The sequence below is a fragment of the Trichosurus vulpecula genome, chromosome 3 (assembly GCF_011100635.1).
Source record: "Trichosurus vulpecula isolate mTriVul1 chromosome 3, mTriVul1.pri, whole genome shotgun sequence".
Taxonomy (NCBI): domain Eukaryota; kingdom Metazoa; phylum Chordata; class Mammalia; order Diprotodontia; family Phalangeridae; genus Trichosurus; species Trichosurus vulpecula.
In genome coordinates, this window is record NC_050575.1 from 334,224,821 (window position 1) to 334,468,613 (window position 243,793).

At 37.6% G+C, this 243,793-nt stretch overlaps 4 protein-coding genes across 6 annotated transcripts; 3 read left to right on the forward strand and 1 right to left on the reverse strand.

Annotated features, from left to right (window-relative positions):
- The first annotated feature begins 8,216 nt into the window (after positions 1-8,216).
- On the forward strand, positions 8,217-8,450 carry LOC118842567 (SRA stem-loop-interacting RNA-binding protein, mitochondrial-like). Its single transcript, XM_036750018.1, has one exon. It carries the CDS (start codon positions 8,217-8,219, stop codon positions 8,448-8,450), a length of 234 nt encoding a protein of 77 aa, XP_036605913.1.
- Positions 8,451-12,250: 3,800 nt separating this feature from the next.
- PNPT1 (polyribonucleotide nucleotidyltransferase 1) lies at positions 12,251-56,734 on the forward strand. The gene is made up of 28 exons (XM_036751755.1): positions 12,251-12,440; positions 18,586-18,646; positions 19,204-19,278; positions 20,311-20,416; positions 21,655-21,704; positions 23,253-23,316; positions 23,407-23,454; positions 26,289-26,402; positions 29,274-29,460; positions 30,418-30,469; positions 32,455-32,512; positions 34,592-34,688; positions 35,004-35,106; positions 35,789-35,859; positions 40,039-40,075; positions 40,522-40,588; positions 40,930-41,019; positions 41,874-41,927; positions 43,410-43,519; positions 43,910-43,981; positions 44,074-44,137; positions 48,299-48,382; positions 48,881-48,964; positions 49,942-50,048; positions 50,134-50,189; positions 53,046-53,124; positions 53,499-53,546; positions 54,856-56,734. The coding sequence occupies exons 1-28, from the start codon at positions 12,280-12,282 to the stop codon at positions 55,012-55,014; spliced, it is 2,358 nt and encodes a 785-aa protein (XP_036607650.1). The 5' UTR covers positions 12,251-12,279; the 3' UTR covers positions 55,015-56,734.
- Positions 56,735-92,996: 36,262 nt separating this feature from the next.
- On the forward strand, positions 92,997-174,113 carry PPP4R3B (protein phosphatase 4 regulatory subunit 3B). Of its 2 annotated transcripts, none has more exons than XM_036749029.1 (16): positions 92,997-93,391; positions 94,734-94,789; positions 116,317-116,415; positions 128,489-129,112; positions 136,443-136,520; positions 146,891-147,007; positions 148,848-148,964; positions 156,249-156,380; positions 157,000-157,102; positions 157,929-157,970; positions 163,796-163,954; positions 164,954-165,123; positions 165,903-166,042; positions 166,971-167,155; positions 168,752-168,951; positions 172,408-174,113. In XM_036749029.1, the coding sequence occupies exons 1-16, from the start codon at positions 93,250-93,252 to the stop codon at positions 172,501-172,503; spliced, it is 2,460 nt and encodes an 819-aa protein (XP_036604924.1). In that variant the 5' UTR covers positions 92,997-93,249; the 3' UTR covers positions 172,504-174,113. The 2 variants fall into 2 exon arrangements, with proteins under 2 accessions (XP_036604924.1, XP_036604926.1); XM_036749031.1 differs by having other exon boundaries at positions 93,015-93,391; positions 166,992-167,155.
- A 2,003-nt stretch (positions 174,114-176,116) lies between these two features.
- CFAP36 (cilia and flagella associated protein 36) lies at positions 176,117-220,241 on the reverse strand. Of its 2 annotated transcripts, XM_036750685.1 has the most exons (10): positions 219,859-220,241; positions 216,426-216,490; positions 214,585-214,686; positions 205,461-205,575; positions 200,773-200,860; positions 197,156-197,207; positions 193,225-193,327; positions 177,747-177,868; positions 176,767-176,913; positions 176,117-176,287 (listed from the first exon to the last, which is right to left on the reverse strand). In XM_036750685.1, the coding sequence occupies exons 1-10, from the start codon at positions 219,971-219,973 to the stop codon at positions 176,186-176,188; spliced, it is 1,011 nt and encodes a 336-aa protein (XP_036606580.1). In that variant the 5' UTR covers positions 219,974-220,241; the 3' UTR covers positions 176,117-176,185. The 2 variants fall into 2 exon arrangements, with proteins under 2 accessions (XP_036606580.1, XP_036606581.1); XM_036750686.1 differs by lacking the exon at positions 214,585-214,686 and having other exon boundaries at positions 219,859-220,045.
- Between the last annotated feature and the right edge of the window lie 23,552 nt (positions 220,242-243,793).

Below are 243,793 nucleotides of genomic sequence, written 5' to 3' on the forward strand. Positions count from 1 at the left end.
AGCGCAGGGAAGGGGAAGGCAGAAGGAAACAATCATTGATTAAGTGCCTACAATGTTCTAGGCAATGCGCTAAGCGCGATATAGAAACATTATCTCATTGGATCCTCACAACAACCCTGGAAGGCAGGTGCTATTATTATCCCCATTTTACATTTGAGGAAATTGAGACAAAAAGAGGTTAAATGACCTGCCCAGGGTCACACAGCTAGCAAGTTTCTGAGGCTGGATTTTGTAAGAGCAAGCAAAGTGGGACTTCTTACTGTTTTTTCTTTTGGAGTGCTTCTCAGCACTAAGGCAATCAAGTGCCTTTGAGTGAGTCTTGCCTTTGTTTGTAGGAAGGCCCATACCCTTTTGCTAATTGGATCAAAAGAGGTATGAAGCCCTGGAAAGGTGTCAAGCCCTTGAGTGGTACGAAGATCCAGGGTACATGTGCTCTGAGGTTAACAATTGGCTGGGGCTCACTCACTGGAAGAGTGTACTGTGATTTGACCAGACAAGACTCTGGGTCGCCATTAAGGAGGCCCCCAGTTTTGAAAACCCAGATGTTGGTGCTTCTCTCTGTGGTAAGTGTGTATATATTGCTGTGGTCAGTGGATAGAAGCCTGTCTGTTGATTTGCGTTATTTTGCTCTATTTTTAATTTCAGCCTGTAATTTCTGTTCATATTTGCTCTGAAGTTCAGGGTGCTGAGTTTCCCCTGAACTAAGTGAATGATATATGTATGTTTGATTTGCCTTGGAAAAGCAGATCAAAGAACCTGTGCTAGCAGCCCCACTGTGTGCTAGCGTTGTTGGTCTTCTTGTTGGCCTCACACCTCCACAGCAGCTGCTAGCAACATTGTTACAGATTTAAATTTGTGTCTTCCTGACTCCCGGCCAGGCATTCTGTCCACTGTACCACTTAGCTGCCAGGGACCGTTTTCCTGTTTACCATTGCATTCTAAATATCTAGCTCAATGCCCTTACACATATTAGATGCATGCTGAGTTCAAGTGGACTGAAAATTGAGGGACAGACAACTTGGGGCCACATAGGATTAGTGGTAGGAGACAGGAGGCAAAAGGACCAACATAGGCAATGTTGACCATAGAGAAATGGTATGGAATGGGGAGCAAGGGAAGAGTTAGGATAGGAATTATTAATCATATGGAAGAGTTGGCTAGAAAAAATGCCTAAAATCAAGAAAAAAAAGGGGGCCCTATAGAGGACCAAAAAGACTGAGCCTGTCACTCTTTCTGCTGCTCTTTCTGGCTCATTTTTTTTCCTGCTGCAGTCTGGAGGGTGAAGACTGTAGCTCACCCAGAGCTGGGGGGTGGGGGGGGCGGTGAGAGGAAAGGGCTCCAGAAACTAAGTGGGTGAGAGAAAAAGGACTCCCTTCCCCCCTGCTCTCCTTCTTTATCCTCTGGCTCCAAGAAATGGCCCTGGGGGTGTTTGTTGCTTTTCTGTACTGTTTTTCCTCCATTTGAGCCAGGACAACCATGGAGCCAGGATTATAGGTAGGGTCATGCAGCAGCCAGCCCAGCAGGGAAGCCCTGAGAAGCCAAGGTACCTGAGACTTAAGCTCCAGGAAGGTTTTGGAGCTGGAACCAAGACTGTGCTCTATAGAGACTGAGCTAAGCTATGAACCTCATCTGCTTACCCTTCGCAGAGATTGAAATAGTGCAAGGAAGGAAGGGGATTATGCTTTCCATGTGTTGAAGGGGTAAGTATATTTGTGATTATACTTTCTGAGGTAAATATTTCTGTGTAAAAGTTAACTTGAATGTTAGTGGCTAAATGAAACTAGGGTACAGGGGACCCTCCCAGGGTCTAGAGCCATTTGAAGAGAGCCTAGATACCTTCAAATACCCTTAAGGGTACCAGAGAACCATGGAGGAGGAGTGAAATGTAACCTACCTAGCCTTCAGGTGGTAGGGGCCAAGGTGGTCTATATTACACATAGGAAGAAATAAAACTTTTTTCTCTATATACCTGAGGCACCCTTTCTCACAAATACACCATCATAGGGAGAATGAACACATAAGACACACATGAAGTAACATGTGGTGAGGGTATATATGTAAAGAGATACACATATAGGGAATACATATAGCTGAGACACACATGGAAGGAGCAATTCACGACTCCAATGCCACAGGATTACTATTGTCTTTTGGAGGTACTTTTTGCCATTTAGGTGCACCATAGTGCACAGAGCACTAGGCCTGGAGTCAGGAAGTCAGGATGAGTCACGAAGACTTATCTTCCTGAGTTCAAATGTGGCATCAGACACTAGCTGTGAGACCCTGGGCAAGTCACTTAATTCTGTTATTTGCCTCAGTTCCTCTTCTGTAAAATGAGTTGGGGATACGGCAAACCACTCCAGTATCTTTGCCAAGAAAACACCAAATGGGGTCATGAAGAGTTGGGCATGACTGAAAACAACTGAACAACAACAAAATTTGTCCCACTTCTCCTGTTAGGCCTGCTTCTCACTAGTCTTAGTTGGGAAGTCTTAAGTGTTGCCAGTAGACATAGTGTCTCCTAGACAAGTGATCTCCATTAGACATTTCTCCTTGCTGGTCTTTCCATAATGTTTCTTTCCTGGTCCCGTGGTTACCACTGGCCACTGCCACATGTGACTTCAATCTCTGCTTGCAGCCTCTAGCTTTAACTGAAGTCCCTACCTCAAGTCTAATCTTTTCTTGACAGAAAGAGTAGGATCTGACATGTTCTTTCATTTTAAAGGCCATTAGCTTTTCTCTTTTAAAGAAAAAGGCAAACAACCATTAAGACAGCCATTCATCAGACTTGGGGTGGGGGTGGGAGGGGTAGGGAGGAGAATAACACTTCCTAAGGAAAGAAAAAAAAATTCCCAGCCTTTTTTTCCCTCAAGAAGTAATTTGTCTATTTGTTTCAGAACATTGACTAGAATCAGCATTCACCTCCAAAAGACTCTTTGCCCCAGACAAATCTTACATCTTGAAGGTAATAGGTGCGTAGCATGTGACCCATTCCCCATCCACACAAGTTCGTTAATCAGTCAATTAGTCACTCAATTAACAAGCATTTATTAAATGCCTGCTGTGTGCTAGATACTGTGCAAGTGCTGGAGATACAAAGAAGACAAAAAGGGAGCTCTTGCTCCCAAGGAGCTCACAGTCTAATGAGGGAGACAATGCCAGCAGCTATGTATAGTAATTCATAAACGAGATAAATTGGAAGTAATCAACAAAGAGAAGGGAGATCAGGAACAGGGAAAGTGGGATTTTACCTGGGACTTAAAGGATGCCGGGGAAGACAAGAGACAGAGATAAAGAGGGAAACAGCAGAGCCACTCTCAGCTCATTAATGCTTCCAGTCTTAATTCTATTTTTTGAACTGTATTTCCAGGTCACTGGGTTGCCTCCCTAGCTAAGGACCAATAACTCCTTATGGCTCCCTGTTTGATTCCCAATTGAGAATCCTGTGCTCTCAAATATATTTTGGGGAGCTCGGCCACAGAAACCCCACAGAACTGTCTGGGTCTAGTGTCTTACAGAATATTTCTGGTGACCAAACATGCATGTTGTTCAGCTACATAATGAATGCAAGAAAGCTCAAAAGATAAGCCCAAGAGGCCATTGTCTTTCCCACCTAGTTACATTCCTGATCTTTCATATGTCTATGTATCAGCGAAGTCTTTTCAGGCCTTGAACCTACTCATACACTAAAGTCACTCAAGATAAAAGAAAGGAAAGAAAGGGGGATGATCTCACAATAGAGAAGAAAAAACCTACATCAATGGAAAGAAGGTCAAAGCAAACCATCTGTGAAAAAATTGAATTTGACCAAGTATCTAATGCCAAAAGCAAATTAGAACCATCCTAATGCGAACCAGGCATTAGGCCTAAAAGATATATTTCTCCCTTTCACCCTGTTCTTTTTCTTTGGGATTCATGGAAATCTATTTGTAGATCAACTCTGAACACATTTTCAGTAAACAAAGGAGGAGGAGGAGGAGGAGGCGGAGGAAGGAGGAGAAGGAGGGAATGATAATATGGGGAACCAGAGGGAAGAGCTAAGAATGTCTAGGAGGATCCCAATACAAATATGGAAGGTCATAGGGTTTTTTTTGTTTTTTGGTTTGTTTTTTTTTGTGAACTAAATGATTTTTGAAGATTGTCTGAAAGGCTAAAGGGAGCAAACATTGAGCTAAAATTGTTCCTTCACCCCAACCCCACGTATCTCTAATGTTGTTCGTTTTTTAAGAAGACTACTTGCACTGGAATTGGCTTTAAATGCGGCAGAGTTGCACAAAGTCATCAGCCTGGTTCTCTCTTCCAGAGTCATTTGAGTTTAAGTCCTGCTGGTTCCCCTCCACTGGTTTAGCCATCTGCAGAAACAGTTTAATGGAGTGTGGCCACTGAGCATGCTACAGCTTCTTGGTGCCACAGGTGAGAGTTGATTGCCAGGTGGACACCAAAGGTGAATGAGCAGACCTGAAAATGGCTCAATATGCCCTCACACCAGAGGTGCTAGTTCTCCTTGAACACCCCATACACACTTCTCTAATAACACTGATGGGTATATATGTGGAAGCTCTTAACAAGGGCAACAAGAGGGAACGGTGGAAAAAGGTAGAAAGACTTAGGAGTCAGAAGATCTAGGTTCAAATCATGCTTCTCTGGTACTTAATACCTGAGTGACTGTAAGCAAATTATTTAACCTCCCTGGGCCTCAGTTTCCAGCTCTTGACCTATAAACTAATTTTTAAAGAAATAGTTACAAAACACATTGAACGACCTTTAAACATCTTCCAATTAAAAAGAGAGAAACTTGTACATAACCAGCTGAAGGGCAATGGTTTAAGTGAGTCATAGAGATGATAATCCAATGCTACCTTTGTAAACAATAGCTCATTTACTAGCAAATAGAGCCTGCCCAATTATAGCGCTCTGTCGTGTCATTCCATGGTCCAGATACCTTAACTGTACTTTTGTACAAAACTTTGTTATACTAAAACATTCTGAACTTGAACAAAAATCATCACCCTCTTCCATAAGCTCAAGCTTACATAACTTCTCTTCTGAAGAATCCTTTGCATGATCTGCCAAAGGAGAAGAAGAACTCTTCTAAGCCCTACGGTAGAAAATAGGGTGAGGGACAGCTTACATGTTGTACTTTGGCTAAAACAAGAACCAGCCTGGTCCAAATTCTGATCAAAGACATAATTACCCCCTTAAGGAAACACAGAACAACTGTAGAGAGCAACAAGAAAAAACTGAAATAGAGTATGACGTTCATGCTGTGAACCAAACCAAGTCAACCAAAAACTACCCTAAATTTTAATCCACATGAGCTACAAATGACAAACAAAGTTTATATAAACCACAATAATTTTAGCTAATTTGACCTTGCATGTGGCTCAGTGTTGGCAAGAATGTGCTTTTCTGTTCAGGTACTATTCATTCATGCTGACTTTAAAGGAACTGCTGTGTTTTGTATAAAGTAACAATAATTCTATTGTCCAAAGACAATTCACTAACATGAAAATAAACATAATATCACAATGAGAGCTCAGTATCTTCAAATATACTCAAAGGTCTATGATGACCTCAGTCTGTTTCTCTTTGTGATTATGTCAGCTTTCAAAATATATGTCAGCATCTAGAATTGACCATGAGTTAAGGCCAGTCCTGACAAATCTATCTTTTGATTACAATAGTAATAAAAGTATAATTTTAAAAGCTACAATAATGATGGAAGGCACCAAGTCAAGACTCTCTTCTGCAGTCAAGCATGCCTCTACCCTGGGGTTTGCCTCTTTTATTGCAACTTGTGGGATGCCAAAAACAGATTGAGGTGGTATGCAATTATTTGATTGGCCAGTTCCAAAAGGGGGAAATCCAAATGATCGGTCAAAGGGAAATATTCATCAATCACCAAAGTTTAGTCATCAAACTTTCCACGTCACCAATCACAAGTGTTTAGTCAGTGACTAGGCAACAGGATTCAGAGACTTTCCACCAGCCTGTTAAGAACAAGGGAAAAGGGGAAACTGGTTTTCTGGAACGCAGAAGCTCTCAGAGCACAGTCACAGAGGGTAGGGGGGACATGGACAATACATCTCTACCTCTATTCCTAACACAGATTAATACAGCCTTTGTGATGGAATACTACTGTGCTCTAAGAAATGATGAGCTCAATGACTTTAGGAAAACACAGAGAGACTTGCACAAAATAATGAAGAGTGAAATGAGCAGAACCAAGGGAAGATTGTATATACTAACAGCAATATTGTTTTAAAAACAACTTTGTACTAATAAGTTACTTTGATATTATAAATACCCATATTAACTATACAGGACATAGGAAAAAAGATACTATCTGCATCCAGAGAAAGAACTGTTAAATAGAAGTATATATAGACTAATTATATATAAACATATATATAGGCATATATATGTGTGTGTGTGTCTAATGGTAACCATCTGGGGGAAGGGAAGAAAAAATTTACATGATAATTTTGTTGTATATTTGAAAGGAATATCAAGTTGTACATAGTAGATTTACAGTTTCATATGTAATCATCTTTTCTATTGTACTATGTTATGGAAATGCTTGCTTTATTCCATAAATTAAAAATAAAATGTAAAAAGTAACAAACTATAAATCTATATAATATAAATATATCAATTAAAAGCAATATAATAATCAATACATGGATGTTATCATCAATACATAGTGGGTTAATTCCAACCTATATAATTCTTGTTCTAACAATTAAAAGTAATTCTATTCTATTTACCTTACATGAAGACAATCACTGATACCCATAAAACACAATGAACTGAGTAGATACCAATCCAATTGAGTAGGGGTGGTTTAAATTAAATTTAAATTATTCTCACAATAGCACATACCTCAAAGAGCTATATGAGGATCAAATGAGATAACATACATATAGGCAAGGAGTCTACCATTTCCTGCTACCCACCTGATCTCCTCAGGTGAGAAGAGCCAAATCTTCCTCTGATCAAGTACCTTGCATCTTCTATCTCCGGCTAGGAATAGGGTGTTTCCTGATGGAAGGCAGCAAAGGGCTGGGGTGGACATCCTCCATTTGCCCCAAAGCAATGACTTCTGTCTGTACCAGCATAAGGTAACTCCCATCTCCTGTTGCCAGTCTGTTCCCCCAATATGGATGTAGGGAACCTCTGGTGCAAAGAAGAGCAATCTTCCCTTTGGTATCAGGCCTTTCCTGTTGGGCCTGTCCCTTGAGGGAAGAGAAACAAGAAAGTTAGTGGGGAACAGGACTTCTTTCTCCTGCCATACAGGGCCAACCTCTATCCTCCTATGCCTTTTTTTCTCCTTAATCTGTATCCTTCAGAGAGAAGAGGAAAAATGAAGCAGGGCCTCCCATCTGGTCATCTGACCATGTGTCTCCAATTTCAGTCTGCATTTGCCTCCAGTCCAATCTCCATCCTCCCTGGGGAAATGAAGTGTTGCCCTCCACTCAGTGATGATCACACCTAGTCATATTCTTCACATTGCAGTGATTGATTCTGAACCCCTTTAGGTCATCATCCAAACACTGTTCCCCACTTCCTAATTCCTTATCCCTATCCCCCTCAACCCCTCTGCCCCAAAGTTTCAACCAAACACTACTCAGCCCTTCCACTGTACCTTCTGGGATACCTGTTCAATAGGAAATAAACTTGTCATCATCCTTAACATTTTCTCTCTCACTCCTTCCATTTACTAGCTATTATTGAAAATTGGCTCCCCGCAGAGGACACTTCCAGGTTTTCCCTTTACCTCCATCACAGATTGCTATCTCTCTTCCTTTGAGGTTCATCCTGGTAGATGTTGTCTTCAGACCTCCAAGTCACTGTCCTTTCTTCCTGAATGAGTTTGTACATGGCTCACAACTTTTCTTTTCTCCCCAACTCCTGCTCTAATACTAGAACTTCAACATACGTGTTAATTCCCTTTCAAACTCCTTGAACACTTAGTTCCTCAACCTACTCTCTTCCCATGGCTCCTCCACCCCACCTCAGCCACACACAGAAACAGTCATCACCCACAAATGTACCACCTCCACATTTAAGAATTCTGATATGGGAGCTGTACTCAGGTGGCCCCTGGTTACCGTATCTGTGAGTTGCTAGCTTTCCACGTGACGGCTGTTCAGGCGCCTTTTTGTTCGCCCGCAGTGCGGTATTTGGCCCCGTTTTTTGTCAGCTGCATTCCCTAGATGGCAGCCGCTAATGAGCACAAAGAGCACTTTAGTCAGTTTGGTACTGTACGAAGATGTTTCCTGCCATTTGAAAAAGAAACAGGCTTTCACAAAGGTTGTTGTTGGATTGGATTTTCTTCAGAAGAAGAACTTCAAAGAACATTACAGCAAGAAAATCATTTCATTGATGGAGTCAAAGTCCATGATCAGCACCAAAGACACAGATGTGGAGATATGAAGCAGCAAATCTGATTTAGCATCAATGTATTGATGAATTGTGAAATAAAAATGTTATACTATAGAAAAAAAAAGAATTCTGATATGCCCTTATCTGACATAACCTATTGGCTTTTCACCTTTCTCTCTGCCTTCCCTTACAAAAACCCACTTTTCATCCTCACCACGGCCTCCAAACCCTTGACCCCTCAATTCTCTCTGGGCTGTTGTCTCTTCTGCAATGGGCAACCCTTCTTCTTATCCCCATCTTAAACCATTGGTGAACCAATTCAACTCATACTGTCCTTCTCTCTTGAATCTCTAGCCCCCTTATCATATCACCAGTTACACCCTGACAAGTCTTAGCCTTGGATGTCTCCCACCATTAGTTGCCTTTGTTCCTAAATGCATGCTGCTGAATGTAGAACGAGAAAATTACACAATTGTTCTGACTGGCTCCACTACAAATTTATGTTACACAACCTCAACTGGGCCCTCATTGCTGCTAGGCAAGCCTATTGTATCTGCCTCATCAAATCACTATCCCACTCTCCACAACTCTTCCAAACCTTTTTAACCTTCTTCAAATTTCTTATGGCTCCTTCCACTCTCCAAGTTGAGAAACTTGCTTCATGTTTTACAGCAAAAATAGAGGCTCTGTGAGCTCCCTCTTCTTTCCTCTTCCTCATTTATCCCTCAGATGCCTTTTGCCAGTCTCTCCTCCTTCACCCCTGTCTCACATGATGAAGTCGTCTTACTCCTTACCAAGGCTAATCCCTCTACCTGCTTAGGTAACCCCAATCCTTCCCATCTCCTCCAACGTATTGCTCCCTCTGTCATCCCCACTCTATCACTTATTTTCAATCTCTCCCTGGCTACTGACTCATCCCCTCCTGCTGCCTAAAACATGCCTATGTCCCCCTCATCTTGACAAAACCCTCACTTGATCTTTTCATCCTCAAAAACTATCATGCTATATCTGTTCTGCCCTGTGTGGCTAAACTCCCTGAAAAGGCTGTCTACAATAGGCGTCTCCCCTTTCTCTCTTTCTCTTCTTCACATCTTACAATCCAGCTTCTAACCTTATCATTCCACCAAAATTGCTCCTTCCAAATTTACTAGTGACCTCTTAGCTGCCAAATCCAATGGCCTTTGCTCAATCTTCTCAGCCTCTCATCAACTTTTGATACTGTTGGTCACCCTCTCCTCCTTGATACTTTCTTCTCTCTGGTCTTTTGGGATACCTCTCTCTCCTCTAACCTGTCTCCTTCTTCTCAGGCTCCTTTGCTGGATCCACCTCCAGATCATGCCCTCTAACCACAGGCTCTGTCCTGGGCATCTTCCCCATGATCTCATCAGTTCCCATGGATTTAATTATGTCTCCATACTAACAATTCTCAAATATACCTATCCTGCCCAAAACCTCTGCTGACCTCCAATCTTGCATCTCCAACTGCCTTTCAGACATCTCAAACTGGATGTCTAGTTGATAATCTTAAATTCAACATGTCCAAAACTGAATTCATTATCTTTCCCTCTAAACCAGGGGGTCCTTGAGGCCCCATGTGGCCCTCTAGGTCCTCAAGGACAGCCCTTTGACGGAATCCAAAGTTCACAGAACAAATTCCCTTAATAAAAGGATTCGTTCTGTAAAACGTGAATCTGTTATTTCATTAATACAGGCAACTTGTGGGTGAGGAAATTCCCTCTACCAATGTAAATTGGCACCACTTCTGTAATGTATATAGCCAATCCAATAAACATTTATTAAGCATCTACAACATGCCAGGCAATTGTATTCCACTGGGAATACAATTAATAAAAAGACCATCCTTACCCTTGACAAGCCTACAAACTAAAGAAAGAGACAACACACAAAAGGAGGTAGGAAAGGGGAGGGTAATAGAACACCAAGAGGTACTCGGAACTGATGTATTTTGTTTTACGGAATTCAAACCAAGCAAGGTAGCAAATGCAAAGCGAAGTGATCTGAGAGTCCAGTTTCTTCCCTCTATAAAGAAAGATATTGGGAAGAGTTTGGTAGTCTACCCTCCAGCCCTCCAGCAGAAGGAAAAGGAGGCTCAGGGAGCTGGAGTCAATCAATTCTTGAGTTAGCAACATGGTAGTGAGTTTCAAAATTGAGTTTATATTGGGAAGGGCATATTGTTCCATGCAGTTGAAATCAGAAATGGCAGCAGATGCAAAAGGAAGTATCTATAGTCTTAGGGAACAGCCTAGAACACTGAATAGGTTATCAAGTGACTTGCCCAAGATCACACAGCCAGGACTGTCTGAAGCAAGACTTGAACCTGGATTTAAAGACTTCATGTATAGTGAAATAATTTCCATTATTATGTTCCCTCTAGGATTCTATTATCTACCTAGTGTTAGGTACACAGACTTTTTCATTTATAAAGATAAAATATATGACTTTTCTTCTATTTTTTCATTTTTTAAAATTTTGTTTGATGGATTCTTGATGTCTCAGTCATTAGCTTCCATTTGCCCAATTCTAATTTTTAAGGATTTTCTTCATTTAGCTTTTGTATCTCCTTTTCAATTTGGCCAATTGTACTTTTTAAGTTGTTTTCCTTTTCCAAGCTGTTGATTTTTTTTCATGATTCACTTGCATCACTCTCATTTATTTTTCCAATTTTTCTTCTACCTCTCTTATTTGATTTTTAAAATCCTTTCTGAGCTCTTTCAAGAGGACTTTTTGGGCCTGAGACCAATTCATATTCCCCCTTGAGGCTGGTTACTAGCTTTCTGAGCCAGGGCCTCTCGGTCACTGTTGAGCCGTGGGTTCTGGGGCTGGAGGTCTCACAGCTGTCCAGTTGTGCCGCTGGTCTGCTGAGCCAGGCCCTTGGAACCTGGGTTGCTGATCTGTGCTGGGGCTACCAATCTCCCCCTAGCTTGCCTGGACATTGCCTGCGCTCTCTACACTTCCCTTTTACCCAAGTGAGACAGGCCTTTCCTGAAATCCTTCTAAGTTGGACTGGAAAACTGTTTCAATCCATTTTTTTGGTGAGGTCTGTTGCTCTAGGTAAGACCTGCACAACTCCTAAACTTCTTCAGGCCGAAGATGGGTTAGACTAGGAACAGACAATGGTTGGTTGCTGCAGGTCAGGTGACAAACAGGAGAGTGCTGCAGTGGCAACCCTACATCTTCCCAGCCCCATGAAATCCTTTGGTGGCCTGCAAGCCTTATGCAAGGGACTTATGTTGTCCAGGTCTGCTCCAGCATTTGTTTAGAGACTTGATTTAAAAGTCGTTCCAGGGCAACCTGGGTTAGAGTTCAGGCCACTTTCTGCCCTTTCTCTGCCTCCTCGAATTGTATCGCTTTTCTAAGCTCCACTATTGGTTCCATTGGTTTGATGGACATTTCCACAACCTTTAAAGTTTGTAAACTGCTTTACAAAACTTATCTCAGGGGATCACCAAAACTAAGCCAGTGAGGTGGGTATTACAGGTATTATAGCGGTTAAAATTTTTAATTTTTAGTAAACTTTAAATTTCAAATCAAAGTCTAAGAACATTTAATTTTTTTTAATTAAAGATTTTAAATCTCCATTTTGCATAAGAGGAAACTGGCGCTCAGCAAAGTCAAGTGACTTCCTCAAGGTCACACAGCCGGCAACTGCCAAGGACAGCATTCAAATTCAGATCTCACTAAGAACCTGAGAAATGTGCCACCGTTTGCCTTTTAATGAAGTTTGTCCCTCTCCGGCCCACGTCGGATGTAATTCTCTTGGATTTCCACACCTTCCGCAGAAACGAAATCAAGCGGCGCCCTTTCCCCGCCCGCCCCGGCCTGCTTTGACCAGCCAATCAGGACGCGGTCGGGGCCGTCCTCTGCCGGAGTGTCATGGCAGCCTCCACACGCTGCTGCTTGTGCTTGCGGCTCCGGCCGCTCAAGAGCCGGCCCCTCCTCGGGCCGGGGCCGGCCCCGCGGCTCCCTCCGAGGCAGGCGCGAGCGCTCTGGGGAAGCACGAAGCCCAGGACCGTGACCGTGGACTTGGGCAGCAGGTACGGGAGCTCCCGGCGCCGCCGCCGGCCCCTCTAAGCACCGGCACTTTCTGTGCCCGCCCGCGCGCCGGGGCTCTGCTTGCCCAACAGCGCGGCCCCCCCTCAGGGACCCTAGCCCTTCCCGGGTGGATCTCCGCCCACCTGGGGCCCTTCCCACTCCCAGTTCCCTCGGGGTCCTCCCGGCCCCGCCCCCCTCCTGTCTGGGCCCGGGTTGAGCAGTCGAGCCACCCCTGGGGCGAGTGCGGATTAGGACCTGCAAATCTTCATCTACTCATCCTTTCTAGGGAAGTCTTTGAACTCCGCTGAGCCTCAGCTTCCCTATGTGCAAAATGGAGCGCAGTGGGAGAGCGCTGGAGTCTGGAAGATCTGGGTTCAGATCCTGCCTTTGATACGTTCTAGCCCTGTGACCGTGGGCAAGCAAGCCACCTAAACTTTCCCAGTCTCAGTTTCCTCATCTGTAAAAACGAGGGAGTTGGACCGGATAGCCTCCGAGGTCCGTTCTAGCACTAAATCTGTGGCTATGCGAAATCGCATCTTCCTCACAAGGCTGTCGTGAAGATGGAACCAGATAAAACTGATCCTGAGATGGCTGTGCGGATCAAAAGCGATTTGCAAACCTTAAAGCGCTATGTTAATGAGAGCAGCCCTTAGCACAGTGCTTGCCATAGAGTAGGTGCTTGATAATGCTTCTTGATTTATTGTTTACTGAGCCTGGAGTTCAGTCATGAAACATAGTGAAATTTTGGAGTTCTTTTGTGGGATTCTGTTGTTTATCAGCTGTGTGGACTTTCATAATTTCCTTATTTGTAAAACGGGGAGGTTTAACTGCCTTATCTCTAATGCTCTTTCCATTCTTAATCCTCTGATTCTTTCCCACGTTGCTTCTGTCCTGTGTTATTTGCTCAAGTCCCACGGCATCCAGTTTGCTGCCTCAAAGTTTCAGATGATTTCTTAATTGTCAAATTCATTGACTTTTTCTCAGTCCACATTCTTGATGTTTCTGCTCTGTTCACAAGATTGACCTCTCATTGCTTCCTCAGTCAAGAAGTCAAACAAGTATCTGTCTATTAAGCTTTTACTGTTTACCAAGCCCTGTGATAGGCCACTAGGGATACAAAGAGGAAATCAAAACAGCCACTGCCCTCAAAGAACTTAGGTTCTGTGGGGGAAAGCATGGAACAGCATATCTGTATATTAGACACAAAACATATGCTTAGGCAATTTGGGCCATGGTAGGAAGTACTGGTACTTGGAAAGGTCTCATATTGGAATTTGAACTTAAACTGATCTTTAAAGGAATCTGGGGATCTAAGTAAGAGGCAGAGATCAGGAGGGATTACATTCCAGGCACTTTCAATAAAACAGGGAGATAAAAGATAGATTACTGTCTATAAGGGACATCAGTCTGACTGAACTGCAGAGTATGTGAATGAGTATAATGGGTAAAAAGTCTTGAAGGTTAATTGGAGCCTGGTTTTGAAGGACTTTAAATGCCAGAGAGATGTGACAGTAGAGAGCCATTGGAGCCTTTTGTTGGGGACTGACATAAGCAGACCTGTGCTTTATGAATATCACTTAAGTGCCTGTATGGAATATGGATTGGAGGGGAGAAGTTAGAGGCTGGGTGACTGATGTAGGAGTGTCTTTTGCCATGGTCCAGTTAAGAGATGATAAAGGTCTGAAGGTCTGAACTAGGGTGTTTGTGAGGGGAGAGAATGTAAGAGTATGAAGATAGAATTCTCGGGACTTGGTAACCAATTGGATTTGGGAGAAGGGGTAAGCAATAGAGAATGACTTCTGGGTTGTGAACTGGAAGAATGGTGGTACTCTTGATAGGAGTAAGAAAGAAAGGACAGGGTGGTAAGTAGTATTATATTGCAAGAGGACAAGAAGGAAGAGGATTAAGAAAAGACCACTGTTAGATACAGCAACCAAAAGAGGCCTGGTGACTTTGGATAGGGCAGTTTCAATCAAGTGGTAAAGAATGAAGCCAGAAGAAGTTTTGTGGAAGAAAGATAGAGTTTTATTTTAGACATGTTGAATTTAAGGTGCCTTTGGGACATCCATTTGGAAACATCCAGTAGGAAGTTAGTGATGAAGGGCTGGTTCTGATCTTAGAGTCATTTACATAGAGGTGAACTCCTGAGAGCTGATAAATACACCATAAGAGTATAGAAAGAAAAGAAGACACAGGAAGAAACCTGGGTTCCAACCACGGTTGAAGAGGAAAGGGAAGAGAGACATCAGTAATGATCCAGCAAAGGAAACTAAGAAGTAATCAGGCTGGCAGGAGGAAAGAAAAAGCAGAGATTAATCAAGAGGGTGGTCAAAAGTGCCGTACACTAAAGAGAAGTCAAGAAAAATGAGGACCGAGAAAAGGCCCTTACTTGGCCCTGTTGGAAATTTAAGGGAGAACAGTTTCAATTGAATGATGTGGTTGTAAACTAGATTGAAGAGAATGAGAGGAAGTTGAGTCAGAGGTTGATGAAACCTGACCTGTGGGTCCTCCAAACTATCTTATGTGTATGTACATACATAAATACATAGATAGATATAGAGATATCGCCTCCCTTTCACAACCAAACTCCCAGAAAAAGTTGTCTACGCTCATTGCCTCCTTTTGCCCACCTCCATTTTTCCATTTCAGCCTCTGTTTTAATTCTCTGCCACCTGATAGAAGCTGCCCTAATCAGACATCCTCAGGGTTCTCTTTACTGCTACATCTAATTCTTAATCCTCTTCCCTCTTGACCTCTGAAGTATTTGACATCATTGAGCACTCTGTGTTTCTAAAGACTCTCGTCCTTGGTTTTCAGAATACCACTCACTCTTAGATATCCTCCTACCATCCTCTCATGAGCTGCTTTGTAAGATCATCATCCATGCCCGGCGTCTTATTGTGAGTGTGCCAAAGGGCCCTGCTTTGGGCCCTCTCCTCCCTACTCCCTCGGTAATCTCTTCAATTAGTCAACAAATGCCTACTATGTTCCAGCTTTAGGGGATAAAAAGTAATAAATGAAACCATCCTAGGCTTCAAAGAGCTTACATTCTGTCAGAAGATACAATGTGAACTTAAATAAACAAATATAAAATAACACTATTTACAAGGTAAATTTTTGAGTGGGAAGGGAAGCTGGCAGGGGAACAGGAAAGGCTTCGTGTAAAAGATGTCACTTACAGAAGGGAGTATTAAAGGAAACCAAGGATTCTAAGAGCTTAGGGGACAGCCAGTAATCTCTTTTTTCTTTTTTTGTTTTGGAGGGGGGAAGGCAGGGCAGTTGGGGTTAAGTGACTTGCCCAAGGTCATACAGCTAGTAAGTGTGTCAAGTGGCTGAAGCCAGATTTGAACTCAGGTCCTCTTGACTCCAGGGCTGGTGCTCTACTCACTGGGCCACCTAGCTGCCCCCCAGCCAGTAGTCTCTATGCAGATGATTTGAAAAGCATCAGGGTTTAGTAGATAGCAGTGAACTCCAGAGTCAAAAAGACCTAAATTCAAATCCTACCTAAGATACTTCCTAGCTGTGTTCCCTTCTAGATCTAAATCTATGATCCATCTGCATATCCATCCTTCATTTGTCTCCTGAATCCCTATTTCCACACCTCCAACAGCCTTCAAGACATCTTCCATAGATGTTCCAAGGTCATCTCAAGCTAAATATATCCAAAACAGAACTCACTTTTCCTCCCAAACCTTCCCTCCTCCTAACTTCCTATTTCATAGGCTCATGGATTTAGTGTTATAACAAACCTTAAAAGCTATAGAGCCCATCCCCTCTTTTTACCAGTGAGGAAACTGAGGCTGAGAGAAGGTCACATGGCTAGTATCTGAGGTGGGACCGGTATATATATATATATAAATCCACACACACACACACACCCAGACACTTACTGTATGACCCTGGGCAAGTCACTGAACCTCTCTCAGCCTCAGTTCCTCATCTATAAAGTGGGGATAGTAAGAGCAGTTGTAACAGTTGTAAAGCACAGTACCTGGCACATAGTAAGCACTTTATAAATGTTAGTTATTATTGTTATTATTATTATACCATCCTGCTTCTGGGTTAGTAGGTCGCTGACAAGGTTTGCAACTTTGAAGTTGAGCTCAACTCTTCTCTGTCACTTTCCCCCATGTCCAGTCATTCTACTTGCCAACATCTCTAGCATCCATCTCTTCTTTCTTCTTACATCACAACCACCCTACTTTGTTGTTCAATCTTGTCTGACTCTTCATGACCCCATTTGGGGTTTTCTTGTCAAAGATACTGGAATGGTTTGCCATTTCCTTCTCTAGCCCATTTTACAGATGAGGAAACTGAGGCAAATGCTCAGTGTTAGGTAACTTGCCCAGGGTCACACAGCTAGTAAGTGTCTAAGGTTAGATCTGAACTCAGGTCTTCCTGTCTCCAGGCCCAGCATTCTATCCACTATACCACCTAGCTTCCCAACCTAGACCAGACCCTTGACATTTCTTGCCTGGACTGTGTTAGATCCTATTGTGTGTCTCAAGTGTCTCCACTTCTAAATATCTTGCTCATAGCTGCTAACTTGATACTCCTAAAGAACAAGTCCAACTATGTCACTCTTCTACTCAAGAAGCTACAGTGGCACCCCTATAGGATAATATACAAATTCTTCTGTTTAACATTTAGTCTTTCATAATCTGGCACCAGACAAAGTTTTTCAAGCTAATTACACATTACTTCCTCTCCTTGTACTATATCATCTGCCAAACAAACCTCCTTTTAGTTGTTACTTGTACACAGTATTCCAAGTTCGTGTCTTCATTCCTTTACAGAATCTATCCAGCACCTATTGAATATTCTCCCACCATACCTCTGTTTCTAGGAAACCCTAGCCCTCTTCAAGACTCAGCTCAAGAGGCTTTTCCTTATTTTCTCAGTTGTTAATCTCCTACCTCCATCTCTTTTCTGTATTTCATATATATTGTTTTTGTTCATGTGTGACCACAATGTATTCCCCAGTAGAATGTAAGCTGCTTGAGAACAGGGACTCTTACCCTTTTGGTTTTGTGTCTCTAATGTCTAGCCCAGTGCCTCTCACACAGTAGACACTGAAATTAATACTTGTGGATGGAGTGACGAGTATGATTTCAGCAGGCAGAAAGGAAGAGAGATGGCAGTTAAGGCAGAGAAAACGTGAAGAAAGTACCATAGCATGTAGAAGAGAGGAGGCTGGAACAAAGATTGTATTGAGGGTGTATTGGGAAGTGAGGTTGGTGGTGCCAAAATGTGAAGAAGCCAGGCAGAGAAATCTGGACTTGATTCAGAAAGAAACCTTTGTAGGCTTGTCAGCAGATTGTGCTTGATGTAATCTAGTGGCACTTACCCTGGGGTCTGTGAACTTTTTCCCACTGTTTTGGTCATTGTATTTCAATATAATTGATCTCCTTTATACTTTTGTGCATTTCTTATGCACTTAAAAACATTCTAAGAAGGGATCCATAATCTTCACCCTATCACAGAAGGGTTAAGAACCCATAGTGCAAAGTTTTACAGAGATTAATCCTACAATTGCTTATTGGACTGTCCAACCTTATGTTTTTGTTGAAATAGTAGACAATGTATTTTGATTTGCCATTTTAGTGAGAGCTCTGAGTCAGCTTTGTTTACTGAAGCATTTATGTAAATTTCTTTGCTTGTACGTGGCCGCATAAATCCCACTGCAGGTCACATTTTGAACAGTCCTGGACTAGATATTATTAGTATTATAGTATTATAGCTTGCTAGTAATGGAGGCTTGCTGGTAATACCATCATAATTCTGGCATGAGGTGATAAAGATCTGAATTGAGGTTGTAGCTGTGGGAGTAAAAGGGAGTGAGCAGATACCATCGACCTTCCCAAAGAAGAAATAGTAGGAATTAGAAATTCAAAGGATTTTTAGAAGGAATTCCTGCTTATCACTTAACCTCATTCAGCCTCCTAGGATTCAAACTAGAGAATATAAGCAGAGCACTTTGCAAAGTTTAAAGCTCTCTAAAAATTCTATAAAAAGTATATATAAAGTGTTATTATTGCCAGCATTTGATAAATACCCTGCTGTCTTCAAGAAAACTTCGTAGGCTCTCTGAGTCAGGGCTGTCAATTGAATTGATAATTGAAGTCCTTTTGGTTTTGTTTTAAACAGAAAACTAGAAATATCCTCTGGAAAACTGGCTAGATTTGCAGATGGCTGTGCTGTAGTACAGGTAAAACATTATGGTTTTTAATTTTCAGTTTTTAAAAAATAGTTACTGGACCTGGTTTTAATTTCTTCCATAATAATGGATATTTTAAATGGATAATGTAAGAATCTTATTTCTAATACTTATATCGAAGGTGTTCCAGAACAGGTACCCTTTCTTATCTTTGAGATTTCAAAAACAATTATTTTAGTGCATCAATGAAGTTAGATATTCTAGTTTCTTATGAACCTTTATGCAGGAAATTTTATTGCTCTATAGCTCTATCTCTTGTTCTGCTTCTGATGATGATAGAGAAAACTGCACTAGGCTTGCTTGTTTCAAATGGACTTTGTTTTTGTTTCAATCATTGTTGCACAGCCTGAGTCTGCTTTTGTCACTTAAGATTAATTAAAGTCATTGTTATGAAAAAACAGTATCTTCCCTTGAGTTTAATTGAAAGTAGCAACTCATTCTTTTTTTTACATCTTTCTCTTAAATAATTGGAAGATATTAGTATAGTGATAGTTCCTGGTGCTAATGCTACTTACAGTTGTTGGTTATGTTTTTGTATTTTTTTTAAGTCAGGTGAAACAGCTGTGATGGTTACAGCAGTCAGTAAAACAAAGCCTTCACCCTCTCAGTTCATGCCATTAGTGGTAAGTACCAGATAATTTGTCTGAAATTGTGATAGTTTCTAAAGAATACAAAGGGAAAAAATGGGGGGCAGAAATACTTCCATATTACTCAATTCTTTGGACTAAGTATCTTGGCCAGGGATGAGTCTGGATCATTTTTTTAAGTGGGTAATTAAACTCATGACAGTAAGAAGCTATTTATAGACTTTAATGGTCTTCTTATATATAGTAACAAATTTGCAAAGAGGCAGATTTTATTTCAGCCTATAAAAACTTTTCATAAGTAGCATGGTAAAACAGTGGAATCTTAGTGGCCCTAAAGGGACAGCTAGGTGGCAGAGTGGATAGACTGCTAGACCTGGAGTCAGGAAGACTCACCTTCCTGAGTTCAAATCTGGTCTCAGACACTTACTAGCTGTGGGACTATGGGCAAGTCACCTAACCCTGTTTGCCTTGGTTTCCTCATCTGCAAAATGAGCTGGAGAAGGAAATGGCAAATCATTCTAGCATCTTTGCCAAGAAAACCCCAAATGAGGTCACGAAGAGTCAGACACAAGTGAACAATAAGTTGTTCTAGAAGTTAGCAAAGTAGGCAGTAGGAATTCCTCTTGCCCTAGAGATATTTAGGGAAACACTGGGGAGATTGCTCATTGGATGAAACATTAAATTAGATGGCCTTTAAGACCACTTTCAATTCTTTATTTTTTGTTTTGTTTTTTGGCAGGGCAGTTGGGGTTAAGTGACTTTCCCAAGGTCACACAGCTAGTACATGTGTCAAGTATCTGAGGTCACATTTGAACTCAGGTCCTCCTGACTCCAAGGCTGGTGTTCTGCTCACTGCGCCACCTAGCTGCCCCCACTTTCAGTTCTTAAGTTCTATAAAACCTTTGTTTTGTAAATATAAAATAAAGTAATATTGTTTTTGCTCCAAAGAATAAATTGCTATCTGTCCCAGGTAGGTAATTATTTGTAAGGCAATGGTAGTTGTTAAGAGTTTGTAATAGTATATAGCTACTGTTGGAATTCATAAGAATGATTCCATTTTCACTTAAGGTTGACTATAAGCAGAAAGCTGCTGCAGCAGGTAGAATTCCCACAAACCATCTTAGAAGAGAGTTTGGTTCTTCTGATAAAGAAATTCTCACAAGTCGAATTATAGGTAAGATAAACAAATACAAAAAATAACTACATGTGATCATTTAAATTACTTCTTGGGGTGCATGGGGTGAGGAAGAGTGAAGAGAAGATTATACTAAGGTTATGAACCTGGAAGCCCAGGAAACTTGGAAGAGAGGTGGGGATGATGATTTCAGATTTGGTCATGTTGAGTTTAAGATATCTCTGGAACATCCAATTTGAAATGTTCAGTATGGAATTGGTGATGTGTGATTGAAGCATAGGGAAGAGGCAAGAGCTGGATATAGAGATCTATGAATCATCTATATAGAGATGCTAGTTAAACCCACAGAAGCTAATGGGGTTACCGACAGAGAGAATATAGATAGAAAGGTAGAATAATGTGAGATTATGGGGTTTTTGAATGGAAAGCAAAGGAGTTTTAACTTTATTTAGTAGACAGTAAAGAACCACTAGAGATTTTTTAGCAGAAGAGTTATATGAACATATGTATTTGTAAGAATGATTATTCTGACAGCAATAGAAAAGATGGATGGAAGCAAGAAGAAAGTGAGTAAGATGTTTTTATCCCCTGTGTTTTTCAGGAGTCTTTGCTTGAATGATTTCCAAAGATTATGTAGTATTTGCCTACTGGATTAATTCTGTGGATTGAGTCCTAAGCTCTTTAGTATCCCCAGATATTTCTGACTTGTCTTATAAGTTGGGGCTGTTTTTGGAATGTCTTAAGTTGAATTTCTTCGAAAGGGTGGGAGGGATGTAAAAGCGGCTTTAGTAGTGTCAGGCTGATAGCTATAACCACACTTCAGTAGCATCAGTGATTGTTTATGGAAGGATTTTCTTTTGCACTGGTGTTCAGTTTTTATGACTTTATCCCCATTTCTACTTTTGACTAATGACTTTGGGACCATAATGAAGATAAATTCCCCTTTCCACTCTGTTTGGCCTTTACCAAATACTATAAACTGTGTTTTCTCACTTCTTGGCTCCTTGTAAGACTGTTATAATGCTTGTCCATCATACTTCTAGCAAAGCACTTAGGCACCTACATTATTACCAGAGATGGGATAAACATATGAGTGATATCATTCCATTCATTTGTGTTCTGCTTAGTAAATCAACCTAAGAAAATGGGAAATTCTTCATATTGAAGAACTCTGTTGTTTTTAGTCATATTCTTAAACAAAAAGTATTAATTACCACATTAATGATAAACCAATATCCCCACAAAACAATTTTAAAAACTCCTTTTTTTTCCCCCAGATCGTTCAATTAGGCCTCTCTTTCCATCAGGCTACTTTTATGATACACAGGTAAGTTCTGTTTAGTATATTTTTAAAGTCAGTATTTCTTAAGTATCTACTGTGCTAATCATAAGAAAATAGAGATTCTTCTTGGTAGTATTACTTTTTAAGCTGAATAAATAATGAATAAGTACAACATTCATTCCAAATGGTAATTGGAGATTTACTGAAAAGATGTTTTGATCAATAATAGTAATTCACATGTCCATAAACTTACAAAATGCTTAAAATTCAAAATAAACACTATGAGGCATTGCATTTTACAGATGAGGAAATGATGGCTTAACCAATGTCCCATAACTAATAAGTGTCAAAAGTGAGATTCAAACGCAGCTTTCTCCTCTCTCTAAATTCAGTGATCCTTCTACTATACTACAGTGCCTCTCCAGCAGAAGAGTTTTTAAAGAGAGTTTTTAAGGTGCAATGTAGAACAGAATTTAATTCTTATTTTCTATTAAGTTTTGTAGTTCTGGAGAAAAAAATCCGCATAATAAATCTGCATAAATAAATGTTAATAATAAGCTTTATTGTTAGTAATGCAGTTTATCACTAGTTTAAGTAACATCCCAATAACATTTGTTGAAATGTCCTTGGATTTCTTGCCAAGTTAGAGTGAGTGTAGAACAGTAGAATGAGAAGTTTGATGTCTTCCTTTAGAAAGATTCTTTATAGTACATTTATGTAGAAAAGAAAGATTTCTTGTCACTTTAAAAGTATATATTTTGATGCCCCATACTGAATTCAATCTTTACATAATCAAAATACCAGTGAAGTTCTATAGGTTTATCATAATTATAGTAAAATTATTTGGCTTCATAGATGTCTGGTGTTTTTTTTTTTAAGTCTTGCTGTTTCACTGCATCAGTCAGTAAACATTTGTTAAGCATTTGTGTTCCAAGTAATATGTTAAGCATTTGTTTATTCTGAGTCTAATTTTTAACTTTTTTGTTTTTATCATATAAAACTTAATATAGTACTTAGCATAACACCTTGTCTATAGATATTCATACTTTCAATAGATATTGATCGATCCAGTCTAATAAGATCATAATTACAGGTTTGATTTTTCTTTAGTTTTGCTGTGTTCTTTGCCGGTAGACTGAACTTCTCAACCTAGCCAGATGTCTAAAGTATATGGTCCTTGGTCACAAGGGTGATGAGTGAGTGTGTGATTAACTTAGTGCAACCATCATTAGTGCCCAGGGCATTTCTACTAATGATGTAAATAAATTAAATGGCACAAGTGAAGCCTCTTTTTCACTCTCTGATCTCAGATAATTTTAATTTGATTTTTCCAATAAACACATCTTTTTGGTATGTTACCCTTTTGAATGACCAGTACTCTTCTGACAGTTGTTTGTTTTATACAAATGGATTTCCACTGTTTTCTTTTCCCATCTTTTTCAAAGATGTTTCAGCTTCAGGTAAGTTTGTTATTAATAGTGTGTTATCTATCAGTTATGAAAGACATGTTATTTGTTGTTATATGATTTTAAACATTGACATAAATGGTATTCCTCAATGATTTTTAAAAGTTTTTTTTTTCTTTCATATCAGGTTCTTTGTAATCTTTTAGCAGTAGATGGTGTTAATGAGCCCGATGTCTTAGCAGTTAATGGTGGTAAGTGCAAAATCAGAGATTTTAAAATTAATATTTTAGTTATTCTAAAAGCTAAAAAATTTTTTTTTGTTTCATCTTGCTTGTTTTTAGCTTCTGCAGCCCTCTCATTATCAGATATTCCTTGGAATGGTCCCATTGGTAAGTCAAGATTTGAATATATAAGAAATATAACTAAGGTTACTTTTACAAAGTAATATTTAATTTGTACAGTTATTATATGCCTATTGTGTTCACAGCACTATATTAGCCGATGGGGATACAAAGATAAAAGATTACACATTTTCTGCCCTCAGGGGCTTAGAGCACAATAGAGAAGTAATCCATTTTTCACATAAGCATAATACAAGGTAGAATGTGATGGGAGCAAAGGAGACATCAATTCAAAGTACTCCTAAGAAAATTGAGGAGGGTAGAAAGCACTGTCAGGTAGGAGTATGAAGGGGCAGAACAAAGTAGATAGGATTTTGCAAAGGATGTGTTGCCTGAGCTGAGCCTTAAAGACAGAGATGGATTTAGACAGCAAAAATAAGAATATATATGTTGCAGAAACAGGGAATGTGCCTGCATGAATTCACAGAGGCAGAAGAGTTGTTCAGGAAACAGCTAGTAGTCCAATTGAGCAGGGATATAGGGTACATAAAGAGAAGTTATGTAAAAAAGGCTGGAAAGTTAACTTGGAGTCAGATTATAGAAGGTTTTTAAGGTTTTTAGCTAGCAGGAAGTGTAGTCAGTGGTTTTAAATGCTCCAGAAAGGTCAAGGAATAGAAATAAAAAACTGAGGAAAAGCCATTAGATTTAGCACTTCAGAGGTTACTGGAGACCTTTGTAAGACCAGATTCAGTAAATGGTAGGATCAGAAGCCACATTTCAAAGGGTTGCAGAGCAAATTGGTAGTGAGGAAATGGGGGCCGTGGGTATAGATAGGGTGGGGAACCTGCAGCCTTGAGGCCACGTGCAACCCTCTAGGTCCTCACCCTTAATAAAGGGATTTGAAATTTGGATTCAGTCCAAGGGCCTCACTTGAGGACATAAAGGCCTCAGGTTCCCCACCCCTGGGCATTTAGAATTGAGTAGGAGACATAGTGGGACTAAGGTTTGAGAGAATGGTAAAGTCAAGGGAAGCTTTTTTTTTTTAGGTCAGAGAACTAAGTATGTTCTTAGGCAAAAGAGGATCAGTAAGTATAGCTGGAAGATGAGAGAGGGAAGAATCAATGGAGAAGACTTTTGAAGGAGATAGAAACAAATGTGTTCAAAGGTCCATGTGGAAGAGTAGCACATCTTGACAAGAAGAAATTTCAGGTTGTCTTCTGGAACTAGATCATAAGTGGAGAAGATAAATAAAAATGTAGAGGTTTGGAGATGAGGCCTCTCATGACAGATAGACTAAGGCTTCTCAAGAAGGCAGTCATCTCTGAGATAGTGAGAATAATATTGAAGGCTTTGAAAAAAAGCAACTTAGAAACAGCAGAGATGTATGATAGATGCCATACAGTGGTGAGAGTGAATTTGTAATGGACTCGTTTTGCACGATTTTGTGTCTCCTCCTCTGTTCAGGAACTCCTGAGTAGCCAGGGAAAAATTAGATAGTAGGGATAACACATGGTTGAGGATTATCAGGATATGTTAAAGGACAGGAAAAAGGGGTTCAGATGTCAAGCAATGAGAGTCCAGTTAGACTGGGTCCCAAAAGTAAAAGGAGAGCAGTAAGGCCAGAACAGAAGTGGTGAACTAGAACAGGGTCGAGATTGAGGAATTGGATGTGTTGAGGACAAAGAACAGGTTCAGGAATGAGGCAGTGAGAGAAGTGGAGTCATACAAAGCTGTGATCCAAGAGACCTTTTGGTGGTAGTAGAACAATTGCAGGTGGTGGTGAGCCGTAAGGTATGAATGGCAGTGACAAGGGATAAATGGGTACATCTCCAGTGAAGAACTTAGGAGGCCACAGTATTAGAAAGGAAATCTTACATAAGTAGCAAAGTTAGCAAAGGTGAGGGCACTAGTTGGACTAGAGGAAAGTTGTGAGCTGTGCTCATAGAGGAAAGAGTGAGAATAACTTGGAAGTCAATGGATAACAGTAGTAAGGATCCAGAAAGTGTGCTATAATCAAATGGTATAAACTTCAAGGGGTAGGTTTCTGAGGAGATTCTGTAAGTTGCATAAAGCATGCAAATTTCTGGACCTGTGGGCATTGATAAAAGGAGATACAGCATTGGAGAGTAGTGTCTTCAGGGGAAAGCCAGCTATCAATTTTCTCTAGGAGTCTGGAATGAGAAAGATAAACAAGAATTTGGTAACAGTAGAAGGCACAAAGGCAGGGGCTAGTGGAGGAAGACAGGAGTGGATCAGGGATTGGGCTGAATTAGATGACGACAGTAATGAAGGGAGAGATAGCAGGGGATGAGGATTTTGCCAAGCCAGATGTTTGCTCTGAATCACAGGGATTGGAGGAACAGGAAGCAGGAATTTGTTAGACATTGGGCAGAAGATTGCCCCAAAAGGAGAAGCTTGTAGATGAAGTCCCAAAGTTGATGTTAGGATGTTGGTGTGAAGTAAGCCTGTGTTGATGCTATCTCTTATGTAGAGCTGCCTCACTTGATTAAGTATAATCATTTCAAATGTTGCTACTTTCAAGCTTGCTGGAATCAAGTTTTGATTCTAATGATAAAGTCATACTAGTTTTAAAGGGTTTTTTTTCCTTTAAGTATGTTTGTCAGTTTTTATAAGAAAGCTTATTTGTGACTGAAAATTGGGCATACAGACTCAGAATAATACAATGCATATGTAGAGTTTCATTATGATAATACTTATAAGAAAAACTTCCAGAAGTTAAAAGTATGGATAATTGCTATGTTTTTTTTTGGGGGGGGGGGTTCGTTTTGTTTTGTTTTGTTTTCAGAAAATAACAGGTAAAATATTTTTATATCAGTGATTTTGAGTTTTCAAATATGATTAATAATTGAAGTCCTTTTTAGGTGCAGTACGAATAGGAATAATTGATGGAGAATATATTGTTAACCCAACTCGAAAAGAAATGTCCTGTAGTACTTTAAATTTAGTAGTCGCTGGAGCACCTAGCAGTCGAATTGGTAAGTAGTTTGGAATATGGCATTTTCTTATAAGTTCACAGTTTTAAATCTAAATAAGTGTACATTTTGTGCTTAGTTATTAAAAACTTTCTGGGAATTATTTGTAAAATTATTTTTAGAGCCTAGAAAGCAACAATTTGTTATTAAATTGCTTTGTAAATGTAATAGTATTTATTTGTCTATTTCATTCTCTCCAACTTTTTATGATTGGATTTGACAAAAAAGATGGTCGGGTATAAGGAAACTTAATCAGAAAGATGAGGAATGAATTGGTCTTGAGTCACCTGGGTGCCAATATAGGAAAGACATTGGTAAACTGGAGGAAGCCAGGATGATAAATGGGCCACAAGATTATGCTACATAGATGCTGTTTGAAGGTACTTCAATTCAGTAAATATTTGTTAGCACCTACTATGTGCCAGGCCTACTGTGCAAAGCACTAGGGATGCAAATAAGAAAAAGAAAGAATCCCTGCCCTCAGGAAGACAGCGCACAGAAGGAAGCTAGAAAGGAGTGGGGGGGGGGGGTACAGCAGAGGGGGGAGAGGGAGGACACCAAGGACTTCCAGAGGGGAGAGAAGGCTGAGGGAATTGGAAGGTGCTGAGTATCCAAGGTTGAGTTAAATAGTGTGACAAGATTTCCAGTGATCACCTTATCCTGGGAGGTCATGTTTAGATTAGATTATAGGGTAGGTTGAATGGAATATAATAGCTGCTTTCAGATATTTGAAAGGGCATTATGTGGAAGAAGAATCAAAACCAGATAGCAGGCAGCTAGGTGGCGCAGTCAGTAGAGCACCGGCCCTGGAGTCAGGAGGACCTGAGTTCAAATCCGGCCTCAGACACCTGACACACGTACTAGCTGTGTGACCTTGGGCAAGTCACTTAACCCCAACTGCCCTGCCGAAAAGCAAAAAAAAAAAAAAAACCAGATAGCAAAACTATGAACAATGACTAGATGTTGCAAAGATAAATTTAGGCTCAATATAAGGAAAAAAAAACTTAGTAACAATTAGGTTTATGCCAAAGTAGAATAAATTGCCTTGGGGAGGGGCACATTGGGTCCCTTCTTACTAAAGATCTTCAAGGAAAGGCTAGGTGACCATGTAGAGATTTTGTAGAGATTATTCTTGGACAGGTACATGTATAAAATGTTGGCTTTTGATCTTTCACAATCTGAAATCGATTTTGCAACCTTCAGTCCTCAGAACTAATGCTTTTGTCATATAAATGTACTCTAGTATGTAGAGATGATAAAATTGTCCCCCATTTGTCCCAAATTCAACATCTACATCGTGGTTTAATGTCCTCCTCTTAGCTATACACTAGGGGAATAAAATGCTCCTGAGTCTTTCCTTCATAATTGGCAGTCCATAAATTCCCATTGGTAGTGATCCAGGCTGCTATTCCTTTCTTTTCTAAAATTTTTAGTAATATCCTTTGTTTTTACATTACTTTCACTTCTGAATAGATCCTTTTCCTTTCTGTTTCCCAGAGAGTCATTCCTTAGAACATAGAATAAAAGAGGGATAGAGGAGATACCAAATCAGATTAACAAAACTGCCTGACAGTATACTCAGTGTTCCACATGTATAGCCCCCACATTTCTGAAAAGAATGAAGGGAAGTAAATTCAGCATCAAGCTTGGTTATTACAATTACACAACATTTTGATTTAGTTTGGCTGTTCTTTGTTTTACTTTTCAGTCTTTGTGTATAGTCTTCTTGGTTCTGCTTATTTCCCTTTCCCTCACTTTATCTAAGTCTTCCCATGCTTCTCTGTATTCTGCATTTTTGTCATTTCTTATAGCACAGTAATATTCCATTACATTCATTCACCACAGCTTTAGACATTTCCCAACAGATGGACATATACTTTCTTTCAGATTCTTTGCTACTTCAGAAAGGGCTGCTATAAATATTTTTAGTATATGTGGTACCTTTCTATTATCTTTGAATTGCTTAGTCATATGACTACCAGTCAATCTCTGGGTCAGAGGATGAAGACATTTTAGTCATTTGTCTGACATAATTCCCAGCTCTCCCTTTCTATTGATCTTCTGAGATTGAAAAGGAAGAATAAAAGATTCAGCAATCCCACCCTCCTTGACTGTTACTGAAAGGAGGGTTAAAGCTTTTCCTTGCTAACTGGAAGAAAAGGACTAGCAACAGAGAAAATTGACAAGAGAGAGTGGTCAGAAGTAAATAGGGTGAGTCCTAGAGTTAATTCACATTAACTCTAAGTAGACCACTTGCATTAAAATCAGTCTATATCTAATGATATACATAAATCTCCCTTTTCCAAGATTCAGTATTTTATTTTGTGGCGTTTTTTGTTTGGGGCTTTGTTTAAAGGCAGGGAAAAAAACATGTAATTTTTAAAAATTGGTAGTAGAGAAGGTCGATATGATAAAAGCCTACCTAGAGTGAGATTAAGCTTCTCTGTTCCTATGCAGCACATATGCAAAAATCTACAACCTAGTGAGCAGTTCAAATTAAATATCTTTTAAGATATTTATACTGAACTTTACCTTATGTAGACCTTCTTTAATTTCCTCTTTGGTTTCATTTTCTGGGAAATTTATAGGATATCCTCATTTGGAATTTAATTCAAATGTGAGGACCCCATGGTTCATCCACACTTTGCTAATCATTTAACAATTGAAACTATTTTGACTTTGGTTAAGGAAAGGAATTAGAAAAGTGGCTATAGTGTTTGGAACCAAATGCAATTGTTTTATATTGAATTTATGTTAGGTCATGGCTCAAGAACTGTAATGTTGTAATGTAATGTTGATTATGGTGATTTTAAAAGTAAGTGACAGTAGTAATGGATTTGATGGAAATTGGCTCCCTGTTTTTTATTTTAATAGTGATGTTGGAAGCGGCTGCAGAGAATGTGTTACAGCAGGATTTTTGTCATGCCATCAAACTCGGGGTGAAGCACACCCAACAGATAATCCAGGGGATACAGAAATTGATGAGAGAGGGTGGTAGTGCTAAGAGGACTCCTCAGAAGCTATTTTCTGCACCACCAGAGATGGTGAAATTTGTCAATAAGTAAGTACATCCAGTCATACTATACAGATTGTGGAATGAGTACCAGATTTATCTCCTTCTTAGAAAAAAAAAACTTTCTGTAGAAACTATAGTTATATTTATGCAGTCTTAATCCTTAACTAGCACTATTCTGTCCTAATAGTCATTGTTATAAATTCGTTGTTGTCGTTCACTTGTTTCAGTCGTGTCCAACTCTTTGTGGCCCCATTTGGGGTCTTCTTGGTAAAGATACTGGAGCGATTTGCCATTTCCTTCTGTAGTTCATTTTACAGATGAGGAAACAGGCAGAAAGGGTTAAGTGACTTGCCCTATGAACTGCCTTTAATTAGCAGGGGAATGCAGATCTGTTGTGCCTTAAACATAGTAGGTGCTTAATAAGCGTGAACTGAATTTAACTGAATTAAAAAACAGATGTTTATGTTAGTGATGCTTTTCATGCATATAAACCCTATGAAAGAAATCTATCATAGAGGTTGATTTGGCCAACTTAGTAAGATACATTGTTATTCAGCCATTTGCAGCCAGATACAAAGTGTAACTATAAACAAACACTAGACTAAGAACTAGATTGTAACAACTCACCAGATTCATTTGTTTTATTTTACATGAGGTCACTCACTGAAGAACAGCTTAAAGTGACAGTCCAACTAAGGCAATGAATGTAAAGCATTTTATAAAACTTAAAAGTGCTCCATAAGTGGCAGCTGTCATAATCCCAAGCCTGCTCGTATTAGTTTAAATGCCATGTTCTTGTTCTCTCTTTAAAGGACATTTATTTTTTCAAATTCATCAATTTTATATTTATTCCTTCTGCCCTTGCAGTCCAAGTATGACGGCAGTTCACATTTCCTTTAAGGCTGAATAAGTATTTGAGAAGTGACTTTTACATATATATATGAAATAAACAAGTGATGTTTACAAATCATACACCTTACATGATTTTTGTCCTTAAAACAGACATGCCATGGAAAGGATCTATGCTGTTTTTACAGATTTTAACCATGACAAAGTAAGTATACTTGAAATATCTCCTAAGAGTACTATTTGTATTCTTGTTAAGTACCTTCTATATGTATAGCATATTTTACTTAATGTTTGAGAATTTTGCATCTATTTTCATGAAACGTGTGTGTGTGTGTGTATGTGTGTGTGCGCATGTGTAAAATGTTTAATGCTTGAGGCATTTTCTCTGGCTGTCCCCCATGCCCTGACCTCTCTGGCTTTCTTTAAGTTAGTCAGTCAATCAGCTTTTATTAAGCAAGCACCACTGTGTGCCAGGTGCTCTACTAAGTCACTACCAAAATCCTATCCTTTACTGGAGCCATTTTGATCCCAGTGCCTTCGATCTGTTAATTTTCTCCTAGTTATCCTGTGTGTACCTTGCTTTGTATATATTTGTTTGCATGTTGTCTACCCCATTAGATTATAAACTCCTTGACAGGAGGGACTATCTTTGCCCTTTTTTGTATCCCCAATGCTGGCACACACTAGCTACTTAATTTTCTTGATTGATTGATTGATTGAAATATCTTGAAACTTTCTTTTTTCTTTTTTTTTTTCTAATTTATTTAATGTATTTAGTTTTCAGCATTGACTTTCACAAAAGTTTGAATTACAAATTTTTTCCCCGTGTCTACCCTCCCCCCACTCCAAGATGGCATATATTCTGGTTGCCCCATTCCCCAGTCAACCCTCCCATCTGTCACCCCACTCCCCTCCCATCCCCCTTTCCCTTCTTCTCTTGTAGGGCAAGATAAATTTCTATGCCCCATTGCCTGTGTATCTTATTTCCTAGTTGCATGGAAAAAACTTTTTTATTGTTGTTGTTTTTGAACATCTATTTTTAAAACTTTTGAGTTCCAAAATCTTTCCCCTCTTCCCTCCCTACCCACCCTCCCTAAGAAGGCAAGCAATTCAACATAGGCCACATGCATATCATTATGTAAAACCCTTCCACAGTACTCATGTTGTGAAAGATTAACTGTGTTTTGCTCCTTCCTAACCTATCCCCCTTTATTGAATTTTCTCCCTTGACCCTGTCCCTTTTCGAAAGTGTTTGTTTTTGATCACCTCCTCCCCCCATCCACCCTCCCTTCTATCATCCCCCCTTTTTTATCTTCTTCCTCCTTCTTTCCTGTGGGGTAATATACCCAATTGAGTATGTATGGTATTCCCTCCCCAGGTCAAATCCGATGAGAGCAAGATTTACTCATTCCCCCCTCACCTGCCCCCTCTTCCCTTCCTACAGAACTACTTTTTCTTGCCACTTTTATGCGAGATAATTTACTCTATTCTATCTCTCCCTTTCTTCCTCTCTCAATATATTCCTCTCTTATCCCTTAAATTGATTTTATTTTTTTAGATATCATCCCTTCATCTTCAACTCACCCTGTGCCCTTTGTGTCTGTGTGTATGTGTGTGTGTGTGTATACCTACATTTATACATACATAGACACACATGTATATATATGTATACATATATATATGCATATTCCTTTCATCTACTATGATATTGAGGTCTCATGAATCATACACATCATCTTTCTATGTAGGAATGTAAACAGAACAGTTCAACTTTAGTAAGTCTCTTATGATTTCCCTTTCTTGTTTACCTTTTCATGCTTCTCTTGATTCTTGTGTTTGAAAGTCAGATTTTCTGTTCAGCTCTGGTCTTTTCACTGAGAAAGCTTGAAAGTCCTCTGTTTTATTGAAAGTCCATATTTTGCCTTGGAACTTTCTTTTTTCTTTATGTCCCTCATCCCATTTCTACATTTGTTAATATGTGGGTATGTGTAAATGCATCTGAATGAGTGTCACAAGGAAGATTTTGTTTTTCTTTGTCAGCTACTAATCTTTGAAAAAAGATTCACATTATAGAATCCCAGAATTCTATGCACACTTCACAATTTGGTCATAGTTGTGTAGCAACGTAAAAATATTTCTGTTATACTACTAGTAATAATAGTTCATATTTACAACTATAACTTCTTTTAGGTTTCCAGAGATGATGCTATTAACAAGATAAGATTAGATGTTGAGGAACTACTAAAAGGTACTCTGCTCTTTTTATTAATGTTTTTAATTTATTTTGGTAACAATGAAATTTTATAATTATTTGACCATTGTTAATCTTTATTTGCCCAAAGGTCTAGTCCCTAGGTGGATAATTCTGTATTTCACAGTTTGGAAATTCCAGGTTTATTTACAGTTGTTTTCTTGGGCACTTTCCTTTGTCCCACATATCCAGTCAATCTTTTTTTTTTTTTTAATAATAGCTTCATAATAATGCTTGTGTTCTCTCCCTCCATCACCACTGTAATTTAGGCCCTCTTTACCTCTCATGGCAGTAGCCTTCTGACGTTTCTTCCCTTATATCTTGCTTCCCACTATGAATCCCAAGTGAATCTTCCTAAGGCTTATCTTTACAATGCTGTTCCATTTTTAAAAAATCATATCAGATAAAACCTAAACTCTAGGCCTGGCTTTCAAGGCACCCCCCAGTCTGGCTTCAGGCTATCTTTTCAGCCTGATCTTACATTATTTCCCTTTGGTTGCACTTTCCAGCCAAACTAAACTGCTCAGCATGCTGCTTATAATTTGTACTTTCTTCTCTTGGAATACTGAGGTACTTCCCCCTTAATATCTTAACGATATTCAGAGTTGTATTATACTTACTTATGTAAATACTTTTTCACTCCCACTAAATTGCAAACACATTTGGAGTAAGAATTGTTTCTCATTTGCCTATCTCTCATCTATGCCTGTTTATAGAAGGTACTTAACAAATATGGAATGAAGTACAAATTTGAATTATACAGAATGTTTGCTCCCTGGAATCTAAATTGTGCATTTAATGTAAAAATCTGTTGTACCACTTGAACACAAATTAAACTCAGCATAAAATATTTAATTTCTTCCAAATAGACAAATATCCCGTGGTTTGATTTATTTGCTCTTTTTAAAAGCAGAATAGTTGTTAGAATAATTTTTATCCTATAAGAATTGAGGCTATCACCTATAATTGCTATTGAAAAATTCTTAGGGGGCAGCTAGGTGGTGTAGTAGATAGAGTATCAGCCCTGGAGGACCTGAGTTCAAATGTGACCTCAGACACTTATTAGCTGTGCGACCCTGGGCAAGTCATTTAACCCTGATTGCCTTTCAAAAAAAAAAAAGGAAAAATCCTTAGGATCCTGTTTCGGTAGGTCTTGTGTGTGGCTTAAAAATTAATAAGAGAGTAAAATTATTTTGAATAAAGTTATTGCATATTTTACCTTATGTAAGAAATCTGAGTGTGTGTGTGTGTGTGTGTGTGTGTAAAAACAACTTTTCTATGACACCTTAGGGATAGAGGAACATTTAAAAATATCTTTTATTCTAGCTCTATTTTACTTATAGCATCTAAGATCTTTACCCAAATTCAACATAAAAGCTGAAAATCTCAGGATAAAGCATAACTTTGGAAATTATTTCTTAGAGTATTGCGAATAAATAATATTTGGAAGTTTTTATAGGATCACTTTTGTCACTTTATTATACTAGAACAAATGAGCATTTAGGGAATATTATAAAAAAACTTTGCACTTGTTTTTTTGTTATTTTCAGTCAGTGAGCATTTAGTAATATTAGCACAAAGGGAACTCATTGATTCCCTAATTTACAGGTTAAGATAAAGTTACTGAGACAAAGAAGTACGGCTGACTACTTTTGATGTGACTAGTAATACCTTTTCATAATCTGACTAAGTGGAATTTATTGATAAGTAGCACCGCATCAGCAGCCCTAAAATAGCATTATTCAGCTTAAAAGTGTGCAAGTTCCCAGGAACCAATACATAATAACGCAAACGGGACCTAAAACATTTAGCACTTTGTGATTCACGTTTATATTCTAGGTACGGGTGTGGTTATGGTACAGAAATGCACAGGGTGTGAACAGTCTGGTCTCATGGACAGTACAATAGAGGGGAAATGATGTTAAATAAAACTGAAAAGAGATTGGCGCAGCGACTTCACGTTCAGAGCGTACTGTCTGAGTTGGGAAAATACAGTCCTATTTTGACAGATGATCTACCTACAGAAACACAGCCTTCTGAATAGATCTTTTCTTCTGATTTGTCTTTCACCTGTAGAAAAATTTCCAGAGGCTGATCCATTTGAAATAATAGAATCCTTCAATGTTGTTTCAAAAGAAGTTTTTAGAAGTATTGTCTTGAATGAATATAGAAGGTAAATATATCCTTTTCCTGAAAATAAAATATATTTATTTATAGTATCTCTATAGCTGAACTTTTCCTCTTCTGTAAAATGTGAATGGTAATAGCACCTACCTCCCAGGGTTGTTATAAGGCTATAAGGTTACAAGGTTGCTTTGCAAACCTTAAAGTACTATATAAGTGATGGGTGTTATTAATATTATTATTATATACCTGCTGAAGGAGAGCATGATAGGCAGAGAGAGAGGGAGAATGACATCTTGTATGAATGTGGCTTTTTCCTACTTTCATGTGCTTTATACTTCATATTTATTGTTCATTGTCATAGATGTGATGGACGAGATTTGACATCACTCAGGGATATTAGTTGTGAAGTGGACATGTTCAGTACCCTTCATGGATCAGCACTGTTTCAGAGGGGCCAAACACAGGTAATATTGCAAATCACCACAGCTATTTTCTGGTTTATGATTGCTTTATTCAAGCAGAAATACATCATAGCAGTTACCTCGATCTTCTTTTGTCTGTCCATTGGCATTTATCGCATAAATCTGGTTTGGGGAGCCCTGAGCTGAGAGTCAGAAAATTTCATCCCTTCTACTTAATAGCCATGTGACTTTGAACAAGTCATTTTGCCTTTCTGGGTCACCTGTAAAACAAGGGGATTAAACTAGATAATCTCTGAGAAACCTTAATTCCACCTCTAATACTCTATGGTGGTGGTGGTGATGTTTTGGTTTTTGTTTTGTTTTTTTTTTGATGGGAGGACACCAGCTCGGATGACTTCATTGATATAGGCAACTCCCAGAGAGGAAGCTGTCTCTCAATGCAGTTGCCCTGCTGTGCAACTTATAGTTTTGAAGGATTGCATTCGTTTTTGTCTTCCACCCTTCTTCTCCCCCTAAAACTAAAATAGTACCTTAACATAGAAAGCTCAATTAATATTTCTTGAATGTATTAGCAATTTCATTATTAAATGCACATGTGGTAGAGGTAGATTTTATACAGAATTACTTATAGAATGTGTCTTGTAAGTTGCTTACTGTGCTTCTCAAATTTTTTTATTCTATATACTTAGTATATCAATACTAGAATCATGTGGTTTTTTTTTAGGTACTTTGTACAGTTACATTTGATTCTTTAGAATCCAGTATGAAGTCTGATCCTATTACAACAGCTATTAGGTAAGTTGGAGAATGGGAGAGGCATTGCTTTGTATTGTTCCCATATAACAATGAAGTATCTCAGCAGAGAGGTACATCATTATTCAACGGCGCTCTTGATATAAAAGACATTATTTTAAAATTAATTTCTGTATTTAAGTTCTCTGTTTGATAACAGTCATAATTGCCTATCTTTCCTTCTCTCCCCATACATTGCTTTTCCTCATCCTCACCTTGAGCTCTGGTTCCTCCACCCATCAGTATTTTATCAGACCATTATTCCTGCTCTGTCTACCCTTTCCTTCATTCCTAGTCTTGACCATTTAGTGGACACTCTGCGCTACCCTCTACTGTCAGATCCCTTGTTCGCTTGTCCTGTTACCTCCTTGGCTTTGTCACATTCCCAACCCTGTATTGTTCCTGCCATCCATCTCTTCCACTCCTTCGTGGATGCTGTTGAATGGAACTGCAGAAAGTCATAACTCTTCTGACTAGAGCACTACAAATTTATGTTATCTAATTTCATCTGGGTCCTCAGTATAGAAAGATAATCCTATTACTCCTTCCTGATTGATTTTCTGTTCCATTCTTCATAATAGTTGTTCCAAAGTTCTCATCTCTCTTCAATCCTCACATCCTTCCATTCACCCTCTCTGCTGAGGTTCTCATCTCATACTTTACCAAGAAAATTGAGTCTATTTGCTCTGGGTTCCCCCTCTTTGATATTCCTCATGTCATAACCCCTATGTATCATCCTCCACTATTCTTCTATTAGTGTGTGATGAAGAGGTGACTTTCTTCCTCAACAAGGCTAAATCCTCCTAATGTGTCCTTTGATCCCATTTTCTCAAGCAGATTGCCCCCACTATTATCCCCTCTCTCTAATCTTCAGTATCTCTCTAGTGACTGGTTCCCTTCCCTGCTGCCTACAGACTTGCCCAGGTCTCCCCTCCTAATAGATTCTCACTCGATCCCACCATCTCTACTAGCTATCATTATATATCACTTAGACTTTTCCCAGCCAAACTCCTTGAAAATCTTCCATCTTTGTCTCCATTTCCTCTCCTCTAATTCTCTTCTAAACCTTCTGTAATCTGGCTTCCAACCTCATTATTCAACTGAAACTTCTCACAGAATTGCCAGTTATCTGCTAATTACTACATCTAATGGACTTTTCTCAGTCCTCATCCTTTAATCTCTCTGCAGTGTTAGACAGTGCTCACTATCCTGTCTTCCTGGATGCTCTCTCTGTGGGTTTTGTTGTTGTTGTTGTTGTTTGGACAGAGCTTTCTCCTGGTTTTCATGGGTCTTTCTAGCTACTTCTCAGTCCTCTTGCTCATTCATTATCCAGGTCATGCCCAGTCAGTCAGGCAAAGGATTTATTAAGTGTCTACTGTATGCCGGTCACTGTGCTAAGAGAAAGGCAAAATGCAGTCTATGCCCTTGATGAGCTTACTGTCTATTGAGGAAGAAAACATGCAAACAACTATGTGCAAACAAAATATATGCAGTATAAATTGGAGGTAATCTACAGAAGGAAGGCACTAGCATGAAGAGGAATTGGGAAAGGCTTCTTGTAGAAGGTGGGATTTTAGCTGGGACTTAAAGGAAGCCAGGAGACAAAGATGACTAAGGAAAGAATCCCAGGCATGGGGGACAGCCAGTGAAAATGCCTGGAATTAGGAGATAGAATATCTTGGGAGGAATAACAAGGAAGCCAGCGTCATAGAGATGTATGGGGCGGGGGAACGGGGGGGTGAACTGGGGGAGTAAGGTATAAGAAGACTTAAAAGGCAGAAGGGGGCAAGGTTATGAAGGGCTTTAAAAGACAAACAGGATTTTATATTTGATCCTGGAGGTGATGGGGCACCACTAAAGTTTACTGAATGGGGGAGTAACTTGTGTTTTAGGAAGATCACTTTGACAGCTGAGTAAAAGCTACACTGGGGTGGCGAATACTTGAGGCAGGGAGACCAAGCAGCAGCCTGCTGAAGTGGTGCATGCATGAGATAATGAGGGCCTACACCAGGATGGTGGCAGTGTCAAAGGAGAAAAGGGGCCTATAGGAGAAAAGTTAGGAAGTTTGAATCAACAGAATTTTGCCACTGATTGGATGTGAATGGTGAGAAAGAGTAAGGAAGGAATCAAGGATGACATCAAGGGTTCAAGCCTGAGTGATTAGGAGGATGGTCGTACCCTTGACAGTAACAGTAAAGTTAGGAAGAGGCGAAGGTTGTGGGGAAAAGAAAATTCAGTTTGGGGCATGTTGAGTTTAAGATATTTATGGAATATCCAGCTCAAGATGTCAGTAGAAGTTGGGGATACGAGAGTGAAGATCAGGAGATAGGTTGAGACTGGACAAATAGATCTGAGAATCATCTGCATAAAGATGACAGTTGAATCCATGAAGAGAAAAGAATGCAGGACAGAGATTTGGGGGTTACCCACACTAAAGAGACAAATATCCAGCAAAGGAGACTAAGGAATGGTCAAGCAGGTAAGAGGAGAAGCAGGAGAGAGCAGTTTCATGAAAGCCTAGAGCAAATAGAGGATCAAAGAATAGAGGGTGATCAACTGTGATGGAAGCAGTAAAGGGGTCAGCAAGGATAAGGATGAAATAAAGGGCATTAGATTTAGCATTTAAGAGATCATTGATAACTTTAGAGAGAACAGTTTCAATTGAATGATGAGATCAGAAGCCAGATTACAAAGACTTCAGACAAAACTGAGAAGGAAGTCATGGCACCAGTTGTAGGTACCTTTATCAAGGAGTTTAGCCACAGAAAGGAAAAGGGATATAGGAAAATAGCAAGTGAGGATAGACCTATCAGCTAGGGGATTTTGAGGATGGAGGACACATGAGTAGTAGGAAACAAGAAGAGATTGAAGATTAGTGAAGGAGTAGGGATGATGGGGGTGGGAGGGAGCATTCTGTTGGAGAAGATGAAAATGGAATTCGATCTCTTGTGCCTATAGCAGGGTTTGCCTTGGCCCAGGACTTTTATGTGAGACAGAGGTAAAAGAGACAGGAAGGGATAATGGGAGGCAGCATCTGAGGGGTGTCATATTGAGGCATCTAGAAGGCACATTGGATAGAGCACTGGACCTGGAGATAGGAAGATCTGAGTTCAAATTTGCCCTCAGACACTTACTAGCTGTGCGATGCTAGACAAGTCACTTAGCTTCTGTTTGCCCCAGTTTCCTCATCTGTAAAACAGGGATAATAATAGCACCTACCTCACAGGGTTGCTGTGAGAATCAAATGAGATAATACTTGTAAAGCGCTTAGTACAGTGCCTGGCATGTAGTAGGCACTGTATAAATGCTTGTTCTCTTCCCTCTGCACCCTCTGAGGAAGAAAGGAAGCACTGAGAGGTTTGAAGGAGGAAAGTTTGAAAACATCCACTGTGGTGAGTGGTAGTGTAGTCAGTCTGTTAGGGAGAAGTTAAAAGGATTTCCTGGCCCAGTGAGGGCCCAGTTTCAATTATAAAACATAAATTTGTAGTTTACCCAGTCAGCATAATACTGTGCTTTTCTTCAGCTCCATTCAGGAGCACTGAGCTAGGAGCAAAGGCCACAGATAGTTGGAATAATCCAAACTTGGGGCTTGGCAGAGTATGTCAGAGTTCATGACTATGGAAGTAAAATACTTGGGTAATGAGTGCATTGAGGAATTGGAAAGATAGGGTGGTTGAGGGAGTGTCATATGTATGTTGAAGTCACCTAGTATGAGAAGAAAGAAAAAAAGACTATTAGCCAGGCACTGAACCCTTTAAATAACAACGACTAGAAGCTTCATAGGGTGATATTGAAAAAAATCTCAAGGGAGGAGAGGTTACTAAGTGATGGTGGTAGAAGAGGGTCTGGAAGTAGCACTGGGAAGCAAGGGGTTAAGTTGGGACTAGCGAGTGTCCGGGTATGAGTAGAAGTACAGCCAGTGCTAGAAAGGGGTGGCCAGAGAAGCTGTATCATCATGGGGAGCCAGGTCTCAATGAGAGTCAGAAGATGTAGGGAGTAAGAAGGGAAAAGGTTTAAGGTGAAAGTGGAGCAAATTTTCCAGAGAACACTGTGGAAGGGGTGGGTAGATCTAGAGTGGGACCTTGATGGGTAGGATTGAGGAGGCTAGGGATAACATGCTGAAACAAGTGTATTCACATTTCATGATTTAAGACTGTTTTGTTTTGTTTTTTTAATTTTTAGTGGAATAAAAGAGAAAAATTTCATGCTTCATTATGAGGTAAGGCAATTCTTTAGTGCTAAAGTCTTATTGTATACATCAGAAATATAAAGAGGATGATAATAGTGTTGTAATCTAAAACTGCTTATTTTACTCCAACAAGATTGGAGATCTGAATAACAGATACAGTGTTCCTTAGACATTGGTTTAGGAAGGAAGATCAGTTCCTACCTTAAAGAATTGGGATGTGTGGTTATTTAAAATATCTGGACTGACAAAACATTTCACCTTTATAGTAAGCTCATCCTAGGAGACACTTAAATATTAGGTTATTATTCAGTAGACCAATAGCAAAAAGACTTAGGTACTCAGTACTGGAGAACTCTATGAATTTTTTTTTCTTAGTGTATCATTCAGTGCTTGCTTTAGTAAAGTGAAAAGTATACAAGTATTCAATTATATCATAGGAATTTCTTAGTTTTGTGTGCTTGTTTTCTTTTTTAAAGTTTCCTCCTTATGCAACTAATGAAACTGGCAAAGTCACTGGTGTGAATAGAAGAGAACTTGGACATGGTGAGAAAACTATATGTGTTATTTCCAAAAATACCTTAAGCATGCTCTATTCTTTTTTTTTAATTTGTTTAATATATTTAGTTTTCAGCATTGATTTTCATAAGAGTTTGAATTACAAATTTTCTCCCCATTTCTACCCTCCCGCCCACTCCAAGATGGCATATATTCTGGTTGCTCCATTCTCCAGTCAGCCTTCCCCTCTATCACCCCCCTCCCCTCTCATCCCCTTTTCCCTTCCTTTCTTGTAGGGCAAGATAAATTTCTATGCTCCATTGCCTGTGTATCTTATTTCCTAGTTGCAAGCACGCTCTATTCTTAATGTTTTATATTCTGTATTTTAGGTGCACTTGCTGAAAAATCTTTGTATCCAGTTATTCCCAAAGATTTTCCTTTCACAATAAGAGTTACTTCTGAAGTTCTGGAGTCAAATGGTATTCTGATCTTTTTTTTTTTTCTTAGTGTAAAAGACTGAGTTTATCTCATAAGAGTCTACCTTTTCAAAAGTTATCTTCCTTTCTGCTGGGTATACTGTTTCTATTCCCCTGGCAAGATAAAAGTTTTTGTTGGTAAGATTTAAATAAGTATTCACTCTAATCCTTCTCTGCAAGTAATGCCTAGAGAAATGTATAAATTGTGTCCTTTAGTGGTTGTTCATGTTGTAATCAATCAGCATCCCTGCAGCCTTAGAGAGTCCCAGGGCAGTGGACTTAAAAAGGGTGGGATTGGTATTTAACTAAGGCTGGGGAGGTGTCTTGTCCGAATAGGGGTGGTGAGAATACATAAAGATTAGTGAAGTAGGAAGGATCTGACAAAGGCCAGTGCCAAAAATAAAATAACTCTAGGAAATTTTAGTAAAACAAGATGATTCTTCTGTTTAGGGGGCCTATATTTCAACAAACTGAAATTAGAAGTGGTAGTCTCAAAATAAGAAAATAAGAAAGTCTGTTTGCTTTCTTCCCTCTTTATTACACAGCGTGGTGGGTGGGCTGGAGCAGGATGTTTACTACTCTTGGGATAATAGAGCCTCAAAAATATTACTAGTTCTTAAGTAGAGCCTGGGGCATAGGTTGAGGCTTCAGACCTCCCTGATGATTCTGACAATCATTTTAATTCTTGTTACACTTCAAAGCTAGAAAAGTCAGCCTTATTGGGAAGGGTTAGGATTGTGTTTGGTTTGTTTCCAAATTTTAAAAAACCGTAGACAATAAATATTATGACAAATTTTTTAATTAAAATGAATGTTCTTGTTTTTATAAATTTTTATCTTAAATTTTTCTTTCTGCAGGTTCTTCTTCTATGGCTTCTGCATGTGGTGGAAGTTTAGCACTAATGGATGCAGGTAAAAAAATTGTGGTTCTAATATAGTGTCTGGCATTTTTTAATTACTGTAATGAAAAAAATAATATATGGTTTCTCTTAAATTGGGCTGTAAAATGAATAATTTTGATAAGGTACTCACTACTGGAGAACTTTAAGAATTTTTTTTTCTTAGTGTATCATTCAGTGCTTGCTTTATTAAAGTGAAAAGTATACAATCCTATTTGAATATGTGTCTATTATTTTTAATGCAGTTGAATAGTTTACTCCAGATTCAGGAGAGAATGTGTGTGTGTGTATACATTTTGTCTTTTCTAATGAAATGTAAGCTCTTTGATTTTTTTATATTTGCATCAGTATTTCCTAGTACAGTGCATAGTAGAGGTTTAATAGCTACTTATTGATAACTTATCATTTTTTCTCACTGTACTTGTGATTTCATCATTGTAGATAGTTTCAGGTGAAGAACTTCCTCTGCAAATACAGATAAGCTCTTCTTCTGTAACATTATGGTCTTAGAATGTCTCAGAGATGGAATTTAACTCAGGTCTTCCTGATTAGTGGCCAGCCTATGGCCACTATCTACTATGCCTTACTGTGTATATGTGTATCTGTACTTTCAAATGTGTATGTATAAGTATATGTGTATATACAGAGATGGGATATATAACCTGTATTTCTCTCTTTTATTTGTGTGTATATGTTTATATATATATTTCCCATATGTGTATATCTACAGAGCGTAGAATAAACTACAACTGAAAATGACTGAACAACAAAAAACTCAAATCACGTTACAAATAATACACACATGTGATAAAGAATAAACAACATGGTAACAGTATATATTTTCCTAGATGGTGTATAATATATAGGCATGTTTCACCATTTATTTACCCTAATTTTCCTGAACAGTTTAAAACAGGGGTTCTTAGCTTTTATGTCACGAACCCTTTTGACCATTTGAAGAAGCCCATAGGCCCCTCTTCAGAATACTGTTTTTAAACTCACTAAATACATGGGGTTGTAAAGGAAACTTAATTCTATTAAAATGCATTTATTATAATAGGGGAGGAAGATTCATGTTCCCCAGGTAAAGAACTCCCTGGTTTAAAAGAAACTCCTTAATATTTTGCATTGATAGAAACAGAGGGGGAGAAAGCAAGTGTGGTATAATGGATAGAGAGATGGCCATGGAATCAGAAAGACCTGAGATCCAGTCCTGCTTCTGACACATGTGCAACTAGTGACTGCTGGGCTAGGCACTTAACCTCTCAAAGTGTGCCATGCAAGCCCATAAGACTTTAAGTTTCAGAGCTAGTGCTGATCTGCATTGTTAGAGGTTTCCTTAATGAAATCACAGGTCCACCCATTCCCATTCTAATCCCACACGTGCACTAACTATTCCTCTGAAACCTTGTTTCACCTAATACTGTGTTTTCATGGAATCACTGTGTGTTTATAGATACACATACATATTTATGAATTCCCTTTTTAATTATAGGAGTCCCGATTTCATCTGCTGTTGCAGGTGTAGCAATAGGACTGATTGCCAAAAACAGTGCTGAGAAAGAAGGCGAAATTGAAGATTATCGTTTGTTGACAGATATCCTGGCAAGTATACAAAGTTTTTAAAAATATTTAGTGCTATTGGTGAGAAATTACAGAAGCACTTATTTAGAAGACTTATATTTTTAAAAATTATACTAAAATTTTATAGCATAAATTAATAGTATAACTTCTCACAATATACTCATAAACAAGTAATAAGTTACCAGTAACAAATTTGAGAGGAGAATGTAATTTTTAGAGTGAAAACATGTTTATTATGTGAAAATATTTGGAGTTTAAAGGTTCACAATGCCTAAGCATTGGACACAACAGCTAATAAAGGAAAGGTGAAAGAGGCACATTCTCAGAGGACACATCCAAAACTGTTCTTTGAAACTTTTATGAATATTCTATGACTTTTGTTTCAAAATATAACTTTTTAAATTTTTTAAGGGAATTGAAGATTATAATGGTGACATGGATTTCAAAATGGCTGGAACAAATAAGGGAATAACTGCATTACAGGTATTATTTAAAAATTAATTTTGGAAACATTTTAGCAAAGTGATAGATGTCATTTGATTCAATATGCATATAAAATTTCTGACTTCTTTCAGGCTGATATCAAATTACCAGGAATACCAATAAAAATTGTAATGGAGGCAATTCAACAAGCTACAGGTAAAATGGTATCCATAACTCTCTTTATATAATCTGTTCTTCAGTTTTGAGTTAACTATTAGAAAATATATTGCAGTTTTAATAAGCAAACTCTTGTCAGAGGAATTCTTGCCTGTATTTACTTAATGCTTTCATTTTAAATAATTTTTGAGTTAGAGACAGTTCTCGCCTTATGTAAATTCACATTATACAAATTCAACTTTACCTGTAGAATTTTGGAATATATTCACATTCAGAAAAAAAAATCCCTGTGTTAATTTTACTGTACATTACTGTGCTCTCTTTCTGCTCCGAAGCCTCCCACCCACACTATAACCCCGCAAAAAAACTCTCCAAATTAAAGCAGCAGAGCAGGCTCACAGAGAGATTGCTCTGCCACTGGATCAGGGGGCATGGCTTGATACCCCCAGTCCTGAGAGAGAAGACCTTTGCCCTGTTCCACATTACATAAAAATTGCCTTGCATATAAGTCTGTGGGAACAGTCCACTTGTGGAAAGCAAGAACCATCTGTATGTCATTTTTCCCAGTACTGTCTTTTAGAAATTTATATGTCAGATACCAACCAAAGCATAGATATCCTGCATAAGAATGGCAAGCAATACAACATAACCAGATCCCACTGTAACCCTTTTCAGCCAGTTGCCTGAGACCCAGATTGGATAGTTTGTTCAATGCTGCAGTAGATAAGTACGCTGGACCTGGAGTCAGGAAGACCTGAGTTCAAACCTGGCCTCAGATACTTACCAGCTTTGTGTCCCTGGACAAGCCTATTTAGCCTTATTTGTAAAATGGGGATAACAGCACCCACCTGCTAGGGTTGTTGAGAGAATCAAACAAGATAATATTTGAAAAGTACTTTGCAAACTATAAATTGCAGTATAAATGTTAGCTATTATTATGGTTGGAAATAAGCTAAGGGAATACTTGATTTCCTGTGATGATAACTTCCTGAAATATCAGTCTAATGCTTTCATTTTAAATAATTTTTGAGAAAAGGTCCTAGATCCAGCATAGAAGGTTCTAAACTTGTGTTGGGTGCTGGAACCAACTGAAACTTTATCACTCACTACTCAGGTTTAGGTCTTCCTCCAGAAGTGCCCAGAGCTTGACCCTAACAAATCAGTAAGAAAGTAGGCTAGAAGAACAAGCAAGCAAATATGAATCTCATCATAAAAAGCAACAAACCCAGAAGAGTATGACTCCAAAACATCCACAAAGCCTCAGTGAAAAATTCAGCTTGAGTACAAGTTTCAAGTAGAATTCTTGGAAGAGATAAGGCAGGAGTTCATCAGTTCACAAGAAATCATGAAGCAACTACTCTTGGCAGGTACTGTTCTAGATTTGGGAAATACAAAGATGAAAACAGTCCCTGCAACCTGTACTCAAAGAGCTTCCGTTCTGGGTAAAGAAATTTTAGCAGAGACACTAGTAAGTGAATACAAAATAATTCAAAGTGATTTCAAAAAGGAGATAGTGCCAGAGTTTGCAGAACACATTGCCTTATTTGATCCTTGAACCCTGAGACACTCGTGAAGCATGAAGAGAACTGGATTGGAAGCAGAAGGGATCTTTATTTCCATCTCTGCTTCTAACTGCCCATATGTCTTAGACAAGCCACCTCATCTATAAAATGAGGGGTGTTATAGGCTGGGCATGATTCAGGCAGTATATGCCTAGATAGATAGATTAATAGATACTATATATAGTATACAGACCTTCCAAGGAGGGATGGTCTGAAGAAGATAAGATTTAAACAGAAAAAAAAAAAAATACAAATGAAGAAAGCTTTACAGGCGCATGGAGTTTGGAGGGAAAGTGAACTGGACCACTTCGTCCAAAGCAAAAGTCGCATGTTGGAATGATGGACGTTAAAAAATTAGGAGATAGTGGAGCCACGATAAAGTTCAGCAAACTTCTCCCAGCCCCCAGGTCCCCCAAACAGATTTAGAAAATATACCAGATTGAATCCCCATCAGGAAATTGACAAAGAAATCATGACTTATTTTTCCAGCCTAAAAGCAGTCTAGGCAGACAGTGAAATCTATGGACACTGGGGAGGGTTTCTGGCCAGGAAACACATGAAGAATTCCAGTTCAGGAAAAATCTGTGTCCCAGGACAAGAAAAGGTCCTAGATCCAGCATAGAAGGTTCTAAACTTGTGTTGGGTGCTGGAACCAACTGAAACTTTATCACTCACTACTCAGGTTTAGGTCTTCCTCCAGAAGTGCCCAGAGCTTGACCCTAACAAATCAGTAAGAAAGTAGGCTAGAAGAACAAGCAAGCAAATATGAATCTCATCATAAAAAGCAACAAACCCAGAAGAGTATGACTCCAAAACATCCACAAAGCCTCAGTGAAAAATTCAGCTTGAGTACAAGTTTCAAGTAGAATTCTTGGAAGAGATAAGGCAGGAGTTCAGAAAGTATATTTTTGTAAATGAAATTCGAGTGCTAGAAGAAAATGTTTTAAAAGAAACAAGAGCTACAAAAAAAATTGGAAATGTAATTAACAACTTGTCAAAAGAGGTACAATACCTTGCCTCAGCAACAAACTCAAATCAGAAAACTAAAAAAAAAAAAAAAAATAGAAGAAAATGTAAAGTATCTCACAGCAAAAACCTGACTTGGAAAACAGATTGAAGAGAGATCATTTTAGATTATTGGTCTACTTGAAAACCATGACCAAAACAAGAGTCTAGCCATCATATTTCAAGAAATTATCAAAGAAAACTGCCGAGAGCTCTTAGAACCAGAGGGCAAAACAGAAATAGAAGAATCCACTGGTCACCTCCTGGGAAAAAAATAACTCCCAACATCATTATAGTCAAAATCAAGAGATTCCCAAGTCAAAGAAAAATTACTACCTGCATCCAGAAAGAAAGAATTCAAATAATGAGGAGCCATAGTCAGCATCATACTTGTTTTAGCAGCTACAACCATAAAGAAGTGGAGAGCTTGGAACACAGTATTCCGGAAGGCAACAGCTATTAGGCTTATGACCAAGAATAAAATTACTAGTTGATTATAATCCTATAGGAGAAAAATAGACCTTTAGTGAAATAGAGAACTGTTAAGCTTTCCTGATGAAAAGACCAAAAAGCTGCATAGACACACTGAAGTTCAAACACAAGAGTTAAGGGAAATACACAAAGGTAAACACAACGGAACAATGATAAAGGAATAAACAAATATAACATGCTTACATTCTAATATGGGGAGATGATACATGTGTCCCCTTTAAATCCTGTCATCATCAGGAGTCATAGAGAAAATCTGATTAAACAGAAAGCCTAGGAGTGTTTTTGTTAATGTTTTGAAGATTTTAAAAGAAGAATGGAAAGGGAGGGGACAAAAGGAAAGTTAGGAGAAATTATCTCATCATCTGGGAGCTCAAGCAGAAGTCTAGACAAACAAGGAGGAAGGAGTAGGAGTGGCTTAACACTTGAACCTCACTCCCATCTGAATTGGTCAAAAAAGAGAAGTACACACACACAGAGTGGTATACAGAAATAAGTAAGTTACTCAACATGGAAACAGAAGGGAGAAGGAGGAATAAAGAGGAGAGTACATTAGCAGAGAGATTACTCGTAAGCAAAACAAACTCTAAGATTGTACAAATATATTTATAGCAGAATGAACCTTTTTTTAAAAATTTGGCCATTGTGGAAATTTGGTTTGCTTGACTATAAATGTAACAGGCCTTTTATTTTTTCTTTCTCAACATGGAAGAGGGGGAAGTGGGAGGGAGAGAATGTGTTGTTTTTTTTTTCTTTTTTTTGCTGATTGAAAAAAATTAAAAATTAATTTTAAAAGTTTTAAGTTAAGAAATAGGGGATAGGGATGAGGCCTAAACCTGTAATTTCATTGATCATTGGGAACTCCCATATGAGGAAACACCTACTTACCAATGTGTGTAAGCACCTTTAACACTGAGAGGTTAAGTGACTTGGTGTCACACAGCCAGTTTGTGTCAGAAACAGGACTTGAACCTGGGTCATACTGGCTTCAAATCAGGTTTGATGCCCACTCTATCATGTTACCAAAGAAATAGAGGCCAAATTATGGTAGACATGAGTAATTTTGACTTTATCCTGTACATAATAATGTATCAGTGGGAAGTTGCACCCATCTTTTCAATAATATTTTATTTTTCCTCTTTAGTGGCAAAGAGAGAAATATTACAGATTATGAACAAAACAATTTCAAAACCTCGAGAAAGTAGAAAGGAAAATGGACCAGTTGTAGGTAATATACAAAAATTATATTAATTTCATTTTTTACTGTTAATATTAGCATGTTAAACATTCTGAATAATTTTTACTTTGAAAATATTTTTGCCATTATACAAAACTTCACCGAATTGAAAGATTGAAAAAGAATTTTTTAATGAAAATATTTTACCCTTCATTTTAGGTAATATAAAATTTGATGGTATCCTTGAATTTTAAGAAAATTTTTTACATGAATATACAAAGGTTCAGTGAATTCTTTGGCATACTGTCTGTATTAGAACTATTTCCACCAAAGTAGATTAGAACCTTTCCAGTTCTATGACTTAAACTATAAGGCCTAAGAAATAATTTGTTCAGGAAAACAATAAATAAAACATTTTTCTGATTTTATATTTAAACTTTTTTGTACCTATCTTTGCAGTAAAATGAAATATAACCTAAATGACCTAGATGTCCTATAGTTTTCTGTGCCTTTGGAATTTTTGTATTTTGTATTTGTTCTGCATTTTAGAAACAGTTCAGGTGCCTTTATCAAAAAGAACAAAGTTTGTTGGACCAGGTGGATATAACTTAAAAAAACTTCAGGCCAAAACAGGTGAGATACTTGTTTTCTGCTTTAAATGTTATTGGAGTATAATAAAATCGCTGTTCTGTTTTGAAAATGAAAGAATAGAGAAGTGGCATGTGAAATAGTTTTCTTGGCTGTATGTTTTTCATTATAATAATGAAGTATCCCAAAGTAATAAATGCTGAATCATCCATAATAGACTTCAGGACTATTTCCAAAGATGTTGAACTTCTACCATTCAATTTAGTGGACAATCCTTTGGAAGTTTTAGGTTTTGGTTGTTGGGGACAGGGGGAGGGTAAGGAAAGGAAGGGAGGAAAGAGGAATATTAACAAGTGATATAATTATTCTACCACCGTGGAGTTCTCCTTTTACTATTAAATATAACTGTTATTTTCACTGTGACATTAAATTTGCTTTTTTCCCACATTTAAAGATTATTTTAAGTTATCCTATTTAACAAGAATATATTTGAGAAGATATACATGTAAATAATATACTTGAAGCTTTGATCTACAAGATTATTTATATTTAATGTGTTACAATTTGCCACCTACCTGAGATTCCTTTAACCTGTATATAAGTATGGAAAGAAAGAATTTGAGGAAAAGAGCTACTAAAATAAGGGCTCTAAGGACTAAACAGATCACGTCCACTCTCCAAACTTTTCGCCACTTTGTGGGCAAGAGGGAGAGAGAAACAAGAGGGAAAGGAAAGTTCTTCAATCATTCAGTAGGAGAGTGAAATTAAAGGTTTAAAAATAATAAACATTTAATGAATGATTATTGATTGTTACTGACTGATAGCTTGCCACCCACCTGCTTCCTTTTCTCTCACCTAATATTCTTTACAGCCCCAACTATGCCTAACTCCTTTTGGATTTCTGCTGCCCTCCTCTGTTTAGCAGACTGGCACTTACTGGCATAGACAATTAAATTATGCTTTTTTTAAAAAAAAATTCAATATTATTTTAAAGTGTTAAATTTTTCATCTTTTTATGAAAGGGGTAACTGTTAGTCAGGTGGACGAAGAGACATTTTCAGTATTTGCACCAACACCTAGTGCTATGAATGAAGCAAGAGAATTCATTACTGAAATCTGCAAAGATGATGTAAGACTACATCTTTTATTATTTATTTTATATACTTTATATTTGTTCACTTTGTGAATCTGATCTTTATGGTTTATTTTTGCAGCAAGAGCATCAGTTAGAGTTTGGAGCAGTTTATACTGCCACAATTACTGAAATTAGGTAAGTCACTCTGGTAATATTATTGCAAAATGGTGGTTTTCAAATTACTTTAATTATAGTATGGTATTCTACATATATTAGACAATATGTGCATATGTACATAGATGTACATATCTATGTGTGCACAAGTAGCATGAGACCAAAGATAGAGTGCTGGATTTAGAATCAGGACGATTTGTTCAAATCCTTCCTCAGGTACTACTATCTGCATGACTCTGGACAAGTCCTTTAACCTGTTCATATATCAGGCAGCTCCCAGGACTTAGCTATTAAGTAACAGTTTGATATCTATTTTTGTGGAGAAAAGTCCACATGCTGACAACATCAGAAGTCTTTTGTCTATTTTTAGCATACATTGTTTATTCGCTTTTCTCTGCTTCCATATATATTATAGGTTTGTTCCTTATATTCAGCCAGTTAAAATTAATAGAGAAAGCTTTAGGAACCTCTGATTCTTGGTTGTAATGGCAGCTGTCATGTAGTAGTAGAAAGAACTAGAATGTTCTTAGAAAGACTAGAATATACTAGAAAGTAGAATGGAATGGGGAATCCAGAAACCTTGAGTTATAGCCTTGGCTCTGTCTCAGACTAGTGTTATGACCTCAGACAAGGCTGCTTACTCTGTTTCTAAGCCAGTTTACATATTTGTAAAATAGGGAGTTGGATGACTTGATTTCTAAGTCCCTTTCATATATAAGAATTACAACAAATAGCATTCCTTCATACTTGAGATTATATATATTTCCTTAAATGTTAATCTTCCCAAAAGAGTCAAGATACTCTCTTAGCATGAATTTCCATAATTCTTTAAACCGTTTCCATGAATTCTTAGACAAAAAGGAGTACAAGGAATAGCAGTGTTCCCTACAGGTTGTTAGTATATCCAATTCTATTTTGACCTTTCACTTCAACTTCTTGTTTTCTAAAATGTTTAATTATAATTTATGGCCTTTTTCAATGTAGTACTTTAATGCCATTATTAGTAGTCAAGTCAACAAGTAGTTATGACTATGTGCCAGGCACAGTGCCAAGCACTGAGGATACAAAGAAAGTCAAAAAAAGAGTCCCTGTTCTCAAGGAATCCACAGTCTAATTCAAACAACTATATACAGTAAATTGGAGATAATCACAGAAGAAGGCACTAACATTAAGGAAGATAGGGAAGGCCTTCTTGTATATGATAGTAGATTTTAGCTAGGACTTGAGGGATTGCAGAAGTCATAAACAAGAGGAAAAGAATGCCAGACATAAGGTAAAGTCACATAAGTGACCTAAGTCTGAAGATAGTGTTGTGTGCAACAAGGAAGCCATTATTGCTGGGTCACAGTGTTCTTAGAGGGGAGCAAAGCATAAGAACACTAAAAGGTTAGGAGGGGAACAGGTTATGAAGGATTTTGAATGCCAAACATTGGAGGTAATATGCAACCACTGGAGTTTATTGAGTTATATTGAGGGGATGGGGGGGCAGGGGGCAGTTGACATAGTCAGACCTGTACTTTAGGAAGATCAGTCTGACAGCTGAGTAGAGGATGAACTGAGGTGAGGAGGGACTTGAGGCAGGGAGACCAACCAGCAGGCTGCTGCACCTTCAAGTATGAGGCGACGAAGGCCTGCACCAAGGCGGTGGCAGTATCAAAGGAGAGAAGGAGGCGTATAAGAGAGATGCCATGAAGGTAGAATCACCAGGACTTGGCACATGATTGGATATGAGGGATGAGAGGAAGAAAGGAAGGAAGGAGTCAAGGGTGACACAGAGTTTTGAGCCCAAGTGACTGGGAGAATGGTGGTGCCCTTGACAGTCATTTCAGAGATGTTAGTAAAAGGGAAGAGTTCGGTGGAAAAGATAATGAGTGCACGTCTGGACGTGTTGAGTTTGAGATGTCTGTAAGACAGCTGGAGATCTGAGATCAGTAGAGAGATTAGGACTGGACAAGTAGAGCTGCAGATTGTTTGCATAAAGATAATAATTGAATCCAAGGGAACTGATGAGATCACCAAGAGAAATAGAGAGAGAAGAGAAGAGGATACAGGACAGAGCCTTGGAGAATGCTCAGTTAGCCTGCATTACCTGGATGAAGAGTCAACAACGGAGACAGAAGTCAGACAGGAGGAGAATCAAGAAAAAGCGGTGTCAAAAACAGACAATAGTATATCAAGGCAAAGAAGGTGATGTATAGTGTCAGAGGCTGCAGAGAGGTCAACATGGATAAGGCCTAAGGCCATTACATTTGTCAGGAGATCATTTTTAACTTTGGAAAGAGCAGTTTATAATACTGTCAATATTTTATTTACTTAAAAATATTTTAAATGAGTGATAAAAGATCCTTTTCTAATACTTCATTTTCCAAATGAGGAGTTAAGATTGTTTTTATCTTTTTTTAATGTCAAAGGATGAATGGAGGAAGGAAGTGGGGTTTTTTTGTAATGTGATGTTCCATAATCCTACACAACTTCAAAATATTAATTACAAGGAGATTAATTTTATAAGGTGCAACTTCCCGAAATGATTTTCTTATATTTATATTTTTTTCCAGAAAAAGCATATTATTATAAAGGTAAACAGAAAAAAAGAATCAGGAATATTTCCGAAAGCCTTCATTGATATTCTGTGGTTTTCCTATGGGATCCTTTCCCTCTTTCCTTTGTTTCACAAAAGGATAATGGCAAGTTCCAAAGTCCTTTGAAAAACTTCCACATAAAAACAAAGTTTCTGAAGACATACTACCAAGATATTTACAAAGTATGCTGTGAAAAGCTATTTTTAAAGATTAGGATTGTCCCTTGGAAAGCCCCAATTTCATTTTCAGTTAACAGACAAAAAAGCAATATTTTAATCAGCTTGGTTCTTTTTTGCAGAGAGACAGGAGTAATGATAAAACTTTATCCAAATATGACTGCAGTACTCCTTCATAACACCCAACTTGATCAAAGAAAGGTAAAAAGGGGGGAGGGATATTTGATGGGCACCAGCCAGAAAATAGGGCTATTTTAAAACTTCCTAGCTAGGTTGATAAGAATCATTCATACATTTTGTCTGAGTAGCCCTGGAAAATGTACATAAAATAAGGCAGAAGTGCTACTAATGGAAAACATGATTATTTTCCCAGCACTTACTGCTTATGAATATCCATGTTACGGATATAATCCCACATATCCTTTTAGGTAAAACAGACATCAAACCCAGGTGCCAGAACACCTAGTTGCAACCCTGTTTTTATTTTCACTAAGTTGAGACAAAAAAAAGTTTTTCCATTTAAACCTCAGTTCAACTCTATGTTGACAATTAAAGACACAGACTTCTTTTTTCAGGTTAAACATCCAAGTGCCTTGGGATTAGAAGTTGGTCAAGAAATTCAGGTATGTATATTGGCATTCTAGTCCTGAAATTATAACTTGTATGTATAACACCTCTTACTTTCAGGAAAGTAAAACTAAAAAAAAAAATTAAGGCTAAGGAAAAAAGGATGTTATTCATATGCAGTGTTCCTACAGATTTTTCTTTAAATTATATATCTAATATGTAACAATATGTATTCATCTTTGTGTTTATGTGAACAACCTTTTTTTAAATCAAATAAACTCAATTCAGCAGATGTTTATTAATGGCTTATTATGTGCAAGGTACTCAAGTGCATACAAACAAATAAGAGATATACAGTCCCTGCCTGCAAGGAATTTATAATCCAGTAGGAGAAATAAGGCATTCATTAGCACTTTAAATAATCTGCTTTGACATGTTACTATAGGGTCAGATGATGAAAGTTCTCAAATGATAGACTGTCTGGATTTTATTCTGTAAGCAAAGGGAAACCATTGGAAGTTTTTTGACAAAGGATGTGACATGTTCAAGTCTGTAGTTGTGTTTTTTCATAATGCTTTGGGTAAATACATCCTTGCCACAGAATTTACCTAGCAACCCTCAAAGAAATATGGTACCTGAGACAGTATTTTTCTGTTATTCCTTCCATGATAATAAAGGAAATTCAGTAAAAGGAAAACAAGGCCAAGCCAAAGGCTAGAAGACCATGGGACCTAAAATACAGAAGACTTTCCTGATAAAGCCTTATGTCATTCCACTAAGGTAGAAAACCTGAGGAGTCTGGGAATGGCATAATATAGTTAAATCATGCTATATCCCAAAGTAATGACTAGATTTGGAGTCTAGGAGAAGGTAGAAAATTAATCGGTAAAGAAACATTTAATGCATATTTCCTACGTGCAGAACACTTATGCTGAGTAATGAGGATACAAATAGAAAAGCTAGACAATCCCTCTTCTCAAGTTGTTCACAGAAAACACAAATGAGTGGTTTCATCTTCAAGTCAGATGGAAAGGCTCCATGGTCCTCAGGGTATATTTACAAAGCAGGTTTATCAGGAATGCATCTTCTTGAGTGTTATTTCCATTCATAAAATCCATCTCTTTCTGATGTTGAACCGTTTGACTGGAACAAATAATAACTTTTCTATATCTTTAGTAGAGAAGACAAGAATAAGGAAAAGTTCTAATCTAGAAACAGAAGATAATGAAATTAGATTACTCTTTATAGAATACCTAAGTCATTGTCTCTAGAAAGCCATGTTTATCTAAGGCATCTTACATTTTTGTTTGATTTGAAAATATGGTTTTTATTTCAAGAGTAAATCTCTGTCCTCATCCACAACAGGTGAAATACTTTGGACGTGATCCTGCTGATGGGAGAATGAGGCTTTCACGAAAAGTGCTTCAGGCTCCAGCTACAAATGTTATCAAAACTCTAAGTGACAGAAGCAGTATTGTAATGGGAGACTCTGTTCCACAGTCATCCAGTTCTTCTTCCCAGTGATAATGTGAAAAAAAAAATGGGAGATGTTATTTATACACTGATCAAGATTTCAAAAATTCCAGAATGTCCTCTATTGTTCACATTTATATATAACATAAATATAATCCTAATACTTTGTATTAAAATTAGTTTGACTTTTCCAGTTAATATTTAATTTTAGCAGCATCCCATATCATTACCCTTTTTTTTGTTGTTTACAGTTATCTTTGAAAATAAGAGCAGCGTTTTTGTGCTCTAAGACAAAACTGCCACAGAGAAGCAGTATGGTATTATTGGGAAAAATAGCCCTGGAGTCAGAGGACCTCAGTTCAGATCCTTCTGATGCAATTCTCATTTAACATTGGGCAAAGAACTTTACCTTCCTGGGCCTCAGTTTCCCCATCTATAAAATAAAATGGGTTAGACTAGATGGCATCTGAAGTCCCATTTCAAGATCTGTGGGCCTCGAAACACTTTTACACCGAAGAGTAGAAATAAGAAATTGTAGAAATTTCCATTTACAGTATTAATGAGTTTCTTAAAACAGACAAATCTTTTTCTTTTTTTTTATCTAATCAGTATCAGTCTGCCAGCTTTTTATTTGTAGATTACCACATAGCCAATTCAGTGCATGCATGCATAGGCCAATAGCTGGTTCTAAACAAATCTGTAAAAACTGAAGCCAAATTTTATAAAAAGAGTAATCAACCTTCCCTTTACTTCTATTCAGTTTTTTTTTTTTTATACTACAGTTATCCCTTCCACATTATGGGGGTTAGTAGCAGGTGCTGCTGTGATCTGGAAAATCTGCATAAAAATTTTTGGCCCTCCCTTTGTACCAGGAAGAAGTTCGAATTATTATGGTGTTAAAATATAAAATATGTTGATATTGTACAATACTATACATATATTTTATGAATTTCTGAGTTTATAAACTCTTCTGTGTTATCTGCTGACTTTCACTTATCATCTGCAGCTGCCACAAAACTCCCCCAACAATTCTCATTTATTATGCCAACCCACAATATATCGAAATCACGACGGGGCAAGTCCCAATGTGGAAGGGATAACTGTTGTGAAGAGCAGCAGTGGCTAGTTTATTGACATGTTGGATACCTTAGAGCATGAGTTCTTAACCTTTTTTGTATCAGAGACTCCTTTGCTATTTAATATTGATCCCTTATCAGAATAAGGTTTTCAAAAGCATGGAATAAAACAAAAAAGGATTACAAAGGGAATCAATGACAATGAAATCGTTATTAGAATTTTTTTATAAACAAGTTCGCAGACTCCAGAACTCCTGCCCTAGAGCTCAGCTTTTGGAAATGAAGTTGCTTTTTAAAAATGTAGGTCATACCTGTATATTGAAATAACTATTTTAGAATAGCACCTTAACAGCCTACATTAATGCACATCCAAAGTTTAATGAATTCATATCCAGAAAATAGTTTTTTATACATCAAGTAAGATTTGGACCAATTTTTAAGTCTATATATAATCTTCAGTGAAGAGAAAAATGAATCAGAGGTGAAACAATCTGGGTTTGGATCCCAGTTCCTGGTACTTTATGTGTCACCCTGGTAAGTCCCGCAGCCTCTCTAGGCTTCATTTTCCTCACCTATAAAAAGAAAGGGTGGACACTGTCTTCTGAGGCCCTTTACAATGCCATCTTTATCATTCTACATGTTTTGTATAGGAAAATTAAAAGATTGCCAATAAACTAGAGTAGTCTTCTAAAGCACCCAATGATGATGTAATATTTTGAATAGAACATCATACGTAATCTGTCAAGCCTTTTTCTAGCTTGTTTGAGAAATATGCAAACAAATCATGTATAAAACTATCCATTTCAAGAAAAACATCAAAACATAAAATTTTTATATGTTCATTTTTAAATGGGGAATATAGATTGTATATAGGAATTAGAATTTAGGAAAAATAAAAGCTTTACAAAAGTTGGACCCACAATTAAAAAAGCTAGATTGTACTACATACTAGTTCATTGTCTATCAAGGTATTCCTAGCCAAACTAGGATTTTCTCTTTTAATGTCTATTAACGTCTAAAATTGCAGTAAGGGTAATGCTATACTAGTAGTTTACCTAGACTTTGGTAAAATCTTTGATGTATCTCATAGTATTCTTGTTGAAAAGGGTGGGGGGGGGGGAGGCGGAGCCAAGATGGCAGCTGGAAAGCAGGTACTTGCTTAAGCTCCCCCCCAGGTCCCTCCAAACACCTATAAAAATGGCTCTGAACAAATTCTAGAGCTGCAGAACCCACGAAATAGCAAAGGGAAGCAGGGCTTCAGCCCAGGACAGCCTAGATGATCACGCGGAGCGGAGCAGAGCCCAGCATGGGCCGTGCCAGGACCAACTAGACGGGAGCCAGGCAGAACAGGCCATAGCACCCTGAATCGGTGAGCTGTGGCAGTTACCTGACTTCTCAACCCACAAATGTCAAAGACAACAGAGAAGGTTAGGGGGAAAAGCTGCTGGGACAGAGTTAAAGGAATTCATGGTCGGCCACTGCTCCAGGGGTGGCAGAGGTGGTGCAGCTCTGAGGCTGCTTCCAGAGCTACAGCTACAGTTGCTTCAGGCCCCAGGCCCACCTGGTGGGAGGAATTAAGTGGAGGATTAGAGCCAGAGTACAAAGTCTGCTTTGCCCTGCCTGGATCTGGGCCACAGTCCTGGTTGGCAGTTCTTGGGGGAGAAGGAGCGCTGGTGTGGCAGAGCTTGCTGTGTAGAAGTAGTTCTGAAAATAGCAGCACAGCCCCTCAAGCTTGGGACAAAGTACTCTCTACTCTACAAGCAGTCATACCCCAACAAAAAGCTGAAGGGTCAAGTAGTTGGCTGGGAACATGAACAGGCAGCGAAAACAGTCTCAGATTCAGACTCAGACTTTGGAATCTTTCTTTGGTGACAAAGAAGACCAAAACATACAGCAAAAGTCAACAAAGTCGAAGAGCCTATATCAGAAGCCTCCAATGAAAATATGAATTGGTCTCGGGCCATGGAAGAGCTTAAAAAGGATTTGGAAAAGCAAATAAGAGAAGTAGAGGAAAAATTCAGAAGAGAAATGAGAGTGATGAGAGAAAACCATGAAAAACAAGTCAAGGATTTGCTAAAGGAGACCCAAAAAAATACCGAAGAAAATAACACCTTAAAAAATAGACTAACTCAAATGGCAAAAGAGCTCCAAAAAGCCAATGAGGAGAATGCCTTGAAAGGCAGAATTATCCAAATGGAAAAGGAGCTCCAAAAGACCACTGAAGAAAATACTACCTTAAAAATTAGAATGGAGCAAGTGGAAGCTAGTGACTTTATGAGAAATTAAGATATTATAAAGCAGAACCAAAGGAATGAAAAAATGGAAGAGAATGTGAAATATCTCATTGGAAAAACCACTGACCTGGAAAATAGATCCAGGAGAAATAATTTAAAAATTATTGGACTACCTGAAAGCCATGATCAAAAAAAAGAGCCTAGATATCATCTTTCAAGAAATTATCAAGGAGAACTGCCCTGATATTCTAGAGCCAGAGGGTAAAATAGAAATTAAAAGAATCCACCAATTGCCTCCTGAAAACAATCCCAAAAAGAAAACTCCTAGGAGTATTGTTGCCAAATTCCAGAGCTCCCAGATCAAGGAGAAAATACTGCAAGCAGCCAGAAAGAAACAATTTGAGTATTGTGGAAACACAATCAGAATAATCCAAGATTGGGGCAGCTAGGTGGCGCAGTGAGTAGAGCACCGGCCCTGGAGTCAGGAGGACCAGAGTTCAAATCTGGCCTCAGACACTTGACACTTGTACTAGCTGTGTGACCTTGGGCAAGTCACTTAACCCCAATTGCCCTGCCAAAAAAAAAAGCAAAAAAAAATATATATATGTAAAAGAAATACTTAAAAAAAAAAAAGAATAATCCAAGATCTAGCAGCTTCTACATTAAGGGATAGAAGGGCTTGGAATATGATATTCCAGAGGTCAGTGGAGCTAGGATTAAAACCAAGAATCACCTACTCAGCAAAACTGAGTATAATGCTCCAAGGAAAAATATGGGCTTTCATTAAAACAGAGGACTTTCAAGCTTTCTCAGTGAAAAGACCAGAGCTGAATAGAAAATTTGACTTTCAAACACAAGAATCAAGAGAAGAATGAAAAGATAAACAAGAAAGAGAAATCATAAGGGACTTACTAAAGTGGAAATGTTTTATTTACATTCCTACATGGAAAGATGATATGTGTAATTCATGAGACCTCATGACAGAGGGCACAGGGTGAGTTGAATATGAAGGGATGATATCTAAAAAAATCAAATTAAGGGATGAGAGAGGAATATATTGAGAGAGAGAGATAGAATGGGGTAAATTATCTCACATAAAAGTGACAAGAAAAAGCAGTTCATTGGAAGGGAAGAGGGGGAGGTGAGGGGGAATGAATCTTGCTCTCATCAGATTTGACTTGAGGAGGGAATAACATACACACTCAATAGGGTATCTTACCCCATGGGAAAGAAGGAGGAAGGGGATAAAAAAGGGGGGACAATAGAAGGAAGGGCAGATAGGGGGAGGAGGTAATCAAAAGCAAAACAACACTTTTGAAAAGGGACAGGGTCAAGGGAGAAAATTGAATAAAGGGGAACTGGATAGGAGGGAGCAAAATATAGTCAGTCTTTCACAACATGAGTATTGTGGAAGGATTTGACATAATGATACATGTGACCTATGTTGAATTGCTTGCCTTCTTAGGGAGGGTGGGTGGGGAGGGAAGAGGGGAGAGAATTTGGAACTCAAAGTTTTAAAAGCAGATGTTCAAAAAAAAAAGATGTTTTTGCATGCCACTGGTAAATAAGATATACAGGCAATGGGGCATAGAAATCTATCTTGCCCTACAAGAAAGTAAGGGAAAAGGGGATGGGGGGGAGTGGGGTGATAAGGATAGGGGGGGATAGGGCTGACTGGGGAATGGAGCAATCAGAATATATGCCATCTTGGAGTGGGGGGAGGGGAGAGGGTAGAAATGGGGAGAAAATTTGTAATTCAAAATCTTGTGGAAATCAATGCTGAAAATTAAAAATATTAAATAAATAATAAAAAAGAAAAGAGAGAGGTAGGGATTATATAATAATATAGTCAGGTGAATTTTTAACTGGATTTCCAAACTCAAAGAGTAGTTTCAAATGGTTCTGTCAACATGGCAGGAGATCTCCAGTCAAGTACTCTAGTGATGTGTACTTGCTTCACTGCTCATTAACATTTTTATCAATGACTTAAAAACATAAACGATACGTTCATCAAATTTGCAGAAAATCACAAGATGTGAAATTCAGTAAGGATAAATGTAAAGTCTTGCACTTAGGTACAAAATGTTAACTTCACAACTATAAAATGAGAAGCAGAGATAGACAGCAATTGTTCTGAAAAAGATCCAAGGGTTTAGTAGACTACAGCCTCAGTGGGAATCAGCAGTGTGATACAGCCGCCAAATCTTGGGCTGCTTTTAGAACAGTATACCCTCCAGGAATTAATCCCACTGTGCTCTGCCATTGTCAGACCTCAACTTCAGTATTGTGTTCAGTTCACAATTTAAGAAGGACATGGATAAGGCAGAGAACAATCAGAAAGGGTCTTTACAAAAGTTCTTGACAAACAAAAAATTTAGTTGAAGGAACTGGGCATGTTTAGCCTGGGGAAAAAAAAATACAGACTCAAAAGGAATGTGATAGTTCAAGTATTTGAAGGCTTGTTATGTGAGAAAGGATTGTTTTGTTTGTCCTTAAAGGGAATAACCAGCAGCAATGGAGGGAAGTTACAAGACTAATTTGGGCTTGATGTCAGGAAAAACTTCCCAACAATTGGAACTGTACAAAAATGGAAAGGATTGCTTACAGAGGTGGTGGGTTTCCCCTCCTTAAAAGTCCTTACGCAGAGACTGGATAACTGACCACTTGTCAGATATAATGAGGATTCCTTTGGGTATCTGTTGAACCAGATGGCTGCTAAGGTTCCTTGAGACTCTTAAATACTGTCATGTTTTATATTTTTTCCTTGAAAGCAAGCAGGGTTTACTAAAAAATAAAGCTTTCTGTAGTCTATGGTAGAATATAGTTAGTTATTTTACAAAAGCACATTCTCATCTTTCTTGACCTTTCACTAATGATGCCTGTCTTACTGTAAGAATTCTTATATTTCTGCATTCTAAAACTGAAAATATTTTAGATAAGTTTACCATCTGTCCTTTTGTCACAGGGGACTACAATAGCTGAAATGAAAAACAAAGGCTATATCTAGAGTAGTCAAAACTTCCTTTAGAAATTGGCACTAGCAAGAAAGAGAAAATAATTCAATATTCAGCATATTGTTTCCTTTTTCTTCTAAACTCTTAAGAGAATCTTCATTTCTTTCATGGGTTCACAGCTAACATCAACGCATGAAAAGTTATGCCTTGTTCTTATTTTTATTAACTTGTTTTTCTTCTTAACTTTCTAAAAAGCCAGAAATTTTACCTCTGTGTATGCTATGAGTTTGTTTGCTTGATAGAAACTTAACCCAAATCCATTGCCCAAATATGATAGGCACCTCATCACAGTTGCCAGGCAGTATCTATCACCTTTAGGTGTGCTATATCCAATCTTATCAATCCACTTTACATCTTTCCAGAAGTAGGCATCCTAAATAATGGCAGTTGAGTTGGTAGCTGAAAGAAAATAGTTGAATGCCCTATATGCTTATTTTATTTAATAATTTTTTCTATATGCCATGTAAATTTAAGAATATTCTAAGAAGTTTACCATAAGAATGCTATCCAGAGTCAAACACCACCATTACATACAATTGTGTTTCTTTTTCTTACTTGTCTTGATTTCCTACGTGTAAAGTACCTTTCTATGTCTCAAGATATTTATTATTATAATATAAAATATCCCCTTCTTTGTGATAGGAAACCGGACCAAGATCCATCACAAGCCAAACATTTTACTTGCTAACTAGCAGAGACACTGTCAGATTGTTCTATTGTTCTAATTATGCAAAGCCTAGATACACTTATTGCTGTCTGTATGAATTACTCTACCCATAATAAGAACAACAATAAGAAAAATATGTAGAACAACTGAAACATTCTGTGGGGTTTGGCAGCATATCAAGGAACAGAGAAGAATGGTTCCCAGTATGTTTTGCTTCATAAACAATTTCTAGCTGATGCTGCTAATAAGGTCATTTTGCTAATTCAGCTCTTTGTTCAACATGGAGTCAAGTCCCCTCTTTTCTCACTTGCTTTCATTGAGCATTTTCTGACTTTAAAGGATAATTGAAATAATCAAAACTAGGTTCTCAGTGACTATGCCACTAGTGTACCAAATAGAGCTGATTTTAATAAGATGGAAAGGCTTTAAGTATGATACCAGAAGCAGGTAACTGCCATCAGAGGACCATTCTAGCTAAGTACAGAGGGGGAGACTCTAGCATCTGTGTAAACCCAAATAATAAATCTTCTGGCTGTGGTAACAGGGTGAAGAGAAAATAATGACCCTCAAATCTGTGCAACTCCTGCTACTTCAAGGGAGTATCGGAAGTGCAGGTTACCCAAAGGGAAAGCAGGTTCAGCATATTACAGATAACTTTTGGGTAAGAAGTATAAAACTTCAAGGATCTATTGATTGGAAAAGCAGGTGGGTTGAAGGAGGAAAGTTGAGTGTATATCAAATGAGTCTGCGAGCTGGCAAAGGTGCTACTAAAGTGAGAAGACGAACAATTTCTGGGTTGACCACCAGTTCAAAAGACATTTAAGTGCCTACACTGGCCATTAAAGCAATTCTCTAGAATACTAAAAGGATTCCAACAACGATGGTGGAAGGACTAAGGATTTTGCTTCTGATGACATAGGTTCCCTGAAAGCATTTTTTTTAATTTAAAAAAGTTTTATTAGCAAGTTATCTGCAGAAATCTGGTTTACAATATCAAATGTGAGAATTGCGAAATGAGTAATTAACCAAACCCTCCCCCTGTAACAGAAGTTCAAACCAACCCCTCCAAAATCAATGAACAAGCATTTATCCATATATAGATTTCAAAATGAGATAACTGGCAGTTATTATTTCATTTGATCCTCAACAATCCTGTGAGAGGAATACTAAAGGTATTATTATCACCCCTATTTTACAGATATGGATACCGAGGCTGAGAAAGGGGCTCATTTTGATGAAAGCAATAAAAGCAAATACTCATAAATTACTAGATACCAATTACCTGGCATTAATGTTATCTATTCACATACTAACAGTATCTTTTTGTTTGCATTGGTGTACATGTGCTTTAAAACTTTTCAAAATTTTTTTTTTGTCTCTCTAGTACAGTACCTGACATAAAATAGGCTTTTCATCACCTGTATATCAGGTACTGTGCTAAAAGGTGAGTATACCATCACTAAGTTTGACAGTCACTGCCCTAAAGAAGCTAATATTCTAATAGAAAAAATAATAAAGGTGTTTTCTGGAGCAGGTGAGACACTAGCATTTGTGGAGCAGAGGGTGGTACAGTAAAACCAAGGCCTAATTTTGAGTACCGTTCTCAAGTACAGTCAAGTAGAATCAATGTAATCAATCTAAAAAGATAGGCAAGAGTCAGCATGTGAAGGTCTTTAAATGGACCTCCAAAAAAAAGGAGTTTATATTTCATCCTAGGGGCCAAAAGGGAGCCATGGAAGCTTCTTGAGCAGTGCAAGAACATGGCATTTAATAATAAGTAGGTACTGAAAGTAGGGAACTGGAAGAATTTTGCAGTGGTTTGTATAAAATCATGTTTGTCTGCCACAGCCAAGTAGTTCGCTTTGATCAAAAAGCCTTTTGGAGTCTTTCTGTCTCTCCTTTCCCCCCTTCTCTCCCCCTCTTTCTTCTGCCTCTCTACCTCTCCCCTCTTTCTCCACTCTCCTTTTCCCCTCCCTCTCCTCTTCCTCCTTCACTCCCCTTTTTCCTCCCTTTCCTTTGCTCCCTCCTTTCCACTGTCATTTTGTTGTAGCTCTTATGCATGCTGTTCTGCCAAACCTAAACAACCTGTGTATCCCACCACTGCTGCCCTAGTGGATGCTCCTACTTCCTTCCTTGGCAAAATGAAACTGAATCTCACACCTAGTTCTTCATCTTCCCCTCTCCCATTCATAGTACTCTATCTCACAATCACAATCCCAGAGTTTCTGTTCTAGCCCTCCCTCGGAAATTCAACTCCTGTCATACATTTCTCCATTCAGGTTACATCAAGAAGCATGAGACAATGGAGAGAAGGCAAAGCAATTCAACCCCTTTGTCACTTCTGTTTCCTCTGCGAAGAGAATAACCCTACTTTGGATCAGAAAAGACAAAACAAAAATAGCTAATGGATAGCTGAAACCAAAAGTGAGTAAGAAGACAGTAAATAAGTATTCTCTGGATGAATTCAAGTCACTAGGCCCAGACAAACTACATCTAGGTTAACTTTCAGAGGTGACTACTAAGCCACTCTCATGAAGAATTGTGAATGAAGAACAGGAAAGGTGCCACAGGACAAAATGTTAAGTATCTGGTGTAAAAAAAAAAAAAGATGGGAGTGTTTGATCTATAGGGCAGTGAGCTTGACTGATTCTAGAATCCATTTTTAAAGGAACTGTTACTAAACAACTAGAAAAAGTGATCACAAAGAACCTGCACAGATTCATCAAGAGCAGTTCAGGCTAATTTCATTGCCTTTTTTTGCAGGGACACTAAAATGGTAGAATTGGTGAATGCTGTGATATGTTTACTTAGATTTTAGAAAAGCATTTGATGAATTCTCTCATGTTAGGATTATAAGAAAACATGGAAAAACAGAAATTAGATGATGACTCAACAGTAGTCATTACTGGTTTAATGTGGGAAGGAAGTCTGTGGTGTGCCCTAGGGATCTATCTGCACTTGGCCCTGTGCTGTTTAACATTTTTTTCAGTGACTTGGCCTTGATTCTTCCCAAAAGTTTATGCTTATCTAATTTACAGATAAAATAAAGTTGGAGGGATAATTAACGCACTGAATCACAGTCATGATTCTAAAAGATATTGATACTCTAGAATATTGGTTCTAACCTAATAAAATGAAACAGTAATGATAAATGTAAAGACTCATACTTAGGTTCAAAAAATCAACCTCCTAGGTACAAAGTCAATTAATAAGCATTTTAAAAATGCTTATTATGTAGAAGGCAACATACTAAGCACTGGGATACAAAGAAAGGCAAATACAGTACTTGCTTTCAAGAAGAAATATATACCTACATAGCCATAGGTATTAAAAAAAAAAAAGAACCTGGGAATCTTAGTGAACTACAAGCTCAAAGAGCCAATGGTAAGATGTGGCTGCCAAAAAATCCCATGCTATCTAAGGTTGCATGATATTGGCAAAAATGACAAACAGAATAACAATCTATGCTAAAAGGATTGTGGAAATACAGGCATACTAATATACTGTTGGTGGAGCTGTGAACTGTTCTAATCATTCTGGAAAGCAATTTGGAACTGTGCCCAAAAAAGTGACTAAAATGTCCATGTCCTTTAACTGCAGAGTCCACTACTTGGCTTATGCCTTAAGCAGGTCAATTACAAAAAGAAAGGCCCCATGTACATGAAGCTATCTATAGCAGTACTGTCTAATAGCAAAGAATTGAAAACAGAGTAGATGCCTGTGATTAAAGGAATGCCTAAAGAAGTTGTACATGACCTATGCTAAAAGAAACAATATGATGAATACAGAGAAGCATTGGAAGTTTGATGTGAACTGATATGAAGTGAAGTAAGCAAGAAAGGGGTGACAGGACCTGGATCTCAAAAAGGAAAAGACCACATCTTCGAAAGCAACCCAGTCCCTGAATTTTCCCCAGCACATACATTTCAGCTGCCCAGATCACTGGTGCCTCAGCCCAAGTCATCTGGCCCACTCCAGCCCACCTAGATCCCCTACTTAGCTTACCTGACATTCCTTTTACTGTTGCTCTTGCCCCTCCCCTCCCAGACTACTTAATATTCCTTTCACTATTGCACCTGGACCACCCCAAACTACTTACCACTCCTTAATCCCATCCAGAGCCTTTCACTGTCCTTTTTGTAGATAAACATCAGTCTCACCCCCCTTAAGTTGCAGGTTCACTAGGAACCCTGCCTGCTTCTATTGGTTACTATAAATCTTGTCATTTGACTGGAAGGTTTGAGTGGTGAATTCATTCCAGACTCTAAACTGCATCAAGCAGAACTAGGAAATCGATGTACACTATGATTACAATAGAGTAAATGATGATTTGGAGAGATCCAAGGTTTGCCCTTTTTCTAAAGTTTTCATTTCAAAAACTCAGTCTCTGAAGGTTGAACTTTCTCCTCTATCAGACCCCACCCAACCCAAGCAATCTCTAATCTAAGGTGAATTCCTCTCAGTCCAGCTTTGGGGGAGATAGATCCTTTGTCTAGATTGCCCAAGGCTAGGGGTGGGTCTGGGTATAGGCATAATCTCTCCATCCAAGAGGAGAGGATGTCTCTCTCAGCCCCTCATTGTAATATTCATTGCCACCCCCTGGAGCACCCACTTTTCCAAGATCATGTAAGCCTTAAGTCCACTGTCATGAGGGTCTTGGAGAATGCCACTGACCTCTTTTATTAAAATGCTAGTATTACTAATAAAATGCCTAATTACCCAGAAATTATGGCTCTCGAATGTTTTAAAGTCATAGCACCTACTATGTGCCAGACACTGTGCTAAGTGCTTTTTGTATATCTCATTCAATCCTCACAATAACTCTCAGAGGTAAGTGCTATCTATGTGTAGGGGTGTTCAGGGAGGCTCAGTACATAGAGCACTGTCCCTAGAGTCAGGAAAACAAGTTCAGATCCAGCTTGACACTTAACGAGCTGTGTGACCCTGGGCAAAGCACGTAGCATCTGTCTGCCTCAGTTTCCTCATTGGGAAAATGTGGATAATAATAGCACCTACCTCCCAGGGCTGTGAGGATAAAAGAGATAACAACTGTAAGGCAGTTAGCACAGCGCCTGGCACATAGTTATGTATTACATAAATGTTAGTTATTGTTATCATCATCATCTAGTCCAGTCCCTTTATTTTACATTCAAATAAACTAAGGGCTATAAGGGGTAAGGGACTTACAAAAGTCATAGAGGTAGTAAGGGCAGAAGCTCAAAGAAGAAAGAAAAATGAATATGTACTAAAAAGTTAAAATTATTCAAAATCCTACCAATATATGCCTTTTTTAAAGCAAGGTAACCTGACTAAATGTGAAATCAACAGAGGACTTCTTCCTGAACACTAAATGGTTACAGTATTGATGAGGATTGGGGTTGAGGTGTGCTGGAGACCTCAAAATACCAACACGATGGGTCCTGCCAAATGAATTCAACTCAAGCCTTCTCAGCCAAGGAAAAAGACGAAGTTTATTAAGGATTCGCCATATTGGGTAAAATCTTAAGGCGCCTGAGCATTTGTGATGCTAATGCCAGCAGGCCAGATCAATCAGAGGTGAGCTAGATTGAATCTGAGTGCCTTCATGGAGGCAAGATGAGACACAAAGATTGTAGGAGGGATCTAGGGTGGTCCTGGGGTGATCCCGAGGGGTTTAGGGAGGGTCTTGAAGAGGAGTCTAAGGAGGAGCTTGATGGGATTGGGATGAGGTCAGACTCCAGGAACCAAGAGAAGGGTGGGAAGTAGCTTAGGCTACCTGGAGATAACAGACAATGTAGGGCTAGGCTAGTTTAAGGGTAACAGATTTGGGCATGGACACTTTGACAAGATCAAGAGTGGAAACTAGCCAGACATCGGAGGGCCTAGAGATATGGGCCTAGCAATAATGAAAGGCTTATGGCCTCGGGCAAATGCCTTATCTAGTGGGAAGATTCAAGGGGACTCCCCCAGTCTAAACCTCATCATTCCCCCTCCAAATGAATGGGACCCAAATTCTTTTGGGGCTCTACAGGGTTCCCAAGTCTAAACCCCATCATTGTATTTTAACTGAAAATATTCACTCAAAGGAAATTAATAGATTATCATCAGGTTCTAGAAGCTATCCTCAGTAAACTTAGCTCAGTGTTCTTGTTTTAAATTTTTTATTTTATTTTATTTTGTTTATGGAAAACAAACATTTCCATAACATAGCGTAATTTTTTAAAAAGGTGGCTGCACATGAAACTGCATATCTATTATGTACAGCTTGCTATTCCTTTTAAATATATAATAAAGTTATATAAATTTCTTTTTTTTCCTCTCCTTTCCCCACACCCTAGAGATGGCTACCATCAGACACAAATACGTATATAAATATATTCTTAATGCAGAATCCTGTGCCAGAAGCAGCACAAACATTTGAGGCTCTCTGTTTTAGGTCCATATAACATAAGGTCCTAGGTCCCCAAGAAGCTTAAGATCTAAGCTGGAGAAAGAAGCCAAGGAAATGGACAGCAATAAAATGTAGCACAGGCTATGACAAATGTATAAGATGGATTAAAGGCTATTGAAATTTCAGTGAAGGGCTGCAACAATTAGGTAAAGATGGGCTTGAGGGGACCTTGGAGGACATACAGGATTTAGATGATCAGCGAGGAATATTCCAGGCAAAAAGAAGGGATAAACTATGGTATAGGACAGACAGGTAGATGACTTTTACAAAATTGTAAGAGCAGTCGACAGTCTGCAAAATGAGTTTGAACTAAATAATCTCCCTTCTAATTCTAAATCTTATTGGAGTCGCATCTAATTTACTCTATCTAATTTAATACCAAGCCCCCCAAAAGAGTCTACATGGCACCTTCCAGCTGACCCCATTTACCATTTTGTAGTTAGACCATTACTATGACTTGGGATGATTTTAGTGTTAGATATTAATGTAATTAATTTCATCTCTTACATAGAGACCAGTGATTTCATTGATAGACAGAGCTCTTCTACCAATGCAACTTGGTACCTTCTTTGTAACTTTTAATCTTAGAGAGTTAGACAGTGGTGTCAAACTCAAATAGAAACAGTCCTTGCCAGCTAAATATTGACTTAGTAAAGCAAGTTAACATTATTTATGCTGTTGCATTTTTATTTATTTTGTTAAACTTTTCCCAATTACATTTTAATCTGGTTTGGGTGACACCTCTGAGCTAGAGCACTTAGAAGTGAAGTGACTTACCCAGAGTCAGAAAGAGTCAGAAAAGAACCTTGATACCCAGCTGCCTAATGATGACAATGGCTGACATTTCTGGAATGATCTAAGCTTTCAACAACCCCATGAGACAAGTTTTTCAGGTATTATTATCCCTGTTTTACAGATGAGGAAACTGAAGCTGGGTAGTTAAGTGACCTGCCCTCGGTAACAAAGTCAATGGATAAGAGGCAGGATTTGAACCCAGATCTACTGGACTCCAAATCTAGTGCTATATCTGCAATGTCATACTTTCAATACCGTGTGTGTGTGTGTGTGTGTGTAGAATATATATCATATATATTTTATTTATTTTACATGAATCCTCTAGACACTTTAAAAATTGAAGCCATACTTGTAAGTATATTATAGGTTACATGTAAGTATACATTATGGTTATATGTTTATGGAGAAATAAATTAGTTTTATGATAAATTGGGGGTCCTAGGGGGCATAACGGATAGAGCACTGGGCCTGGAGTCAGGAGGACTTGAGCTTGAATCTTGTCTAAGATACTTCCTAGTTTACCTGTGTGACCCTGGACAAGTCACTTAACTACAGTTTGCCTCAGTTTCCTCATCAACAAAATAGAAATAATAAAAGTCCCTCCCTCAGTGTCTGGCACATAATAAACATTATATATTATTATTTTGTTTTCATTGTTTTATTTACAGGATGTTTATCATACAATAATAGATTTAGAGCTGGAAGGTGTCCTAATGTAGTTCTGAGTGAGATTCAGGATTCCAGCATGGAGTACAGAGAGGGAGCACTGTAAGACAAAAGACAGCATGAGCAGGGAGCTAGTAGAGAGAAAGTAAAGTAAGGAAGTCTCATTGAGGGGAAATACATGTAATTCAAAGGGATAAGGATGGGAAGACCTCAAGTCTGCTGTGTTCTCCAGTAATAGAGAACACCTAAGCTGCTAAATCCCAGTGGGTTCTTATTGTGTACTTACCAAGGTCAAACACAACTAGACATTGTGAGGATGAAGCCTGGACCTGGTGGACAGGTCAAGCTTTGGTCTGGTACTAATTCATGCTAAGGGGGATTGGTGGGCTAGTTAATATTCAAACTCCCTGCCATTGGAAAAAAATGGGCTTTTGGCCATTCCCCTCGACCTTTACTTTATTTCAAAGTAATTTGGTTAGAAGGAAAGTCAATTTTATTGTAATAATATCCAATGTCAAAAAAGAAATCCAAATGAGCATGTAAAATCTAAGTGTCTTCATTGAGCTGTAAAATATCCCCCAAAAAACATTTATTAAGAATTGTTTTGTTCCAGTGGGCCTGGAAGTCTTGCCCCCATTGAGAGAATGATGAACTCAGATAAATATATATAGCGATATGCTGAGAAAGATAATTTTTCTGCAATTACATAAATTCCCAAATAGAGATGGGATTCTGCACCACCACAACACATCAGTAAAGGTTAAGAAATTTATTCAAGAGACAGAGATAAATATATTTCAATGGCCTGGGAACTTACCTGCTTTAAATCTCATTGAAAATGGATTATCACTAAGGCTAGACTTGGAAAAATGAATCCTAAATGTCCAATGTGATAAAAGTATGACTTCAGATGCAAAATGGTTAATTTTGATTACATTAAATTGAAAAGTTTTTGCACAAACAAAACCAATGCAACCAAGATAAGAAAGGAAGCAGAAAGCTAGGAAAGCATTTTTACAACCAGTATCTGATAAAGGCCTCATTTCTAAAATATATAGAGAACTGAGTCAAATTGATAAGAATACAAATCTCTCCCCAACTGATAGTCAAAGAATATGAACAGGCAGTTTTCAGATGAAGAAATTAAAGCTATCTATAGTTATATGAAAAAATGCTCTAAATCTCTATTGATTAGAGAAATGTAAAATCAAAAAGTACTATGCTTATCAGACTGGCTAACATGACAAAACAGGAAAATGATAAATGTTGGAGAAGATGGGGGGAAAATGGAACACTAATGTATTGTTGGTGGAGTTCTGAACTGATACAATCATTCTGGAGAGCAATTTGGAACTATGCCCAAAGGGCAACCAAACTGTGCATACCCTTTGACCCAGCAATAACACTTCTAGGTCTGTATCCCAAAGAGATCATAAAAATGGGAAAAGGACCCACATGTACAAAAATATTTATAGCAGCTCTTTTTGTGGTGGCAAAGATTTAGAAACTGAGGAGATACCCATCAACTGGGGAGTGGCTGAAGAAGTTGTGGTATATGAATGTAATGGAATACTATTGTGCTATAAGAAATGATGAGCAGGCAGACCAGAAAAAACCTGGAAAGATTTGAATGAACTGATGCTGAGTGAAGTGAACAGAACCAGAACATTGTATACAGTAATAGCAACATTGTGCAATGACTAACTTTAATAGAATTAGCTCTAAAAAAAAAAAATAGACTTAGCTCTTCTCAGCATGCAAGGATCTAAGACAGCTCCAAAAGACCTATGATGGAAAATACTATCCACATCCAGAAAAAGAACTATGGAGTCTGAATGAAGATCAAAGCATACTATTTGCATTTTTTTTGTTTGTTTCTTCTTTCTCATGGTTCCTCCCATTGGTTCTAATTCTTCTTTACAACATGACTAATGTGAAAATACATTTACTATGAATGTATATGTAGAGCCTATATCAGTATTGGGGAGGAAAAGGGGAGGGAGAAAATTTAGGACTCAAAATCTTATGGAAGTGAATGTTGAAAACTAAAAATAAATTAATTTTAAAAAGAATGATTTCAAGATGAAGAATTAAAGAATTGTTAAGTCAATGCCAAGCCATGTAAAACAAGCAACTGAAGCAAAAAGATACTACAGTTGTAAAGTTTATTGTATAAGTCCATAAATCTAACTATTTAACTTCATCCATATTAATTCACATGCCACTGTAGTATCCAGGTTCAGGTTTAAACTGAATATTTAAGCAAACTATACAATGATCAAAATTGGAAGATTTACTGTTATCCCAACATGCCTTTTTCTAGTTGCCAACACAGAATAAATAATGTCTAACAACGTTCTTGTACTTAATAAAATATTTTCATGTCAACATTGATAATAAAAATGTTCTTCAATGTACAGTAAGACATTAAGAGCTGTTCTGTGTTAAACAAGATAAAATTAATCTCCTAAAACAGGGGTAGGCAAACTAGGAACTGTGTCCAAAATCTGACCCTCTGTTTTTTTGTGTGTGGCACAAAGAAGGGTTTTTACAATTTTAAATAAAATTTTATTGTATTTAAAGATGTAAAAACCATTCTGAGCTGATGGGCAATATAAAAACAAGCAGAGGGCCAGATGTGGCTTTCTGGCCATAGTTTGCTGATAGCTTACCACTTGTCAACCCCTATCTTCAAATATACTTTACCAAATCAAAGACTTATAGAATGCTGGAATGACAAGCAACTTTAAAGATCAAGTACTCCAATACCCTAATTTTACAAGTGAGAAAACTGATATTCAAAGAGGTAAGTAAAGTAGTTGTCAAAGACAAGACATCAAATCATCAGCAGAGCTGGGACTAGTACTTTCCTAACTCTAAAGGTAGGCCTTTTCCCATTATAATGTCTCTTTGCTTTTTCCAGGCTATGTTTACTGAAACAAAGGTTACAAAAAGCTGTGCTAATCTTAATGCTGTAGTATGACATAGTAAATAGAATGCTAGCCTTGGTACCTCCTGTGTGAGTATGGGCAACTCAACCTTTCTGAGCTTCAGTTTCTTCACCTATAAATGTGGATCATATCTTACAAGGAAAGTCTGGGGGCCTTTCTCTAGATCTTTTGACATCGTGCTTGTACTCTTGGAGTACATGGGCTACCTATCATTTATTCCTTGTTCTTTTCTAGTCACACATTTCTTTAATATCTGTTAGCCACTTCTGTGTAACTTTTTGTTGGCAATAGGCTATAGCCTACCATGCATTTTTGGATGACTGTAATGTTAATGGAATAGGAAGATCTTTCCCATCCATTAATAGGCCTATGTGACCTGCTTTTAGCCTGAGTCACATGAGCCTGAGTCACATGGAACCTGTGATGGGAGGAGCTTGCCGAAAGGGTAGAGCAGGAAGAGTGAGTGAGGCAGAGCTGGGAGAGAGAGAGAGAGGCAGGCACAGGCAGAGCAGCTAGTGTGAGTGAGAGGGGGAGTGATTTTGCCTAAGGGAGCTTGTTTGTGGGGAGGTCTGACACAGAGAAGGCTTGGGGATGGTGGTGCTCTGTGCACTGGTAATGTGTACAAACTTCTTTGCTACATGGGCAGCTAGGTGGCGCAGTGAATAGAGCACTGGCCCTGGAGTCAGGAGGTCCAATCCAGCCTCAGACACTTGACACATGTACTAGCTGTGTGACCTTGGGCAAGTCACTTAACCCCAATTGCCCTGCCTTCCCCCCTTCAAAAACAAACAAACAAACAAAAAAACTTCTTTGTTACCCTGGTGGATTTGGCTTTCTGGTATCTGAATAGATACCTTGATTTTATCTTTGAGGAAGAGCATCTGTTATATTTTGCGATTCAAACCTGGAAATACCTCTGCATATTCATAGCAGCTTCTGTGGGTATCATAATGACTTACAATTTTAATTCCCCAGAGATTTTGGTGTTTGATGCTTCATTGTCAAATACCCCTAAAAAGTAGTTCATACTTGCTACTACTATTTCCTTATCACCTATTCATTTTTCATCCCCAACACTCTTCTAAAATTTGTCTCTTAAAAATCACCAATGAGAACCTAATCATCACAATGGCTTTTTTCAATCAATCATTAAACATTTATTAAGCAGCCACTATGTGCGGGGCACTGTGCCAAGTACTGAGGATACAAAAAGAGGCAAAAGACAGCCCCTGCCCTCAAAGAGTTTACAGTCTAATGGAGGAGACAGCAGGCAACAAATATATACAAAGCAAGCTATTTACAGGTTAAAAAAGGTAAATAATTAACAGATGGAAGGCACTGGAATCAAGAGGAGTCAAGGAAGGCTTCCTATTGAAGGTGGGGTTTTAGTTGGGGCTTAAATATTCACTGCCACTTGAACTATACGCCATTATAGCCACAATTTAGAAGCTGTCATTGCCTGCATTTGCATTGCAAGATCTCACTATGAAATCTCTCCCTCACCTATCACACCCATTCACTCCCATTGAGCTTCTCTGTCCTTATCAAGACCCTAGTTCTTTTATCTCTTCCTATTCTTCAGTTCATCAGTTCTGGCATTATTTATGCTTCTTCAATAGCCCTCAACCCACTGTCTGCTCTTTCAATGAAGGCACTAGCGTGCCTTCACTTCCTTGACCTTCCCAATCCCCAATCACAGGATTACAGAATTTAGATTTAAAAGGCACCAAATTGGTCACATAGTTCAAATCATACCTAAAAGAATCCCTACTAAAATATAACTGAAAGTTGGTTAACTAGCTTCTACTTGAAGATGTACAGTGAAGAAGAACCTATCATTTCCCAACAGAGCCCATTTCATTTGGACAGTTCTAGTTAGAAAATTTTTCCTGACAATTTTCCTGGCATTTTGGTCTAAATTTGCCTCTTGGAAACTTCCAGCCATTGCTCCTGGTTTTGCTACACTAGCTATTCTACTTCCTACTCTAATTTTCTTCTTAATCTGCAATCTGGCTTCAACTAAAACTGTCCTCTCCAGAGTTACCAATGATCTCTTAAATGCCAAATCTAATGGCTTTTCTCACTTGGCAGCATTTGACACCATTTATTACCTTCTCCTGAATACTCTCTCTAGGTTTCATGACGCTCGCCCTCTAATGGTTTTCTTTCACCTGACGGCTTCCTCTCAATAATCCTTTGTTGGATCTTTATCCATGTCCTTGCACTATGGCTATCCCCTAATGCTCTATCCTAGGCTCTGTCCTTCTACACCAGGAATTCTTTTTTTTTTCCCAAGAGAAAAGACAAAGTTTATTAGGGATTCACCATAATGGGTTGTCTTAAGAAATCCCACCCTTTGTGATGCCTGTTTTCACAAGCGGGTGAGATTCAATCTAAATTGAGCTAGATTGAATCTGAGCCCCTTCATGGAGGCAAGATGGAGATTATATACACAAAGATTGTAGGAGGGATTGAGGGGTGGTCTGGGGTGACTAGAGGAGGGCTTTAGGGAGAGTCTTGAGGAGGGGTCTAAGGAGGACAAGATGAGGTCAGACTCCAGCAACCAAGAGAATGGGATTAAGGGTGGGAAGTAGCTGAAGGCATGGATATTGATAGTATCAAGGGTGGGAAGTAGCTAGACAATAAAGGGCAAGGCTAGGTAGAGATTTGGGCCTAATGATAATGTAAGGCTTATGGCCTTAGGGTAAGACCAGATCTAGTTGGAAGATTCAAGGACAGTTCAAGGGGGGTCCCAGAGACTGTATTCCAGATTCAAGGGAGTTCCCAGAGACTGTGACTTCATCATTCCCCCCTCAAACAAATGGGACCCAAATTCTTTTGGGGTCAGGGACGAAGGTCTCAGCTTCTGAAATTGCTTCCTGGAGGAGCGTAGAGCTGTCCCTGCCTTGATGGGTCCAGTTCCGGGGGTACATAGTCTGAGTAGTCATCTGGAAGTTGATGGCTTAGAGCCTGGAGGAGACAAACCTGGCAAGGAGGTTAAGCAAACAACCAGACAGACAGTATAGGAGTACAGAGAAAGGACAATTTCCCTGGAGGTTATTAAAGATGACTATTTCGTACCTAGCTCCCCTAATCACTTGTTCTGTGTACCACACTGCTTCGGAGTTCAGGAGTGTGTAGCACATCCAAATTAGGGTGGGGGTATCTAGGAGCAAGGCCTGACATTTGGTGAGCCTGTGGTTAGCTAGCCACTGGTAGCCTTCTGCTTCTACGATGCTCTGGGGAGTCAGAGTTTCTAGGGGCTGGTCTGCTAGAGGTTTAGAAGCTTCCTCAATTGGAATCCTCTGGCTGTAGCAGCCAGAGAATGTAATTGTTTTGAAAAACAGGCAACTGGCTTGGGGTCAGGTCCTAAGGACTGGGTTAGGACTCCCAAAGCCTGTCCTCTGCTTTCATCAACATATCAAGTGAAAGGTTTTTTCTACATTAGGTAAAGCTAATGCTGGAGTGGTGGTCAGTTTAGTTTTCAAAGTCCCAAAAGCTTGTGCTGGGTAGGGGTCCCACTCTAGAGGGAGTGAGTCAGGGCCTTGAGTGGCAATTAATGGTTGCAGTCCCTCCTGAGCCTTGGGCTTAATTGGATATTGAAAGCAATGGAGGGGAACTATGGCTGGGGTGGCAGAAGGAGCTTGCCCAGGAATTCCCTGATCCCGAACAATTGGCTCAACCCTCTCCCACACCTCTGAGGGAACATGGGGAGGTCTAGTAAACAGAGGGAAAAGGGAGTTATGAGGTTTAACTAGAGAAAATTGGCTTCCGAATTTCACCATCAGGTCCCTTCCCAACAAGGGGGCAGGGCCAGAGAAGGAGTGTTCAAACAACAGATCCTTGATGCCCATGACCCGATGGGTCGAGGGGCATGTGGGGCCAGAGCAATTAGTTAAAACAAGAGAACATAGCCATGATAAAGTGGGTAACCTTACCTTCTGCTTCGATTTTGCCCAGGGCTCCGCGAGAGAGGTGGAGAAAGTGGGAGCACTGCCAAGCCCCAGGCTTTCCCCTCCTTCCGAGTCTTGAGAAGACTGGAGGACAAGGTACTGGGAGGAGGCTCTACCACTTTTCCAACCTTGGGGACAATCCTTCTTCCAATGTCCCTCCTGGTTACAGCCTGGGCATGGTCCTGAAGGCATGGATCCTGGGGGCTTCCTCCAGGGGGGTGCCCTAGAGGGGCACTCCTTGGACCAGTGACCCTCCTTGTGGCATTGAAAGCAGGTTTCCCCACTGCCCAATGGGCTTCCAAGGGGGCACCCTGGAAGGGGCATTCCTTGGGTCGTTTCCTGGCCATGGCAGCAGCCAAGAACTGAGCACATTCTCTAGCCCTTTCCCTGGGTTTTCTTTCCTCTGCTACAACCAGGTCTCTATTGTTGAAAACTCTGAAGGCTATGTCCAGTAAGTGGGCCTGAGGTGTTTGGGGTCCCATTGCCAATTTCTGCAGTTTCCTCCTAATACCTGGGGCAGACTGATTAATGAAATATATGTTAAGCACTGCCACCCCTTCAATAGAATCAGGATCCAAATTTGTATACTTCTTAATAGCTTCTACTAGCCAGGCTTGGAAAAGAGCAGGGTTTTTCTTTTCTTCTTGAGTAACTTCCCTAATTTTTTGAAAATTTATTTGCTTTTGAAATGCAGTTCTTAGGCCTTCTAACAACCAGGAATTCTTAATCTGGGGTCTGTAAACATTTTTTTTTAAAAAAGGATAATACTATAATTAATTTCCTTTGCAATCCTATGTATTTCATTTTATGCATTTAAAAACTTTATTCTGAGAAGGGGTCCACAGACTTCACCAGATTACCAAAAGCATCCATGACATACAAGAAGATTAAAAATTCTTGCTCCATACTATCTCGCTTGAGCTCACCAGCTTCCATGAGTTCAATTATCATTTTTTATGTAAAGGATTCCATGATCTACATATCCAGGCACAGCGACTCTTCTGGGCTTCGGTCCCCATCACCAACTGTTTTCGGGACATCTTTAACAGGTTGCCCCATTGGCAACTTATACGCAATACGATAAAAACAACTTATTATTGTTTTTCCCCAAACCATCTCCTTTTCTAAACTTCCTGATTAAAATCAAAGGCACCACCATTCTTCTAATTACCCAGGCTCACAACCTTAGTGTCATCATTAGTTTCTCATTCTCACTCATCCCATATATCATTCTTTTGCCAAATTTTGTCATTTCTACCTTCACAAAATCCCTCACGTGTCTCTTTTTCTTCACTCAAAAAGCTCCTATCCTGACATGTGCCTTCATGAATTAACATCTGGACTATTGCAAATGACCTGTAATTGGTCACTTTACCTCAAGTTTCTACATATTCTATAGGTGTGGGAAACCTGCGGCCTTGAGGCCACATGTGGCCCTCTAAATCCTGAAGTGCGGCCCTTTGACAGAATCTTTTCTGTGAAGACCACATGTGGCTTCGAGGTTACAGGTTCCGCCCCCCTGGGGCAGACCATTTTTTCTCAATAAATTCCAAATGCTCCCTGCTAACTTTAGGATCAAATATGAAGTCCTCTGTTGAGTATTTAAGACTCTTCATTCCCTGGCCCCTTTCTATCTTATTAAACTCCACTCCTCTCCACATAATCTATGACCACTAGAGTGGCCTACATGCTGTTCCTTCCAGAAGACACTCCATCTCCTATCACCACACCTGAATGTACTGGCTATCTTTGCCTTGAATATTCTCCCTCCTCCTCTATGCCTCTTGACTTTCCTGGCTTCCCCCAAGACTCATTTCAAAGACCAATCCCATCTCTGTTGCTCAGATTTACCCTCTAAGATTACCTTTCATCTATTCTGCATTTATCTTACGTGTACCTAATTATTTTCAAGTTTGTCTTATCCATTAGAAAGTGGGCTCCTTGAGGGCTGGGATGGCTCTAGCTTTCTTTGTGTCCCCCATTGCTTAACACGGTGCCTAGCAGAGTAAGAACATAATAATTGCTTGATTGTCTGACTGGGGAGAAATAAAATTATCATTGGATCATAGATTTAAAGTTGAAAGAACCTTAAAGGCCATCGAATCAAACTCCTTTATTTTACAGATGGGGAATTGAGTCTCAAAGAGCCTGACTTGCCCAATATCACATAGGTAGTTAAGTAGCAGAATCAGGATTCTGAGATCCTAATTCTAAATTCAGTGCTCTTTCTACTGTACCACACTTCCCATATCTAATCCCTCCTCCAAATAACAGCTCTTCAACTTCTGGTTGGACCAAAGGACCTTAACTATCCAAGTTGCCTTCCTCTGAACACTCTCTAGGATATCAGTCATTAAAACTATGGCACCCAGAACAGAACACAATACTATGGATAGAGTCTGATTGGGGTAGAATATAGTAACCATTCCTTCTTTATTATTAAAAGCTATACCTCTCTTAATGCAACCAAAGACTTCATCAGCTTTTTAGGATGACTCATATTGAGTTTGTAGTACATTAAAAGCTCTACATCTTTTTCAGGTGAACTGTTGCCTTTTTTTAAAATAACTTTTATTTTTTCTATATTTGACAAATTACTAATTAATGTGACTATTTCTGTATGCAAAGAACAGAAAGATGATTGTATGTCAAATCACAAATCTCTATTACAAACAGCTTGATTTTTTAAGAGATCATTAGTACACTAAACATTAGTATACAAACTAAACAATAGTATACAAAACATTAGTTTTAAAGTGGTTCTGCTTATGTCTCCCTCTGAACTTTTTTGTTTTGTTGCGTTGTTAATTTCCCCTTCTCTTGACCAAGATTAAAAAATAATACCCTTCCTTTTGACAAACAAGCATTATTTAGCAAAATAAATCCAAATATTAGCCATATCCAAAAATACATCTTTCATTCTGCATCATTTCTTTGTCACAGATAGGATGCTTTATCACAGAACCTGTCATCACAGTGGGTCATTGCATGGATCAAAATTCTTGTCTTTCAGAGTACTTTTTATGACAATGACATGGTCATTGTTCTCAGGTCTCCTTTCATTCTGCATCAATTCATACAAGTCTTCCCACTTTCCTCTTGTCAACCAGACCAAAGCAGCCTCTAACTAGTGGAGGGCCAGAGCTGAACAGAGCCAGGCCAGAGACAAGAGAGCCAGGAATTAAACAGATGTTTAATTTCAAAGTGAGGAAAATATAGCTTGCAAGCAAGTAGGGAGATCAGACACGTATGCCTGGGCCCTGCCCTAGAAGGGGGACCTGAGGCAGTGTGTGAAGATCTTAGTACTTATACCAATGGCTGTGCAGTGAACTGTAGCCCTGACAATGAAGGGTAACAGCAGCTACGTGATGAGTTTGATTCATACCAGGGCTTCATGTCCAGAACATGATCACTTCTCTGAGCTTGTCCAGTGCTTGTCTGAGCTCGGAGGACACCTGATACTAGTCAAAGCAATACAATAATTACGTGAGATCATCCAAAGGGTGAGCGCAAAGGATTGTTGTTATGCCAAGCTCAGGGGCGCAGCTTGCTTGCTGGGCCTTAGCTCTGGAAAATAGGACGTCTCTTAATATCTTGACACTCTAAATCCATCCCTTTTGTCATTTTTTTATGGCACAATAATATTGCCGTATATTTATACACCATACTTTAGTCAACCATTCCCCAACTGATAAGCATCCCCTCATTTTCCATTTCTTTGTTACAACATAAATTGCTGCTATAAATATTTGTGTACATCTGAGTCCTTTCCTTTTCTCTTTGATTTCATGGGCTCTAAGCTTAGTAGTAGCATTTTCAATTAAAGGACGCATAGCTTAGTGACTTTGGGGGCATAGCTCCAAAATGCTTTCCAGAATGGCCAGGCCATTTCATAGTTCCATCAAGAGTACAATAGTCTGCCTGTCTTCCTCCCTCATTCCCTTCAACAACTGTCATTTTCCTTTTTTGTCACCTTTACCAATTTGAAAGGTATGAGATAAAACCTCAGACTTGTTTTAACTTTTATTTTTTTATTAACGATCTGGAACATTTTTTTCAAATATTTGATAGCTTGCCTTTCTAATTTTAAAAGCATTTTGTTTATGTAAGGGTGGCAGGTTAATTGACCAGAACAAAGGCATGCTGGAAATGTTGAACCTGCTCTTTGAAAAAAAAATGTACATATGATGCATTTTCTCCAGCACTTTCTAATGCCTAGATAACCAAAACAATAAATCAAACTTTGATTTATGGTTTGCCAATTTCTTTTTTTTTATTTAAATTTATTTTTAGTTTACCACACACGGTTCTACATAATTTTGAGTTCCAGATTTTCTCCCCTCCCTCTCCCCTCCCTCCCCAAGACGGCATGGAATCTCATATAACTACCATGTATAACTTCACATTGAATTAATTTATACACTAGTCAAGTTGTGGAGAAGAATTATGACCAATGGAATGAATCATGAGAAAGAAGAAACAGAACCAAAAAAAAAAAACCCCATAAACAAAAACAAAAGAGAAGAAAAAAGGCGAGCATGTAGTGCGCCTCAATCTGTATTCAAACTTCACAGTTCTTTCTCTGGATGAAGATAGCATTCTCCATCGTGAGTCCCCTGGAGTTGTCCTTGCACCTTTCGTTGCTGAGAAGAACGAAGTATGTCAGGGTTGGTCCTCACGGAATCCATATATCTGTGGTTGTGTACAATGTTCTTCTGGCTCTGCTCTGCTCACTCAGCATTATGTCGTGTAGGTTTTTCCAGGTTGTTATGAAGTCCGTATCATCCCCATTTCTTATGGCACAATAGTATTCCATTACCTTCATATACCACAGCTTGTTCAGCTATTCCCCAATTGATGGGCACCCCTTTGATCTCCAATTCTTGGCTACCACAAAAAGAGCCGCTATAAATATCCTTGTACATATGGGTCCTTTTCCCGCTTGTGTGATTTCTTTGGGATACAACCCTAGAAGTGGTATTGCTGGGTCAAAGGGTATGAACATTTTTATAGCGCTTTGGGCATAGTTCCAAATTGCTCTCCAAAATGGCTGGATCAGCTCACAACTCCACCAGCAATGTAACAATGTTCCAATTTCCCCACATCCTCTCCAGCATTTATCATTATCCTGTTTTGTCATTTTAGCCAGTCTGACAGGAGAGATGTGGTATCTAAGAGTTGTTTTGATTTGCATTTCTCTAATCAGTAGTGATCCAGAGCATTTTTTCATATGCCTATAGATAGCTTTAATTTCTTCCTCTGAAAACTGCCTGTTCATATCCTTTGACGTGGTTTGCCAATTTCTGAGGTGTAAATTTTCCCACTGTAAATTTAACAATTAGCTCTCACAAAGCCAGTTGGGTGACTCCAGAGTGACTCTGATCCACAGGATGACCCTGAACTTCAAAATGTCATTATGTTCTGGACTACCAGTAGATATTCTGGCAGTGTCTCCAGAATAATAGTAGCTGACAGCAATCTGCACTGGGAACCAAGGTTAAATTAGACACATTAAGGAGAAGCAACTTTAGAACTCTACAAAGAACCCAGCAGAATGCTACACCATGCCTACAGAGAACTTCATGAGGATCCTACCCAGAGGAGAAAAGGAATAATTATTATTATTGCTCGTAACAATAATCTGGAGTTCTATGACCTTGAGCTTACTTTTATTTGGACTCTGTATATACTTAATGAAGAATGCCTCAATTCCCTGAGGAGGGAATGTTTATACCATTGTATCACCCACTTCTTAAAGCTGGCTGGCTAACAGATATCAACAGATAAATGGGAGTGGAAACAGAGGGGAGGAATCACACTAATGGGATCTCATAAGTAATAGCTTTAGAAAAATACACCCAACCCCTCAGGGTTACCCCTAGAACTTTTAGGGCTACTTTCTAGAGGCTCAATCTGTCAGTACAAGTAGGGAATGGAAACATAACCCCAGATCCTGTGCTAAATTTGGTACTGTAGCTTTTCAATTTTATGTAATCAAAATGTATTTTTAACAAGCCTCTTTATCCTTTGTTTGGTCAAGAATTCTTCCCTTATCCCTAGTTGTGAAAGTTATCTCTTTCCCTGCCTCTGTATTTTGGTTATGACAGAACCTTTTTATATCTAAGTTACATACCCATTTGGAGGTTATTGTGGTATAATGGTATGAAACATTAGTCGAAACCTCATTTATACCACACTATTTTACAAGTTTCCCAGCAGTTTTTATTAACTGAGTCTTTAACCAAGTAGCTGTGGATCTTTGGGTATATCAAACATGCGTTACTGCTCCACTGATCAATTTTTCTATTTGGTAACCAGTACCAAACTGTTTTGATGAATACTGCTTTTCAGTAGAGATGAACTGTCTAACCATAACTCCCCCTAGGCTGTACTTGAGAATTTTTAAAATTCAAGTATAAGACTTTGCATCCATCCCTACTGAATTCCATTATATCAGATTAAAGCTTAATTCATTAACATGTCAAGATGTTTTTGCATCCTGACTTATCCAGTGTTCTGTGTCATCTGAAAATCTGATAATCATAGCATCTATGCTTTTATTTAAATCAGAGGTGTCAAACACATGGAATGCAGCCTACAACACTCTAGAATGCATCCAAAATCAGATTAAAGTGAAAATGGAAAATATTTAATAAAATAAATAAAAATACAATAAAACATAATGTTAATATGCGGTTTTCTAAGTCACTGGATACCTCATGTCAAGTTGGTAGTAAACTCTTGGAATTCAGCCATTCAACCAGTTCCAATATATATGGTACCATCTCCTTGATGACCCATTCTAGAATTTTCTGAGGAAATGAAATCGAGCTATTCTATGCCCTTTTTTGAATATTAGAACACCTGCTCTTCCTTAGTGCTGTGACTTTTCTCTTTTTCTCTACAATCTTTGACAAGTTTATTGAGTGATCTCATTCTCCAGTTTTTTCAGTACCTAAGGATATCTGGACTAGGCAACTTGAATTCTTCTGGAGTTGCTAGTACTCTTATCTTATTACGAGTATCAACTCTGTTAGCTATAACCTGAGTACCTCTATAGCCAGCCAGGCCCCCAGGACTCCACTAACCCCTTCCTTTACCACAAGGTAGGATCAAGAACTTACCAACTGGAGATTGCTATGAATGTTACCTCCTCCATCCCCAACTTTCCACCTCCTGCTCAAGGATTGATGATAAAATCAATTTAATCATTGCTACTGTGAAAGGGACTAAAAAAGCCAAATGAAGTATTGTCACACCTTTCACAGTAGCAATCCCTGTGACTTTAAGTCTTAAGCTGCTTAAGCCAAAGTGTCTTCCCAGGTCACCATTCTGTACTCCTGTCAAGTTCTGTCTCTTTCCTCTTTTACCTTACCCTTCTATAGTACCCTCTGGAATCTTATTTAATTGTTAACAAACTAGTCATTCAGCCACCAAAGTGATTTTCCTAAAGCATAGATCCAACCAGCTCACTCAGTTTTCAATAAACTTCAATGGCCCCCTATTGTCTCCAGAATAAAATACAAAATCCTGTTTGGCATTCAAAGTCTTTCAAAATCTAGCCCCCTCCTTATACCTCTTTATACATTTTTCAGCCTTCTTACACCTAACTCTCCGCCAACTCTAATCCAGTGACACTGGCCATGACACTGACCTCCTGGCTGTTGCATGAACAAGACACTTCAGCTCCCCACTCCAGGTATCTTCTCTGGCTAGCTGTCCCCTATGCCTGGAATGCTTTCCCTCCTTAACTCAGCCTACTGATTTCCCTTAAATTTCAACTAAAATGCTATCTTTTACAGGAAGCTTTCCCCAGTACCTCCTAGTTCTAGCACCTTTCTTCTGTTAATCATTTTCCCACTATCATCCTATACCTCTTCTGCCCTTTGTAGCTAAACTCCTCAAAAAAGCCATCTAAAATAGGTGCTTCCACTTTCTCTCCCGCTCTTTTTAATTCCTTAAAATCTGGGTTCCAACCTTAAGATTTCACTGAAAGTTCTTTCTCCAAAGTTACTAATGGTGTTTCAATTGCCAGATCCAATTCTCATTGTCCTTGACCTTTCTTGATCACTCTCTCCTCCTTGATTCTCTCTTCTCTATCTCTAGGTTTTCAGGAGACCATTCTCTCCTGGTTTCCCTCCTACTTATCTGACTGTTCCTTCTCTGTCTCCTTTGCTGGATCCTCTCCAGATCATGTCTGCTTGCCATAGGTTTCCCTCAGGATCCTGCCCTCCTCTCTTCTCCCTTTATACTACTTCATTTAGCAACCTAATCAGCTCCTGTGGAATTATCATCTTTATGATGATGATTCTCAAATTACTTTTCATGCCCCAATCTCTCTGCTGACCTCCGATCTTGCACCTCCAATTTCCTTTCAGACATCTCGAACTGGATGTCTAGTACACATCTTAAACTCACTATGTCCAAAACAGGACTCATTAACTTTCCCCCTAAATCCTGCCCCTCCTCCCACCTTCCTTATTACTATGGCAGGCAACATCATCCTCCCAGTCCTTCAAGTTTACAACATAGGAGTTATCCTGTATTTTTGTCTCTTAACACCACTCTCCCCCAACATTCAAGCTGTTGCCAAGGCCTGTTGTTTTCACCTTTGCAACATCTTTCATATATGGTCCCTTCTCTTCTCTGACACTGTCACCACTCTAGTGTAGGTCTGTCACCTTTACACGATTATTCTAATAGCCTGCCTGCTCAAGTCCTACACCACTCCAATCCATCCTCCATTCAGCCACTAAAGTGATTTTCCTAAAACACAGGTCTTAAAAGTTTTCTAAAACAGTGTTACCCCCGCCCCCAACTCAATTGTCACCAGGAGCAAATACAAAATGCTTTGTTGGCATGTAAAGATCTTCATAAGCTAGCCCTCTCCTACTTTTCCAGTCTTCTTACACCTTACTCCCCCCCACCCCCCAACATATACTTTTTGATCCAGTGAAGCCGACCTCTTGGCTGTTCCACAAACAAGACACTCCACCTCTGAGCTCTGGGTTTTCTTTGGCTGCCCAATGCCTGTAATGCTCTCCCTTTTCTGTTCTAACCACTGACATCTCTGGCTTCCTTTAAGTCCCAGCTAAAATCCCACATCCTACAGGAAGCCTTCTTCAAATCCCCTTAACTCCAGCACCTTCCTTCAGTTAATTATTTCCTATTTATCCCATATATGGCTTGCTTTGCATTTATTTATTTGTATGTTATCTCTCCATAGAGTATAAGCTCTAGGAGGGCAAGGACTCTTTTACCTCCTTTTGTATTCCAAGAGCTTGGTAGAGTACCTGGCACATAGTAGGTGCCTAATAAATGTTTATTGATTTTGCCTCTTTTTGTATCCAGTGCCTAGTACATAGCTTAATGTTTACTGACTGACTGTCCTTTATATTAGACCCCTGTCCCACTCTCAAATTATTTTTTATTTAATTTCCTATGTATATATTTGTCCCCAAAGGAATGTAAGCTCCTTAAAAACTAGAGCTCTTTTATTATATCTTTGTATTCCCAGAGGTTAGCACAACACAGAATAAGCACTTAATAAATGCTAATAAAATCCAATCAGTTGTCAAGACTTATAGGTTTTATGTCCAGAATATCTCTCCAATCCACTCATATAGCCATGGTCTTTTTTCCCCCCAGTTCAGGCTTTCTCTCACCAGAACTACTCCAATAGCCTGCTACAGATCCACCTGCCTCCAGTCTCCCCTCCCTAATTCCTCCCCCATAGAGCTGCCAGAGTGATACTAAAGTACAGGTCGAACTATGTCACTTTTATGCTTGAAAAGTTCCAGTGCTCCCTGTAGCCATGGGATCAAATGTATACTCCTCTGTTTGGAACTTGAATCCCTTTACAATCTGGCTCTTAGCTACCTTCGCACAGACCTACTTCCTATACTGTACACGATACCTCATCTTGGGCTTTGCAATTCCCTCCTCACCTCTGCTTTAGAATTCCTAACTTTCTTCAAAGCTCAGCTCAAGTATCATCTCTTATGTGAGGCCTTTTTTGCATCTCTAGATCCTAATGGTTCCTTACTTTGAAATTATCTTTTATTTACTTTGTATATACTTAGTATTTGTTAAATGTGTACATGTTGTTTCTTCTGACAGAATGTAAGTTCCTAGACGGTAGTAACTATAATTTTTGTCTTTGTACCCCAAGCTCCTGGCACAGTGCCTGACACATCACAGATGCTTAATAAATGCTTGTTGACTCTACTGGCTTACCCACGATCACACAGCTAGTAAAGGGCAAAGGGATAACTCAAATTCTGGTCTTCTGACTGCAAATCTACTTGGTCTTTCCATTGAACCATTCAGACTCTTTTGTCCAAGGAGGTTCAAGATCTTTCTTTCGTGCTTCTGCTTAACTTTTTTTTTTACTTATTTGCATCATATTCAACAAAACATTTCTAGATTTTAAATTTTTTCCAGGAACTATTTGATTATGATGTTACTTATAAGTGTAGTAGATTATTTATTAGAGTAAGATTCTGTATTAACTATGATGTAAAAAGTCCTGGCAAATTTCAATGTTATTGCCTAAATGCTGTTAGCACATTAAACTTTAATTCATTATTTAAAGCAGAGTTCTAAACAAACAAATAACCCTCACCATGACAGATATATCAAACTGCAAATTATTACAAGTATTTACTTATTTTTCTTGTTGCTATTTGAGGAAAGAAAACATTAGATCAGAGGAGAATCAAAATTCCATACTATACCATAGTGTCCTGCTTATTACATGCATCTCATTTTAGAGGAAGGGTCAAGATACTCTTAGTAAGTTTTTTGTTTTTTTGCCATGAACACCAATAGCGCATGATGCATGATAAAGCAATAGCTAATATAAAAACCTCTTCTTTAGCACTATGCACAACGCCTAATTATTAAGTTGTATTTCCTATTGCAAGCCAACTTTCATGTATTTTTACTTTAATATTTTTCAACCAAATCTACAGTATAACATTATTTTAAAAATTCAATTATGACTATATACTGGTTTTTAGAACATGGCTAATAAGGACATTTATTTTGTATGCCTATACAGATTTACAATGGTTTTTTTTTCTTTCTTAATGGCTGAGGGAGTAGGAGGAGAGAAGAAATGTGGAAGAGAAAATTAAATAAGAGTTTTAGAAAAATACTCTATATTGGACTAGTCAAAGTAGAGACTCGAGTCTTCTAATCAACTTTCAAAGCAAACAAAAAGTGCCAGGGTATTTCATATAAGCTTTATGAATACAGTATCCTTCAAAAATATGATCATTTAGATAGCATAGTGGATAGAACTCTAAGCTTGAAGTCAGAGAGATCAGAGTTCAAATTCCTTCTCAGATACTTACCAGCTGTTTATCCTCAGCAAGATAATTAAACTCTCAGCCTCAATTTCTTCAACTGCAAAATGAGGGGTTTGGACTTAAATTGCTTCTAAGAGCTCTTCTAGCTCTAAATCTATGCTTCTATTAGTTTCTTTGGATGGCTTATCTACCAACGACAAAATATTTGCACCATTGTTGTTGTGTTTGTCCTTCATTTTCAAAGAGGACCATGACATCAGGGAAATGATGGCGTGACTTGCAGTTGGCTTTGATTTGAGTGAGAGAAGGCTGTGCAAGGTCACCAGCCCCACTTTCTGCTGCAGAGCCATCTGCAGAGCTTCAGAGTAAACTGGGTTTGGGGTGGGGGGAGGAAGGAGGGAGAGGAGGAAAGAAAGGAAGGAAGGAAGGAAGAGAAAAAGAGAGAGAGAGAGAGAGAGAAAGAAAGAAAGAAAGAAAGATATCTAGCCAGTAGACCCCAAGTTAAGTGGGCAGCTTCTGGCCATCAAAATTTACCTTCCTTTGGAGAAGAGGAGGAAAAAGAGAGGAAGAGGAAGAGGCAGAGGACAAGCTGAGTTACCCAACTAGCTGGGTCCCCTTTCAGACAGCCAGGTCTACTCACAGGTTGTGTTTGTCCGTTTTTGAAGAGGACCATGACATCAGGGGAATGATGACATGACTTGCATTTGACTTTGATTTGAGTGAGGGAGGGCTGTGCAAGGTCATCAGCCTCACTTTCTCCTGCAGAGCCATCTGGATCCAGTGATCAGATATTCATCAGAATGACTGGAGATGACCCAGGATGCAATGGGCAACCTGGCCCTTTCAGGCTAAAGCCTTTTCATGTACTCACTTAGAGTGAGGTAATGCCTTTAAGAAGTGAGTCAAGGGATGGCCCCTTTAATTAGAAAAAGGGGCAGGTAGGTGGCTTGGTAGATAAAGCCCTAGGCCTGGAGTCAGGAAGACTGGGTTCAAATCCAGCCTCAGATACTTATTAATTGTATGACCTTAGGCAAGTCATGGCACCATTATATTTCTAGCTAGAAAGCCTAATTTATACAGGCTGATATAGTCAAGACTACACAAAGATGTGATTCAAGCTATTAGTCACTTACAATGCAAACATTTCTGAGAATATCACATTTATATCACACATTTAAGTTTTCTATATTTGGTTTAAAAGTTGTTTCTTCACAAGAAATTAAACTTTTAAGTGAAATGTACTTGACTGGATGGTAAGTCAACAAGCATTTATTAAGCATCTACATGCTAGGCACTGTGCTGTGTGCTAAGGACATAAAAAAAAGGCAAAAAATAGTTTTTAGTTTCAAGGAGCTCATAGTGTAATGGGGGAGACAAAATACAAACTACTCCGAACAAACAAGATATCCAAGGGTAGAGCCAATCAACAGAGGGAAAACACTAGCATTAAATGAGAAAGGCTTAGGAATAGGTAAATTTGCTTCATAATATAAATTAATGGTAAACTTTGTATACAAATTAGAGAAATCAATAAAGAAGTTCTTTATTCCATCTCATCTTACATCATGAAGCACAGTAAGTCTCATAGGGCCTGCAGTAACAAAAGCAGAAACCCACTGGTTGAATATGTTCACTTCTCAGGTGTTGTTAGACAATCACACATTCTTATCTACTGGGTAAAGCTAGCATGAGCAATGAACTTGCTCAGATGACAATCATTCTTAGATTCCAACTTTCCAGTTGGTAAAAAACTCATTTAAAAATACTAGATCATCATGATGCCCTACAATTACAAAGCAGAAGCTTCCAGATAATGTCTACAATGTCATTTGGAGAGAACTGGAAGTCAAAACCCTCAACAACATCTCCATTTAAGCCACCAGTTCCTTTGTCCGCAAATTGAACAAAACCAAAACTTTTTAGCCTAGAGTTCCAAACCCACAACAGCAGAGCACCAAACTGGGCAACAGTTTCTCTCCTATACCCTTAGAACACTATTTGTGTATACATTGTTCCCATTCTAAATTGTAAGCTCCTTATGGGTTGGGACAATCTTATCTTTAACACTTCAGCACTTGGTACAATCATCTTGTGTTGCTTTGGCATTTCGTATAAGTGGAAATATGGTACACACGGCCTTAATGTTCTCTGTATATATTTTATCACTGCTACTGAACTGGAAGCTTCTATAGACACTGGACTCCAAAATGGTGTAAAGACCATCGGATTTGGAGTCAAAATCAGTGTTCATCTTGAAGCTGCCTTTCATTAAATCCTAGGCAAATAATTTTACTTCTCCAAAGCTCAGTTTTCCCAACTGTTTTAAAAAAAAAAAAAAAAAAGCTCTGCTCCCTACTTAAGGTCTTGTCTAGATTGCCTCACCCAGAGGCAGGGCCTCCAGAAGGTGACCAGGAATATTCCCAGGCAAATGACTGAGGTATTATGGGGAATGTTATGATGGGTCCAGGATCAGATGGGCAGAGAAGTCAGGGACTGAAGCTCCTCAATAGGAGTCACAAAAAAGGAAGTTGAGTCCCAAAGACCAGAGGTAAAAGAAACATTCTTAGCAAGATAACAATGGGACTTAAGGCTACAGAAATACTCAGTCAAGGGTCAAAGCAGAAGTCAGAAGCAAAGAAGTAGGATGCAGTTTCTAAATGCTCACCTAACCTCCCTCAACAGCCACTGCTATAAGAAGCAACAGTTGTAATAGGACTAGGAATAGACAATTCACAAGGTTGTTATGAGAATAAAATTAGATATGGTGACGATAAAGTACTATAAAAATGTTGGCTGATAGTATACACAATATCTCCCATTATGCTTAGCAGGAGCGCAATGAATAAATGATTCTCCAGCACAGAGTAAGTCAAACGACTTCTCCCAGACTAATACAAATCATCAGCCTAAGCAGGGATTTGAGGTAAGTTATTTTGTTGGTGGGGGGGAGGGGGAGTCTAAAACTTCTTGTTCTTGAAAAAATCCTGGAGGGACAGCTAGATGATAAAGTGAATAGAGCACAGGCACTGGAGTCAGGAGGGCGTGAGTTCAAATCCCACCCTAGACATTTACTATCTGTGTGACCCTAGGCAAATCACTTAGCCTCAAAAAAAAAAAAAAAAAGAAGGAAAAAAGGATCCTGGAGAACAACTAAACATTTAAAGGTTTGAAATATGTACCCTCAGTGGTTCAGTGTCATCTGGGGATGACAGATAACAACAGCTCATGTTTAAATAGTATTTTATACAAGGTTGTCTGGAAGTCTTGGTGAAATTTTAAGCCATGAAAGCATAACATAAAGGCTGGCTTAAAACTGCATTAAGACTTCTAAGCCACCTTTTATAAACTATTCTATGCCTCACAGACTGTGAGTTACTACTTCAAGTATCATCATCCTTATTTTACAACTTAAGAAACTAGGGCTCATATAGGTTAACTTACCTGCCCAAGAATCCCCTCCCTTCCCCAGGCTCCAAATTTAGCACTCCCCCCTTTACTTCCCTTATGACCAAGCTCAAGATTTCCAGTGGAAAGAATTATGGACATTAGGTAAGTTATTACAGCGTGAAAAGGTAACTAGACTGGGTAGCAAGTCAAGGCTGCTGCTTTCTTTGCATGGTTGCTCTATCACAAATCGTTGGAAAAAAGGCTTGGTTCTAGAAAGAGTATTTCAATTCATCTCTCCGAACTTCTTCCCCCAAAATGCAAGACGGAATTGCTGGCTGTATCAAGACAATCCAAGCGGAAGTTTCAAAGGATAAGGTCTATGGGAAAGCGCTTTTGCATAGCTTGTTACATTCAGCTTTGGAGAGGCAGCACCTCTATAAGGTGCCTTTCTAGGTCGAACAAAGGTGTAAAATGCAGAGAGGACCCTATTTAAAACCGCTCTTGTCTTTCCAGGCTCCCCGTACACGAAATACTTTGGCTTTATCCAACCTTTGTTCCACCGTTATTTTTTTTTTTAAATAAGACTACAACTCCCACGATGCACTGCCCATCCAATTTTATCAAAACAAGAAAAACCAATGGCCGATCAAAACCTATGACCGAAGGGCACAAACCACCCGGGAAAGTTTACGAGCAGGGACTTCGGTTCTGACAACCTCTGGACCGACTGCACCCATCTTGCTCGGGGACACGTCGGGGGATTCCCGGGTAGCGAGGAAGGGGGAGGGGAGGTTCCAAGTTCTCAAGTCTCCCTGGAGCACGTCGTAAGAGCATTCCTTATCATCCCCGCCTCCGCGGTCACGAGAGGCACCCCCACTTCGGGACGGGGTCCCCTTCTCTGTATACACACTCCTCCTCGTGCCCCTCCACTGAGAACGCTGCCTGCCGGTCGGCGTGGACAGTCCGTTTGAATGTGAATGGGGCGGCCCCTAGATCCCGTCACACACACACACACACACACACACACACACCTCCGCACGCCGCCCCTTCCTCCTCTTCCTCCTCCTCCTCCAAACCAGAGAGTCTAAACAAACCAATTCCGCGGTTCGTTCGTTGGTCCGCCCCGGGCCCCAAACGGAGTTCCCAGGAGACTCCATCCAAAGGAGCCGGAGCGAGGATGTAGAAGGGGCGAGGAGCAGAAGTCGCCCCTCCCCTTCGAATTCCCGGCCTTGCTAGCCCGCCGATCTTCCTCATCCTCCTCCCTCCCACCCACCCCCAGCCCAGCTCGCGAGAACGCTTCTCCTGCCTGCGGCACTGGCCCCAGGAAGCGCGTGCGGGACTAGCAGTCAGGCGCCTCGCTTTGAGCTCGTCGGCCGCCGTAGCCCCTGCTAGGGCAGCCCGTGCGAGTCCGCTGGAGGAGGAAGAGAAAGGCAGAAAGAATCGGATTACAAGATGGCGGACTTGTAGTGGTTACGGCGGTAGCGGCGGCGGCGGGAGAGCAAGCGAGCGAGCCCCCGGGGGGGGGCCTTAGGGGGGTGGGCGGAGGGAGGGTGGGTGTCTATGAGCGGGGGGGGGAGGGAGGGGAGACGGTGAGAGTTAGCACGGACGTGGGTGCCGGGAGCTCGGTAGCTGTGGCCATCCCTGCGTGCGACCGCTCCCCGGAGCCATGGTGAACAGGGGCCTGTCCGGAGCCGTCGCCGCTGCCGCTGCGTGCTCCCGGGACTGAGATACTCGGACTAGGCTCGCGAGGAGGAGGCGGTGGCGGCCGGAGGCGGGCGGGGGTGTGCAGTGGCCAGCCACCATGTCGGATACGCGGCGGCGGGTGAAGGTGTACACCCTGAACGAGGACCGGCAATGGGACGACAGGGGCACGGGGCACGTCTCCTCCACCTACGTGGAGCGGCTCAAGGGCATGTCGCTCCTGGTGCGGGCCGAGTCAGACGGTGAGGATCCGGGGGCGGCGGGGCTGGGGGAGGGACGTCGCCTGCAGCCTGGGGGTGGTGGGGCTGATTTAGGCCCCAGGCCTCCCTGCTTCCTGTTGAAGAGCCGTCGCCTTTATTTCTCCTCATATCCCCGTTGCGGGGTCCCCGGTTTACTGCTAATTAGCAGCATCCTGGGCTCCGGGCCCCGGGACTGGGTATTACCTCCCACGCCAACCCCCCAAGTCTTGGTTGTGAGGCAGAAGGGAGGAAGTGACCAAGAGTCCCCTGCTTGCAAGTTCGGGTCCTGTTGATTTTTTTTCCTCGTTGGTTTTGTTTATGGGACGGGTTATAAAACTTCAGCTAATAGGAAATTCCTTTTTTTTTCCTAAGCATAGCTCCTTCTTTACCCACCGCCCCAATTGCCACCACCGACAGGTGCTGGGGAAATCCAAAAGCCTGCACGGGCCTGGTGTCGGTTACTGCACACTGTTGCCACGATACATGCACACACACGCACACACTTAGGTCTGAGGTAACTCCGCAGTAATCCTTTGTGGAGGCCGCGAGCAAGAGGATCCTTTACCCTGAAAGCAGGACAGACACCAGATCAGACCGTGTGTAAACTCGCATTCATTGATTTGTAACCCAAGTTGTAACCTTGGAAAGCGTAGAGCAGTAATTTGCCACCTTTGATTGTAGGATCGACCAAAATGTGAAGCTGTTAGGGAGAGAAATTTTAAATAAACCTTTGGCTTTTTTCTCAACTCGGCACTCACCTGCTTTGCCTTTTATTTTAAATAGTAAGCGAGTTCCTCCAGAAAAGGCATTGTTTCATTCTTTGTATCTGTATCTCTAGTTCCTGGTACATAGTAGGCACTGGAGTAAATATTTTAAATAGCCACAAAATTCTGCCTGAACACAAAGTATTTCAAGTTTTGTTCTTATTGGATGAAATGAATAAATGAAATATTGTAATTTTGTATTGAGCTAAGATTTTGTTACTGTAGTGTGGTGGAATGTTAATGTTATTTTTTTTCAACTTGACCCAAAATAGTCATGTGGGATTTAAAAATTTTTGTTTCAGTCGATTATTAATTGTCATTTGGTTTCCTTAATTTTCTCTCCTGTTTCCTTAAGGCTGGACTGAGATGGAGGTGTGGGAAATAAAGAGTTGTATTTTAAATTAAATGTGTTTCCTCAGTGTGGAGAGAAAATGTGAATTGGAACATATTTCTTTACTTCAAAACAGATGTCTAGTTGGCTGAAGAGTCATGAGAATTTTTCATGTGTTGTGAATTTTTATTTGTTTTATTTTGGTTTTTAAAGTTGAAATTTTAAATATGTTATTCTTGTCACCTTTTAGGGTCACTACTGTTGGAATCAAAGATAAATCCAAACACTGCATATCAGAAACAACAGGCAAGTAGTTATTTTTCATTTAGGATTGCTCATTAGATCAATATAGTATCCATTAGGCACAGATCATGAAGTTTTCTCGTTGATGAGACAAAGTGTGTTTCCTAAACAAAACTACAGTTACCTTACAAGTTAAAAATTCTTTCCACACACAGAAAAGTGAAACTTGTGTTTGGTTATAATTTGTGAAAATGTTTTATGTTTTTATTAGGAAATGCTGGTTTTTCAGTGTTATTGCTGGTAGAGCATCTCTGTATCTAGAAGGAAGTTTAAAGGATTTTGTTTAAATCAAAGAGAATCTGTTGTGTGTGTGAAGTTAGATTCTTTGAAACAAGCAAGATTGAGGTTTACAAGTGGCAGCTTTTAAATACCATTTTAAGGTATGTTTTTAGTATACTGATAGGAGGTTACTTTAAAAATGTGTGTATTGCTGTTCTTCATGTTTTGTATTTGATGGTGAAATAAGTTATTTCATTTAGGAAATGAGAGATTTTCCTTTAAGTATGCTATTTATTTCAACATAATTATTTTTGAATCTCTGAGAGTGGCTACAAGGATGAAAAACTTATTTTGCCTGTGTGTCTAAAGTAACTCTGATATGGAATTTAGTTTTAAAAATCTGAATTTTAGAATACCATTTAGCTTGCAATTGTCTTTTAAGTTTTCATACTTGATTAGAAACATTCAAATGGTATGTGCATTGTAATGGAAACATACTACAGTATGAGGAAAAGTTGTATGAATAGTTGAACTCAATGAATTTTCTTCTTTCACTGTTAATTAATGGATTGTCAGAAGTATTATATAATTTACTTCTCTGTTCCTCAGTAGTTAAATATTTTAGTGGAATTTGTTTTTCTTAAATTATTTAAATTATTCTTACAAAGAGCTAGTTTTTTAAAATATTGTTTTGTATTTTGCTCAGGAGGAGAATTACTGTTAAAATTTATTTATGATTCTGTCCCCACTCACATTATGTTCTACCTATACTAAATATGTCCTTTATCTACCAAGTCCTTTACATGTTGTCTTCTCTATTACAATATAAGCTCCTTAAGGGCAGGAACTTTGTCTTTTTCGCCTTCTTTTGTATCCCCAGTACTTTAGTATACTGCCTGACACATAGTAAGTGCTGAATAAATATGACTTAATGGTCTGATGGTTCTCTCTCCACCCCCTCCCCCTTGTTTGTGTGGCTGTAACATTGTTTGAGACCTCTGTTTAAAGAAGGAAGGTCACATGTTACAGAGATGGGTAGATGTTGACTTGATATGAGAAAGATCTTCACAGCAATTAGAGCTGTCCAAAGATAGAGGTAGGAAAAACTTCCTAAATGTTCCAACTGTCCAAAAGTGGAATGGGCTGTCTCAAAAGGTAGGGTGTTCTACCTCCTTGGACATTTCAAGCAGATACTACTGGACACTGACTTTTGGATGTGTTATGGTGGGTATTCCTTTTGTGTATGAGTTAGTCTAGAGATGGTTTCTGAGGTCCCTTTCTACTCTAAAAATCTGTGAATTTCCTGTCTCTGCAAATCTTGTAGTGAAAGCTAGATGAGTACAAGATAGAGGAGAAAAGATAATTGCTTTAGACACAGGTTTGAAAGATGACCTCCAAGTTCTCTTTCAAATGGGAGATTCTGTAATTCTCTCCACAACCGTTTATTCTAACATTCATCTTTGACTAGCTTCATCAGGCTTTAGTTATTGAAAATGCTGGGAGGATAGCATTATGACAAGGCTTATAATGTAATTCCATAGCATAGGCCTAAGAATTTTGTCAAGCATATCAAAGTCCCAGTAACGTCGTAGAAGTGCCTTTAAAAAGAAATGTTTAATATATATTTGTATCTAATATGGCTGCTATAGTGAGTTATCTAGAATTTGTATTTGCTGTTATACTAATTATAAATAACTGCAGATTAAAGCTTTGATTCTTTCTCCTATATTGAGGTTGGAGGAACTACTTTTTTATACTCTAGGTTATATATTATCTGGAAAATCACTATTTTCTGTAAATGTTTTTATTCTTTTATTTTAATGTTTCAGTGGTTCATCCATGGATAATTTCTTGCGTCTCATTTCTGTAGCACATTAAGGTTTCTTTTTACATGCTTGCAGATTAAATCTTTTAGATAATCACATACTAAGAATATTTTTATCAGAAAACTCTAAGTGAGAATTTGATAAAATCTTGTCTTTTACATGTAAATGAAGCTCTAGTCTACATGGGATACCTTGTCTTGTAAACCTCATGTACTAGAAAATAGTGATTTTTTTTTTGTTAAGTTTTACTTAATTTCTTTGAATTATTGTAATTTTACCTCTTAATATTCTTAAGGTTATAAAACCACATCACAAGGTTTGCTTGGAGTTTTCAAAGACATTAGTATTTTCAGAGTTAAGGAATTTTTATATTTTTTATTTCTCTTTAATTATCACCTTTAAATTATTAAACAACAGTTTTGCACAGAAATCTTCTTTTGGATTTACAAATGATACCAATCTATTCACTAGTTCATAAGCAATTTTAGCTATTGTTATATCACAGTGGATGTTGAATGTAGTAATAGCTCATTAGCAATAAGGATATTTTCTTTTTTTTAATGTTGAAACATACAGAAAAGTAAATAAGTAAATGTTTAGCTTCTCTTAAAATTACAATTGAAAATTAAAAAAAAAATCTGTATTTTGACATAGGTTAGAATTGTAGAATTTTGGGTTTGGAGTGATGGATGAATGGATGTGGACCTTTGATTTCACTGGTATTAGGAATTTCCATCATGGAAACTTCCTCCAGTCATGCAGGTCAGCAGCTGGTCTGAAACTTAAAAGGAATGGACTTGGGCATCAGGAGATTATGACTTGCCCAGGATCACACAGCATATATGTGGTAGTCAGCATTTGAACCCTAGTCTTTTTGACTGCAAGGTTGTGTCACATTGCCTTTTTCTTTATTAAAATGAATTGAATTTTGGAGGCGGGGAAGAGGGAAAATGGAATTTAGTGTTCTTTGCTACCTATCAAATTCATAGGAGGCTATAATGCTCTGAGGCATTATTAACAAATTGAATTTAACTAGTTTTTTTTTTTCATTTTTAAATGTTTGATATACTTGTCTATCGAAGATGAATCAAGAGGGAATAGGCCATAGTAACCAAAGAGGTCTTTCCACTAAAGGAAGAACTTTAGTGAGAAGAGTTGTTTAGAAGTATTGAGAGTTGTTGGACACTATGATATACTTTTTAGGACATTATTAAATATCTTGATTTTTAAAGTAGAATAGAAAATGATTTTTTGGCTAGTTTATGTGAAGTTATGCCTGGAATCAGAGATCTGGACGGAATTGACCTTTTGAGGACTGTACTATACCTATGTGATACTGTTGTTCATAATCAAAGCTTTTTAAAGGATTGGAGACTGGCAATGGCAAGTGACATTTTCCTCAATTTTAAAGATAGAACACATGTCCCAGAAAGCTAAAATAACTTGACTGTGGTCACATAACTTTAGGCAATAGTGCTCCTCCAAAAAAAACCCACATATCAACTCTCAAGGCTGAAGAACAACCATAAAGCAGGTTTGGTCAGTCTCTTTTTATGTTGCTCTGTCAGTCTAAGGGACAGTAAAAGGAAATGGGAATAGCATAGGTGAGAGGTTCAGGACAAAGGATGATAGTCACCACAGGTCAGCATTTAAATTGTCTGTTGCCTAAGACTTAGCTCCGGATGTGGTTGTCATGGTTATTGGTTATTCTCATGGTTATGGGGGAGGGGGAGCTGTGGGGATACTTAGGCTGGGTAAGTAGCAGGTAATTGCTTTCGTGGCAACTCTTACTGCCTCCACCTGCCTTTGCACAGGCTATCCCACCTAGCTATAATGCACTTCTTACCCCTCCCTCTTAGAATCTTTGGCTTCTTTCAAGGCTAGACTCAAATGCCACCTCCAATGGGAACTTTTCCTAATCTGCTTAGTTTTAGTGCTTCCCAAATTTATCTATTTAAATGTTGCATCTGCCCACTTCTAAGAATGTAAGCAAGTACTTTTTTATTTTTTTAACCTTTTGGTTAGGAGTTTTTGCTAAGGTGCCAAAATCTTTTCCAAAAGTCTGACACACTGTCCCATCAATACATTCAGAGACTGGGAAAAAGTGACATTGAACTTAGAGAGGACATAGGGTAAAGGGGTAGTAGGGAATAGTTTTCATTTTTTTTTTCTATCTGTAGCAGAGCACCTTGCAAGTAGCAGATGCTTAGTGTATAATACATGTATTAAATTGAATAGCATTGTAGTATGCACTGCAAAAAAAATAAAATTCCTCCTTATACTAAGTAAGCTTATAAATTGGTTGGGACATCTAAAGGTACTAGAAAAAAAATAAGGAGGCAGCATGTAAACAGATACCAAATGTTATTAAGAAATAGGAATGACTTTATATAAATGACACCATTAAGATTAAAATGAGCAATTTAGGCATGTGAATCTCTGTTAAAAATATTTTTAGTATGTATGTACCATTTCTAAGAGAGAAATAAAAATATAACCTATCTTTCCGAAAGTTATGATCTTAATAGGGAAATTGTGGAGGAAAGAGGAGAAAAAAAGAACAGCACAATGTGTGATGGATTAAATTGTTGTAAGTGCAATTGAAATTCAGAGGAGGAAGGGGATTGATTATAATCTGGGGCCATCAGGGAAATCTTCACTGAAAGATTTAATTCCTGTAAAAAAAGGGTGAGCATGGACAAGTTATATGCAGAATTGGTGATGTAGTGACCTAGAATTACCACCAATGGGAACTACGTTGAGAGTCAAAACTAGTTGTATCAAATGATAGACAATACACATACACGTGCGCGCGCATAACATACCAAGCTAAGACGTCAATAATCTTGAATTTGTAGCCCTGGATATGCCATAAATTAGCCATGTGACCTAGTCAGATCTCAGTTCCCCTTTCTGAGCCTGAATTCTTCATCTCTAAAATGAGAAGTTGAATTGATGATGTGTAAGCCCTCTGTCAGTTCTGACATTATGTGATTTAAGGACTTAGGTTTTGTGGGTAAAACATAAGCAGACTATAAAGAATTTTGGATATTGGGAAGTTTGGGCTTGATAATAAATAACGTGGAATTATTGTAGGTTCTTGAACACAATAAAAGTTGTGTTTTATGAAGTTAATCTGGCAACAGAAAGCAGAGTGAATTGAAGTGGAGAGCAGCGTGAGAGAAGAGAGTACATGGAGGATAGAAAAGCAATTAGGCTATTTCAAGAATTCAGGGAATCAAGTGATAAAAAAAAAAACCTAGATTAGGGTGGTAACAGTTGGAATGAAGGATGAAAGGATATTTCAAAGGAAATCCTTAAAAGAATCAACTGATTTTTCCTGGTTGGTAGGGAATTAAAGACAACCTACATGATTGAGATTGGATGTGGTACATATTCAGAGGAGGTGGTGAAGATTGGTATAGGGAATGTTATGTATGAAATCAGGGAAAACAGAAGTCTCCTGAATGCAACTGGAAATAAGGAACTAGAAGTTGGAGTGGAGGCTGAAGATTTTAGGAGTCAACTACACAAAAAAGTTATTTGTAACTATAACAAGATGAACTTTCTGAAGGAATAAATGTGTAGTAATTGATATTTGTCTAGCATTGTAAGATTTACAAAGTGCTTTTATCTCAGGATCTTTAGAAGTAGGTAGGATCAGGGAACTTGTTCCGTTTTGTTTAATGAGGATACTCAGGCTCAGAGAGGTTAAGTGACTTAACCACAATGATTACATAGACCCAATTACTATTTTACTCCAGATCTAGAACTTTTCTAATCTTTTTAGGGAGAGTAAAGCAGAAAGCCAAAGTCTAAGCCTTGTGGGACTGCTACATTTAGACATCAGAGTAAAGAATATTTAATGAAAGAGATGAAAGTAGTGATCAGAAGGATAGGAGAACAAAGAGAGCAGTCAGTGGACATTTATTAAGTACCTGCTATTTGCCAGGTACTGTGCTAAGTACCAGATGTACAAATGTGAAAAAAGACATACAGTCCCTTCCCTCAAGGAGTTTACAGTCTGATGGGGAAGACAACATCCAAAAGGAAGCTGAAAGAGGGGGTAAGGGGTGATGCTGGAAGGGGACATGGTGGAAAGGTTCCAAAGTAATGCAGCCAGGTGAGAAATGAGATATTTGAAGCTGAACTTCCTCCTTAAGTGGAAGTTTTGAGGTTGTATAACCCAAGTGGTTATCTGATTCGCATCCTCTGCATCTCAAGTAGAAGCTCAACAGAAGCAAATACTGCATCAGGTGGAAAAAGAAATTAAGATAAGCCTTTGTATTTACCTAAAAAGAGATAGTTGGTGACTTTAATAGTAGAATACAAGGATTAAAAACCAGGTTTTAGGAGTTCAAGCAGGAAATTGGAGTAATAAAATGAACAGGCCAGATAGTGAAGGGCCTTAAAATTGTGCCATGTGAAGGGAAGTTGAAAAAATGAAGACTGTTCATCCTGGAGAAAAGAAGACATAGGAAGGATATGAAAACTGCAAATACTTGAAGAGTTGTCAGGAGAAAAAAAATTAGGATTGTTCTCTCTCTCCCTAAAGGGCCTAACTAGGATCACAAATTTAGAGCTGGAAGAAGAATAGGCAAAGGTTTCTAAAAGGCAGAGTTAAGGTTATTGTGGGGGGGAAATGCTTTACCAATTAGAGCTATTCTATCCAAAAAGAGAATGGACCACCTTTGGAGGTGGTGAGTTCTCTGTCACTGATGGTCTTCGAAGACTGATATGACCACTTGTTTTGTGTATGTTTTACTGGAGTTATCTTGATCAGATATGGTTTGGAAGCCTCTGATTCTTAGCCTGTGAAGTATAGACAGTGTAAGTAGACTGTAAATTTTAGCTTGAGGAGTAGTTTGGGTACCTAGAGTATAAAGAAAATTTTTGTTTGTTTTTAAAGACATACATGCTTTTGAAGGTAGGAAAAACCAACACAAGGAGACAGATCAAAGATACCAGATAACAGGCATATACATAGGAATAGTCCCCAGGAGGTAGAAAAAAAGCACATATAATGAGGAAAGGGAGATATTTTTTCATAATCACTGAATATTAGAGAATGAGACTTAAGACTTTTGGTACTACTCACTCTTTTACAGCTGGGGAAATTGGGTAGAGAGCTCTGACAAAGGTGAATCAGTGAGTTAATATCCTAATGGGGTTGAGATCCTTGATCATCTGACATCTAATCCAGTATTTTCACTATACCACACTTACCTTTCTTTTTCTGATATTGGCAGAAATTGAAAGGAAAAATAAATAGAAATTAATGAAAAATGTAAGATTTTTGGACAGATAGTCTCTTAACTTTCAGAGAATAGGCAACAAGGTCATCCACTAAGATCAAAGTCGATTAGATGGTAGGAAGTTGTGAGTGATAGTCTGTAATATTTTCTGCGGAGAGCAGGCTAAGGAATGGATAAAAAGGGGTTGCTGTATACTTGCTAAGGGTCAGGTTGAAATTTAGCAGCATGAATTCATATTGAATAGATCTTCATGATTCTCTCTAGCTGGGAAGCAGGAGTGAAAAAAGTCCTTGAGTTTGGGTCAGATGGAAAAATAATATTGCAATGCTGTCTAAAGTGGTTAGGAGAAAATGGCCCTACTCTTCCTGTAGAGAAAATAAGGCGATTTATTTATTTTGTCATTTTAATATTCACAAGTTTATGGGAAAAACTACTTCCCTTGGAGGAAGACACACCTGAGTGAAGTGTCATCCAAAAGAATTTGTAGAATTAGATAAAACTGAGATGAACTGAGCTGGGGGAAAAGTTGATTTTTTTTTTTATTAAGCTGAGGACCTGTCTGTCATCTCTATAGAGAGCTAGAGGAAATGGATAGGAAATAAGAATTTAGAGGATAACCCAAAATGAAGTAAGGGTTTGAGATCATCTAATTTTAGCTATTGTAGACAGCTGATACTATTCAGATAGGTTCTAGGGAAAGATGTTGTCTTGATAGGCTACAGGGTTACTAGGAAAATTAAGTACAGATGCTAGCTTAGAATTAAGGTAAAAGAAGTACAGTTTCACTGAATGGTAGAACCTCCCTTTATAATTGATTAATTACTATGCTTTAGCCACACCAAACAAGTCAGAGAGAAGTGAGAGATGAGAAAAGAGCTTCCTGGAATTCCTACCTCCCCCAAAAGAGCCAAAGGAAGCAAGCAAGATTACCGAAAATCTAGAGGAGGATTTTTGGCAAGCCAAAAAGTGAGCACCTTTTCTTATGTAAGGGGTGCAGTGAGTAGTCCAGGTTCTGAAGGAGAAAAGATGGCTTACAGAACAGAAGGAACTAGAAGATAAATCATAGGGAGCCATACATGAAAGTAAAGAGTAGGTAGGATTCAGATTCTGGGAATGATTTTACCAGAAAATTGAATACCTTATTTTAGCGTACGCTTCAAACTTATTTTAGCATATACTTCCAATCGGTAAGGAAAAAGAACTGGGTATGAAGTATTCCAGTGAGCTGTTCCAGCCAGTCTCATCAGTGGCTAACATTGAATCCAGGAACTGTGTTCTTATAATGGCAAGCAAAGTGGGACTTTGCTGCTGTTTTTTCTTTTGGAATTCTTCTCAGCACTAAGGCAGTCAAGTGTCTTTAATTGAGTTTTGCTTTTGTTTGAATCAAGAGTCTTTGATGACCTGCTTAAGTCACAAGAAAGCCTAAGTCACGTGAGTTTGAGTCACATGGTTGTGACACCCTCTGACCCTGAAGAAGTGTGTATATAGTCTGAGGTTAGCATTTTGCTTTGGGGGCTCACTCATTGGAAGAGTGTTCTGTGACTTGCCCAGACAAGACTCTGGGTAGCCATTAAGGAGTGAGCCCCTCCCCAACCTTGAAAACCCAGATGTTGGTGCTTCTTCACACACTCTCTCTTTCTCTCCCCCCCCACCCCTCCCCACTCTCTGTCTCTCATAACTATGTATGTATTGCTATGGACAGACAGAGGCCCTGTCTGCTGATTTGTGTTATTTGCTCTTTATATTATTTCTGCTTGTAATTACTGTTTGTGTTTTCTCTGAAGTTCAGGGTGCTGACTTTTTCCCCTGAACTAAGTGAGTGATATATGTATGTTTAATTAAAGTGATATTGTAAGCACCTTAAAGTTGCTTTCCTTAGAAAAGCGGATCAAAGAACCTGCGCTAGCGGCCCTCTTGTGTACTGGTGTTGTTCTTACACTTCCACAGTAGCTGCTAGTAACATTGTTGTTACAAAATGACATAGTCAGTAGGATATCATTTACATTGTATAGAAAACTTTAGGTTAAATAGAAAAGAGATAAGAAAAACCTCTATTGGGATATGTATGAAAATTCCTAAGAATCACTTTGGACAAATATTACCTAAACCAGGATTAGCAGCTCAAGGAATTCCTGTATTGGCTGGAGTGATAGATTCTAATTATCAAAGAGAAATTATGACACTACAGAATTTGGGTGAAGAATCTGTGCTAGCAGCTCTCCTGTGTGCTGCTGTTGTTGGTCTTGCACCTTGATAGCAGCTACCAGTAACATTGGTGTTATATATTTCTCAGTTTTTGTGAATTTATTTTATATTTCCAATAATTTCTTTTTGTTTATTTATTTATATATTTTTTTGCAGTGGGAGGGCAGGGCAATTGGGGTTAAGTGACTTGCTTAGGTCACACAGCTAGTCAGTGTGTCAAGTGTCTGAGGCCGGATTTGAACTCAGGTCCTCCTGATCCAATAATTTCTTAAGAGTTCCTTTTGAAAAACTTTAGCCTTATCTAAAATGGTCTAAGAATCTTTTCCTACCCCTTACCTCCAATGCCATTGTCACAATAGTTATAAATCATGGGCCCCCACTAATCAAGTATTGTCATTGCATTAACTCTGAAACATTTCTTCACCTTAAGGAGTCAGTATATTGTCGGTAGATATTGTGAGAATGTAGAAGGGGGAAAGAGGTAGGACCCAGATATGGATAAAGGTCCCTTTTCATCTCAGCTAGATACAAGGTGTTCCTAAAGTCTGTACACATATGCAAAAATGCATATTTTCAAGAAATTAAATGAATGAAATTTTCAAAAACATTATATTTAATTGGAATGTTAATAAATAACACCTTCAATATGATTTCCATCATTTGCGATGCAAAGGTTGATGTGCTTTGCAAGAGTCATGTGAATTCGATGCAGTAACTCCATGTTGCTGTCATTTTTAGCACATTCACTCTTTATGCTTTCAATCAAGTATGTTGCATCTGTGATTTTCATTGAGTACACCTTCTCCTTTAGTATATCCCAGAAAAAGAAGTTAAGGGGGCTAAGGTCTGTTAATATTCCAATTAAATGAAATGTGGTTGAAAATTTTTTCCTATGTGTCCAGATTTTAGGGACACCCTGTACAATAGACAGTAGTAATAAAGATATCCACAAGTTAAGAGAAAAATCCAAAAAAGAAGCCATTTGTCCATGGCCATGTGTATATGTAGTTTGTTTAATAAGCAAGAGGAATTAAGAGAGGCTAATGCAGGGAAAGGAAATTGACCTTATTAGCTGTGTCAGTGAGACTTGGTGAGATGAGACTCATGACTAAATGCTATTCTTGAAAGATTTACCATATTCGAAAGAAACAATGTAGGTAAAGCATTGGTGGAGGGGCAAGATAGCATAGTATATTAAGAAGCTATACTTATGTGAAGAAATTCAAGAACCAGATAGCACCAGACAACATTTGGGTTAAGATAACAAAGACAGAAACAGAAGTTCTGTTGACAGTGAAATATACTACTGGTAACTTAGAGAAGAAGTATCTGAGAGTTTGGAAAACAGATCATAAGACTGGCACAGAGGCATGATATTAAAGTGTAAGAGGACTTCATTTAACTGGGTGTAGGCTAGCATGCACTGTCCTTCAAAAATAATGGAACTTGTAGTATCTTGATGGGCATTCATGATAATATCCTTCAAAAGGTAGCAGAACAGACCAAGGTCTTAGTCTCACTAGAAAGTAGGAGTTAGTTACTATATTAGAAATGACTATTCAAATGTGATAATATTTGTAAAGTTCTCAGCACAGTGCCTTGGCATATAGCAGGTGCTACATAAACGCTTATTCCTTTCCCTATATTTCATCTTAGAATTTGTGATAGGTAAAAAGAGGGGCATAGTCTTTTACCCTATATTTTGGGAGAACAAATTTTAGAGTTGAGAGAGAGGTTGGGTATGATCCAATGGCTTAAAAGTAAGTCTTAACAGATAGGAAGTTCTCAAGTGTTAATACATTTAAAAAGACTTTGTGAAAACTGTAAAAAAAATTTAAAAGTTTTGTTGTCCTTTGTTTTTATACTAGTGACTTACCTTTAGTCACCTTTCCTCTCCCTACTCCCTGCCATGAAGTATTCAAGGAAAACTTTAAGAGGCGTGATGGCCAAATCAATGTCAGATTGGGAGGAGGGTGGTGTGTTTCATCATCATTCTTGTACTAAGATTGGTTGTTATAGTTAATCAAAGGTAAACTGAATTTTAGTGTTTTCATTTACATTATTTTAGTTATTATATATATTTTTTACTTTGTTCAGCTTACTTCACTCCATATCAATTCATACACATTTTCCCAAGTGTCTATAAGTTCTTCATATTTGATTATGAATTTCATTACCTTTGTTCGGTATTTCCTAGCTGATAGGCATCCACTTTGTTCCTAGGGTTTGTTTTGTTTGCTACCACAAAACTTGCTGATATTAATATTTTGGTATTTATGGGACCTTTCATCAACTGACTTAGATTTTAAAGAGAATGAAAGATGAAAGGAAAGACACTCAATAGGATGATTTTTAAAATTGTCCTTTTAGAATAGTGTCTCGGAATGCTCTTAGTATGATGAGGATAATGAGAAAAACTGAGGACAACAAAAAAGGGGTTGTAATTTTTTTTTTTAAAGGTGTTTTATTTATTTTTAGTTTACCACACACGGTTCTACATAGTTTTGAGTTCCAGTTTTTCTCCCCTCCCTCCCCAAGACGGCATGAAGTCTCATATAACTGTCATGTATAACTTCGCATTGAATTAATTTATGCTCTAGTCAAGTCGTGGAGAAGAATTTTGACCAATGGAATGAATCACGAGAAAGAAGAAACAGAACCAAAAAAAAAAAAAAACAAAACAAACAAGAAAAAAAAAACCCAAAACAAAAACAAAAGAGAAGCAGAAAAGGCGAGCATGTAGTGTGCCTCAGTCTGTATTCAAAATTCTCAGTTCTTTCTCTGAATGAAGATAGCATTCTCCATCGTGAGTCCCCTGGAATTGTCCTTGCCCCTTTAGGTTGCTGAAAGAAGCGCAGTATGTCAGGGTTGGTCCTCACGGAATCCACATATCTGTGGCTGTGCACAACGTTCTCCTGGCTCTGCTCCGCTCACTCAGCATTATGTCGTGTAGGTTTTTCCAGGTTGTTATGAAGTCTGCATCATCCCCATTTCTTATGGCACAATAGTATTCCATCACCTTCATATACCACAGCTTGTTCAACCATTCCCCAATTGATGGGCATCCCTTTGCTTTCCAATTCTTGGCTACCACAAAGAGAGCTGCTATAAATATTCTTGTACATATGGGTCCTTTTCCCGCTTGCGTGATTTCTTTGGGATACAACCCTAGAAGTGGTATTACTGGGTCAAAGGGTATGAACATTTCTATAGCCCTTTGGGCATAGTTCCACACCGCCCTCCAAAATGGCTGGATCAGCTCACAACTCCACCAGCAATGCAACAATGTTCCAATTTCCCCACATCCTTTCCAGCATTTATCATTCTCCTGATTTGTTATTTTAGCCAATCTGACAGGAGAGATGTGTGGTATCTAAGAGTTGTTTTGATTTGCATTTCTCTAATCAGCAGCGATCCAGAGCATTTTTTCATATGCCTGTAGATAGCTTTAATTTCTTCCTCTGAAAACTGCCTGTTCATATCCTTTGACCATTTCTCAATTGGGGAATGGCTTGTATTCCTATATATTTGGCTTAGCTCCCTGTATATTTTAGAGATGAGGCCTTTATCAGAGATACTAGTTGCAAAGATTTTCTCCCAATTTTCTGCTTCCCTCCTAATTCTTGTTGCATTGGCTTTTTTTGTGGGGTTGTAATTTTTAAAGCTACATTATAGTAAAGAGGGGACTGACATTGATGGGACAATGATAAAAGATAGACATGAGAGAAAGCATGTCTCTTCAGCTCTTTGTTTTTCTTTTCCTTGCTGGGGAGAATGATCTTTGGACTGGAAGGGACAGAACAAAAATAGTAATATACAGTTGAAACCCAGGATAAATACTGGTAAAAGGAGAACTTTTTGCCCTTGATAAATACAGATCGTCAGGCCTAGTCTCCATCCTAAAGTACTAAAAAAAATTAGAGATTTTATGTCAGTGATGATTATGAAGAACTTGCAAAGGTATCCATAGGATTAGAGAAAAAGCAGATAACCCTATTTAAAAAAAAAAGATGGAATCTACAAACATTAGGTCACTGAACTTCATTTCTTATAAAAATTCTATTAAGTGTTGTTAAAGGGTCTGGATGATGAACATATAGAAAGAAGCTTTGTTGTTCCTCCTTCATTTTTGAAGAGGACCAGTGAATGACATTACATGGGAGATGACTTGCATGTGAATTGAATTTAAGTGAGTCTCTTCCTGACTCATCCAAGTCCAGTGGCAAAACAAAATTCAAGACAACAGGTGATGGCCCAGGATGTAATGGTTGATCTTGGCATCTTTGTTTCCTGACCGAATTCTTAGTTCTAAGAGCTCCAAAACTGTTAGATCAAGGACATTCTGCAAATAATAGTTTGCTTAGATTTTAGCAAAACATTTAATAAATTCTCATGTGCTGTTTTTGTGATAAATGATGAAGAAATGTGGACTACAACATAATTCATAGTTGGTAGAATGATTTATTCTGCTTAATTCTAGAAATTCTCTGGAGCAGTGGGTGGAAATTGTGAGGAAAATAGTTTGGCTTGATAGAAAGAAAAACTTCTTATTGGATCTCCCCATAGAGTACTGTGGTACAGTTAGAAATTCTTAATCTCTAAAATGAGAGAGTTGGAGTAGATTATCCCAAAGATTCTTTTCAGCTGTTAATCTTTGATCTAAAAGGCTAAATGACCTTTTCCCCTCCGAGAACGTCAGACTAAATCACCTGAGGGCCCTTCTATATCTACAGTACCGGAGAGGGAGAGAATGTTACCTTTTATATGTGGGCCTTTTTTTTTTCCTCCCTATTCTTGGGATTACATTGTTAGGGGGAACTCCTTAGGGTGTAAATTCCCTCTAGTCACACAGGTCAGATAATTTATCTGTTTGACTTTGGGGCAATTAATATTTTGCCCAAGGTCACACATTTAATGTGTAACCAGCAGGATTTGAACTACACTGCAGTGCCTTAAGTAGCTCAAGACTGTGTCTATGGACAGAGTTTCCACTGTCATTACAAAAATGAAATTATAGGACCGAATATTCTCCTTGTGTTCTCCTATCCACCCCTCCCCCACACAGAGAACACTATCTTTAATAATAAAATAGCGTTGTAAAAATCTCATTTAGAAAGGCCTTTGTGATATCTCTTCTCATACTGTTTCCAAGGACCAGCATTAGCAAAACTACCCTTTATTCTTCTCTGAATTTTTTCTCTCTCCAGTTTTTATGGTAGTGAGATAATGTTTAAAAAATGTCAGTCTTCTCATTTATTTCCTGCTGGACTTGTAAACTGAGGAAGTAAGTAATGATGTTCCAATGAAGTAGAAACAGTTTTTGCTATCACGAAGCAGGCAAGAGTGCCACAAAGTAGTTAAAAGCAAACTGCCTTGCATGTTCAGTAGTTTACTGTACTTCATCTTCCTGAGTATTCAGGATAAGCATAACAGAATTCCCCATTGTGGTTTGGCATATTCCTTATGTTAACCTGGCATTCTTTTCCTTAGATGACTGTTTTTACCAAACCCCATGAAATATTGAAGCTTGCAAAGGTGAGGGTGAGAAGAGTAGATTATGTGTGGCTACATGCTGTTAAATAATGTTGATACTATGTAGTTTATACCCTGGAAGAGCAGGCAGCTGGGGGCGGAGGGGAGGGCTAGAGTGGCATAGGTAAGTATAGTTACTCTTAATAGTAATAAAAAAGGGTGCAACAGAAAAGTTTAGGTCCAAAACAATCCACCTACACATTCAGCCAATTTGAGGTTTATCTGTATTAAAGAGCTTTTGGATTGAGGAGAGTTGCTGCCCATTATTCATACCTTAGTGTCTTTGGCTTTGCTGTGCTTATAAGATAGCCTCAGTGAATGTGCTATCACTGGCCATATGCCTTTTACATGACCCTCCTCAACTCCTTCATTTTTATGTTATGGATACTAGTAACCTCCAGAACCTGTTTCCCACAAGTGCTGTTGTAATTACAGAAATTACCCCAACTTTTATAGAATGTTGCTAATTAAAATATTTTCGTGTTTAAATGTTTATTTTTTTTTTATTTTGTCTGGGGATTTTATTAGTACAAGGAATTCTTAGTAGGAATTCCTCCTCCAGTACAAATCAGGAACTATTCTAGAAGCTATATAGTCTTTATATAAGCTATATAGTCTTTTTTTTTTTATAATAATACATGTCCAAGTAGAGACTACTTGGTAGTTTGGTAATAATGCTACCTTGTTGTTTGTAACTAGTGCCCAAATTAGAGGTAATGCAAGGCAGGCAGATGCCTAGGGTGCAACAAGCAAGGAAGCTTAAGGCTACTTATTAACATTTTTTTTTAAACTGCTTGTTTTTAATGCCAAAAAATGAATAATAATAGTAAATGTTTAGTTCTTTAATGTTTACAAAGCACTTCATATAAATTATCTCATTTGGTCGTCACAATAACACTTTAAAGTAGATGCTGTTATTCCCATTTTACAGATGAGGAAACTGAGGTTCACAGAGGTTAAGTGACTTGCCTAATAAGTGTCTGAGACAGGATTTGAACTCCAGTCTTCCTGATTCAGCCCAGCACTCTTATCTCTTGAGCCGCCTCTTGGCAGCTGTAAAATTCTGCTGTAGGTGGGCATTAAGGTATTTCTTTTGTGATAAGTTAGGTCTTATGTGCTAGTGTGTAGGCCTTAAGCCATCATTCAGTTAACAAAGTTAAATGATATAAAACTTTTCAAAGGACTTTCCCATTTGCTATAAAGATCCTCACAACAATCCATTAAGTAGGCAGATTGCAATTCACTGATGTTTTGTAGGCCTATATCTGTTTTAATTTCCTTATCAGTATTGTTATGATAATTGCTAACTAGGTAAACTGTTGAACAAAGTTGGTTTGGGGAGGGGGTTACTTTTACATTTTACAAAAGATCACAGGATTTAGAACAGGAAGAGACCTAGATAATCTAGTTCAACCTCCTCGGTTTAAAGGTGAGGAACCTGAAGCTTATGGAGGTGAAGAGACTTGCCCAAAGTCATGAGCATTATGTGGAAGGGCCAGGATTCAAATTCAGTCAGGTCTTCTGAACAAATGCCATGCTCTTCTCACTAAACTGCATTTCAGTATTCTTTCTGTTTATCATTAGGGTTTTTTAAAATGAAATTTTAGGTAACAGAATTTTAGGGATAGGAACTAGATATGTTATTCTTTTGTATAGAGAACTCCCAGATAAGGAAACTTCATTTATGAGTGCAGGTTAAGTTCTCTTGAGACCTTGAATCTTAAAAAGTTTCTTAGAACACTAAGAGGTTAAGTATAGCCAGTTGGCATCAGATATGTGTCTTTCATTTCCTAGGCTACCTCTTTAACCGTTATGCCCAGCTGCTTCTCTTTTTTTTTTCCAGCTGCTTCTCAATGAAATTTTTGCCATGTTAAATTATTTTGCTCATTTTATTAATGTATTCTGTAGTAACTGAAATGTTCTAAACTTTTTTTTTAAAGTCTCTTTTGGTTTTAAATCTAGTATGAGTGTGAACATTTTTATAGAAAACTTGGTAAGTGACCCAGTTAAGCCAGACTGTTTGGAGAGAATGTAAAGATATGACTGGAATGAGGAGCAAAAAAAAATAATGGATGAAAATTGGAAAAGATCTTTCAGTATTTCTGAATAAAATTTTTCTCTATCAGTACTGGATCCACATGCATTTCAAGATAAGCATTACTGTTCCTTATGTGCTGTATGATATTGAACTAGGGCTAAAGAAAATAAAGGTGAGAAGAGCAGTTGCTCTAGACCCTAATATATACAGAGGAGTAAGTGCTGAAAGGAACATAATTTTGAAGTATCAGTTCTCATCTTACACAAAAGAGGAAGTAGATCTCAAACACTTTGGGGGGAAAAACAGTCCTAAGAAAAGAGATAGAGAGAATATTAGTAAATACCAATCCACTTGTTTAGTGGGCTTGAAGATTTCATTTCTTTGAAGTCTACAAGAATATTAAAAATATTATCAAAAGCGCAGTGAAGATAGGAGAATTGAGTGGGCAGTTTTACAAATGTATATTCTTCAGCAGATTGCTTTTTCATATTAATATGATAAAATTGACTCAAAGGTACAGAGAATCACTACATAGGACATGTCAAACATGACAACTAGATTTAAAACTGAAACTCTGGAAGCATCACAAGAGATTTTTGAAAGAACTACCATCCAATTCAGTAAATATTACTTACAATATAATTTCAGTTACTGTTATAACTGATAATGCTATAGTGAAGTTTAACTACTCTAATTCATGGTATTAAAGCAGAAGTTGCAAAAATGAGGATTACATTATTCCAAATGTAAATTTATTACCTCTGTGTTCATTACAATTTCATCCTGGACCTCTTTGAGGTCCAGAAAGAGACTGAAGTGAGTAGATAGTTCATTGCAGATGTGATCAAAAATTCATAGGTAGTGGAGATGGAGCTAAGATAGCAAGAAGAATTGCAGTGAACTCTTTGCCCCTCCTTCACAAAATTCCTCCAAACAGATCTCAGCAGCACACCAGACTGAATCCTACTAGGTGAATCCAAGAAAAAGTCACAATGAGTCAGTTTTCCAGCCCAGATTAACATAAAGAGATGGAGAGGTTTATGGACACTCAGGACATGGGGTGGCCAGAAGCAGAGAGTACTCCAGAGCTGGGAGAAGCTGTGTACCAGGGCAAGAGGAGGACCCAGACCCATACTGAGACTGTACAGGTGACCAGCTGGCAGCTTTGTCATCTACTATCCAGACCTGGTTCACAGATCCATGGCGGACTGAGAAAGGAGCTTCCTCCCAGGGGTAGCATTCTGCACTAAGAAGAGGTCATGAGTCCTTGATGACCTGGGTGCTCTTTGTCCAGTAGGGAGGAAGTTCAGAAGCAAGCAGCATTGGTGTGGCTCAGATTTTAGGAGCAGAGTAGGGTAGCAGTTACAACTTCCATCATAGTTTGAAGCCTGCAGAATAACAAGGGCAAGAATCCCAGACCAAAGGGAAGCTTTCAGTTGTGTAACTCCTAATGAGCAAGGCTTTCCAGCTGGCTGATAGTGGCTGAACCCAGGAGCAGTTTGCTGTTGCTTGAATCAGGAAGCCAGTGATCAAACTTTGCCCGGGATCAGACCTCTCCAGGAGCAATGAAAGCTTGCAGGTACCCAACCTGATAGCCTAGAATAACGCAATACTCAATACCCCTGAGAAAGCAGTAGTAGAACCAGCCCAGACATTCCTTCCAGAAGTACACAGCCTAACCTTAATATCAAGTGTAAAGTCAGAAAGTAATGTAGAAGAATGAGCAATCCAAAAGAATCCTACCATGAAAAAGCTATTATGATGAAAGGGACACTCAAGACACAAATTCAGAAACAAAATGACTCTTAAACATCTACAAACAAAGCCTCAAAGAAAAATACAGCTTAGGCCCAAATTCAACTAGAATTTTTACAGAGATGAAACAGGTTTTTTAAAAATTTAAAATATTTTGAGAAGCGAATTGAGAATGATAGAAGAAAATGGAAAAGAAAAGCAGTGGAAGAAGGAATTGGAAAGATAACAGCTTAGCATAAGAGGTACTAAACTTTGCCCAAGCAACAGACTCCATGAAAATTAGAATAACCCAAACAGAAGCCAATGACTCCATGATACACAAGAAATATTAACAATAAAGTCACAAGACTGAAAAAATGAAAATATTAAGTATCTCATAACAGAAAGACATAACCTGGAAAACAGATCAAGAATTACCGGACTACCTGAAATCCATGACCAAAAAAAAAGAGTCTAGAGATCACATTTCAAGACATCTTCAAAACTGCCCAGATGTCTTAGACTCATAGTGCAAAGAATCTACCAGTCACCTGCTGAAAGAAACCCCAAAATGAAAACTTCCTGGAAACATTTTGCTCCCAAATTCAGAGCTTCCAAATTAAAGATAAAAGTACTGTAAGCAGTTAGAAAGAATTCAAGTACCAGGGAACCTCAGTCAAGATCCTACACATTTTAGCAGCTACCTCTATAAAGGAGTGCGGAATATTTGGAATGTGACATTCTAGAAGACAGGATATATAAGTTTGCCACCAAGACTTTACTTACCCAGCAAAACTGAGTATAATGCTGTAGGGTGGAAATGAACCTTTAAGGAAATAGAGGACTTCCAAGCATTCCTGATGAAAAGACCAGAGCTGTGTAGATAGAACCTTTGAAATTCAAGCATAAATGTTAAGAGGAACATAAAAAGCTAAGCATAGTGATAAAGGACTAAATAAAGATACACTGCTTGTAATCTAATATGTGTGAAGGGAGAGAGAGAGCAAATTTTTATCGATTTTAAAAAAAATGAAATTTAAGTTCATAATGCAAAAACATGTGTGTGTATTTAAGGAAAGGTTGTCTGGATTCTATATTGTGATCTCACTTTTCTTTACTGATAGAACATTTTACCTTTACATTTACTATAGTAGTTTTTAAAGATGTACAATGCCATTTACTGTAGATGAAGAATTTGGAGAAAAGTCATGTGAACATGAGAGCATGTGATTGCCACATCACTTCCTGTACTTGATGACACTTTATTCATGACCCTATAAAAGAGAAACATCTAGAAATTAAAACATAAGAGGAAAAGAGGACAAACTTATATTCATAAACCAGATAGAAATGTTTTGATTGGAACTTCACTTCAGCACTGTATATGATTTGGGCATGCAATAGACTCAAAATGAAAGAAACATTAGAGAGAGGGCACTGTCTTTGAAATCTGAGGACTTGGGTTTAAATCGCATCTCTGGTGTCTTTATGACCTGGGACAAGTCACTTAACTTCACTGTGCCTTAGTTTCCTCAACTATAAAATGAAGGACTTGGGCTAGATGCCCTCTGAGCTGCCTTCTAACTTTAGATCTATGACTCTCCGATCATAAGAAACTGATGGATGAAATGATTATGAGTGTGAAACCACAACAAATAACCAGCAAGTATTTTCCAAAGTTAGTTTGGAAAAATTGTATTTGTACAAAACAAGCTACTCTTTGAAGAGGCCTCTATACATATGGACCATTGGTAAAAGTTGACCCTGTAGCATCCTCAAAGGAAAGTTCCCTTATGATTCTGGAAGCCAAAGGATACTTAAGGGAAGAGGGGAGATGTGGTGAGCTATCCTCAAATCTGCCACTCATAAACTTCTTTATACAACTTGACCTGCCATGTTCAGACCTGGCCTTATTAATAAAGTAGGTAGCTCTCTATTCAAATAATATCAGTAATACCTTTAGACAAATGCAATTTCAGTCTTATCTGTATTGAATAGTTTTCTGACTACAGGTCTCCCCAAATATTCTTAGAAAAATTATACTTTTTGAGACATGACTCCCTTATTCTTACATTTAATAGGTGACATGGGAAAGTCACTTACTGTGAGCTTTGTCTTTATTTTTTAAAATACTGGGTTTAACAGCAAATTATCTTATAGGCTTGTTTGTGTTGGTCAAATGAAATATTGAATGTAAAACATTTTATGATTTTTATGTAAACATTGGCTGCAATTATTATTTTAATACCTTAGCAAGAATTTGTTGCCAGTCTGCTAAGTGAGGAAAGGAGATGCCTGGAGAATGATGACAAACATCAGCCTATTGTATAATTTTACCAGCTAGGTTGCTCAAATCTACTTTTCTGCCACCTATCAAGGATTTTAAAAAAACCATGATAACGCATGTTTTAGAAAGTTGTTTATTTAATAACTACTAATTTTTGTTCTAAAGTAATTTTAATATTCAAAGAATGATATAATATAGAATAATCTTAGAAATTGTGCATGAAATAAAGCATATGTTAATTATATATGCCTGAATGGATAACTTGAATGTTTTCAGTGTTATGCTTATTATTTCTTACCATTTAATGTATACCAATTTTTCTTAAAACTACATTTAATTTTTAATTATGTCTTGAGTAATTTCTTTAACATGCATTACTTGAGTATGTTTTCATCTGGAAATTTTAAGGGAAAAAAATCTTTATTTTTAAACAGGATACATTAATTGTTTGGTCAGAAGCTGAAAACTATGATCTGGCTCTGAGTTTTCAGGAGAAGGCTGGCTGTGATGAGATCTGGGAAAAAATTTGCCAGGTATGGTTCTTTTATTATTAATGATTGTAATGTTTTTACAATGAGCCTGCTTATAGAGAGGTTTTGATTTTGCCTTTTTGTATGTAAATATGCATTTTAAAACTTCTGTAGGATAGAATTTAATGAATAGCATAAAGGACTTGAGAGTCAATATGGAAATCATTTGCAGTTAAGAGGGAGCATGTTGCAGTAGATGAAGAATTAGTCTCAGTGTCAGAGAGAGCTGGGTTTAACTGCACACACTAGGCAAGTCCTTTAATCTGTCAATAGTCCAGGTAACCCTCTAATACTATAATTTTCAGAGAAGGTACTAATCTGCGTTAGTAGAGGAAGCTCATCATTGGAAACTACCTTCACTGAAAAAAAGAAATCACCGAAGTGGTTAATGTTCAGAATCCCTACAGATAGTTCCTCTCCATCTATGCTACTGTTTTGTTTGGTTGTCTTATCAGCTCTTATAGATTCAATTGCCATCTTATTCAGGTGAGTCTCAGATCAGTTTGTTCAGCCCTAACCTCTCTGGTTCCAGTCTCATCTCCAATTTTCTATAGGACATCTTCAAATTCAGAATTTTAGTTCATCATATCTTAAAACTGAACTAATTGTATTTCCCTCCCCACTCCTCTTCCCAGCTTCCCTGTTGTCAAAAGTAAATCTTCCCAATTATGAAAGCTGGCAAGCTAGATGTCATCCTCAACTATTCACTTTCACTCAACACGCCCCCCCCCCCCCGCCCCAACCAATTAGTTGTCGTGTCCTATCAGTTCTACCATTTCTCTTCTATTCTTCCTTTTCTCCTCTGTAACGGCTACCACCCTGGTAGAGGCTATATTATTCCAGTAGTTTTCTGTCTCAAGTTTCATTGATCTTCCTAAAGTAGGAATATGACCATGTGTCCTTCCTATACAATAAACACTCCCTGTTACTTCCAGGATCAAATATAAAGTTCTCTGTTTTGCTTTTAAAGCTCTTTGTAATTTGTCCTCTTCCAATCTTTCCAGTCTTCTTACACCTTCCTCCACTCCATGTACTCTGATCCAGTGATACTGGCCTTCTTGCTGTTTGTTCCTTGTACAAAACACTCATCTCCCAATTCTGGGCATTGTCACTTAACCCTTCTATGCTTGGAGCTCCTTCCTCTTTATCTGCTTCTTTCAAGATGGATCTCGCACTATCCTCTACCTGAAGTCTTTTCTTCTGCTAACACCCTTCTAACACCTACCTACTTTCCATTAATCACAGAGAATTTATTAAATGCCTATTATGTATTAGACACTGTGCTAAATATTGGCAGTATAGATTCAAAGAATGAAACAATCTCTTTTCCCTTACATTCTAACAGGGGAATGAAATATAGGGTATTTGTCTTACATTTATTTTTGGTTTTTTGTCTTTGTATATGCTGGTATTACGTATAAATTATCTTCCCCAGTAAGATGTAAGCTCCTTCAGAGTAGAGATTTTCTTGTCGTTTTATCCCTTGTACCTAGCACAGTGCCCTGATATATAGAGAATATTGCAAAAATCTTAGCACATTTTTTAAACCACTAAAAGCTTAAAACTGCACTAAAACTTTTGGAACATCCTGTATAAACGGTACTGAGTAGATGCTCATTGATTTGAAATGATGACACTAAAGTTCCTTGCAATTAAATTAAGACTGTTAGAGTTTTAATAAGTACACTTTATTGTACTCTGTGAAAATGGGATGTTCATGTATGACATATGTAATTACTCAGGCAGTTTATCTAAGGTAATACAACTAGTAATGACAAAGCCAAGACTAGAACAGCCTCAATGCAGTACAGAACAATTTTTTGCACTACAATTATACTCTTCTCAGTCTTCCAAAAAAAAAATATTGGCTTATCTGTTTAGCCTTGAGGTTCTGAGCTTAGTAGGGGGGGTCCATGGATGGATTTAATGGGATATGTGTACTTGATGGGCGGGAGGGGATTACATCTTTTTTTTTTCTTTCACTAACCTCTAAAGTTTAGAATTTCTTTTGATTATTAATGAGTGCAATAAGTGTTCTGAGAAATGGTCCATAGGCTTTTCTGCACTGCCAAAGTGGCCCCTAATTTAAGTAAGGTTTAAGAACCCTTAGTTGAGCCCCTTAGTGGTTCCCTAGCTAGAAGAAGAGTCTGGGGCAATACTGGGTATTTGGCTACAGTCATGTGTTTTCTTGGCTTCTCCACTAACAGCGTGGGCAACCATAGGATCATAGATATTGAACTGAAGAGGCCCAATGGATGTCTAATCCAATCCCCTCATTTTACAGATGAAGATACTTTGGCCCAGGGAGTTGTGTGACTTGCCCAAAGCCACACAAAGACTAAGCATCAAGAGGGAGAGTTGGAACCCAGGTCCTCTAAGTCTAGAGGTACAGTGTTCCTGCTGTATTGATTCAGGAATAGTTGTGGTAAAAGGCCACCTTATTCCCTCTGGAAGTTTATTTGGGTGACAAGTCCTGGTTCAATTGGTTTTCCTCAAAGCTTTTTTCAATTTCTTTTTTTGGGGGGGGGGGTTCCAAATTTTTTTCTTTTTTTCTTTTTTTTTTTGGAGATTTTTTTATTTTTAGTTTATAACTCAGTGACACATAATTTTGAGTTTCAAATTTTCTCCCCACCCACCCACCCAAGACAGCATGGAATCCAATATATCTTCTATGTATAACTTCACATTGAACTTATTTACACAATATTCAAGTTGTAAAGAATTATGACCAATGGAATGAATCATGAGAAAGAAGAAACAAAACCAAAAAAATTTTTTAAAAAAAGAGAAAAAAAAAGGGAAAAAACAGGCTAGCGTGAAGTATGTCCCAATCTACATTCAGAACCCATAGTTCTTTCTCTGGATGTAGATAGCTCTCTCCACCATGAGTCCTTTGGAGTTGTCTTTGTACCTTGTGTTGCTGAGAAGAGCAAAGTCTATCAGGATTAGTCCTCACAGAATCCATATATCTGTGGTTGTGTATAATGTTTTCCTGGTTCTGCTCTGCTCACTCAGCATTATATCATGTAGGTTTTTCCAGATTGTTAGGAAGTTCGTATCATCCTCATTTCTTTTTTTTTTTTAAGTTTACAATGCTCGGTTCTAGATAATTTTGAGTTCCAGATTTTTGCCCCCCCCTCCTTCTCCAAGTCAGCATGGAATCCGATATATCTTCTACATATAACTTCTCATTGAACTTATTTACACACTAGTCAAGTTGTGAAAAAGAATTATGATCAATGGGATGAATCATGAGAAAGAAGAAACAGAACCAAAAAAAACCCCAAAAACAAAAAGAGAGGAAAAAAAAGGCGAGCATAAAGTGTGCCTCAATCTGCATTCATACTTCATAATTCTTTCTCTGGATAATAGCATTCTCCATCGTGAGTCCTTTGGAGTTGTCTTTGCACCTTGTGTTGCTGAGAAGAGCACAGTCTATCAGGGTTAGTCCTCACTGAATCCATGTATCTGTGGTTGTGTATAATGGTCTCCTGGTTTTGCTCTCCTCACTCAGCATTGTATCGTGTAGGTTTTTCCAGGTTGTTATGAAGTCCGTATCATCCCCGTTTCTTATAGCACAATAGTATTCCATTCCCTTCATATACCACAACTTGTTCAGCCATTCCTCAATTGATGGGCATCCCCTTGATTTACAATTCTTTGCTACTACAAAAAGAGCCGATATAAATATTTTTGTACATATGGATCCTTTTCCCACTTGTGTGATCTCTTTGGGATACAACCCTAGAAGTGGTATTGCTGGGTCAAAGGGTATGAACATTTTTATACCCCTTTGGGTATAGTTCCAAATTGCTCTCCAGAATGGCTGGATCAATTTGCAACTCCACCAGCAATATAATAATGTTCCAATTTTCCCACATCCTCTCTAGCAGTTATTATTTTCCTGTTTTGTCATTTTAGCCAAACTGACAGGAGAGATGTGGTACCTAAGAGTTGTTTTGATTTGCGTTTCTCTCATCAGTAGTGATTTCTAGCATTTTTTCATATGCCTGTAGATAAATTTACTTTCTTCCTCTGAAAACTGCCTGTTCATATCCTTTGACTATTTCTCAATTGGGGAATGACTTGTATTCTTATAAATTTGGCTCAGTTCCCTGTATATTTTAGAGATGAGGCCTTTATCAGAGACACTAGTTCTAAAGATTTTCTCCCGATTTTCTGCTTCCCTCCTGATCTTTGTTGCACTGGCTTTTTTAATACAAAAACATTTCAATTTAACATAATCAAAATTATCTATTTTGCATTTTGTAATGCTCTCTGTCTCTTGTTGTGTCATGAATTCTTTGCTTTTCCATAAATCTAATAGGTAAACTATTCCTTGCTCTCCCAAATTGCTTATAATATCAACCTTTATTCCTAAATCACGAACCCATTTTGACTTTAGTTTGGTATATGGTGTAAGATATTGGTCTGTGCCTAGTTTCTTCCCTACCATTTTCTCATTTTCCCAGAAATAGTGAATTCTTAGCCCAGAAGCTGGCCTCTTTGGGTTTATCAAAGAGTAGATTGCCATAGTTGTTGACTTCTCCATCTTGTGTACCTGTCCTGTTCCACTGATCACAACTCTGTTTCTTAGCCAGTACCAGACAATTTTGATGACTGCTGCTTTATAGCACAGTTTAATATCTGGTATGGCTAGGCCACCTTCCCTAGCATTTCTTTTCATTAATTCCCTAGATATTCTAGACATTCTTCCAGATGAATTTTGTTATTATTTTATCCAGATCTGTAAAATAATTTTTTGGTAGTTTGATTGGTATGGCACTGAATAAGTAAATTAATTTAGGTAAAATTGTTATTTTTATTATATTAGCTCAGTCTAACCATGAGCAACTGATATTTTTCCGTTTATTTAGAACTGACTTTATTCATGTGAAAAGTGTTTCATAATTATGTTCTTATAGGCCCTGGGTTTGTCTTGGCAGATAGACTCCCAAATATTTTATAGTGTCTACAGTAACTTTGAATGGAATTTCTCTTTCTATCTTTTGCTGCTGGGCTTTGTTAGTACTGTATAGGAATGCTGAGGATTTATGTGGGTTTATTTTATATCCTGCAACTTTGCTAAAGTTGTTTATTATGTCAAGTAGCTTTTTTACTTGATTCTCTACGTAAATCATCATATCATCTGCAAAAAGTGATAATTTAGTTTCTTCTTTGCCTACTCTAACTCCTTCAATTTCTTTTTCTTCTCTTATTGCTAAAGCTAACTTTTCTAGTACCAAATTGAATAGTAGGGGTGATAATAGACATCCTTGCTTCACCCCGATCTTATTGGGAATGCATTTAGCTTATCCCCATTACAAATAATGCTTGTTGATGGTTTTAGGTAGATACTATTTATAATTTTAAGGAGGGTTCCATTTATTCCTATGCTTTCTAATGTTTTTAATAGGAATGGGTGTTGTATTTTGTCAAAGGCTTTTTCTGCATCTATTGAGATGATCATATGGTTTCTGCTAGTTTTGTTGTTATGATCAGTTATGCTGGTAGTTATCCTAATATTGAACCAGCCTTGCATTCCTGGAATAAGTCCTACCTGGTCATAGTGTATTATTCTCGTGATAAGTTGCTGCAATCTTTTTGCTAATATTTTATTTTAAAATTTTGCCTCACTATTCATTAGGGAAATTGGTCTATAATTTTCTTTCTCTGTTTGACTCTACCTGGTTTGGGTACTAGTTCCATATTTGTGTCATAAAAAGTATTTGGTAGGACTCCTTCTTCACCTATTTTCCCAAATAGTCTATGAAGTATAGCAATTAATTGTTCTTTAAATGTTTGATAAAATTCACATGTAAAACCATCTGGCCCTGGAGATTTTTTCCTAGGGAGTTCGTTGATGGCTTGCTCAATTTCTTTTTCTGAGATGGGGTTATTTAGGAATTTTACTTCCTCTTCTGTTAACCTAGGCAATTTTTGTTTTTTTAGATATTCATCCATATCCCTAAGGTTATTATATTTATGGGCATACATTTGGGCAAAATAATTCCTAATCATTGTTTTGATTTCCTCTTCATTGGAGGTGAATTCACCCTTTTCATTTTTGATACTGGTAATTTGATTTTCTTTCTTTTAATCAGATTGACCAAAGGTTTATCAATTTTATTGGTTTTTTCATAAAACCAGCTCTTGGTTTTATTTATTAATTCAAAAGTTTTCTTGATTTCAATTTTATTAATCTCTCCTTTGATTTTCAGTATTTCTAATTTGTATTTAATTGGGGATTTTCAATTTGTTCTTTTTCTAGCTTTTTTAGTTGTGTGCCCAATTCATTGATCTCCTTTTTCTCTATTTTATTCATGTAAGCATGTAGAGATATAAAACTTCCCCTAAGAACTGTTTTTGCTGCATCCCATAAGTTTTGGTATGTTGTCTCATTATTGTCATTCTCTTGAATGAAGTTATTAATTGTTTCTGTGATTTGTTCTTTGGCCCACTCATTATTTAGAATTAGATTATTTAGTTTCCAGTTAATTTTTAGCTTATTTTTCCATGGTTCTTTATTACAAATAATTTTTATTGCATTGTGATCTGAAAAGGATGCTTTGACTACTTCTGCCTTTCTGCACTGGATTGTGAGGTTTTTATGCCCTAGTGCATGGTCAGTTTTTGAGTATGTGCCATGTACTGCTGTGAAAAAAAGTATATTGAGAGGTTTGGAAAGATAAATAAAGGTTTGATTGGAAATACAAAAGGCAGATAAGAAAAAATAAAAATGAAAGAGAAAAAAGTATATTCCTTTTTATCCCCATTCAGTTTTCTCCAGAGGTCTATCATATCTGTCTTTTCTAAAATTCTGTTCACCTCCTTAACTTCTTTCCTGTTTATTTTTTGCTTTTTTTGGGGGGGGGCAGGGCAGTTGGGGTTAAGTGACTTGCCCAAGGTCACATAGCTACTACATGTGTCAAGTGCCTGAGGCCAGATTTGAACTCAGGTCCTGCTGACTCCAGGGCCAGTGCTCTACTCACTGCGCCACCTGGCTGCCCTTTTTATTGTTTATTTTGAGGTTAGATTTATCAAGTTCAGAGAGGGGGAGGTTGAGGTCTCCCATTATTATAGTTTTGCTGTCTATATTTCTTCCTATAACTCCCTTAACCTCTCCCCTAAGAATTTGCATGCCATACCAGTTTGTTAAACAATGATATTGCTTCATTGTTTGTGGTACCTTTTAGCAGGATGTAGTGTCCTTTCTTGTCTCTTTTAATTAAATCTATATTTACTTTTGTTTTGTCTGAGATTAGAATTGCTACCCCTGCTTTTTTACTTTAGCTGAAGCGCAATATATTTTACTCCAGCCTTTTACCTTTACCCTGTGTGTATTCCCCTGTTTCAAATGTGTTTCTTGTAAACAGCATATTGTAGGATTATGGTTTTTAATCCATTCTGCTATCCACTTCCATTTTATGGGAGAGTTCGTCCCATATACATTCACAGTTATGATTTCTATCTGTGTCTTTTTCTCCATCCTGTTTCCCCTGTTTATGCTTTTATTTCTCCCTTTCCCCTTCCACTACTCAACAAAGTTTTGCTTTTGACAGCCACCTTCCTCAGTTTACCCTCCCTCTGGATTCCCCTCCCTTATCTTACCATTTTCCACTTGCTACTTCTTCCCCTTCCTTCTGACCACCCCCCTCCCTTTTTTTTCCCCTTTCCCCTACTACTGCCTGTAGGACAAGGTAGATTTCTATACTTATCAGGGTATGTTATTCCCTTCTTGAACCAAATCCGATGACAGTAGAGCTCAAATACTGCTCTTCTCCCTCTATTATAATGTGTTTTTGTGCCTCTTCATTTGATGTAATTTACCTTTTTCTACTACCTTACCTCTTCTCCCAGAACCCTCCCTTTACATCTCTTATGTTTTTTATCCTTATATCAGTTATTTTATACAGACATCCCCAGTCTATGTGTATCCCTTTCAATTGTCATAATAACTGTACTATTCTCAAGATTGACATGTATATACACATATATGTACATATATATGACGTACATAAGATGATATAATCTTACAAAAAGATGTAAATAATTTGCCCTTATTGATTAATAAGGTTTATGGAGTTTTTTCCCCCTGTTTACCTTTTTATGTCTCTCTTAAGTTTTGTATTTGAAGATTAAATTTTCCATTGTGTTCTGGCCTTTTCATCAGGAAGGTCTGGAATTCCCTTATTTCATTGAATGTCCATCTCCTTGCCTGAAAAATTATGCTCAATTTTGCTGGGTAGTTGATCCTTGACTGTAGTCCCAGCTCCTTTGCCCTTCTGAATATCATATTCCAATTTCTCCTGTCATTTAATGTAGAAGCTGAAAGATCCTGTGTGGTCCTGACTATAGTTCCACGATATTTGAATTGTTTCTTTTTGGCTGCTTGCAGTATTTTCTCCTTGACTTTGTAATTCTGAAATTTGGCTATAATATTTCTTGGAGTTTTCAATTTGGTATGTCTTTTCAGGGATGATAGGTGGATTCTTTCAGTGACTATATTACCCTCTGGTTCTAAGACCTCTGGGCAGTTATCTTTGATAATTTCTTTGAAGATACTGTCAAGGCTCTTTCTTTCATCGTGGATTTCCGGTAAACCAGTAATTCTTAAATTGTCTCTCCTGGTTCTGTTTTCGAGGTCAGTTGTTTTTCCAGTCAGGTATTTCACATTTTCTTCTATTTTTTCATTCTTTACATTTCTACTTTCCCCCCTTGTTCTAATACTTCAGGACAATTTTCTTTAATTATTTCCTGTGTTATTGAATCAAGATTTTTTTGATCATAGCTTTCAGCTAGCTCGATTATTTTTATGTTTTCTCTTCTTGATCTGTTCCCCAGATCTGTTGTTTTTCCTATATTTCACTTTGTCTTCTGTTTTTTCATTATTCATATATTAATTATTTCTTCATCTGTTATAATTTTACTGGCTTTGCCTTGCCCAAATCTAATTTTCAAGGTGTCATTTTCTTCCTGGATCTCCTTTGCGAAATGGTTGGTTTTATCTTCATAATCTTCTTGTTTTTCTTGGATAATTCTTTTTTAGTTTTTCCTCCATCTCTCATTTTATTTTTAAAGTCTTTTTAAAGATCTATGAATTCTTTTTGGGCAGGTGGCCGTTTGACATTCCTCTTTGGGGTCAAAAGGGGTTTCTTTACTTAAATATCCTTCTCGGAAGATGAGCTTTTGTAATTTTTGTAATCACCTCTAAGCCTCGGGTAGGTGGGATGGTTCCTCTTGCCCCAGATCTTCAGTTCTCCCCTCTAGCTTGGAACTAAAACCAAATCTCCAACTTCCTGTAAGTGCCCACAGCCAGGGGCTTTCTGCCCTACTGCTTCTGCACTCACGGGTTGTGTGCTCTTTCTTTCTAACCCCCACTGCTCTTCATAGCACAGCTGGGTCTGGCGTTTCTGGTCAGTGGAGGTTCTCTAGATCTTCCCAGGTCAGACGCCCAACTCCCTTCACTATTCTGGGGGTAAAATTCCTGTGATTGGAGCCAAGACAACCTCTCAACCCAACTAACCCCAGCACTTGCAGCTTTTAGGCTCTCTAGCCTGGAGGTGTTTACCCTTCCTGGAATTTTTCTTCTGATCTTCTCAATTTGTGTCTCTATTCTTATTTGTTTTTACTGCACTTTCTTTGCCCTAAGGTGCTATTTTATCTCTTTTGTGGGGGAGAGCTTGGAATTTCTGACCTACTCTGCCATCTTCCCAGAATTCTCTCCTTAAACTGCTTTGAACAAAGGACAAACACAACAAGTATCCTGGTAGTTATTACAATATCTGCAAAAACCATTGTATGAGAATTAACAGTAGCATAGCTATCTTGCATTCTCACCTATATGACTAAGAAGCAGGAAAAGCAGAATGATCTTGTGTGACTAAGTTCATGTATTAAAACTCATGCATTTTTCTGAGAAATAGACCATTAAATATTCTCTTGAGCTTTTTCCACCATTCTTTATAGGCCCAACAAGCTTGATCGTCTATTTTACAAGTTTATATTAAATTAGAATGGGAAAAGGGCATACCGACCTTAAGGTAAAATAAGAATTGATGGTATAGAAGACAGAAAACACAAAAGGTAGATATAAAAATTTTAAAAGCAAAGCATTCCTGGGGAACATTTTGTAACTGCAAACATTTCTACATACCTCAGTTGGATCTGAGGGGACTCTTTGTCTTTTAGTACAGTAATTATTACTGATGATAATGAAGACCTTGATCAGTAAAATGTAAGGTATATTTAATGTACCCAGTATATGGTACTTTGCAGAGCATTAAATACAGAGCCTACCTAGAGGGAAATGATGACATGACTTGAAATTGATTTTGATTTGAGGGAGGGAGGGCTGTGCAAGGTCACCAGCCTCACTTTCTCCTCCAGAGCCATCTGGATCCAGTGCCCTGATATTCACCAGGATGCCTAGAGATGGCCCTGGATGCACTGGGAGACCCTGGCCCTTTCAGACTAAGATCTTTTCAGGTTCTCTCTTTAAGTGAATACGCCTCTTTGAGAAGTTAATCAAGGAATGGCCCCTCTAATCAAAACTCAAAAAAGAAAAATCAAATTGGAAGGGGAAGACCCTCAGGGTTCCTGACCAAAAGAGAAAGTTACTATTTGGCATTTACATTCACTCTGTGCTAGGAAGGCAGGGACCTATTGTCCAATCTGTGAGCTCCAGAGTGAATTGGGTTTTAAGGCTTGGTTTTTGAGAAAGAAATCTAGCCAGTAAACCCCAAGTTAAGGATGCAGCCTTCAGCCATCGAAATGTACTTTCCTTTGGGCAGAGCAGGGAGAAGGAGAGGGAGAGGGAGGAAAGTAGATGCAGGCTGTGAATTTTCTGTAAAGTGAATTTAGTAGATCTCATTTATCCATTGATTTCTATTGTATACTCATAGTTATTCAGCATTAGCCTGCCTTATATATTGTTCCTATGAGAATAACCAAACTGTTGCATTTAGGTTAGACTCAAAGTGAAATAGTATTTGTTTGACAAAAGAGTCTGACGGTCTGATGATCACTATTATATATTAACTTGTATTTTAATTCTTTGTTAGAATAGCTTAATTTTTCATAATTACAGACATTTTAAAACAAATATATATACGTGGGGGTTTTGGTTTTGTTTACAATTTTGTAACCATAAACTTATATACTCCCAATATTGAGGTTTAGTCTCTGCCCACCTAGGGCCAAAAACTGTTGGAGTTTCATGATGTATTGTGTTGGAACCATCTCAAAGAAGTCAGAGTCAGACCACCTCTAATCCAAGTATAGGGCATTTATTGAGATTGATGTCTCTCACGAAGCAGGCTAAGTTCCAAGAGGAATCAGCAGCTTCAGAGAAAGCAACATGGATTTTTATAGGGTAAAGATGCAATTACATAATAGAAATTTACATAGAATACAGGAATGTGATTAATATTAAAAAGGCAGGAGGGGTTTGTTAAGGGATTAGGTAATGGAGGAGGGGTCCTAGCCTCAGTGAAGCTGTGCAGGCGCTATCCTAGGATGGGCCCCCTCTACAGTTTGGTAGTCAGGCATTCTGGTCATGCTGCTCTCCAGTTGGCTAACTATTGTGGTCAAGATGGATAGTTAGGTATTGTGGTCCTGTTTTGGGCTAAATGGATGATGTTATTAGCACACCTGTTTCGTGGGAAAGGGTCTGGGGACAGTGCTGGGTTTCTATCACATGGACATACCTGCTGTTTCTGTAGAAACTAAGAATTCAGGGACACACCTGTTGTTCTAGTGAGCAGTGAGACATAAATTAGGACAGGGGTGGGGGAGCTACTAGGTAGGTACAGTGGGCCTATAATGAAGTTAGAATATTGGGGCTGGGGGCAGCTCTATTAGGACTGCATCACCAATAAGCATTGTGGTATGGAGCTGACCATGTATTCTCACAGGCTTTATCAGAAGAACATACTTAGGTTTGACTATTTTAAATCAAAATCTTGATTAATTAATTTTGACATGTTCTTAAACACAATGATTCTTAAAATTTATTTGCTAAAATATTATCCTTGTGTAATAGGAAATAACCAGTTTTGCTTGTTTTTATTGTTAGGTTCAAGGTAAAGACCCTTCAGTGGAAGTCACCCAGGACCTCATTGATGAGTCAGAAGAAGAACGATTTGAAGAAATGCCTGAAACCAGTCATTTAATTGACCTGCCTACATGTGAACTCAACAAACTTGAAGAGATTGCTGACTTAGTTACCTCAGTTCTCTCCTCACCTATTCGTAGGGAAAAGTTAGCACTGGCCTTGGAAAATGAAGGTTATATTAAAAAACTACTGCAACTTTTCCAAGTTTGTGAGAACCTAGAGAACACTGAAGGCTTACACCATTTGTATGAAATAATTAGAGGAATATTATTCCTAAATAAAGCAACTCTATTTGAGGTGATGTTTTCTGATGAGTGTATTATGGATGTCGTGGGATGCCTTGAGTACGATCCCGCTTTGGCTCAGCCAAAAAGGCATAGGGAATTCTTGACCAAAACAGCAAAATTTAAAGAAGTTATACCAATAACAGACTCTGAACTTAGGCAAAAGATCCATCAGACTTACAGGGTACAATACATTCAGGACATCATTTTGCCAACTCCATCTGTTTTTGAAGAGAATTTTCTTTCTACTCTTACTTCCTTTATTTTCTTCAACAAGGTTGAGATTGTCAGCATGTTGCAGGTGAGTATGAGAAGATTTTGAGACATTTAGTGGTTATCAAGTTATAACTTTACAAACTCTGTTACAACTATGTAACTTCGTTACTTTTCACATGTGATATCAATTCTTAGCAGTTCTGACTGTTTTTAAATCATATCACCTTTTATATTTGTGTGCTTTGATGTAACCATTTGAAACTTTAGATTCTTTCATCGTTAGTGATGAAAAAATAACCTATAAGTATCTAAATAACTTAGTAATCACCGGAGATGTGATAATTGACAAATGAGGAGGAGGGGATGTTACTTATTTTTAACTTAAAAAAAAATCAGGCCATATACGTGGCAAGCATTTGATTTGGTCTTTATGTTTGGGGGTTTTAAAAAAAGATATTCACATAAAATTTGTTATTAGTTGAATCTTAGTGACCAAAGTAGGACTGATTCAATTACTGCATTATGTATAATATTCCATGATAATTATTAACTTGATAATTTACTTTTGGTTTCTTACCTGTCAGGCAGCAAATACTATGTAATTAATACTGTTTTGTGAGGCATTCTTTGTGATTTCGTCAACCAACCATTATCCTTTATTCTAATCTGCCACTATGGCCAATGGTATACTGAAGCCAGCTCATACAAGCTCATGATAGCCAGTTGTTAAATTTTCAATGTGAGCATTTACTCCTCAGAAATCAGCAACCACTACAGATTAGTGCTTGATTTATTTTTTTTGTTGATTGTCTAGCCCCAGAAAGTGAGAGAGAAAGTTAATAGTGCATACTGTAAAAGTGTGTTGTGTGTAATTTTGGTTTTTATGAGAACCAGTTGAATATTTATCAGCATACCAGTGACCATATGACCCACCTTTGCCAGGTTATCTCTTTACCTACAACACATTTTCTCATGACTCCAAAAGTTTTGGTAACCTAGTGAAAGAGGAAAGCTGCCATTAGTAGTCCCCCTTTACTACCCACAGGTCCAACTTTGGGATATTGTTGTGCTTAAAACAGTTTGACTGCTTGCCGTCTTATCAGCTGGCAGATGGCCAGTTCAGTTTTAGTCCCAGAAAGGTAGAAGTTGAGCCAGCCTAGCCTTAGAGATGATATAAAGGCTCCCACGTGCAAAACACTTTCCAGTTTTCATGTTGCTGTTTAGTAATTTAGATGTATTTCTACATCATTGAGTATGCCTAAAAGGAATACATAATAAATTATAAGCATGGTCTTATGTGTTTTTAGAATGATTTCTCCCAACTAACCACATTTCATCTTGATCTGTGAATATTTCGAATACTTGAAAAGTCAGACATTTTGTCATTTTTTTAATCAATAGATTGTTACTGTATAACTGAAATACAACTTCAGAAAATAAGTAGTCTTCTTCATGATTGTTTCAAAGAAAACCTTAACGTCGTAGGTTTTATGAGATTTTATAGATCTATGATCATCTATTAGTTTAATGATGTAATTTTTAGAGGATTATTTCCTAAGTATGTACCTCAGTTCTTAAAATGGTATTTAAACAAGGAAGTGGTAACCTTAGTCTTTCTAGTAGTACTTAATGTTGCTAAGTAGTGTGTGGGTACCAGTAGGTAAGAAGGAAATCCATTAGCTTGACACATTATACAGAGTTTTAACTAATTAATTCTGTGTAAAGTGTAAATACTTTAGCGATGTATGTATTTCGTTGGTGAGTACTTTCTCCCCCTGGTAGATCATAAGCCTTCTATGACTTTGTAAATTTTCTTCCAGAGTTATGTGGCTGATAAATGGGACCAACCAGATGATAAGCTTCTCAACTAAGTTTAGTTGGTCCCCAGGCAAAAAATACAGTGTCAGTTAATGGGCCTTTCTGCCCTATTCTGATATCTCATCAAGGAATGGAGGTGACCCTAGGTTTTTAAAGACAAACCCTGGCACAGCCTAACAAATTAGAAAGTCTTTAAGGAAAGTCCAAAAATCTAAACATAATAATCATACTAAATTATAATTTGTCTGGGCTGGTTAACTCTAAGCATGGTCCTTGTGGGGCCATAGTGCAACACATTATGGAATAATGTACCTCTATCCGTTTAATTCTATTCCAATTAAGAAAATAAAAAAAGTTCACAAGATGGAGGTGCTTCCCACAAAAATTACAAATAAGACCGTTTCCTTTCCAGAGCAAGAAATTAACAAGCATTTAAAGCCAGATTTCCCCACAAATGCTTTAGATACAAAGATAAAAATGAAACTGTCCCTGCCCTCAATAAGATCACATTATCCTGGGAGCTGTGATTATACTTCCCCAGAGGGGGACTGGATGGAAAGAGCAAGGGTGTTTAAGGCAAATCTTTTAATAACTACTAGAAAAAAATTTTTTTCTCCTGCTGAAGAATTATTTTGCTGTATGACAGACATAGCACTTCTAGAACAATGCATGGCATATAGTAAGTGCTTAATAAATGTTTTCTTTTGAATGACTGCCGCAATGCTCTTGATTCCATTCAAACGGGTTTTCTTTTTGTCTTTTCTGGAATTTTAGAGAGGCCTGTGATGCCAGTCTAAAAAGCTCTAGATTCCAATACTTTGATTTATACTGGGTATCTCAAAGTCTTAATGTAGAAAATTCTTTGTTCGTTTGTTTTTTGGGCAGGGCACTTGGGGTTAAGTGACTTGCCCAAGGTCACACAGCTAATACATATGGCAAGTGTCTGGGGCTGCATTTGAACTCAGGTCCTCCTGACTCCAGGGCCAGTGCTCTACTCACTGTACCACCTAGCTGCCCCCTAGAAGATTCTTAAAAGTTAACGAGCTGGAGATATATTTCCCATAGAAATTACAAAGTGAGATCCTCTCCTTTCTGGAACAGGAAATCATCCTATCTTCTCTTTTTTAATTGAGAAAGCTTGTTCCTAAAAATGTCATTGTTTTAGTCGTGTCTGACTCTTCATGACCCCATTTGGGGTTTTCTTGGCCAAGATACTAGAGTGGTTTGCCATTTCCTTCTTCAGCTCATGAACTGAAGATGAGGAAACTGAGGCAAGCAAGGTTAAGTGACTTGGCCAAGATCACACAGCTAAGTGTCTGAGGCCAGATTTGAGCTCGGGAAGATGAGTCTTCCTGAATTCAGGCCTGGTACTTTATCTACTGTGCCCCCTGGTTACTCTTTTTCCTAAAAACAGATGATTGTATCTCATTCTTTCCCCCCTCCCACTTCCCCCAAATAAGATCAGTACTTGTTAGTTCTATATCCCTTCAACTCTGAGAAGATATGGAATTTCCAAGTCTTTGAGGTTGAGTAATTTTAATGCATCTTTAAAAAGATTTCTGAAAGCATTTTTTATTTGTGTAAAGATTTAGAAGGGAGCTGTTGAGGTTATAATTGGGACATATTGGTGATATGTGTTCTCCCTCATGTACCTTTGAATTTTAGAATAATGCTAAATATTTGAGGATCTTGGTTACTTGAGCGTTTATTAACTGATGCTTTGCTTTGCCTAAGTTTTAAAATATTTGGGGACTGAATGGTTTCTAAGATCCTGTCTAGCTCTTGCTCTGTCTTGGATCACCGCTCCCCTTCATAGCCAAACTCCTAGAAAAAGCTGATTTTTCTTTGGCTCTGTTTCCGCTTTTATTATTATTCAAGCCTTTGTGATCTGATTTCCAAACTCATCACTCAACTGCAATTGTTCTCTCCAAAGTTACCAATGCTGGTTGACTCTTCTTAGTCCTTATCCTTCTTGACCTTTCTATGAGGTACTCCTGACCTTTTTTCCTTGGATTTCTCCCCCCTCCCCCACCACCACCCCATTGGGAACTCTAGTTCCCTCTCCCTTCCTCGCCCCCTCTCTTTTTCTGTCTGTCTCTCTCCTCCCACCTGTCTGTTCCACCTGTCTCCTTTGTTCTGTCATCACTCATAGGCAGTCCTTTAACTGTGAGTATATCTTCTAGCTCTGTTTTTGAGCCCTTCCTTCTCTATTCTTGGTGACCTCATCAGTTCAATTATCATCTCTATGCAGATAACTCCTAGTCTTTTCTGAACTCAAGTTAGCTGGCTTCAGGGCTTGGCCTTTTTGGTCTGAAAAAGCCAGGGTTCCTTACAATTCTCTGAAGGAAAATTGCCCTTCTATCACCACCACCCCACCCCCTCTCTTAGAAATTTGCACTGACCTTCTCTGAGAGTGGAACTGTGTTCTTTAAGTACTTTTGATAATTCGTACTCTGCCAGGGTATCAAAAAGCGGACCACTGAAATAGAAGGTCCAGGTTTCTTGATGTGTGGTTTTGCTACTTTCTTGAGTACCGTAATTCTTATCCCCTCTAACTCAGCCATCCCCTTTTAATGTTGAAGTTTCCTCCTTTTCAGGGGTCATATTAACTCAAGAAATTTTACAAATTGAGAAGATACTACCAAGAAATATGGCTAGAACCAGGAATTTTAGGAGGAATAACCTTTAATGATTTTTATTAGGTACAAGATCTAAACTCTGCTTGAAAATAACGTTTGAACTTTTAATGTAGTACAGCTGAGGTGCCTCTGTTGAATTGTAGAATGTGACTTGGAAATATCAACTTTCATCTGTCTTCAGTTGATAAGACTATGATTAAATGAAGCCAAAGTCACAGATTTGAACCCTATAAAGAACTTGCAACTTTTCAGCGGAAAATTTGTTCTACCATTACAGACCTCATCCTTACTGTTGGTTAGCACAAAATGCAACAGGCAAGGGGATATAACTACCTCAACACAGTTTTTTAAAAATTAAATTTTATCCTATAACGCCTTCTCTCCGTTCCATCCATACTCTACTACCCTCCACTCCCCTACCAAGAAAGCCAAAAAAAAAAAGACAACTCTTGTTAAGATGTTTAATCAAGCAAAACAAATTCTTCCATAAAAAGGTCTTAATCTACATTCTTAAGTCCATCATCTCTGTACTGAGTAGGTGGGTAGCATGTTTTTCATTGATAGTCCTCTTGAGTTGTGGGTAGTCATTATGCTTGTCAGAGTTCCTAAGTATTTTAAAGTAGTTTGTCATTACAGTATTGTTGATACTGGAAAAGGTGTTCTCCTGGTTCTGTTCACTTCATTCTCCATCAGTTCATACAAGTCTGCCCAGGCTTCTGATAACCATCCCTTTTTACAGCACAGTAGTATTCTATTGTATTCATATGCCATAACTTGTTCAGCCCTTCCCCAGTTGAGGGGCACCTTATCATTTTCCACATCTTTGCCACCTGAAAAAATAGCAGCCGCAATTATTTTAGCACATATGGGTTCTTTTCCTCTTTCTTTGGTTGATTTGGGTAGAGACCTAGTATTTAACATAAGCTCTTCATTGGTATTCCAGATATAGTGCTTTCTTCCAGTTGAGCCATAAAAAACAAAATATATAATCTCTATCTCAAAAAAAATAGTATTAGATTTTAGAGTTCTTTTATATTAAACAAAAAGAAATTCGTAAACATCTGGAAGAAAATAAAATTAATAAGACCTACAGAGGCAAATTTGGCAACTTTTGATAATCTGAGATTTAAGGATTTTGGGAAAAGTAACCCAAACTGTACTTATAAGTATATTACTCTGAGGTGGTTGTCCATCATGGTAGACTGTTGGCTCCCTAACTAGGTCAGCCCAATGTACTGTTATTGTCAATAGAGGTATATTGCCAAAAATAATTTTACAAACAAATTTTTTTCTTTTTCAAGACTTTGATAGATCTATAATATTTTCTGTGGTTTTAGTTAATGCAATTTAATAATGATGTGATGGATCTGGGGAAGATAAAGCAAAAGGCAACTAAAATGATAAAAGGAATAAAGGATTTTCTCTATGAAAGTCTTATCAAAAGAAATGGCTAGGATTTTTCAGCCTGGAAAGAAGTGGGATGGGGGGTGGGGTGGGAGAAGAGATTGGTTGGTTGAAAAGAATCAGAATATGATCAAACTTTATATTGTCATGAAATGTCCTAGGTAGGGTAAACATGGATTTGTTTCCCATCCTGATGAAACTAAGAATCATAGGATCATAGATTTAAAGCTAAGAAGACAATCTTAGAGGCTATCAAGTCTAGCACTCATTTTTACAAATGAGGAAACTGAGGCAAGGAGCAGTTATATAACTTGGGCATTCCTTGAGGTTTGAAAGAATTACTTTGTAGATCAATAAAAGCTACCTTAATGCAACTCTTTATTTTAGATGATAAAAATAAAGCCTAAGATGAATTGATAAATTAGTATAACTCATGTGCCATACTGGGTCATACTAATGATTTATTTTCCCAATGTTTAGTTTCTGACAGTGGCTCTGTGTGTTTGTGTGCATGCACTTACACACATGAGCATGCTTTAACATCTGTGATGTTGACTTCCAAAATGAGAACTGGTGGAAGTGTTTGAGGTACATCACTAATATTTTGAAGGTCATAGTATAATTTGATTTTGCTAGCATGAAGATATAAGTAACTCTGTAACTGCGTTGCAATCTTAATAAAATTATATTGTAGTGTCTTATTTATCTAGTTATTTGAGGAATGAGGTGGTCATCTACATGAATATTCCAAACCCTAAAAATGCCAAAACTTTTAAAGCAATTTTTGGGGAAATTTGTATATTAATTATATATTTTCATTTTTAGTAGATTGAATATAAATTCTTTATTACTAAAACTCATCATTATAAATATCATTTATTATACTGTGTTACTGTAAAGAGTGTTATTTACTGTTACACTAAATGGCTCCGGAGTGATACTGTTTTTTAGTTCTTATGTTTGTTTCTGATAGTTTTTCTAGCTTTCCTCAAGGTCAGGCTGTGAATGTTTGTTCTTTCTATTATCACTGTGCCTCCCTCCAAGTAGCAGTTCTCCATACCACCCCCACTTTATAATCTGTTGTGGCCTGAGAAAGAATTATATAATCTATTTTGTTAACTTGTGTTTAGAGTAAAGTATATCCAAGTAAGGACTTGAAACAAGTGCCTGTGGAGTGAAATGTGCATGGACTTTTTGCCTTCTTCTTAGCCACGCAGAAACCTTTTTCCTTTGTGAATCTTAATGGCAGAATTACAGAGTTTGAGAGCTAAGAGACATCAGTGGCCATTCAAATCTGTACAATTATTATATTCCTAATAGTTTGGAGTTATTGACTAAGTATTGTACTGTTAAATAGAGAACTTAAATGCTGGTGGTTTTGCACCTGAATGATGAATATAGAGAGCTTGTTATTTGGAAGTACCCTGGAATTTTATATCTACTCTGAAATGTTATATATGGTCTAATGAAAGTGCTGTTGCTTTAAGAAATCCTATTATATTTCCTAAATCATGTTTTGTTAATATTTTATAGTAATTGTTATTTATCATGCAGGAAGATGAGAAATTTTTGTCTGAAGTTTTTGCACAGTTAACAGACGAAGCTACAGATGATGATAAACGGCGTGAATTGGTAAGTTATCAATTTTTGAAGTTCAGAATAGCTGAAATCAAGAGCCATTCTTGTGTCGATCCTTTTTTTTTTTAAAACAAGGACTACTATAAAAAATAATTTTCCAGAAGGCAAATATACTCTGTTCTATTTCATATTATTACAAAGAGATTGAAGGTATGAGCTTTAATCAAGTTACATGAAAGCAATTTTTCTCATAGTTTGATGTTAATTTTTTAAATTTTATGCTTGGACATAAAGGTTTGAGTTTTTATTATTTAAAGCTATATTATATTTAAAGCTATGTTAAGGAGAAGAAGAGATTTACAAAAGGGAAATTGCCATGACTAGGGTTGATTTGAATCAACAGCGATTCTAAGGCTTCATTAGGAGTATATAGTGGCCAAAATGAAGAAGGTGATAATCTTGATGTACTCTGTGCTGGTCAAACTATCTGGAGTCTTAAATTTAATTCTGAGCACTACATTTTTGGAAAGACATTGATATGCTGGAGAATAGCTACTGTGTTCAAGAGCTTCAAGATCATGCTCTATTGGGTTTGACTAAGGAAACTGGGAAATTTTAACCTGAATAGGATGGTTCTGATTATACATGATAGCTATCTTCAAAATTGAAGGGCTGTCATAGAAGAGGTGATTAGACTTGTTCTGCTTGAGTGCAAAAACCAGAAATAAGAATAGGCAAAAGTTGTATAAAACCTCATATATAACGAAGTTATAGAATCATCCTGATTTAAGGAAGAACCTTCTAACACTAGAAACCATCCAAAAATAGAATTGATTGCCTGAAGGGATAGTGATTTACTTCCCCTCCTTAGAGATCTTTTAGGAAAAGCTAGATCACCACTTTTGAAGAGTGAATTCTTGTTTATGAATGAGCTGGTCCAGATCGTTTCTGAGATTCCTTCCAACTCTTTATTCTCTGTGTTATACAGATATAGTTGAATGTGGAAATGCCTTAATAATGGAAATACAGAATTTTTCCTAGCTGCAGAGTTTGAATATATCACAAATAACATAGCTAAACGTAGTTTAGTAAAACTGGTTCCTCATCAGTAAAATGAGAGAGTAGATAATTGTTAAAGTCCCTTCTAGTTCCAAAATGTGATTCTAGAAGTCATAAGTATACATACACTCATTTGACTAAATTGTTTCGATTTTACATTTTTATACTGTTGAGGATGGGGTTTAGGGTGGAGGGAGTTAGGTAAGATAACAAATATATTATTTGACTCATTTGGCATTGATGGTTTCATTTTCATGTGTTTCTTTAAGATACTTCAGAGGGGTTTTATTATCTCAAGGACTCTTTCACAAAAGTCCTTCTTTGATGCTTCATCCTGGTATGGAAGTGATCCTTTGTTCTTGAAGACCGTGGCAGTAGATTACAAGCCAGTAGTATACTATATAAGGAAATGACATTGGCATTAAAAAAATAAAGTTAGGAAGAGTGCCTTGACCTGAACAAAAAAATTACAGAAGAAATACTTGCAAGAGGTGACATAATTTTAAAGGCATTCAATCATTTTTCAAGATAGCTCAAAAAGGGAAGATGATGAAAGAATACAAAAGAACACAGACAGTGGTTTATCTCCCCGCCCCTGCAAGGCAACCAAAAAGGTATCACCAACTACTGACTTATATGCCTAGTTTCTCATATCTATAATCTTTATGAAAATGGGCTATACTTAACATTGAAGTATCCTTGATTAAAAAAAAACAAACAAACAACTAAAGGAACAGGAAAACTATCACAACTCTCTGAAGTACATCAGATCTCTATGATCATGTAATTGAGGTCAGCCAAAAATCTAAACCCAATTTTGTCTATTTTTTGAATATTTAAGTTGGTAGGACAAAATGTAGCTTTGAAGGGTCTTCTCAAGGAAAGTTTCTCATACATATATTAAACATCATATATAGACTATGACAGACCTAAGTATGGAAATAATTTTGTTCAAAAATAGACTTGAGATCAGATTCAAGTTGGGGCAGCTAGGTGGCGCAGTGAGTAGAGCACCGGCCCTGGAGTCAGGAGGACCTGAGTTCAAATGCGGCCTCAGACACTTTAAACACTTTACTAGCTGTGTGACCTTGGGCAAGTCACTTAACCCCAATTGCCCGGCCTTCCCCCCTGCCAAAAAAAAAAAGAGAGATCAGAGTCAAGTGAATTATAAAACAAACATGTTTACCTAAGATGTTTTGCAATGTCATGGAAAATGACCTACATAGAAACCAAGTAAAAGAACCCCCAGTTGGTAAAGTGTTCTATGTTCTCCTTTTTGGTGATAACAGCATCTTAAGACCTAGAATGTTACAAAAACCAACTTAACAAAATCTATAGCAGTACAAAAAAGATAGGTCCAACCATTCATACTGTAAAAATCAAAGCATAAAATGTATTTTTGCCCAGAGAATCCTTGAATCTGAATTGGAAGGTAAAAGTCTCCTCTTCAATAAGCTGATTATTAGTCATCTAAATTTTGCTGAGGTGTGAAGCCTCTCGACTTTCAATTGCCCTAATTGTTAAATAGTTTTTATCAATACTACATTTGTTTCTTAGAGGCTTATAATAATTGGCCCTGGTTTTGCCCCCTCTTGCCCTCAGAACAAGTTTAAAACTCCTCTTCCACACAATAGCCCCTCAGGTTCTTGAAAATAACTATCATGTCCCCTCTAGGCCATCTTTTTGTTATCACACACCTTCATTTTCTTCATCCAGTCCCCATATGACATGATCTTGAAACCCTTCTGCATTCTGATGGCCTACCTCTAGATGCTTACCAGTCTCCTTGCACAAATGTACATAGAACTTAACACAGTACTCCAGATGTGAGTTGACCATAGCAGAATATGGTATATCTATCATTCCTGGATACTGTGCTTCTCTTAATGCAGCCTAAATTCAAATTTACCTTTTTTTCTTAAAGTCTCTCAATGTCATTCTTACGGAAACAGAAATATATGAACCAGGCAGTACTAGGTGGATTTAGAATTAGTAGAATGGCCAAAAGGTAGTTAGTCATTAATGGTTCCATGCCAGCTTGAGAGGTTTCCACCAGAGTGCCCTCAAGGATCTCTACTTGACCCTGTGCTGTTTAAGATGAAGTTTAACAAGGACAAATAAAAAAATTTCATGGATTAAAAAACTGAACTTATGAACAAAATAGGGCAAGTCTAGCTAGACAGAAGTTCATCCAACTGGAGGGTGTAGTAGACCACAATGTCAGTATGAATCAGTAGTATCATAAAGGATTTCCTTTAGTCCTAGGTATTATCCTCTTAATGACTGCTCTTTCCAAATCTACCTAACTCTAATATTACCTAGTTAATTTTTAGTGATGATGATGATAGTAGTAGTATTAATAATAATAATAATAACTAACATTTGTATAGCACTTTGTTCCAGGCACTGTTGCTAAGGGCTTTACAATTATCATCTCCCTTGGTCCTCACAGCAACCCTTAGAGGCAGGTCCTATTATTGTGCCTATTTTACAGAAAATTAAAATAAGACAAACAGCTTAAATGACTTGCTAAGGGTCACACAGCTACTTGGTTTCAGGCTGGATTTGAACTAAAGTCTTTCTAACTATACCTACTCTTTGTCCATTGTGCCATCTAGTTGCCTGTCATTCCCTTTCCATAGGAATAGCACATAAAAGACTGTCGTTTTGCTAATATCTAGGTAAAACTGATAGAATATTTCCCCCATCTACTGGTATAATAACTATCAAAAAAGGAAATGAGTTTGTCCGGTTACAGTCTGTTCTTGATGAAGTTTGGCTAGCTTTATGATCACCGCTTCCTCTTCTGAATGGTTCAATAACCATTCCTTTAAAGATATGTTCTAGAGTTTTGCTAGGAATCCAAATTAAGCTGACTGCACTATCAAACTTAATTCCATTATATCTAGCCTTCTCAAGGTTTTTGTTACCTTTACTGTTCTCCAGGATCTATTATAGATTACTGACAAAAGCTGAGAAACTGTATCAATCCACAAGCCATTATTAAATGCCAGGCACTAAGGTTATAACTCCAGCAATTGGCTTCATACCCTGGGATTTAATTCATTTGTGTTTGGTGACTTTAATTCATCAGGTATAATTAGGTGCTCTCTTATCTATCTCCCTATTTATCTTGGGTTTTAACTCCCTATTGGCCATTTTTGTTTTGTCCTGAGTACGCCACAGATTATTATTCCTGAGCGCAGAAAACAAATAAAAGTTTTGCAATTCTGCCTTTTCTTTATTTAACCTTTTCTAAACCACCCCAAGCAGTATTCCTTTACCTCTTATTTTCTTAAAGACAACTGGAAAAAATAATTTTGTTTACTTTAGCATTTCAAGTCAGCCCCTGTTTATTCCAAGCTTTCATATTCCTTTTTGGTGCCGTCCTTTTGGATTCCAATTCCATTACCTGCACTTCCACCTTCTGTATTTGTCTTTTCTAAAAATAAATGTTTTAATCTTCTTTTCTTTTTCTTCTTTTTTATCAAGTAGATTTCTCAATTCCTTTCCCTCCCTCCTCCCAGAGAAATATCCCTTAGAAGAAAGAATTTTTAAAAATAACTTTTTATTGGTATCTTCTATTTCTTATCATATTTATTCCAATTATACTTCCCTTTACCCTTCCCAGAGAGCCAACCTATATAACCAATAGTATTTAAAAAGGGGGAGAGGGAGGTGGGATCAGCACAACTGATTGATAAATTGAAAAAGGCTGAAAATATGGGCAAGTGTAACACCTATGGACTCCCACCTTCATGAAGAGTTAAGTTGGGGTGGTTTTTTTCATTTTTCTTCTTTCGAGTCCTGCTTGATCTTTTATAATTTTGTTAAATTCACTTTTGATTTTTAATGTGTGGTTCTTTTCATTTACATTGTTGTAGTTGTTATGCATATTGTTTTTTCTTGGCTCTGCTTACTTTACTCTGCTTTGGTTAATGTAGATCTTTCCATTTTTCTCTGTATTCATTACACACATCATTTCTTACAGCATAATAATATTCCATTCCATTCTTGTACCACAATTTATTTAGCCATTCCCCAAGAGATAGGCATTTGCTTGGTTTTCCAAGTCTTTGCTATTATACAAAAAGAATTACTATAAATATTTTGGTGTATACGGGAACTTTTCCTTTATCAATGACTTTCTTGGGGTATAAGCCCACTAATAGAATCTCTAGTTCAAAAGGTATGGGCATTTTAGTCACTTTATTTGCCTAATTCCAAATTGTTTTCCAGAAATGGTTGTGCCATTTCACAACTCCACTAACAGTGTATTAGAGTGCCCATTATTTCACAGCCCCTCCAAATTGACTATGGTTAGTTTTTGTCATCTTTGCCAGTTTTCAGGGTGTGAGGTAAAACTAAGGTTTGTTTTGATTTTCATTTTTCTTATTAGTAATTTGGAGCATTTGTTCATGTAGTTATAAAATATTTTGCTATTCATTTGAGAACTGTTTGTTCATACCCTTTGACTACTTCCGTACTGGAGAATGGTTGTTAGTCTTAAATATTTTTATTTTTTATTTCATATTTATTTATATTTCTTGGATACTACACCCTTATCAGAGAAATTTGATACAAAATTTTTTTTACTCATTAGACCACTTCTTTCTTATTCTAAGTGCATTAATTTTGTTCATGAAGAAGCTTTTCTGTTTCAAGTAATGAAAGATATCTATTTTATCTTTTTTAATTGCCTCTGTCTCTTGTTTGGTTAAGGATACATCTTCTGTCCAGTGAGAGGTATATGATCAGCTTTTCTTCTAATTTTTTTATAGTATAATCTTTAATATTAAGGTTGCATATCCATTTAGAATGTATTGTGGAATATGGTAGAAGTTGTTGATCTAGGCCCAATTTCTGCCAGACCATTTCCCCAACATTTTTATCCGATAAGGAGTTTTCTTCTAGGTAATTTATATTTTCCACTTTATCAAACACTGAACTATTCAGTCCCATTATTTCTAAATCTCCCTTGCCTAGTCTTTTCCATTGATCTTATGCTCTATTTTTTAAACTGAGACCAAAGGAGAATTTTTTTTTTTTTTTTTTGAGAGGAAAAGGGAAAGCAAATTCAGCAAAACTAACCAGGACCATCAAAAGAATCTGACAATATGTGTAACATCCCACACCACTGGATCCCTTTTTGCAAAGGATTGGACCCGACCAAACTGTGGTGGAGAATGGGGGATGTTTTCTTATCTTTTGTTTGAGACCAAGGTTATTCTTTGTGACTTTTCAGTATTCATTTTCAGTTTCTTTGTGGTGAAAACATTGTTTTCTTGGCTCTGTTTCCCTCTCTTTACATCAGTTATGTGAGTGTTACCATGATTTTCTGTATTCACCAAATTCATTCTTTCTAATATCCCATTACATTCATATGCCACAGTTTTTTTTAACATCATTCTCCAGTTGATGGGCATATACTTTGTTTCCAGTTTGCTACTGCAAAAAGTGCTACTACAAATATTTTAGAATTTCTTTTTGTCAGTGACCTCCTTAGAATATATGCCTAGCAGTGGAATCTCTGGGTCAAAGATTTTAGCTAGTTGATTTGCATAATTCCAAGCTGCTTTCCAGAATTATTTTGCTAATTCATAGCTCCATTAACAATGGAGTAGTATTCCTGTCTTTCTACAACTTCTCACGTGTTGACTATGTTCATACTTTATCATCTTTGCCAATTTGCCAGTGTGAGGTGAAACCCAATGCTTGTTTTGATTTGCCTTTCTCTTACTAGTGATTTTGGTCATTTTTTCTATAGAATTGTTAATAGTGTGTATTGTTTTTTGTATAGTTATCTTTTAAAATTCTTTATTAGTTGGTAAGTCCCCTGTTCATTTACTTCTCTACATATCCTTTTTATTCCTTCTTGGAATTGTTTCCTTTTGTCTCCTCAGAATGAAAAATTTCATTCTTTAGAGTATCCCATCCCTCCTGAGCTGACTTTATAGAATTTCAGCATGTGAAGTACTTGCCTTCCTTTCTCTGAACTAAAATCTAAGGTTGATGTTTGACTTCTGGTTTTCTTTTTCATCTCTATCATCTCTTCAAAGATCCCATCATTTCTATTCTAGGAACCACTTTTTCTTCTTGATGTAAATCAGACTCAGAAGTTGTTCCCTTTTCTTGGTTCCTCTACTTCTAAAGAATAAAATTATTAAAGCAAATAAATGTAATTATTCCCTGTTCTTCCTGTAAATAAAGATTATCATTAACTTTTGGCAGAGAGAGAACCCTTGGAAATATCTTGGTAATTGAAGTCTTTCATTACTACTACATAAAGTCTGTGTGCCAGCCTTGTGTTTCCTGACTTCTTCATCTGTTTCCTCTTTCTAGCCATGTGGTCTGTGCAGTTGTTATGAAGATCAAATATGTTAATAAAAGTAAAATACAAATCTTAAAGCAGTGTTTAAAATGTCAGCTGTGATTATCAATAAAACAGGAACTGAGAACCCAGAGAGATTCAGTGATTTGCCTGGGGTCACACAGCTAGTAAGTATCCAAGATGGGATTCAGACCCAGGACTTCTGATTCACAAACCAGTTCTCTTCCCACTAGGCCATGTGTTCTCTCAAAAAGTGAATGCAATTTTAGGCATGTGGCGTGGTGCCAAAAAGGAGATGGATGAGAATCATAGGCTCTTGGGTGTAGAAATGGAAGGGACCTTAGAAGTTACCCAGACCAACCTCCTAATTTTTATTACATTACCTTAAGTATTGATCTCTAGTTCACTTTTCACTGAATATATATATTTGGTATACTTGTATATAAACATCTCAGACCATAGGACTTATTTCTCTCTATTAGATTTTATTTCTTGTGACTTTCTAGGTATCTTCTTTTTTTCAACAATTTAGCTATTTCCTCTGTTACTTAGGTTGTTCCCCTTCCTTTTCAATTTAAAACCCTTTGATGGTATTTACAAGGCAGGCAAATGTATCTTTCTAGCCCCCCTGAGATATACTTCATCCTTTGTGTCTCACCTGTCGTTCCTGAATATTTTTAATGTGGTCTAGAAATACGAATCCTATTTTCAAAAACCATCTTAATAAGAAGCTCATTTCTGCCATTTCTTCTGAAATCCTTGCCTTTGATTGGTGGCAACAGTTTTTAAAATTACTGCCTATACTCCTAAAAGTCTTTGCTTTCTTCCCCAGACATGAATGCTGCTGGGTGGGTCTTAATTTGATTGAAAAGGAGCTGGGTCCAGAATTGAGCAGGTAGCAGTTATTTGGATGGGTTGTTTTTTGGGGAAAGTAGGATGTGCTTTTTAGTGATCACAAACTGCTCACTATCACAAAGACCCATTTTTTTTATCACTTGTGTATTTTTCTGGTGATGTTTTATGGTTAGACTTAATGAAACACTACCTAGGATAAAAGGATTTAGAACAGGAGGTTACTTTAAAGATTTTGTAATTCATTCTCCTCATTTCTTCCCTGAGAAAATTTAAGAGGGTAGGGACTGTTTCATTTTTGTGTCTGTGTCTCCAGCAACTAGAAAACAGTACATGACACCTAATATATTTTAAATGAGCTTGATTATGATATAGAGACCCAGGTGTATGATATGACTTGCTTATGTCTACACATGTAGCCTTTATTGAAGCCAGGATTCCATTCCATTTCTTCTATATCTGAACAAAGGCTTTTGTGCAAGAAGTGGCATAAAAAGATTATGGTGAAAAAAAGATTATGGTGAGCATGGGACATGACGTGGACATTCAGAATGCTACATTAGTACTAATGAGACATTAAAATAATCAGAAGGCCTCTTGCATGTTGGATGTTTCATGGAAAGACATGGAAAAGAGTCATATAGGCTAAGAAGAATTGTAATCTCCATTGGTGTTAGTCTCCATATGTCTGAAGTTACAGATCCAGCAGCATGTCTTTAAGATGATTCATAATCTCTAGAGTACTTTGCAGTACAAATAGTCCCCATCATACAAACACCAGACTTGCAAACATCTTGTATGTGCTGATAGTTGCCCATCTTTCGTTCTACTTTGTCTTAGAATTGCAAAAATCCTTGCTGCTGCGTTGGGAGCAGTTTCGCAAAAATTTGAAGCACTTAGATTTTCTGTGATTTTGGAAGTGAGGGAAAAGAAAAAGCTTAAAGAAGGGGATAGTCTGCCTATGGGGTAACTTGTTTCTTCCCAACATATACATCACAGTAAATTTTTAAACATACTTCTGTTATGCTGCCAGAAATTTAGATATAAACATCTTCTTTTCAAAATATAAAATCCCTTGGAAGTATGTACTAAGGCATCATTAAAAACATCAGTATTAAAAAGCAAATACTTTATTACATTAATATTTTCTTTCTTCCTAATACAGTACTTAATTTCAGTCAGCTGTAGTAAGGAAATAGACATTTTGATTAACAGCAAAGGGAAACTTATTGGTGAGGTTGAGGACAGGAGTTAGAGTTAGGATGGCATATAGATCCAAGAGGGAGGTATTCTTGGATTTGGGGAGGAGAAACAAGATGAAATTTGGTAATTTAAAAAAATTTTACTAGGACTAATCTTATATTCAAGAAAGAAGGAGAAAACTTTATTTTTCTTCCTGCACACAGCATGGTCCCTTGTTCTCGGGACCTAAATATATGAATCTAGCACTAGGCTTCCACATATAATCCCAGTAATTTGCCACATTTTTGGTAACTTTTTATCTAGGAGATTGAGTTCTGAGCCTTAGGCTTCGAATTTACAAGTCAACTTTTGGAATACAACTCATTTGTAAATTGGAAACTGCCAATATTTTGTCCTTAAGAGTCTGCCAGCCCATGGAATTTGTCTGCTCTGTTGCCTGTAGTAGATTGAAAACCAGCCTAAACAATGAAATATTTATCTGCTTTCTTTTTAATTATTCATTTTTAGAATGTTATTACCCACAGAGATGTTAGGAATCATCTATTTTAAGCCCTCTCATTTTACAGATAAAACAATTGAAGCCTATAAGAGGTTAAATGACTTGCTCAAAGTTACACAATTTAGCAAATATTGGAGTGGTGTCTCTCACCTAGGTCTCCCTGCTTGCAGTCTGGTTTTTTTTAACTGCACTGTGCCACAATGCTATTTGCTTCATTTAATTGGAATCTAGGATTCTAACCATCAGAGTTGCATTTATAAGTGAAGGTTCTTTTATAATAGAAAGATAGTAGTTGCAGAGAAAGGCAGTTGATGTTCAACAGCTGTGATATGCATATTTGGATGCATTTATACTGCATAAAAGAGAGGAGTTTTGGCCAAAAAGTATTATACCGAGTTCCCTTTACTGTAGTGCCACATTCCGGTGGCTCCCAAGTCTGTCTTAGAACTTGTCAACTTACTATGGTTTCTCATATTACAGGTTAATTTTTTCAAGGAATTCTGTGCGTTTTCTCAAACATTACAACCTCAAAACAGGGATGCATTTTTCAAAACTTTGGCAAAATTGGGGATTCTTCCTGCTCTTGAAATTGTAATGGTAACTATATAATTTCTTGATACTTTTGGAAGTTGTAAATTTATTATATTGATGTTACAGATCTAATTAATGAAATTTATATCACCAGTGCATTTTGGGATATAGAGTAATATTTTGTAATGTAGTTATTGTAATCACAGTTATTGTTTGGCTAATGTTGGTGAAATATTAACAAATATGTAAGTTTTACAGTTTGGGGGGGTTGTTTAAAATTGTAACTTTCAGTGTGTGAATGGCTTTGATGGGGTGACAAGTGAGGAATGAAACATTGAGTAACCTCCAGAGAAACCAGTCACCCTCCCCACCCTCCACCCCCAGTCATTAAATAGTTTAGTTATAGAAACATATACAATTTCCCAAAATGGTTTTTAAAGTATTCCCGATTAGGGATAACTAGGGAGGAAGAAAATGCCATTAAGGAAGAAGATGGACACAGCCAGGATAAAAGACCAGTTTAGGAAAGGCTCGAAGTATGACTTAGGAGTCGATGTAAGGACAAATTTTAAGCAACAGAGAGGCCACTAAGTTCAATTTTTCTTAGGATTTTGAGAAGGGAAATTCATAAATTTTGATTATTTTGTTTCCTATTTAAGTCATTGCTTATAGAGAAGTTCCTTGAAGTTAGGAATTATTTTTTTATTTATCTTTTTTTATCTGTGCCTTTTCTTGCTTAGTACAGTGCCTTATACTGAGTAGATACTTAACATTTCATGAGTTAATTTAAAAAAAATTAACTAGTTCTTTGATTTTACTACTATAGGGAGTTCTCAGTGAGGAATTTCCTCTACCAGTGAAGATTTACAGTCTTAGAAGTTGCCTGGAACACTGAGACATTATATAAATTGCCCATGGTTCCAGAGTCAGTATGTATTAACTATGAGACTTGAATCCAAGTCTTCCCGACTCTGGGGCCAGTTCTCTATCCATTGTGCCATGCTGCTTTTCAAATTAAAGAATACATAATCTAATTAATTGAATATTTGTTCTTTTTATGGTGAAAATGGAAAAATCAAAAGCAGGAAATTTCTAGAAATCTGGAGACAAAGAGGTAGGAGGAAGGAGATAAGCATTTATACATTTACATAGCTATGTTTTGTACCAGGCACTATGCTAAGTAATTCTACAAATATTATCTCATTTGATCCTCACAACAACCATGGGAGGTAGGTACAATTATGATTCCTATTTTACAGTTGAGGAAACTGAGGCAAAGAGAGATTTAAGCAATTTGCCCGAGATCACAAGGTAAATGTCTGAGGCTAAATTTACATCCATTCTTTCTGACTCCAAGCCCAGCACTCTTTCCACTGCACCATCAGTTACCCTGGGTGGGAAAAGTGGTGACAGGGAGTAAATACTTGGTGGAGAAACTACTTCTATTAATGCGAACCTGCAGCTGTTCTACAATTTATAATCTTAGAGATTTGCTTGGTGGCACTGAAGGTTTTAATGATTTTCCCTGGATTATAAAACCAATATGTGTCAGATGTCAATTAAACTCAGATTCTCCTTATTCTGAGCCCTACTTTCTATCTACTATACTATGTTGCCTCTCCAGAAGCTAAATATTAAACACGTCCAGCTCTAAAGATTTAGTGTTCAAGAAGGAAAAGGAAGGAACACATAGTTAAGAAGTATATTCAGAATGACGGTGATGAGAGCAACAGAAATTATCACTAACATAAAACTTTCTTCTGTTTCCATATTGTATTATTCATGTACAGTACAAGGGTTGATCTTCGCTTTGTACAAAGAATAGTGTACAAACCATAAATTTTTATTGTCAGAGTATGCTGTTTCACAAGGTGTATCTAAGTAATTTAATTTTTTTTTTATTCAGGGAATGGATGATTTGCAGGTGAGATCTGCTGCTACAGATATATTTTCTTATCTAGTAGAGTTTAGTCCATCCATGGTCCGAGAATTTGTTATGCAAGAAGCCCAGCAGAGTGATGATGTAAGTAACAATGTTCTTTTTTAAAATTTTAATTTAATTTTTTTAGTAATAATGTTCTAGTTAAATAATGTTACCATAGATTTATCCATATAAATTTATTGAGAATAAGAATAGCCATAATCTTCAGTATTTCAAAGTAGAATGAGATTTATAATTAATACATTAGTTTAGAGAGTTTAGAGAAAGCAATTATAACTTTAGTTTTTATTATAAAGAAAAAAATCATATGGCAGTATTTTCTAGATGTAAGTAAATTATATTAGTTTTGAAGTCTTAAATGTCATTCTTAAGTATAAGTTTTGAAGAGTAGCTACTAATCTAAATAAAACTTCATACCTTGAGGAGATTAGTAGGACATTGGTCAGCAAACATAACTAAATTGTTCTGGTGTTTACTTTTTCTTAAAGATATATATATTTGTATACATATATTATACATATTACGTATATATATTTCTTGAGTTAATTTTTAAAAAATTAACTAGTTCTTTGACTTCACTGCTATAGGGAGTTCTTGGTGAGGAATTTCCTCTACCAATGAAGATTTACAGTCTTAGAAGTTGCGTGGTACACTGAGACATTATATAAATTTCCCATGGTCAATAGTAACATGATCTCTTTTTGTGTGTGTGTGTGTGTGTGTGTGTGTGTGTGTGTGTGTGTGTGTGTGTAGTCTTTTATAAAGCTGTTGGCTTTTTTTCACCTCAGTTTTTTTAAAAAAACCTTTTCAGCGGAGGAAAATGATATATTCATATTGCTTTTTATTTGTGTTAGTGTAAAAGAGAGGTCAAGGAGACTTCATGTTTTTTTCTATTTTAAAGCATTTTGATGTTGATTAGCTAGGTCATTAAAAGGTATTTGTGCTCTACCTTGCAGATTCTTTTGACCCTTACATTTAGTAGTATATCTTGAATTGAATGGCATGGCAGTTTTTTGCTACTTTTATTGTCTTTGACTCTTTATTAGATTTACTAAGAGCATTTTTTTAAGGATTTCAAAGATTGACTTAGATGTTTTCATAGGCTTTTTCTGTAGCCATTTCTGTTTATTTTAAAATTTTAATTTTAAGGACTTGGCCTCTTATGTAGAAAATACAAGTATTCATTTTTTGTTCTTGAAGGATATTTGTAGATTTTTCTTCTTCAAATGAGGTTTCTTTGACTCCAGAGTACATAATCTGCCTCCTTTTATCTTTGCCTTCTTTGAGTGACTTCTGTTGTGACTTATTATGGTTTATTAGGAATAACTGCTACCCAGATTCTGCTGGTATGTAATGATTTATTTGATTAAAGACGTTTATCATTTAGTGTTTTCTTTTAGTATCGTCTATCTCTTAACTTTTACTTAGAATCATGAAAGTTGAAGGATCTGGTTTCTATTTACTCTGGAGATCCCTTCTCTTTCTTTGTAGTTAAATAGTGCTGAAGTGGTAGGACTGTTGTTAACAGTTCTTTGTTTTAAACTAGGAAAAGGCTCCTATCTCAAATTCCTTCACTGTTATCATCAGTCAGTAGGTCTTCAAGGACCATCTTTGTCCTCAATTATATAGTTAAGGGTTAACTTTTTGTAATTTTTAATATGTTGCTTTTCCTAAAAGTTAACAGGATCAAGTAAATTATAGATTATTTTAAAATACAACTTGAAGTTTCTGTTTGAAGTGTTGTTGACTTTTTTTTTTTAATAAAGAAAAAAAAAGAAAGCACTCAAAACCAATAGGTCTTCCACAGCAATACTTTTGGCAGAAATCCTGATAACCTGATGCCCTTTGCTTTTTCTCTTCTAGCATCATGCGCATAAGCTCCAGGGAGTATAGATAATTTCAGTAACGCTATACAGTGCAATCCAGTATACTTGGAAATCCAGACATATCAAATTAATATAGAAAAGTTTTGATGTTGAACACTAAAACACTCATATTTTAACTTTTTTTTTTTTTTTTTGGTTTGAAAACAAAATGTAACATCTGTCTTAAGTTAATCAATTTTGTATATATAGTTCAGCAATTTGGTGATTTGCTTCTTTACCAGTGTTTAAGATTTTTAGAAAAAGTTTGTTAAGATTTTTATTTGCTGTATTCAGTGCCTTCAGACTACCATAGATTTGGAAAGGATAAATATGAAGATCATTTCTGTTCTTTTTGCATTTGGCCAATTTCAGTTATAGCTTTCATTTTAACCTCCCCTCAAATCTAATCAGCAAGTTGGAAACCCAAGTGTATAGATTTTTTTATAAAGCTACTCCTTCTGGCAGGTCTTTGAGACATTATGTCTCAATAGAGGTTTGACTTAAGATGAATTCTCAAGCCAGTCATTAACGGTCAATCTTTGTTTGTCATGTTTAGACTTTTGTCATGTTAAATTTTTGCATGGGTTTAAAATTATGGCAGAAACTTGTCATTTAAATTCCACTCTTGGATGACACTATGAAATTCTCCTTGCATGTAACCAAGAGTAACTTCCTGCACCTAGAAGCGGGCAGAATAAAAAATATATTCCAGTCAAGTTAGCTTTACAGATGATTAAAATTTGGAGACTTACTGCTACAGAGTATCACTGGCTTTTCTCTCAACTCCTGATGTGATTACCACTGCCATCTTACTCCTTAACAGTTTTCTTTTTAATTTAGTTCAGCAGACATTAATTTATTAAGCATCTACTATGAATTGTCTGACAGTTGCTGGGCATATAAAACAGTTCATGCCCTCAAGGAGCTTGCATTCTTCTGGATATATATTCTACTTCAAAATTAAATAGTAACTTTCCTCACTAAAACTCTGAGGTATAGGCAGTCTACATTGCATGTAAGAGTGATTGCAGCAGTTGTAGTGTGGTAAAATGTAATTAAGATTGAACATTATTACTCAATAACAAATCAGGAACATCCAAGAATTTACAAACTTTGATTTGATTCATTAGGACCTGACAGCTCTGCTATAGGCAGAATGCTGCATGCTCCTGCTACCATCTGTAGTGGAAAATGTATGAGTGTATACTAACTCATTTTGTGCCACAGGTCACGTCTGTACTGTAACAGCACTGAGCAGCAGGCTTAAGAATAGGCAGCGTACAGTAAAAAGGGTTTAGGATTTGGAGTTAGAGGACCAAGGTTTTAATCCTATTACTTAGTAACCTGAGTGACATTGGGCAAATGATGTAATCTCTCTGGGCCTTTGTAAAATGAGACAGTTGGACTATAAGATCTTCAAGTTCGGTCCTTTCAACTCTTGTTTATAATATGAGTGGAAGTATAGTCTCTTCCTCTGAGAACTCAACAGCTTCAACTCAGTTTAGGAGTTCCTCCTAAATTTTTGTTCCTAGCCTTCCTGGTTTCTCAAATTTTGTCACACCTCCCAGCTGCTTAGTGAACATTACCACTTAGAACCAAGTTGTTAACTCTAACTCTGTTCCTAAAAATGAACTTTTCATATCCTCCAAAACTGGTTTTCCCCTCTTGACTTCTCTCTCTCTGTTAGTTAGAATCTTGGAGTCATTTTTCAAGTTCTTCATTCTCTCCTCATATCTAATCACTTCACCTAATTCTTTTTTTGGGCGGTGGGGCCAGGGAACAGGGGCAGGGGCTGTCTCTTATAAATTCAAATATCTTAGACATTTGTCTTTCTGTGCCTTATTGTGTTGTGGGCATAATTCTGGGTTCTCAAATTATGATAGTAGAATACAAGCTGTGGCAGGTTCTCTCAAGGTGAAACTTTGACTATGAGCCTATTGATGGACTTATGTTATCCAAGGATCACCCTAGCTAAGTTTAGAGAAGCTGATGATCACAGTGGCCACAAAGAATAAATTTTTTCAGTCTCAATAACTTTCAGTTGTAGTGGAATTGGTATCTGCATTGATGGAGGAGAGTGTCTACACTAATGAAATAATAGCTCCTCGAAGTAATATCTCTTGCATGTATTCATTTCTTATTATTCCCACCGCCTATATCCTATTTGGTGGCTTGATTATAAGCTTCTTAATTGGTCCAGTCTCTTTTCTTCCCCTCTCCGTGCCATGTACTATTCCCAGATTAATAATTACTCTCCTGCTCAAAAATGTCCCTGGTGCTTTGTTACCTACAATATAAAGTCTAACTTTAGCCTAGTATTCACAGTCTTCTTTAATTTGAACCCAGTCTGTGTTTCCCAGTTTACCCTCAACCCATTAAAAATAGCAAGCCAGTTAACTACCTTTGCAGCCTAACATAATGAGCCAACACTCTTTAACATGAACTTCTGTGCTCTCAACAAATTGTTATTAAAATGCATCTTGTGCATTCCTTAGTTCCAAAATTTTTCTATTGTTCCTGCTGCCTTCTTACCTGTTTAAGTTCCTTTTTTTTTTTCATCTTTTACTTTGCCTACCTTTGATTTTCTTCCTCTTCCTTTGTCTTCTTTCATCGTCATTATTTTTTACTTTTCATTACCTTTTTCAGGAGGCTAACAGGTAGCTGACATGGTAGCACTTAGGCCAAAGAAATAACTCATCACTAGACTGGATGAATTTTCAACAGGATAAGTAGTTTTGTAATTTTAGGAATAACTCCTTTGGACTATCCTAAATGTTTCTACTGTAGGTCTGAAGCCCAGTAAAACAAACTTGAGTTAAAAGTAATACTTTTTTGTACTAGTAAAATTTATTTGCATAAAATATTATACAGAATAAATTAAATTATTCTTATTAGCCATTTAGATATACTTTAAGTGACACTTGATCCCAGATAGTAATTCCTGTTTACAAATATTGAATAAGGATAATAGATCTAGTTGAACAAATGATTATGACCCATATTTAACAAGTCTACCAAAAAAACTTTAAATAATAGATGGGGTATTGTAACATTCACAATTTATGTAGAAAACTTGATGATTTAGGCTTTTATATTCATTAATATGTCTCCAGTAAAATCTCTGCCAGTCATTCCAAAATTAAGTCAACAAGTATTTATTAACTGTCTGCTATGGGCCAGGCCCTGTGCTAAGCACTGAGAACACACACGAAGACAAAAGATAGTCAGTCCTCTGCTCTCAGAGAGCTCACAGTCTAATGCGGCAGACAACATGCATACAGCTATGTACAAACAAGATATACAGGGTAAATGGCAGATAAAATCAGAAGGTAGGCACTAAAGTTAAGGAGAACTAGGAAAGGCTTTTTGTAGAAGGTGGGAATTTGAGACTTGAAGGAAGTCGGGAGGTAGCGACGAAGAGGGAGAGAGTGTCTGGCTTGGGGGACAGCCAGTGAAAATGCCTGAAATCAGACAAGTCTTGTGCAAGGAACAGGAAGAAAGCAAGTGTCACTTTATCACAGAGTTCATGGGAGGAGGAGAGTAAGGTATAAGAATACTGGAAATATATGAAAGGGCCAAATTGAGATGAGCATAAGCCAAACAGGATTTTATATTTGATCCTGTAGAGAACAAAGAACCACTAGAGTTTGTCAAGTGGGGGGCAGAGGGTTGTGACATGGTCACACATGTACTTTAGGAAGATCTATTTGACAGCTGAGTGGAGTTTGGACTGAACTGAGGAGAAACGTGAAGTCAGAGAGACCAACCAGCAAGCTATGGCAATATTCTAGGCATGACAGACAGTTCATGGAGGAGGATTTTAAGAAGCCTGGAAAGGTAGGAAGGGGCCATATAGGATTTTATATTTGACCCTGGGGGGCAACAAGGGGGACTCTGGAGTTTATCAAATAGGGGGTGAGGGTGGGGAAGGAGGCATGGTCACACCTATCTATACTTTGTAGGAAGATCTGTTTGACAGCTGAGTAGAGGATGGACCGAACTAGGGAATGACTTGAGTCAGAGAGATTGACCCGAAGGCTATTGTAATAATAATCTAGGTATAAAATAATGAGGGTCTACACCAGAGGAAAGAAAGGAGCATATAATAGAGACAGAAGATGGAAATTACAGAACTTGACATCTGAATGGATTGAGAAGAGGTATAGAGAGAGTGAGGAGTCAAAGATAACACTTAGGTTGCCAGCCTTGGTAACTGAGAGGTTAGTAGTACCTTTGACATAGGGCATTTGAGATGAAGGGAGGTTTTAGGGAGAAAGATAATGAGTTCAGTTTGAGATATGTTGAGTTTGAGATGTCTACAAGACATCCAGTTCAAGATGTCTAATAGGCAGTTGGAGATAGGAGACTGGAGATCAGGAGAGAGGATAGGGCTGGACAAGTGTATTTGAGAGTCATCTGCGTAGAGATGATAATTGAATCTATGGTAGCTAGTGAGATCACCAGAAAAGAGGGCCTAGGACAGAGCATACCCAGAGTTAAATTGAGTAACAACTGGATAGAAAATTTAGCAGGAAAAGACTGAGACAGGTAGGAAAGCAGTGTAAGGAAAATCTTAATGAGAAACATCAAGGAGAAGAATGTGATCAGAGACAGGTCAGGAAGGATGAAAATTGAGAAGAAACCATTAAATTGAGCAATTAAGAGGTCATTGGTAATTTTAGAGAGCAGTTTGGGTTACCTGATGAAACTGGAAGTCAGACCTTAGAGAGCAAAACAAAAGGAAATGGAGGTACTGATTGTAGGTGTCATTTTCAGGAATTCTAGTTAGGAAAGAGAGGTATAAGATGCTAGCTAGTAGAGGGATCAAGTGAGGTTTTTTGAGGTTGAGGGGAACATGAAATTTTGTAAGCAGTCGGGAGGCTACTAGTCAGAGATTGAAGATAAGTGAAAGAGTGAGGATTATAGAAGGAGCAATCTGCTGGAGAAGATTGGATGGAATGAAATCACTAGTGCAATAAAAAAGCAATAGATTAATGTGAGCCATGAAGGGACTTTCTTTTGTCTTTTTACTTTTCCTCTTTCCTTTTTTGGGGGATTGAGGATAATGCCTAATGTTTTACACAGTGCTGGGCACATGGCGTGAGACTGAGAGAATATGTATTTTGGGGTCACATGGTTTGTGATATTACTTAGTCTATTTCTGAATTCTTGAGGCTGTTAAGCAATTTTGTTATCCACTTTAGTGTAACGATGTTGCAAGCTATAATCCATTCTTGTGTTTGTTTTCCCTCGAGTAGTTTAGGGGGGTAGGTTTTTTCTTCCTTGGAGGAAGAGGGGAGACTTTTCTGCCACAGTTTGAAAAAGTAGAAAGAAAGAAATTGAATTAAATATTTACTGCTCTTTCATTTCATTGCTACCTGATTTAATTCTGGTTTGTTTTTATTTTTCATTCAGTTGGTGATATATAAAATGTCTATGTGCAGATAAATAGATAAATGTTTATTAAAACAAAGTCTAATTGAAACATGTTTTCTTGCAGGATATCCTTCTCATTAATGTAGTAATTGAACAGATGATCTGTGATACTGACCCTGAACTTGGAGGAGCTGTTCAGTTAATGGGACTCCTTCGTACTTTAATTGATCCAGAGAACATGCTGGCTACAGCTAATGTAAGACAATATCAAGGGGTAAAAAGCATTTTTATTGTCTAATATACTTTTGCCTTAGAAATAGCACACAGCACTTTGTTGAAAAGAACATGCATATCTGAGTATATAGATTAGCATTTTAGGATTCTAAATTGATAATTGTTAAGGTTAAAGTCCAGGGCTGTAATTTGTAAAAATTGTAAATTTTAAGAAACTGATTTCTAAATTGCTCTTTCCTTAAGTAAATTACTTTTTAATTTTTTTATTTTCCTGCCTTTTTATTATGGAAAATCAAGTTCCAAATATATATGGAAATATATGGAAATACATCTAACCATTCCGGTGTTGTTACTACTTAAGTATTATTCATTCTTGCTTATTTTTAGGTTGTAAAATCAACATATGTAAAGCACTTTGTAAACTTTAAAATACTATTTTATAAATGTATTTTGTTTCCAGCAATATTCACCATAAGATACATTAAGATTTTTAGTTTCTTAGCTATGACAATATGCTTAAAATGTGTCATATGTGATGTTTTGGATAGTAGTATAAGCCAACATGTGATATGCACTAATTCTTAAAGTTGGTTGTTAATTATGAAGGTCATAAATTCTCACCTTCTTATTTTCTGTTATAGAAAACTGAAAAAAGCGAATTTCTAAATTTCTTCTATAACCATTGTATGCACGTTCTCACAGCACCACTTTTGGCTAATACTTCAGAAGACAAATGTGAAAAGGGTAAGAGAGAAAGAGAAAGAGAGAGAGAGAGAGAGTGTGTGTAACCACTGTTTTGTGATTCTCTTGCCTTGAAAGTGGAGGGAAAAAAACACCGTGACCATAAGCCATGTCTCTATGGCAGTGAGTTTATTTGGCTTGTTAAGTGCCAAGAAATCTGCTTTTGGACATTCCAGCTTCCAATTTAAAAAATGATTTTAAGGAATCCTGAATGTGAATGTTGAATCGTATGGTAGGTAAGATTGTCTTAGGAGGAATTTTGAGAAAAGACTAACATGCCAGGAGAGCTAACATCCCAGAGTTTCTGAAATTTTGACATTTTATAGTTGAAAGAGACACTTGAAGTCATCTATATAGTTCAGCTTCTACCACAATAAGAATACCCGTACATTGTACACAAAATGATCATCCAGACTTTGCTTGAAGACCTCTAATGAGGAGGAACCTTCTCTCCCTGGTGGCAGCCCATTCCACTTTTGGAGAGCTCAGTATTAGAATGTTTTTCCTTATTATCAAGCCTAAAATTTCCCTTTTTTGAATATTCTACCACTTACTGCTAATACTATCCTCTGAAAGTGGGGAGAGGAAAAAAGGCCATTTCCTCTCCAGTGTGATGGCCTTAGCAAGTTAATCTGTAAACCAGAAGGTTAAGAATATTTTAATTTAGAGTACATAAGAAAAACAGATAATTCCATTAGAATTCAGGTTGAATTCTAGGCTATTTTCCTAGCTTTATTCTTATTTTACCTATTTGTGAATTTCTGATTGAAATTGCGTAGAGAGCTTCTTTGTTTTGACTAAAATAATCCAACTTTCATTTTTCCATTAGATGAAATAGTTGGCGCTAACAAAAGTAACACAATTTGCCCTGGTAAGTGTGAAGTTTATCTTTTTAAAACAGATTTAAAGCAATAAATATGCTTGTGTCGTGTACAACATATTTATATTAAATGGTCATGGTTTTCTTTTGGTATTCAAAATAAGGTCTGGAAATTAATTCTTTTCTTTGCTACCAATAATTAAAATTTCTGTTTCCTTTTGTGGAAAAAGAGGAGACAAATGTAGTTGAAATTTCAATTATCTTTACTTTTTGAGATTTTTATACTTAATTTATGTTATTTGTGAAAAAGGTTTGTCTGATTTTTGATGTTTAGATTGTTGTTCATTTTGAAAGCTTACCTGTAGACCTGCTTTTCTTAGGGACCTGATACCTCTATTTGGCCTTTTTCCATGGTAGGGTTTTTTTCATTAGATATTCTAGGTATGTGTAAACCAGGATTCTTCCTACTTGGAGTATGCAAAAAACCAGTGTCGATGTACTACCAGTACTTATTTCTCAAGAAGACTGATAAACTTCAAGGCAATCAGTCATCTTTTAACAAGGAGACTTTTTCAGTATTTGGGCAGAGAGAGCAATAATATCCACTTTTGTGTCTCTGATTTGGGCTGAGTGTGGCATTTAATTAATGGTTTAGACATCTTACTGGAGTAGAATCTTAATAAGATTTGCTGATAGAGAAAATTGTAGCTATTATGTTCCGTTGACACTGTCTGCCACATAAAACTGAAACTAAGCATGAGATAAAGATGAAGTTTATATTTAAAATTTTAGGCACAAAAATCCCTTTTTGTTGTCACTAAAAACAATGTGAATCAAGCAATGTAAAAATATGTTTCACTAATTTTTTAAAAAGTCGCTGTGTACATTCTGAGAGATAGAAAGGACATATTAATAATAGCAGTGTTAGTAGCTAACCATTCCATTATTTTGATCAATCATAGTTAGCTAAGCAGGTGAAGTTTTTAGGAACTTTGTTGAAAGATACACAAAACTGCAATCAAATAACATAAGTCATAACAGTCAGTGCTCATAGCTTTTCAGCAAGTAATGTTTGTGTGTATTCATTCCGCACAATGTGTAACAAGCAAAAGTGAATTGTTTCCAGTTCTAGCTCAACATAAAGTTTTCAATATAAATTCATTCTGCTTTTCTTTAGATGGTCCTACCCAGTGGGTAGTATCAAAAATACCTTAATTTTCTATTCATCTTTGTATTTTTAGTTTTATTATAAGTGTGAAGAACAAGAAAAGAGCAAGTTTTCCTGGACCATAGACTACGTTACATGATAAAGCTGTAAAGAAAGGTTGAGGCCAAGGGTTTTGAGGGTTTTAAATGATAGAGATCCTAGAGGGAAAAGAGAATAACTGGAGTTTCTTCAGTGGCAAGGGAGGGGAATGTGACCCCTGTAAGAAAATCACTTTGGCAAGATATGTGGCAGATGGATTGGAATAGGAAGAGATTTGAGAACGGAAAACTAGTTAGAAAGCTTTTGTTTTTGCAGAGGGCCTGAACCAGAATTGTGTCTGAATGGAAAAGAAGGAGATGTAAACAGATGTTGTGAAGGTCAAAAATTATACAATTTGGCAATTGCGTGGACAAATCGGGTGAAGGGAGAGTGTCGAATTGAAGATGGCATGGAGGTTGTTATGAGTTTGAGTGACTAGAAGGTTATTGGTACCCTTGATAGAAATAAGAAAGTATAGAAGCATGGGTTTGAGGGTAAAGAATGAAATGAGATCCACAATCTGACTTCAGTCCATCCGTGCCTGCTCATCTATATCACTGTTTCTTATAAAAGCAAACTGATTAACTGTTAACAGTATCATAAGTGCCTGCCGTCCTGTGGTTACCTTGAAAGCCTGTGGTGATCTGGCAATGGAATTTTCCAATGGCACTTGCACATCTGCTGTTGAAGGAACCTATATATTTGTTAGTTTGAAATTTCCCTGAGTGGCCAACCACCAGCAGAAGTTGAAATGTATGATGATTAGTGAAAGGTAACTATAGTAGTGTCACATATAAGCCCCATGATCAGCTGTCTTAGAGTGATATGCCGCCCATCTCCATGCTGCAGTTAATCACATACCCCTGGGGATCATTCCATGGCCCCTGCTTTAGAGACCACTGCTGTAGAATGTAGTTTAGCTGATGTAAATAACTTAATTCACTAAAAGATAGTTTATTTGGGCTATCACTTGACTTCTTTTGGGTATCAATTCCTTATTGGCCATTTTCGCTTTGTCCTTAAAAGTACAAAGGCACTCTCCTTTGTGGGAAAAAGAAAAGATAAAATAATTTAAAGCAGCTTTGCCTTCTCCGTCATCAGTTATTGTCCATTCTACCATGAGCAGTAGTCCTTTCCCTTTTTTAATATTTCTGGTTGTTCTAGTGTAACCTTTTTATTATCCTTACTTTATCTTACCAGCTTCAGTTTGCTAACCCCAGCCCTTCTTTGAGTGTTAGCATTCTTCATACAATTCTTAAAGGACTGTGCCATGATTTTGTATTCATCGTCAATTACTAATCTTTGTTAACTATCATCTGACTACATCCTTTTAAAATTAAGTTGATGAGCTGATTAGTTCCCTATGTATCTACATCTGTCTCTGTAGCCAATTCCCCCTTCTCATCTTCAGAATTCTTTCTCTTAGTTGTCAGAGTTTCCTTCTTGAGAGGCTACTTCCACTGAAGAATTTTACACCATGGCCTTCCAGCTATCCTTTTTCTGAACGTTTTGTAATCTGCCGTTCTAAAATATGACTATCAGACTATGCCTTTTCTACCATACATTCTAAGATGGAGTGGTCACTTGCTCCCGAGGTTTCTATTATCTTCCCCTGCCCCCATTTTTGGTAAAAATCAAATTCAATATAGCTTTTCCTTTTGATTCTTTTTAAAAAATACTTATTTATTTTAAAAGTCCCCCCCAGTTACATGTAAAAACAATTTTAAAAAATCATTTTTAAAATACCGAGTTCCTAATTCTTTTCGTTTTTCCCTCCCCACCCCTTTTGAGAAGGCAAGCAGTTTGATATAGGTTATACCCGTGTAGTCATGCAAAACATAGCCATGATAGTCACGCTGTAAAATAAAACATAAACAAAAAAAAACTCAAGAAAAATAAAGTTTAAAGAAAAGTATGCTTCAATCTGTATTCAGACACCATCAGTTCTTTCTCTGGGGAGGGATAGCATGTTTCATCATTAAATCCTTCAGAGTTGTCCTGGATCATTGTATTGTTAAGAATAGCTAAGTCATTCACAGCTGATCATCTTACAATATTGCTGTTAATTTGTACATAGTACATTTCACTTTGCATCAGCTCCTACAAAGCTTAACAGGTTTTTCTGAGAGCATCCTCCTCATCATTTCTTACAGTACAATAATATTCCATCATAATCACATACCATAACTCATTCAGCCATTCTCCAATTGATGGGCATGCCCTCAATTTCTAATTCTTTGCCCCTAGAAACAAGCTGCTATATAAGTGTTTTTGTACATATAGGTCCTTTTTCTGGTTTTTTTTTTTAATCTCTTTTGGGATACAGACCTAGTAGTGGTATTTTGGTTCTTTATCAAGGATGAAATTATCATTAAGATAGGTCAATAAATGATTAGCTTTTCTGCCTTTAGTAGAAAGGACTCTAGCAGATGTCCAGGTAAATAAAAGTCTTCCATTCCTACCATATTGTGCTTGTGTGCCAGGTTTGTGTCCTGAGGTACTTGAAGAACATAGTACCCAGAAGAAGCCCTGCCTAGTCCTCAGATAATACAGATCAGGACCAAACAAAGCCTCAGAGCTTGTGCCAGAATTGCTCAAAGCCCAGCTCTTTCCCAAATTCCCATAGAAATCCGTAAGATATTTCTCATATATTCCCCCTTCTCTCTCCTTTCACACAGCTACCACCCAAGTTTAAGCCCTCGTATTTTCTTACCTGGACTACTAAAATAGCCTCCTATCTGGCCTTCCCACTCCAGTCTATCACCCACAGCCATTAAAGTGATTTTCCTAAAGCACATAGTTTTGAGCATGTCCGTTCTCCTCAACCCCACCCCTACAATAAGCTCCATTACACATTCCATGTTTTCCATGCTACTTCTACTCTTCTGGTAACCTAGACTCTATCCTTGCCTGAGTCTCACATTTCTGATAGGTCAGCTTTGCTCTGGTTTCCTGCTTGCTTGTATTTGTATTCCTAGCATATAGTAAGCACTTAATTGCTTTATCTATCAAGATAACTTTATATGCTTCATATTTACTTAACTGTGTTTATTGTATCCTTCAACAGATTATAGGGTCATAGATTTAGAGCTGGAAGGGACCTTACATGTCAGGTTAAGCCCCTCCATATTACAGATGAGGAAACTGAGGCCCAGAGAAGTTTGACTTGACTAAAATCACACAGCCAGTAAATGTCTGAGGCAAACCCACATCTTCCAGACTTATGTAGCCACCATACCGTATAAATGCTTTAGGCATAGAGACTGCTTGTTTTCTTAGCACAATACCTTGAATATAACATAGTAAAGGCTTAATGTATGTTTGAGTGAAATTAAAGATATGGAAGATATTGAAACTAATCTTTAAAGTAGAAAAAGAGCTTGGGGAGGAGTAGAATCTACTATCAGGTTTAAAATGTTTAATGACCAATATTAATACTGAGGAAAATTAACTGAATTCCTTGTGAGGGTTCCTGAATTGGTTTCTAAAATGGTTACTGTCATAGTATAGCTTAAAATCAGTAATTTTTCTATCCATATTTATGCATAATGTCAGTGTATGGCTATTATAACAAATTAATTCAAGCAGTATTTTTAGGTGATTCAGGTAATATGTAAACCAGTAGGTGGAGAAAAAAGGTTAATCCATTTGAATAGGCTTCAATTGATATGTTGATATTTTATAAAATGGCAATATTTAATTTACATTTTATTAAAATGTTCTTACTTGAAGATGTTTTTAGGGTAATAGTCCTAATATGGTTTCTTACTTGAGAAATTTGTGAGTTTTGTCAGTTCAGGTAAAATATTTGACAGCTTTTGTTGTGTCCTTCAACAGATTATCTGTGTTTGAATTACAGGCTTTCTCGAGTCATAAATGTGGCAGTGTCAGTTGTTGGGAGTTTTTTCCTTTTCCTAAAACATAATTTGCTTGCTTTAAGTCATAATTTTAGAAATCTGGACCTTCTAAGAAAATAGATTTTTTAAAAAGTAACATTGAGAAAATCATTTGAATGTTTCTGTTTCCTTACCTACTCATAGAATGTTAGATCTAGAGGGCTCCTAGAAATAATTTAACCCAGCCTCCTCAATTCCTTGATTCAAGGAAACTGAGGTCCTGAGTAGTGAAATTGTTTGTTTTAGGTGACATAACTAATTAGTGGCCAGTTAGCTAGACTTGTTAGATAGTGTTTTTTACACATTACCATACCAATATCTATTTTTAAACAGAGAGAGAAATAGTATGTTTGAACGTGAAATCTTCACCTACAAATATGTGGATATCTAGAAACATCAGCATATTTAATTTGGAGTTTTTAATTTTCTCATATAAAAATGGAAACAATATTATAAGTGATTCTGTTGATAAAAGAGACAAAAACAAAAATGATTTCTGAAGTGTCTGTCTAGTGATAAAATATGTGGTATAGTGTCAAAAGCACTGAACATGAGTTAGAGTGTAATAGAAATGCGAACTGTATTAATAATGGTGATAATAACAATACCATAATGTCTTTAATTGGTAGAAAATTGAACAGTGTTCTCAAAAGGCAGATGGCATTTTTTTTTTACATAAGAGAACAAGAATTTTGTATTTTTATGTGCCTAACTTCATCTTCCTTTTTTAATAGATAACTACCAAACAGCACAGCTGCTTGCCTTAATTTTGGAATTACTCACATTTTGTGTGGAACACCACACATATCACATAAAAAATTACATTATGAACAAAGATTTGCTAAGACGTGTCCTGGTCTTAATGAATTCAAAACATACGTTCCTGGCATTATGTAAGTAATGATTCAAATAGAGCTTTTATAAAATGACTTAAGGGCCAATTTTTTTTTAAGTGAGAAAATACCATATATTCACTCAGTTGAATTGATGGCACTATGCATTGGAAAGCCACAACTTCAAAAAAATGTTGGTGGGAAGGATATGGCAAGATAGTGTAATGGTTTCCCTGCATACCACTTGGAAAAGAAGTTTTAACTAGTTTTAATATTCTTAAGAGAGGGCATCACGATAAAAAATATTTCACTCATACTTTTTGATCCCTGTCCTGTTTTACCAATTTAGTCACTTATTTTGTAACTTGAGCCTTTGAAATTTTGTATGACTTAGTTCATTCATGTTTTGAACTGTCCAGAATTCAGTGAACAAAGCATTATAAAGTAATTATTAGATGTAGAATCTCTTACTGTTCCTAAGACATGTTTTCTATTTCCCTTGTTTTTAACTCATTATTTAAAATTATTATATTATGTATTGAGATGGGAAGGAGCAGAGTATATTAGAATTCAGTCCTAGAATGGTTGGATTGATAGAAAAGGAATGAATGTAGATAAGGCTTGTTTTCCTTTCTTTTCCTCTTTTGGTTTCCTTCTTCCGTGGGTTAAAAAAAAACCACACAATAGAGGTGAAGTGAAGGCTTCCTACAGATAAAATTCCACCATGGAATTGACATCTTTGAGAGTCTTGTTTTATGAAGACTAATTTAAGATAGTGCACATTAAACAACTCTTTGGAGATAGGTAGCATATGAAAAATGGGATTAGCAAATATAAAATAAGTAATTAGAATTACGTGATTTGTAACAGTAGGAATTTGTCAGTTTTTTGGTGTTTTTGTTTGTTTTGTTCTGCTAGACTGGAGGAAATATAGGTACAGTGGATTATCTTCAAGCTTAAAAAAAGTGAAATAAAGGCCAATTGTACCTAAAAACTAACTGTGGTTCTTTTAATGTCATAATAGGAGAAAATCACCTTATCCTAAATTATTTTTAATAGGTGCTCTTCGTTTCATGAGGAGGATAATTGGTCTTAAAGATGAATTTTACAACCGTTATATCACCAAGGGAAATCTTTTTGAGCCAGTTATAAATGCCCTTCTCGATAATGGAACTCGATACAACCTGCTAAACTCAGCTGTCATTGAATTGTTTGAATTCATAAGAGTGGTAAGTTGAAACACTATTGAAAAGATTTCTTAGTATTTATTCAAATGTAGTTATTAATTTCTGAAATGACACCAGTTCTTTGGTAGAGCACATATCGATAAAGTTAAATTCCCTGTATTTCCCGTTTTCTCACTGTTTGCTTTATGTTTATTCCATATGTCTGGATTTCTAACCTTTCCCCTTTGGACTAAATAATACCATCATATTTATTAAAACAATAAATATCATAGAAACAATACTTAAAGTAAGAAGTGTCAGTAAAATTATATAAAAACATGGAATTGACATACCAGTTTTACAATGTAAATTAAACATGAGTTAAGTGTAATTTAGTTTAGTTCTTAATTGAAAAGTGTTTTGACATTTAACATATTGTCATTCCCTTTTGAATTTCAAAATGTATAAAATGGAATTCAGGAGGAGTTGTTTCTGTGAAGTAGTCACTCTCCAAAGGCTACACTATTAGAGAACTCTAGGACCAATTCCTGGAATGGAATTCTAGGTAAATAGTTCATCAGTCCTATATTATATAAATTCTGAAGAATCTGCTTATTTTTTATGTAACTGTGGCCCATTTCTAAAACAGTGAAATGGGAAGTCATTTAAAGTTTTCTACAGAATATTTGCATATGCAAAAGTACTACTTAGGGAAGTTTTGGGGGTAAGGTGATTAAAAAAACTTGGGGCAGCTTTGTAATTATAAACATTTTTATTTTTCTGGAAAATACTGTGAGATGAGAAAAATTACGTGGAATGTAAATGTTTTTGTGCTTATACAGGAAGATATCAAGTCTCTTACTGCACATATAGTTGAAAATTTTTATAAGGCCCTTGAATCAATTGAATACGTTCAGACATTCAAAGGATTGAAGACAAAATATGAACAAGAAAAAGACAGACAAAGTCAGAAACTGAACAGGTATTGATTGCGTTTTGAAATTCAAGCCTGTGATGAGGGCAACTTCCAAAATGATCCGTATTTTTTGATATTACAGGCATATTCTACTTCACATCATTATTTGGTTCTCAACTTCAGGTGAAAGGGTACTGTGGGAAAGCAGTACCCCAAGAAAAAGGCTATAAATGGAAAGTACATTCTTGGTTAAGGTAGGGGAGAGGGTGGGCCAGGGCAGTTATGTAGAAGAATGGGGATTAGAAAGGGTCGGGTCTAAGTAAGCCAGGAATCTAGAGCTCTGCACTGCACAGCACTGGCAGAGATCCCAAGTTGGAATCCAAGTTGAATACATAATAGAGACCCCAAATCACAGGAGAACACATGATGATGCTCAGAGCTGAAGTGAAGTATGTTTTTCTGCTCAACAGAGGCAGTGGAGATAATGCTAGTAGGTGATCTGAGATGGTTAGGGTCTGCAGGGGATAGATCTTTTTTGTTGGTCTACCATTTGAAAGGCTACAGTGAGATTTTTGCAGTAATAAAGTGGGGGCTTAATTATGACATGATAACAATTTCTGACATTGTTAAGTCAATTTTATGTGGGATCTCTTTGTGGAGCTAGAATTTCCCTAGAGATTTTTTTCTCTCTCACATCAAATAGTCATAAATAACAGTACAACAGAAGTAGTAGTACTCTTTTTTTCTTTCTCCTAGAAGGAAAGATCAAAAAGATAGCTTTGCTTTAAACCCCCTCTTCTTTTAATTCAGTATAGGTCTTAGTTGACCTTAAAATACACTAAACTATTTTCAGACTGACCCATTTGTATTCTTATCATTATATTATGATTTGTTCTATGCAAAATCAACTCCTCATGGTCCCACATTTATGACTTCTTTTACATTTTAAAAACTGGTTACAGAACTTGAGTCACCCGTGATATATTTATTACAGTGTACCATCTATATTGCGTAGCAACAGATTTCGAAGAGATGCAAGAACCTTAGAGGAAGATGAAGAAATGTGGTTCAATGAAGATGAAGAGGAAGAAGGTGAAGCAGTTGTGCCACCAGGTGAAAAATCTAAGCCAGAGGATGACTTTCCAGATAGCTATGAAAAGTTTATGGAAACTAAAAAAGGTACTCACTTTGTTTTTTTTTTCTTTGCTGTGTCTTTTTAATTATACAGAAATCATGAGATAAAATTTTCTTGTTATTTTTTAACTTTTAATTTTCATATTTTTATTATTTAATATTTTTAGTTTCCAACATTGATTTCCACAAGATTTTTAGTTACAAATTTTCTCCCCATTTCTGCCCTCCCCCCCACCCCAAGATGGCATATATTCTGATTGCCCCATTCCCCGGCCTGCCCTCCCTTCTGTCATCCCACTCCCCGCCCCCCATCCCCTTTCCCCTTTCTTGTAGGGCAAGATAAATTTCTATACCCCATTGCCTGTAGAGATATAATTTTCTTTTGTGAAGGCTGTTAAATTTTTACAAAATGCATGAGATGTTTTACTAAATGTTTCATAGTAACACTTCTTCCAGTTAGTGAATGATCTTAAGCTATACAATTTTTCAACATGCCCAGGAGCCCTTTCCAAGTATAAGTTGATTTATTTATTTCAGAAGGCAGACTTTCAGTTTTGCATTCAGCCACAGTTAATAGCTTTGTCTTGATATTTGGCACTCAGAAACAGCATTGTCAGGCTCTCTGTTACATGATTTGAATGACCTTAGACTTTCCTCTGCCTTGTAAACACCAGTTTAAATTTGTGTTGTAGTCTCAGAACTGGAAGGGACCTTAGACATTTTACAAACTATGAATCAGATAGAATTTAAACATATAATCCTGAAGATCCTAAAAAGTTAGGCTGTTGTAGAGAAAATTGAATCTATCTCCTCATCTCAATTGATTTCAACCAAAGTCTTTTAAGTACCTACTACATTCAAGGAACTCAGATAGTCAGGATTCAAAGATGAAACAAAACCTGTTTCCTGCCTTGAAGAAGCTCACAATCCGAGAAGAGAGGTAAGACAAACATACAAGTGACTATGATACAGTTTATATTATGATATGAACCAAGGAGAGGTCCGGAGTAGTATACAGCAGGGAAAATTAGGTTGCCAAGAAAAGTAAAAGTAAAATTTCCCCACATACCATTTGTATTTGTTTTATGCACCTTCAAGGTCCTATTATCCTTACAGAAGGATTAAAAAGCATAAGCCACTTTTATAGATTCATTTATACCTGACATGCTATAATTAGAAATTTGGATACTTCTTTTAAGGGTATTTTTACTAACTGATTTTCCATTGCTTATATCTTAATGGAATATAATAGAAAAAAAATGAATTTGCAAACAAGAGACCCGAGTGTTAGTCCCAGCTCTGACTTGAGCAAGTCATTTTCCTTTAGTTTCCTTATCTTTGTTCTAAGGTCTCAGTTTGGTCCTGCCTTTACTCAGTCTTTACTCACCACTGCTAAAAACTATCTCATCAAAGTACAAAGGAAATAAACTGAAATAAATATTCAGACAATAGTTTTGCTTCTTTGATTTGCTCTGAACATACTCACCACAAACATTGGTCTGCCACTACCAAAAGACCCTGCCGTTACTGCCAGAACCAGGCTTTAAGGGCCATGATCATCTTAGGCTTTAAAAAACAAATTAGGATATTTTCATTTGTGAGCACATATTGATGTATTTTCATATCTTATCTTTGGTGTAGCAAAAGAAAGTGAAGACAAAGAAAATCTTCCCAAAAGGACATCCTCTGGCTTCAAATTTACCTTCTCTCATTCTGCCAGTGCTGCTAACGGAGCAAATAGTACAAACAGTAAATCTGTAGCTGCTCAAACAACACCAGCAAGTTCTAATGGATCTTCTTCCAAAAATACAAGCTTGACTACATCAGTAACAGCCACTAAAGTGAGTAAATTGATCATGGGGTTTTTTTTAAACATTCACATTCTCTTTTGGTTAGAAGCAGTGATGTGTCTTGAGATTCTTGGTAGTTATTTAGGTAATATATTTTAAATTGACTTAAAGCTTCTATTATGTGTTACATCTATCTGATGGCTATTCTGGATTTTTAAGTTCAAATAGCTTTGTTTATATTTTTAACAGCATTTTTTTGCCTTTATTTTATTCTGTATTTATTATATGCTACCACCAACAGAGTATATTGAACATGATTTTTGATGACCTTCAAAGATCTTATATGAATACTGTCTTAGGCTGACATACAGAAATTCTTACTATGGTAAATGTCCTGCTTTACTTCCTCAAATCTTGTGTTGATTTTTTTCCTTTGCAATTATTTGTCTTTTAATATTATTAAATAAGTCTGTCCCTCTTAATTTTCTGTTTTTAATCGTGTTATAGATTTGTGAAGTAGCTATGGAGCTTGTTTGTAATTTGTGTAAAATAAGAGTAAATTACTCTCCGAGTCAGGGTCTAGGGATCTCTTCTTTGAGTAAAGTACAAGTGTTTTGCTTTATGGACTCTGATACCTAGTTGATTAAATTGAATTCAGGTTTAAATTTTTGCTTATGAATTGACAGAGTTACCAGATAGCTCAGTCTTGGATAGATAGGTGAGGCCTTAGTATAAATTATTTTGAACAGTAATCTTTTTATTTCTACCTTAAGATTTAGGCTTTGGACTGAGGCACTTATAGCAGATGACATTATCAGTCATAGCTGACGATGAGTTCCTAATAGAAGTGGAAATTTTAATTATTTGAAGGCTCACTAAGTTATCCTTTTTTAGCTCAGACTTAACGTGTTGGCCTCATCCAGACAATGAAACTAGCCAGACAATTGGGGAGGGAAAGTACAGAATATGATTGGCTTTGTTTCTGTTAAATTGTTTTCTCTTCCACTTCACACTTCTTTCAGTAGTCAGATTTTCTTCTTCACCTCCACCCCCTTAAAAAAGATACATAGATAAATAAAGCTGCATTTTGGTTTCAGGCTTTTCAGTATAACATAAATAACATCTTGTTACAAGCCTGATGTTTTTCATAATCTTTCACCATCTGCTAGATTTTAAAACATACAGATAGAGTCAGAAAACAGCAGCTTCTCTTGTGACAGGAAGATTGTTATTGCTTATTTTTCTGATGGTGTTGATGTAAAAGCTCTTCACAGATTTTCATTAGATTTTCATTTGGATGATCTCAATTTAGTATGCATTCATTTGAGATCATTAAGTGCCTGCTGTCTGCCAGGCTCTGTGCTAGGATATAGAGGATATAGAGATAAAAGCAGAATAGGCCTTGCTGTCAAAGTGCTTACATTCTGATGAAAGAGACAACAAGCACATATGTAGTTATATGCAGAAAATATTCAGCACACATGCCAGGTAATCTGTGGGGTGAGACTGAGGGAGTCTGGGACGGAACGGGAAAGGCCATTGAGAGGGTAGTGGTGCTTGGGCTGAATTTTGAAAGGAGCCAGGAGGTTGAGGTGAAAATAGGGAGAAAGAGAGCATTCCAGGTGTCAAGTACAGCTATTGTGAAACCATAGAAAACAGTGTTGCCAATTTTTAAAATTTGTAAAAATAATATTTTTAGGGGCTTGAAAGTTAATAAATTCTGTTCTGTATTTATATTGTTGCTAAGAGGTAGTGTGATAGTGGACACAGGGCCACTAACTTTGGAGTCTGTAAGACCTGCTTCAAGCACATTACTCTGTGAAAATGTACAAATTAATTAACATCTTATTAACCCTGCAATTCTATGAGACCATAAGTTACACAACTGCAACAATGATAGGAAGTTCCACTTTGGGAGTTCCCAACACAGATAAATTTGCCCCCCCAAAAAAGTTTTTTTAGGGGGAGTAAATGGATATTTTTGAGAGCAGTAGATAAATTTATAACTCTGAATCCAATACCTATGCTCAATACAAGGATTAAACAGTCATTTCAATTAAATAGGTCTTTTGTGGGGGGGATAGGGTCCTTATTTTTGTGAATTAACAGATTCAGGGGTTTGGGGCACTAAGAAAACTTGACGACCTATGACAGTTCATATTTAGTGTGTTTTCAGCTACCCTTTGATAATTTGGTGGGTGAGAAAGGATGGTCTATAACAGGGCTGTCCAACCTTAGGTTATATTAGGGCCGCATTAAAATAAAATAATTATTTGAGGGCCACATCCAGAATAAAAAATACAGTATACTAATAGAAAGTGGGGGAACACGCGTCATCAACACGACAGGCGAAGTGCGAAAGCAAACACAAAACAACAAAGCAGCAACACAACAGAATAAAGGTAGGTGCATGCTGACTAGTCTGCATCGTACAGACGGAACGCATCCCACAGGTCAATTGAAAATTCTGTGTGATGTGTTCTGTCCATAATACTGCTTAAAAACACCAAAGAAAATTAACATCAACAAGATTATTTATTAGTGATGGAATTAAAAAATCTGATATGCATTCCATGCGTTATTTTTTCGCTCGTGGCAATTAAAACCCGCAGGTGGGCCGCATAAAATCGCACTGTGGGCTGCATGTGGCCCGCAGGCTGTATTTTGGGCAGCCCTGGTCTATAACATTAAGCCCTGTTAGCTATCTAAATGAGGGGTTATGCATAGATGATCTGTTAATATTCCTTTCAGCTATAAAATTTTATTTCTGTGGTTCTACAAGGAAAGTTATAGAGTAGGAAACTAAATGGTGATCAAGTCAGGACACCTAGGTTCTACTCCAGGCTCTGCCATTATCTTGTGTCACCTAACCACTATGAGCTTAAGTCTTCTCATGTGTAAAATGAGACAATTATATATTAGCCTGATCCTTTACACCTCTTAAAATTCTATATCTACATCTTTACTAATTTACTAAGGTCTTTACTAATTGGCTATCATTTCTTTGCTTGTTATATATGAGTTACCTACATTACATTCCCAGTCCAATTCCTTGTTACTGAAATAAGAAACTCTGCAAGGTCTATGGTTTTAAGTTGGGTGGACCTTCCACAGTGCAGGGACCAATTCTGCAGCAGTGAGTCCAGGTAGACCTAGAAAGTATTTTTCTAAATTTAGAAGTGAGAAAATAAGTTATCATTAAACATCCAAGTTTTAAACAATCTTTAATTAGCAAATATATTTTTCCCATTATATGACCTTGACATTGCCTATAAAACTGCCATTTGGCCTTCAGTTAACACTAATTGATAAGAATTCAATCTCATAACATTTAGATTTCTTTCCTTTTTGTGTAGATGCCATAAATTATGTGCTTCTTTGATAGCTAGCTAAAAATTATATATTAAGTGTACAGAAATGTTTTAATATTCATAGAGTTGCTTCTCTCTGTAAAAAAGTATCAAATATATTTCAATGTTGTAAGTTAGGTTTTTTCTTTTTCAACAGGGAAGTCTGGTTGGCCTAGTGGATTATCCAGATGATGAAGAAGAGGAGGAAGAGGAGGAGACATCTCCAAGAAAAAGACCTCGCCTTGGCTCATAAAAACTTTGGGGGGAGGGGAACCTCACTGTGGGGTATTACTAAATGCTGCAACTGTTCAGTGAGCTTAAAGTCTGAATCAAAAAGCTTTCTCCCTTGAACATATAAAATAATATACAAGGAGTAGCAAAAGACACTCAGTGTATCAACTAGAAGAGTTTAGTTCTGTAAACAGCAGGCTTCCAAGGAACTTTTCTCTTTCTAGTAATAAGGAGTTTGCCTTTCAGGCTGTCAAAAAATGGTGGGTTAGTAGTAATCAGAACCTGGGTGACAGCTTCTCAGCAAGGAAAAAGTCTCAGGTTTGGGGAGGGATAAGGGAGGGGAGCAGGTCAGTAAAATTTTAATATTGCAGGGTTGCCCTGGGTATGTATCAGAACTAGAAACGATCGTGAAACTTCAGTTGCAAACCCAATAACGTTACTTTTGTAATGGTGCTGGCCATAGTGTTCTTTTATCAGTTGCCTCTTTTAAAACAATTTTTAGGGAAAACAGATTTATCTAGCATAAAAAATGAAGTTAAAACTGTTGGGACCATTTCTTTCAAAATTTAACAAAAATTCAGCCTTTCAGGCCGTTGGAGGAAGGCACACCCTGTTACCATGCATGTTTGAATATTACACACCAAGAATTTCCAGTATGTATTTTGAAGAAAAGCAAGCTGGCTTAAAAGTGGGCAGTTCTATTAATCTAACATTTAAACCAGCACTTCCAGAGATACTGATGATAGTAATCAGTAGTTTCCCAAAAGAATGTTCTCCAGGAACTTGCTTGTGGCTATAGCAGAGTTCTTTCAGCAGCACCAAAGTACAAGCATTTGTGGAAGATACAGTGTCAAGTCACTTTCTGCTGTTTGTAAAGCTGTCTCTCTTTGCTAAGCAGCTGTCATACTATCACATTCACAATTTATAAAATGTGTTGACTGATAAGCACTAACACACATACAGGTTTTAAATAGTGCTGAACTAAGTGGCATTTAACATTAAGAAGCCATTTTGGACCAAGAAGTTACTAGGAAAGAGAAGTCAGCATGCAGCACATAAACCTTTTCCTCAAGCAGGGGTGTAATATGAAAGCTGCTTTTTTTGTTTGTTTGTTTTTGAAGAGTAAAAGCACATTCCATGTACACAAATGAATTACAAAAATAATTGAGGCAAACAGTTGAAGTTTTATTTTCAAAGAGCAGCAAGTAATCTGTAAATATTTTAATGTTAGTTTGCCCATCTATGATCTGAGATCATGCTAAAGTGAGAAAAACGTTCCCAAACTATAATTAATGTGTTAGAAATGATAAAAGCTCAAAACTATGAAACCAGCTGCAATCCACCACATAGAGATCATCCTTGTAATGTGTTATGGGTCCATTTTTCCTGGAATAGTTTAAACTGAAGCAGTTTCCCTGTTTTGGAGATTTTGTAGTTAATTTTAATTTTAGCTATTGTTTGGAAAAGATGGGCTGTCTGTGTAGATATGAAGTATAGTTTTTTCCATAAAACAGAATTTATTTTGTATTAAAAATACCACTGTACTTGTTTTACACCATTTGTATACATGTGGTGATATTAATGCTGAAATGTAAAATTCAGGAATTAAAATGTGACCCTGTAATTCCATAATTATTGCTTTTGTTTGGTTTGTTGTAAATGTAAGTTCGCTCAGTTTTGAGATATGGCCATTTTAGAGTATCATTAATAAGCCAATAAAATTATTGATAGTTTAACATTTATTATACACCACTAGGTCAAACAATGCAGGAGTTTTAAACTAGTGAGTTAGAGAATCTATTGTATTTTCAGCATTCTGATTACACTTAAGAGTGGGTGGACCATGGGGAAAATAAAATCTTATGTCCCTATTGGGCTCCAGGCATCCTAGAATGGGGCTTCCCTCTCACTTAACACAGCTAAAGGGTATATATCATGAAAGGTATCAGTAAAGTGACTCAGGATGTATTAGACTTAAGATCAAGTATACCTATAACATGAAGAAACTCCCCCATCAACCCTGGTCTAATAAGTCGCTTTCCTTCTCAAAACTGAAACATTTCCTCATGAAATTCAAGGGAGTACAAATATGATGCATACTTTCCCTTTTGAGGCTGAAAATGTGATCCTATCCAATGTGGATAAAATTCTGGTACTAGGCACTAACTTTACATCTCAATTCTGTTTTTCTTTTCTAAAGAACTGCCGTGAGCTTTAAAGAACATTTGCATCACCACAGGAGCCTTTATAGCAAAAATGTGAATGTTTCATGAATTACTGTATTACAGTTTTAGTATTAGAAAATTATGATTACATCATGAGATTCAAATGACTTTTTAAAATCCTTAATCCCTTGGAAGCAGGAGATATTAAGCTTCCACTTAGTTGCCATGTCTAGAGCCACCATCCTCAGGCGGACTTAAATTTCTACCCCCTCCATTTGTACCCTGACTCAGTGGAACAAGTGAAAGCCCACATTTGAATGCCTGGGGCCCTTGTAGATTTTTTAAAGTGACATCTGCCAACATGTATCGGTTATAAATACTATTTTAATAAAAAGTTACATGAAATTGATTTGTGTGTTTTAATCACTAGTTTTTTCCTAATCTAATAATAGCTAGTGATGAAAAATAGTAGGCATGTTATTGATTGATGTGGGTAAATTACAAGAATGTTGAGCACTAATTTGGCACCCACTTAAGTTAGTTTTAATGCCCATAGGAGGAAAGGTATACCTATTATGAAGTCAGTTCCCAATTATCCAAATTCCAAATTCAAGGAGTATTTTAGGAGCTAAGGATGTTTATGCTCTCAGGTTCAGCCTGTTCCATGCAAATAACCTGCAGAGTTCTAAGGATACTGAAGGCACTTTACGTTTATTCTCCACTGACAATGACAAAAATTCCCTAAACCAGTGGGTGCAGAAACTGGCCTCAAGGCCTTCTAGGTCCTTGGGTACAGCCTCTTGACTGAGTCCTGCTTTTACAGAACAAAATGGTTTATTAAGGGGATTTGTTCTGTGACTTCTGGATTCAAAAGGCTGCACTTGGGGGCCTACAGGGCCACATGTGGCCTCAAGGCCAGAGGTTCCCCATCCCTGCCCTAAACTAACTGAATCAGCTATTAACAGCTATCATCTGTGATAATATTCCCTGCTCATTGTGTTTAATCGCGTGTACTGCAAATTTTAAACTTCTACCATTGCATTAATCCAAACTTCTAAAAACAGAAGTACTTAAACCTTTAGCTATTATATCACTTTGTTCATCGCAAAGATAACTTTTAGATAAATTTTGTACTTAGGCTTTCAACCGCAATGTGAGGTAGCTATTTTATTTACTTTTTATAAAATAATTTGAATGGAATATTACAGATGGGGGGGGCAGGGCAATTGGGGTTAAGTGGCTTGCCCAAGGTCACACAGCTAGTACATGTGTCAAGTGTTTGAGACCAGATTTGAATTCAGGTCCTCCTGACTCCAGGGCTGGTGCTCTACTCGCTGCACCACCTAGCTGCGCCCAGATTTTTTTAAGCTAAAGAGATTACCATATAGAAATAGTTTAGCGCTTGTACAAGAGGTATAAATAGATAAGTATTTTGGCACTTTTCAGTGTGATTAAATCAAACAAGCTTAGTTTAAGGATTCAATAATTTATTTTAAAGTAATTCAAACTTGTTTTACTAAATTAACTTTCTTAAAATTATCACTTATTAATAACTTCTTCTTTAAGCTTTTCTGCAATCAATCTCCTCTTTAGTAATGTTTGCTTCTCCTCTGCTGTCATTTCTGGCTTCTCTGCAATTTCCTAAACCAATAAACAAAATAGAATGCAGTTTTGATTAAAGTACAGAAGAAGATGTGGCTTGGGTTTATTCCCTAAAATGAGGCTGGATGAAGCATTAATGTACTGTGATTAATTTTTCAGGAGTAAAGATAAAACATAGATTCTAATGTTCTATTAGAAGAAAATAAGGAAAACAGGGAGTGCCCATGTTTGAAAGTGGTTTTGCTTTGTTTTTGCAAAATAACAGTGTAAACTCATGATTCTTTAAAGTTACACAGGATGTCCCAAAAGTCTTCATGTAATTTTAAAGCTCTGAGAGCTTTAAAGAGAGACTATTTTTAGATGTGTAATTCTATGTCTTACTGTACATATCAAAGGAAACTGAGGTCCACGAGGGGCTGAGCTGCCCAAAGAAGCTCAGGTACAAAGTAGTAAAATTAGGCTTTAAACTTAGTTTGTGTGCCTCCAAATGCTTTTTTCCTGCACCAAAATAAGGTTACCTCCTCTGCAGACTTTCCTTTCTGCTGCTCTATATTGTGTATCTGTCTGATCCTTGGGTCCTTTTTCATAGACATCAGTTTATCTCTCTTTTGCTTTAGATAGTCCTCTCGTTGCCGGAGCTGCTCTCTTCCAAGTGTTGATAAATTCTAGGATAAATAAAAGGAACAATTTAATTACACAAAAGAAATTAATGCAAGATGGACATCCACAAATGGCTGAATGATTCAAGTGTAACTGCTGAATTCTGCTTGCCAATTATATAAATTCAAATTGAAGGTTTTCTCTTTTTTTAATTGTTTAAAAAAATCACTATGACTTTCCCTGTATACATATGTATATATACGCATGTATATGTAGATGGGTGTATGTGTATATATTTACACATATACACACATGTATGTACATACATATGTATGTAGTAGGCATAAGGTATCCTGTGCCTCAAAGTACAAATGCATGTATGTATATATGTACGTATGCGCATGCATACATGTGTGTACATAGATACATATATCTGAGGAACAGAATATGTTGCAGTTATATGCTAGGAAAGCTCACAAATTGGAATTACCGATTTGAGCAATAAGCAAAGGAGTGAGTAATGTTAGGGCTACAGTTTATAAACAGTCACAAAATTGTGTCATTAAGTAACTGGCAGGTATTTGTTAGTTCTTTATTGTCAGTGACAACATAATTTCCTAAGAAATGGCAGCTAGGTAGCACAACAGAGTGCTGGGGGCCTTGAGTAAGGAAGACTTTCAAATCCAGCCTCAAACACTTACTAGCTATGTGACCCTGGCAAGTCACTGAGGCTGTTTACCTCAGTTTCCTCATTTGTAAAATGAAGATAATTAACAGCACCCACCTCCCAGGGTTTTGTGAGGACCAAATGACATAATAATTGTAAAGAGCTTAACATAGTACTTGGCACATAGTAAGCACTATATAAATGTTAGCTATCATCATCATCATTACTTACTGATAATGGTCCTCCTTCTTTGATAGAATCTTCCCTCAGTTTGGGAGAGGAAGTTTCAGGTGATGCTTCCAAATTTCTTCCCAAAGATTGTAGTGATCTCCCAGCAAAAAGAGCTTTTCCCTCTGGACAGCAGGAATTTGGTAAAGAAACAAATCAGAACATCATAAGAACATCACAAGAGGAAGAGTGGCACAGTGAAGAGGATGCTTGCCTTGGGATCCAGAAGACCTGGTTTCAAGTTTTGCCTCCAACAAATGCTGTCTTTTTTGACCCTTTGACATCCTTTAACCTCTCATTGCTCTAGAAAGCTAAGACCAGGAGTTGAATCAACCAGGAGTTGATGCTGACCTGCACTGGGAGAGATTGTGTTATCTCCAAGTTCCCTATACCAATGAAATCACAGGTCAGAACAAAAAAAGGGACCACCATGTAAATAGGTAGTAGATAAAATGAGATCGCTGAAGAAATTATCCCTCTCTCCTCAACCCACTAGCTTTAGAAGCTTTAAGGTTTCTTGTATTTATGGTACATTTTAAATAGTTTATTAAAACCACTTTCATAATCAATAAGCAGGCTTTGTTGAGCATATAATAATACAAGTTCCTGGGGAATTAGTTATACACAGAAGATAAGGATGATGTCTTATGCCTCAAAGTACCTAATACTTAGTTGAAGAGAGGTTGTCATGCAAAAGATAAGTAACAAAGGACAAATGCTACAGAAGTCTCAGTAATTACTGCAAGAAGTTTAGGGGACATCAGGCAAGGGGAATATAGATAAGTGGAGTTCCTCCAGGAGCCTCAGACAAAACAGGTATGACCTTTTTTCAATTTTATTGAAAAAAATTTATTATTAAGAAAGCAAGGAAAAGAAAACCTATTACAAACATAGTCAAAAACAAATTTCTGAAGTGGAGGTGGTTAGCATTTTTCATCATAAGTCCTCTAGAATTGTGGTTGGTCATTGTGTTGATACGAGTTCCTAAGTCTTTCAAAGCTTTTTGTCCTTACAATACTGTTTATGTTGTATACATTTTTCTGTTGGCTCTGCTCACTTCACTGTGCATCAGTTTGTACAAACCTTTCTAAGTTTCTTTAAAATCATTCCCTTCATCATTTCTTGTAGAACAATAATATTCCATCATATTTATATATAATTTGTTTAGCCATTTTCTATATAATGGGTACCTCCTCAGTTGCCCATTTTTTGCAACCATGAAAAGAGCTACTATAATATTTTTCTTACATAAGTGTCCCTTTTCTCTTTCTTCGATCTCTTTGGGGTATAGACCTTGTAGCAGTATTGCTGGGTCAAAGGGGTACGTACGCACAATTTGATAGCTTTTCTCCCACAGCCCCCTTGGCAAGTCATTTTCTTAATCTGATTGGAGTGCAGTGGTACACCTCGAGAGTTATTTTAATTTGCAATTCTCCAATTATTAATGATTTGGAGCATAAGTGATTTTACATTGCATGTCTTCTGAAAACTGCCTATTCATGTCTTTTGTCTACCTGTCAATAGAAGAACAGCTCTTAATGGTGTAAATTTGAACCAGTTCCACGTTCCACATAGGGACTATCTTGAAGAAGCTATGAAACTTCTTGTTCTCACATAAATACATAACTCCCTACTGACTGGAACAAAAATAACATGCCTTTCATATGTCAAAGGGCAGCTAGGTGGCACAGAAGACATAGTGCCAGGCATGGAGTCAGGAAGACTCATCATCCGGAATTCAAAATCTGCCCTCAGATACTTATTAGCTGTGTGACCCTAGACAAGTAATTTAACCCTGTTTCCCTCAGTTTCCTCATTTGTAAAATAAGCTGGAGAAGGAAATGGCAAACCAGTCCAGTATCTTTGCCAAGAAAATCCCAAATGGGGTTACAGAGTTGGACCTAATTGAAAATGACTAAACAACAACATCAAATGTCAAGAGGTCAGCTTCATGAAAAGGGGCAACTTGTCTAGGATTAAAACATTTAGAACCTCCCTCAATATTTACAGTCAACTCAGTTACTTGCTTTTAGGTTCTTAATGGCTTTCTGCTATCCCAAGTCCTATGTTGATACTGACAGAAGAGAAAATGTTGAAGCCAAAACAGTTAATGTTTCTACCCTAGGAGAGACATGAAGATGGCAACTGGATAGCCTGCAAGCTTACAGAAAAGGCCAAATGTGTTTTGACAGAAGACCTTCTAAGCATTTCAGTAGGCAAAGGCTTAAAGTGGCTAAGGGCTGATTGGAGTAATCAAAGGACCAAGGCGAACTCAGACCGAATTCTGTGAAGAAGAAATCCCCTCAAGACTATTTGTAATAACAGTTTTAACTTTGTATTTAAGAACACCCTGTGGCACTTCTGTTATCTCCAAGAGGCAAGGAAGAAATGGGGGCCTTAGGGCTGGTGCCAAGGGTTTTCCAGACACTAACAGAAGCAAGAAAACAGCCACGAGAAAAACACAGAAGTCCAAAACCAACAGAGATTAGGCCAAGAAGGCAAACTGGAGGGTCGGGGAGGGAGGCGGGCAGAGTGAAGATGGCAGAGTGAAAGCAGGGACTCACCTGAGCTCTCCCCCAAATCCCTTTCAAATATATTTTAAAAGTGATTGAACAAATTCTAGAGCTGAAGAACCCACAAGGAGACAGAGTGAGGCAGATTTCCAGCCCAAGGAAACGTGGAAGGTCACCAAGAAGAGTCTGTTGCACCAGGGTGAGAGAGGAGGGCACTAGCACAGGCTGTGCCAGTGCCGACCTGGCCCCAGCAAAGCCAGAGCAGACCTCGGGGGCCTGAATCACTTGCAGCAGTGGCCGTTTCCAGACTTCTCAGCCCACAGACACCAGAGACAATGCAGAAGGTCAGTGGGAGGGGTCTGTCAGAACTGGGTGAAAGAGAAGTATAGTCCAGTGCAAGGAATGCCAATACAGCCCCAGCCCCAGAAAACCAGCAGCAGGCCTTGGGAGTGACTGAATTGGCAGCAGCAGAAGTGTCAACAGAAGTGGAAGTGGCTGCAGCTGCTCCTGGAGCTTTTAGCCCATAGACAGAAAGTGTGAAAGTCACCTATTTCAATATCCCAGAGTCAAAATGGCAGAGTAAGCCATAAATCACCCTCACCCTCCCTTATTGACCTTGAAAAAAACCAGAGAATATTGCCTGAGGAAAAATTCTGAAATAGTGGAGCCAGCAGAAAGACAAGATAGAGTAGTCTTTTAGCTCAGGAGGCTAAGGTCCTTCTTGCTGTGGCTGAAGGAGATCAGTACAGGACAGGAGGTGTCCTAGCAAGCCAGTGGCAAGCTCCACCTCAGCAAGCCAGCAGGAGATCCTGAGCCCCAGGGGGATGGAGCAGGCAACTGCCAACACCAGGCACATACCAGCCACCACCACCAGCTCTAGCTCAGCACCAGGTAAGCTACCAGCCTCCAGCTGCCAGAACCTGAGGCCCCATATAAAATCAGTAACCAGGCCCTAAACCCCAGCACAAGAAGTCTAGGACAATGCCCCCTGTGTCCTAGAAGCAGAGATCAAATTTAGAAACCAGAAAAAAGGCAAAAAATATAAGCAAAGAGCAACAAAGAAAAACAGTGACCATAGAGAAGTATCTTGGTGACAGGGAAGATCAAAACACAAATTCAGGAGAGGACAACATTGTCAATATGCCCACATCCAAAATCTCAAAGGGGAATATGAACTGGTCTCAAGCCCAAAAAGGATTTTAAAAGTCAAATAAGAGAGGCAGAAGAAAAACTGAACAATTCCTTTAAAAACACAATTGACAAAAAAGGAAGAAATGAACACTAAAGAAAACAACTCCTTAAAAAGCAGAATTGGCCAAATGAAAAAGGAGGTACAAAAGCTAACTAAAGAAAACAATTTAAAAATTAGAATTGGGCAAGTGGAAGCTAATGACTATGAAGCATCAAGAATCAGTCAAACAAAATCCAAAGGATAAAAAAAATAGAAGAAAATATAAAATACTTCATTGGAAAAACAACTGACCTGGAAAATAGATCCAGGAGAGATAATTTAAAAATTACTGGTCTACCTGAAAGCCATGATCAAAAAAAGAGCCTGGACAGCATCTTTCAAGAAATCATCAGGGATGGAAAGAGCTATCTACATCCACAGAAAGAATTACAGAGTCGGAATGCAGACTGATCATATACTAGGGCATAAAAACCAATCCAATGCAGAAAGGCAGAAATATTAAAGGTATCCTTTTCAGATCATGATGCAATAAAATTACATGTAATAAAGGGCCATGGAAAGATAGACTAAAAATTGGAAACTAAATAATCTAATCCTAAAGAATGAGTGGGTTAAACAACAAATCACAGAAACAACAACTTCATCCAAGAAAATGACAATAATGAGACAACATACCAAAATTTATGGGATTCACTGAAAGTGGTTGTTAGGGGAAGTTTTATATCTCTAAATGCTTACATGAATAAAATAGAGAAAGAGGAGATCAATGAATTGGGCATGCAACTAAAAAAGCTAGAAAAAGAACAAATTTAAAATCTCCGATTAAATACCAAATTAGAAATACTGAAAACCAAAGAAGAGATCAATAAAATTGAAATTCAGAACACTACTGACCTAACAAATAAAACTAAGAGCTAGTTTTATGAAAAAAAGCAATAAAATAGATAAACCTTTGGTTAATTTGATTTTAAAAAAAAAGAATGAAAAGGGTGGATTCACCACCAATGAAGAGGAAATTAAAACAATAATTAGGAAATATTTTGCCCAACTATATGTATACCAATAAATTTAACAATCTTAGTGAAATGTATGAACATTTACAAAAATATAAATTGCCTGGATTAACAGAAGAGGAAATAACATACTTAACTCCATTTCAGAAGAAGAAATTGAACAAGCCATCAATGAACTCCCTAGGAAAAAAGTCTCTAGAGCCAAATGGATTTACAAGAAAATTCTATCAAACATTTAAAGAACAATTAATTCCAAAATACAGAATATTTGGGAAAATAGGCAAAGGAGTCCTTCCAAATTCTTTTTATGATACAAATATGGTACTGATACCTAAACCGGGAAAAGCCAAAACAAAGAAAGAAAATTATAGATCAATTTCCCTGATGAACATAGATGTAAAAATTTTAAATAAAATATTAGTAAAAAGATTATGACCAGGTAAGATTGATACTAGGAATGCAGGGCTGGTTCAATATTAGGAAAACTATCAGCATAACTGATGATATCAGCAACAAAGCTAATGGAAACGATATGATTATCTCAAGAGATGCAGAAAAAACTTTTGACAAAATACACCACCATTCCCATTAAAAACACTAGAGAGCATAGGAATAAATGGAGTCTTCCTTAAAATGATAAGTAGTATCTACCTAAAACCATCAGCAAGCATTATATGTAATGGGGATAAGCTAGAAGCATTTCCAGTAAGACTGAGGGTAAAACAAAGATGTCCATTATCACTACTGTTATTCAATATGGTACTAGAAATGTTAGCTTTAGCACTAAGAAAAAGAAATTGAAGGAATTAGAATAGGCAAAGAATAAACAAAGCTATCACTCTTTGCAGATGATACGATGATATAGAGAATCAAGTAAAAAACTACTTGAAATAATAAACAACTTCAGCAAAGCAGTAGGATATAAAATAAATCCATCATTGGCATTTCTAAATATTCCTAACAAAGCCTAACAGCAAGAGATAGAGAAATTCCATTTAAAGTTACTTTTGACATAAAATATTTGGGAGTCTACATGCGAAGACAAACCCAGGACCTATATGAACACAATTACAAAACACTTTTCACACAAATAAAATCAGATCTAAATAATTGGAAAAACACTTCCTTGTGGGCAGGCTGAGCTAATGACAATTCTACCTAAATTAATTTACTTATTCAGTGCCATACCAATCAAACTACCAAAAATTATTTTATAGAGCTAGAAAAAATAACAAAATTCATCTGGAAGAACAAAAGGTCCAAAATATCAAGGGGATTAATGAAAAGAAATGCTAAAGAAGGTGGCCTAGCCATACCAGATCTTAAACTGTATTACAAAGCAGCAGTCATCAAAACTACTTGGTACTGGCTAAGAAAGAGTAGTGGAACAGCAGAATAGGTTAGGTACACCAGACACAATAGTCAATGACGATAGGAATCAACTGTTTGATAAACCCAAAGACTCCAGCTTCTAAAATAAGAACTCACAATAGTGACAAAAACTGCTGGGAAAACGGGAAAATAGCATGGCAGGAGCTAAGCACAGACCAACATCTTATACTGTATACCAAAATAAAATCAAAATGGGTACACAATTTAGATATAAAGGCTGATACTATAAGCAAAGTGGGAGAGCAAGGAATAGTTTGCCTGTCAGATTTGTGGAGAATGGAAGAATTTATGACCAAACAAGATAGAGAACTTTATGAAATGCAAAATGAATAACTGATTACATTAAATTGAAAAGGTTTTGTACAAAGGCAACACAACCAAGATTAAGAGGAAAGCAGAAAACTGGGAAAGAATTTTTACAACCAGTGTCTCTAACAAAGGCCTCATTTCTAAAATACATAGCGAACCGACTCAGATTTATAAGAATACAAGTCATTTCCCAATTGATAAATGGTCAAAGGATATTGTTCCAGGCCATTTTCAGAGGAAGAAATTAAAGCTATCTATAGTCATATGAAAAAATGCTCTAAATCACTACTGATTAGAGAAATGCAAATCAAAACAACTCTGAGCTACCACCTCATACCTATCAGATTGGCTAACATGACAAAAGAGGAAAATGAAAAATGCTGGAGAAGAGGTGGGAAAATTGGAACATTGCTACATTGTTGGTGGAGTCATGAACTGATACAACTATTCCGGAGAGCTATTTAGAATTATGCCCAAAAGGCTATAAAAATGTGCATACCTTTGACCTAGCACACCACTTCTAGGGCTGTATCCCAAGGACATCATACAAATGGGAAAAGGGCCCATATGTACAAAAATATAGCACCTCTTTTTGTGGTGCCGAAGTAGTGGAAATTGAGGGGAAACCCATCAATTGGGAATGGCTAAACAAGTTGTGGTATATGAATGTAATGGAATACTATTGTGCTATAAGAATTGATGAGCAGGCAGACTTCAGAAAAACCTGGAAAGACTCGAATGAACTGATGCTGAGTGAAATGAGCGGAACCAGGAGAACATTGTACACAGTAACAGCCACAATGTGTGATGACTAACTTTTATAGACTTGGCTCTTCTCAGCAAAGCAAGGATCTAAGACAACTCTAAAAGACTCATGATGGAAAATACTATCCACAAAAGAACTTTGGAGACTGAATGCAGATCAAAGCATACTATTTGCTCTTTTTTGTTGTTTTCTTTTGTTTTTTTTCTTTCTCATGGTTTCTTCCATTGGTTCTAATTCTTCTTTACAACATGACTAATATGAAAATAGGTTCATTATGAATACATATGTAGAGCCTATATCAGATTACACACCATCTTGTGGTGGGGGGAGGAAAGAGACTGAGAAAATTTAGAACTCAAAATCTTATGGAAGTGAATGATGAAAACTAAAAATCAATAATTTTTTTAAAAAGGCAAACTGAGTCACCAATATGGCAGAATAGTGTCAGAACTGACATCTAGTACTATTGTCTGAGTGACATCTGAAGAGGCGGGCAATGTCTGAAGGTGGAATAGAAGGAGAGTGGGATGTGACCACTGAATAGAGAATCTACATCCAGAGGGGAAAGTGCTCTGCAGGTGCAAGTTCATTCAGCACAGTTTTTAGCAGGAGCTAAGTAATCACCATAAAATACTTAAATGCAAGTATCTTATCTGTTTCTCCATAGCCCTATGGATCCAGAAGTGATATCACGGCAAATTCCAGCAGGACTCCTGACCTGCATCTGTAGTCATTTAAGACTTGACCCTTCTGTAAAAAGAGTTCTTGACTAAAATATTTGATGCCGGTAAGTAGAGACACACTTTGGAGATGTAACAGGTTCAGTTCCAGACCACCATAATAAAGCAAATACAGCAATAAGGTGAATCACAAATTTTTTAGTTTCCAGTGCATATAAAAGTTATGTTTCCACTATACTGCAGTCTATTAAGTGTACAGTAGTATTATGTCTAAAAAGTGTACATACCTTAAATAAAAAGTACTTTATTGTTAAAAAATGTTAACCATCATCTGAGTCGTCAGTGAATTGTAACTTTTTGCTGGCGGAGGAACTTGCCATGATATTGATGACTGCTGACTGATCAGGGTGCTAGTTGCTGGAGGCTGGAGTGGCTGTGGCAATTTCTTAAAATAAGAAGACAACAATGAAGTCTGCCACAGCTATCATCTTCCTTTCGCTTGAACACTTAGAGGCCATTATAGGGTTATTAATTGGCCTAATTTCAATACTGTTGGGCATCCCTATTCTCTGAGACACAAGGAGAGGAAGAGAGACAAGGAAACAGCCAGTTGGTGGAGCACTCAGAACCCACAACATTTATCAATTAAGGTTTATACGGGCACAGTTCATGACGCCCCAAAACAATTACAATAGTAATATCAAAGATCCCTGATCACAGATCACCATCACAAATGTGATAATAATGAAAAACTTCGAAATACTGCAAGAATTGCCAAGATGTGACACAAAGACAGTATGTGAGTGCATGCTGTTGGAAAAATGGCACTGATGCATTTGCTCAATGCAGGGTTGTCACAAACCTTCGCTTTGTAAAAAGCTCAATACCTGCGAAATGCAACAAAGCAAAGCCCAATAAAACAGAGTAAGCCCACACCTAAGCTTCTTTATTGAGAAGCAAATTTAGTTTCATAGTGATCCTTTTACAGAACTCAGAAAAACTTGGGAGGAATTCAGCGGAGCAGGCAGATGTTTGTGACTCCAAGTCCAAGTGTTTCCACTTTACGTGGAAAGAAGCAATCCTCCAGACACTGATACATAGCATATAGGCATTATGGAGAGGGTCAGCACCTTGTCACTGTTCATTTGTGACTGCCTGTGTGACCCCATTTGGGGTTTTCCTGGCAAAAAGATACTGATGTAGTTAGCCATTTCCTCCTCTAGCTCATTTTACAGATGAAGAAACTGAGGCAAACAGGATTAAGTGACTTGCCCAGGGTCACACAGCTAGTAAGTGTCTGAGGCTGGATTTGAACTCAGGTGTTTCTGACTCCAGGCCTGGCACTCTATCCACTGGGCCACCCAACTTCCCATTAGCACCTTACTGAAATGTGGTAGATGCGGTAGATCAGGACAGTACCTTAAAACCACCAATTCATTAGAAGCAGAGAAGTAAGCCAAACTGAAAGATGAAATATCCTAAGGAGAATAGAATTTGCTTGGGGGAAAGGGGAGAGCAACCTCGTACATATGAGAGCATTAGTTTGGACAGAAAGATGTGAGCAAGAGAATGTGCAGATGTCAACTGGTTATGGTGGTCCTGCTTAATTCATTGGATAATAAGAAACTAAAGGAGCTTGTGGAGTAGAAAAAAGAACTAAAGAAATAGTTTACCTGTCAGATTTATGGGAAAGGGAAGAATTCATGACCAAACAAGAGATAGAGAGCATTACAAAACGCAAAATGGATAATTATGACTATGTTAAATTGAAAAGTTTTTGTATAAACGAAGCCAATGCAACAAAGATTAGGAGGGAAGCAGAAAATTGGGAAAAAATCTTTACAACCAGTGTCTCTGATAAAGGCCTCATCTCCGAAATATAAAGAGAACTGAACCAAATTTATAGGAATACAAGTCATTCCCCCAGTGAGAAGTGGTCAAAGAATATGAACAGGCAGTTTTCAGAGGAAGAATTAAAGCTATCTATAAGCATATGAGAAAATGCTCTAAATCACTATAGATTAGAGAAATGCAAATCAAAACAACTCTGAGGTACCACCTCATACCTATAAGATTGGCTAACATGGCAAAATAGGAAAATGAAAAATGCTGGAGCAGAGGTGGGAAAACTGGAACATTGCTACATTGTTGGTGGAGCTGTGAACTGATTCAGCCATTCTGGAGAGCAATTTGGAACTATGCCCAAAGGGCTATAAAAATGTGCATACCCTTTGACCCAACAATACCACTTCTAGGGCTGTATTCCAAAGAGATCAGATAAGTGGGAAAGGGACCCATATGTACAAAAATATTTATAGCAGCTCTTTTTGTGGTGGCAAAGAACTGGAAATCAAGGGGAGGCTGATCAATTGGGGAATGGCTAAACAAATTGTGGTATATGAATGTAATGGAATACTATTGTGCTATAGGAAATGAGGAGCAGACGGACTTCATCACAACCTGGAATAACTTACATGAATTGATGGCGAGTGAGGGGAGCAGAACCAGGAGATCATTATACACGATTACAGACACATGGCATCTGTAAGGACTAATCTTGATAGACCTGATTCCTCTCATCAATGCAAGGTTCAAAGACAGCCCCAAAAGACTCATGATGGAAAAAGCTATGCACATTCAGACAAAGAATTATGGCGTCTGAATGCAGATGGAGGCAAACTATTTGCTCTCTCTTTTTTTCCCTTCTTTTTTGATTTCATTTCTCCATTCTCATGATTCATTCCATTGGTTATAATTTTTCTTTACAAATGGACTATCAGGTAAATAAGTTCAATGTGAAGGTAAATACAGAACCTACATTGATTACATGCCATCTTGGGGGTGAAAAGGGAAGAGAGGGAGGGAGAGAAATTTTGGAACCCCAAAACCTGTGGAACTGAATGTTGTAAACTAAAAATAAAAATAATAATAATTAAAAAAAGAAAATCCAGGTAAACAATGTGAAGCTTTACTGGCTCTTCCCTTTTGTAATCCATAATAAATTTTTTTTCTAGGAACTAAAAAAAAAAAAGAACTAATTTGGATAGAATGACTATTAAACAAATTAAATCCCAACAGCTAAATAAAGAGGGATCCTGGCTCGCTCTCTCTCTCTCTCCCCCCCATATATATGTATGTATGTATGTATATATGTATATATACGTATATACATATGTATATACACATGTATATACATATATATGTATATATAGATATAGATATATGTACATATATAGCCAGGCTAACATTTATATAGTGCCCCAACATTTGCTGTAAATATGTTACCAAATTTGATTCTCACAGCAATCCTGGGAGATAGGTACTATTATCATCCCCATTTTATAGATGATGCAACTGAGGCTGAGAGTGATTAAGTCACTTTCCCAGTATTACACAGCTAGTGTTTAAGGTGAGATCTAAACTTAGGTTTTTCCAACTTCAAATCTAATACTGTTCCACTGTACCAAATCTTGGAAACCCGATTATTTTCTGTCCTTAAGCTAGATAGACATGGTTTGAACACATGGGAAACATGAAACTGCTCCGCCAACTGAAACATGAAACATGGGAAACTTATGAAACGTAAATTGTGGCTTTGAGGTAACCAGAAATCTCTGGAAAAGAAGGGAGCCTCCTTGATATGTATATTCTAATTCACAGGTGTGAAGAAACCGGCAGGAATTCAACCACAGAGATTTCAAAAAGCTGACTAAGTTCTTTAAGTTCTTTAACCTCTCATTATGGCTATGTTAAGTTTGTTTGGGATGGGGGTGGGAGAGATGAACACATATGTGTCTAGACAAATGTGTCTCTGAATCCATTTAAATGAGTATCCATTGATTTATTAGGGATTGATATGGTTTAGGAAAAAAGCATTGTGTCTTTCTCTAGCAGTTGCAAAGTACAAGAAAAGTTCATATATTAAAGCTTTGAATTCTGTATTTAAAAGGAAGTAAAGGTGAGTTTCAGTGAAAACAAAAGAAGCCTTCACAAAATTCCTGCCAGCTGGAACACAAAACAGGTGGAAAAAAGAATGCCCATATAGATTTCAAATCAACAGTCAATGAATTGGAAATTAGAAAACTATTTTTACAGCATGAAGTTTAGTTGATTTGGCATCTCCTACCTGGCCAGTAGAGCCATAAAACAATGATTCCTGGGACAAATCTATTTTGGTACCAAGTAGGAAATATAATAGTGCAGAAGAGAGCAGTGGAAGAGGATGGTCACAAAAGAGAGTCAAAGGAAGGTGGTCACAGAAGAGAGTCAAGGGAGAGTGGCCTGTCCTCCCGGGTTCTAGAATTTTAATGTGCCTCTAGAGGGCAAAGTTCTATTTACCCAATGCTAGTTCTGTCTCTGTTGGCTTACACAGGATAAGTCTGGGCACCTAAATTAACTGTGTCAGGGTGCAAGTAAAGAGAACAAATCTATGGGTCAGAATGAGTTGGTTTATGCAAAATAATTTCTTTCCATACAAAGAACCAAGATATTTTTGAATATTGCTTTCAAGATTGCTTGGTAAAAATCAAACTTTCAAAACTTCATTATTTTTCTTAAATATGGATTTGGTGGGTTAAATGTGGATGTCGGGATGGAACTGAGTTCTGACATGATTTAAAAGATATTTCATCATTTTGAGAATTAACATGTAGTAAAAGCATATTGGATTAATTACCATTGAAAGGGAAAGGTAATTCCACGTATATTGAAATGGTACATAATCTGACTGGCAGATTTCTGGATGAATGAGATTATGAGAAAGCAGTAGCTAGTAATGTGAACACTTGAAACCAGAATGCAATGGAATTTACCGAAAGGATGAACCGAAGACTTACTAAGGACACCCTGGAGTGCAGGTTGGGGGATGTAGTTGCTCCTTACTGGTGGATTATGGATCATCTATAAATATAGTGGTTGGGCCAAACCAGAGACAAGTGGATGAACCTCTCAGAAGGACTAAAGCAAAATGTGTTTTCCAGTAATAAGTGAATAAGCTCTTTTTCAATAACAAGTGGAGAGTATGCCAAAGATACTTTTGACCTAGAGTAGTACCTGTGCAATTCAAAGCTGAAACAACATTCTCAGGGTACAAGGACTTTAGGGGGAGGGTCTGAACATGAAAAATGAATGAATATGATGGCAGAATGCTAAGGAGAATATTATCGTAATAGGTGGGAACATTCAAACATGATCATTGAGAGATTCCACCCAAGTGATAGGAGAAATAAGAAGGATCATCCCTATGAAGATATTGACACATTGGTGGTAAGCCTTCAACTCCTGAGTGAGTAGGTAGGAAGGAAGCTCCTACTCATGATATAGCATCCTTACTCATTACATAGCCCGGAGGGAACTTGCCTCTGGCTAAGAAATGTTGCCATTAATCCTGTGGAAGCACCATAGGAAATAGTAATATAGACTTAAGAATGTAGTCAGATGGACAGCTAGCTGTACATTCCCAAAGCAAAGAGGGAACTATTCCTTAGATGGTTACACAGGTTTACAGTAGGTGGCCACTCTCAGGAAGAACAGTTTTGCATAGCACTGTAATGGCAAGGCAAAGTGGGACTTTTTATTGTCTTTTGTTTTGGAGTGCTTCTCAATACTAAGGCAATCAAGTGTCTTTCATTGAGTCTTGCCTTTGTCTGTAGGAAGGCCCACACCCTTTTGCTATTTAGATCACAAGAGGTGTGAAGCCCCCGAGAGATGTGAAGCTGTTCTGACCCTGAAGAAGTGTATATATACTCTGAGGTTAGCATTTTGTTTGGGGCTCACTCATTGGAGGAGAGTTGGTGTGGAGACTCTGGGCAGCCATTAAGGAGCCCCCCAACCTTTGAAAACCCAGATGTTTGTGCCTCTCTCTCTGGTAACTATGTAAGTATAGCTTTGGTCAGACAGCTAGAAACCTGTCTGTTGATCTGTGTTATTTGCTCTGTTTACATTTACTCTGTTTGTAATTTCTGTTTGTATTTCCTCTGAAGTTCAGGGTGCTGACTTTTCCCCCTCAACTAAGTGAATGATATATGTATGTTTAATTAAAGTGAAATTGTAAAGCCCTTTAAGCTGCTTTCCTTAGAAAAGCAGATCCAATAACCTGTGCTAGCAGACCTCCTATGTGCTGGTGTTATTGGTCTTACACAGCCACAGTAGCTGCAAGCAACACTGTCGTTACAAGCACATGAACTATACTGGTGGCCAAACTTAACAGAGGACTAAGAGAACTAGATTTGTTTGAAGTCACCTCAAAATGACCCCAAATCTTCAAACTCGTTTTGTTTCCTGGACAAGCTAAAGGCAGGCAGGCCTCAGGTCTAACTGTACGTGAACTATAATGGTCTGATTCACCACACCAAAGATGACTCTTCACCCAGAACATAACATTAAATGAGGTGTTCCCCCAAAAGTGTGTCTAGGTTGTCTTCTCTCTACTATTTCACTTGGTGAGCTCATCAGCTTCCATAGATTAACTATCATCTCTAGGTAGACAATTCTCAAATTTATTTGTCCAGTCCCAAACTTTCTTCAGATTTCTGGTCTCCAACTGCTCATATGACATCTTGAACTGAATGTCTAATAAACACCTTAAGCTCAATATGTCCAAAACTGAACTCATTATCTTATCCCCCAAAACTTTCCCCATTTCCTAAATTCCCATTCACAATAATGTGAATGGTACCACTACCCTCTCAGTGACCTTGGCTGACACCAGGTGTCAGCCGACTCCTCACTCTCTCTCGTCCCTCATATCCAATCAGTTGCCAAGTACTGTCATTTTTACATTCACAAAATCTCTTACATATGCCCCTCTTCTTCTCTGTCACTGCCAGCACCCTACTTCAGATACTCATTACCTCACATCTGAACTACTGAAAAAGACTACTGTTTGGTGTGCTTGTCTCAAGTCCTCCTCCCCACACCAGCCCCACTCCAATTCATCCTATATTCAGCTGTCAAACTGATCTTTCTAAAGCACGAATGTGACCATGTCACCCCCATTCAATCAACTCCCTATTCCCTCCCTATTGCCTCCAGGATCAAATATAAAATCCTCTGGCTTTTAAAGCCCTCCATAACATAGCATAAACCCCACTCCCTATCGCCTAATACCTTTCTAGCCATCTTACACTTTCCAGCCTTTCACAAACTCTGCAATTCAACTGCATTGGCCTCCCTGCCGGAGGCAAATAAAGTCCTGTCCTTATTTTCCTTGGCTGTTCCACATGTCTGAAATTCTCTTCCTCCTCATCCCCATCTCATAGTTCCACTGGCTTTGAATCTCAGCTAAAATCTCACCTTCTGAAGAAGCCATTCCTAATATACCTTAATGATATGCCTTCCCATTACTGCTTATCTGCAGCTCCCCCTGTATATAGCTTGTTTGTACATAGTTGTTTGCTTGTCTTCCCCCATTAGACTGTGAGCTCCTTGAGAGCAGGGACTGACTTTTGTCTTTCTTTGTATCCCCAGTGCTGAGCACTGTTCCTGGCATATAGTAAATATTTAATAAGTGATGGTTGACTGACTGATGGCAAGAAAGTAGCAGATTGGAAAGATTAAGCCTGACATTCTCTGGAAAGGCATACCTGATTATTAAATTAAGTACAGATTAATCTTACCTGAAGACGTTAGAGCAAAATTTGGATCATCTCCTAGAGATTTTTTCATTTTTGCAACTTCATGTGAATATCCTGAAGGATCCTCTCTTTTAGAATCTGAAAACTTAATAATGTAATAAGTTAAAGTAAATTTAAATAATATCATTTACATTGTAAAACAACTATTTGTTGTTTGTTGGATAGCTAAAAAACAAGTAAGTTTTTTAAAGTCTGTGAGCCATTACTAACATTTCCAAATCTCTTGTGGAAATTTTGAGAAGGTAACTAGCTATTCCTCCATTTATGCCTGCCATTCTTATTTCTTATGGCTCCATTATTGTTATATTCCCAGGCCACCTGAGAAAGGAAAAGCCATAAAACCGATAGCTGGACACACAGGAAACCTAAATAAAATTAAGTCTTTTTTTTTTTAAACTTGAGAGCATCTATAAATCACTACTTTGAATGCTTGAAGTTTTCTAACATCTACCAAAATGAATCTTTGGTTCTTCTCAAACAGATCATGTTATATATCGGGACAAAAACAACAAAAAGCGAGTTTGTTCTATCAGATCTATAAGGGTGAAAATTATAGTGTTTTTGTGCTGATTTCAAATATGGTTTCAGATTTTGTCTATCATCCACCACTGTCATGGGGATAATAGTTTTATATTTTTAAAAAATCTTATTTTTTCCTAAACAAAATTGTGCCTAACTTACCTAAGATATGACTACTGCTTATTTCCTATTCTATTCTACCTGCAGAGCATCCCTTTGGGGCATCTAAGTGCTAGCCAGCACGTTTAGACTCTATTTGATATCACTTTTCCATTGTGGAGTATTTTTCCCCCCACATGTTTCCACATTAGTTATGTTGTGAAAGAAGAAAGAGAATACAAGGAAAAACAAAACAAAAAAAAGTGAAAATTGTCTGCTTCGATCCGCATTCAGACTCCAAAGTTCTTTCTTTGGATGTGGATAGCATTTTCCATCATGACTCTTTTGGAATTGTCTTAGATCATTGTATTGCTGAGAAAAGCAGCTAAGTCAATCATAGCTGATCACTGCAGAGTGTTACTGTTTCTGTGTATAATGTTCTGGTTCTGCTCATATCTCTTTGCATCAGTTCATGTAAGTCTTTCCAGGTTTTTCTGAAATCAGCCTGCTCATCATTTCTTACAGCACAATAGTACCCTGTTACATTCATATACCACAACTTGTTCAGCCATTCCCCAACTGATCATTTCCAATTCTTTGCTACCAAAGAGAGCTGCTAGAAATATTTTTGTACATGTGGGTCCTTTTCCCTTTTATATGATTTCTTTGGGATACAGACCTAGTAGTGGTATTACTGGGTCAAAGGGTATGCGCAATTTGATTGCCCTTTGGGCATAGTTCCAAATTTCTCTACAGAATTGCTGGATCAGTTCAAAGCTCCACCAATAGTGCACTAGGGTCCCAACTTTCCCACATCTTCTGCGGAACACTCTTGGTGAAAGTATTTCCCATTAGTAATAACACTTAGGTTTTCCAGGAAGAAGTATAAATATAAATCCAAAAAACAGCTCCTGTGTGAATTGTTATATCCCATAACTTTCCAGGCTTTGAGAAGATCACTGGCAATTTCTTAGTCATCGTCTCACTTGTAGTTTTCCAGAAAGTTTTTGGTCACTTTAAAAAATTATTTCCATGCAGTTACTTCAACTCCAGTAGTCATTTTTTCAAAATGCTCATCTTTCATGATTTCCATCATTTGAAGATCCACAAATATTCCTTTTGTGATTTTAGCCTCATTTTTAGAAATTTATTTTTCAAAGAAAACTTGCACCATTTTAATTCATCACACTGACAAAAATTTTCGTTTCCATGTTATTGTATAATAGAAGTAAGAAAATAGTTCCAAGACTAACCAGTGGTTGGCTTACCATATTTTTCTTTTCCTCCTACAATCATTTGTTTCCTTGGGGCCAATATTTCTAAACATCCTGGTTTTGCTGTTTCTTCTGTCCCATTCATGTGTAAAGCAACAATATTTAGTATACCTACGACATAACCCTAATCAAAGAGCAATCACTGTCAGATCCCTCAAAAACAAAGAATACTTATCATTCTTAATGCTTCTCAAGAGAAATTTCATTTGGTGCTCCTCTTGCAGAAGAGTCCATCCTTTAAATCTAGAAGCTAAAAGATCACTATGATTTTTGGATAAAGTAAAATCATGAACAAGGTCATTTATGTTATTCTTAAATGAGGCTCTGAGGATGGAAAGGTTATTTCAAATAAGAATATCACCTTACTGGTCTTCTACCTTATCATACTAAGCCACAAGCTGAATCATCAGGCTCTTCTTTCTTCAAATTCCAAGCTTTGTTAAAAGTAGCTCTTCACCATGTGAGACAAATCTTATCGCTGATGATGTGGATATTATACAGTATATTTGGACTTAAAGGCGTTTCTAACATATATATTAAGCAAAAACAGCAATCTGCTGAGTGCTGAATTTGTTGTCTCCAAACCACAGGAACTGTGCATGAACATGAGATTCAGTTTCTGCCAGTCAGTCAGCAGTCTAACACAAGTAACACCACACAAGGAAGTGGGCCTCGAGCCTTATTCTGATCACCTACTTGACAACCAAAATAGAGTTCATATGTTTAACTAGAGAAGAAAAGTTTTTTTTTTTCTGATATTAAAAGTGAGTTTACCACATACATAACAGCCTCTGTCCAGAGGATACAAGGGGTACTGAAAATTTAACTAATGCCAACCAACATCTTCAAAGACCCAAATACTTGGAAAAACAGGATTAGAAAAAAAAATAAAGTTTACCAAATGATGCCTGACACAGAACAAACACAACAGTCTACTACTTACTGACAGATTCTCTGCATGCCTGAATATGTATGAGTATGTTCCCCATCTATCCTGACAGACAGCAAAGAAGCTGGGGCCTCTCAGAACACGCAAAAACAAACCTTCTACAAAATGGTTACTATAGCCCTTTCCCACTTCCCTGACCCCCCCCCCACACAGCCATTCTTTATTACTGACTCGTATGGCAAAATTAGCTATCAATCATGACAATCAATAATGGTGGGCAATAGAGAATTCTATTTGCATTTTTTTAGTTTAGCATAAAATACACATTTAAAACAGGGTTTCTTAAATTGGGCTCAGTGAACGTGGGTTTTTATTTTTAAAATCTGATAATTGCATTTCAATATGATTGGTTTCCTTTGTAATCCTATGCATTTTAATCCATGTATTTAACAATATAACTCAAAGAAAGGGTCCATAAACTTCAAGACTGCCAAGAGGTCCATGTCACAGAAAAGGTAATTAATTTCTGATCTAAAACATCAGAAATTTCCATGTGAAATAATATGGTGAACAGTTTATTTAAAAACTAAAAAGTGAAATTCCACTGAAAGTGAGAATCTCATTATATAAGTGATTCAATTAATTTTGGTTTACAATATAGTAGAATGCCATCATAATGCATCTTCTTACATAGACAGATGTTCATTCCATGGATCAAATCATGGCTCCATGCACATACATGTATATGAAAATATACAGAGATATACATATGTACTTTTTCAGTGAAGAAATATGTGTAAAATAAGATGCCTTTACTAACTCCCTCCCTCCCAAAAGAGCACAAGATCAGAAAATGTCACCCTCTGAAAATGGCAAAAAATGAGACTGATCAATTGTATAAGTAACCCATTCTAAGAAATCTTTTGCAAATGGGTTGTCAACGAAACTATTCACAAATGAAAATTACGCATAGACAGCAATGTTCTCTGAGGAAAAAAAAATGAAAATTTCCCAGAGAAAGTACTGTGGTATCTCCCCCCAAAATTTATCTTGAATATAAAAAATTGGACATACACTTATTTTATTAGTAAAAATGATGGTCTTTTTTAAACATTAAATATACTGTATGTACCTGTTTATTTCTCTTTCTTTCTTCTTCTTGCTCATATTCTTCTTTTGATTTTCTGGAACATAAATGTCACCAAAAAGACAATTTTTTAAGCAGAAAATAAAGATATAAGTTGTCTATCCTAGCAATATGAATAACTATTTACTGATCAATGAATAAATATCCCTTTCCAAATCTAGCTTCATTTTGATTCCATCATATTAAGTTGGATGGAATTCTCAGAGCAGTAGATACTAGATGAATTTAAGGAAAAATTTACTAATCATTAGAACTGTTCAGAAATGACATGGATTGCCTTGAAAGGTCATAAGTTTCCTGTCACTCTAAGTGTCCAAATAAAGGCTTGGATGACCAGGTGATTCTTGGTTTTAATCCTAGCTCCTCTGACGTCCGGAATATCATATTCCAAGCCCTACAATCCCTTAATGTAGAACCTGCTAAATCTTGTGTTATCCTAATTGTGGTTCCACAATACTTGAATTGCTTCTTTTAGGCTGCTTGCAGTATTTTCTCCTTGACCTAGGAACTCTGCAATTTGGCTATACTATTCGTGAAAGTTTTCATTTTGTGATCTCTTTCAGGAGGCGAATGGTGGATTCTTTCAATTTCCATTTTACCCTCTGGTTCTAAAATACTGAGCAGTTTTCCTTGATAATTTCTTGAAAGATGATGCTTGGACTCTTTTATTGATCTTGGCTTTCAGGTAGTTTAATAATTCTAAAATTCTCTCTCCTGGATCTAATTTCCAAGTCAGTTGTTTTTCTGATGAGGTAATTCACATTGTCTTCTATTTTTTCATTCTTTTGGCTTTGTATTATAATTTCTTAATTTCTCATAAAGTCATTAGCATCCATTTGCTGCATTCTAATTTTTAAGGAATTATATTCTTCAGTGGTCTTTTGGACCTCCTTTTCCATTTGGCCAATTCTGCTTTTAAAGACATTCTTCTCCTCATTGGCTTTTTTGGACCGCTTTTGCCATTTGGTCTAGTCTACTTTTTAAGGTGTTATTTTCTTCAGCATGTTTTTAGGTCTCCTTTACCAAGTTGTTGATTTGTTTTTCATGATTTTCTTGCATTGCTCTCATTTCTCTTTCCAATTTCTCCTCTTCTCTTACTTGATTTTCCAAATCCTTTTTGAGCCCTCCCATGACCTGAGACCGATTCGTAGTTTTCTTGGAGGCTTTGGATGGAAGAGCTTTTGACTTTTCTTTTTTTTTAAATCTTCTCATTTAAGGCATTGTTAAGTGGAGGTATTTTGTGAATTTAAGGTATGTGTCCTGAATTTAAGGTACTTTTTAAAATTTTTTTTATTTTTAGTTTACAACATTCAGTTCCACAAGCTTTTGAGTCTTAAATTTTCTCCCCTTCCCTTCCCTCCCCCTCCCCAAGACAGCATGTAATCTGATATTATTCTACATACACATTCATATTAAACATATTTTCACATTAGTCATGTCGTAAAGAAGAATTTTAATCAATGGAATAAACCGTGAGAAAGAAGAAACAAAACACACAAAAAAAGAGAGAGAGCAAACAGTATGCTTCAATCTGTATTCAGATTCCATACTTCTTTCTCTGGATGTGGATAGCAATTTCTATCATGAGCCTTATGGAGTTGTCTTAGAACCTTGCATTGCTGAGAAGAGCCAAGCCCATCAAAGTTAGTCATCACACAGTGTGGCTGTAACTCTGTACAGTGTTCTCCTGATTCTGTTCCCCTCACTCAGCATAAGTTCATATAACTCTTTCCAGGTTTTCCAAAGTCTGCCTGCTCATCATTTCTTACAGCACAATAGTATTCCATTACATTCATATACCACAACTTGTTCAGCCATTCCCCAATTGATGGGCATCCCCTCAATTTCCAATTCTTTGCCACCACAAAAAGGACTGCTATAAGTATATTTGTACATATGGATTTTGACTTTTCTTCTGAGTGTATGTTTTGATCTTCCTTGTCACCAAAGTAAGTTTCTATAATCAGAGTTTTTTTTTTCTGTTGTTTGCTCATTTTCCCAGCCTATTACTTGGCCTTTTAACTCTTTGCTAAGTTAGGACTCTGCTTCCAGCGTGGAGGGCAAACTGTCCCAAGTTTCAGGGATTTTGTGCAGCTGTTTTCAGAGATACTTCTAAGGACCTGTAAGTTTTCAGTTCTTCTAAGGTGGTATGATCCACGGAGAGGTGTTTACTCCTCTCTTGGCCTGTGCTCTGTTCTGTGAGTACCTACAAGCACACTTTCTGCTCTGGAACTGTAAGGAGGGTCCCCTCTCCACAGAAGCCGTAAGCTTTGCTATGCTAGTGCTCCTCTTTGCCCCAGGACTGCCACCCAGGACTGCAACCAATATCCAAGTACAGGAAAAGCAACAGAGTCCTGCCTCAGTGCTATCAAAGAGATCCCTGTGATCTCCTTCTGACCAGCTGTTCGATTCCCTTATCATCTGTGGACCAAGAGCTCCAGAAATAGCCGCTGCCCGCTGCCGCCACTGATTCAGCCACTCCCAAGGCTTGCTCCTGACTTGCTGGGGCTGGGGCTGTACTGGTGCGGCCTGTGCTGGAGCAGCCTACACTGGACTGCACTCTTCTTTCAGACTGGTGCAACAGATCCTTCCTGTTGACCTTCTAGGTTGTCTTGGGCTGGAAATTTGTTTCACTCTGTTTTTTTGTGGATTCTGCTGCTCTAGAATTTGTTTAGAATCATTTTAAAGGTATTTGGAGGGGTTTAGGGAGAGCTCAAGCGAGTCCCTGCCTTTACTCTGCCATCTTGGCTCAACTCCAACCCCCCAAGATCCTAGAGTTAGAATGGACATCAGTGGCCCTTTTCAAAAAAGAAAACAAATAATAACATACTTAACAAGTAGTCATCCAGTGCTTGACTGAAGACTTCTATGGAAAAGTAACCTACCAACTTGTAGAGGCAACCTTTCTATTTCTGGACAGCTCAAATAATTAAGAAATTTTTCCTAAATCAAGCCTAAATTTACTTCTTTGCAATTTTCATACAGTGTTCCTGGTTTTGCCCTCTGGGACCAAACAGAACAAGTCTAATCCATCAAATAATAATAATACTTAGCATTTATAAAGCACCTACTATGAACCAGGAATTGTGCTAAGCACTTTAAAAATATTATCTCATTTTATCCTGACAACAACTCTAAAGGCAGGCACTATTATTATCCCCATTTTACAGTTGAGGAAAATGAAGCAGAGATTAAGTGATTTGCTTAAGGTCAAATAGCTAATAAGTATCTGAGGCCTGATTTAAACTCAGGTCTTCCTGACTCTAGGTCCAGCATTCTTTCCCAGTTGCTTCCAGAATCCTAGAGTTGGAAGGGAACTCAGAGGTCATCCAGCTCAACCGTTATCTTTCTGCAATACCACCAGTTAGTGATCATCCAGCCATTACTTGGACACTTATAATGACAAGTGGCAAATACTTGAAGAAAGCTAAGATTTTCTCTACTCCCACACTTCTTGAGTCTTCTCTCATGAAGTACATTATATACACATAAACACATACACACATATATACGTATATTTGCATATGTATGTGCACATGTACATATACATACATACATCGTACTATAATTCTTTAAGTAATAAAATGATTAAAGAAACATACCTAAGAACTTCCCTCAGGATTTTCATTTCCTCTTGTTCAAGTTCACTGACCATATCAGAACCATCTGTTAAACAGTCAGGTAATACACCTATCAAATTAAAAAGAGAAGAATGTAAAGAATAAGAAATTTAAAACATTCATTTGTCAATATTCCAGTCCTATGAAATAGAAATTTGCAGTCAAAATCTAAAATACTTTGCAAGCTATCATCTTTAAGATTATGAAGTAGCTTTATTGCAGCAACATTAAATTACAGTCATTTTCAAGCTATGTGAAATTACAACTTTTTAAAAATCAATCATTCAACAAGCATATAATAAGCACCTGCTTTATGCTAGGCATAAATACAAAGGAGATACAACTACAAAGAACTAAACAATCCCTACTTTCAGGAAGCTTATATTCTGTTTCACCCATAAGAGCAGAGGCATTTATGATGAATTGTATATTTAGCCAACATCACAAACAACAATTCTGTACCTATCCTCTTTATTTCTCTAATGTGTTAAGGGAGGATTTTGGATTTCCTCTAATTTAATTTCTATCATCAACTTCCATAATATTATAACACCTGGCCCAGATACACTATATCCTCAAGTCCTGAAAAAATTAGCAAATGTGAGTACTGATTCATTGTCAGTGATAACTAAAAGGTCACAGAAAAAGGAAGGGTACCACAAGACAGAAGGGCAAATGTTCCAATATTCAAAAAAACTAACAGATTCTACCACCTATAGTCCAATGATCTTAACTTCAAATCCTGGAAAATTCTTTAACGGAGCATTAAAGAGATGGAAGGTAAACATCTAGAAAAGGAAACAGTGATTAAAAAGTTCCAGCTTGGTTTCATCAAGAATAGCTCTTATTAGGCTAACTTAATTTCCTCTTTTGACAGAATTATTAAGAAGATGATGGGAATGTTGTGAATGTAGTTTATTTAGGTTTTAGCCAAGTTTTTAATAAAGTATCTCTTTAATAAAGTATCCTTGTGGAGAAGATAAAGAAGTATAGATTAGTTGAACTGAGTATGATCTTAGCCACTAGGAACCAAGAAGTAACGTATTCTTATCCGGTTGGAAAGCAGAATTCGAAGAGTAGTTACAAGTATCAGTGTGGCAGGTCTCCAGTCGAATTTTTATTGATGACTTGGATAAGGGCACAGATGCTATATGCTCATCAAATCTGCAGAAACGAAGCTAGAGTGATAACTAATACGCTGGATGACAGAGTCAAGATCCAGAAAGATCTTGTCAGGCTAGAGCACTGGGCTAAATCTAATAAGATGAAATTCAAATGGGATAAGTGGAAAGTCTTATATTTGGGTAATTAACTTCACAAGCATATTAAAACAGGGAAGGCATGCTTAGTTTGTCAAATAATTAATTTAATCTCTATTTTATTCCAATCAGTATTATTCAGTTTACTGTGATTCCATGAGGATAGTGATTATTTCTGTTATGCTCATCTATTAATATATACTGAATCAGTCTAGACAACTAATATTAGTATATATTTTCATATCTTATATTTAGGGGCAATTAGGTAAGGTTAGACAGATTATTTCTTATATTAGGCCCCAGGACTTTAAACTATGGGTTAAAAGTTCACTTGCTTAATCACAGGAAGCTAACCAGAGAACCTCTAATTTTTTTCCCTGATGAGTTAAATGACCAAGCCCAGTGTGGCTGAGATGTCCTGATGATATAGAGTCCCCCAGCTTCTTTTCGTCCCTCTGCCCTTTCATCATCTCTACTGCCCGACATGGGGAAATGGCCAAGAACACTTCGACCAGTGGGTGACGCTTGCCTTGCCTATCAGCCATGCCCATTTTTCAGCCCATGTAGATGCTTTCTACCAGGCCTCATCAGCCCCAGACTGTAGGTTCTCCTGGAGGGTCAAAGTATTGGGCTGTCAACAAATAAGATCCTGTATTTTATTCTGCCTCTTCTGTATCATTTCTGTATCATCTTGCCAAATACTATAAAACCAAGGCCCTAGAGAAAGAGGTCGTCCTAGATAGTGAGGAAGATATGAGGACCAGTTTGTTAAAGAGGGCCAGATCCCTTTAATAAATTGTCATTGGCTCAGGGCTCTGTCTCAGTAGCTTTTATTGAAGACTGGACATTTCTGAGCCCACACTAGATAACATTTGTGTGGTAAAAGATCAGAGGGGTTTTAGTGGGATACCAGCTCAAGATCATCAGTAATGTAATGTGGACACTAAAAAGCCCACACAATCTTGGGCTTCAATAGGAGCATGGCTTGTAGGAATAATGAAATAACACTACACACTGTACAGATCTTATCTGGAGTCCTGAATTCAGTTCTGGTGCCATAATTTACGAAGGATTTGAGAAGGAAAGTATTCACAGAGGGATGCAACCAGAATAGAGAAAGACCTTGAATACCTGTCAAATGAGGTTCAGTTGAAGGAACAGGGCATTTTTAATCTGAAGAAAAGAATTCAGAATGGTCATTCTATCTCTTTTCAAGTAACTGAAAGGCTGTCATGTGGAAGAGAAATTGGACTTGTTCTGTTTGGCCTTCGAGGGCAGAATCAGGAGCAACAGGTAGAAGCTGCAAAGAGGCAAACTGAAACTTAACATCAGAAAAAATACCCTAACAACCTGAGCTGTCCAAAAATGGAAAGGGTTGCCTAGATGACAACTTCAGGTTATAGTGGGGATTACTTTGTTTACAGATTAGATTAGATGGCCAATGAGGTCCCCTCCAACTCTCCCAATTCTGCGATTCTAAGGACATTACATTTGGATAGATCATGAAAATCTGAGAAACAAGAGAATCATACCTGGAAAGAAGTTTATCACAAAATTTATACATTATTTCTCTCCTCCCTGACAAGCTTTGTAAGAAGGTTGATCCAGTGGGAAAATGAGGCTATCAATGTGTTGTCATGAAATAATTTTTGGCTATCAAAACATTATACTGGATCTATTTAGATCCAACCTCTTAACTTATGAAGAACTAAGTAATCTCTACTGATTACTGTACACCCTGATTTTTGTACACCAAATGACTCTTTCTTGAAGGCCCATAATTTGTTGAGTGATGCTAGCATGGAAGTTTAGAACCTATAAGAACATAAAAATCTGAATTAAGTAAACGACCTTATTTAAAGTCATAAAACTGAATAACCTGTGTTACAAGCCAGGAGTTAAGTTTATACTGAAATTCAACTAAAACTTAAAGCTGTAGTTTCTATTTCATTTTTTAAAAAACTTGGGTTTCTGGTTTGAATTCCAAACATCTACATAATTTCAAACTAATTATTTATTGTACTTCAAGTGCTCAACAAAATTAAGTTTTATTAGTTAATATTTCAAACAGTCATAAAACCAGCAAATTCCCCAAACCGGGGAGTATATCTTTATGAGCCTTCAGAGAGATGTTATATGAATTTATACAGCAGTGGAAGGAGAAAAGAGAAACAGTACGCCACCCCTACCTAGGAGTAGCATGAAGTACATGGTTCTTTTCCAGAGCACAGAAAACTGGTTTGTAGCTAGCGTGAGGCCAACTAGAAGCTAAATTCAATAATTTCCTAAACTGCTAAGAAAGAATTTGAGGGAGCTTTAAATTATGGCTGAAGCTGCTGGCTCCATGAGAAAAATTCTCCATTCAAGCTATTCTGAAGAAAGATTAATCCACAAGGGAAACACAAGGGAAGGGATATTTTTGTTTTCTGCTTTCTCTACGCAATTCTGCAAGGTGCTCCAGAGATAGGAGGTGAAAACAGAAATGACATATTCGTAACTCAAATTCAGTATCAGAGGACAAGTTGGGCTTTTCCCAATGAATCCTTATGGCTGAGTTCCTGTTACTTAAGAGCATAAAGAGAGCATGATTCAGTAGAAAGAATACTGGCCTGGGGGAAAATAGGCTGCTCTGGGGGGGTCTGGGTCTTCTTTGAGTCCTCTATGACCTGGGGCCAATCGCTTAACCTCTCTGAGTTTCAATTTCCAAATCTACAAAAATGAAGGAGTTGTTTGACCAGCTTTTACCAAATTAATTTGTCCATAAAACTTCTACAATCTAAAAATGACACAAAAATGCTGGTCCAGAGCATCTGGAGATGTTTTACTCCTATATTTAAAAAAAGGAGTGATTTCAGGGAAATGCTATGAGTAAAAATTATTCTGATAAAATTATATAATTTCACATGAAATATTTCATTAATACAAGTATACCCACCATTGAGACAGAATGTAACCCCTTCATGACTTAGTATGGTCTTCATGAGTTGCTGGGGCCAAAAACTTCATCACCAAGTGGCCAACTTTATAGTGATAGGTCTTTCAGAATTTAGGTAGGCTGGGCCTCAGAAAGAAGGTCCATCCATACACAACAACTTTCTAGCATTGATGTTCTGTTAGCAGAATCCCTAAGAACTCAAGAGTCACATCCATGTCACAGTGAAGCATGAAAGTATTATTTTTAGTGGAGAACTCAAATATTTTAAGGGGAAATTATTGCTAGCATTATTGAATATACTCCTGTAATAAAATTAATGTACTTCGGTCCTTGGCTTTCATGTGTCACTTCAAGTTATAAAACTAGCTATAGGCTCTGGTAGTACAAGAAACCTGTAGCGTGATCACAATTAAATTAACACAGACAAGGCTGTAAAACAAGTCTAACACTTAAATTTCTAATTTTTTGAAATTTACCATTTCTCTCTTGAATTATTCGAATTGCTTGCAACTGCATTTCTATGTTTTTCTGGACCATCATTGCTTTAAATATACTGAAATCTTCAGCTGCCAACACAGGTTGCAAGATGGCCTGTAGAAAGAAATGTACAAGTTAACTATGATTTATTTATAATTTAAAATTTTAATAAGAATATAGCACTTTAAATCAGCCATGCTACATTATCTAATAAGAAGGACCAGGTCTTAAAGGATTGATGTCTTATTTAGGAAAAAGTAGTATGAGAGTTATAACGGAAAAAGCTGCACTAGAGATCAGGAGACCTGGGTTTGAATAATGACTCTGCAGATCACCAGCTGTGACCACATACAAGTCACTTAACCTCTCTTGGTCTCACTGTCTTCATCTGGAAAAGGAAGACAAAGAGATGTACTTGGGCTACCAACTTTACAAGACTGATGTGAGGAAGGCACAAAACTTATGCAACTATCAGCTGTTATTAGCATAGGAGTGTTACCAGCTGGTTTGATATCAAAATACTCTTAAAAGTAAAAAACAAAAAAACAAACTATTAATGTCTGTAAGCTATAATCTACTACGGTAATTTGTTCATTACTGATTAAAATTGATTGAGATAGATACAAATAATGGCTAAATTTAGATGACATTTTGTACTTTACAAACATTATTTCATTTAAACCTCAAAACAACCCTGTGAGATGGGTGCTATTATCATCCTCACTTTTTAGATAAGGAAACGACTCAGAGACACACTTTAAAGCTCCAAGGTGACGCCTGAACACAGGTCTTCCTGATTTAAATTGCAGGACTCTACCCATTATGCTGTGCTCACTTCTAGAACCTAGCAGGTTAGCTAAAAACAACTGAGGATCATTCAAAATAACTGAAATATTAACACATTTTGAAAGAGGTCTATTATATGAAGTTACCTATGTTGGTATAAATACAATTACTACAAAAAATGAGTATCATTTAACTAAGATTCTCAGGAAATGAGAAACTGGAATGTGATGTATAGGAAACAAAGGAAAATTAGTTCTCACCTCAACATTGATTCCTTTATCTCTCTTACCTAACACAGGTAGGCGGGGTTGGGGGAGAAATTAGGTTTGGACCAACAGCTTAGAGACCACACACACCATACAGACCACAAATTCAAAATGGAAATGTAGCCTTGAACATTAAAAGTTTTAAGTTAGGAGAAGGGGCGGGGTCGGGGACGTCGGAGAGGAAAGAGCGGACGCCACCGAGTCAGGCCGGAGCCGCTGTCGTCGCCATGACCCGCGGTAACCAGCGTGAGCGTGCCGCCAGAAGAACATGAAAAAGCAAAGCGACTCCGGCAAGGGAAAACGCCGGGATGACGGGCTCTCTGCAGCTGCCCGAAAGCAGAGGGACTCGGAGATCATGCAACAGAAGCAGAAAAAAGCCAATGAGAAGAAGGAAGAGCCCAAGTAACTCTACGGCTCATGCCCATCTCTCTTGCCCGTCGACCGTGTGCCTGGAGCCAGTCCCGTCACGCTCTCGCCTCCTCGTGTAGCGCTCACAGGTCCCAGAACTGATGGCATTCCCTTCGCCCTGTGTCTGCAGTGGGTTCCCTCTGCATCCTTCCCCACAGGCAGCCTTGCTCTCCTCCAGGGCATTCCTGGGGGTGAGGGAGCTACCCTCTCCCAGTGTTTTTTATTCCTATGGGGCTTACCCCAGAGTATTAAAAGTAGCTTTGTAATTCCAAAAAAAAAAAAGTTATAAGTTATAGCCAAGACGTCAGCCTGAACAAAGGAATGCTGCCCAGCTCCCCAATACCTACTCCACCAAAAACCTGAAATGTGTATCAGACCAAATAATGAACAAGAACTCTACTAAGAAACTGCATTAAGTGGCTTCACCTCAGAACTGCACCAAAAAGTGGGCCAGCCAGCTCACAGGGATGAGGAAAGGAAGCTGCCCACTAGCACAGGCAAACAAACCCATAATCTCCCAGCACAGCTTGAACTAGAATGATCTAATCCTCCAAAGTCCATAGCAGGCTGTCTTAAGATTCCATAGAGGGCCTTAAAGATCCAGCTCTATTAATCTCAAAGACCAGGGGCAGGGAGAGAGGACAGAATTAACTGGAGAAGCTGGAGGTCGGCAGAGGAATCCAGGTGATGTAGGACAAGATCAAGCAGAGCTAATCAAACCACCAAGAAGTGCAATGGGGCAGCTCCAGTTCAATTAAGTCAATAAGCATTTATTAAGCGCCTACCATGTCCCAGGCACTGTCATAATCACTGGGGATACAAAAATAGGCAAAAACAATGCCTGCTGTCATGGAACTTACAATCTAATGGAAGAGACAACATGCAAACAACTATGTACAAACAAGATACATACAGGAAGAATTGCAAATAGTCTCAGAAAGAAAGCATTAACATTAAGGAAATACGGAAAGGCTTCTTGAAGAAGGTGGGATTTTAGCTGAGAGTTAAGGAAGCCAAGGTAGCCAGGAGGTGGAGATGAGGCCAGGCATGGGGGACAGCTAGTCATCTGCTAGGCAATGAAGTGTCTTGTGTGAGGAGTACTAAATAGGTCAATGTCATTACATCACAAAGTATGTGGAAAGGAGTAAAGTGTAAGAAGACTGGAAATGTAAGAAGGGGCCAGGGTATATGGGCTTTAAAAGCCAAAGGATTTTACATTGATTCTGGAGGGCCACTAGAGTTTGTTGAAGGGAGAAAGGGTGATATGGTAAGATCTGAGCTTTAGGGAAATCACTTTGGTAGATTGTAGCAGAATGATTAGAGAAGGAAGAGATGTAAATCAAGGACATCATATAGAAGTCTACTGCAATGGTTCAGGTATGAAGTGACAAAGGTTCTCCTTCAAGATACAAATAAATAAATTGGAGGATTTGATTTTCATCAGACATCCAACGGCAAGAAGAAACAATTTCATGAGATATTTGGTCATATCACATTCTGAAGTTCATAAAAAGTATTTGCATAAGACCATCATGAAAATAATTGCAACCTTTGTGCCAACACTTATTGCAGAGGATAAGGAGATAAATTCCATAAAAATGCAGAAAGACTCTCCCAATTAAATCAACATAAATTTGGATACTAGATGATTTCAACACAAAAATAGTAATAGGCAAAAACGACCCAAAAAAGTTGGGAAATATGGCTCAGCAGTCAGGAATGAGAGAAGCTATAACTAATAGACAACCCAAAAGCCTCATGCTACATACCATGAATACTTTTTTTCTGCAAGAAAAGAATCAGAAGGTGCTATACATGATTATCAAAAAATAACACGAAAAAGTAAAACTGATTATATTTTAATGGACTCAATACTTTGTGGGAGTCATTCCTGAATCAATAAGTTCTCTATGCACAGTCAGACCACATATTTGGCAGGGCAAAGATTAATTCACAGCTAGAAAAATAATAAGAAAAAGACAATAGCTAAATAAAATAACTACAATCTAACCTGAGTTATTGTTGTAAAAAAAAATAGTAAAGGAATGGAGGAAAGGCCATAGATATTGATTATAACAATTTCCTTCAAAAATTCTGACAATATACTGAATACTAACTGCCATAAAAAAGAAGAAAAAGAGCCTAAAATTCATCTTAGCTGGCCAACACAAAATTTATTTGTTAAACCAACAGGTATGGCAGGCAAAGTACAACACTGGCTTAGAATATAAATTCCTTTACAACACCTTACAGAGAATGACAGTGGAAGATTACAAACGGTATCACTTAATAAAACAATGGGGAGCAGTAGAGAAAAGGTAGTGTTTAAAGAAAGCTTGACAAGAGACCTAAGCAAAGTCACCCCATAAAACTGGGAGGACAGCAGACAAAGCAACAAAAGATGGCTATTTTTCATAACAAACTTTATACCATCAAAAACAGGTGAAGCCATTCAGACTCACAATTTCTCCAAAGTTACCAACACTTTCTCTCCATTAGCCAGATCTAAAGGCTTTTTTTCTCAGACTTTTCCAGCAGATTGCCCCATTCACCATCCCTACTCTCTCACACTTAATCTCTCATGTCCTGATTGCTTCACTACTGCCTACAAACATGTCCATGTCTCCCCCATCTTCAAAATACTCTCACCTGATCCATCTATCCTTGCTAACTCTCATCTTATATCTCTTCTCCCCATTTTGGCTTAATACACTACTGTAACAACAATGTTACTTGCAGCTACTGTGTCTGTGTAAGGCCAATAGCACCAGCACATAGGAGGTCTGCTAGCACAGGTTATTTGATCTGCTTTTCTAAGGAAAGCAACTTGAAGGGGTTTACAATCTCACTTTAATTAAACATACATATATCATTCACTTAGTTGGGGGGAAAAAGTCAGCACCCTGAACTTTAGAGCAAATACAAACAGAAATTACAAACTGAGAAAATATAAACAGAGCAAATAACACATATCAACAGACAGGCTTCTAGCTGTCTGACCGAAATTATACATACATAGTTACCAGAGGCAGAAGCACCAACATCTGGCTTTTCAAAGCAGGGAGTGGGAGGGGTGTCCTTAATAGCTACTCAGAGTCTCCACACCAATACTCTTCCAATGAGTGAGTCCCAAGCAAAATGCTAACCTCAGAGTATATATACCCTTTTTCAGGGCCAGGAGCTTCACAATTCTTGTGACCTAAATAGCAAAAGAGTGTGGGCCTTCCTACAAACAAAGGCAAGACTCAATCAAAGGCACTTGACTGCCTTGGTGCTGAGAAGCACTCCAAAAGTAAAAACAGTAAAAAGTCCCGCTTTGCTTGCCCTTACAACCGGTCGTCTACTTCCTGACCTCTTTTACTCTCTTTTAAACTCCCTATAATCTGGCTTCCAACTTCATCATTCAAGTGAAACTTCTCTCTACAAAATTACCAATGATTTCTTAATTGCAATAGCTAAAGGCCTTTTCTCAATTATGATCCTTCTTGACCTCTCCAACATTTAACACTCAATCACTTTCTTCTCCTGGGTACTCTCTCCTCTCTGGGTTTTCATTACACTGCTCTCTCCTACTTCTCCAATCTGTCTGACTTCTTTCTCAGTCTCCTTTACAATTATTATTGTGTTTATATCATAAAATCCTCCTTTCGGCCTTCCTCCTCCTTTTCTCCCCTCTATACCAGAGATTCCTGCACCTTGGGTCCATAAAGTTGTTTTTAAAAATATTTTTATAATGATATGTCAATGTAATTCGTTTCCTCTGTAATACTATTTTATTTTATGCACTGAAAAACACTAGTCTGAGAAGGGGTCTATGTCATAGAAAAAGTTAGGAACCCCTCCTCTATACTATTTAATTTGATGATCTCATTAATTTTCATGGGTTGAATAATCAACTCTATGCAAATGAGTATTGTATTTCCAACTCTAGTCCCTCTCCTGAGTTCTAGTCCTTTATCACCAACTGCCATCTCTAACTGTCCCTTAAGCATCTCAAAATTTCTCTGACCCTAACCTCCTATCCTTCCACCTCTCCCTGTTTCACCCCACCTAAATCTATTTTTTGTCCTTACAACTTGCCTGTCATTCTACTTCTCCATGCTTTCCCAAGCCACCATCCCTCTTCTAGCCACACTTTTCTCCTTTCCCAATCTTAACCTAATAGCTGATAACCAATTCAACTCTGTCAAATCTCTTGTCCTTGTCCCATCTCAAATCCTAGATTATACCTATAATTAGCCTTCCCTTCTCTCCACATGCTATGGAACAGCACTAGAGGAAGTAAGAGAACTGTGCTAAGTGGATCAACAAGCAAGTCAAGAAGCATTTATGATATGCCTACCACGTACCAGACATTGAAACTCTTGGGATATAAAGGCAAAAAACACCCCCTGCTCTCAAAGAACTTACAGTCCAATGGAGAAGACAACATACAAACAGTACAAACAATACATACACACACACACAGAGGACAAGCTGAAGATACCATCTTAGAAAGAAAGCACAAGCAATAAGGGGAAATCAGAAAAAGGCTTCTTAGGGAAAGTAGGAATTCAGTCCCTAACTGACTATCACATTTCCCACAACAGCTGTTTCAAACCTTCTCTTCTCTTCTTAAATTTCCCCCTCTATTCTCTCTCACAACAGAAGATCTCACCCCCTACTTCACTGAGAAAATAGGGGCCATTGTTGTTCTCCCCAGTTCTACTCCTCAAACGCCCTTGATTTCCTTTCCTGTTCCCTCCTCCTTTGCCCTAAACTGCCAAAGAAATAACTCTTTTCTTCATCAAGGCCCGCCCCCTCCACTGTGCCTCTTATCTTCAGTCATCCCTATCCCACCAACTCATCTTATCTAATGGCTCCTTCTATCCCACCCACATGTCCAAATCCCCCCCATCCTTAAAAAACTTTCACTTGACCTCTGTCATCCTTTCAACTTATTATTCTCTCCACCACCACCCCCTTTCACAATGAGGTTCACAGAATAAACTGTCTTGTACAATCATTTCCTCGTTTCTTGTCCTATTCACCTACTCCTAGCATGGCTTCAAACTTCATCGTTCAAACATAACTTTATTCTAAATGGTTACCAACAATCTGTTAATTGCTAAGTCTGGCAGCCTATACTCAGTCCTTATCCTTCTTGATCTCTCTGCAGCACCTGACACTGTTCACCACCTCCTATTCCCAGGTAAGCTCTCCTTGGATTTTCATGACATTCATCTTTCCTGATGCTCCTTCTACTTGTCTGACCACAACCTGTCAGTCACCATTGTAATATAATCATCCATGTTCTGCCTCATAACCCTGTCCCCCAAGATTCTGTCCTGGGACCTCTTCTCTCCCACATTCTCTAACTGTGATTATAGTAGATTCTATGGGTTCTATTATCTCTAGCAATTAACCCCTTAATCTATACAGGCCATCCTCATCTTGTTTCTAAGTTTCAGTTCTGAGCCAACTAAATGCCTGCTGGACCTTTCTACTTGGATGTCTGTAAGGATCTGAAATTCATCGTGTACGAAACAGAATCTCTCCCCCCCATTCCCACCCATCCACCTTCTTCCATTCTGTTGAGGGTAGCATCATCCTTTCAGTAACTGAGGTTTCCTATTTTGCAGTCATCTCTCACTTTTCCCTTCTCTTACCACAGCCCACCATATCAAATCAGTTGCAAAATCTCATTCATTCTATTTCCACATCTCTCAGATCTGTCCCCTTCTCTTTACTCATACAGCCACCTCACCACAGCCAGGCTCTCTTCATATCCCACTTGGGCTACTGCAACAGCCTTTTGTTTTTCCTGCCTCAAATCTCTTCACTTTCCAATTTATTCTCCATATAGTCATCAAAATATTACTAAGCAGGTGTAGCAATGTCAGTCTCCTGTTGAAGGTCCAGTGGTTCCTTCTTGTCTCCAGGATAAAATATAAACTCCTTTGCTTAACATTTAAAGTCCTTCACAGTATGACTCAACCCACTTTTTCAGATTCACACATCACTTACTTATTCCCTATTACAACCAAATTGGCTTTCTATTTCCCACACCCAGCCTAACATCTTTCATTTGGAAGCTAGGCAGTTAGATCCAATAAAAAGAGTGTTAGCTCTGAAGTCACTTCAAGTTCACTGTTGAACACCTACTAGCAGTATGATCCTGGGAGAATCACTTAACCTGTCTGCCTCAGTTTCCTCAATTGTAAAAAAAAAAGGGGAACGATAATAATAGCACTTACCTCCCAAAGTTGTTGTGAGGATCAAATGAGATAATATTTGTAAATCATCTAGAACCACGCCAGGCACAGAGTAGGTGATTACTCGATGTTTGTTCACTTCTCATCTATGTGCTTTTTCCTCAGCTTCCCCCTATAACTGGAATGTTGTATTTGTTTTCCTGCCTCAAGTAACTGTCCTCTCCAATCCTTCCTCCATAGAGCTGCCAAGCAGAGGTCTGACCATATTATTCCCCTGCTCAAGAACCTTCCCAATTGCCTCTAAGGTAAAATTCCTTGGCTTTAACTTGAAGCTTTTCATAATGTAGCTCTAGCCTACCTTTCCAGGCTTATTACATATTACTACTCCACCACACCCCCATTCCCTCCCTAAACCCCCTCCCACATGTACCTTTCAGCCAAATAGTACTACTTTTGTTCCCTAAAGTCTTGGCATTCTACCTCCCACTAAGGTGCCTTTGCATTAGCTGTCCCTCATGCCTCTAATACACTCACTCCTAACCTCCACCTATTAGAATCCTTCATCTCCTTAAAGACTCTGCTCAAATGCTGCATGAAGCCTTTCCTGATCCCCACCCCCTACCCTGGCTACTATTGTCCTCTCTACCAAATGAACTTTGTATCTCTTTTACACATACTTATACGTGTGCATTTTTCCCATGAGAGGACACAAGCTCCCTGAGGGCAAGGACTATTTCATTTTTGTGTTTTCTATTCCAAACACTCTGCCTGGCACCTGGTAGGGACTTCAATAAATGTTTGTGGATGGATTGTTAGTACTTGCTCTCTCCTCAAATTATCAAGTATATGCTAATCCATTTATGTATTTCATTCTTCAGTATACTCTAACTTCTTTGAGGGAAAACTGTTTTCATTGTATATAGTTGATGCTTAATAAATAATTTTTGGATTTGATTAGACAAACTGTTATCTAGCCAATCCTCCCCATTTTGTATCTGTGAAGCAGATTATCCTCTATTAAGTTTCATCTTATCTGATCTAACACAATGTGTAAGCTTCCAAGGTCTTTTAAGATCCACTGTTACCTAGTATGGTAGCTGTCCCACTTCATCCTCCCAACTTTGCATTACTTGTAAATTTGATAGTATGCTATCTGTGCCTTTAACCTAGTCACCAATTTTAAAAATGTTAAACACAGACCAAACAAAGCTCTGAAGTCTGGATAATGGAAGCTGTGGGGTATAGTGCCAATTCATTTTGAGTCTATGGACAAAGAGAGAATGTCAACATTTTTCTTACTTGACACCATATTACAATTATATTTTATTCAAATGTGCTTCTTTTTCTACATATTCAAGAGAAGTATTTTTGTATGGCTGTACCTTCTATGCAGTACAGTCAGAGGGTTTCAAGGAAAACAAGCCCTGACCATTTCTATTAACATAGTATTACAAAACAAAGGCCAAAACCTGTGATGTCCGGGACTTTGCAAGAGGAGAAGTACATGCTTCTTGAAATTGATCTTCATTAATTCCAATTTCTTTTAGATAACTTTCTAACAGTTTTTCAACCTAGTGAAAGAAAATATACATATTCATAAATAACTTTTATAGTATTGATGGGGAAGGAATAAATATTTTGTAAGAATTGCTGCCATCTTTAATAAAACAACAGATAAAAATAAAGGGTATTTGAAAAATTCTACTATTCTACACACACACACACACACACACACACACATATATATTTTGTTTTGTTTTTTACTATAAGACCTGTGATTTCAGAGATGGAAAGGGAACTCCAGCTGAGGAATGTCCATCAGCACTTTCTCTTATAGTCTTAAGAGTTGCCAGGGGCACTGAGAAGTGACTTCCCCAGAGTCACAGCCAATATTTGTCAGAGAAATGACCTGACCAAGGGGTACCTCTTTATCTATGTATAGATGCTATCTTCTAATCACTACAAATTAATTCACACAGAAGTGCACACAGAATAACCATCCTTGTTTTCAACAGGCAAACAACAAAAGGTAAAACATCATTTGTTAAGGGCTATAGGTAGAATTAAGATGAATTTAGTTTCTACAATTCAGATCCTCTACTAAAATCAACCAAGAAATCCCTAACATCAGAAAAATCAAGTTTAATATATAGCCATAATATAATCTTCCTGCAACTCAGACACTTAATCATTATATAATGATAATGAGAAAGAAAATTATATAAACCTCCCTATTTCTTGGAAGCAGCAAGAGAGAAAGGAAATTCAAAGATTTTTTTCCCAATATGCTTTAAGAAATTATCACAAAATTATTTTTGAGATTACATAGTTAGAAACATATAGATAATAACTCATATACATAGCATTTTAAGGCTTGACTGATAAAGTAGCCTTCTGGTTGGCTTCCTTGCCCCAAGTCCCCACTATAGGCCATCTTCTACATAGCAGGAGGACTTACTTGGCTTCTCCAGCACACCCCTGCACCAGGTATCTCTTCTCCCCATCCCTGTTCATATTTCTCCTCCCTCCTGCCCCCCTTCCAGGTTTCTGTTGTGTTTTATCTTCCTTATTAGATGCTTAGGGACAGTTAAGTAGTGCAATGGATAGAGCACTGGGCCTGGAGTCAGGAAGACTCATCTTCTCAAGTTCAAATCTAGCCTCAGACACTTACTAGCTACATAGCCCTGGGCAAGTCACTTAACCCTGTTTGCCTCAGTTTCCTTTATCTGGAGAAGGAAACAGCAAACCACTCTAGTATCTTTGCCAAGAAAACTTCAAATAGGGTCAGAGTCAGACAGAACTGAAAACAACTGAGCAACGTTAGACTAAGTTCCTTGAGGACAGGGACTGGTTTTTTTTTTCTTATCTGTATCCCCAGCACTCAGTACACAGCCTGGCAAACAGAACCTAATACATGTTTCCTGAGACAAGTATTTATCACAAAAATCACATGAGACAGGCAGTTCAAGAAGTTAGATTCATTCACAGGTGAGAAAAGTGCAGCAAAAACAGGTTAAGTGACTTGCCCAAGGTCATATAACTAGTAAACATCAAAGTCATGACTCAAACCAAGGTTTTGTGACCACAATATGTGTCCTTTTAACTACACTACACTTAGTGAGAGAAATAGTGAAAGAACCTCTGAACTTGACATGATTAGTGATATTGTTAAAATAGGTTTTAATTTCTGCATAATAAATAAAAGAAATTGAGGATAGAAAAATCCATTACATGTGATTTTAAAAAACACTCAAGTTTTATTTTGCCTCTTATCAATTGTTTTTTTAATAAGTCAATGAAAGAAACTTGCCAGTTCTTTGTACTCCTGATGAATTTCTGTATATGTCAACTTGCTTTCTTCTTCATCATCAAAAACTAAAATTTGAGGAAAAAATTAAAAAATATACCATTATACACGAAAGCATGTGAAAGAACAAGTTGAGATTATAATAAAAAGATCTCTATTTAAAATCAACTTGGTTCTCACTTACCTGGATATCCTGTATTTGAAAATATAATACATTATAGCATTTTTAAGTGCTAAGGGAGTTAAGGACCCTTTACCGGAGTACCTCAAAGAGTATATGATGTGAATAAGAATAAAACTGGTCATATCAAACTACAACAGAGTCCAGATTACATTATTATACCAGAATTTGCCAAAATTTAAAAACCTAGTTAGGAAACACAAGACAGACGAAATACCAGACAATTTTTCAGGATAAGATGCCTCAGGGCACCATACTATTAGTTGTATTACTAACTGCCATAAGATTTCATAAGATTTCACAAGATTGTGGCAAAGAAAATGCAGTGAAAATAATCTCTGTTTAAAGTGAACCTTATTCTAACTTGAGTGGGTACTGTTTACGTTTGAAAATACTATTCAGTATGGCATTCAAAAGTACCAAGGGGTGCGCAGGGTACCTAGTCCAAAACTAATCCATTGTCTTAATTTACCCTGGTATATATCGTCTATGTACATAGTTGTTTGTATGTTGTCTTCCCCCTTAGAATGTAAGGTCCTTGAGGGCAGAAACTGTTTTGTTTTGTTTGTTTTTTGCTTTCTGTGTAGCTCCATTCCCAGTGCTTAGCACAGTGCCTGACAATATGAAACACACTTCCCCTATTTAACCTTCAGAAATCTATTTCCTCTCCTCCACGGAAGCTGTGTGTCCTCCATATACCTGTTAGCTTTTCCAAATTCAAACTTTCCCTTGATTTCTGCATCACCATCCAGGTCACACCACAGATGACTACGGGTTATCCCCCAAAGGCTGTCTTCTTTTCTGCCTTTACACTATTCACTTAGTGATCTCATCACTTCCTAAAGATTCAACTATCATCCCTATGCAGATGATTTTAAAATTTATCTGTCCTAATCTTAACCTCTCTCCTGACCTCTAGTTTCACATTTCCAGATGCTTTTAGGACACCTTCAAGTGGATATCTTAGAGACATCTTAAACTCAACATCTCCCCCGCACCTCAAACCTTCCCTTCTTGCTAACTTCCCTACTACTGTCAAAAAGTAGCACCATTCTCCTAATCACCCAGGCTTGTAACTTAGGTGTCATCCTCAACTCCTTACTCTCTCAAAGGATCCCCACCTCATACGGAATTAATGGTCAAGTCTTGTCATTCCTACCTCCTTCTCTCTCCTCACCCTACAACCACCCTGCTACACAGATCTTTAACACCTCACACTTAGACTACTGATATAAAACTATTTTTGGTGGGTCTCCTTGCCTCAAGTCTCAACCCACTCCAGTCATCCCCCGCTCAGCTGTCAAATTGATATAACTAAGACGCAGGTCTGATCATGTCACCTCTCTATGCAATCAATTCCAGGATCAAATATAAAATCCTCGATTTGGTTTTTAAAGCTGTCCATAACCTAACCCCATCCTACCTTTCTAATCTTCTTACATCTCACAACCTACCACATACTCTGCAATCCAGTAACAGTTTCTCTTTGCTGTTCCTCACATGACACCCCCTCCACAAGATGCTCCATCTCCCACTGAGCAATTTCACTGTCTGCTCCCCATGTTTAGAACTCTCTCCCTCTGCATCTCCAATTCCTAGCTTCCCTGGCTTCCTTAAAATCTCAGCTAAAGTACCACCTTCTGCAAGAAACCTTTCCTGATTCTCCTTAATTTTAGTGTCTTCCCTCTGAGATTATCTCCAATTTACCCTGTATGTAGCCTGTTTGTACAGAGCTCTTTGCATGTTGTCTCCCCCTTGCCCATCCCTTTAGACTAAGCTCCTTGAGGGCAGGACTGTTTTGCCTTTCTTTGTATCCCCAAAGTTACCACTGTACCTGGCACATAGTAGGCACTTAATAACTGTTATTTGACTGACTTACTGGCATAAATGACTCATGAAGTCTTGTTGAAGCATGGCTACAAAGAAGAGATAGGAAAAAAATATTGCCACCCTTTGCAGAGATCAAAAATCTACAAGCACTGCACACCGGGTATATTTTCTGACTTTTTGGATATATTGATCAGTTATGCTAATTTTTTCCTCTTTCTTTTCTTGTTTTTTAAAAAATATCATTTGTTATATGGAATGGTTCTCTGAAAGGGGGAATGATAACAGAGTAACACCATGATGATGTAAAAAAAAAAAAGACAACTTATTCTTAAACTTATTTAAAAAAAAATAAATACTTGTTAACTGCCTCAATTCCTTTTAGGGAAATAGTGTTCCTAGACAGACTCCTAGAAAAGAGTTTCTTAAGGACATGGTATTTCATGGCATAGCCCAAACCCTCTCTTCCCAGAAAAAGGCTGTAAGCTCAGTGAATCCCTCTGGGGACAGGGAGGGATGGGAGTCGTCTCCATCCACCACTTGGTTGTTGGGGTAAAGTTTTCAGCCAGTTGAAAAGGCTTCTGTCTCCCTTATTACGTCTTTTACTTTTTCTTGGGGCAGAAACCTGGGGATTTAGGGTTATGGCATGTCATAGTGGGGGAAGGGAGGCTTTTTATATTTATGTTGTGTATTTTTTTTTTCTTTGAAATTAAGACAACACTGGATGGGAATGGGAATAGAAGAGGAGGTGGAAGTGGAAATAGGGGGTTGGGGGTAGGAAACAGGAGGGTGGAGGGATGGGAGGGTAGTTAGGGGGAATGGAGGTGAAGATAAAGTTATGGGAGGGGGCTTGGAGGATGAGAGAAGTGTGAGAAGGGGAGGGTGAAGGTACAGATGGATTTGGGGGAGTAGAGGGTTGGGGTGGAGGCGGTGAGGAGAATGTGGATGAGTGGGGGGGAAATGAAGGGGGGAGGAAAGTAGGAGGGAGGGGGAGTGGGAAGAGGAATGGTGGGGGTGAGACAGGAATAGAGGGAAGGATAGAGGTGGAAGGATGGGGATGGAAATGGAGTTGGGGAGTGTGGGGAGCTAGGGTGCGAGTTGGTATAGGGGCGGGGGTGGAGAGGCGTGGGGAGGGGAAGGTTGAGATGGAATTGGGGAGGGGGAGTAGGGTGTGGAAGGTGGGGGTGGAAGTGCGTGAGGAAAGCAGGATAGAGGGGGAGAGAAGGACGTTTAGAGAGAGGTTCGGGGGAGGCAGGTGAACGGAGTCACACCAGCTTCAAAACTGCCCCTAAATACAGCTGACGGGTGGTGCCACGAGGGCAGAGAGGAGAGAGGACCCCTCCCCAACCTCCTCACCCAGGGGAGCTGCTCTGGGGCCCGTGGACCCCGGGGAGTGGCAGGGAAGACAAGGAAGGAGCCGGGCTTTACCTTCACACTTCTGTTCCAGAAAGTCCAAGATGGGGATGGACCAATCAGGGCCGCGGAGGAAGCCCGCGATGCTCTCAACGACCCACTCCACCTCCTCATCTTCTTCTGCCGCCATGGCCCCCCACCCTGCAAACCCCAGGGAGGGACAGCTCTAGGCCCAGACGCCCCCGCCCGCGCTCTCCGAGACCGTATCCGGTTGCCCCCACTGAGCCGCGGACTGGCGTAGTGGAGTGGAGGGGGGAACCTTTCCAGGACTGGCCGAAGAGCGGCCCCAGACACCCGGATGGAGGCCCCAAACCCGTTAACTTGAAATGGTCACTATGACAACGTACGTAGCTGCCCCCGCCCGGGAGCGTTCGGTAGCAGAGGAGCGCCTGCGCACTGCAAGGCCGCTCCGGAATGGCTGGAGAAGGACTCGGGAGAGGCCGAAGGAAAGGGGGAGGTCGCTCTGCGCAGTCGCGGGATCGGGGAGGCAGGGCAAGGAGCTGCTCCCGGTTTCCCGCCCGTGGAAGTGTGTTTGAAGTGTGCGCCACCATATACGAGAGTGATGACTTCGGGGATTCCCACGACCCTGGCTTTCCAAGCAATGGCTCCGGTGAAAGGAGTTGGTCCAAAGTGCTAAGTAACAGCCAGGAGAGAAAATAAACCTTGCAAATTGCCCACCTTAATGTATGGACGCCCTTCGTCTTGCCGACCTGACTTCAAACTTTACCTTACTTTTATACCGTCCCATTAAAAGTTAACGTTTACATAGGGCTCTAACGCTTACAAAGCGCTTTACAAACCTTCGCATTGTCTCAAGTAGTGGAACGCCCCCCCCCCCCCTCCTTATTTTCCCTTTCTACCAGCTTTTCCTTTTTCCCTTCTGGCTGCGTTGCGGAGTGAGTTAACTGTGTTTTGAGTTTTTGCCTATCTGGTTTTGTGTTCCAGGAGCACTTTCTGTCTTTGGAGGGGCGCAGCTTTGGCCGAGTCTTCCTAACCTTTTCCTCTTTCCTCCTTTCCTAAAGTGCCTTGCATATGTTAATTCACTAACCATCCCGTGTTTATTTAGATCTTAAAGGTTCACAAAGTTGTTTTCCTCAAAGCAACTCCAGTACAAACTGTATCAGTGGAGGTTAAGTAGCACTGTGGATAAAGGGTTGTAGTTCAGAAGACCTTTTGAATCCAGCCTCAATCTCTTTTTAAAGGGTTCTGTGAGCCTGGGCTTGTCGAGTCACTTCATCCCAGCCTTAGTTTTCTTTTCTGTAAAAATAATAGCCCCTGCCTCATTGAGTTGTGGTGCGGATCAATGAGATAATGGAAGTAAAGCACTTTGCAAACCTTAAAGGACTGTCTTAATGCTAGCATTATTGTGACCTGCTTAAATTAAGGTCAGGCAACCTTCTTAAAAACATGGGAGCTAAATATAGGAATGCTGATTTGGAGCCTAGCATTATTTCCACTGCATTTGGATACCTCTAAAATGACTTTCTACTCTTAAAGGAAGGTTTTTTCCCATTTTTCAGATGGAAAAATTAAGATAATCAAAGGAATAGCTGAATTAGAAACAAAAACCCAGAAAGTTCTATAAAGGGTCTTCCATTACAACTAAGACCTCCAATACAACTTTAAATTCCTATAGCTTTTGTTTTTAAAAAGAGCACTAAGAGACAGTATTGGAGGGATTGTGGAAATATGGACAAACTATACACTGTTGGTGGAACTGTGAATTGTTCATTCTGAAAAGCAATTGAGAATTATGCTAAAAAAAAAAAGTGACAGTGATTCCATACTCTTTAATCCAGAGATCCCACTCCTAGTCAAATATTAAGAGGAGGTCAAAGATATTCTCTATACATCAAAATGTAAGTTTAGCAGCATTTTTTGTAATAGCAAAGAAGTGGAAATAAAGTAGATTCCTATCCATGAACTTTAAGAAAAAAAGTATATGATTTCATTCAGAGAAACATGGAAAGGTTTATATAAACTGATGCAAAGAGAAGGAAGTAAAACCACATGTATGTATATATATACATATATGCATATATATATATATATTCATTGACTACAATATAGTAAATGGACAAAACAAGTGAAAAAAAATGAATATTCTGAAACTTTGACCAATCTTGGCTTCGAAGAAGAGATATGAGAATATACCTTCCTCTCTTCTTTCCAGAGGTAGTAGACTGTGGATGTGGAATTGTGCATATCTGACTTAGCTGATGTGTCAGTTTGTTGTGCTGATATGTCAGCTGATAGTTTCTTTTTTTATTCTTCATTGTAATTGAGAGAAGTAAATGAAGTTAAAACAAAGGTTACCCATACTCATTTAAGAGGGGAAAAAAAGAATATTGTTGAAGACAGGAATTCTAACAAAAAAAAATCCTAGCTGTTTATCCATGACTGTCTTAATAATAGTTTGGTCTGGTTTTTTGTTTGTTTTTGGAGCAGAACTGTGATTTCGTTGGCACAGGGAACTCCCTCGATGGAAATGCTTTCCACTGAGACAAATATGCAACTCCTTTATAAGAAATGGTCTTACTCTATTCATTCCATGGCCAAAACCAGGTTCCTTCCCCATGTCTACTTCTAACTATGGTAAACCTTTCCTATATTCTTGATCTGACAGGTAACATCCCTTTCTTAGGGTAATCTTAAAAATACCAATGGCAACAAAAGCATTATTTTAAAATGTAAAGCTCAATCCTACAGAAAGTTTGTTTTTAACCTAGTTAATTACTACTTTGGGTGTTCTGAATTCAACTTCCAAATAAACAAATAATAATAAGACAACTATTTTAATCCCATAAGCTACCATTTATCTAGGCTGTAAAAAAAAATCCTAAATTATATGTTCTTTGCCAATAGTTTCACTTGATTACTTGTTTTATATAACAGCGAGGGGGTGGGGAAACTTTCTGTGGGTTGGCAAATAAATGATTACCTGCCACATTTTAAAATTCTTCAGTGATATATTAGGTTTGGAACCCTGTTTAGGATCCTGTTTCTGGCATACCTGTTCTCAACATCATCAGAGAACTGTTAAACATTTTTTTTCATTCTAAATATTATTCCTAATATAGAAATGTTTCTATAATATATACAAAACCTCAATTGCTCAAATTAAATTGCAGAAGGGGAGAGAAGGATAGTCTAGTATATAGAATTCTAAATTTAGAATCCAGAATTTGTGTCCTGTTTCAGACACTTAATAGATACGTGATCATGGATAAATTATTTAACCTCCCAGAGCCTCAGTTTCCTCATCTGAAAATGAGAGTAGAGTAACTTTAGTACCTAGTGCACAGAATAACAAAATTTTAGAGTAGGAAAGAATGCCAGAATGGAAAGAATGATTAATTTTTAAAGCATAATAATGAAATAATATTTCACATTGATTTAAGATTTGCAAAGCAATTGCCTCACAACCAACATGTATCTTAAGTGGTGAAGATATTGTTATCCCCAGTCTGCATTTAAGGAAAGGGGCTCAGAGACATTAAGTAATTTACCCCAAACAATACAACTATCAATATCAGCCCTGATTCCAAACTAGGTCTCTCAATTGAATTGAACAATTCAACAACCATATTTATTTTAGACTTTTTTTTAATTTATTTTTAGTTTTCAGCATTCATTTCCACAAGATTTTGAGTTACAAATTTTCTCCCCATCTCTACCTCCCCCGCCACCCCAAGGTGGCATGTATTCTGATTGTCCCTTTCCCCAATCTGTCCTCTCTTCTATCACCCCCTCACCCCCCCATCCCCTTTCCCCTTACTTTCTTATAGGGCAAGATTGATTTCTATACCCTATAGCCTGTATATTTTATTTCTCAGTTGCATGTAAAAAGTTTCTAAAAAAATTTTTAACATTTGTTTTTAGAACTTTGAGTTCCAAATTCTCTCCCTTCTTTCCTCCCCACCCACCCTCCTTGAGAAAGCAAGCAATTCAATATAGGTTACACATATATCATTATGCAAAACAGTTCCATAATAGTCATGTTGTGAAAGACTAACTATATTTCCTTCCATCCTATCCTCTCCCCCTTTATTCAGTTTTCTCCTTTGACAATAGCCGTTTTCAAAAGTGTTTTCTTTTGACTACTTCCTCCCCCAATCTGCCCTCCCTTCTATCATCCCCGCCTCTTATCCTCTTCCCCCTTACTTTCCTGTAGGGTAAGATATCCAACTGAGTGTGTATGTTATTCCCTCCTTAAGCCAAATCTGATGAGAGCAAGATTCACTCATTCCCTTTCACCTACTCCCTCTTCCCTTCCATTACAGCAGCTTTTTCTTGCCACTTTTATGTGAGATAATTTACCCCATTCTATATCTCCCTTTCTCCTTCTCCCAATATATTACTGTCTCACCCCTTAGTTTTATTTTTTAGATATCATCCTTTCATATTCAACTCATCCTGTGCCCTCTGTCTATATAGGAATGTAAACAAAATGGTTCAGCTTTAGTAAGTCCCTTATGATTTCTCTTTCCTGTTTACCTTTTCATGCTTCTCTTGATTCTTGTATTTGAAAATCAGATTTTCTATTCCGCTCTAGTTTTTTCATCAAGAGTGCTTGAAAGTCCTCTCTTTCACTGAAAATCCATATTTTGCCCTGAAGTATCATACTCAGTTTTGCTGGGTAGGTGATTCTTGGTTTTAATCCTAGTGCCTTCGACCTCTGGAATATCATATTCCAAGCCCTTCAGTCCCTTAATATAGAAGCTGCTAGATCTTGTGTTATCCTGATTGTGTTTCCACAATACTCAAATTGTTTCTTTCTGGCTGCTTGCAATATTTTCCCCTTGACCTGGAAACTCTGGAGTTTGGCTACAATATTCAATACAATGTTGTCTATAATAGGAGTTTTCTTTTTGGGATCTTTTTCAAGAGCTGATTGGTGGATTCTTTCAATTTCTATTTTAGCCTCTGGTTCTAGAATATCCTTGATAATTTCTTGAAAGATGATGTCTAGGCTCTTTTTTTGGTTTTTTGTTGTTTTTTTTTTGGCAAGGCAATTTGAGTTAAGTGACTTGCCCAAGGTCACACAGCTAGTACATGTGTCAAGTGTCTGAGACTGGATATGAACTCAGGTCCTCCTGACTCCAGGGCCAGTGCTCTACTCACTGCGCCACCTAGCTGCCCCTAGGCTCTTTTTTTGATCATGGCTTTCAGGTAGTCCAATAATTTTTAAATTATCTCTCCTGGATCTATTCTCCAGGTCAGTGGTTTTTCCAATGAGATATTTCACATCGTCTTCCATTTTTTCATTCTTTTGGTTCTGTTTTATAATTTCTTGATTTCTCATAAAGTCACTAGCTTCCATTTGCTCCATTCTAATTTTTAAGGCAGTATTTTCTTCAGTGGTCTTTTGGACCTCCTTTTCCATTTGGCTAATTCTGCCTTTTAAAGCATTCTTTTCCTCATTGGCTTCTTGGAGCTCTTTTGCCATTTGGGTTAGTCTATTTTTTAGGGTGTTATTTTCTTCAGTATTTTTTTGGGTCTCCTTTAGCAAGTTGTTAACTTGTTTTTCATGATTTTCTTGCATCACTCTCATTTCTCTTCTCAATTTTTCCTCTATTTCTCTTGCTTGATTTTCCAAATCCTTAATGAGCTCTTCCATGGCCTGAGACCAATTTATATTTTTCTTGGAGGCTTTTGATGTAGGATCTTTGATTTTGTTAACTTCTTCTGGCTGTATGTTTTGATCTTCTTTGTCACCAAAGAAAGATTCTATAGTCTGAGTCCTTTTATGCTAACTGCTCATTTTCCCAGCCAATTACTTGATTTTTGAGCTCTTTGTCAGGTCATGACTGCTTTCAGAGTGGAGAGTGGTATGTACCACTCAGGGGTTTTACACTGCTGTTTTCAGAGCTACTTCTATTCTGAGGTGGTATTGAAGGAGAGAAAAAAACCCCAGGGTTTCAGGAATCCCAAAACTAAAGTTCCCAGGACTGGAGTTCCCAGATGGGGTCGTGGAGGGGGAGTACCCCTCAAGGACCTGAGTACTGGAGAGGGTCAGGGCCATCTGGAATGAATTCACGATCTCAAGCATTCTTTGAGTCAAGGTGGCAAAGATTTATCACGCTTTACAGCGGGCAAGAGTTCTTAGGGAACCTGCAACCATACAGGGACGCAGGAAAAGTCTTTATACGAGATTTAGGGGTGAAACATGTCAGGTGTTTTGGGGTGGGATTAGGGAGTGGTTAAGGGTTCATCAGTTCTTAAAGGAACATGCACTTTTTGTATCTATTGCTCAGGGGTATTACCCAGAGTTCACTGGGAAATAGCCCAAGGGGGGCCTATTAGGAGGAGTGGTTTTGACTGTGAAACATTACCAAGTTAACTAACGGTCAGTGCTGACTGGGAATATCTAGGTGGCTCTCATCAAATATCTTGTTAGACAAAATAAATGTAAGAGAGTATACATTTGACTGTATCTAGGATATATATCAGTAAGGTCAGTAAGTAGTAAATATAGTCATGACCCAGTACACAGCCAATTATCAGTACACAGGAAGTCAGTCTATAGATAGGCATAGCTGCCTACTGTGAAAGGAGTAGAGATAAGTGTGTTGCTGGGGCATGCTGCCCTTGAGGGTAGGGAGAAATGCGATTTTAGAACTGGATGTGGTTTTGGAATTGGGGTTCAGACACAGGCACCCAAGCAGAGGCTATTAGAATTAGAGTCCAAGCACAAGCACCTAAGCACCCCATCAGTGGTATGATACTCCTCTCCTGGCCTATGCTCTGGTCTATGAGTGATCTCAAGAGATTTCTGCCATGTAACTACCAGAAGAACTCCCTCTCCACATCCACCACAAGCTGTGCCACACCAGCGCTCCTCCTCCCCCAAGGACTGCCAACAAGGACTGCAACCCAGATCCAAGCAGGGTAAAGCAAGAGAATGCTGCCTCAGTGCCACTAAAGAGATCCCTGCACTCCCACTCTGATCAACCAAATGATTTGCCCCACCGTGTGGGCCTGGGGATCTAGAGGCAACCACGCCGCTGCTGCCACCTCCACCTCCACTGCCCCAGGGTTGGAGCTGGGACTGAGCATTTCTCTCAGCCAGGTCCAACAGTTTTACCACTGTCCTGCTCAGTTGTCTTTGGCGTTTGTGGGTTCAGAAGTCTGGAAACTGCCACAGTTGCCAGTGATTCAGGGCCCTCAGGCCTGCTCCCTCAGGTCTACTCTGGCCTGGTCTCTTACGGCGCAACCCATGGTGGGCTGCACTCTGCTCCCAGCACAGTGCAATAGACCCTTCCCAGTGACCATCCAAGCCGTCTTGGGCTGGAGACTTGTTTCACTCTGTCTTTTTGTGTCTTTTGTAACTCTAGATTTTGTTTAGCGTCATTTTTATAGGTGTTTGGAGGGATTTGGGGGAGAGCTCAAGCAAGTCCCTGTTTTCATGCCACCATCTTGGCTCTGCCCCTCCAAGTGTATTTCTATTAAACACTCTCTAAGTGCGAAGCATTCTGTTAGGCACTGGGAACACAACCACAAAAAATGAAGCAGTCCCTGTACTCAATGAGCTCTCCTCACTTGAAATCCATTTTTCTTTCCACTATACCTATTTTCAAGCTGTAGTCAACACTCCCCTTCCCCTCTTCCTTTTCTCCCAATCCTGAGCATTCTCTGCTATTTATTCTTTGTTATAGGTATTGCTCTTTTCTCTATTCAAGGCTTACTTTTATTCCCTACTGCCTTTTTATTCCAGTTCTTTGGTTTGTCTTAGCTTCTGACCTTTTACTCTTTGTGTTTATATCTTGCTTGTCTAGACACATCTGTGCTATAGACTTGTCTATATCATTTCATCTGTGTCCCCTTAATTTTAGTGACATTTGTTTAAATTAAATGCATTTTAGAAGACATGGAGTTTTAGAGTTGGAATGGTAATTTCAAAATCATCCGGTTGAGAGGCTCTCAACCTGAGATCCATGAACTTATATTTGCAAATATTTTGATGTATATTTCAATATAAGGTTTTCTTTGTAATCCTGTGTGTTTTATTTCGTGCATTTTAAAACATTATTCACTGGGCACAAAAAAGGTTAATAACCCCCAATTTAGCCCATTGTTTCTCAAATTTGGCCACGCTCTTTGGGGCTTGAAATACAACAATAGAGCCATAGCTGCTGGTTTGCGGTTGTGGAATGTCCCTGGAGTAAAGAAGGAGATCCTGGAAAATCTGAAAGCAAAATAAAGATAAAAAGCCTATTTCCGTAGTAGAAAAAGTTGCTGTGCATAACGAAAATCTTTGACATACACATAACTATATGAGATTTTTTATTTTTTAAGATTTATTTATTTTGAATTTAAATACAAAAAGACAAAAAAAAAACCTATTTCCATCAATGTACACAGTACAACATAAAGAGGATTCAGTATGGAACCATGAGTTTCCATTTCACAGTTCACTTTAAAAAAAAAAACTGCACTAAATACTAGACATCATTTTCAAAACTACACTAATTTTCTGTGCTTCTAAATTTTCTTTTGTTCCCTGTTGTGCACTTTTTTCTCCCTCCCTCCCCACCTGGCCCTAAAGAAGGATACTATTAGACATTAAGATGTATATGTGTGTGTATGTGTATGTATATATTGATATGTATGTATGTATGTAAAACCATACTATACTGCCTATTCATATCTCTTATTTGTTCATAAATTGTTCTCCTTATATGAAATATTTTAGAAGGAAGAATATTGCTAACATCAGAATTTTCTTATGTATTATTTGGGAACTGCTGCTGGAGTCCAAACTCCTTATTTTACAAATGAGACAGCTGAGATCCAGAAAAAAAAATTTAATTAAAGTTTTGTTTTTAATTAGCATAAACTGTTTTATCTTTTTCCAACCCCCCTAATCCATGAGAAAAAAGTAAAGAAAATAAAATTCCATGCAAAAAATAAACATTGTTAAGCAAAATAAATTCCCTCATTGACTGTGCTCAAAAAATATATTTTGTTTGTTTGGTTTTTTTTGGCAGGGCAATTGAGGTTAAATGAAAATATATTTCATTCTGCATACTAAGTCCATCCCCCTTATGTTACAAAGTAGATAGGATGCCTTATCATCAGTCCTGTGAAATCATAGATGGTAATGGTTTATATGGCTTTCAAAGTTGGTTGTCTTTACAGGGTTGTTGTTGTATTAATTATCCTCCTGGTCCTGCTCGTATCATTCTTCTCAGTTTATAAGTCTTAATCTCTCATATAAGTTGTTCATTTTTATAATTTTGATGTTATAAATTATTCTTCTGGTTCGATTTATTTTACTCTGTATTATACAAGCCTTTCCATGACTTTTTGAAATCATCTATTTCCTCACTTCTTACAGCATAATAGTGTTCCATTATTTTCATATTCCACAATTTGTCGAGCCATTCCCCAACTGATAGGGATCCTTTTAATTTCCAGGTTTTTGTTACCAAAAAAAGGGGGCTACTAAAATATTTCTGTAAATATAGGAACTTTCCTCTTTATTTGATCTCTTTTGAGTGTAAATCTAGCAGTAATATAGCTGGGTCAAAGAATATATGTGCTGTGAAAAAAATTTCTTGATGTATGATTCCAAATGGCTTTACCAAATGATTATACCCTTTCGCAAGTCCACCAATAGTGTATCAGCTTATCTATTTACCCAAAGCTTCTTCACTATTCATCATTTTCCTTTTTTTGTCTTCTTTGCTAATCTAATTGGTGTAGCTAGAACCTGAGGATTACCTTAATTAACAGTTCTCTAATTATTAGTAATTTGAAGCATTTTTCATATATATACTATATATTATACTATAATATACTATAGTATATATAGTATATGCTACATATACTATATTCTATATATAGTATATTATAGTGTATATATATATGTATGTATATATATTATATATATGTACTATATATACTATAATTTCCTTGGTTCCTTCTCTTGAGAACTGACTTCATATCCTTAGTTCATATCCAGAAAAGCTAAATAACTTACCCAATATCACACAACCATCTAGCAATAGAGTGGGTAATGGACTCTTTATCTTTAAAAAATAGATTTTCCACCCCCCTGCCTACCCCCCCCCCCCATCAAGTGAGCTCCATGAAGGGAGAGATTAAGTGATACAGTGGATAGAGTGCTGGACTTGGAATCAGAAAGACCAGAGTTCAAATCCTGCCATAGATACTAGCCGGGTGGCCCTGAGTGAATCACTTAATTAAGCTTCTGCTTTCCATAGCTGTAAAATGGGAATAATCATAATAGCACCGATTTTATAGGGTTGCTATGAGGATCAAATGAGATTATATATGTAAAGTTCTTTGCAAACCATAAAGGCCTATGTAAATACTAATTATTATTACGTTTGTATCAGTTCATCTTTTTTTTGGTCTTTATATCCTTAATACTTAGCCGGTACCTGGCACGTTGTTGTTTTTCAGTTGTTCAGTGTGTCTGACTCCTCATGACCCACTGGACCAACTTTCTATGGGCTTTTCTTGGTAGAGATAATGGAGCAGTTCGCCATTTCCATCTCCAGTTTCATGAAGGCAGAGGTTAAATGACTTCCCCAGGGTTACACAGATAGTAAGTGTATGCGGGTGGTTTTGAACTCTGGCCTTTCTGATTCCACTGCTCTATCCTTTATGCCACCTAACTGCCCCTACTTGGCACAGAATAGAAGCTTAATAATTGCTTTTTGATTGAGGAATTTTATTTCAGATGTTATTTTTGTAAACAGCATTTATAACATTTTCTTATATAGAGCTTTTTCTGCTTTTACTTTCTTGAAGGATGCAATGGCTTCATGCTTGAATACTTTTCCAATTTCTCTTATCTGTTAATATTCTGCTAACTTGATAATTTATCTTAATGACTCTCTGTATGCTATCTCCTCATTTTTTGATATTCAGGATATCTTAAAGAACCATTAAGCTTTAAAAGCTATGTGGTATTCTTAAGAAGCTATAAACTACTAAGGCTTAACAATGCACTAATACTTTTGGGATTTACAGGGACACTATGGTGGTGGTGGTTAAATTCTTGGTCTACAGTGAAGCCAATATTTCCCATTTTCCCTAGGGAAATTCAAAGGTTTACATTTTTAAAATATATCAGTTTTAAATTGCCTACAAAACTCATATGCTGAAACAAATAGCTTCTTAAGTATTGCCACCCAGATCTATGTCTTTTGCTCAATTGTTACTGTTAATTATCAAATAAAATATGATTTCTAAGTAACACAAGTAATTTCTCACATTACTGTCCTAACCACTATGCCCTCCCCTCCATGCCATTCCACCTGCCAATTCTTAAAGGAGAATAGGAAAGAAAATAGACTGACTTCTCCTTTTTTCCAAACCTCAAAATATATTGATATGATTCCAAGACCATTTGTGCATTTACCAATCCCTGAGTTCTCTAAAGGGATACTGAATCAAAAATCCTATGATATACTCATTTTAACCTGACCTCTCTTTCACTGGTTTTCATATATAATTAAAAAATGATTTTAGTGATAAAGTAAGATACTAATAGCTCCATTCATACTGAACTCATTCATGGACTTTTATTCAAAAGATTTTTTTTTAAATTCTGAACTTGGTAAACACCAAATAAAATAAGCATTTCTATATACATAGTAAAACACACACACAAAAAAGGATTATATATGAAACTCCTCATCTCTATTATACATATGCAGCTGGCTTTTCTTTTTAAGTATGTAATAAATTCAATGGGGTGGGGGGAATAAGAATTTATATAGTTACCAATATGTGCCAGGCACTTTACAAATATTATCTGATTCCATCCTCACAGCAACCTTTCAAGGAAGAAGCTGTTATTATCCCCATTTTATAGTTGAGGGAACCAAAGCAAACAGAAGTTAGGTGACTCACTCAAACAGTTCAAAAAGTCAAACAGTTCAAAAGCATCTGAGCCTGGATTTGAACTCAGATCTGTTCTGACTCTAGGTCTAACACTCCACCCACTATGCACCACCAGATTCCTCTAACATACTCAGCAACCATCTTATCTTTCCACAGAGATCTGAGGTAGCAGGACAGAGGGTTCCTCATTATTTCCAATAATAAAACACATTCATGGAATTTCACAATTTCATCAAGCAACATTAGTGAAGTCAGCACATAAACTAACAACTTTTGTGACCATGGGCAAGTCATTCAATCTCTCTGGGCCTCCGCTTCAGAGGAATGGGCTAGATGAATTCTAAGCTTCCTTGAAGCTCTTATTCTCCGATCCTAGCACCATTCATTATTAAGCCTCATTTTCAGGATTTTCTGCAATCCTACTATGAAAGGTAATGTTCTAATCTTTACATATAAAGGGCAAAAATTGTATGACTGTTTTCATCTCAACTGACAAAGTGTTTGAAATATGGAACTATGTCAAAACCTGTTGGCGTACTTGCATTTCTAAATGAACTTTTGTATTCAGTGCAGAGACATTTTTCTTGGGGGGGAAAAGTGGCAATAAAGAGTTTATCTAGTCCTATGTCTTCCTTCTCATTGTAACTGATTCCTGATATCTTGAGATATTAATGGAATACTAGTTAGATGTCAGGTGAATCAAATAGTAGCATTGGCAGAAAGGAGTTTCAGCCGGGGTAAAATCCTGGAAGTATTGAGTATATATTACCTAGGCATATGTTTTCCTCTCCTACAAGGAGAGGGAATTTATGTGAGCAGCTAGCTGGTGCAGTGGATAGAGTACAGGGCCTGAAGTCAGGAAGACTCATCTTCTTGAGTTCCAATCTGGCCTCAGGCACTTACTACTTGTGTGACCCTGGGCCAGTCACTTAATCCAGTTTGTTTCTCTCAGTTCTTCATCTCTAAAATGAGCCAGAGAAACAAATGGCAAACCACTCTAGTATCTTTGCAAAGAAAACCCCAAATGGGGTCAATGAATAACAAAATTATCCTTATGTATATGAGGGAAGTTTTCCTTGTTAATATTATTTTTTGTTCTACTATTAAGTATATTTTGTTTTGAATTAATGAACCCTCTTGCTGGTGAGCTATGGTTCTGAATAGTTGCTGGTGTAGCTTTCGAAGGACCCACAACTGAGCTTATACCCTTGGGTATAAGGGATCTGATACATGTTCATATACCATCAGCTTGCTAAAATGGTGTCTCCATATCGAGGATGCTAAGGAGATGCTTCCTGAGGAATCATAATGATATGCGAAGGAAGTGTCTTAGAGAGATAGAAACATGTGTGACCCTTCTGTAACTGGTTTGGGTTGGCCTATCACATGGTTAAGAATAGCCTTTTCCCCCCTGGCTATGTGGTCAGAACTGTCAGCATCTTCAAAAGAGCCCAAGTCAGAACAGCTGCCTTTTTGCCTTATAGTCTTCCACTATAATCTAGTGATGTGATACATCTGGTTGAGAGACCATGTGACAAGGGGAAGATCCTTAGTGCCATCCCCCATCCATGCCATATAGTTCCTGAGAAATGAGGCATTCTTGACTTTTTTGTTCTTTCTTTTCCATTCCAGTTACTGGGAGTGGAGTCTCTGACCTTGGGAGCTTCAAAGCCACAGGAATCTAGGAGTTTGAATCTAAGCCAGGTGTTGCAGCCAGTGGACCATCAGTGTCCCACGAAACCAGGAACAATCATTGAGAGTGACTTTTAGAACTCCAGCTTATTGGAGGAAATCATTTGGTATTGATGCTGCCTATAGATAACCACCGCTATGTAGGAATTGAGCTAAATTATGAGACCAGTTCCTCCCCCTCTATTCAATTCAGTGGGGAGAGGCCACTGAGGTGTTGGAGAAAATCTTTTTGTACTTGCTCTTGCTATATCTTCAAAGTAACAAACATTTTATAAAAGCTACCAGGTGTTAAGTAGTTAAATGGGACTTAGGGGACAGCTAGTCACTGCCCCCTAGTAATTGAGAGGAAACCAGTTGGTAGAAACTTGTACCAGTACATCATTTCTCAAATATATAGAGAAACAAGTCAAATTTATAAGAATACTAGTCATTCCCCAAGTAATAAATGGTCAAAGGATATGAAGAGGCAGTTTTCAGATGAAGAAATCAAAGCTATGAAAAGTCACATAAAAAAATGGTCTAAATCACTATTGATTAGAGAAATGCAAATTAAAACAACTCTAAGGTACTACCCCACACCAGTCAGATTGACTAATATCACAGAAAAGGAAAATGATAAAGGTAGAAGATGTGGGAAAACTGGGACACTGATGTACTGTTGGTGCAGTTGTGAACTGATGCAACCATTCTGGAGAGAAATTTGGAACTATGCCCAAAGGGCAATCAAACTGTGCATACCTTTTGGTCTAGCAACACCACTACTAGGTCTGTATCCCAAAGAGATGATAAAAAGGTAAAAAGACCTTCATGTACAAAAATATTTATAGCAGCTCTCTTTGTTATGGCAAAAAAATTGGAAATTGAGGGGATGCCCATCAAATTGGGGAATGGCTGATCAAGTTGTGGTATATGAATGTAATAGAATATTGTTATGCTATAAGAAATGATGAGCAGCCTGATTTCAGGAAAACCTTGAAAGACTTACATGAACTAATGCAAAGTGAAATGAGCAGAACCAGGAGAACATTGTAGCAGTAACAGCAATATTGTGCAATGACCAACTATGAAAGACTTAACTCCTCTCAGCAATGATCCAAGACAATTCCAAAGGACTAATGTTGGAAAACACTACCCACATCCAGAGAAAGAACCGATGGGGAGGGGGAGAAGAGGAGAAAGGGAGGGAAGTAAGGGGGGAAAGGGAGAACAAAAATACAGAATAATTCATGAATGGACTAATGAGTGAATAAGTGAAAAAAGCATTGATTATTAACTTAGTACATGCGAAACACTGTACTAAGTGCTAAGAAATACAAACAACATACAAAAGCAAGACAGTTCTTGCTCTCAAAGAGCTCACATTCTAATTGGCAGGAGGACTGAGTTGGGGGGGCAACACATAAAAGAAAATTCAGCTTCAGGGAAGATGGAAAGGTCCAGAAGTCCTTGATGGCAAGGTCTAAGAGTCATTAGGGTGCATCAATAGGTCAGACAACAGCGCCAGAACAAATGTAAGGACCAGAAAATTCTGGGATAGCGTCAGGGCAGTCAGGTCTAGTAGATCTCCATATGACCTGAAGGAATGAAGAGGTGACTCTCTTCTCTTTGAATCCACGTGAACAATCAAGCAGCCTGGATGGATTCTGGGTGGCCTTGAGTTGGAGGAAAGATGAAGACAAGTGGCAAGTCTTCTCAATGCCCAGCCTTCTTGGCATTTATAGACTGGTTACCCTTTTAGACAAGCACAACTTGCCACAAGCCATTCAAGTTATAAGAAGGTAGTTAGTGAACAGAAGTGTAACAGGAAACTTCATGAAACTAGTATTTGAATTGGGTTTGAAAGGATGAGAAAAAATTCAATAAGAATGGGAGATGGTAAGGATGGCAGATGGGGTGGGGGTGGGGGAGAAGGCATATTAGGCAGAGAGAACAGCAATGGGCAAAGCTTTGTGTTCAGAGTGTATTTGGAGGCATACGAAGTTGTTCAATTTGATCAGAGCAGAGAGCATGTGGAAAGGAGTAATATAAGACTGGAAAAGAAGGCTTATAAAGTTTGTGGCAGTCTTCATGGTGATGCAAGGTACCAAATATGGCGGGGTTTTTTGTTTGTCTTGTCCAGACCTGTGATTTTAATACTCTAAGGAAATTTCCTCTCCCAATGCAAATCACAGCAGCTCACAGTCTTAGAAAATTGCCTTGAATAGACTTTAAAAGGCTATTATGTAATGTTTTTGTGTTTGTTTTTTTTGCACACTGAATCAGACCCTGATTATGGTCTGTCACTGCCTGTACACTAACTTTGGCCAGCTTAGATGTTTTTGATAGATACAATTTTAAAGCACCTGGAGGGAAAATATGCTTTAACAATATTATCATATGCAATGTTAGCTGTAAAGTGCTTCTCATTGTGCCTGGAACATGGTAAATGCTTAATAAATACTTATACCTTCCCCTCTCCTTTCCAGAAGATCCTAAATGCTAGAATTAATTTCTTTTTAGTCTGACATCATATACCTCATGCCAGTCTAGTCTGTATTTGCAGGGTTTTTTTTCCCTTGTAGAAATGATATATAGGTTTTAATGGAGAAGTAGAATAATTTGGACATATTTTAAGGAGATATTAGACTGGCACCTTCTTAGAAAATAATAATGTTAACTCTGACACATATTTATTCAGTCATTTCAATTTTCTGGGCCTTTTTGCCATCTGTAAAATGTGAACAGTAATATGAAATAAAATGATCAAGGTTATAAAAGTTAATTCTTATTTGTAAAATGCTTTAAAGATGAAAATTACTCATATAAGAATAGAATTAGCAGCTGTGTGATGCTATAGACTGGAATTAGCAGCTGTGTCAGGGAGCTCTTTTTCAAACAGGTTCATTAAATCCGTTATAATCACACTTCAAACTCTCCAAAAATATTCATTAATATGCATGTTTTACAGTCTCTTCATCCAGCTTCATCATATTCCACTAATTATATGTTTCAATGTGTATAGCATTGTATCAAGATAATTAATATTTCTTCTTATATTTTATAGGTACAATTTTAGCTTGTATTTCAGAGCTATCCAGAGTTCTGAATGACACTTTGTACACCTGTATTATAATAGGATAAAGGAATTATCTAAGCGAATTATCTTTTGATAAACAGATCTTAATGTCTATTTTTAGACTGTTTGTAGCAACTTACAACACGGTTGTTTGAAGCTGAAACTGTTTAATTCACAGTTTAAACTTAACCGTTAGCCAGTGGAAGTAATGGCTAAAACTAAATATTTTAAAAATCAATGTTAACATTTAATCTCCTGTGAAAATTAACATTATTGGCAAAATTGCACAAGAAAACCATCAATATTGATCTATTATATTTATAGCCTAAAACAATCCTAAAAAATGCATGTCATTCCATTACGAAGAAATTTGCTATAAATAGCAAGTGACGGGTTGGGTGATGAAGACAATCTTACTAAGTCACCAGGTGCTTTGACAACCTTCATGGACAGCATCCCATCTAGCTAATCTCTGCCCTAGAATCATTGGAAATTGGAAAACTCAACTGACTAGAACCATGTTTGGTGAATAATGTGCCAACCAATAAATAATTCTACTTACAGGTATGTGTAGGGAGGGCTGTCCCCAATCCGTTCTTTTTTTTTTTTTTCAGTTACATACTTCCTCTAGGATTTTATCAGGAGATTCTTTTAACCCATAGTATTTCTTTATTATAGTAGGAGTTTTCTTACATTTGCTCATGTGCTCCCCTTTGACTAAATCCAAACTTCACAGAACAAATCCCCTTAATAAAAGGATTTGTTCTGTAAAACTTGGACTCAGTCAAAAAACTTTACCCAAGGACCTAGAAGGCCACATGCAACCTTAAGGCCACAGGTTCCCCACCCCTAGGCTAGGTCATATCCCACAGTAGTCTGGAAGTCATTGCCTAATAGACCTTCTATGGAATATTGCCTGAGGCCAGTCCTTGCATTTTCTACAGCTCTGTCCTGGGTCAGTAGTCCTCGTCTGGGGGTTGGGAAGCAGAGACAATATTGATACCAAGACAAAGCCACTACCCTACTCTATAGTTTCCAAACATTTTTTTTAAAAATATTTCCCCCATGCTGGTCCCACTGGCCTTGTCTGTTTCCTCATATAGTCACATAGCAGGAGTCTACAACTTCAGAACTCAGTGTCTGGAGCAGCCTGACCAAGATCATGCTGGCTTTAGTTTGGGCTTGCAGCTGATGGAGACCAATTTCTGTGGCTTCAGGCCATAACTGCATAGATTCCAAAACCATTTAACTAATTTTCATTATCTGTAATAATGTGCAAGAAGTGCTACTTCTGAAGTTAATTTTACCTATAAGTATATTAATTCACCACAATCTCTGATAAATTATTAAATATTGCCTGACCATCAACTATTTTGAGCATGTAAAATACTCCTAAGTGTACTACATTTATTAGTAAATTACTTTAGAATCAAAATGGGAAAATATACAGGGTAAAGCTACCCTTCCTTGTAACCCTGAGAGAATTCATACCAACTGTTTCCTGTGTTAGGAAAGTGAATCATTATTAGAAGAACTGCCAGATGTTGTGGGATTTTCCATACAGGCAAGATACATAATTTGCTGAAAGGCTAGCATATTTTCCAGAATTTTAGAAAAGACTCTACTTTGTGTGAATTCTTTGTGTTTCCTAGAGCTTTCACAAATAATATGTAATATTATTTGTAACTACTCTGAACCTCACTGCCTGAAAGTCAGATGTTTACATTCCACCCCTCCTGCAGGGTTATTGGGTACCTTTAAGGGGGTTGGGAATGTCTAGGCTCTCTGCCCCTAGCTCCAGCCCCCAGCAAATAAAAAATTGGCAAATCTGAAAAAAACCTTGAAAGTAGGATAGTATAGATTTGTCTTTTTTTTTATTTTTGCCTCTCCAGTTATTTACCTTTATATCTGTTGCTACAATGAAAAAATAAAATTATTTATGACTGGAGTTTTGTTTTGTACCCTCCGGGATCACCTAAACTAGAGAAAGCTGGAACCAAACAGGATTTAAGAATGCTAATTCAAATGCTTATCATAATTATAGAAAAGTGCTTTACCAATCTGTAAAATCTATCCTTTTCATGCTTAACTCTAAAAAGTTTACATTCTTTACTGTTTATAAACAACTGATTTAAACACAAAAGATCATCACAAAGTTAACTTTTTGGATATTCAAAGCCATATCCATAAGTGTTGTAGAAAGATTAATATTACTGTCATTTGATAACTGATGTGAATTTTTAAACATCACTTTCTGTTTCCTCTACCCACACTCTGATTACCAAAGTATCTTATTAAAGTTTGGGCATGGGGGAGGTTGTTGCTGGGAATATTATGGCTTAAAAATGAGTTTAGCGCATCATAACTTCAATTATGCTGAAATTAGGAGAAAATGTAGCTTTTGGATCATTTCTTCTTCCTCTGTTGGGGATGCTTTTCCTCTTAAGACCTCACATGGTAATTTCATTTGCACATTTCTTCAATGTATATAGGATCCCATTGAACAGAGGTTCAATGAGATGGTCATCCAAGATTCCAGAAGACAGATGTAATAAAAGATGCTATCCACCTTTTAAGAGAGAGGTGAATGACAGAGCATAGAAGGAGACATATTTTTGGTCCCTGAGGGTATTTTCTTTTGCTTGGTGATGCATATTTATTACAAGGTTTTTGTTTGTTTGTTTGTTTTTGCAATGGAGTATAGTTCCAAATTGCTTCCGAGAATGATTGGATGAATTCACAGCTTTATCTGCCCTCCCACTTCTCCTCCAACAATTGTCATTTTTCCTCGTCATCTTTGACAATTTGATGGATATGAGGAAGAAACTCGAAGCTGCTTTATTTTGTATTTTTCTTATTTTTAGTGATTTGGAGTATTTTTCCATATAATTTTTATAGCTTAGATTTCCTCTTTTAAGAATTGCCTGAAAAAAAAAAAGAATTGCCTGTTCATATCTTTTAACCACATATGGTAGTATGCTGGTAAATATTTAGCAACTGGCTCTCAAAAAAAATGTATACGTGACACACATATAAATTTAGTCCGCATCATTGACATTTTCTCTATCACTTTCTTAAGTCTAGACAGTCAACAAAACACTAAAACTAAGTCCTGATTTATAGCATTTGTCAATTTCTGAGGTACAAATACTCATGCTGAAAATTTAACAATCAGGTGGTTTGGGCTGGCTTCAGCACACCCTTAACCATATATCTGATAGGAAATGGCCCTTTTTCTTATATATTTGCATCAATCTTCTATATATCTTGGATATCAGACCTTAATAGGAGAAATTTACAGAAAAGATTTTTTCAATTAATTTGTGTAATTTGAGATCTTTTAGATCTGGTACTCCTTCCTACTTTTTTTTTTTCATTATTTCCCTTAAGACCCTTGAACTAATTTTTTTCTCCAAGTGAACTTTGTTATTATTTTGTCTATATCTCTAATGTAACCTTTGTGTAGTTTGATTAATTTGGTACTGAATCTATAATTAATATAAGTGGTATTGTCATTTGTATCATATTATCATGATTCAACCACGAGCAATCATCTCTACTATTATTTAAATCTTCCTTTATTTCTATAAAGAAGTTTTTTGTAGTTGTCTTCATAGAATTCCTGTGTTGTCTTGGTAGGCAAAATTCAAATATTTTTTACACTCTGAAGTTACTATGAATGGAATTTTTTTTTCCTCTCCATTCCTGCTAAGTTTTGTTGGTAATATACAAAAGAAGATGATGATTAAAATAAACCCATACAAATCATCAGCCTTTCTGTATATTACCTACAAGCTATCTTGTGATTAGTTTCATGGCCTATGACTTCTCTGAAGGTGATTATAATTCATAGACTATTTCATGGCATGTGCAATTCAACAACCCTCTTCCATTTCTAGACCACAGCTGGTCTTGCTAACCATTCTACAGATCAATAAACCATCTTGGAAAAAATTCCCAAACTTCTTTATATTAATATTTAACATATTGTTTCATTAAAGTGAAAAAAAATGGTAATGTCCATAGATCAGAAGGCAGCTGTTCCTTTACTGATATCTGCAAAATAGGCTTAATCTCTGACTGCCCTCGAGATTTATTTCCATTGAGACCTTTACCAATGACTACTGTGGGTTTCATTGTTAGTTAGGCTTTCCCCTAGAGAAACTGCTTAGTTAAAACTCTTTTTCCAATGATCTTCTGTGGGTTCTGCGGCCAGGAATGTATCGGCTGGTTCAGGCTCATAATTTATTTATAAATTGCATTCACACGGGTGTTTGGCATGTTATTGGATATAAAATCTTTTATTACTAAATATGGACATTGCAATATGTGTAAAATGAGAACTTACTTTTCCACTAAATAATGGGATGTCTTACATTTTCATTTACTTGTCAGCTGCTTCTTCGGTGAAAATGCTACTTGATGAAATGTACAAAACTATACAGTATATAACTGAAATGTGGCCAAAGAGCAAAGGACTTGCCCCCTCCAGAACTCAGGCTCACAACCAAAATAGTCTCTTAACAATTTGTATTTTAATTGTTAAATGGTTCATCATAAATTATTAATTTATCTATAGAAATTCAGGAAGAAGTTCTAGAACACTGGAGAACAAAAAAGAAACAAAAGGAAGTTGGTAAGACAAAGAGAAGGATCTTGGGTTTGCCTTTCTGGGTGCTGATGAGGTGAGGAAAGTGACACCTCTAACGTTGAAGCTCCTCCCACATGGTTATCATGGCAATTCTCCAGGGAAATCGGCCAAAAGAGCTAATGGCAAAAACAACAAAGGACTTCTAAAAAATATGGAGAGCATGTAAAATGCTACAGACCTGTACAAAGTATGTGGCATTTGTCTTTTCATTGTTGGCCAAATAATTATTATTTATGCTCAAAATTTAGGCTAATCTTCCTCCTGCAAGTGAAGATAAAGGACCTTGAAGCTTTCCTCTTCACTCGCCAGGTTATCAGGGAGAATTAAGTGTTCCTTAAAAAGTGGATGAAAGACTACAACATAAAACAAAGAAAAAAAGATCTAAAGAGGCAAAGGGGAATCCTCAGTTTGGAAGAAAAAAAAAATGTGATGCATTAGAAAAGGGAAATGGACCACTGAACACTTGGAGTTCACTAATAGATGTGAAACTTTTCCCAAATAGGTGGGAGCTGTTCCTTCTGAGGAGGAAGCAGCTTCTCATCTTCCACAAAATGATGGTGTAGATCTACAGATAGGGAAAGATCATTCAGTAAGGGTAAAAGGAAAAAGGGACAGGTAAATGTTGATTGGTGACTGCCTGCCAAGGGATAGTAAAGCAGCTATTTGTTGAGCTTACAGTAGTAATAGAGAAGCCTACCGTCTTTCCAGGATATGTATTGGGTACATGGTGAAGAACCTCCCAAAGCTAGTCAAACTAAATGACTATCACTCACTCAGTTCTGGCAATGTGTACAGGCACAAATGATACTTCCAGAATAAACCTAGAAAGCATTGCTAAGGATCATGAACATTTGAGCTAGGAACCAAAGACCTTAGGGAAACAAGCAATATTTGCATCACAGTTGTTAGTTGAAGACAGGAGCTTCAGAAAAAAAATGGAATGGGGAAGATTTAGGAAGTGAGAAATTATCCAAGAAGATGGTGTCTGAAAATGGGACTTGGAATTCTAGACCATGGCTTAAAATACAGGAATGGTAAGTTTTTGGTAAAAAAATATATATATATATATTGCCTAGTGTTCTACAAATCTAATCAAAAGATCTTAAAACTGAAAAGAAATGGAGCAGAAGAAAACTACCTAGGTATATGTAAGAAGCTAGACACCATAGAGAGTGGCTATAATATAGGAAGAATAGCAATAGAGACACGTAGAGATTTAACCCAAGCAGAATGAAAGCAATAAAATTCGTTGGTTCCAGATGTCTGAATTATGTATAACAAATAAACAAAACTATAGATCTTGGTGAAAGGAGGCAAATGTGATGTCACAGACATCACTGAGACTTGCAGGGATGGTACCCATTACTGGAATATGGCTCTGCAAGAGTGCATTTAATTTAAAGGACCAGGATAGGTAAAAGGCAGTTCAGAATCACTTTGTGTATGGAGAAGGTAGAGTCTATATGAGGAAATCCAAAAATCAAAGTGGGAAATAGAAGGCATTTTAATTGTCAAGTGGTTTATCTTAAATTAACAATTACTAGAAATCGAAATTCAGGAAGAAGTTTGAGAAGACTGGAGGAAAATAAAAAAAGAAAATGAAGGAAGTTGGTAAGAAAAAGGAAAGGAAGTCAAGTTTGCCTTTCAGGGTACTGATGAGGTGAGGAAAGTGACACCTCTGAAGTTGAAGCTCCCCTACAGGTGGTTACCATGGCAGTTCTCCAGGCAAATTGGCCAAAAGAGCTAACAGCAAAAAAACAACAAAGTATTGAAAAGCAGTTGAGGCAGAAATAGAAATGATATTGTCATTAGAGAATTTTGCAGACCACCAATAGAGAAGAAATAGAAAAAGAGTTTGAAAAACATTACAAGTCTACCACAGAGTCATAATATAGTATTGTTAAGGAGATAGTGAGGCTTTTTTGAAACTGATTGTCTTAACATTACAAAAATATACATCAGGGCTCTCCAAAATGTAGCCCGCAGGCCACAGTGTGATTTATGCGGCCTGCCTACAAGCATAGAAATTTACATTAATGCTTTAGTTAATGCAGCCAAGCCACCACAGAGCTCTCACTAAAATGGCAAATCAAACTATACTGTCTATTGTTTCAGTAAAAACCTAAGGTTGGACAGTCCTGATATACATAATAAAATCAGGAATCTGAGTCAGACATTTACTTAGTTTTTAAGCCTACTGAGATTAATTTGCTTGCCAAGCCATGAAAGACCTTAGAATTAAAAAAATGATTTTGTAGCCCAGCTTCCACAGACCTCTGAAATGGGCTTTAAGGGCACACAAGAGAACTCTTAACACTTTGAGATAGTTGTCTAGGACACTGGGATGTGATTCAGACCCACCACATGGAACTTCTTTTTTTCCTTTCTTTCTTGAGACTGTCTTAGACTCGGGCTACTTTTCCTGACTTTCATTTCAGAAATTCTCTTAGTTGAATGTGGTGGCTCATAGACTCAACTATGACTTACTACAAAATTGTCCTTTTCAGGAAGAGGTTTTCTAGTCACTGCACTCTAACAAATGGGAAAGTATCATGGTACTCTGCTGGAGTTATTGTTTCAATTAATTTCTTAGTTGAATTGCTAGGTTCTCTTAGTAAATCATCATACCATCAACAGCAAGCAATAACTTTGCTCCCTTTTTGCCTGCGCTT

Excerpts from the sequence above, each read along its gene's own strand:
- PPP4R3B (XM_036749029.1), top strand. The coding sequence starts at position 93,250 with ATGTCGGATACGCGGCGGCGGGTGAAGGTGTACACCCTGAACGAGGAC. Across the intron at positions 94,790-116,316 it reads CTGCATATCAGAAACAACAG|GATACATTAATTGTTTGGTC; the intron begins GCAAGTAGTTAT and ends ATTTTTAAACAG. Across the intron at positions 156,381-156,999 it reads ACATGCTGGCTACAGCTAAT|AAAACTGAAAAAAGCGAATT; the intron begins GTAAGACAATAT and ends TTTCTGTTATAG.
- LOC118842567 (XM_036750018.1), top strand. The coding sequence starts at position 8,217 with ATGGCAGCCGCTAATGAGCACAAAGAGCACTTTAGTCAGTTTGGTACT.
- CFAP36 (XM_036750685.1), bottom strand. The coding sequence starts at position 219,973 with ATGGCGGCAGAAGAAGATGAGGAGGTGGAGTGGGTCGTTGAGAGCATC. Across the intron at positions 214,687-216,425 it reads ATCAGGAGTACAAAGAACTG|GTTGAAAAACTGTTAGAAAG; the intron begins GCAAGTTTCTTT and ends TTCTTTCACTAG. Across the intron at positions 205,576-214,584 it reads CAAAGTCCCGGACATCACAG|GCCATCTTGCAACCTGTGTT; the intron begins GTTTTGGCCTTT and ends TTCTTTCTACAG.
- PNPT1 (XM_036751755.1), top strand. The coding sequence starts at position 12,280 with ATGGCAGCCTCCACACGCTGCTGCTTGTGCTTGCGGCTCCGGCCGCTC. Across the intron at positions 41,020-41,873 it reads TGAAGTTCTGGAGTCAAATG|GTTCTTCTTCTATGGCTTCT; the intron begins GTATTCTGATCT and ends TTCTTTCTGCAG. Across the intron at positions 44,138-48,298 it reads GGCAATTCAACAAGCTACAG|TGGCAAAGAGAGAAATATTA; the intron begins GTAAAATGGTAT and ends TTTCCTCTTTAG.